Below are 288,358 nucleotides of genomic sequence, written 5' to 3'. Positions count from 1 at the left end.
TTCTAATAGTCGCTCATTTTCTAGGACAATGGTTTTCAAATTGAGGTCCCCTACCACCAGGGGTATTGAGGCTTCCCCGGTGGCTCAGAGGTAAAGAATCCACCTGCAATTCAGGAGTCACAGGAGAGGCAGGTTTGATCCCTGGGTCAGGAAGATCCCCTAGAGGAGAGCATGGCAACCCACTCCAGTATTCTTGCCTGGAGAATCCTACAGAGAGAGGAGCTTGGTGGGCTACAGTCCATAGGATCGCAAAGAGTCAGACATGACTGAAGTGACTTAGCTAGCACATACACAACACCAGGAGTGTCAGAATCACCAAGAAACTTCTGAAAAATCAGGTCACAACCCTGACCTGCAGAAGGAAACACTGGCGTGGGGGACCAGTCGTCTCTTTTTAAGGCGATTCTGATGGATGTTAACTTTAGAGCCGCTGTTCTGGGGAATAAATACCATTTCTGACTTCTTCATTTGGGAATATGGGATCACATACTTAGTGTCTAATAACTATTTATGAAATTAACACAATAATTTTATACTAGAAGGCAGATTGAGTGACATAGTGGGTATCAAAATTTTGCAGATAATATCAAATTAATCCTAGCAAAAACCTTAAGCAGGCAATATTATGATTTCAGTATTACAGATGGGAAAAATAAGGCTCAGACCTGCTTGCTTAAAGCCTTCTTGTTTGTATGATAACCAAAATTGAACAAAAAATATTTTTACAAATGTGGGACAGCAAATTAGACCTGGCTAATTCCACAGCTGTTTTCTCAAGTTCACAAGATGCTATCCTCAGATACTTACATTAAGGTGCTTTTCAACTGGGGGAACTTAAAACAGGCAAATCAACAAAGATACAAGTTCTGGTCTCAGTGATCACATTTCTCATCAAATTGGATCAAGATTGGGGTACTGTTATCAGTGTTTTTAAAAAGTATACCCTACTGGGACTTCCCCAGTGGTCTAGTGGTTAAGTCTCCATGCTCCCAGTGCAGGGTTGCTGGGTTTGATCCCTGCTCAGGGAACTGACCATTGGAAAAGACCCTGATGCTGGGAAAGACTGAGGGCAGGAGAAGGGAGTGACAGAGGATCAGATGGTTGGATGGCATCACCGACTCAATGGACATGAGTTTGAGTAAACTCCGGGAGATAGTGAAGGGCAGGGAAGCCTGGTGTGCTGCAGTCCATGGGATCGCAAAGAGTTGGACTCGACTTAGTGACTAAATACCACAACAGGGCACTAGATCCCACATGCTGTGACTAAGAGTTCACAAGCCTTGAGCAAAAGATCCCACACGCCACAGTGCAGATTGAAGTTCCCATGCACTGCAAGTAAGACTCGGCTCAGCCAAATAAATAAATGAATTTTTTTTAAAGTTGTTACTAAAAAATTATACTCTTCTATCCAACTGGAGTTGAAAACAACTGTTTGGATGGAGTTTTCTGTCCTGAGCTGCGATTTCTTGTTATTTCTTGTTGTCTTATCTCAGCCTGGGCTTTTGTTCCACCTCCTTGGTGTCTGTAATTCACCTTATCCCTTGGCTGACAACCAACCTCAGGCGTCCACCCTTGGCAATGAGGAAATCCTCTGAGCAGGCTTCAATGTGTCTCCTAACTGCACATACTGTGACTGTGGGTAAGGGGCACCCTCCCATCCCTCAGTCCCCAGGCTCTGTCTTCATCTCTTGATTAGCTTTCTGCTGGGGGAAGGGAAGCAAGCAGATGTAAACTCTCTCTCTAAAGTACTTGCAAGTAGTCAGGATTATTCCCGCAGCCAGTACAGTTATGAGTCCACACTGAGAACTCACTGATGGGGGCCATCATCCTCAGATTTGAAACATAAGCCTCAATATGTGACAGAGCCTAGACTCCAATGCAAGTGTGTTGGTCAAAGTTGAATACTCACATTCCGTTAATGTCTCTTACAAATTACTTTTCTAATTAAGCGCCTGCTTATTAAAGATGCAATCTGTCACTGCACGGGTGATGCCCGACTCCATTCCCGTTTCTTCTTTGCTTTGCCCAGATGTTGTTTACTAAGATGCACTTCCTTAAAATCCTACTTTGCCATCCCATCCCTGAAGTAAACTAGCTGACCGTTGCCCAGACAGGTAAAAGTGTTAGTCACCCAGTCGTGTCCAACTCTTTGGGACCCCATGGACTGTAGCCTGCCAGGTTCCTCTGTCCATGGAATTCTCCAGGCAAGAGAAATGGGTAGCCATTCCCTCCTCCAGGGCATCCTCCCAACCCAGGGATCGAACCTGGGTCTCCTGCATTGCAGCCAGATTCCTTACCACCTGAGCCACTCGTCCAGCCAGGTGAGGACCAGTCAATGAAAAGCTACAGTTGGGGGTGGCTTGAATTAGAAGAGTCGGCTTTTGTTGTTGTCCTTGTTCTTTGGCTTTTTGCTCTTTTAGACTAAATGAGATACTTCCTAGTAATCTGTAGGCTGGGAAAGAGTTCTCTTTATATCAATTGTATTAAAGAGGAGTGAAAAACTTCTGGCCTTTGAGATAAGGAGTTTTCCATCCCGAGGCACAAAGCTGTTGGTGTTGATTTTACTAGAAATACTCTGTTCCTGAAAGTGATGGCTTATAGCTACAACTCTGTTTGCACTGGGCATACATAGTTTGGTCATGCAGTTTTATTATGTCCAAGAAGTTTACAAAACAGGGGTACTTAAAAACATTCCAATTCTCTACTGCATTTTCCTGCAGTCTATTGAAAGGGATATGAGGATAGCTCACAGACAGTTCCCAGCGTGCTCCTGGACGCTCTTCCCTGGCCTGTGGTGTCACTCTTCTTAAACACATCTCCCTACAATAAACACACAAAAACATCTTGTCTTCCATCCTCTGTTCATGTGGCTTTATTTCTGACTTCCATTTTCTTTTAGATCTCTCAGTTCTTAAAATATAGATCCACTCAGGCTTCCTCTCAACTGCAAAGAAACTTCCTGTTTTTGTTGATGTTGTTCAGTTGCTGTCCTGTCCAATTCTTTGCGACCCCATGGACTGCAGCACACCAGGCCTCCCTGTCCCTCACCATCTCCCATATTTCACCCAAGTTCCCGTCCATTGAATTGGTGATGCCATCCAACCATCTCATCCTCTGCCATCCCTTTCTCCTCCTGCCTTCAATCTTTCCCAGCATCAGGGTCTTTTCCAATAAGTCGTCTCTTCACATCAGGTGGCCGAAGTATTGGAGCTTCAGTTTCAGCATCAGTCCTTCCAATGAGTATTCAGGGTTGATTTCCCTTAGGATTGACTATTTTGATCTCCTTGCTGTAGGAGACTTCTTGTAGGAAGGAGGGAATTGAGGAATCTATCTATTAGATTTTTTGCATGTATATATTTTGAAAAGAGTGCTATCTGTGACTATTCGCTTATTAGTAATATATATCCTATAAAATAATAAACAGACAAATTGCTCATTTCACATTTACTTTATTTATTATGTGTGTTAGTCACTTAGTCATAACCCACTCTTTGCAACCCTGTGTACTATAGTTTGCCAGGCTCTTCTGCCTTTGAACTTCTCCAGGCAAGAATATTGGAATGGGTAGCCATTCCTTCCTCCAGGGGATCTTCCTGACCCGGGGATTGAACCTAGGTCTCCTGCATTGGCAGGCGGATTCTTTACCGTCTGAGCCACAGTGGCTCAGACATATCTATTATAGTAAGTACTTTATTGTTTTCATTAAACATTCCCAGCAAATCTGATTAGGTCTCACTAGGTCCATTTTACATTGTAGGAAACTACACTTTATGGAGGTTAATTGATTTGCCCAAAGCCACAGTGCTGGAGTTTCAAGTGAGTTAAAGCCAGTGTGTGTAACCGCTCTGCTAGCCTTTCAGTGCCGCACCACCTGCCCTAAATATAGTTTTAAAATAAGAGCCCTGCAAGCTGAGTTTATCTCATTTCCTCAGTGAGAAAGCAGTGAGGTGCAATGAGGTCTCAGAGTTAGTTTCCCTTGATGTGTTTTACCCACATTTTGCAAACACTGGATGAATATTTTCTTTCTAAGAACCAAGCAGTATTCTTGCTTGTCAATTGAAATTGGACACCAGCAAGAAGCTGGTCCAGCAAGAAGATGCTGGGGTTCAAAGGTAGACCGCCCTGGGACAGGCTCTACTTTTATAAACACCACATAATGTGGCACTTCTTGGGTATCCTGTTTCTTCATTTTTTCTTGCTCCAACAATTTGCTCTTTCTGAATTGGAGAATGATTTGCAAGACACCAAAGCAAGACACCAATAAGAGTTGGACCAACATTCTAGTCTGTCTAGTGTGTTATCTCCACTCTGTGCCCTGGGGTTAAACACTCAGCCTCACTGATCTAGGAGGGCACCACTGCTGAATGCTGGCGTTCCAACAACAGCAGACGAGGAGGAAGGTTTCACGGAGGGTACAGAGGGGCGACAGGCTCTGCTGGAGACACAGGACCCATGCATAGAGCAGCATATCTGGTCACTTTGGATCCAGAAAAATATCTAGAGCTGACTCTCCAGAACTGACCAACTGGGTCATGTACTACCTTTGGCTTCATCTTGACTTTCACTAGATTTTTAAGAGGGCTTCTCAACAGGCAGTAACTATCAAGCAAATGAGAAGACCAAGTTGAAAACGCAAAGAAGCAACCATGTGGACTAAAAACTGCTCACGTGGCTTAGCGGAGACGTAGACCAAAGGGATCATCTGCAGAGTTTCCCTGATTCACGACAGTGTCAAGTTCAAGTGCAGAAGCATCTTTCCAATTGAACTCAAAGTCTAGTCAAGAAAAGAGAACTCAATCTAGGTGTCTTAGAAGCATAATGTTTATTGTGGGAATTAGCAACATGTGAGACGGAGAGTGGAGAAATGTTACCTAAATCAAGGGGTATGCACAGCAGGGACTGCCCAGGGGAGGCGAGACCGTGGAGGGGAAGGTCATCTACTGGAACCAGAGCCAACAAGACACAACAACTGCTGAGATGCTCAGAGAGGTAAACTCTTGTTTCTCCCCTCCTTTCACCCTCTGGTCTCCCTGTAGACAAATTGTCCAGGAAGCCAGAGGGCAGTCAAGTCAGGAAAACAGTATGGCGTGGCTGGAGAGGGATGGTCTGAGATCACACAGGCAGTGATCACGCCTGGCCTGATGGAATGGATATCCCTACCAGGAATCCAAGTGTCTGAAAGAACATGGCCAATTTTCTCCTAGTTCTCTCCTGCTCAAAAGACAGGATGTGTTGGGTAAGAAGGTTGGGATGTTGAACACTTTCCTCCCATGATATTTCATTAACTAGATTGTCACAGTTATAGCCAGGATGCCTTTTTATTTGTGTTTAAATAGAGAGAACATGGATGAAAACAAGATCCATTTTCTCCAGGGTTACCCTGTGAGAGGCACTATGCTAAACGACTCTACTGATTACTCATTAATCCATTCAGCAATCCTAGGAAGTCAGTTTTATTACCTGTATTTTCCTAATGAACAAATAAAACGAAGTTGTAAAAGGGCAGTCGACTTGCCCCAGGCCTCACAGCTTCTCTGCAGAAGGTCCAGTGAGGGCTGGAATCCTCCTCTGTGTCTTAAGCACACGTGCTAATATCTTGTGTCAAGAAAACTGTTGACAATAGCACAGAAGTTGTAGACAGTCCCAATGCCTGGGTTGTTTAGTGAGCACTCGAGTTTTCTCTGTTTTAGCATGAAGCGAACTAAAAAAAAGGAGGGGGGAGGAATGAAAGCAAAGCAAACAATCAGAACAAACCAGGCTCTGGATTTTGATTGGGGATAAAAGCTAATTTCAGTAGAAGGTAAAGAAGAGAGCTGCTTCAAGTTCTCACTGGATGTTTAGAAGCCAGAAGTAACTGTGTTTCCTGTTTAGATGTTGCCAGATATCCACATCCGATCCTTGGATCCCTTGGGTTTCTCTGCCTATTGTCTCCTGCAAGCCGTGTGCCCCCTTTCTCTTCTTGGGGAACTGGGTTTCTCTCCTGGAACATCTCTCAACCCCTTGTCTTTTGTGGGGAACAAAACAACACAGGGACAGCGATGAATATATCACAAACTCTAAGGCATAATCACTGAAACCAAATGGAAAAAATTTTACAAAACGACATGAGGCACCAAGTTGCTCAGGTCACTTTCTCAGAGTATCTGAAAAGCTCCTGCTACAGGAGTGGGCGGGAGCAAAGGCTTCTTTCTGAATTATCCCCATGCAGGGGACTTGGCGGGGAGGCAACTGAAGGGCGGCCGGGGACCAAAGCTCAAGGCCTTGCCTCTGCCTCTGACCCTGCCTGGAGGGGGCTGCAGAGGGGGCTCATTCATCTTTTGATTCTTTTTCATTTTCAAAATACATTCCTGAGGCAGCCGGGGCTCTTTAAAGAGTATGACTGAGTTGGTTCTTTGAGAGGCAGGCAGTGGCAGATGGGTAAGTGTGAAAATGTGATCTCTCTGGGATCTCACACCACGGAACACACACCAGACTCCACTGGAATCACAGCTATTAGGGAAGAGGGCTCGATTTATGGCCAAAGTGCTGTGCCTAGCATTTGGCTTTTGGAACACAGTGCACAAGGATAGCCAAGGGATGGGAGGTAGAGCCTCCTTTGCTGGATCCTCCCACAACCCAACTCATTTATATTATCTTGAAAGATATAGGCAGCTGACCAATTTGTTCCTGTTCATTGTACATTTTTCTGCATGCAACAGTGTTTGGATTCATAATGTTGGCAGGGATGTGGACGTCCTTTTTCCCCCTCACAATGGTATCTGTAATTGACATCTGGCTCAGCCACCCTGGTACCAACAAAACCAGATAAAGAAATGAACACAAGCAAAGCCAACTTGATTTGAAGATGCTCACTGATTTAAAGACCGTTAATACAGTATTCATTTCCACAAATATTAATAAGTACAGACCATGCTCCAGGCAATATTCTGAACCTGGAGGAAATAAATAGGAGGTAGACCTTCTCTTCAGAGAGATCTGAGCTAACAGAGAGAACCCTGGTGTTGACCCTGGATTTCTTTGAGTGTGTGAAGGTGCTCAGAGTGCTCTGGAGACTTCAGAGCCCTGCCTGAAGGGTCTCTGCCTTTCTCCAACTCCTAACCCAGTCCCTGACCCCAAGGGAGCCCTGATCACAGGGTATGAAAAAGAACTGACCACTATCAAGAGAAGGTGATGTTTATGCTGAGTCTTGATGGATGAACGGAAGTTTGCCAAATAATAAATGATGAAAGCACTAGAGGGCGGGAAGTAGAATTGCAAAGATTAGGAAGGTGGAACGTGGAGGGGAAGGACTGAGGCTGAAACTGAAGCTCCGATACTTTGGCCACCTGATGCGCAGAGCCGACTCTTTGGAAAAGACTCTGATGCTGGGAAAGATTGAAGACAGAAGGAGAAGAGGGTGGCAGAGGATGAGATGTTTAGATGGCATCACTAACTCAATGGACATGAGTTTGAGAAAACTCCGGGAGATAGTGAAGGACAGGGGAGCCTGGTCCATGTGGTTGCAAAGAGTCGGACATGACTTAGTGACTGAACAACAACAACATGGAAGGGAGGGGAGCTTCCACATGTGCCTTAGTCCCTCGGGGCTGTTGTAATAGACCCCACAGACTAACTGGCTTACACAACAGGCATTTATTTACCATGGTTCTGGAGGCTGGAAGCCCAGGATCAGGGTGTCAGCACGGATGGGTGCTGGCGGAGCCCTCTCCTAAGCAGCACCCGGAGCTTCTCCTTGTACCTTCACTTGGGCAAGGAAGCTCCCAAGGCCCTTACAGCCATCATCGGACCCTACGCAGAAGTGGAACCTGCAGGGAAAATGCATCAGACTGTCAGCTTTTCTGGATTATTCAGTTTTGAAAAATAAAAGTGACTATATTTTTTGACGTTTTTCTCTAAGCTGTTGTTTAGTCGTGGAGTCATGTCTGACTCTTTGTGACCCCGTGGACTGCAGCCCGCCAGGCCCCTCTGTCCATGGGATTTCCCAAGCAAGGATACTGGAGTGCATGGCCACTTTCTTCTCTAGGGGATCTTCTCGACCCAGGGATTGAACCCACATCTCCTGATCTGGTAGGCAGATTTTTTTTTTTTTTAAACCACTGAGCCACCTTGGAAGCCTTTCTCTAAGTCATTTACATCCTTATGTATTTAAATAAGGATATCCTTATATCTTTCTATATGACAAAACTACCTCCAGTATTTTTAGCAATAGTTTCTTTAGGACATTTTAACACTCCAATAATTGTTTGCTTGATTTTAAAACTCAGTTTGGCAAGTCTTTTTTTTTTAATGATATAGTTAAATTTCAAATTATTCCTTATCCTTGTGACCGGATCATTGGCGAGCATCATTTTCTTCACTTGACATCTGAGTAAGCAGAGTATCAGAAATCTGCCCAAGTTCATGACTAAAAGCAGCAAAGAGAAGCACTGACATGAGCCCTGTCTTTCCCTTTGTCCTAATGTCCTGCCAGAGTTTGAAGCCGGAGGAATATAAAATATCATGATGAAGCAAATAAAGATATCATTGCTATAATAACAACAACAACAAAAAAGGAAAATGAAATGAGCTGGTTCAAAATGAATAAGCAAGACCCCTACTAACCCTTGACCAGCTTATTTCCAGAGGTTTTATGTTGGCTGTTCCCTCACCTGCATACTTGCCCCTAAAACCAGAAGGGAGTAGAGTCAGTTCATATCTCAGCTTCCTGTCCACCCCATGCTGCTTCCTGAAAGTGAACCAAGAATCTGGGGAGCTGCTCTCCAGCATAATTTCTGCAGCCATCACTGATCCCTGCTACAGCTGCTTCCATACTTTCCGAAGGGTTAACTCCTGTCGGAATGAGAGAGAGCAGATGACCACAGAAACCGAGCTCTCCAGACTCGGGCTGAAGTCGAGTTCCTAAAGCGTGAGTCATCCAGGAACAATGAATAGTGAAAGTGGCTAATTTATAACTGGGCACATCCAAGCCAAGGGCGCGTGCACATGGGAGGAATGGGTAATGATAGTTTTTCTCATTAACAATAGAACTGACTTGAGTGATTAATCTGCCACACAAATGCGCTGTTAGGATCATAAAGCCACTGTGCTGGACACTGGAGGACAGGTTGGGGAGGCCACCTGTGCCTGACCACCAGCCTGGGACATTGACTGGCATTTCCTTCTCCATCAGCATCTCCTGGCCACTCAGAATTCCTGGATTTCCCTCCTGACATGCTGGTTGGTGCCTGGGCCCTAAATAAGTGACTCTCTACCTCTTTACTATTCTTCTTCTTTTTCTCTCCTTTCCTTTCTGTTTAACCACTGATGTTCATGCATCTCTCTCTCACTTCTCTGCCTCTCCCCATCTTTTGTTTATATTCTGTCTCTGCTTCTGCAACATCTCAGATTTCCATCCCTCACTCCCTCATTTGCCTCTCTTAATGGCCTCTCAGCTTCTCCCCTCTTCCATTTCTTGTCATCTCCTTTCCCTGTCCTTTCTCCTTCTTACATTAGCCTTTGTTGGCACCCTGACATAAAATCAAGCCTCAGAGCATCAAAAGTGGAAGGACCTTCAGGGCACAGCTTTTCAAACTTTAACATAAACATGAACTACCCAGGGATGTTGTTAAAGAGCAGACTCTGTTCTGGCAGGTCTCAGCTGGGACCTGGGATTCTGCAGTTCTCAGAAGATCTCAGATAATTCTGATGCTACAAGTCCCAGGTAGCTGACACTCTGAGCACCAAGGTTTTCCAGGAGCTCTATGTCAAGTGCTTCACTGAACAGAGAAAGAGACCAAGCCCTAAAGGGCGAGAGACTTGTCCAGAGCTTGGATGTTGGATGAGCAGCTGGCAGGATGGGAACTGAGTTAATCTCAGGGCCTTCTGTCTTTACCTGAGTCAATGTGACTGAAAATACCTCCTTCTTCTTCTGATAGAGGAAGATAGAAGAAGCAGCTGGCTGATCCTTGATGTGTATTGGTTTTCATATCTACAGTTGAGGGTGGAGAAAACTTTATCTTCCATTTTGAGGCAAGGTTTATGATTTCAAAGAACAGATGTCTTGGACTCAGTTCTGGGTTTCAATCTCAGCACCGATAAATGTTATCTCTTTCCAACTGGTGAGTCATCTAATGTTTTGGGGCCTCAGTTTACATGTACATAAAAATTAGCATTTACTCTGGGTGATTTTGAGAATAGTCTTCGCAAGTTGCTCAGTGGTAAAGAACATGCTTTACCATTTACTAAATGCAGGAAACATGGGTTTGATCCCTGGGTTGGGAATATCCCCTGAAGAAGGAAATGGCAACCCACTCCAGTATTCTTGCCTGGAAAAGTCCACTGACAGGGGAGCCTGGAGGACTCCAGTCCATGGGGTCACAAAAGAGTCACACATGACTGAGCGACTAAAAAACAGCAATTTTGAGAATGAAACTGCTAGTCATGTGCATAAAGTATCCAGCTCAGGGCTGGCAGTCACTAAAGTCACGCTCATCTCAGCCCTCTCCATCTTTACCCTTGAGTTTCAGACCAACAGTTCTCATTTTCAGTGTGAACACCTGTCTTTCAGATGGAAACATAAGTTGGGCAATGTGCCATCCACCCCATCCTATTCTGGGGGCAGCGCATGCCTGGTGTGCATTCAGCCATTCATGACTCATCAGTAGTTGAGGAGCAGGAGACCCTTCTCAAAGTAGGGCTTTGGGGTACAATAGACTAGTATTTAAGTCTCCAACTCCCTGAGTGGGGATCTTCAGGCCATGACCCACCACCCACTAGGTCCAAGTCTGCTTCCGACCATGGTTTCTTATCATCAACTTTTCTCAAGAGCCAAATGTGATGGCCACACCTTCCCTCCATCCACATCCTGGGCTGCATACTGTAGCACAGCTACAACCACGTAGGGAGCAAAAGACCAAAGATAAGTTCACAGGGGAGTATAAAATGCTTTACTTTGATACCCTCCATATGAATGGAAATGAACAATCCTCGGTCTCTGTTTTTCATACTGTTCATGGGGTTCTCAAGGCAAGAATGCGGAAGTGGTTTGCCATTCCCTTCTCCAGTGGACCACGTTTTGTCAGAACTCTCTGCCATGACCCGTCTGTTTTGGGTGGCCCTACATGGCATGGGTCATAGTTTCATTGAGTTAGACAAGGCTGTGGTCCATGTGTTCGGACTGGTAAGTTTTCTGTGATGGTGGTTTTCATTCTGTCTGCCCTCTCATGGATAAGGATAAGAGGCTTTTGGAAGTTTCCTGATGGGAGAGACTGACTGAGGGGGAAACTGGGTCTTGTTTTGATGAGCGGGGGCATGTCAGTAAATCTTTTATCCAATTTTCTGTTGATGGGCAAGGTTGTGTTCCCTCCCCGTTATTTGATCTGAGGCCAAATGATGGTGGAAGTAATGAAGATAATGGCCACCACATTGCTACACTCAGTGCCCCCAACCCTGCAGATGGCCACCACCGACTCCACGCCTCTGCCGGAGACTCCTGGACACTCACAGGCAAGTCTGGGTCAGTCTCTTGTGGGGCCACTGCTCTTTTCTCCGGGGTCCTGGTGCACACAAGGTTTTGTTTGTGTCCTTCAAGAGTCTATTTCCAAGTCTTGTGTAAGTTCTGGCGGCTCTATGGTGGGGTTAATGGTGATCTCCTCTAAGAGGGCTTGTGTCATACCCAAGTCTACAGCAAGGAGATCCAACCAGTCCATTCTAAAGGAAATCAGTCCTGAATATTCGTTGGAAGGACTGATGTTGAAGCTGAAGCTCCAATACTTTGGCTGCCTGATGTGAAAAACTGACTCATCTGAAAAGACCCTGATGCTGGGAAAGACTGAAGGCAGGAGGAAAAGGGGACGATAGAGGATGAGATGGTTGGATGGCATCACTGACTCAATGGACATGAATTTAAGTAAGATCCGGGAGTTGGTAATGGACAGGGAGGCCTGGTGTGCTGCAGTCCATGGGGTTGCAAAGAGTGGGACACGACTGAGCAACTGAACTGAACTGGTCTCTGTTACTAATTTTGCCGTTGTTACAAAGAGATTTAAATTTCACTGTTTTTCACCACCTCTCTTTTTTCCTTTCCTTTTTTCCCCTCAATCAATGCAAGTTTAACTTCATTTCTTCAGGACAAATAACTTGTTCCTTTCAGTCAAACTCCTACGGTGCCAAATGACATCAGCCAATTAAGAAAACTGCGAGACTGTTGGCAGTTTTTAGGGTTTCCAGGGGGAAGGAAGGTAGATGTTTTACAAACTTAAAAGTCACAGAGACTTTGAGTCTGAAGGTCTTTGGTCCCTCTCAACAGAGCACAGTATCTCACAGCACCATTTCCCCAGGGTGATCTGGGGAAGATTTTTCTTGAACAGTCTGAAAACCAGAGTGAGTGAGGCTGAAAGATCCTGCGAAACATCAACTGAGCTTTATTCTGGGTTCAGACTGGCTGTGTTACTTGTTGGAAATGTGACACAAGGAAGTCATTCTTCCCTTCAAGTTTCACTGTCCTCAAATGGAAAGCGGGGTTGACAATTCTTGTCTCCTGACATACAGTAAGTCCCCTCCATACAAGCTTTCAAGTTGCAAACTTTCAGAGATGTGAATGTGTGTTCGCACGTCCGGTCATGTAAGTTAGTTCACGTGTCTGGTGTACATTGTCACATGTGTGTGTCCTCTACGAGAGGTCATGCGTTTGTGTACTTTACTGTACAGAATTGTATAGAGTACTAGTACGGTATCTTTATTTTAAGCCCAGGATGTCCCGAAGCAAAAGCATAAAACTAGAACTGATGCAACTGGTAGAGCTGTGCTTTTCAAGAAATGTGTGTGTGTGTGTGTTTGTGTGCACACGGGCATGTGCACATGCCCAGTCGTGTCTAACTCTTTTACGACCCCATGGATTGTAGCCCACCAGGCACCTCCATCCATGGAATTTCACTGGCAGGAGTACTGGGGTGGGTTGCCGTTTCCTACTCCAGGGGATCTTCCTGATCCAACATAGGTCTCTTGCATCTCCTGCGTTGGCAGGCAGATTCTTTGCCACTATGTCACCTGGGAAGCCCTCACTTTTCAAGGTACTGTACTATAAAATTAAAAGTGCTTTCTTTGTTTTTTCTTTGTTTTTTAATCTATTATTTATGTGGAAAGCATTATAACATTATTACAATACGGTGCTTTATAGCTGATTGTGTTAGTTGGGTATCTAGGCCAGCTTTTTTGGACTTAGGAACTCATGAATGCACTCTCAGAATGTAACTCATTCGTATGTAGGGGACTCACCATAGCTTCAAGGGTGATTGGACTGTGTGTGTTTCTCGTCTGGCAGAGAGAGACGCGTTCTTCATGCCTACATGCTTCCTGCAGCCCTTGCTTCCAAGTCCTCAAGGCATCTTTTCTGAGCTTAGTGAAACCAGGCTTGTACATATGACCCTGATCTATGACTTGCACCAAGAAAGCTCCTGCCCAAATGATTTTAGTGTATGTGTGTGTGGTTTTTGTTGCTTTTGCTTTGTTGTTTTATTTTTATGACATCTACCATATAGCTGAATATGTTTACATTCTGATTTCAGAAAGCGGGAAAGGTAAGATGTTCACTTAAATTTAATTACAGGCCACAGAGTATGATTAAAACAGATGGTTTTTGAAAATTATGTTGTATGCGGTTTTTTTCCTTTCCTTTTTTTTTTAAAGAAAAATCAACAATATAATTTTGCTGGCTTTCTTTTCCTGAGTCTCTTCTCTCCACTTGGATTTCTTTCTCTCTCATCTTCTTTGAATTCCTTTCTGCCTTCCTTTCTTATTTTCTAAAAGGTTCTGGATTGTTGCCAGTTATTATTATAAGTTGAATGCTTTGGCTTTGAGCCAAGATGGTGATAGTTAAGCATGAAACCAGAATGGATGGTTTCTCTCCTGTCTTCTCCTCACATACTGTCCTCCTCTGCAGCTGATGGGAGGGGAAGTGGGCAAGCTATTCTGCCATCCAGATTTCACAAATGTACTCTGATCTCTGATCGTTGGAAGAACAAGGTCATATTAGGGATATAAGATGCAAGATCATTGTAAAAATTTAGTGCAAAGATTTTTAGGGTCATTTCTTATTTATTAGTTATTTTGGGAATTAAGTCAACCACCTTAATTGGGGTCCGACAGAGGTGTAAGGCTTATCCTTGGTGTGTAGTGGTTTCAACGTGGGATATGTTACTTGAAAACCAATCAGTTTCAGGGGAAAGCGAAACAGAAATGCTAGGGGGAAAAAATTGCCAGTCTTTGCACTCACTGAAAATGTTATGCCTTCATGTTCAGAGAGAGGAGCTGTCAAAACAAAAACGCCAAGAAGTGGATAGGAGTTCCCTTCAGCTTCTGTAGTAAATTAGCACACCTTCAGTGGTTCCAAACAACATGCATTTATTATTATTTACTATATAATATACTTCTTATTTTATTATCTGAAAGTCAGAATTCCTGAAATCAAGGCATCAGCACTTCATCCCTTCTGGGAATGTTTAGGGAGAATGTGCTTCTTGCTCCTTCCAGCTTCTAGAAATCACCTGCACTCCTTGGCTTGTGGCCCCTCCCAGCAATGATATTACTCTGGCCACCTCCATATTATACATGCCCCTCGGCTTCCTTGCGCATACCACCTGGTTCTTCCACTGACCCCCCTGCTTCCCTTCTTATGAGAACTGTTGTCACTAAATTGGGTTTACTTAGAAAATTCAAAATCCTCTCTTAATTCTTAATCTTCTTAATTTAATCTCAAGGTTCTTAGTTTAATCTGAACGGCAAAGTCCCCTTTGCCATGTCAAGTACCATATTCCCAGATTCCCAGGTTTAGAATGTGAGCCTCTTTGAGGAGGGATACCATTCTGTTTATCTGGAGGGGTTTTCCTGCTTCTCCCTTTCCTCTGATAAGTCCTGGAAGGCCCAGAATGTGAAATCCCAGATGGTTACCATCCTGGAGAAGTCATTCTACCCTTTAATTTAGTTGAAAGGCATCCCGGTGGACGTTCAAAGTTTGGTTTTTCCATTTCACACTCTATTGTTGAAGTCTAGGCCTTAAATCTGCCCATAGAAACCAAGGCACAGGTGTCAGGACCTGTAGGAGCTCACCTCACCCCCATCCTCAGCTGCACAAGTCGGGGGGATAACTTCCTCCTTCATTGCTCACTTTGCCTCCCCTCTGTCTCCCCAATATCAGCTCCTTCTGAACCCAGGCACATTGATGCTGGCACTATGGAACAACCAGACACACTCCATGCAAACCTCTGGAATGAACTTAAGCCAAAAAATAAAAATACCTAGAGACTGATTCCAAACTACACCTGGACTTCTTGAGATTTGCTCTTCCCCATGACATTGTCGTAATCATTGTTCAGTCACTAAGTCCTGCCCAACTTTTTCTGACCCCATGGACTGGAGCATGCCAAGCTTGTTTGTCCTTCACTGTCTCCCAGAGTTTCAGTTCAGTTCAGTCACTCAGTTGTGTCTGACTATTTGCACTCCCCTGGACCGCAGAACACCAGGCCTCCCTGTCCTTCACCATCTCCCTGAGCTTGCTAAAACTCATGTTCATCAAGTTGGTGATGCCATCCAACTATTTCATCCTCTGCCATCCCCTTCTCCTCCCGCCTTCAATCTTTCCCAGCATCAGGGTTTTTTTTTTTTTTCCCAATGAGTCAGTTCTTCGCATCAGGTGGCCAAAGTATTGGAGTTTAAGCTTCAGCATCATCAGTCCTTGAATGAATATTCAGGACTGATTTCCTTTAGGATGGACTGGTTTGACCTCCTTGCAGTCCAAGGGACTCTTGAGTCTTCTCCAACACCACAGTTCAAAAGCATCAATCCTTCGGTGCTCAATAGTCCCATCTCTCACATCCACACTTCCCAGGGCCTTCTCCAGCACCACAGTTCAAAAGCATCAATTCTTTGGTGCTCAGCCTTCTTTATGGTCCGACTCTCACATCTATACATGACTACTAGAAAAACTGTAGCACTGACTATATGGACTTCTATCAGGAAAGTGAGGTCTCTGCTTTTTATTACACTGTCTAGATTTGTCATAGCTTTCCTTCCAAGGAGTAAGTATCTTTTAATTTCATGACTGTAGTCACCATCCACAGTAATTTTGGAGCCCAAGAAAATAAAATCCCCATAACACACCAGCGGGCTAAAAGAAAAGGAAAGTGGAAGAGTCCTCAAAACTCAACCCTTCCCACATTCTTTCTTCCCTTGCTGTGGTATTAGCAATTTCCACAGAGATCAGATCTTTATACTCCATTCCTTTTAGTAGATGATTTTACAAAAACTTAAAATGAAATTGTTTAAAAATCATATAGAGAAATCCAGAACATTACACATACAGGGCATTCATATCTTAGCCTGGTTCAAAACATGTGACACAATCTCAATCATCCTCAATGTTTAAACAACATTTTATTAAAAAGTGAGCAAATTAATACATTAGCAATTCAAAGAAAGACAATAAAATCAGGGTTTTAAAAAAAAGAAGAAGAAGAAGAAAGTAACACTCGGTCTTGCCAGAGATGAAAGAGTTAGATCCCCAAGGTTAAGAAATAGAGAACATGTAGAAATGTGTTTGTTTCTTATATAAACTCGATATTATGCCTTCGCAATAACCTTTGCTTGACGCAGATATTAAAACTTCATGACTTGAATGTGTTTTTGTACAACTGAATAAACAAAAGAATATTATTTATAATACTCCCCAGAGGAAAGGCTTAATATCTCTTCATTATTAAGGATATGTGACTTAAATTATGTTTTCAGGTCTCCAAACGAACAAGATTGCTGGTTTTGCTGACATTCATGGGTGTTAGAATATAACACTGAAGCGATAGCTGACTCTTGAAAAGAAAACAGCAGCTTTTTGCTTTTTCTTTTTTTTTTCCCTGAAAATTTGCTTTTGTGGTAAGAAAAACTTAGTGATCATTTTGTGGCATTTTTGTTTGTTGTGACTTTAAAGTGACCAAAGGAATGAATGAGGCTGTCCTTAGAGGGAACACAAGAGGCAGAACTGGGGTTCTTTGCCCAGCACTGAAGGAGGAAGAACAAAGGCTGGGCAGGCGAGTGACTCCAGAAAGGACAGCCCCGTGGGTGCTGGCTTGAATTCGAGATCTGGCACATGTGAAGATGGACATTTTCAACATAATACACTGAACTGACCATTTGGGTGTTAATTAAACTCACAGTTCCTCAGCTCTTACAGGGAGAATTGGGAGCTATGATTAAAGCCTTATAATTTGTTAATTGCTCACGATTGATGTTAAACTAGTCAATATAATCCATTACAAAAGCATACACTTGATCCCCAAGATGTAGAATCCATGCTTCAGATATTTTCAAGTCTTAAATGGGGAGATGCATTCCAAGTTATTTTTATTGTCAAGAAGTCCCAGGAGAACACATTTCAGGCTCCTGTTGAATTTGGATCAGCTCTCCACCCGCACTCAGAGCTTCTGTGTGTCTTTGTGCACACACAAAATCTCTTCTATGAATCTCTAATGTTAAATCTTTTAATTGAGGTAGGGGTCCTCATTCCTTCTTTTTTTTCCTTTTTTAAAATGATTTTAAAGTGGCATATTTTTGTTGTTAATTGCTATTGTTGTTCAGTCGCCTAGTCGTGTCCAATTCTTTTCAACTCTATGGCCTGCTTCATGCCAAGATCCCTTCATGGATCACTGCCTTGTCATGGGGAAGGGGCTTGTGTAAGTCAACGAAATTATGAGCCATGCCATGCAGGACCACCCAAGATGGATGGGTCATAACAGACAGTTCTGACAAAATGTGATCCACTGGAGGAGGGAATGGCAAACCACCCCAGTATACTCATCATGAACTGTATAAAAAGCATATTTTATTTATTTATTTGCCTAGTTGCGTTGCAGGCAGGACTCTAGTTCCCCAACCAAGGACTGAACCTGTGTACCCACAGTGGAAGTGTGGTGTCCCAATCACTGGACCACCAGTGAAGTCCCCCTCATTCCTGTTCTTAATACTACCTTTTCTTCACATGCCTCTCTTGTCATTTTCTTATCTAACATAAGTCCACAAATTTATCAGCCTTTGGTCTTTCCTCAAAACCTTCTTTTACTAACAAAGAAGGAAAAATGGACACTGAACTTGGATAAAGACATCCATGTTCTAAATCCAAGCCTCATTGCCTTTCTCTTGAGCCTGGCTTTGCCCTTTGTGTAAATGACATCAGGTTAGATCACACCCCAGGGTCCGCTTCTTACTATCCTCCCGTCATCTTCCTACTTGGAGACATTCTGCAAAAATAGCTTGCTTATTTCCAGAATTTCTTATTCAAACTTTTCAATAACTGAATCTTTTCTATTGCTTTTTGTGGGGGGAAAAATAAAGCATCTTTCTTGGCAATCGAGAAAATTATCTCAAAGACATCCCTAATTATTTCTTTGCCCTCCTGTTGGGATGACAACTGTTGGGAGAGAAAACAGACTATTGTATGGATCATATCAGACTATCTGAATTTGCTTATTTCTCCTTTATAACTTGGAGCAGGTTTTACAGGGATCTTTACAAATTGAATTTTTTTCCTCTCAAAATGGAGACGTGGTGCTTGCCCTGACCTACTTCAGAGTAATTTTTGGACGATCTAAGAAGGAAGATGTATGTCAAAAGAATTTGCCATCCAGAGACACATATAACAGTAGGTGTATCTGTTAGGTACCTCGACTATCCATCTGTTGGAAGCCACACATATGACCATCCTGTACCCTGGATCCCACCACCTCCAGAATGAGTACTTATTTTGTTTCATGTCTTACCCCATCTAACAAGAAGCCTGTTCCCCAGCCAAGCAGCCATATTATGATCTTGGTTTATGTCATCCTCTTGCAGACGTCAGAGATCTTCATGTTCTTTTCTTTCTGCCTGGAGTATCTCTTCTCATTATTTCCATCGGATCAAATATTTTGTTTCTGTTAGTGGTGTAGTTTGTAAGAAGACTGCCCCCCCCCCACATTTTTTATTTAAATAAAACAACAAAAAGAAGACAAGACAGAAGCAGTTGAATTCTCTTGGTTCCTTTCACTAATCTCATTTTTTATTTTTTTTATCTCCCCAGCAATAAAAACACTCTTTTTCAACTTGGCAGCTAACAGTCCCTTGAGTAAGTTTTATAAGTATCTAAATGTGCAGGTTGCTATAAAATGTATTGTATTGCTAAGCATATTTTAACAATACAACATTGTATATGTTAAATATACAATATGTCTATTATGCTATCATAATATTGTATTATCTAAAATATTTTTTTGGCAATTTTTTTCATTAAATAGAAAATCGGAATCTCTTATTAAGACCACAGGATCAAAAGTGGTCAAAAGCAATTTTTTTTTTCTATAATATATTTGGCAGCAAAGTCTAACTTAACCTGAACCCATTATGTGGTAAAATACAACCAGAATTGACATGTGGCTATTTGTGGCCTTGATTTATTCTAATTTATTTTTTAAAATATTTTTTTCTGTATAAATACTGATATTCTTGGTTTTATACTGTTGGTTCAGGTTTGGGAGGGGTCGGTGTTACCAAAATATAAATATGTGCCTCTCTGAAATAAAAAATTAAGAAAAAAAAATGAATTCTGAAACACACCACATCTGGCCCCCGAAGGTTTTAGAAAAGGGATTTGGATGAGTACGTTTTTGAAATCAATCCATGTTGATTCACAAAGCTCTAGTGCATTAATTTTAACTGCTTTAACAGCTTGGTAATATTACATTGTATGATATGATTCAACTTATTTATTCAGCCTCTGGTTGATAGACATTTAGGGTATTTCCAATTTTACACAATTTCATACAACGCTGCAATATGATTCTGGTACATGAATCCTTGTGCAATGAAGAGAAATTTTCTAAAAGTGCATGTGATGATGCACAGGGTATATGCTTTTCTACTTTTTTAGCTATTGCCAAATTGCTCTCCAAAATGGCTGTTCCAACATAGACATGAGCTGTTAGGGCATGAAAGATTCCTTTGTTTCACATTCTGGCAAACAATTGAGATCTATGGTCTAGGAAATGATCATATGTGTATTCTCCATACAGGCTCAAAATGAACATTTAATCTCCAATTTAGATGGTACAAGGTTCTGTATGTTTCATTACATCACACTCAGCAATTATGTTATTTAAATGTTCTATATCTTTATTATTTTGTTCCTGAGACATCAGTAACTGAGAGAGGTATATTAATTCCTTCCAATATAATATTAGATTTTTCAGCTTTTTATTCCTATTCTGTCATTTCTTTTATTTAATATGAGGGTATAAAATTGGATTATGTAAATCCTAAATTACAATATCTTTCTGATGCATTTTTGTCCCCTATAATACTTTCGGGTCTTCTCAGGTGGCACTAGCGGTAAAGAGCCCACCAATCAATGCAGGATACATAAGAGAGTCTGGTTCAATCCACAGGTCGGGAAGCTTTCCTGAAGGGGGAAATGGCAACACACTCCAGTATTCCTGTCTGGGAAATTCCGTGGGCAGAGGGGGCTGGCGGGCTACAGTCCATGGGGCTACAAAAAGTCAGACATGACTGAACATAAATACATAATACTTTTGGACTTCTGTCTTTTTTTTTTTTCTCCTGATATTAAAATAGCTACACAATCTTTCTTTTGGTTAGTTTTTCTCAATCTTTTGAGATTTTCAAATTTTATTAAGTGATTATCTTTCCTTTTCTCTCTCTTGTACAATATGAGAGTTTATCTTCTTATCTGGCAACTTAAGTCCACTTAACATTTATTATGATTACTGATATATTTGTATTGTGTTATAGTTTTTTATTTTATGCTTTCTATTTATTAAGTTTTTTGTTCCATTTTTATTTTTATTTTCTATTGAATTAATAAAGTATTTTCTATTCCTTTTCCCCCCAACAAGCTATAAATTAGTCATTCTATTATTGTGCTTATATTATCTTTCATCTTTGATTTAACACAGTCAAAAATTGAAAAATATCTTTTCTCACTTCTGGAACAAGAGAAAAATCCTTTAAGCAATATTTCATATTTTAATACCTCATTATTTCTGGACATGTGTGTATGTGAGAGAGAAAGAGAGTGTTTCTTTCTGACGCACATCATTCAGTTATTCTTTCAGCAAGTTCTATTTCTGGTAAATTCTCATTTCTCTCACAATGTCTTTATTTTACCTTCACACCTGTATGATAGTTTAGCTGGCTGCAGAATTCCCAGTGGACTCTTCTTTCCTCCAGCAATTTGAAACTGTGACTTGTTCTCTGGTCTGACTCAACTGACTGCTCTTGTAACTGTTGATAATATGGGCCACAAGAAATCTGCCCTCTAGTTTACCATTTTTCTTTACCTGATTTTAATCTACTGTGTAGCTTATCCTTTGAGTTTTAAATTTTACAGTTTTAATTTTTAATGTTATAATTCTATGTCAGTCTTTTAAATTTTCTGTTCTTTTTTTGAGTATCTAATTCTTTTTAAAAATTTTTATTTTTTTTTACCTTTATTTGATTTGTTTTTACTTAATTCTTTGATATTTTATCTGTGGCAGTGCTAGTGGTAAAAAATCCCATCCACCAATGCAGGAGACATGAGACACTAGTTCGATTCATGGGTTGGGAAGATCCCCTGTAGGAGGAAATGGCAACCTACTCCAGTGTTCTTGACTGGAGAATTTACAGACAGAGGAGTATGGTGGGCTATATGTCCATAAGGTTGTAAAACTTTAAACACAACTGAAGCAACTTAGAACACACATATAAGTACTCACTGTCTTGTGGCAAATAAGCGACTTTTCAATATTACCAAAATAGTTATTTATTTGCTTCTCAAATTACATAGAATAATCAGACCAGTCAATCCTAAAGGAGACCAGTCAATCCAAATGAAACCAGTCCTGAATATTCATTGGAAGGACTGATGCTGAAGCTGAAGCTCCAATACTTTGGCCACCTGATGCGAAGAACTAACTCATTGGAAAAGACCTTGATGCTGGGAAAGACTGAAGGCAGGAGGAGAAGGGGATGACAGAGGATGGATGGTAGAATGGCATCACCAACTCAATGGACATGAATTTGAGCAAGCTCTGGGAATTGATGATGGACAGGGAGGCCTGGTGTGCTGCAGTCCATGGGGTCCCAAAGGGTCAGACGCAACTGAGTGACTGAACTGATACTATTACTATAATTACTACACAGTTTTAGATTTTACTTGCAGTTACATTTAAACTTTTCCCTTTTCCACTTTATGTTAAAAGTTGTTGTATATATTTCATCTATATACTTAGAATTGCATCCAGACCATATTACAATTTTGTCTTTTGCATTCATTCATGTTTTATTTTCTTGGTCTCCAAATTCACTGTGGATGGTAACTGCAGTGATGAGATTAAAAGATGCATGCCCCTTGGAAGAAAAGCTATGACAAACAGTATATTAAAAAGCAGAGACATCATTTTGCTGACAAAGGTCCATATAGTCAAAGCTATGCTTTTTCCAGTAGTCATGTATAGATGTGAGAGTTGGACCATAAAGATGGCTGTGAAAGTGAAAGTTAAAGTCGCTCAGTTATGTCCATCTCTTTGTGACCCCATGGACTATATGGAATTCTCCAGGACAGAATACTGAAGTAGGTAGCCTTTCCTGCTATGCGCCAAAGAATTGACGCTTTCAAAGTGCAGTGCTGGAGAAGACTCTTGAGGGTCCCCTGGACAGCTAGGATATTAAACCAGTCAGTCCTAAAGGAAATCAACTCGGAATATCCATTGGAAGGACTGCTGCTGAAGCTGAAGCTCCAATACTTTGGTCACCTGATTCCAAGAACTGACTCATTGGAAAAGACCCTGATGCTGGGAGAGATTGAAGTCAGGAGGGAAAGGGGATGACAGAGGATGAGATGGTTGGATGGCATCACCGACTCAATGGACCTGAGTTTGAGTAAACTCCGGGAGTTGGTGTTGGACAGGGAGGCCTGGCAAGCTGCAATCCATGGGTTCCCAAAGAGTTGGACACGACTGAGCGACTGAACTGAACTGGAACTGAAATGAGCATGGCCCTGCCCATCAGAACAAAACCCAATTTCCCCCTCAGTCTCCCCCTCAGTCAGTCTCTCCCATCAGGAAGCTTCCATAAGCCTCTTATCCTTATCTGTCAGAAGGCAAACAGAATGAAAACCACAGTCACAGAAAACTAATCAAACTGATCACGTGGACCACAACCTTGTCTAACCCAAGGAAACTATGAGCCGTGTCTTGTAGGGCCATACAAAGTGGACTGGTCATGGTGGAGAGTTCTGACAAAAACGTCCACTGGAGAAGGGAATGCTAAGGGAATAGCATTAATGGCACTAAGGAAAGTCCTTAGTCATTCTGAATTGTTTTTCTTTTACATATAATTTCTTTTCCTCTCATACTGCTCTAAAGAGATTTTCTTTTTTTGTATGTTTGCGTTTTGGGTTTTTATTTTTTTGTAATTTATCTTTAGTTTTCAGCATTTTAAACTACTTTGCTGGACATAGTTCAGCTTATCTTGATGTCATTTTGCTGAATTTCCTGAATCTTTCTAGATAGATAGATATAGGAAGATTTTAGCCATTATTTCTTTCAAAACTTATTTCCATACCTATTTTTTTTGTTGTTCTTCTGCAATATTATTGTTAGACCTCTAAAACTTTCTCATGGGTTTCTGAATCTGCTCATTTTTAATTTTTTTCTCTGTCCTTCAGACTGTATAATTTCTATTCATCTATCTTCAAGCACACTGATTCTTTCCTATTTCATCTCCATTCTGCTAAGAGACCTTTCAGTGAATTTTTATTTATGTATTGAGTTTGACACTTCTAAAATGTCCATTGTGTTCCTTTTTTATTGTTTCTATTTTTCTGCTCAGAACTTTCACCCTTACATTTGTTTTGAGTATTTGCCTTTATTTCAAGGATGATTTCATAATAGCTGCTTTAAAGGTTTTGTCTGGCAATTCCAACATATGGCTGATCTTGAGATTGGAATGTAATGATTGCCTTGACTTTATAGTGTATATATATATATATATATATATATATATATGTGTGTGTGTGTGTGTGTGTGTGTATATATATATACACACCACATCTTTTTTATCCATTCATCAGTTGATGGACATTTAGTTGACTTTCATATCTCAGCGATTGTAAATAATGGTGCAATAAATATAGGGGGTGGATATTTCTTTTCTAATTAGTATTTTTGTATTCTTCAGATAAATACCCAGGAGTACAATTGCTGGACCATATCCAGCAGGTTTTAATTTTTTTTTTAATTTTTGAGGAATCTCCATGCTGTTTCCATAGTGGCTGTGCCAATTTACATTGCTACCAACAGTGCATGAGGAATCCCTTTCTTTCACATACTCACCAACACTTGTTATGCATTGTCTCTGCACGTGTACCACCCAGAAGTTACTCTGAAGTTTAGTCTGTGGGTAATTTTGGAGTCTGGCTCCTAAAGCCTTTGTTCAGCTTCTTTGGCTCTGCTCCACCCATGAGTGGTCCAGGAATGAGTCTGGAGCGTGTGTAGATTCATGCATAGAAATAGGGAACCCTTTCAGAACCCTTTCAGACCTCTCCTCTTTGTATTTTCCTCCACACAAACTTCCAGAGGCTACTTTTTCCATTCTCTCTGGCGAGAAAGACAGGGTTTTCTCTAGACATTAGCTCTCAAAGACAGTGGGCTAATTTCATGTCATTAGGACAATCTTAGCGCAAAGTAGTAAGAGTATTCTCTCAAATATCCTCTTCAAACAATACTTTCTTAGCTGGCCCTTAACAGAGAGCAGGGTCTTCTCTTGGAATTCTAGACAGATGTCTGTGATGCTGCAGGGATGGCAGCACTGCTTGCTGCTGTGGTTGTCCTCGCAGCATGACCCGGAGAGGGAAATCAACGTAGAGGGGAGGACGAGGCCGGCTCACGCTCTCTGACACGCTCTTGTCTCTGTCCTCTGGCTCGAAACAGAAGGATTCACTTTTTTTCTTCCCCATGCGCACGCTATACTTGATCATTGAACTCATTCTTGAGTCACAGCTAGGAGATGAAGGAGGGAAAAAAGAAAACTCTGAAAGTATCCCAGTAATGAAAAGTTACTCATGTGTTTAACTCTGTTTACAACCCCCACCCCCAGCACTCCGCCAGCCATTACTGATTAGTTTCCAGAATCCCGAGGTAGTTTTATTTTGCATTATGCTCAATTGTTTTAGTTATTATTAGAGCATAGTTGACTTATTCTATCTTGGCCAGAGTTTGATTTAAATATATATATATAGCTTTAGAAATTTTTTTTTGTAATTTACTTTTACATCTTTAACATATTTAAATAGCTCTAAAGTTAAAACTATAAGATGGGTTTGTTGCGGGTTGAACTGCATTCTCTCAAAAATCACATGCTGAAGCTTTGGCCTCCAGAACTTTGGAGTGTGACTATTTCTGGAGATAGGGACTTTAAAAAGTAACTAAGTTAAAAGGAGATCCTAAGAGTGGTCCCTAATCCAATCTGACTGGTGTCCTTAGGGGGATCTTTGGACTCACGACAGACACCAGGGGTATGCATTTGCAGAGCACAGATCGTGTCAAGAGGCAATAAGAAAATAGCCATCTGCAAGAAGAGAAGTCTTGGAAGAAACCCACCCCTCTGACACTTTATCTTGGACTTCTAGTTCTGCCAGACAATATATTTCTGTTGTTTAAGCTGCCCCATCCATGGTGCTTGGTTCTGGCAGCCCTAGCAAACTAAGGCAAGAAGGCTGCACTTTATTTATTTATTTATTTTCTTTGTCTCCCGCTCATTCTCCATTTGCTCAGTGTTTGCAATTTTCCTTCCGACGTACTGTAAACTTTCCACAAAATTCAGTTCTTCTTTATTTGCATCAACCTCTTAAACTTGCTATCTTTATGTCTCTGTTTATAAACAAGGAAACTGTTAGAGCTGGTAAGCAGGAGAGCTGGCCCCTGACACATGGCTACACAACCCAAGTGCCTCCTGTCACATTGCATGGCTCAGTTAAACTCCCAAATACGAAGAAGGTAAATGTGCAAGCATGAGATTCCCTAGGTTCTCATTTAACTGCAGCTCAAAACCTGAAGCATAATGTAAAAAAATGTCATTTTAATTCACCGATCTTTTTTTTTTTTTTTTGAAAAAAATTATTGTTCATGCAGTCAGGGCAGTGCAGATCCCTTCCTGAAAAATTTTGACAAACTCCAAGCACCATTCAGAAACATGAAGAGCTCTCAGCGGGACCTTGTTATTCTGAACATTAATACAAAGCCATTCCGTACAATACAATACAACTTGATTTTGTATGGTGCCCCATTCAAGTAGGCACCCCAACGGAAGCTCACGTATCCAGTTTTTAATCATATTTGAGTGATTTAATTTCAAACACACAACCACTTTTGCTTAATGCAACCTGCGTTAGAAGAAAGGTTCCTTCATGGCAACCAAGTGAGAGGATGACAAGGGTTTTATTCTGACTCTGACTCAATAAGCCACATTTTTGCCTCTGATGAGGGGGTATAAATACCACCTAGGGGAGGGTGAATGATGGGTGGTATGGGATTTTTCCATTTTCCCCCCTCTAGGAAGTACTTATGTGCTAAAATTACAGTATTGAATAACAACAAAAACGATCAAAAATGCCTTAATTTTTTTTTTCCTTTCCTTGGGGGAAAAAAAAAAAATCATGTTTACCTGCCAGTAATGCAAAAGCAGCTTGGTAAAGTGGAGTGAACAGTATATTGAGGTTCCTGGTCTTTACTCTAGGTTTTGCCGGTTAACTGACCAACCTTGCATCCTTAGGCAAGTCCCTTTTTTTCTGTCATGTTCAGTTTCCATCACCTGGGGAAGCGCCCTTCGAAGTGTACATTCTCTGTCTTGTTTCTAAATATGGGCTCCTGCTTAGCTCTTTCTTCTTAGTCTTGTTGTTTGAGCACTTCAGAGAGCCCACTGATCCATAACCACTTTAGTTACAGGTGCTCAAGGAGAAGCTCCCATTTGAATAGATTTTTGAGCTAAAGATAATATTTTGGGATGAGTTGAGGTGAGTCCATACAACTGGATGGAAGGGTAAAATTAACACACACAGCTGAAACTGGTACCAGAAATCAAGAATGGAAGTTTTTTGTTTTTTTTTTTTACCCTGATGGACTCTTTTTATGTATGGATGAACAACAAAAACTTGCTAAATAACAACAACGTACCCTCTTAGCAGGGAGATGTTCCTGTTGATGAAGTGCGCAGACAGGAAGTGGCAGAGCCAGCATTTGGCCTTAGTTGGATGCTATTTCACCTCGCAATTGAAGGCGGAACCTTTCTAACTTCAGATCTGCTTCCTTGGCCATCCCTAGAACCACGGAATTCCTTCCGTGACTCCACATCACAGGAATGGAGAGGCAGCAGACCTCCTGTTAAATAATTTTCCCCAAGGCCACCAGGGCAATCATCCTCAGACATGGTAAATAAACATGCATGGTGTCTGCGGTGTGGTCTACTGAATTCAGAGAACAATCGTTTTTATTTATCCTACAGGGCATCCATGACTTCTGTTGGCTGTCTTCTTGGCCTTCCATTTCTTTGCAATCCTCATCTTCTCCATTATGCTGGAATAAGATACCAGGTGACCTCTCTGATGAGCCTGTTTCCTTAAGTGAAGCTGATTCTCAGTTGCCCTAATTAAGAGATAAAAGGGCTTCCCTGGTGGCTCAGAGGGTAAAGCATCTGCCTGTGATGCGGGAGACCCAGGTTCAATCCCTGGGTCAGAAAGATCCCCTGGAGAAGGAAATGGCAACCCCACTCTAGTATTCTTGCCTGGAAAATCCCATGGACCGAGGAGCCTGGTGGGCTACAGTCCATAGGGTCGCAGAGTCAGACACGACTGAACAACTACACACATACACACACAAGAGATAAAAGGGAGATGAAGACTCTCCAGGGCCTTTCAGTACCATTGTTCTTGTCCACCCCTCACCCAGTCCCAGGCTGTACCTGCTGGCTCAAGTCCTGGCCTAGATCCTGACCCTTGGATTAAGCAACACTTTATGGCTCCAAAGCCATACATGTTGGTTCTTGTTTTCACAGGCTTTGATCCTTGAGACTTTCTATGCCTTTGGCTCAATCTTAATTCTGGCTTATTTAGCTTGTTTTTGCCAAATACCTTACATCCCCAGCCAAACTCAGCAACTCAGAACCCAACCCCAGCCACTGACCTATTTCACTCTGCCTCTGATCCCTAGAGATACGGTTTCTTAGATCATATTTCTCTACTGTCATTCTAATAATCTTCCAAGAATTAATCCTTAATCTTTGACAGGAGGAATTTAAGAACACTGAGATAATAGGCTGCCTATTGGGAACTGCCTGGCTTTTCCCAGCACCAACAATGTTTCAATTCTCCGACACCAGCTGCACGTCCAACAGCTCAATCCTGTTCTGACACTACATACATTAACGCTGGTCCCGCAAGTTGAGGGCTCAGTTCCACAGGACTGCCGTCCCTTCAGACACTCATGCAAGTCACACTTCACACCCACACAAGGCATACCCTAGGCAACTCATACTTCTAGCTGGCCAACTACAAATTTGGACATTTCCACAACTCCCTGGTTAGGTTCAAGAATTCACTGGAAAAATTCATGGAGCTCAAGATAGCACCTGCTATTACTGGTTTATTACAAAGGCTACAACTCAAAAACAGTCAAATAGAAGAGATGAATAGGACATGGGGAGTGGATGCAGTGTAGGGTATACCACCCTCCCAGAACATCCATGTGTTCACCAACCCAGAAGCTCCTCAATGTCATCCTTTAGGGGTTTTTATGGAGATTTCAATACATAGGCATAACTGATTAAATCACTGGCCATTGGGGATCAAACTCAATCTCCAGCTCCTCTCCTCTCCCAAGGGAGGTAAAGAAGCAGGACTGAAAACGTCAATTTTCTAATCATGACTTGGTCTTTCTGATGACCAAGTTATTTAGTTCCTTCTCTTCCATGAGTCATCCTATTAACAAGTAACACTCTTATTACTCAGGAAGGCTTTAGAAGCGTTGAATCAGGAATCATGGACAAAGACCAGTTTTCTTTTCTTTTTTTTTTTAATTACACCACAGGAAACTATTAAAATTTGAACTCATGTGCATTCAACCCAGCCAAGATTCCAGAGAGTGATTCATATTGTTGGGCAGAGGACAGACCCTTTTTCAATTTGCACGACCACAGGGCTGCAATAACTGCAAATGGGCTCAGCTGAGGGTCGAATGTACTTTCCCGGTGGCTCAGACAGTAGAGTTTGCCTGTAAAGTAGGAGACCGGAGGGTTTAATCCCTGGGCCAGAAAGATCCCCTGGAAAAGGAAATGCCTACCTACTTCACTATTCTTGCCTGGAGAAATTCCATGGATGGAGGAGCCTGGCAGGCTACAGCCCGTAGGGTTGCAAAAGAGCCGGACACAACTGAGCGACTTTCACTGAGGGTCAAGGGCAATCGTGCTGACCCCAGAGAGCCTGTCAGTCACCAAGGTTTCCTGTGTACTTGTTACATGCTACGTGCCAGGTGAGGCTGTGAGATGAGTGAAGTCGCTTAGTCGTGTCTGACTCTTTGCAACTCTATGGACTGTAGCCCCCAGGCTCCTCTGTCCATGGGATTTTCTAGGCAAGAATACTGGAGTGGGTTGCCATTTCCTTCTCCAGGGATCTTCCTGACCCAGGGATCAAACTCAGATCTCCCGCACTGCAGGCAGACTCCTTGCCTCTGAGCCACCAGGGTTAGTCCAGGGCACCAAATACAGCTCCCACCTTGTAGTAGCCATGGTTGCAGGAGGTATGCAGGACTTATGCTACATCTTCAGGCTCCCCCAGGAGATTCCAAGTGGCTACAGAATGAGACATCTCAGAAGACAAGTGTGTCTGAGAGGACAGAGAGCCGCAGGGAAGTATCAGAAACTGGAGGAGAAAACCCTGAACCCAGGAATAGATCTAGTGGGAAGAATTGGGGCAGAGAGCCTCATTCTGTGAAACACTGAAATCCAAGATGCGGATCTCAGTTGGCTCTACCAGAGAGAAGCCACAGGGTATCCACACAAGTGTGATGCCTCTCCTAAGCAAGGAGGGTTCCTGACCAAGCCCCTGAAATAACCACACTCAGTGGTGAACCCAGTGACAAGGGTGGGCTGCTGAGAGCCTCAAGCTCAGCACCACGTTGCAGACCAGGTGAGCGAGGTGAGGATGCTACACTTTGAACCTCAGGCAACTGGATTCAGAACTCTTGCTTCCTGATGCATTTTACTTTGAGTGCACTTCACAGCCAAGGGTCCAGTGACTCTTGGGAACCCATTCTTTGCATTTATCCCCTGTGACACTTTGGGGAATGCAGTAGGCAAGGCCCTGTCCTTTAAATATATGCGCTCCTATATAGGCCTTGCCTGGAGGATCCTGTGGACAGAGGAGCCTGGCAGGCTATGTTCCATGGGGTCGCAAAGAGTCAAATGTGACAGAAGCGACTTAGCTTGCACATTTGTATGGACCTTAGAGTAGAAATAAGCTAGCAGATTTGTTATTTTTTGTTTGTTTGTTTCAAGTAAGCATGCCTGTTGTGGCAGATGCATGGACATGGGGGTGAGGAGAGGTGGGATGAATTGGGAAATTGGGATTGACATGTATATAATGCCATTTGTAAAACAGATAACCAGCATAGCTAACGGGAACTTGCCATATAACACAGGGAGCTCAGCTCAGCACTCTGTGATGATCTAGATGGGCAGGATGCTGCAGGGATGGGGGAGTGGTGTTCAAGACGGAGGGGATATATATATATATATGTATATATATACACACACCTATATATATACATATATATATATAGCTCGTTCACCATGTACAGTAGAAAGTAATACAACATTATAGAGCAACTATATGCCAATAAATTCTAAAAAAAAAAAAACCCACTTATTTGAAAAGAAATCTATTCTTTAAGGACACTACTCAGGCAATATATTACTGACTCAATCACTGGTTCAATGGACATGAATTTGAGCAAACTCTGGGAGACAGTGGAGGGCAGGGAGCCTGATATACTGCAGTCCATGGGGTCACAAAGAGTCAGACCCAACTTACTGGCTGAACAAGAACACTCTGGAAAGATGGGAGCTGTGACTCAACTTCCTGTCCAAATCTCCTATCGGCCTCTATTCTCGTATCACTGCAACCACACTGACTTATAGGATGTTTTGCCAACAAAGTAAACACTGCCCAGGACTTTGGTACTGAGGTTCCCTTCCAGTACTTTATCTCCATATTCAAGTAGTCCGCTTCCACACTGCGTTTAGATCTTGACTCAGGCATAGCCCAAAGCGGCATTTCCTGCCTTCCATGTATCAAGTGTACCATCTCTCACACACATCACCTTTAACTTCTTACTCCGAACTTCCTTTTAGTATTACAACTCAACTTAAATCAGTGTATCAAGTGTACCATCTCTCACACACATCACCTTTAACTTCTTACTCCGAACTTCCTCTTAGTATTACAACTCAACTTAAATCAGTATACATACATCCCCTACTTCTAAAAAGAAACCTTTATTTGGAAAATTATTTGATTATTTCACTGATGACCTGAATTTAGAGCAGAATCTAGCACAAAGTACAAAATTAATCATTTGATAAGTGACGGTTGTTTAAGTGAATATATGTGCTCATATCTTATGCCGTGAGATCCAGGAACTCTGGCAGGAAGACTGGACTAAAGATGAAACAGCCAGTCTATAGGGAGGGTGATGGCTTAAGAGCTTTACCTCCTGGGGGCCATGTAACTATCAGATCTTTTGTCTTTGGGGTTGGAATGGGAGATCTTGAGGCAGAGACACTTGGTACAGAAAGAATTTGTAGGAAGACAGCTACTAGGTCCCATAAGAGTATGGGTGGACAAATTTCTTCAGCTGGAAGCATAAAAAGAATACACAAGAGCTCTGGTGGTTGGGAAAGCACTGAATCATGAGGCTCAGAAGTCCTGTGATTCCTCTTCTTCCCAGGTGGTTTTCAAACTATACAAGGGTTGGACAGGGCTTCCCGGTGGCACTAGTGGTAAATAATCCGCCTGCCAATGCAGGAGACATAAGAGACCTGGGTTCCATCCATGAGTCGAGTAGATAACCTGGAGGAGGGCACAGCAACCCACTCCAGTATTCTTACCTGGAGAATCCCATGGACAGAGGAGCTTGAAGGGCTAAAGTCCATGGGGTTACAAAGAGTCAAACATGACTGAAGCTACTTAGCCCACGTGCAGTGATTGGACAAGTGGCTAATAATCCAGTTTTCTCTTTTGCACATGTGTCTCCTTACACTAAACCCTCCATGCCTTGAGTAAAGAGAGGGGATCTTTCGCTTTTTAGAAATAGAGACATACTAGCAACATCTTCATGCTTTCCATGGTTTTTAAGACCTGGTAATGTCAATATATATTTGTGCCACAGAGAGAAGATGAAAGAATCCATGAGAAAGGAGTGAAATACAAAATAGAAGGAAGTTAATGAACACCTCTTGAAGACCTAGTAATTGCTACTAATTGTGTGGGTGTAATTATCACATTTAGTTTTTCACATATATTAAGTTGCTTTGGATATATGTGTGGGGGTGGGTGTGTTAGTCACTCAGTCATGTCCAACTCTTTGTGATCCCATGGACTGTAGGCTGCCAGGCTCTTCTGTCCATGGGATTTCCCAGGCAAGAATACTGGAGTGAGTAGTCATTCCATATATGAAGAATCCACCTGCCAATGTAGGAGATGCAAGAGACAAGAGACACAAGTTCAATCCCTGGGTGTTTGGAAGAGTCCCTGGAGAAGGAAATGGCCACCCAATCCAGTATTCTTGCCTGGGAAACATCATGGACAGAGGACCCTTGAGGGCTATAGTCCATGGGGTCACAAAGAGTCAGACATGATCGAGTGACTAGAAGCATGCTGCTCACACATGCATACACACCCTGCCCTAGTTTGAAGATAAAGGATTTTATCTCACATGTGGAAAGTGTAGATCCAGCACAGATATATCAGGGACCAAGCTTCAGTTCTCTTCTATTCTTTTGTCTCATTTTGGTGTGACAGCTTCATCCACAGGGTATCTTCTCCAAGTCATCTGATGGGTAAAATCTCCAAGTCAGCATGCTTTCAGGGGGCAAATTAAGAAGGCTGCTTCCCTATATTGTAATTAATCTATCAGTGACCCTGATGGGGGCAGCCTGGCCTCCCAAACCCCTTGCTCTCCAGAGAAACAGGATGACCAATATTAACTGTGACATTTTAAATCTCATCCCTGGATTTGGGGGTCGTGCCCACCCCTGTGAGTCGCAAGAGTTGCAGAGGATGGAGTGAGATGTCTGAATGGAAGATAGATTCTTTTAGGAGACAGAGAGTGAAGAAGGAATGTATCATCTCTATGTGCAGATGAGAAAACTGAGACTCAGTGAGATTAAGTGTTGTGTCCACACAGTAATACTAATTGACCATACAACCAGTGGCAGAAGGAAATTTGTACTCAAATCAGTCTATTCCAAAGCCTTTATTTATTGCATCAGGGATAAAGGGGGAGGGACAGATAAAAGAGGGAAAATAGCAAAGAGAGGGAAAGCCAGAATTAAGGAAGTCATAAGTTTCCTCCCCCAGCAGTCCAGCTTAAGAACCAAGTGCGCCGTGTGGTTTTCCAGTTCATTACTCCTTGGCATCAGCAAGTTCTCATTTGTGAGAAGAAAACAATGACTTTAAAAGGCTCATAAAGATTCTTGGACATCAACAGAGGCTTTCCCAAACATAATTTCATTATATTGGGAGGAAAGTGAATTTGCCCTTTTCAGAGACAATCTTCGTTTCCAGTTATATTAATTTACAAATGAGCAGAAAACAAGTGTCCTGTGGTTGGCTGAACTCCAGATATTAGAGGAAGAAAGTAGCTGAAGTCATTCAACTAAAGTTAAACCTAACAGACATTCCCATGCCTGACTTTTAAAGAAGCTTCCAGATTTATAATTTCATGCTGAGGTTGAACCTCTTAGAACCTGAGAACAGGAATATATTTTAGGGGAAAGGACATTTTCCTCTGACCTCTGAGACAAACAGGTCTGTATCTTTCTGCTGTGATATCATCACTACGTAGGTGTCATGGGTCAGAGTATAGTCTAAGATTGGGAGTGAGGGGACCTGTGGGCCACAGTACCAGACCCTAAGGATGCTATTCAAATAGGTGTGAGCACATGAACCTGGTCAGGCAGGTAAGTTGGGTTCACAAGGTTATATACAGCAGGCCTTATTCAACACTCAAAGTCAGATGATTTGGCTCATTTTGGAAGAGCTCTCATATGTTACTAGGGTTGCTGAAGCCAGTGTCTCCTAGGTAAAAGTCTGAAAGGAGAGAGGTAAGTATCCAGTTGTTCAGTTATTCAGTCACGTCCAACTCTTTGCAACCGCATGAACTGTAGCAAGCCAGGCTTTCCTTCACTATCTGCCTGAGTTTGCTCAAGTTCATGTCCATTGAGTCAGTGTTGCCACCTAACTATCTCATCCTCTGTTGCCCCTTTCTCTTCCTTCCATCAATCTTTCCCAACATCAGGGTCCTGGATAATTGACACAAGATTCTGAGAGGAACACAAGGGAAGATTACACTTCCATCAGCAGGTCTATGCCTGTCTGAGTCAGCTAGATGGAATATTCGTATCTAAAGCTCAAACGCATGCGAACCCAGTGCATATAGCTGTGGGCAACCAAACATTCTTTCAAACTCTTCTACATTGAGTCTTAATCATACACTTTATTGGCTTCATCATATTTCAGTTGCTTCCACTGGAAAATGGATATAACATACCTAACTCATGGGATTGCTGGGAAGATGATTTTGGGGAGGATTAAAGTAATAAGGGCAAACAAAGAGATTAGAATGTTGCATGGCACACAGGAAATAACAGAAATGAATAGCTACAAAACCTATGTATTGATCAGCTTGGGATGCCATAGCAGAATGCCATAGACTGAATAGCTTAAGCAACAGAAATTTATTTTCTCACAGTTCTGGAAAATGGGAAGTCCAAGAGCAATGTGTTCTTGATCAATGCCCTCTTTTTGGCTTACAGATGACTACCTTCTCGATGTGTCTTCTCATGGAAGAGAGAACAAGAGAGAGAAAGCTATCTTGCTATTCTTTTATAAAGGTGCAGCTCCTGTTGGACCAGGGCCTCAGCCTCATGAAAACGTTATCTTCCCAAAGCCCTGTCTCCAATATCACACAGGGGATTAGGGATTTCATATGTCAGTTTGGGGGAGCACAAGATTTTCAGTCTATGACAACCTATATAAATAATGGTACCTAAAATTTCCCTAAGGCTATCAGGTTTTCCTAGGCTTCCAAAGATACTTAGCTTGATGAAAAAATATCATAAGAGGAGGAATTAATCACATCTAAAAGGGCGCTCTTGACCCTATGTTCTCCAGAGTTCTACCCAGCGGTTTCTCAAACTTAGTGTGACAACTACATCACAGTCATTACAAATCCACTTGGAATGTTCTGTTCGCATTGCTGTCTGGGTGAAACTTTGGACTGAGAAATGGCGTAAGTGACTTTCTCTAGTAATTTATGCAGCTTATCCTAGGATTGCCTTGAAGAGCTCCTGCTTAAATCCTCTCTGCCTCAATGTATTGGCTAGAGAGCTGGACTCCCTCAGTGTGGAAGTAGTAGAATACAGAATGGCATTTGTCGTGGAAATCACCCCTCTCGGAATCCTTGCCATCTTCTTTCCTTCTTCTGTTATTTAAATTAATAAATTATTTCCTTCAAAGAAGCAATGTCTCATTTCCTGTTCATTTAAACTACCCGACACTTGCATTCACAGTTCTAACTTTGGGGTCTATGATAAACAGGACTGATACTTCGCAGTTATTTTTTCACAGTATTCCAAAGAAAGCTCAACATTTTTTAACATAGAGCATCACATAAACCACTGCCAATCAACATTTGCAAATCAATATGAAACCAATTTCTCATACATGTTTTAGTACTTCCCAGGTGAGCCTGAAGAATGGAGACATTCACATCTTTGATATGGTGAAGTCTCAGGGATCTGAGAAATATCTAGGTTAATGGAAAGATCAGTGGAAAAATTACAGATGTTAGATAATTTCTCTTTTTCCTAGATAATTTCTTGAATCCTAATTGTCACACATTCAAATCCTATAGCTTTGATGAAATAAGGCAATTTTTTATGCCTCAGTTGTCTCATGTGATGGTAAGAAAATCTGTTACTTGCCTACAGATATAATCAGTCCCAAGTGGTACTGTTTACCAAGTCTTTGGTACAAAATGGGGTCTGAAGAACGTATTTTTTATACCATGTGTGATCTCAGATACCTGAGAAATAATTAATAGAAAATCTCTAGACTAAACTTTGATAACTATATTCACACAAAACTCCTGTTGATATCAGTATTTTTATGAAGGGTCTGATTCTGGTCAGGCTTCCTTGGTGGCTCAGCGGTAGAGAAACCTCTTGCCAATCCAGGAGGCGTAAGAGACACAGGTTCGGTTCTTGGGTCGGGAAGATCCCTTAGAGGAGGGCATGACAGCACACTCCGGTATTCTTGCCTGGAGAATCCCCATGGGCAGAGGAGCCTGGAGGGCTACAGTCCATGGGGTCGCAGAGTCACAGGGCACGGCTGAGCAGCTCAGCACACACACAGTAAGATTGGCACAAAAGACGGGAAATGGCCTTCAGCTATAGATGGCTGACTACATAGTAACAAAAATAATCCTTTAGGGAATCTAAAAACAAGCCTAACTTCAAAATACTTGCATTGATATATGAATCCAGCAAGGTTATAGGATACAATATAAAAATACAAAAAAAAAATGAATTTATATGAGAAATGAACAACTCAAAAATGAAATTTTTAAAATAACCATTTATAACTTGGTCTTTGTTGCTAAATCGTGTCTAACTCTTTGCGACCCAAGGGACTGTAGCCCACCAGGCTCCTCTGTCCATGGAGTTTTCCAGTCAAGAATACTGGAGTGGGTTGCCATTTCCTTCTCCAGAGAATCTTCCTTGCTTAGGGATCGAACCCAGGTCTTTCTGCATTGCAGGTGGTCTCTTTACTTACAAAACACATAGAGATATATTTTCCAAAAATGTTCAAAACCTTTACTCGAAAACTGTCAAACATTGCTGAAAAACATTTAAGCCTAAATAAATGGAGCTACATATTATATTCATGAATAGGACAACCTGTCAAAGTGTCAGACCTCTTTGAATTGACCTGCAGATTTAATACAATCCCATTGAAAATTCTAGAAGAATTATTGTAAAAATTGACATACTAATTCTAAAATTTATGTAGAAATTTAAATGATCATTTAAAAAAAATGAAGTTAAAGAACTTATATTCTCTGATTGTCTCTCTAAGTTACAATATTATAAAGAGTCTGTTTTTGGAGTGAGGGTATCAAGACACATCATTAGAACTTAAAAATAAATCCAAAAGTAGACTTACAAACATGTGGCCAATTAATTTTTGGCCAAGTCATTATGCAATACAGTGGGAAGAAGTCTTTTCAAGAAATGGTACTGTATCAACTAGGTAGTAATCGGGAAAAACAACTGATTACAGAACATAACCTTACAACACACAAAAAAATTTATTTTGATATGAGCCATAAAACTAAATGTAAGCCCAAAACTCTAAAGATTCTAAGGAAAAAAACAGAAAAACAATGCTGTGACTTTATCTCTTAGAATACAAAAGACAAATTAAACATATGAGAAAAATAAATTGACCAAATTTGACTTCATGTAAATCAATTGCCTCTAGTCATCAAAAGACATTAAGAAAATTAAAAAGCTAGCCACTGAGTGGAAAAAAAGAATTTGCTACACAAAGGACTTATATCTAGAATATATAAATGATGTTCACATATCAAATAAAAAGATCACAGTCCAATAAAAGCGGGCAAGAGATATAGACATCTATTTCACTAAAGAAGATAAGAAATGCTAGAAGATGCTCAAAGTATATCTGTCATCTAAGAAATATAAATTCAAATCCCAATAGAATCAGCTCACACCCTCTATAATGAGTAAAACAAAAACATTGACTATTTCAAATAGTGATGAGGATATATAGTAACTAGATCTTAGACATTTGGGGGGTGTAAAATGGCACAATCATTTTGGGAAGACTTTAACCAGTTAAAGTTGCATGTTAAAGGTTCACATATCCCAGGAAACAATCACTCTGTTCTTAGGGATTTATGGGAAAGAAATGATAACACATGCCCTCAAAAATGTGTTATCAGTATCTTCAAAGCAGTTTTATTTATTACAGTTGAAAAATAGAAACGATCCAAACGTTTTTTGCAGGAGATAGATAAACAGATTTTAGCATACTTATAGAATACTATACAACAATGAAAAACAACAAACTAAATTAAATAAAAACCAACAAACAGCATGGATGAATATCAGAAAGTTTGCATGAAGTGAAAGAAACCAGATACAAAAGAATAAATGTTGCATCATTTCCTTCATATAAAACATCACTTGACGTTTAAGTTCATGTAAAGTTTAAGAATGAGTACAACTAGACTATGGGAGTAGAAAAGAGTGACACGTTAGCTGTGAGAGCCAGGCGGGGATTGACCGCAGATGATCATAAGGAAATGCTCTGTGGCAATGAAATGTCCTGCATCTCCTTTGTTGTATTCCCATATGCTGCCGTGCCTTAAAACACTGATGCGTTTCCGCCTGTGTGCAGAGCTTGGTTCAGCGGTTCTGTGACTGCCTGCAATGTGTACTAGGGTTACTAGTGGTCTGGACTGTTTTCTTACAACATGACATATACAGCAGCATGCCCCTCAAGGGTTTGGTCTGGAACTCGCAGAGCCTCGTTTCTGCCACATTCAGCTGGTTAAAGTAAGTCACAAGTTCAGCCCAGAGCCAAGGAAGGAGAAACACAATCCATCTCTGGATGGGAGGGACAGCAGGCAAGAGAGAGAGGAAGAGAAGGGACTGTTTGCAGCTTCTGGGACATCATTTAACACAGTTTAAATGTTGGTCACATGGGTGTACATATTTGTCTAAATTCTCCAGCTATACTTTTAAAATCTGTGCATCTCACTATATATAAATTAAAATGTGGCAATTAAGAATTCTCAACTTAACCCTTTCTAATTGAGCATGGGAAATAAAAGCACAAGAAGAAAGACTTTCTAACAAATGCATATCAAGGTTCATTCATTTCCTGAAATTCGTTCGGCTGAGTTTTCTTTCCAGAATCAGTTAAAAGGATAAAACACAGTCTGAAGACCAAACGGAAAAATTAAAATTGCTCATTAGGTCATTCACAAAACTCTGCTTTTGAAGAATTATAATGTATAATTTGGCTACTTGAGCAAACTATTCAAAGCTTGTTGTAATTGAGTATTTTATCTTATGCTAGCGGAGAGGGGTCTCCCATAGATTTTATGTATTTTATCCCTCCATTTTGAGGAATGCAGAAGAAGCAGTGAAGTCCAGTGATGAAAACACAGGCTTTGGAGAGAGGAGGCCTAGGAGAGCTCTGTCAGTCAATAATTGTGTAAACTTAAACAAGTGGATTCATCTCTTAGTGACTCATTTTTCCCAACAATAAAAGAGAAAAGTCACCTGTCTGACTTATTAGAAGAATTCAAAGAGGTCATCATTAAGTGCTTATCATAGTGTTGAGCATATACAAGGGAGCCAATATGTGAAAAGGAAGGAATGTGATAAAGATAAAAATGCCAAAAAAAACAGAAATTCCATATCTCAACAGCTAAAGACCTCCTCAACTTAACCACGCCCTCAGCAGCCCTCCTCCCCCTGAGGATCCTGAGGTCACAATCACACACCAGCCCCACCTGCCCTGTCTCCGCAGCGCTCACTTGTAACTCAGTTCAGTTCAGTCTGACTCTTGTCATCGAAGGATTATGGGTAGAAATGCAAACCCCCTAAGGAAGAACTCTGCAATTATTAGGCCTCTCTGTAAAAGAATGGATTTCCAGTAAAGAGTGACTTTCTAATCACTAGAGGTATTAAGTGAGAGAGGCTTAATAACTTTTCAAGTCTTGTTCCTTAATGTTGTCAGAAGGATAAGTGCTTGAATTCTGCCTCACACGCTATTTGTGTTTCTTTGCATGGATCAGCCTAGCTGAACCTTGATGTCTTCATTTATGAAATGGGGATAATAATAATCATGTCTAAGAGCTACCCTCAGGGGACATCCCTGGTAGTCCAGTGGTTAAGAATCCACCTTGTAATGCAGGGAACATGGGTTCGATTCCTGGTCAGGGAACTAAGATCCCCTATGCGGTGGAGCAACTAGGCACACGCGCCACAACTACTGAGGCTGAACTCTGCAACTCGAAAGTCTGTGTGTCAGACTCTCAAGATCCTGCCTGAGGCAACATAAATCCTGCATGCCTCGACAAAGACTCAGCGCAGCCAAATAAAAGAGCTACCACTAGGATAAACAGTGATTTATATGAACTGCCTAGTCTGACCTCCTGCTCCTATGGCTCAGCAGAAAAGAAACTGCCTGCAATGCGGGACACACAGAAGATAACACGTTCGATCCCTGGGTCAGGACGATCCCCTGGAGGAGGAAACGGCAACCCACTCCACTGTTCTTGCCTGAAAAAATCCCATGGATGGAGGAGCTGGTGGGCCATGGTCCATGGGGTTACAAAGAGCTGGACACGACTGAGCGACTAAGAACACACACACCTAGTCCAATAGCCTATGAACTTCCGTCGCTGCACTTGCTGTTATGAAACCTCTACTATGTCTCAAGTCCTGTGCTGGAATTCACAGTCCACTAGGAATACAGATAAAACAAGACATACTTACAGTACAGAGTGAGAAAAGTTATGTGAATTATGAAAATGATTTTGCAAGTGCAACAAGGAAGCACTAACTGCCTAGGTAATTATGAAGCAAAACTGAAAATTAAAAACAAACAAAGCTCAATTGTATTTGATTGTTAAGTTTGAAAGATTTTCATAGTGTTTGAAAAGCACTCTAAGATGTTTTTATTTGGTGTAATGGGAAATACAGACTTGGGATATTAAACCTAGTGAAGGTTATAATTGGTAGAGGACAGACTTTGATTATGGTCTGAGTATTGATTGAGATTTTATCTGTGTGACCTCATATAATTAGTATACATACTCTATGCTTCAGGTACCTGATCTGTTGAGTGGGGATAGTACCGTATCTTTCACCATGTTGGTTGTGAGGGTTATGTGTGATAATATATCTAAGATCACACAGCAGAGGACCAGACATAACTGGATAAGTATCTGGTTGCCCGTACTGTGAGATGGATCATATAGCTGGGATTCCTTTGGATCCTGTAACAGAAGACCCAAAGAGTGGCTTGAATAATCAGAACAGTTTTATTAACTCACATAAGTCCACAGGGTGGTCAACACAGTTGATCAACTCAGTGACTTAAAGATGCCAGCAAGAACCTGTTTGTTCTGTGGTTCTGCTCTATCATCCTCAGCTGGTTGGTTTCACATTTCATCTACCCTTCAAGATGGCGATGATGCCTCCATACATTATGTCTTAATATAAAGACATCCAGGAAGAAGGGGATTTTCTTCTATATATCTGATACACATCTTCTTATAATAGTTGTTCCGTCTCTCAACCTTGTCTGACTCTGCGACCCCACAGACTACAGCATGCCAGGCTCCCCTGTTCTCCACCATCTCTTGGAATTTGCTCAGATTCATGTCCACTGAGTCGGTGATGCTATCTAACCATCTTATCCTCTGTTGCCCCCTTCTCCTCCTGCTCTCAACTTTTCCCAGCACTGGGGTCTATTCCAATGAGTTGGCTCTTCACATCAGGTGGCCAAAGTATTGGAGCTTCAGCTTCAGCATCAGTCCTTCCAAAGAATATCCAGGGTTGATTTTCTTTAGGATTGACTGGCTTGATCTCCTTGGAATCCAAGGGACTCTCAAAAATCTCCATCTCCAAGGTCCAAAAGCATCAATTCTTTGGTGCTCAGCCTACCTTATGGTCCAACTCTCACATCTGTACATGACTACTGGAAAAGCCACTGTTTTGACTATACAGACCTTTATCTTATAATATAGTGGTTCCCAAGAGATTTGGTCTCAGAACTCCAAAGATTATTTATGTGATTTACATGTATCAACATTTACTTTAATAGAAACTAAAACTGAAAATTTTGAATTATCTATTTACTAAAAAACAAACTCATTGCATGCTAATAAAGCATCATTTTAATGAAAAACAACAAAAATACTTAGTGAAATATTTAAAAAATAATGAAATATTTTAAAAATATTTAACGAAAAACAACAAAAATATTTCCATATTTTCTAAAGCAAAAGCTATATATTTTTTAATTAGTAAGAAATGATATTGCTTTTCTTTTTATTTAAATCTCTAAAAGCCAGCTCATTGGAACACAGCTAGGTTCTCATATCAGCTTCTGCACGCAAGTTCTTGGATATATCACTTCGGTTCAAGTCGCTGGTAAAAATTTGGCCTCACACAAAAGTGAGAAAAGGAGTGCTTCAGTAGTCTTTGCAGATAATTGTAGATATTTTTCATTTTTACTGCATCAGAACTCAACAAATGGTAGTTTCTTGAAAGTTAGTAGTAGTGTGGAATCTGAAGATACGTATTTTTTTGTATTCTTTTCCATGATCTCTTGCACTTTGAATGGAAAATTTGCCTATGCACAATCTTATAACATCATTCATTGGTCCTATGGAAAATATTGTTTTACAGAGTAATAGAGAACTTCCAAATGTTGACATATTTTATATACAATATTTAAAAACAAGTCACTGCTTGTCCCATCAAAAAAAACAGTATTTTCATTTTGAGAAGTCAAGCTCATAGTAGAAGGTAAAGTTTATTCAAAAAATCTGTTTTTCCTTCAAGTTTCAAATTTTGTCTTTAGCAACAAATAGTGTCATCCGTTTCCTCTGAAGTAGGAGGATCACTTGACTCAGTTTCACAAAAATGTCTGCCAAATACCCAAGTTTAGTAACTGCATTTTATCAGTAGTTCTTTCAAGTAAAAAAAAAGTGAGCGGGTGGGCTTGTAGAAAAAATAACTGCTTTGATTTTTCACGTATACGCTTCCGCAAGTACCTGGTCACGCAGCACAGAGCCCTAACTGGACTCCCCATTTCATCACACAGAATATTAAAAAAATTGTACTCAAGGGCTAAAATTCAAGACAGTTAATTCTATACATATCATTATATATAGTTTATTTAAATTAATGTATAGTATATAAATACTATATAACTAATATATATTAATAAAATATATTCATTATATTACTCTATAATATATACTGCAATTACAATTGCTATTAATATGTTCTATTTTATATATATATATATATATATGTATATTACTGCTCCATTAGGGGTATGCTTAGATAAATCTGGCATTTCCTTGTTATTTTTTAAATTGTTTTACGCCTGTGGTTGTATACAGTAAGCAGGAGACAGGGTGGTACCACCCCTGGATTCATGCTGCGGCACCAGCAATTCTCCCCTGACTCGCTTTTGCACCCTTAGTGTCTGTGTCAACACAGTGACAAAGAGAAATAACATCTTAGTATTATTACAAAAATAATTGTGCCGTCCTCGAACCCCAGAAAAGTCATACTTTGAGAGCTGCTGTGTATCTTCATAGGTAAGAAAATACAGCTTTAGTTGAGCAAATCTCCCAACAGGGGAAATAAAATTTTACAGTAAAATGTTGATTGAATAAGTCTCATTAAAATATCCTCTATCTGATTTTATTTAGCATAAGGCTGGATATTTAAAAAACTATAACTATTGCTATCTTTTATTTATTAAAATATTAATATTTTTGATAGGTAAGAAGCGAATTTATTCAGAGAGAAAAAAAAATACTCTATAGACAGACTGTGAACCATCTCAGAAGGTGAGAGCAGCCTAAAATGTTAATATATTTTTACAGTAGAGATTTAGACATATAAAAAAGTAAAGATAAAAAACATTTAAATGAAAATTCCCCCTGCTGGGGATAAATCCTGTTAATATTTTAGGGAACATCTTCCTTTCTTCCTTACCATTTATACTATTTTGCAATTTTTTTTTTAACTTAACATTGTCTCATGAACATTTTTTCATATCATTAAATATTTATGGACGACATCACTCTAAATTATTCACTTCCCCTTCTGACAGGACGTCACATTCTGCCTGCAATGCACTGGCGCAAGTTTGCTTGGGGAGACAGTTTTGAGACCCAGGGCTCTGGCGTTTTAGGAACTCTTCCTCATGATGATAGAGTTTAGTGATGAAGTCACCAGAATTCGTGTGGGCTCTTGGCAGCTGCTGGCTACTCAGGAGCGTTCCACATCTCGGCGGCATGCCCTTGTGTTTGATTTTTTTCTCACCATTTCTACAGCCACCCCTGAGGTCCTCTTAAACTTGCCTAGCCAGCCAAGACAGCCTCCAGATCTTTCTGACACCAACCTCTCCTCGCTTACCTCCTTCTTACCTTGGCACAAAGCATCCTCTTCAAATGCTTTTCTTCCCGTCACCCTTTCATCCTTGAATTTCGTGACTCCCTTCGGTGTAGGTTGCGCTGCTCCACTTCAGGGCTTTCCACCTCCCTCTAGGCTTGGTTCTCATTTGTCTCTACTTGAAACCCCGACTCCATTCAGTCTGAAGGACTACAGAAAACACTGTGTCAGAACACATTTTTCCAAAATGGCCACAGTAGAATTTCTGCTTCCATATGTTTTTTCCAGAAACTTCGTATTTCTCCATCAAAAGGTGGAAAAAATATTTTTCCCTCCCTTGAAAGGAGGTGGGCTTTTTAAATGCCTTGGACAAAATGATTAGATAAATAAATGCCTTGGACAGAGCAAGAGAGACACTGCGTGGTTTCTGAGGCTGAGTTTGAAAAGGAGGACAGCTTCTTCCTGGCATTCTCTTTGATTTTTTGTGTGTTTTACTGAAGTTGATTTACTATGTTGTGTTAATTTCTGGTGTACAGTGAAGTTATTCAGTTAAACATATATATATATACAAAAATATTTATTTTTTCATATTATTCTCCATTATGGTTTATTACGGGATATAGAATATAGTTCCCTGTGCTCTACAATAGGACCTTGTTGTTTATCCATATTATATTTATTACTGTGTATCTGAGCTGCTGTGGTAGCTCAGATGGTAACGAATCTGCCTGCAATGTAGAAGACCTGGGTTTGATCCCCAGGTCTGGAAGATCCCCTGGAGAAGGAATGGCTACCTACTCCAGTATTCTTGCCTGGAGAATCCCATGGACAGAGGAGCCTGGCGGGCTACAGTCCATGGCATCACAGAATCAGACGTGACTGAACGATTAAGCATGCATGAAAGTACACACCCTCCTTTTCCATTTGGTCACTGTAAGTTTGCTTACTTTGGGTGTGAGCTTACTTCTGTCTGCAAGTAAGTTCATTTGTATCATGTCTTATATCCCACATGTAGGTGGTATCATGACATTTGTCTTTCTCTGACTTGTTTCACTGAGTGTGATTGTCTCTAAGCCCATCCATTTGCTGCAAGTGGCTGAGTTTGAAGAGGAGCAGCTGCCTGGCTCTCTCTGTGGACACACAGCTCAGGAACCCGGGGCCAACGTCTAAGAAGGCTGGCCCCCTCGAATCCATGAAGCTGGAGAGACCACGCTGAGGCAGAAGGAGTAGGAGATGCTGCCGCAGCAGCCTCCGACATTGCAGGTACCAGCTGATTGAGTCTCAGATGTGTGAGTCAACAGGTCTTCTAAGGACTCCCATCCCAGACAGAGAACCGACCCAGCTGACACTGAAGAGCGTGGACTCGGATTATCTCTCCTGAGCCTTGCCCTAACTGCAAGTCTGTTGTTCCTGAAACCTAAGAAATATGATTATAAAATCCCATAAGGTATACCTCACCATTGCTCTGTGAACACCCCATCCAGATAACTTTGGGTTTATTACCTTTTTTTTTTTTTTTTAATTTTAATTTCTTAACACCAAAATCATTTTGTGTTGAGATATAGCCAATTATCTTTTAGGATTTGAAATAGCTCAACTGGAATTCCATCACCTCCACTAGCTTTGTTCATAGTGATGCTTCCTAAGGCCCACTTGACTTCACATTCCAGGATCACACCATTTAGTTGAGTGATCACATCATCATGGTTATCTGAGTCATGAAGATCTTTTTTGCATAGTTCTTCTGTGTATTCTTTCCACCTGTTCTTAATATCTTCACTTTTGTTAGGTCCATACCATTTCTGTCCTTTATCATGCCCATCTTTGGATGAAATAGTCCTTTGGTATCTCTAATTTTCTTGACAAGCTCTCTAGTCTTTCCCATTCTATTGTTTTCCTCTATTTCTTTGCATTGATCACTGAGGAAGGCATTCTTACCCCTCCTTGCTGTTCTTTGGAACTCTGCATTCAGATCGGAATCTTTCCTTTTCTCCTTTGCCTTTCACTTCTCTTCTTTTCTCAGCTATTTGTAAGACCTCCTCAGACAACCATTTTGCCTGTTTGCATTTCTCTTTCTTGGGGATGGTCTTGATCACTGCCTTCTATACAATGTTACAGACCTCTGTCCATGGTTCTTAAGGTACTCTGTCTATCAGATCTAATCCCTTGATTCTATTTGTCACTTCCACTATAAGAAAAAGGCCAGTCTTCATTTCAATCCCAAAGAAAGGTAATGCCAAAGAATGTTCAAACTACTGCATAATTCCACTCATCTCACATGCTAGTACAGTAGTGCTCAAAATTCTCCAAGCCAGGCTTCAACAGTATGTAAAATGTGAACTTCTAGATGCTTGAGCTGGATTTAGAAAAGGCAGAGGAACCAGAGATCAAATTGCCAACATCTGTTGGATCATAGAAAAAGCAAGAGAGTTCCAGAAAAAACATCTACTTGTGCTTTATTGACTATGCCAAAGCCTTTGACTGTGTGATCACAACAAACTGTGGAAAATTCTTCAAGAGATGGGAATATCAGGTCACCTTACCTGCTTCCTGAGAAATATGTATGCAGGTGAGGAATCAACAGTTAAAACCAGACATGGAACAACAGACTGGTTCCTAATTGAAAAAGGAGTGTCAAGGTTGTATATTGCTGCCCTGCTTATTTAACTTACATGCAGAGTGCATCATGAGAAATTCTGAGCTGGAAGAAACACAAGCTGGAATCAAGATTGCCAGGAGAAATGTCAATAACTTCAGATACCCAGATGACACCATCTTTATGGCAGAAAGTGAAGAGGAACTGAAGAGTCTCTTGATGAAAGTGAAAGAGGAGAGTGAAAATTTTGGCTTAAAACTCAGTATACAAAAAACTAAGATCATGGCATCCGGTCCCATCACTTCATGGCAAATAGATGGGGAAACAATGAAAATAGTGACAGAGTATATTTTTTGAGGCTCCAAAATCACTGCAGATGGTGACTGCAGCCATGAAATTAAAAGATGCTTGCTCCTTGAAAGAAAAGCTATGACCATCCTAGACAGCATATTAAAAAGCAGAGACATTACTTCATCAATAAATGTCCATCTAGTCTAGGCTGTGGTTTTTCCAGTAGTCATGTATGGATGTGAGAGTTGGACTATAAAGAAAGCTGAGTGCTGAAGAATTGAGGCTTTTGGAACTGTGCTGTTGAAGAAGATTCTTGAGAGTCTCTTGGACTGCAAGGAGATCCAATCAGTCAATCCTCAAGGAAATCAGTCCTGAATATTCATTGGAAGGACTGATGTTGAAGCTGAAACTCCAATACTTTGGCCACCTGATGAGAAGAATTGACTCATTGGAAAAGACCCTGATGCTGGGAAGGATTGATGTCAAGAGGAGAAGGGGACGACAGAGGATGAAATGATTGGATGGCATCACCGACTCGATGGACATGAGTTTGAGTAAGCTCTAGAGTTGATGATGGACAGGAAGGCCTGGCGTGCTTCAGTCCATGGTCCACAAAGAGTCAGACACTACTGAGTAACTAAACTGAACTGATAGCCAATTAACAATATTGTGATGGTTTCAGGTGAACAATGAAGGAGCTCAGCCATACATATACAGGTATCCAGTCTCCCCCAAAGTCCTCTAGCATCCAGGCTGGCACATAACATTGAGCGGAGGTCCATGTGCTATGCAGTAGGTCCTTGTTGGTTATTCATTTTAAATATAGCAGTGTGTACATGACCTTCCCAAAATCCCTAACTATCCTATGACCCTGGCAGACTGAAGTTTATTTTCTAAGTCTGTGAGTCTCTTTCTGTTTCATAAATAAGTTCATTTGTATCATATCTTTTTAGATACCATGTATAAGAGATGTCATATAATATTGCCTTTTTACAAAAATTTATTATGCATTTATTTTTATTCCTAATTGCTTCTCGGCCTTTTGGCTAAGATCAAGTGTATTTTTATTCCTAAACTATTTATTATTTTTAAAAATTATTTGGGGTTTTATAAAGCAGAACCATTATCTACCTAACATTCTATACCTGTCACTTTTCAACCTACCTTAAACTTTAGAATATATTTATGTTGGTAGGTAGCATTGATTCATTTTAACTAGTGTGCAAATTCCACTGGGTGAATATACCTCAAAAGAATTAATTTACCAGTTAATAGACACTTGAATTGGGCTCAGTTTTTTGTTGCTCTGACCAATAAGTGTATAAATACTCTTGTACCTGTGTCTTAGGTCACATGAACAAGAGTGTATACACCTGAGAACAGAATGAATGTAACATACTTGAGAATGGAAATGTGCACTTACAAGAAAATGCTTTAAAAGAGGTTGTAACAATTGCTACTCTTAATAGTAATAGCAAGATAGTATAATTATTAACACTCAACTTTGCTGGTTATCTTACCTTTTACTTATCTATTGGTTGTCAATCATCTTAATTTGTACTTAAATGGTCACTAATTAGACTGAATAGATGAAATAGATACAGACATAGATATAGATGAATGGGACTATTCAAGGATTTTATCCAGATTTCTGTTGAATTTTTGTGTTTTTTTCTCATTAACTTGGGTTAAACCTTCATTATTTTTTGGATGCAAGTATTTTGTTGCTTTGTGTGTTTCAACTCTTCTCCTGTTTTATGACTTGCCTTTTTGTAACTTGCATAGTATCTTTGGATAAATGTGCTAGATTTTAATGCAATTAAAATTACAGTCACATCCTTTATGTCATTTTGTCTTCCTTGGTTGAGACGGCAGTTGTGAAAGGGGAAGTTTATGAATAAGCACCCTTACCTGCCTGGATATTATAAAAATGTTTTAACATTTTTAATGTTATATCTTACAATTTGGTCTTGAATATATGCGGAATTCTTGTGAAGGGGGATTCATTTTCTTTTTTCTTCATATGAATAACCAAAAGATCTACACCATTCATGTGCTGATCATTTTCCCCAGTTTCCAAAATGTGTTTTCTATCAAATTCTGTTTCAACACATGGGTGCCTAGAACTCTTTCTTCTGTTACACTGAACTATTTAGCTACTTTGCTTTAATATGACATTGCCTTCATTACTGTACTTTTGCTACAGAACTAGAGGCCTGACAGAGTGAACTGCCCCACCCAGCTTATTCTTCCTCAGAGTATCCTGTATATTTCCCAGGCCTTTGTACTTCCATGTAGATTTCATTACCAGCTGATCAAATTCTAAAACAACCTATGGGGAGTCAGATTGGGATTGCATTGGATCTTCATATCAGCATGAGAAGATTTGACATTTTTAAATATTGGGCCATTGTATTGCTAAATATGGTACATCTATCCATTTATTTAGGTCTTTAAAAAGACTTCAGACGTCTTTTATTACTTTAATAGGTGTGCATCTTTAAAGATGATGTATGTACACATATATTTTATTGCTATTGAAAGTAAAGCTTATTTTTATTGTTTCTGCTTGAATATGGAAATGCAATTTAAAATATATTGATTTTATATGTAGCAATTTTTCTGAACTTCTATTTTTAATAACATGTTGGTTCTTTGTGCATGCATGGTAAGTAACTTCAATTGTGTTCAACTTTGTGAGGCCCAGTGGACTGTAGCCAGGCTCCTCTATCCATAGAAATCTCCAGGCAAGAATACTGGGGTGAGTTATCTTTTCCTTCTCCAGGGGATCTTCCTGACCCAGGGATCTTTAGGGTTTGCCATATTGACAATCATGAGCCATAAAATAATATTTTTTCCCCCTCCATGTTGATTTTTCCCCTTATTCTGTTGGCTAGGATTTACATGGTAATATGAAATAGAATCAATGAGAGTGAGCATTTTTGTCTTGTTCATAATTTCAAAGAGAGTATTTCTAATGATGAAACATGAAGAACAATATGTGCCATAAATTCAAGTAGATATGCTTTATCATGTTAAGGAGAGTTCCTTCTATTTCTTGTTTTCAAAGAGTTTTCATCATAAGTGGGTATTGAGCTTTATTATTTACATTTTATGCATGTATCCTCTAATCTTTTGAAATGCATGGTGCTTCTGAGACACATCTATGTTATGTGTATCAATATTTCAGTACTTTTTATTGTTGAAGTGTATCCCACTATTTGGATAAATTTACCAATTTGTTTATACATTCACCCATTGAAGAACATTTGGGTAGATTCTAGTTTTTGGCAATTATGAATAGATCTGCTAGACTCATTTATACAGGTTTTTGTGTGAATATAATCTTTCATTTCTCAAAGATTAATTCTTTGGATTGAAATTGTTGGGTCAGATGGTGAATATTCAATGTATGCAAGACTTTAAAGAAATTACCAAAGTGTTTTCCAAAATGGCTATCCCATTTTGCAGTCCCACCATCAGAGCAGGAAAGTCTGAGTTGTTCTGTATTATCACCAGCACTTAGTAATGCTCCAATTCTAAAAAATGTATAGTAGTATCTCATCATGGTTTTAACTTGCATTTTCCTAATGGTTAATGATGTTGAGCACAGATTCATGTGTTTATTTTTCATTGCTATATATTTTTGAGAAGTAATTGCTGAAGTCTTTTATGTTTAAATTGGACTATTGTTCTTACTATTGAGCTTTGAGAAATCTTTATATATTGTGGATACAAGTCTTTTATTTATTATCTCATTTCCAACTATTCCTGTTTATTGTTTGTGTATTCGTTCTGTTAACATTATCACTGACAGATTTTTTTTACTTTGAAAAAATCTAATTTATCATTTTTTTCCTTTTATGAATCATGATTTTGGTCTTTTATTTAAGCTGTCAAAATTTATAATAATTTATCAAAATATCTACATGTAGAGTTATTTACAACAATTTCGTTAGTATTTATGGAGTCTCACTTTACAATATATAATCAAGTTGTAACTCATGTCTTCTTTCTTCTCTTGCTTGCCTAGATAGATATTTATTTATGTTATTGATGGTTTTCAAAGAGCCAGTTTATGGATTTCACTTATTTTCTCTATTGTTTTCCTGTTTTCAATTTTATTGACTCCATCAGTTTTTATTTCATATATTTTGAAGCTCTATTGTTAGGTACATAAGCATTTCAATTTGCTTTGTCTTCTGGTAAATGGACCCTTTTGTCATTCCATGTATCCCACCTATACCTGAAAATTTTCTTTGCTTTCAAGATTACTTTGTCTGATATTAATATAGCCATTCCATTTTTATTTTCTTTAGAGTTTTGAAAGTATATATTTTTTCATTTGTTTACTTTTAACCTACTTATATCATAGTATAAAGCACAGGTTGGCTTTATTCTTTATTATCTAATTTGATATGCTGTATCTTTTAATTATCATGTTTAAATCATTTATGTATAATGTAATTTTTTTTATTTTAGAGTCAAGTCTACCATTTTGTTATTATAATGTGTTACCCTTTTTATCTCCTTGTTTTCTCTTTCCTGTCTTATTTTGAATTATTTAAATCATATTTTATCCCATTTAAATTAATCTATTGTGTTTCTTTTTACTATATCTCTTTTAAAGTTTTATTTTTGTTGCCCAAAGCATTACACTATTCATACTTACCATTTCACTTTCTACTTAAAATTACTATTTTGCCACTTCAAGTTAATGTAGAAAATTTACCATCTTGCGTATTATTTTACACTCTCCTGCTCTTGTTGTTTTGACTTACAGTGCATTTTAAAATGTCAAGAAACCCCATCAGACAGTGTCATAATTTTTGTATTCAATTGTCAAATGTGTTTTGAAGACCTTAAGAGGAAGAAAATAATCTATATGCCAAGAATTTTACTAAAAATAATTTTTTTGACTATTTTTTGTTGTTCTTTATCCCTGGTGTTCCAAGTTTCGCTCTAGGGTCATTTTCCTTCCATTTGAAGAACATTCTTCAAGATTATTTTTAAGCAATAAGCAAATTTACTTAGTTTCCTTTCATCTGAGAGTATCTTCATTTCACCTTCATTCCTGAAGGATATTTTCACTGACTATAGATTTCTGGGTTGACAGCTCTTTTCTCTCAGCACTTTAAAATATTGCCCACTTCCTTCGTGCCTCCATGGCTTTAGATGAGAAATATCCTGTCATTCAGATAATTGTTCTTCTAGAAGTAATGTGTCATTTTTTTCCTCTAGCTCTTTTCAGACTTTTTTCTTTAAGTTTTCAACAGTTCGATTTTGATGTGTCTGAGAAAGGGGTTCTTCAAATTTAGAAATAAATTGGTGCAAATGTCTATGACGGCTGGAGTAGTGGAGGAAAGACTTCAGGTCTCAATGTAGATTGGATTCCTGTAAGTAAATAAAGGAAAGAAAGAGGATTGAGTAAGAATAGTCTTAGACTGTTCTAAGAAGAGTTTGGCCAAACCAATGGTTGTTCTTGAGCCAAAGGTACTTCTGGTAGAATCCTACATCTTGTAGGAATGGGTCTGCATCAGTACACCCATTATGCTTGGTCATTGCTAGGGGCAAACTTTGAGAGGCACAGCCTTGGCACAGATATGGTGACACGCCTCAAGGAGCAGTAGCTGGGTTCACTGCTATGCTTCCTGAAGCAGAAGATCTGAGCAGCACATCTCCATGGCCGCCAGATCTACTTTGTAGAGTATCACCCTAGCAACCATGTAGAGAGTAGAATGTAGTGACCACTGGTTCTGGTTAACTGCAGAAACAATGGTGGGAGAGTACAGTGATCATGTTGGAGCTGGTGAGAAGAGATCACAGTTTGGATCTATTTTTAACATAAGGTCAATGAAATTTTCTGAGAGGGTAGTTTTGGTGTTTAGGATAAAATGCAGGAATAACTTAAGTTTTTTGACTTGAACAGCTCAGAAACAGTCATAGAGTAAGAATCTTAAGGTTCTGTCAGAATCGGAGGAAGTCATAAGGAGATATAAGAGGAAGAAATTGAATATGGAATTCAGTATTTGTTTACAAGCAGTTAGGATTTGAAGAGGGAGAGAAAGAAAAGCTTTTTAAAGAATATATACAGCTTTTAAGAAATGAAAGAGGAAAACTTAAGGTTAATATGAATATAAAAGGATAAGATCAAGGGAAATAAGGAGAATGGTAATTAACCTGCAGACCTTTACATAGAAAAAGCTAATGTTTTTCACTGTCTGGGTCAACAGGGTAACCTTACATGCCTGTGTGACATGACACTTAATTGTCAGCTAAAATCAAACCTAGCCTTGGAGTCTTTCCTAAAAATGAATCCTTAGAAGCTCAGACTTTTCAGAGTCTCTTACTCTATCCCCTCAGTAAATGGATGGCAGGATTGAGGACAAGTAAGGGAAGATCATAAACCCAAATCACAAAGTCCTTCATCTCAAGAACTGCAATAAGCCCAGCTAGTCTGATGTCCTGTCTCATATTTATCCTCCACTTCTGAATCTAAGCCAGGCTTCCCAATCTTCATCAGGTGCATATTCCACCAGGCACTCAATTCTCCAGAACATCTCTGCAGGCAAGGTTAGTCTACTCTGATCAGTTCCTGAGATTCTGTAGATAAGGAGTAGTTCACCAAAATGAGTACAGCCCTAAAGGATTTGCAAGATGACATCAAAGAAGCAGATTGTTCTCAGATATGTTAACCCTACTGCCCCTTCCCCAGTCTTCTTCCCCAGCCCTGAATAATGGATACATCAGAAACTGTCCCACTTTATTTCCATATTCAAGTCCCACTAAGTTTGATGTCCATCTCACATACCTCCATCTTCCGTAAGGTCTCCCTGACAACATAAGCTGTCCTTTATCAACATAAGCAACCTATTTCTTTCTATAAACAAAAAAGGGTGTCTGTATTTCTCTTAGAATTCATCAGCTTCTACCTTGTGTTAGATTTCATGTCCTCTGTCAGTCAACTTTGCTTCTGTAATAGACAACTGCAAAAAAACCCCAGCAAAACCACTACAATATTGTAAAGTAATTAGCCTCCAACTAGTAAAAATAAATGGGATAAAAAAACCCACCAAAGTAAAGCAGCATCCCTTTCGCACACATATAGGGTGCTAGTTGACTCAGCTCCAGGATACAGCCCTGTCAGGAGAAGCTCTACTGCATATGTCTTCTCATACTGGGACCCAGATGGATAGAGCAACAGATGCTCTTTGGAACCTGCCATTGTCATGGCAGAGGGCAGAAGTAGAATGGAAGACACGTGCAATATCTTTTAAAACTTTGGATATAATATACTCCCATATCCTACTGGCCAAGACTAAGCCAATGAAGTAACAATGACACAACTTCCACAGGAAGAAGAAGCAAGCTACATGGCAATGAGTGGGGATGTATGAGGAAATCTCTAAGAGCAATTATACAATCAACCATGCCTTACCCACCCTGGTTTTGAGCCTCTGGAGAGCAGAGCCTGGGAACAATTCCGCTGTGACCTCTATAAGATCTAGCACTGTGGCTAGCATTTAGTAGGTACTCAGCCAGTGTCTGATTAATGAATGGGCATTTTTCACAACAAAACTACAAGGCGACCTATTGTTTTATGAGAAAACATCAAGCTGTCTGGATTTTTCACTCTTCATTTATTTCCAGCAAGTTATCACTTTCTGAAGAGGCAATATTGTCCTGATTCCAAAATCTCCCTGAGGTATTATAGTTCCTTTCCCATGACCTTTGAGTGTTCATGGATCAGCCTAGATGGGGGAAGCAGTGTGGCAGGCAGGAGAAGATTGGTGTCAAAAGCAAGCATCCTTATAGCCCTAGGTTGAATTCTGACCTTGCAAATGATAAGTTTCATGGCCACAGCAAGTCACTTCACCTCCAGAAACCCACTTCCTCAACCTCAACATGAGGACAAGAATATCTGACTTGCTCATGTGTAAGTAAAAGGCACATGATGTCCTTAGTCCCATAAATAGTATTATCTTTTTTTTCACAAAATTATTGAATACAGTGATAATAGATAAAGTTTGTGTGGCATCTTTTAATATCTAGTGTTCTTTCTCATGGTAAATCAAATCCCACAAGCTGTGTTTCAGGCCCTCTGATTCTTCAAGTTTTGGTTTCTTCTATAAAATGCATAGTTTGTTCCATATGCTTTTCAGTTCCCCTCTACTGACATCCTGGTTGGGCCGTTCCAACAATTGTGATTCTGCCGTGGGACTTGCAAGTTTCTTTAGGAGACCATAATGGGTGACTTTGACAACACAGGCCGTTGACTTACTGTGTGATGCCAATCAAGACTGTTATTTTTTCCAGGCTCACTTTCCCCATATTTCATATGACAGAGTTGGGCAACTTGATCTCATAATTTCATTATTATAAGTAATTTAGATTAGTTATGTAATGATTATGATTGCAGATAGCCATTTTGGAGATTCTAGGTATGGAACTCACTGCTATGTATTGCTTTATCAAGTGGTCCAAAATGTTTTAATCTAGTAGCGTGACCCAGAGGAAAAGATGAATTTGAATGCTCTGCATCAGGTAGGAAAGATAGTGGAATCAAATAACCACTGGAATTCTTCAGTCTCCAACCTCTTTGACAGTGGGGTGATTTTCATTCTGAGACGACAGCTTTCCAACATGTTACTCCAGAAACTTCCAGAGTGGTAGTTTGGGTGGAATATTCTTCTTCTCTGCTGGAGTCTCTGAGAAATGTTTGGGTTTGAGCAGAAGCCTCCATGTTCTTTAATTTGCATTTTCTCATCCTGTTTCTACCACCAATAGCAATGATTAACTATCCTTAATTCTCATCTTTGAGGCAAATTCCTGCTCTGGCATTGACTACCAAATAATCCCATTCCAGGAGCAAGTGAACAAATGACCTGGGAAGACTCTAAAGGGAAAAGCATACAATCAATTAGGTCTAATTTCCACACAGTGGAGCCTGAGATTTGCTTGTATCATGTCTTGGTCTGTGCACTTGAGGTACCGCTATTCCAGGTAACTAGGGACTCTATCCCATGCCCAGGCTCTTGGGTAGAGCTGAAGCATACTACTGACCTTTTATTCCAGAACACATTATATCATCTAATAGAGTGCCTCAGAATCATCTACAGAGTTTTGTCAAAATGCATACTCCTGGCTCATGTTCCAAAGATTGTAGCATACTTAGTCACCCAGATAGAAATGTAAAGAATTTCCAGTGTAATATATCTCAAATAGTTTTGTAAGAAAGGTAATATGCAGTGTACTATGATTACCCCAGTTGACATCCATAATTTTATCCTCGGGGCTGAGGACAACTCAACCCCCAGACTTTACTCCCATCTCTCAGAGGAACCAACTGTCATTGATGGCACATGCATATCAGCATGCTTGGCTTTTTTGCTGGTATTTACGTTCTTTTTTGTTTCCAAGGGAATACTTTATGCGTTTGTCTATGGTTAGTTCTCCAAGGTTGGCCCTTTTTCCCTCATGTTCTCTGAGATACCTCAGTGATCTACGACTTCACACCCCTATATGGATGGCTGTAGTTATATTACTATTTCAAAACACGTGTAGGGATTCTTGCATTTTCTTAGGACAGCTGGCCAGAAGACACGGGATATCAGTTGGACAAACAAGGTGGATAAGGTTGGGTCGGAGGCAGAAGAAGAATAGAAGAAGAAAGGACCACACTGGTGAAGGACAGAGAGGTGAAGCTGGAGGATGCTGCTGCAGAATCCAGGTGTTCAGGGTATGACAGAGATTTGTAAAATGGATGTGACATCCACAGGAGAGGCTTCCCGAGCTCCCTGCTGGAAGTTACTCTTCCCTCCTCTGAATCCTGCCAGCATTTTATCTGCCCTCTCCTGTGGCATTCAAGCCTTTCTGTCTTATAACTTGACTCTCTCTGTTCATGGACTGTTTCTACTAATAGATCATGGATCCCCTTTAAGGAAGAAAGACCATGGTAACAAAGTGACCAAAAACGTGGATAGATTGAGAATCATTAACACCTGGGTTTTAAGTTTAGACTCTGCTACTCACTACCTTTGGGGCCTTAAGGAAGTCCCTTAAATCCCCAATCCTTCTAATGAATATTCATGAATGCCAGCCCCCACCAAATACTCATTGGTGGGAGGGCACTGGATGTGGGGAGAGACCACATGGGCAAGAGTCAGGCTTCTGGTGTCCCAGAGGTAGGGTTGCCTGCACCAGACTGCATTCTGCCAGGGCCGGAGGTAACAGAGTGGTATCCACATGGCTCTTTCCTAAGAGCCAAGCTAGTGACCAAAATAGCTGGACACTGTAGAACCTCAAATTCTGTCTCTTTTAGCTGCATGGGCTTGTTTGAGTAAAGAGCAATGCTGGGTAGATGTGGGTTAACTTATTTGAGCACGACCACATTTCTATCTAGTTCAATTCAGTTCAGTCGTGTCCGACTCTTTGCGACCCCATGAATCGCAGCATGCCAGGCCTCCCTGTCCATCACCAACTCCCGGAGTTTACTCAAACTCATGTCCATCGAGTCGGTGATGCCATCCAGCCATCTCATCCTCTGTCATCCCCTTCTCCTCCCACCCCCAATCCCTCCCAGCATCAGGGTCTTTTCCAATGAGTCAACTCTTCGCATGAGGTGGCCAAAGTATTGGAGTTTCAGCTTCAGCATCAGTCCTTCCAATGAACACCCAGGACTGATCTTTAGGATGGACTGGTTGGATCTCCTTGCAGTCCAAGGGACTCTCAAGAGTCTTCTCCAACACCACAGTTCAAAAGCATCAATTTTTCAGCGCTCAGCTTTCTTCACAGTTCAACTCTCACATCCATACATGATCACTGGAAAAACCATAGCCTTGACTAGAGAGACCTTTGTTGGCAAAGTAATGTCTCTGCTTTTTAATATGCTATCTAGGTTGGTCATAACTTTCTACTTAGAGATCTCTCTAAAATTGGGGTTCTTACCCCAGGGGTTGATGAATGGGCTTCAGAAAGGCTTTGAAAGCCTTTTGAAAACTTTCTGGATTTGTGAGACTTTTACCCAAAATATGCTCATTTGATGACTTTTTCAGATTCTTCCTGGACCAGCAATGAGAAATGAATGAATGAATACAAGCTGTCGAAACCACTATTCCTGCGTGTTCTTCCAAGCCACTAATAAGTGCTGCAAGGCTTTAGGTTGGTCCAGATGAGGACCAGGTCTAGGGAGAAAAACTAGGTCTCATGCACTGGTTTATCCAACAACTGTGTATCAAGCAAGGACTCTGTGCAGCCAGGGATTGAAGTGGTGCAGATGAAGCAATAAATAACCCATGAGGTTCCTTCAGCCACAGAGCACATATTCTCATCATGGAGACAATAAATAAACTCATAACCAGATTCTTTAGATAACATCAGGCAGTGGCTGTGGAGACTTCGGTTATATTCGGCAGATAAGATACTCTGAGCTCCAGTTCCGCATGTGGGAAATGCCATTCATCTCAAGACTGTCACAAGAAGCAGAAGAGAGAGAAGGTTAGGAGAGCCTCAGAGATGAAAGAGTTTTCACTCACTGGGCACCTGTGAGCCACAGATACCAACCATACCACTTCACATATGAATTCTCATGGACTCCTCTTGGCAGTGGTGTCTGCCAAGGGGCAGTATCATTAATTCTATAGATGAGGATGCTGCAGCTCAGAGAACCTGAGTGACTTGTTCAGGGTCACACAGCTGCGAAGTGATGGAATCTGGCTGAGATTTACGGGAGCGCCAGAGCCTATACTTTCTCCTGGGTTAGACTTGACCACTCTGAGGATGGGGTTAGAGGCATATCACACAGGAGAGGAAAAGATAAGTGCAGATGGACTCCAGTTCAAGTGTTTACTCATCCCTCATGAGTCTTAAGACCTGAGACAACGTTAACCACCCAGAACTTATTACCCCCTTGTCAAGTATTGTTGTATTGAAGGTCCCTCAGGGGATTCAGGTCTTGAAAGACAATGTGGTCAGTAGATTGTGACATGGCTCCCAAAGTCCCCACCTGCAGTGTTCACATCCTGTGAAGTCCCCTCCCCCTGGGGATCGGCTAGACCTAGTGACTTCCATGTAACAAGAGAACATGGAAGAGGAGATGAATGTCACCTTCTGAGACTAGGTTGCAAAGGACTCTGACTCTGAATCTCCTCTTACTGGCATTTCCCTCTCTGGTCCTTCTTACAGACTCATCCCGGGGAGAGGACCCCCGGGAGGAAACGGGCCAAGAGTCAGCGCGTGACTGAAGCCCTCTGTCCAGCATCACGAGAAGCAACTGAATCCCCCTGACAACCAAATGCGTCATCTCAGAAGACAGCCCGGTCCCAGTCCAGCTTTGAGATGGTGATGGCCTTTGCTGACCCCTTTCCTGCCTCAGTGTGAGAGATCTGGGTCAATGCTCTGAATGCAGCCTCAAAAGAGACCCTGAGCAGAGGACCCAGCCAGCTAAGCAGGGCTCAGATCCTTGACCCAGGGAAACTCTAGAATAATAAGTGCATGCTGGTTAGTTCATTTGTGTCCCTTTCTCTGATTCCACATATAAGCCATATCATATGATTTTTATCTTTCTCTGTTTGACTTACTTAGTAGGACTCTCTAGGTCCATCCATGATGCTGCAGGTGGCATTAATCCCTTCTTTTTCATGGCTTAATAACATTCCATTGTATATTTGTACCATATTTTTTTAAATCCAATCCTCTGTTAATGGACATTTAGTTTGTTTCATGTGCTGACTATTGTAAATGGTGCATCTCCAAAACAAAAAGAATTACAGATGTCAATAACAAAGTTATGGTAATCAGAGGGTAGGGGTAAATTGGGAGATTGGGATTTACATATACACACTACTATATATTGGAGAAGGAAATGGCAACCCACCCCAGTTTTCTTGCCTGGAGAATCCCATGGACAAAGGAGCCTGGTGGGCTACAGTCCATGGGGTTTCAAAGAGTCAGACACGACTGAGCAACTAACACACATACTACTGTATAAAACATAGATAACTAACAGGGACCTACTGTATGATACTCTCCTCAGTATTCTGTAATGCCCCACATGGGAAAATAATCTGAAAAAGAGTGGGTACATGTATATGTATAACTGATTCACTTTGCTGTACATCTGAAACTAACACAACATTGGAAGTCAACTATACTTCAATTTAAAAAATTCTTTTTAAAGTGCATGTTGTTGGAATCTCTATGTTTTGGACTACTTTGTCACTCAGCAACCAGTAACTGATACAGGTGAACAGAGGAGAGGAGAAACTCACAGGTAAAAGCTTCATCCTCAGAGTGGTTCAAGCTAGTCTAGTGGAAAAGAACATGCTCTGCAGCCCCCATGAACACTGTCTTGACTCTACATCCCATCACTCACCCACCAGCTGTATGACCCTGGATAAGGTGCTCAAACTCTGAGCTTCAGCTTTCTCCTCTATAGAGTAAGAGATGCTATGGATGAGTCAGCTGATAATGCTGCTGAGATGATGCAGCATATGTAGGGTATTGCATACCACCTCCAGAGGGGTCTGGGTCTTACTTTTACATCCTAAAGTAAGCTCACTTATATTTCTATACCCAAACCTATGTGTGATAGGGGGAAATCATAAATAACATCACATTTGTTCAGTTTAGAGTTTGCTGTCATATTTGCACCAAATTTATGAACAAACATCTGTCTTTCAGAGCTTTCTGGATTTGAGGATTTCAGATAAATTGTCATGGACTTTTCTCCCATCCCCAGGGATGTTGTCAGGATCAAACGACAAGGTACTTGGAGAATATTCTTAAAAAGCTGCAAAGCCTTATGGTAGAGGGGCTCTACCATGAACGAGAGTGGATTATTAGCTCCTGAGTAAACATATGGTCTCAAGCTCAGACTCTTGCCCACCATCAAGCAGAGGAAACCAAGACTTAATGACTCGCACAGGCTCCACTGGGCCCACGGTGCTGCTTGCCAAGCTGCTGAATGACACATTTATGCAATTGACATTTGACCAGCACTTGTCGTGGGGCATTGCTTTGACCTAAAAGAAGGCATGAATGATTCACTGAAATCAGGATCCAGGTCAAAACCTGTGTGAGTCTCTCCCTGTTCCAGGGTCTGATTCCTAAGAACGAAATTCAATCCTGCCAGAATGTCAGAAGCCCGACGAGGAACCTCCCATAGACCTTATAGTGTGTGGGGGGTGGGGGAGGTGGGGAGTGCTGGAGGCGCATGCCACACCTTTTTGCTCCTGCAGGGGTCACGGCCACCTCCACCCACCTGTCCAGCCATCTCATCATGAAGTCCCTCTAAGGCCAGCTCTTATCAAATCCCTGAATTCAAGTAGGGAAGCAAGAGGTTTCTAGCTGTGCTTGGACATTGCAGTTCTTGAAAGAGCTGGGAGTCACACACTGACAGTATCAATATGAACAACAGGATCAACTATTCCAAGGCAATGTTGGTGGACTTTGAGAAACTTTCCCACTTCAAGGATTTTATGGAAGGTTTCTCAACTTCAGTGGTCTTAACAGTTGGGAGGCAAAAAGAAGGGAGTCTTAACATCCTTGGTTCCTTGAGTAATTTCTTCTTCCAAGATTCAGGGTTCTTTTTTTAAACCAAAATTAGGTCTCATTGGCATCTTTGACATAATAGTGACTCCAGAATAGCTTGAAAATCTTTTTTTTTTTTCTCCTTTATGTACCCATGGAGGAAAAGGCTCAGCATTTTCCTGAAGTCACCCCCAAAATTCACACACGGAAAGCTGATTTGGTTTTCAACCCAGAGTGGTATTTAAGAATTCTGAGGGCTGCTTTGGCAGTGGCTTAATTGTAATACTATAACACCGCTGCAGGCAATTTTCTTTGATTTAATTAGATGAACTGTGGCATTTTTTTTCTTTTTGCAAAAAGGCTTTATTATGTAGAAATGAAATATGTATAAATTTAATTTTTAATCTTGTCACTACAGTGTGGGAAGGAGCAAGCTGATTCTTTTAATTTACCCTCTTTGTTTAAGAAAAAAAAATTAAATTAATCTTATCACAAGTGTTTATGAGTAATTGATTTGATTTTTGCACTCCAGTCAGAAGTGAGAGAGTTAAGACTGCCTGATTCATCCTCAGCCTAAGACTCACTATGACTTTCTTTCAATGTGTAAACACTGACAAGAAGAAAGCCAACTGGATGTCCCATTCTCAGAAAATGGTGGGCGTGCTCTGGTGAAGTGTGGGATAGTCTCTCCCTGTTACTAGGGCTGGGGGACTTGAGGCAAAGAGGAAGCAGTGGCAAAGGACCAGCTGTGGCGTGGGTGCTGGTCCTTGTTGGAACACTGGAATGTGCAGCCTGGTCATGGTGAGTGAAGACAACCTTAATCTCCAATGTTTGTGCATCCAGTCATTGGGCCTTTCCTGCTCATTGCTCAGACCTGACTCTGACATCAACTGCACTCAGACTTGTGAAATGGTTTTTATTTCTTGAAACTTGAAGGGCTCATGTTGTGATTCTCAAACTTTTGCATAATGACCATAAGAAGAATTTCTGCAGCATATTGACTTCTGGCCCCACTGACGCAACTCAGCAGGTCCGGGGTGGGGTCCAGGAATGGGCACGGAGCCCAGGAGATTTTCCTGCAGGTGCTTGGATAATCATGGCAAACGAGAGGGATGTAATACTCTGTAGTTTTCAGTGGGCCACTTTCTTACTCCATTTTGCTGGATAAATAATCATTGCATATCATGGTATCATTGCATTATTATTTATAAAAATATATTATATGCCTTATTACATGTTATCAATTATACATATTTCATAAATAAATATTTATAACATAAAATACATATAATTATAGTATATGTATGTATCAAATTATTATAGAGAATGTGGAACATACAGAGTGAGAAAAAAACAACATTGATTCCATTTTTGTATGATTCTATGGTTTCTTAAATGGTAAAATAGCTTTAAGACTTTGAGAAAAGACTCCATTTAGACCTGGGTTTCTCAGTCTTGGCAATAATGAACATTTGTGGATATTCTTTATTGTCATTGGGGGCGGTCTTGAGCATTATAGGATATTTAGCAGCATCCTTGGCCTCCGCTCAATGGACTGCAGAAGTTTCCCTCCTCTCTCCCCAACTAGTTATGACAACAAAACTAGACATTACCAAATGCACCCAAAGTCAGCCTTGTTGAGAATCACTGGATTATGCCGAGTCCCAGGATGACTCCCAGGCCCCCCGTTCAGGTATTGATCAGCCTGCAGCCCTCTGTGTTAAGACTTTGTGTGCCATCCACATGCAGATGGATAGTAAGCTCAGAAGTGGGCTTGGACCATTAAGTCTCTTTCCATAGCAACAGTCAACCTTTCAGATGGGAAAATAACAGACTCTGCTTGGATCAAAAGTCCTGAATGAGAAACCAAGGGATCCAGAGCTTCATTCGGTCTTTATTAATAATAGAGTCAGATGGTGGCTCAGAGATCAGACTCAGAGACAGGAACAAGTAGCAAAAGGTCGAATGGCTTGGAAACACTAAGAATGGTGCTAAGCCCTTTGGCGCTTCTGTTCCCATGCAGACTGATTACCAGCAGCCGTGTCAGTGAAAGTGAGCCTTAGTCTCCCTGAACCTAACAAATATTGATTTTTTTATTTTTAAATTAATTAATTTATTTTAATTGGAGGCTAATTACCTTACAATATCGTGGTGGTTTTGCCATACACCGACATGAATAGCCACGGGTGTACATGTGTCCCCCATCCTGAACTCCCCTCCCACCCCCCTCCCCAGCCCCTCCCTCTGGGTTGTTCCAGAGCACCGGCTTTGAGTGCCCTGTTTCATGCATTGAACTTGGACTGGTCATCTATTTCACATATGGTAATGTACATGCTTCAATGCTATTCTCTCAAATCATCCCACCCTCGCCCTCTCCCACAGAGTCCAAAAGTCTGTGCTTTCTGTCTGTGTCTCTTTTGCTGTCTTGCATATAGGGTCATCATTACCATATTTCTAAATTCCATATATATGTGGTGATATACTGTATTGGTGTTTTTCTTTCTGACTTACTTCACTGTATAATAGACTCCAGTTTCATCCACCTCATTAGAACTGATTCAAATGTATCCTTTTTAATAGCTGAGTAATATTCCATTGTGTATATGTACCACAACTTTCTTATCCATTCATCCGCCAATGGACATCTAGGTTGCTTCCAGGTCCTAGCTATTGTCAACAGTGCTGGGATGGACATTGGGATACAAGTGTCTCTTTCAATTCTGGTTTCCTCAGTGTGTATGCCCAGGAGTGGGATTTCTGGGTTGTATGGCAGTTCTATTTCCAGTTTTTTAAGGAATCACCACTGTTCTCCATAGTGGCTGTACTAGTTTGCATTCCCATCAACAGTGTAAGAGGGTTCATTTTCTCCGCACCTTCTCCAGCATTTATTGTTTGCAGACTTTTTGATAACTGGTCAGACATTCTGACCAGCATGAGATGGTACCTCATTGTGGTTTTGATTTGCATTTTTCTGATACTGAGTGAGGCTGAGCATCTTTTCAGGTGTTTGTTAGCCATCTGTATGCCTTCTTTGGAGAAACGTCTGTTTAGTTCTTTGGTCCATTTTTTGATAGGGTCATTTATGCAGCTCACTACCAAATGTTTATGAGCCTGAAGACAAGAAGGAACTGCCTTCTGAGATGTCAGTGATGTAGCATGCATGAGGTATGTTTTCTTCTGGTGGCAGCATCAGGTAACTCCAGGCTGGTTAGAGAGCAAGTTCCTCTGGGATGTGGGGACCAGGACCAATAAAACGTGTAGTCTTAGAGGTTTGTTGCAATGGCAGGCCAGTATGAGCCTGCAGCCAAATTCATAGACCTTGTCTGTGTCTACACACAGGGGCCTGGGCAGTCTTTCCAGCAGCTACATTTGTTGACCACCTTCTCTTTCAACCATGACAGCTGATCTGTGACTTTCTATGCTGCCTATCAAACACTGCCATGCATGTTTAGATAATATACTTGAACACTTACTGCCCCGGAGGGAAAAGTAAACTGAGCTTACTCATAAGTGCATTTTGCATGTTTACACAGAGGCATTTTCAGGAAATGGCAGGCAACCCAGTTTGGGCGACTGGGGCAGGGGTTAAGAGTACCGTACCTCATGGTCCCATTTCAAGAAACTAGGATATTTTAAATCCCTTTACTTTTGCATCTGAGGAGGCCCAGGGATGTCAGATGGTCTGTCCAATGGAACAGGCAGGCTGGGAACTGGGTACCAGGCCATGGGGCACCCTACCTCATCCCACCACTCACTTCCAAGTACCTAGGAAGTCCTTTGGAGCAACAGTCTCCAACCATTGGTACCAGTGACCAGTTTCGTGGAAGACACTTTTTCCACAGGCTGTGGTGGGGGAACTGGTTTCGGGATGATTCAAGTGCATTGCATTCATTGTGCACTTTATTTCTATTTTGCAGCAATATCGGGATATTCCACCTTGACTTTAGTGTTAGGGTCTGTGCGCCTATGAGAATCTAATGCCACCACTGATCTGACAAGAGGTGGAGCTCAAGTGGTCATGAGAACAGTGCGGAGCAGCTGTGAATACAGACGAAGCTTTGCTCTCTTACCTGCCATTCACCTCCTGCTGTGTGACCCAGTTCCTAACAGACCACAGACCGGTACCGGTCCACGGCCTGGAGGCTGGGGACCTCTGCTTTGGAGCCAACATAATGGTTGGAACAGTTGCACCAAGTAGAAAATGGCAATCATTCTCCTTCCCCCATCTCCGTTACCAGGCCTCTCTGGTGGTTCTGGTGCTAAAGAATCTGCCTGCAATGCAGGAGACCCAGGTTTGATCCCTGGGTCAGGAAAATTCCCTGGAGAAGAGAATGGCCACCCACTGCAGTATTCTTGCCTAGAGAATTTCACGGACAGAGGAGACTGGCAAGCTACAGACCATGGGGTTGCAAAGAGCTGGACACGACTGAGTGTCTAACACTTTCACTACTAGTCTCCCCCTTTGCCACCCTGCTCACCCAGGCATGAAAGTTCCCTTCTCCTCCTCTGAAAGGCTCCCCCACATAGGCATCCAAGTTCAATTATCACACTTATAATCTTTTCCCACATGTAGCAGTTACCTTTTCAAGACATGGTTGGTTGGGCACACACATGATATTTCCCACTTAATATATTTTCATTTCCCATCCTCTGGAAAAAAAAAAATGTTATTATGGGATTTTGCTGTATTTAGCTAAATATTGGGTTTATTAAAATGCATCATGTTTCCCTGAGAGTCTGATCAGTTGTAGGAGCTAAATGGGCATATTTAACCAAATTGAAAACATGAATTATTTACCAAATAGTTGAGAAGGAGGATTCTATCACATCAGAAGCAGACATTGAATGGCACTGGGGTGAGAAACGCTTCATGGTTTAGATGAAGCCACATAATCATCATGTTTCTTTCCTTCATCATGTGAATGTTTGGAAGAAGCCAGCTTTTGTTCAATTTATTTTTTTTTTAACTTTCTCTACTTGTAATTGAATTAAACTGTTTCTTGGTTTTGATTTCAGAATTCCTAGTGCCAACCAAAACATCTTCAAGTGACACATTTTACGAGCATACATGGTGGTTATAGTTAACCATGTCCTCTTATAGAAATCTGGCCAAAGAATCTTCTCTCATCCCAACACCCAAGATGCTGGAGAGGAATGGCAGAGATGTACAGTCCATGGTTCTTCTTCCTGCTGGCCGAGATAAGGAGGAGGGTCCAACAGTCATTAGTTTTTGCTTGCCATCAGGAATGTTGCCACTCAGCCAGAAGGTGGTAGTCAGAGGGAGATTCAAGGGGAAACCCAAGATGGGCAGCCGTGGAAAGCGGAGGAACTGAGACCAGTGAGCAGGAGGATGTGAGGTTTCATCCTATGTCTGCTGATGAATGACTATGTGACTTTTGCAAGTCAACCCACCTCAGTTTTCCTCAATTCACAAAGTGTCTGGTTGGGCATCCAGACCAGTCCTCCTGAGGGGTGTTTCTATGTGAGTAAAGTACAGAGAGCAGGGCCCTAGTGACACCAGAACTTAGCTTCTGTGCATCAGTACCAAGTCGAATCTCAGAGTTTTGAGTGAAGCAGAAAAGAATAGCTTTATTGCCTGCCAGGCGAACGGGGGTCACAGTGGTCTAAGGCCCTCAAAGCTGTGTGTCCAAACCTGCAGGATTTGGTGAGGAGTGTTACGGTGATTGCTCCAAGGTGGGGCTGCTGGTAAGGTTCAGGGTGTGTGCAGAGGCTATACTCCTTTAATCTGGCCTCAGATGGTCTCTTGATGAGCTTCTGTGGTTCCTTTAATCTGACCTCAGGAGGTCTCCTGATGAGTTTCTCAGGTTGTCAAGGTTATCAAGCAGTGACTGTCTCTGGAGTGAAGCATGCTTCCTCAAGTAATTAACATCTTCCATTTGATGGGGGTTTTAGTTCTATAGACGAGCTCAAATCAACATTGCTACGTGTTTCTGTTGAGGCAGAACCAGGACCCTGCCCCAAGCCTGCGCGACTGTTTCTTGACTGTTCCCCCTTGTCTCAGCATCCTCTCTCTTCCCTGGTTACCTATTGAAGCTGCCCTTTGGAACTCAGAGAAGGTGGTGGAGGCTGAAGACCATTTCCTACAAATGAACAGGAGACACGGAAAGGCTTCCGTGCCCAGGAGTCCCACAGGCTCCTGCTCAGTTTCACCTGGGCTCTTCCTCTTCTCCATCTGAGACTTTAGCCTTGGTCTGACTATGCTACCCAGGCCTAGATTCCTGCGTCCATAAGGCAGAAATTATAATTCCTAGCTCTGTAGGTTGATGCACAAATTAAGGTTGTTTTGGACCATCTGATGTGACAAACTGACTCATTGGAGAAGACCCTGATGCTGGGAAAGACTGAAGGCGGGAGGAGAAGGGGATGATAGAGGATGAGATGGTTGGATGGCATTACCGACTCAATGGACATGAGTGTGAGCAAGCTCCGGGAGTTGGTGATGGAGAGGGAAGCCTGGCGTGCTGCAGTCGATGGGGCACAAAATGTTGGACACGACTGAGTGACTGAACTGAACTGAAACTCAGATGTTAATCCCAAGGCCATATTCTGTGTATAGTTTTGAAAGTCTCTAGAAAGGTCATTCTGCAGTATACATGTGGAGAAGGCAATGGCAACCCACTCCAGTACTCTTGCCTGGAAAATCCCATGGACGGAGGAGCCTGGTAGGCTGTAGTCCATGGGGTCGCAAAGAGTCAGACATGGCTGAGCAACTTCACTTTCACTTTTCACTTTCATGTATTGGAGAAGGACATGGCAATCCACTCCAGTGTTCTTGCCTGGAGAATCCAAGGGACGGGGAAGCCTGGTGAGCAGTTGGACATGACTGAAGTGACTTAGCAGCAGCAGCAGCAGTATATGTGAGTTTTAGCTGAATTACTGTAAATTACCACCAACCTTGTGGTTCCACTGCCCAATGGCCTCTGAAGGCTCACCAGTGTTCAGGAAGTGGGTCTGCCCATCTGAGTGTGCATGCAAAGTACAGCAGTTTGAAAATGCAATTCCTTGACATTGTCACATAGGGATTGATTTGCAAGGCCTGAGAAACCAGGGAGTTGACTCTTAAGAGGTACAACTTGTCTGTAGACCATGTTCACAAAGCACATTTATAGAACTAAAATGTCCAGACATCTAACATGCAGTCCAGTGGTATCTGTGACCTCATCTCATGGTACTTATCACCCCTCTTTATTCCCTCTCACATTCAACAGAGACCCATGTTTCTGTCCTCATTCTGTTTTGTTCTCATCTCAGGACACTCTCCCGTCTTCCTCACTCAGTGCTTTTGTACCTGCCAGGAAATTATTTCTCCTCAATCATGTCTGGATCACCCCCTCACCGTGGAAAACCCTTCCAAGATACCACTGCATCTTGGAAGCTTGCATACTATGTCACCCCTATATTCAAGTTTTTCTCTCATCAAGGACATTTGTTTTATGTTGTGATGTGTATTCCATAGCATTGAATCAACTGCAGGGGTAAAACGTATTAAAAAAAAATAATAACCTGAGTTCAGCACTTGTTAGATTAAACAGTCTTGTTTACATTGTAATTTAGGGACTTTATGAATGGAAACAGCTTTAGAGGGCTAGCCTAGGAACCTAGCTATCACTTACCATATGGTTTCCTTAAAGAAAAAGACAAAATGCATTCTGAGTCCCAACTCAGCATGTGTTTCAGGTAAGATAGAGACTTCACTCCCCTTTTCCTGTGACCTCAGTGATAGATACTCCCTCCCCCTCCTCACTGTATGTGCATCGCTGGTGGCAGAGAGGAATGGTACTCTGGTCCCACAGCCCTGCAGGACACAGCACGGAGGGATGGGAGAAGACAGAGCCGAGACAAATAGAACAGCAGAGACAGAAGGCGAGCAAGAAGCTAACCATAGGGAGATTAGATTCCTCTGGTTCACTTGATGTCTCACTCTTCAGCTGGAAGGTGAGCATCTTTCTACTGGCAACTGCCCCCCTTTTCCAAGTGAGTGAACCCAAAGCAAAAGTGACCCAGTGAGCGGTGAAAATGAATGGGAAAAGGCATTCAAGTATCTGCTATGTCTGAATCAGTGGGCTTGAAGCTTTATATAAACATTATATGTAAGCCTCAAAATGCCCTTATCCCAATGGATAAGCATTCTTATCCCTACATCAGATAATTGAGACCATACAAGCCTGCTCCAGTGCGACCCAGCTCTAAGTGGACTTTGATTTTGGTCCTTCCATTCTCAAGTCCAGACAAATCACTCTTAGGAAGCAGATGCTCAAGAATAGGTTTAGCAAAGCATTTTAATTTCCAACAATGGAAAATATGATGTCTTTAAGAATAGGTGTAGACATTATTTCTTGTACAGAAATGACATCTGTAATTTATATCTTTATTTTCTGGAAATGAAATGATTTTAATGTAGTTTTAAAAAAGGGGTATAAAAGAATATGTTCTCTATAACATGCATGTGCACATTTAAGTGTATGTGCATCAAAAGCTTCATGGGAATTCCCTGGCAGTCCAGTGATTAGTACTCCAAGCCCTCACTGCCAAGGGCTTGAACCAAACCTGGTTGGAGAACTCCGATCCTGCAAGCCATAGAAAGTGAAAGGCACTCAGTTGTGTCCGACTCTTTGTGACCCCATGGACTATACTGTCCGTGGAATTCTCCAGGCCAGAATGCTGGAGTGGGTAGCCCTTCCCTTTTCCAGGGGATCTTCCCAACTCAGGAATCGAACCGGCATCACGTACACTGCAGGCAGATTCTTTACTAACTGAGCTATCAGGGAAGCCTTCAGCAAGCCATCCGGTGTGGCAAGAAAAAAAAAAAAAATAGAGAGAGAGAGAAACTTCATACTGGTATTACACTGTGATCACACAACCAAAATATTGGTAGTGCAATTATGGGTAGTTTCCATCTTTTTCTCTTGGCCGGTATTTTATATTACTCCATAATGAACATGTGTTTCTTTGTGAAAGTACAATTATTTAGAAAACATTGGCTTCAATAACAGTAGGAACAACAAAGTAATTCTTCAAGTGAAAACTTACATCATCAATGCAGGGAGCACCCCCACCCCTAACACCAGAATCAGTGCTACACCGCGACCATCACGGCCACCCAAACCAGCATCACCTCCACCGCGACCACTTGTGACATGACTTATTCCAGGACCACCACCAGCGGTGCCACCAGCACCACAGTATCCCCATCCCCATCATCAGCAAGGACACTACTGATTTCCTCGCGTCCCAAAGGCACCAGGCTGGTACCATATCAGCAGAGGCTGGCGAAACACCCTCCATGCCCTCCAGGAGTTCTGATGAGGCCAGGGAGAATGGTTAACATACATGAAAGAGAAAACCCCTTTCATTTCGGTGTCCCCAAGATTAAGCAGGGTTGTTGGCATTAGTAGGTGCTCAGTAAATGTTTGATGAAGACAAAAACATGAATAAAACAGCATGTGTTAACCATAAGTGTCGCTGAATTTCAAACTATGACTTCAGCACTCCAGGCTGTGCAGATAGATGGAGTTAATTTGTGATGATATGGCGACACCATTTTCTTTTCATTAAAGTCTGCATCTGGTGCCTTTGTAGCCTGTATTAAATGCCATTTGTCATGCTATGGTCTTAGCAGGGCCCCTGGCCCCTGATCCCTTTAAACACACTCTGCCTCCCACATGGTCCTTGTGCTATCATGAGACACAGTTAAAGCTGGATGGGCCCTTCAAATGAATCTGCTCTAAACCCCTCCACTTGAGGTCTGGGGAGACTGAGGCTGGGCAGGTAAACTTGACTTTTGTGCAGTCTCGTGGTCTCTCCCTCTTCCTGTCACGTTCATAGTTGTTGTTTGTTTGTTTTTTTTTTTTCCCTCCTATGCTTATTGGGGGGCAAGAGATCAGATTTTCCACAGGGAAAGGAAGACAAAAAACACATATTCTCAGCTAGTTCTCTGTAAGATGCAGGCTAGAAATACTACTCGTGTGGTCTCGTGTATCCTCACCACAACTCAGGGAGGTGGCTTGGTTTTCTCCTCTGCACGGATGAAAAAAGTGAGATGCAGAGTGGTTAACTTCCCCATTCAGGTCACAGAACTGCTAAGAAGTTCAGCTCAGCTCTCTCTTACTTCCACACCCGTTCTCTTTCCATTTCATTGCTCTTAGTTATCGAGTTATCATTCTGAAAGATAAGAGCTGAGATGACAATCTGTTTCTGAAAAACCCCAAAGGCTGTCGTGAGCTATAGAAGAGAATCCAGATTTTAAGATGGCATTCAAGACCCTAACATCTGCCCCAGAGAAGTTTGTCAAGTTCTCTTCTTTCCACACCACCCTTAAACATGGTTGAGATGCTGATCTCTAGTTCAGGGTCCTCTTTGACCCCTGGGCTTATGTACATACAGCTTAACTCTAGTCCCTGCTTTGTCCACCCAGGAGCATCTTTATAATCTTTTTGCTTCAACTTCTCTTTGCTACCAAATCTACAACTGGACCTCCATCCCTTTGTTTCCCCAGCGTAATTCACATACACCATCTTCTGTGCCTAGAATGGCTCATTTGTACCTATCAAGCCAAACTTTCCCCATTGAACCCCTGCTGCAGTTTTGTGTGAATGTTCCTGTTTGAGATCATAGCTTCTGGAGGACAAGATCCATGCAATACACACCCATTAAATTTATTAAACCCTGAACCCCCAGCCCAGTTAGCACACAGTCATTGTTTATTATTTGTTCAACTGAAGATTTTTGTAGCTGACTTTTGGTATAGCAGTAATTAACATTCACATCAATAGATTATTTACAGCTGATAAAACTGCTTTTCTTGAAGACTTGATGGAATAGGTAGGAGAGACTTATCCTAGCTTGAAGATGAGGAAAGAGAAGCACAGAGAAGCCTTGCCTTAGTCAAGATCACATCAATAGAAAGAGGGAACATGCTAGACCGTGACTCAGATTTCATGTCAATTTCAGCTCTCTTTTCAGAAATACTTGGCTGCTGGAAGAAGTGTACCCCCTCTCTTCTTCTTCTTCTTTTTTTTTTTTGAGATGACAAATTATATTCACTATTGTCCTAAAGTGGTTTTCATTTCTGATTATTTAATTTGCCCAGCATTTGCTTTAAATGGTTTTCCACCGCGTGCTGTAGATGTTTGCGGTTGACTTTTTGACATTATAACACTTTAGTACAAAGAAAGCTACAGAAAGCAACAATGAAAACATTTACTAAGTATGTTTATAATCAAATATATCCCTCAGTAATTTAATTTGGAGGAAGCAGAGAGCCCAGCATTACAAACAGAGGGCTCGTTAATAATTCATAAGTCCTGAAACGGGGAAAGCTGGAAAGAAGATTCAGACTCAGGCCATAGCTGGTTGCTCTACTCAGAACCCACCTCTGCCCAGTGAGAACTGGAGATGCAGGTGATGAAAACCCTCTGATGGTTTGGAGTCGGTGGTTTTTGAACGGCGGTCCTAGGAGCTCACATTCTGAGGGATGGAGTCAAAGTTGAGGCACTGGATAGAGTGAGGGAGACTCAAGGGGCTTGGATCACAATCATCAAGTCTGAGAGCAAGACCTCTCAGCAAAGGGGTCAGTCCAGGCAGTCTGCCAGCTCGCATCCTTTATTCAAGGTCTTTGCCTTGCTCTTGGCCTTTGTGGTTGAACACCTCATGAGACAACTGATGAGCCCAGAAGATACAGAAATGAGTGCAGCTCAATCTGCTCATCTTAAACAGACCACACTACAGCCTAGATACCCAAGCTGAGCTTTAAAGTGTGGAAGAACTTTCCCACTCATCCTCACCTTGAAATCTTCCCATGAAGAACCAGTGATGCTTCTGTGGGTTGTTATCCACTTCCAGTGGAAGGTGAAGACCCAGAGTGACTAGGACTTGCTCAAATCCCAACTCAAAACTGAGGTGGAGACAGGATAAGAGCCCATGACCCCTGCTTGTGCGTGGCTCCTGAGTCCACAGAACAGAGAGGATATATGAATTGTGGCACATGTGCACACTTCCCAGATGATTTCATGATCTGAAAGATAAGACCAAGAGGTTTGGTTAATTTCTTTGGAACTTAGCCATCTAAGGAATTAAAATAAGTTTGTGGGCATGGGGAGAGGGAATGATAAGAACAGGTAGTTGATAGAAAAGGAAATACACATGGCTTTTAAGTCTATGAAAATATGCAAAGTTTGCTGGAGGTGAGACATGCAAGTTATAGCTATTGAGAGATATTATTTTTCATCTATCAGATTGGCAAAAGTCAGAGTCTAATAAAACACAGTGTTGGCTGGGGAAGGGGAGCTCTATGTAGTATTTCACTACTGCTTGGAGTGCTAACCATGGCTACTTCAATGGAGGAAGATGGGGCAATGAGTGTTGTAAGAATAAACATCTGCAGTCAATTTAGACACACGGATGGGCCTGGAGACTGTCATAGAGCATGAAGTTTAAGTTGGAAAGAGAAAAACAAATATTGTTTATTAACACATGTATGTGGAATCTAGAAAAATCATATAGATGGTCTTATTTGCAAAGCAGAAATGGAGACACAGATAGAGAACAAATGCCTAGGTAGCAAGAGGGGAGCCGGGATGAACTGGGAAACTGAGACTGACATCTATACATTACTGATACTATGTCTGAAATAGATATGAGAAGCTACTGTGTGGCACAGGAACCTCTAGTCAGGGCTCTCTGGTGACCTAAATGAGAAAGAAATTGTTAAAAAAGGGGATGTATATGTAAACATGTAGCTGATTCATTTTGCCGTGCGGCAGAAATGAACACAATGTTAGAAAGCAACTGTACTTCAAAAGAAAAAAGATCCATAAGCCAAAAACTAAAAAATAAAAAAATTCCACAGACACTTGAACACAATGATTTTACAGCAAAGTGTGTATGGAGAAAATTGTATAAAGAAAATTGCTGAAGTAGTTTCTTAAGAATCAAAACATGATAAATGCTCTAAGCATGGATAGCAAGTTGTTTAAGTTTTGTTGCACACATACACATAAACACACATATAGTGGAGTAATAGTTCTTAAGAAGAATGAAGAAATGAAGTTTAGTTCTTCATATGTTTTCTGGATGTATACATATATATCATATATATATATATATCATACCTTTGTACATAAACATATGTGCATGTGTGTGTATATGTACATATTCACACAGACACAGACCATGCTAATATGTAATGTTTGACCTATTAACAAGTGGATTAAAATTTGGTTTAGAGATAAATGTGTATAATATATTCTCATTTGTATAACAGTAATTAAATAATCCATGTGCATGGTTGTGTGCACACAGACACACAAGCCTGGTTTCTGGCTATCTTCAAATAACTAGAGAACTCAAACAGGGTATCAAGGAGAGATATGCATACATTTTGTAGTATAGAATGCAATTTATTTAGAAATATAATGGAATGCTAAATAGAAATCCTCATGATAAAGAATTTTGGTGAAACACAATTCAGGTCCTCCACTGCAGTACTTTAGTTATTTAAGGTAACAAAGTTGACTTTACTATCCTTTGCATTTGTCTTCACATGCCCTGGTGTTTCAAGTTGTCTGCATCTCCATCTCCCTGCTCTGACTAGTCTCCCCTGTGTGTCCTCTGTGAAGCTCTGCATTCGGAGTTAAACACAAAATGCCAAGTGTGGTCTGACCCACACAGACTAAATCAGAGCTGTCAGCCCTCTGTCCTGAGACACGGCCAGGGTTAATTTAGCCAAAGAACAGAAACATTGTAAGTGGACTAAACTCCATGTAAATGAAGTTTGAGTGTGATTCAAGTTTTCCCAACTCTAGCACCTACCTTATCTACCCTCGTATCTCAGTACATTTGGTCCCCAAGACCCAGGAGCAGAGTCTGACCTGACATTCTTCACTTTTAACCATTTTCCACCCCCATTCTTTGGCCCTTCCCCGGATCCACTTCAACCATAGCCTCTTACCACCTCTTCCTCACTTAGAAAGATGTTTCCAGACTGAGTCTTGCCTGTGATACTTATATGTGTATATATACACACATATACACATATGTGATGCATATATATATACACACATATACATGCATATTCACATATATATATACATGTATATTTTTCCACTGTGTCACCAAGAATAACCATCAGGACTCCTTTTCCAATAAGATTCTGATTGGTCAAAAATGGCTTCCAGTAACTCAGCCTTTGTTTTGTAAAAACATTATTGCAACATTGTATAACACTTTAGAAATGTTTCGAATTTAGGCTGGCTGGTGCTCTAGCAGCCGGGGGCTAGCATATGGAGTCTGCTCTGCTCAAGAGGCTGCGGTTTTATTTCTGGCACCTCCAGGCAAGTCAGGATTAGCAACCAGGGGCACCTTCTCAGAACTAAGAGGGCCAGGACATCAGGTGTGGGTACCTCTTTTCAACCAGTAGCTCAAGTGTTGTGGGCATACGGGAGAGAAAAAAATTGGACATTCCAAGGCAATCAGGTTCTAAAAGGCTGAGTATAAACGTCATTCATGTATTCATTCAAATTTAGCATATACATTGTGCCAGGAACAGAGCTGTTTAAGATACAGAAGACCTAGATTCTACCTTCAAAGCATCCATATTCTAATAAAGTATGAAAGCAAAAAAAGTGAAAGTCGCTCAGTTGTGTCTGACTCTTTGAGGCCCCATGTCCAGTAGCCTGCCAGGCTCCTCTGTCCATGGAATTCTCCAGGCAAGAATACTGGAGTCGGTAGCCTTTCCCTTCTCCAGAGGATCTTCCTGACCCTGGGATTGAACCCAGGTTTCCTGCATTGCAGGCAGATTCTTTAATATCTGAGCCCAACAGGGAAGACCTTCTAATCAAGGATACAGGAAAGTGAATACAAATTACAGACCAGCTCAAGAACTGCAAGATGTGGGGATGTTGTGGGCACCTGAGAATAAGGGATTCAGAAGAAGGTCATTGATTTGAGTTTAAGTTCTTCTTCTAAATTAATGAGTCTATGCTGTTGCTGCTAAATCACTTCAGTCGTGTCCGACTCTGTGCGATCCCATAGATGGCAGTCCACCAGGCTCCCCCGTCCCTGGGATTCCCCAGGCAAGAACAGTGGAGTGGGTTGCCATTTCCTTCTCCAATGCATGAAAGGGAAAAGGGAAAGTGAAGTCACTCAGTTGTGTCCAACTCTTAGCGACCCCATAGGCTGCAGCTTACCAGGCTCCTCCGTCCATGGGATTTTCCAGGCAAGAGAACTGGAGTGGGTTGCCAGTGCCTTCTCCGTATGAGTCTATACTCAGTGACAATTTATTAAGAATCCTATAAAGTAGAAGAGGGGAGGAAGACTTCAGACAAAAGGAACTCCATGCAGAATTCCTGTACATAATATAGGAAAAAAAGGACGTGTATTAGAAGTTATGAGTATCTTTCACCCAGCTTGTCTGAGAGCTGCTGTTTGATCATTGGTTCATCCACAGAGCTCCACACTTCTAGCCTTCTGGAGAAACATTCCCTTGCTCCAAACTGGGCATCCATACAAAGCTGGAGTCTGGTAGATCATCCCAGCACTGTCCAGTGTGTTCCCGAGCCCCATTGGTGATTAAGTTTTCACGATAATGACTAATTTCAAACTTGAAGGCAGGAGGAGGTTCAGCCAGTCTGGCTCTGCTCATTATTAGCTGTGAGAGCTCACAGCATTCTCTAAATCCTGGGAACCTCCTTTTTCTCATTTGTTGAAGGTGGATGAACACTCATACCTGCCTGATGGGGACAGTACCAGGATCAAGGTACACATCACAATGAAATGGGCTCAGTGGTCTGTAAAGCACTTTGCAAATAGGAGTAGTCATGTACGGATATGAGAGTTGGACCATGAAGAAGGCTGAGCGCCACAAAGAATTGATGCTTTTGAATTATTGTTCTGGAGAATACTCTTAAGAGTCCCTTGGGCTTCAAGGAGATCAAACCAGTCAATCCTAAAGGAAATGAACTCTGAATACTCATTGGAAGGATGGATGCTGAAGTTGAAGCTCCAGCACTTTGGCCATGTGATGCGAAGAACTGACTCATTGGAAAAGACCCCGATGCTGGAAAGATTGAGGGCAAAAGGAGAGAGGCTGGCAGAGGATGATATGGTTAGATAGCCTTGCTGACTCAATGGTGACAAATTTGAGCAAACCCTGGGAGGCAGTGGAGGACAGAGGAGCCTGGTGTGCTGCAGTCCATGGAGTTGCAAAAAATCAGACACGACTTAACGACTGAAAAACAAGAACAACCCCAAAGCAGCAGTTACCTTGCAATTTCCATTGTTAATGGCAGAAATTATTTGAGACTCATCTGGAGGCTACTGGTTTCATATTTTGACAGGTTTGAGGGTCAGGGACTAATTCTTTAACTCGATCCCTGTCACCTATCTCTCCAGGATTTCCCAAAGTGTAATTCTTTTTCCCCATGGAAGCCATCTGCGGGTCCAAGGGATGCTGTTCTTTTTTCCCACATTCTTTATTCTTTCTGCCAAACTGCCCTTGGGGCCTCAAAGAGCAAATCTGGATGCACTGAAGAGCAATGTGATTTCTGTCCAAGGCCTCCCTGAAGGAAGATGCTTGTCTCACTCCATCTACCTCTTTGGGAATTCCTCTTCTTTTTGTAAAATAAGAGATTGCGAAGGAAAACAGTGTGCTTGCCAAGTCTTATTCCCACACGTGGTCAGCCTACACCTTCTGGAATTCTCTGGCTTCATTTCTGAAGTTCTCCAGGGCTGGAGGGGATTCCTTTGGGTGGAAAGCTGGGGCTACCCAGAAAGAGGGCACGGGAGGTCACTGTGTAGGAGCACCGGCAGAGGGTGGGGGGCGGTGCTCATGGCCCTCTGTAACCCTCAGGGAGACAAATCAGAGCTTGGTGGCTGATTCTGTGTCTGGAGATCCCGTAGAGGCCGATGGCAGCATTAGAAGACACGAGCTGAAATACAGCCCAGGGTTTCTGAGCCAGGAGACCTGAATGCACACAGGATCACCCACCTTGTGAGTGAGTCTCTCCCCCATCACTGGAAACCCCCTTCTTCAGCAAGAGACATTTGCAATGGCCAAAGTGTATCTATTTATTTATATCAGTCTTGAGTCTCACGTGCTGATATCTGGAAGGAATGAAAATGGCACAGACAGGAGAAAAGTGAGCGAGATGTCTCATTTCCCACCCCGGCGTATCCCTGGCACTTGTTCTGTGACAACAGCAAAGAACAGCAATGTATGCCTCCAGCGGTGTGGGGACTCCCAACAAGTGGGTGGAAGATCTGACCAGGGTGGTGCAGGGAGGATGCTGTCAATCTCTGGGACCTTCAGGGTCTGCCCTCTCCAGTTTTTCCAGTTACCCTGTTTCCTCCATAGCAGATGAGCAGGTGGAGGTTTCTGGAATGGTTTCTAGAAAACATAGCCCCCAGGCACAGGGGCATTCTCCCGGGACCCTGTAAGGAAGGCATTTGTGCCGAGGAATGTGTTCTCAGAGCTGGGAAGGGAGACACAAGCCCCCAATGGGGTTGCGATAGGGTGGATGAAAGAATGAAAGTGTTAGTCACTCAGTTTTCTCTGGCTCTTCTTGACCCCTTGAAGTGTAGCCCACCAGGCGCCTCCATCCATGAGATTCTCCAGGCAAGAATACTGGAGTGGGTTGCCAGTCCCTTCTCCAGGGGATCTTCCCCACCCAGGGATAGAACTCAGGTCTCTTGCATTGCAGGCAGATTCTTTACTATCCGAGTAACCAGGGAGGCCCAAGCCAAAATGTTGTGGGAACACCAAGGCTGAAACCTAGGAAACCAAAATCATAGTGTGAATGAGGGTGCGTTGACGCCCCTCAGTGTCCTTATGCAGCTGCTTTGTAAGGCTCCGCAACCTTCTCCTGACTTGTTTTTGAGCTGCTGTTTCTATGAGAGTCAATGCTTCCTGAGTAAAAGACCCAGATTCATTTTCTGCTGTTTCCTTGCGTAAGTGGATGTTGAAGACTTAGAGGCTGGAATAAAGTGTCAGGTTAAGGAGCAAGAGGGAAGCAGCGTGGGGCCAAGAGAGAGCCAGGGACGGGTAACTGCGGCATCCTGGCATGCCTGTGAACGCCCAGCTGGGCCCTCTGGGCAGCTCTTGCCAGCTCCCCGTGACCCCAGGGAGCCAGCCACACCTTGCAAATCCTCGACAACCAGGCTGAGTGCTGGCCACTGCTGCGTCACCCTGCAAGGGCCCGCTCTCATTAGAAGCAAGACAGGTGGGTCTGGAGGGAAGTGGACGTTCATCAAGGGAGCGGCGTTGTTGGGGCCACGTGTTTATTGGAAGCTGAGCAAAGCGACACCCTTAGAACAGAGTGGAAAATACAGAAGAGGGAGGGGCCGGCCCAGAGTTGGAGGGGGAACAGCAGCTTCCATCAGTCCTGCCTCTATTCCGATGCCATCAGTGGGTTTGGCAGGCAAGCTCCCCATCTACTTCAGAGGACCACGGCACAGATTAAGGGAGCCTGGATGCTAATTTGCACATATGGAAATGCTTTTTCTCACCGTCGATGGCTCTGTTGTGGACAGATGGAATTAGCGAGAACTTCGAAGTCGTGAAGGCAAACACATCAAAAAAAAAAAAGCAAGCCGATCTCTTTTCTTTCCCACTTTTCTGTCTGCCTCCCTCTATCTTTTTTTTTTTTTTCTTTCCACCATTCCCCTGCCCTTCTTCGTCTTTTTCCCTCCTCTCCTGTGAATCTTCAGACTGCTGGAGAGTAAATAAAATTGCCCCCAGAATTGCTCCTGGCATTAATAATGCATTGATCGTATTTCAATTGCAAATGGTGTTTTAACAGAGAATCACTCCTACTTCAGTGGGGAGGTGATATGGGGAGCCAAAGACGCCCTGACCAGCGAGGGCCAGTCTTCAGAGAGCTGCGGCCTCTGTCCTCGCACTGCCCCCGGGAGGCTGAGGCTGCTCGGGTCCCCTCTCCTGAGCCCTCAGCCCTCTTATCTGTCCCGTTTCCTTTCTTGCGGACTCCAGTGGGTGGGTTCCTGTCCCTGAAGGATAAAGGCTCTTCAGATGCACTGCCTTGCTTCAGGGCGGAAACAATAAATCCGCTGGGATTACCTTTTATTATTATTTTTTTCTTCCTTTCTTGTAGTCTGTGCCTTTGACTGGGAAGGTCTGTAATATTTTATTTATTTGAGGCACTAACCAGGTTTAGCGTTCTTCCAGAACTTGACACATAAAGGTGCTCGCTAGCTGAGGTGCCTCTCTGGGCAACGGGCCCTCCTCGGGGCTTGGCAAACTTTTCCGGAAAGGGCCGGAGAGTGAATCTTATCAGCTTTCCAGGGCAGAGGAGTCCCTTGCATGTAGGAAAGCAGCCAGAGAGAACATATCAGCAGATAGGAGTGGCTAGCAGAGAAGGCAATGGCACCCCACTCCAGTACTCTTGCCTGGAAAATCCCATGGACGGAGGAGCCTGGTAGGCTGCAGTCCATCGGGTCGGGAAGAGTCAGACACGACTGAGCGACTTCACTTTCACCTTTCACTTTTATGCATTGGAGAAGGAAATGGCAACACACTCCAGTGTTCTTGCCTGGAGAATCCCAGGGATGGGGTCGCACAGAGTCGGACACGACTGAAGTGACTGAGCAGTAGTTCCAATAGAGCGTTACTGACACAGACTGGCTGATGGCCAGATTTGGCCTGAGGACCACAGTTTACCACCCCTGGTCCAAGCAATCTCTTCTTTGCATGGATTTATGTATGCATTTGTTTCTGGCTGTGCTGGGTCTTCACTGCTCCACGTGGGCTTTTCTCTCGCCGCAGTGGCTTCTCTTGCTGCGGCTCAGGGCTCCAGGCGCGCAGGCTCAGGCGTTGTGGAGCTCAGGCCTCGCTGCTCTGTGGCACACGAATCTTCCGTGCCAGAGGTCGGACCCGGGTCCCCTCCCCTGGCAGGTGGCTCTTTAACCACTGGGCCGCCAGGGAAGACCCTCAGGAAGTCTTTAACTGCAGAAATCGCACGATTCTGCCTATCCTTCTCAGGCTCTGTTTTCCAACTTTTCCAAAGGCTGCATGAATATCTGTCTTGACTACGGGAACGGTGTTCTTGTCCTGCTTTGTCCTGGCCCACCTCAGAATCCTCCCTTCCTTACCTCATCATCCACATTGAGCTGACCTTCTCCCCTACATGTGATTCCCTCTGGGGGCCCTCCCAGGATCATAGCTATCCGGTTGAGGATGTTTCCCCAGGTCCGCAGTATTAAAAGAAGACACAAGATCACTATGGACATTCACATTCACATCCATTTAACATTGTCTAAACCATTGGATCATCAGGCCATGCTCCACTAGACCAGGTACCTTGCTTGTTTGTTAGAATATACTGCTACTTTTATATATGCAGATTCAAATCAAGCACTCATAAGTTATGTGTGGAGAGAGAAAGGATACACAGTTATACAGACATGGAAATAAAAGAAGAGATAAATGGATAGATGGACAGATGGATGGATGGAAAAATGAACTACAAAAAGGCAAGCCTTAGAAATGATCTAATTATTTAAATCCTCTGAACTATTTAATTTTCCTAATTCTCTGTAACCCATGTTCCCTTTCATTAATATAAAGCTAATAAGAATTTCATACCTTCTCACATTTTAATTTGAAGAAAAAACTAATTTACAAAAATGTAAGCGCCCTGCGAATTGTATCATGTAATACAGGCATACGACAGTGTTGTTTTTCCCCACCTTGCTCATCTTGATGGCTATTTGAAAATGTCCAAGAAATGTATTCTCATCACCAAGAATAAATTGCCAGTGTTATGATTAATATAATTTGGAATTCATATAAATTAAAATTATTATGAAAATAAAGGGAAATATAATACTGAATGTGTTGTTATACATCCATTCTCACACAAATTCTGATCAGAGAAATTTTCTTCTTGCCAGGTTAAGATTCACTTTTTATGTGTTGCTGACTTTATAGCATTGGTTCAAAATCCTACACTTGTAAAATGGTTAAAAAAAATTCCTCTTGTGGTTTTAGAATAGGAAGCTGAGTTTTAAATTACCAAGGACTCTGAATGCTTCTTCACTAAAATCAATTCTATTGGACCTTTCCAGGTATTGGAGATGATTCCTTTTGTAGTCATCCCAAACTGGGCAAGAATTGGTTCAGCTATGTTGTGATTGTTTGCATGACCTAACTTCTATTTAATTAGAAAAATAGACTCAGGAAGGTTTTTCTCACCCATTACTCAAGGGTTCCCAGTTCAGTAGGAAAAAAAATGTTCCATGAAATTTTTTAAATGGTGCAGAATTGGAGCTCAGAATCAGCCACCTGCCCTGGAGAACATGAATGGTTGAAAAGCAAGAAAAGAATGGAAAGAAGAGCTCAAAAAGAAAGGGAGAATTGCCAGGCCTCACTAATGGGTTGTAGAAAGTGCAGGGGGAGAAGAAATAGAATCCTGTTCAGTTTGCCTCTAACAGACTGTAGGACTGGGGGGCAAATCTCTAACCACAGGAAAATCATCTCCAAGAGGAGAAAATCAGAGACAGAGATCAAGCACCAGTGTTGAGACAACCAGCCCAGCTCAACGTTGGTCTGAATTTCAAATTCAAGCCTCTACCTCTATGCCTAGTTCACTACCATCAATGCTGCCATCTTATCAGGCATGGAAACCAATGGAATGTCCCATCCATGCCACCCCCTCTCTTCACAGCTTTGTTCCACGGATGTATCACAGTTGCAGTCAATACAGCCTCCCCGTGTTACCTCCATCCACGGCCATACCACTAGCGCAAAATAGCTCTAAATGACAGACACTAGTATCTGACATTCTGAGCACTAAAGGAAGCACATTTTATCCGTGATGCTGATTTTCTGCGCCTAAACTTGTGCTTTGCCTACATACTACATGTTTTTTATTTTATTTTATTTTTTTTTTATTTTTTACATGTTTTTTAAATAGTGCATTAAAGCCAGGGGACTTCCTTGATAGCTCAGTTGGTAAAGAATCCACTTGCAAAGCAGGAGACCCCAGTTCAATTCCTGGGTTGGGAAGATCCGCTGGAGAAGGGATAGGCTACCTACTCCAGTATTCTTTGGCATCCCTTGTGGCTCAGCTGGTAAAGAATCCACCTGCAATGCGGGAGACCTGGGTTTGATCCAGGTTGGGAAGATCCCCTGGAGAAGGGAAAGGCTATCAACTCCAGTATTCCTGCCTGGAGAATTCCACGGACTACAGTCCATGGGGTCACAATGAGTCGGACATGACTGTTTTTCACTTTCACTTCAAAGCCAGGAAAAAGGATGACAAAATATGCAAGATCCTTTAATTCTTTGTTATATTTATGTTTTCATAAATTTTTCAGTTTCTAAAAGAAATACTTGACCATTATGAAAAAAATACTAGGACTCTGGAACAATAAAGTGGTGAAAACATACATCACCCATACTCTGCTAACAAAGAAAAAAATGTTATCTGTCTTTTAGAGTTTTTCAAGTGTACTCGTGTTATGGCCATTATATTGAATATAAAATTTTACATTTGCTTTCTCACTCGAATTTATATTGTAAACATTTTTGCACATACTCAAATTATTCTGAGATACAGCTCTTTATGCCTGGCTGACCATTGTGGCTATATAAGTATTTATTTACCATTCACCTCTCATGGAGTTTTTAGGTTTTTATTTTGTGGTTGTTCATTCATAAAAAAAACACTCACATGTCTATATTTTTTTTTCCTCTAGTCTCCATTCCTCCTTCTTTCTCTGTCCAATCTTATCTTCTCAGTGAAATTTTCTTGGTTCTTCAAAGTATAATAAAGTTTTCTTTTTTAACATTTCTGACTTTGATACCTAATTAGATGTCTATTAGTTCAGATAATATTTTGTTAGATGAGCTTTACTGTCTGCACCAGCTGAACCAGTTGGTATCTAGGGGGATACAGACAATATGCTTTCCTTCTCTGCTCTCAGAATCTTCATCTCTAGGTAGTGATACTTATTTCTCAAGATTGATGTAAGCTAGTAGATATAAAGTGTTTAGAATAGGAACTAGGACACAGAAAGTTCTCATCAATCTTAGTATGCTATAGATTTAGGTACAAAATAGCGTCCCCCAATAATGAGAATACTTGAATAAAAAGCATGCACATACACACACACACACACAAGCACACATATGTACATGGACGCAGTATCTAGCACAGTGCCTAGTTGGTGGAGCTCAGGAATTATTAGTTGAATGGAATGGCTCCAGATTAATTTTGTTAACATTAACATCATAAGGCCTTTTGCTCAATGGATATGCTAATAAAAGTGTTACTTATAATGAGATTTTGCATCTACTATAGAGTATTTATTTATAGCTCTCACAGTCACATATATTTTAGGATTGTATAAATAAAACCTTATTTTATCTAGAAGATTCTCATATCACTAAAAAAAGGACTTCAGAGACATTCTAATAATTGCCGTATGTTCAGTGAGAGAGGCTCTTTTCATCATACAAAAATGAAGTTAGTTAATTGAATGGTTATGATGGCTGCAGAAGGGGTTTATAAAAGTCACAATTAAGAGGAACCCACTGTAAGAAAAAGGCAAAATGTATTTTCTTTAGGCTCCCATAAGCTGCATTTTCAATGCACAGATTTAAGAAAATTCCCTTTCCAAATCCTCTTTTGTCCCACATGAAAGGAATGATGACTTTAACGCGGCCGACCCGGGTTTAAAAAAAAAATAAAATAAAAGGACTGTTTATTCTAAGTAGAACATCATGGGCTTCGTCACAGCCGTTTCATGACAGTTTCCCTCCAGCTGGTTTTATTTATCTCTTGACTTCCAATAAAACTTATGTTTTATTTCAAGGGGCAATCCATAATTAACTTTTCAACTGGTGGCAGTGGTTTCTTTTGGTGCCACCAACAGTGTTGAACTCAGCCTTAAAAAAAAAAAAAAAAGTAAATATAAAAGACCTGGTGCAGATCCTTTCACTGGTCCCAGGGAGGTTTGCTCCCTGGAGAGTTTGACAATGATAAGATGCATTATGGGGCTTGGCTTGGATGAACCAGGAGAAGCAGAAGGGTCATGTGATAAAGGTAAGAGCTCAATTTTCCCTCCTGTTTTAAAGATAGATGCTTGGAAGATATAGGCATCTCCCATTCCACTAGATGACGGAGAGATGATAGAGAGACAGATAGTTAGAGATGACAGATAAACAGGTAGTGATAGATGAAGATAAACAGATAGTGATATGCGGGGAGCCGGCCTGACTGCTCAGGCCCCTTCTCGGCCCTGAGAGAGATCAAAAGGTCCCTCTCTGTCCCGCCACCCCTGATTTGTTAAAGTGCAAATTGGCCTTTTTAGGCTAGATGGAACATATACTGGCGCTGTTGGAATCAAAGGCGCTTCTGCGAGAGGAGGGGGAGGGAGCGGGACCGGCGGCAGCGGGTCAGGATCTAAACCGGCTATAACAGATGGCGTTTTAGAATGCAACGGCTTAGTTGTATTTATGGGCGATAAGTCTAGTTGTTCCATTCTCTGAGATATGGATGTTAGCATCTCTCTAAGTTCAGAAAAAGGGGAGCCTTGGTCTTTATTCTTTTGTTGAGTTACTATAAAGGCATCCCATCCTTCTTTGTCATGCTCAAAAGCCTGCTCTTTTAAATCGTCTTCCTCATCAGGAGAAAGTTCTGAATCTGAGTCTTGTTCTAGAGCAGTAGTCTCATTATCATTTTTTCTGGAACCTGAAACAATTGGGGAGTCATATATGTGCTCCGCTACCTGTTGGGGGGCACCTGAACACTTGGGTGTTATAAATTTCAAGGCTGTTTCAAATTTCCTACTCTCGTGTTCTGGGTTTAAACAATCTCTTATTAGAGTCCATAGAGAATAAGCATCAAGAGGAACTTTGTCTGGTCCACAGAGGGTATAAACTGTTTGAATTTGTTCTCCCACCTTTATCCAAGTTTCAAGGCTAATAGTTCCTTGCTCTGGGAACCAAGGACAAGTTTCCTCCACAAAGACAAGAAATCTTTCTAGTTTCTGTTTAGAGACAGAAATTCCTCTAGCTTTTAGCATAGTTTTTAACATAGAAACAAAGAACTGTCTACTATTACTTTGCCCCATAATTTTTACTCTCAACTATACCCTCTCCACCCACAGTTTTCCAACAATACCTGAATAGGTGAGGCTTTCTCCCGGGATCACTTTCAATATTTTTGGGTGGCTGTGCTCTGGGATCCGCCCACGTTCCTCGTTCTGGCGCCACTTGCCGGGCCTGCCGGCTAGATGAACAGGTCAAGGACGCAATCACCAGTGCACCTGAGAAATAAAAGACTAAGAAAGATGGGGTTGAGAGGGACGGAGTCAGCTTGTGACTGATTCCGACCACTTTATTGAGGCGTAACATACATATATATACTAACAGGATTCACCAAATTTTAGATCAAAGACTTGCATACATGCAGAACTGCAGATACTAGTTTTAGGAGTTTTATCTTAACTCCAGCAGAGCATGGCACCAGCGTCTTACAATCAGGTAAAGACTACCTAGACATAAGCCATTCACAGGAGCCCGATAATCTTATCAGAGTCAGGAAAATAGGCAAATGGTGGCTGCAGCGATTTCCTTGAGGGAGGTGAGAAAGGCCAATTTGCACTTTAACAAATCAGGGGTGGCGGGACAGAGAGGGACCTTTTGATCTCTCTCAGGGCCTAGAAGGGGCCTGAGCAATCAGGCCGGCTCCCCGCAGTGATAGATGATAGATAAATAGATAGGATGAATGGATAGACAGATAAATAGATATGTGTGTACCCATTTCTAGCCACATCAATGTATCTGTCAATCTCCCGATCATCTGTTGATGGGTCAGTTGGTCAAACTACTCACCTACCAGACAGGCTAGCATTAAATCACCCAAACAGAGTTTTCCTCCTCCAGTGTTCCCAACATATTTTTGAAACAAAGAGCAATTTGAGATGACAAAAAAAAAAAAAAAAAAGGAAAGAGAGAAATCACATTTTCACTGAGAACATAGAAATCACCGAGGTAAAGCAAAAGAGAGGCTGAGAAAGTAGGAGAGAATAACCAGAGAGGGAAAGAAGGGTGAAGCCCCGGGAAGCCACCCACCTCTCCACTTCTCAGCCCACGGTGGAGGCACCCTGGCCCCTCGGCGACTACCCCAAGTGGGTTTGCTGTTCCCCACATCATAGAACCTGCCCAGTTGTTCAGATGCTGAGCTTAGCTCGCCTGGGTCCTCCCCGAGCATCCCAGCTTAGGAGGCATGTGGTCATGTCCCAGAGAAGACAGACACACTCAGGAAGGATTCAGGTTTAGGAGCTCCACAGGGAAACTCACAGTCTTTTTCAGGCTGCTCTCAACAGGGTGAATTCCGGCCAAATTATGGTCAGGGAGCTGTGTGCAGGACCCGGGCAATGGGGTCACTTTCCTACTAGGTGATCGGGTGAGTGGGGACAGGTCACATCCTGCCATCAGGCCGGCCTAGGTTCTGAGTCTCTTCCTCTGCTCCTTCCGACTGTTGCACTTGTCGTAACTCTCCTTGTTGACCCTCCTAAGCTTCGGTCTCTCTACCCGAGAAAGGTAAGTGGGGAGAAATGAGGTCGGGGTCCTAGGACAGTCTTGTGTTTGGCACTGGACATTTAAAATGCTACTTCTGCCCCATTTGTATTCAGCAGGTATGTCAAACTCCTCTGGAGTCTCTGCAACCCCCAGCACTTTAGTTTTCTCCTTGCTTTTAATTTATGAATAAAACAAGTCTCCATCTCGTGAGAGTCCAGAAATCCCTACAATCCTGGATGGATGCCCGAGGCCGCCTGGCCCCTCCCTCTCAGAGCTGAGTGCCTGGCCTGCAGGGGCTCCCCTCCCTCTGTGCCCTTTGATCACTGGTGCTGCCCTCGTTTTCTCTGATTCGCGTGTGCTAAGTCACTTCAGCTGTGTCCGACTCTTTATGACCCCAAGGACTGCAGCCCGCCACGTTCCTCTGTCCACGGGATTCTCCAGGCAAGAATACTGAAGTGGGTTGTGGTCCCCTCCTCCAGGGGATCTTCCTGACCCAGGGATTGAACCTACTTCTCTTATGTCTCCTGCATTAACAGGTGGGTTCTTTACCACTAGTGAAAACTGGGATGACCTTTCTCTGATCTAACTTCCTCTAAAATACATATTCGGGAAATACAAACCCAAAGTCCAATCACAAACCACCTGTGTATTCTTGGCGGAAAATGTTTACCATCTTTGTTGCTCAGTTTTTCCATCTGTAAATTACAGAAAAAAATAGTACCTACCACATTTTTTTTATTGAGGTGATATTTCCTCTCTATTATTGATGTAAATTCCCTAGCAAGCACATGGACCACACCCACATCCAGTGAATACAGACACTCTCACAGCACTGTGCTATGTGTAGGTCACACAGGGTTGGACACGCAAGGATGAAACAGCCAGATATCTGAGTTGTCCCTGTGTTTCAATGGTTGCGGCAGAGGTGTGGGGTGGGGTGAGTTTTGATGCTTTCAGTAAGAAAACATCACTGATGTCACCCAGGAGGCCCTCTGGATCTGAGCAATGGTGGATCCATTTTCCACCAGATCCCCAAGCATGAGATGCTTCTTTCCTTCCAGAGGGGCTTATCCTACCCTTCCATTTACCCTGCAACCTCGAGACACTGTTCCCGTACAGAGAAAATGGAACCATAGCAGTCCAATGGGCACTGAGTTTGGAGAGAAAAACCAGCCCATTGTCCCAGGTGCTTTGATGTCAAGGAATCAAGCAGAGAGCTGGTCATTTGCAGAAGATAAGAGGGGGAATCAATACTGTCTTTAGAAATGCACTTTACTAAGGACTGCATTTTAAGCAAGTACGTAGCAAAAAGTGCAGTTTAATAATTGAAGGCGCTGAAACAAATTTGTCCTTTTTGCTACAGGTCAGAGGTCAGAACTTCCCTGGTGGCTCAGATGGTAAAGAGTCTGCCTGCAATGTGTGAGACCTAGGTTTGATCCCCGGATTGGGAAGATTCCCTGGAAAAGGAAATGGCAACCCACTTCAGTGTTGTTGCCAGGAAAAACACATGGATGGAGGAGCCTGGTGAGCTACAGTCCATGGTGTCATAAGAATCAGACACCGCTGAGTGACCAACTTTTCCAGAGGTGAGGGCTCAGAATGCACCAGAAGACAGTTGAGAAGCTAGTGTGACCCGGCACAGATCCCTGGCAATACGTGCGTGATTTTAGAAGAAACGGGGAGTGACGCTGAACTCATTGCAGACCAGCTCATCAAGGAGTTACATGATGTTCTCATGAGGAATGAGATGATGGTGATTCCCCAAAACTGCTTTTGTTGTCTTTTCAAAGCATTAGGTTAAGAAGCCTCTCTCTTAAGTGTGATGTACCCCTTGCTGGAGCAGGCAGTATCAACCTGGCTAAACAGGATGTTTTTACCAGGAAATAATAGGAACCACAATTCAAATGGACTGGGTGATATACTACATCACACTCCAAGGAGTCGGATGATAGGGAGAGTCCAGGGAGATCAGCTCAGCCAAGGAACCAAAGATACTTCTGCTTTTTTCCTGACCTTTCTGAGCTCATGAAGAATGTCCCCAGGCCAGCTCCCCTCAAAGTTCAGCACTTCAAAAAAGCAGACCACACAATGAGGGGTGTATTCATTTCATAGCTGCTGTAATAAAATACCAACATTTAAAACAGACACTGTCTCACTGTTCTGGAGGGTAGAAGTTATGCCCCTTTTGAAACCTCCAGGAAAGGATCCCTTCTCCGCTCTTCTGGCCTCTGGGATTTGCTGTCAATCTCCTCTGTTCCTTGGCTTGTTGCTGCATCATTTCAACCTCTACCTCCATCATCACATGATGGTTTTCTCTCTGTGAATTTCCATGACATCCTATGGTGTTCTCTCTGTTTCTTCTCTCTTATGAGGACATCAGAAACAGTGGATTAAATGTTCGACCTACTCCAGAATGACCTCATTCTAACTAATTACATCTTCAGTGACCCTGTTTCAAATAAGGTCACATTCTGAGCTACTGGAAGTTAGGACTGCTATGTAAGTCTTTTGGAGACAGAATTCAACATATAGTAAGGGTAATCTCTGCTTTGTGTATCTTTTAATACAAGAGAAAATATTTTCCAGAAATAACAAATGTTCCTTTTACCTTTCATTGGTCAGCATCGGGTCACACACACCCAGCTCACCAATCACCAGAAAGGAGAATGCAATTTCTATGGTTGATCATGATTTAGTTTTCTCCCAGGCTTATTGAGGTACATTTGAGAAATATAATTTTATGCATTTAAAGTGAATAATGTGGTGATTTGGTATATGTATATACTGTGAAATGCTTACCACAGCCATCCATCACATCACATAGTTACTTTTTTAATGTAATGCAGTGTTACTAACTATAGTCACCACACTGTATATAATATTCCCACCATTCTACAATCTGATTCTTGAGTTCAACACTTTTTGTTTTGATTCCACAGATAACAGATCACACGGTATTCGTCTTTCTCTGTCTGGTTTATTTATAGTGATGTTCTCCAGGTTCATTTGTGTCCTCACAAATGGGGGAATTTCCTTCTTTGATATGGTTGAATGACATTCTACTATTTATTACATGGCATATATTAATATTACATGTAAAGTATATGCATTACATGTATGCATATGTGAACATATTGTATACATATATGCATAATATTTATTACCAGACTTCCCTGGTGGCTCAGGCTGTAAAGAATCTGTCTGCAATATAGGAGACTTGGGTTCGATCCCTGGGTTGGGAAGATTCTCTGGAGAAGGAAATGTCTTCCCACTCCAGTATTCTTGCCTGGAGAATTCCAGGGGCAGAAGAGTGTGGCCGGCTACAGTCCATGGGGTTGCAAAGAGTCAGACATGACTGAGTGACTAACACTTTCACTTTTTTTCGTATTATCTTTATTTATCCACTGAAAATGAATGAAGAGCATTTATCACTGGATATGACATAGGATCAAATGCCACCTTTCGTCTGGTCTTTCTGACTTTACTATCTCAAAGTGTCCTTGCTTCTTCCACCATGAGCCCGAGGTAGCTACGTGAAGCACAGGTTACTTTTTTTTCCTCCCCTTGAACCTGAACAGATTCTCCAGAAAGAAGACCAAGCTTCTTAGTGCCCTGTAACTAACTCTGTTATCTTAATTTTTAACCACCCTCAAACCTGTGAAGGACCATTTATTTTCACCCACCCTTCATTGAAAAATGCAGTAGTTCACCTGAAATAAACCTTGCTCATTCTCCAAAAAAAAAAGAAAACTGAAAGTTGTTGGGTTGTGTCCAACTTTTTGTGTGCTCATGGGCTGTAGCCCACTAGGCTCCTCTCTCCATGGAATTCTCCAAGCAAGAATACTGGAGTGGGTAGCCATTCCCTTCTCCAGGGGATCTTCCCAATCCAGGGATTGAACCTGGGGTCTCCTGCATTGCAGGCAGATTCTTTACCATCTGAACCACCAGGAAAACCTGTTTACCCTCCATGCCTTGCCTCAAATACACTTCCTTGTGACAAATCCCAGACAGTCATCCCTTCCTCTGTGCTCCACCTTTGGGTCTTGGTGTGACCTGTGCTTGTGACTTTGTTCACTGGTCAGTCTAGTGTTTTCCACTTGCCCCTTGGGGCTCAGCTCACGGAGGACTTTCTGCAGATATAAAGCAACTTCTCAGACTCTCAGGTTGAAAGACTCATCTTCTGCTCTTGGTTTTTGCCAGCCTCTGTTTCTGCATCTGTAATAGCTCTGAGCGTAACTCCCTGCATTGATGACATCTGCATTATTACATCCATCTCTCTGTTAGTCTGGGGACTTCTCTGGGGGACACACATACTTATCTCTGCAGTATCTGCCCACATACCAGCAACAAGAACAGGTGATCTCAGTTGCTGTTCAGTTGCCAAGTCGTGCCTGGCCCTTTTCGACCCCATGGACTGCAGAATGCCAGGCCTCCCTGTCCCTCTTCATCTCCTGGAGTTTGCCCAAGTACACAGGTCATTATGAAGTGCTAAGGTGTATGCAAGAGTTCTGAGAAATGTGTACAAGGTAAAGTGGAAGCCAAGGGCAGTGTTTAAACTACACGTGAAGGAAAAATGGCATGGAAGCTTCGAAGACTGGCTCTCACACACATTGCTTATTGCTCTCCAGGTCTTGGGTGGTACAAGGCCCTTTCAGTAAATTAAGAAGTGGGAGTTCAGGGAAGATAAATCAATTCTCCAAGGTCACTGAGTTAGTAAGTAGCAGTACTCAGTCCTCCAACTCCTATTTTATGGCTCCAACAGGCCTGCCCAGGACATGGCAGGGCTAAGTGTTTTTTCCTCACTTACGTTATTAGAATTTTGTTTGATTTTTGCTGGTCTGCAGAACACAGCTGGGAACAAGGCTAGGTATTAAATAGCAAGCACACAGCAAAACTTGGAAGTCTGAGCTGCCAACTTGGACTGGCTAGAAATCCACAAGGGTGTGGAAATTAGTTACACACAGGTTTCTGCAGTGTGTCCACTGAGTTTCTTCAGGCAGCTGTTTTCTGGAATCAAACCAATGCTGTCTTTTAGCTGTTGTGGTGGGTGAGGATTTCCCCCCCCCCCCCTATAATTCTTGGTTTTTCATGAGCAGAGGGTCAGAGTGGTGGCTGATGTGTAGAGACCCCATTTCACTGGTTTCTAACTCTTGGGTAAGTTTTGCCTTCTGCCTCCCACTTACTGGTGAATGAGGCTTTGATCCATCCGCATCTCTTCCTCTCAAGGTCTCCTTTATCTCATTTTTTTTTTCAAACTCAGCCAGTTAACCAGAAAGGATGTAGCACTGGCTTAAGCAACATGACCTAATTGTAGAGCAACACTGTCCCAGAGAAGGAAGACGTGAAAAGCGACATGTGGACGCTGTGGAGGCAGTGATGGTCTCTGCCACGAGGCTGGGCAGTTTAGCTCGATCCTTTCAAGGTCAATTTCCTCATTCACAAACAAGGACGGTCTAAGTCACAGATTGTCAGGATTAAATGAGAAATTGTCTTTGGAGGCCAGGTTTCTTGACAAATGAAAGTTTGGTGCCTGGGCATATGATTAGCGAAGGGCAATTAAAAACATATCTGTATATAAAACACACAGTTTCTGCCACATGATACCTCTCTGATGATTATGAGTTGCTATTTCTGCAACAAATGTGATGAAACCCTGACTAAGATGAGTTCTAAAAAGGAACTGGTAATGACCTTCCGAGATGCTGTGAGGATCCGGATGGATCCCACCTGGGTCCTAGAGACTCACACTAGTGACCTTTGGAAATGTATACCCACTGATCAGTAGTTCCATAGTGATGGCAAGTCACATCTGCCACTGCTGCTGATGGTGACCCAACCTCTCAAACGGAAGCAGCAAGACAGATAGACAGCTGCATGCTGTTGTACTTGGAGACCATGCCCATGATTCTGAGTGTAACCGTGAATGTCTAGGCTGGCTGGACAGGGGTTTCTGGATAACGAGATGGTCCACCATACAGAAGACACAGATCCTATGCCTGACTCTGGCCTGGATTAGCTGCTCGACGTCCGACACTTCCCTGACAGGATACATAGGACTAATAACTTTCCCTAGGGTTTGCCAGGTTTGGACACAACAAAAATAAATCAATTTCACTCTTTGTCATTGAGTAACATGGGTCCTAGAAGTAAAAATAGATTGGTGCTCTTCTCCTTACAGATCCTCAAGCTGCCCTTTGATTGAGTTGGGTTTACAGGGATCTTTATTATTGCTGACATCTACTAAAAGTGAGAGCCCGTATTGCCTCTAAGAGAGCTTGAGATGAATGACATTAATGAAATTAACAAGGGATGTAACGTAGGATTTTGGAGAGGCCTCCTGAAAAAAGAATGTTTGGGGGGTGGTTCGGAGTAGAGAGGTTGACATACTGCCTTCCCAAACACTGTGAGATGTGTCGATTCCTGTCTTTCGTGAATATTTTGTTATGTGCTTCTGTTGATTTTTCTGTCTCCCTTCCAGCTTGCCACCACTGGGGACAGAGGCTGAGGGTCAATGTTGTGCCTTAGGTACCCTCTGCTACTGAGCACAACGTTCACTGTCCTCACCCTTGGCCTTGGAACACCTGCTGGGCCGGACTGTCTTCTCAGATGTTAAGGGAGAGCCTGGAGGGCCCCGTCCCTGGGAGTGCCCCCCTTACCCTCACACAGAATAAGTTGTTCCCCCATCCCCAGTGTTTGGATGCCCACCTCCACAGTGCAATTTACAAAACCTGCCTGGCCGCGCTCATCTCCACTAGACTGCTGTGTTCATTTGCTAGGATTGCTGTAGCAAAGAACCACTCACCAGACGATTTAGGACAATGGAAATTATCCTCCCAGTTCTGAAGGTTGGAAGTCTGAGATCAAAACCTTCCAAATCTCTGAGGGGGAATCTGCTCTCCACCTCTCCCTAGATTCTGGTGGTTTACTGGCAACATTTCTTGTTCTGTGGCTTGTAGAAGCCTCACCCTGGTTTCCACCTTTATTTTCACATAGCCTCCTCTCTATATGTGCCTCTGTGTCCAAAAGGCCCCTTTTTATAAGGATACCAGTCATATTGGATCAGCGCCAACCCTCATGATCTCCTTTTAACTTGATCATCTGCAAAGATGCTATTTCCAAATAAGGTCACATTCAACGTTTTTGGAAGGACACAATGATGACTACGCAAAGGAACCCAAGGGAAGAAGGTCTGAGTGAGTGCTGACTAAATGAAAGAGTGAATGAATGAATGCCATCAGCCCCCTGTCCCCTCCCCTTGTGCCTGGAGTAACCCATGGGAAGATGCTCTGGGTGCAGTGAGGACACAGTCATACTGAGTGTCGACTAAATGAATGAGAGAATGAATGAAGGCCCCTGTCCCTTTCCCTCGCCCCCGCCTGGCGTACTGATGCAGGGCCTGACATAGAGTGAAACTTCCACTGACACAGCCAGCAGTTCTTCAAAGCCGGAGGAGCCTTCCTTCGGCTCCTTTCCCAACAGCGAAGCAGCTTCTGCTCCATGGGTGCCTGTTCAAAGGACACCTTCCTGCCCCGGCCTCCACCTCACACGCTTTACACCCCAGACTGGCAGCAGGCGTCTCACCTCCAGACTCAGGCTGACTCCACATGCCAACGCTGGAGCTGGGAATTGTTAGCTTTTAATTAAGCTCCCCTTTGCACTCTAGTTCCTGTGCGAAACATCTGTGGCAGAAGGGACGGACGTTTATCGGCTAAACGCGTTTGTTTAAAGCCACAAATCGGAGAGTGCATTTTGCCCTATTAAGGTTTGGATTCAAGGGGAGCCTCTGAGCTGAAACAAACTCCCCATAGAAGCTCAGACTCTCATCGGCAGCCCTGGGCTTTAGAAGGTGCAGCAGGCCAGCCTAACTCTGCAGGGTGACACTTCCTGAAAGGGAGCACGACATTAAAATTGAGAAAGAAAGGTCTTTTTCCCCAAGCACGCGGCTTCTAACTGAAGGTCAAACCCAAGGTAAATAGATGGCGAGCCTGGGCAAAGGGGGCCGTCTGTGCCTTCCTGAGCTCCCGACTCCCGCGCAGACCAGCTGGGTCTGCAGAGCCTTCATCTTCATAAATTCTTTATAGAAAGTTTCACAGCACTAGTCACCTTTCTGGCTTCTGCTAAAATGACAGCTTGTTCACTCAGAAATAAAAGGGCCAAACGCATTTTTGGAAATGAAGACTGTTCTGCAGTCTACACACTCAACAGACAGAGAGTGGGTCCCAGGCATCTTTCAGATTCTGGGGGCCTGGCTTCAAGAGGCTGGTTGCTGAGCCCAGTACAGCTCACTAAACATTTCAGGACTCAGTTCTCTTACCTGGGAAATGGGTCCAAGGCTTACTCATGCCTCACACACATTGTTGGAAGGATTATAAAGATCCTTGTCATGGATGTGAAAGATGCATTTACTGTCATAAATGACTTTATGCTGGAGCCCTGAGCATCACAAGGAAGGCATGCCCCTTCGTCTAGGCATGGATATGGATCCTGCATCCTTTGCTCATGTGGTACACTGTCCACCCCACACCAGATGCCTGGGATGGTCTCTCTGTCTCTCTTATATATGTATAGTTGATGAATCAATTTGTGCCCTGTGCCCTCTACCTGGATTAACTTCTAGGTTATTCCAGGTAGAAAATAACTTTCCCAATTCTCAGCCATCCTTTGGGTCCATGCTACTCCACATGGGGTCTACAGTTCAGAGCTCGTAGGCAATGGAATCATATAAAGAGATATATGCAGAAAGAGACAGTGTCAGGATTTAGAAATATGTATAGGAATCTGGACTTCCCATGTGGCCCATGGGTAAAGAATCTATCTGCCAGTGCAGGAGACTGAGGTTCAATCCCTGGGTTGGGAAGATTCACTGGGGGAGGAAATGGCAACCCACTCCAGTATTCTTGCCTGGATAATCCCATGGAGAGAGGAGCCTAGTGGGCTACTGTCCATGGGATCGAAAAAGTTGGACATAACCAAGTGAGCAAGCATGAACTTAGGAATCTGACCCTGCCCAGATATCCAGATGGGTATCAATGACCTCATGCTTTTAAACAGGATAAACGCCTACAGTAGTCAGTATATAATACAGAAGAATAGCGCCAAATGAAAATGCAGAGCCATTCATTCAAAAACTAAGAATTTCAAGATGGCAACCACAGAGCATAGACCCAAGTGCTGGGCCCTCTGAGCCCAGGGTCTGCTGGTGCAGTTGCAGACCTGGGAAGCCAGTGCTGGCTGTTGAAGCAGATGCTGAGGTTTGTGTGAGAGCTGTGTGCTATTCACACACAGTAGGCCCGTGCAGTGTTCTGCTGGGGGCTGGAGGAAAGCTGAGTGCACACCCAGACAGTTCTGGAAGCCTGTCCATAGGACACAGTGGAGGCCCCATCTTGCCCACTTGAGAGCCCAGGCAGGAGAATGTTCTCCTGCCCAGCTGAGCATCCTTGCTCTGTCTCAGAACAATGAGCTCTTCTTTACTTCCCTGCCTCATTGATCACTAACCACCTCTCTCTCAGAGCCGCTCCCACTCCAAACTGCAATTAACAGTTTCTTCCCTTCCTGACGTGACCCCAAGCCACTCCACAGCAAGGAATTGCATCTTAGTAATTTTTGCAACCATTCCATTGACAAGCACCAGATAAGCACTTACTCTGCACCCCACTCCACGCCGGCAAAAACAAGGAGGGTGATCTCGGCTCACAAGGATCCTGATCTGATCAACAGGCTGTGAAAGGGTGTCCAGGATACGGCAGGGACAATAACGGTTCTGGGCAGGCAGAGAGGGCTCCAGCCAAACCTGTGCGGTCCAGAGGTTTCTTTGAGGAAGACACTCTAGTTAGCACCTACTTAAGGGCTGGGGAAGAAAGGAATGAGGAAAAGAAAGAAAGAGGAGTCAGTTTAGTGAACTAGAATCGACTCTTATGCTCCCCACCCAGTCAAGCTTCCAAGCAGACTCCCTTAAAATTTATAAGCAGACTGACCCTCTGTCCTCAGTGATAGCAAAAATCCATGCACTTGGCCCCCCAAGGTCTCCATCCTCTCCAGGGACACACTCCAGCCATTTCCAGGCTCATCGTCCTGCTTGGACAGCTCTCCCCCAGATTACCCGTGATGCTGGTTGTGGAATCTGGAGCCAGTTCCTCCCCCATGTGATGTGACTTGTCAGCGTTAGGATTCCATTGACCTGCCCCACCTTCTCAACCCCTTCCCTCTGCTGAATTATTGCCATTCATTAATCCATCTCCATCACTCAGATCTCTGGACACGGCAGTGCTTAGAACCCTGTTTACAGACAACTGTATTTTCTTTTACCTTTTTGTTTCCTCAGGTAGTATTATCCAGTCAGATGTCTTTAAATATCAACTCCCAAGCACAAATGTGCACCATGGACTTTGTCACTTAACTTCAGTCCCCTATTGTGCGTGCATACTTAGTTGCTCAGTCATGTCTGACTTTGTGTGACCCCATGGACTACAGCCCACCAGTCTTTTCTGTCCATGGGATTCTCCAGGCAAGAATACTGGCGTGGTTAGCCATTCCTTTCTCCAGGGGATCTTCCCCGCAGGTCTCTTGCTTTGCAGGCAGGTTCTTCACCATGTGAACCACCAGGGAAGGTCTGAGTCACCTACATACAACTGCCTTCTCAACAGCTCCGTGCAATGCTCACCAGGAAGCCCTGGTTTTCCTGGAGCAGTCTTGGAAGAGGTGTGCATCCCTTCTGCTTGTGTTCCGTCAGCTAGAGCTCAGTCACGGCCACATACATCTCCAAGCGAACTTAGCAAGTGCAGTCTAGTTAAGTTCATGGGAAGAAGAGAAAAGAGTGAGCAGCTAACCGCTCTTTTGCAGGTAGTTTGAGCTATTTGATGAGTGGAGTTTTTGCAGTGGAGGAAAGAGGGGAGCGGTCATGTGCAGATGACAGAATTTGAAAAAGTGAACTTAGAAACATTATACGATAAATGAGAACACATAGAGGCAAGACAGCATAGGTGCAAATGTCAGTTAAGTCTTCCCTTTTAGAAAGAGCTAACATTGGAAGATGGCTTGTGGCAAGGTTCTGGAGTCTTCCAAAGCTGGGCTTGGCTTGTCTTCTCTGTACACTGTCCAGGTGTGTCTCTGAGACATACTCACTGAAGCCCATGGAGACCTTCAGAAGACATGGACCAAGCAGGAAGCACTATTTACATTTGATAGAAGAGGAAGCAAGGGCACGCATGTGCATCAGGGTCAGAGGTGAGATTTGACCCCTAAATCCAGAGCTCGCTGTGATTCTGATCTTAAAGTATCAAGAAGCATCAGGGAGTCTTACTCTAACTATCACTAAGAATTTTAAGGCTCAAATTGATCAGACGTCTGAAGTTTATTGCATTTCCATTTGTCCCATTCAGATAATAAAGCATGCAAAGTAAAACCAAATTAAAATTTGAAGCATGGTTACATTATTAAAATAATTTGACTGCCCTTCAGCTGTTCTCTTTAGCTTCTGATCTTATCTCACAGGCATTTTAATTGCATTGGGCAGAGATTTAAAGTAACAGTACCTGTCCTGACGTATGGACAGTGCCCAAAAAACAAGGCATCATCCTAGACCTCAGGACCAGGCTCCAGGGGACCTACAGAAGGTCTAATGAAAGCCTCTCTGGATTCCTGGGCCAAGAAAGCCTCCTCCCAGGCAGGTTGGAATAGCACCATCGAGGAAGGACTCATTTTCCCAGCTTATTGCTATGATAATGATGGTAATGGCTGTTTATTCCCTCCCAGCGTGTTTTCACATCCAATATCTCCCCTTTTCTTCAAAACAGTCCAGAGCCCAGGAAAAGACCTATCATATAGTAGGTGCACAGTGGTTATTTCCAATGTTAATGGGTGAATGACTCCACGGAAATAAATATAACATGCATTATTATCTTAATTGTGGACACATGGAGATCGTGTCCCATTTGTTCAGTTACTTGCTCAAGGACGTGTGTCTGACCTGGCAATAGAAGCAGGTTTCTGAATGTGGGTTCAGTCTTCTTACCTTCCTACCAGCGATTCTCCAAGTGTCCAGCTCTACATAGATGGGGCCCGAGATGATTTTAGGCAGTTCATGGCAGAGTCATCAGATAACGTCAAATCTCATGATGAAAAGTGTCTTCTGTTTTCAGCTTTATTTCAGTGGTTTCAAGGAGAAAGCTTAAGGTTGGAGACACATGCATGTATATTTTTAACATCTTTCTACACAGACTTCCAATCTCTCTTCTTAACAGAGAGAGAGCAAGCCATTGGTTCAAGCCTTGATAGGTTACAGCATCTAGCTAGAATTTCATAGCAATGTTTTATTATCAATGTCTTTATTTTATCTTCATTTATAATTGGTGATGTGGGATACTGCTATCCTTTTAAAAAATATAATATAAATATGTGCAAAAAAAAGATTCATCCAAGTTAAAAAAAAAAAGTGATTCCATTAAAGGGAGCAATAGTGAGACAAGAGCATCCATGATAGATTAGATAGAGCAAAAGTCAAGTAGGTTGTCTAGCTCAGCAATGGAAGCTTGGAAATCACAGCTTTGTATTAAGAGTCCCCCAAACAAACCAAGAAGATCCCAGAATCTCAGATATGAATGAAAGGTAGAGAGTCTGCAGACAGGAAGTAAGTGTCCTACCTGATGATGCTTGGAAATTAGCCCATGCTATCTACAGATCTTGACTAAACTAACTGGGGTCTTCATACCTTCATCACAAGTGGCACTTCCTTCATGAAGACTTTGAACATTTCCCCAACCAGCACTGATCATTCTGGGTTTTGTTTTTTTTTTAATCTCCATAAGCATTTATCTGCACCCATTCTTAGGATTACTGGACTACCTCTAACTTCTTGCATTTTATCTTTGTGTGGTCAACATTTTCTCTGATGGTCTTCTCGAGGGAAGTTGACATATTGAATCAGGGCCATTCCTTCCTGGAGATGGTCCTCTATAGGCCTTTAAGTAGAGAGATGATGGCACCTCAGAGGCTCTTCAGGAGGCTCACTCTGGACTGAAGTTTTTCTCTAATGGGAAGCAAATAGAAGCCATGGAAAACAATGATCTGGAGGAGTGACTTGGTTTCTGGAATCCCCAAGTGATATCAATAACTGGCCTGAACTACTGTTCTTGAGTCCTTTTTCTGAGATGGCCTTGGAAGTTGCAGTGACTTTCTGCTTTCTGGGGCTATTCAACATTGACCCAGGCTTGCTCCAGAGGCATCCTCTCTTTCCAGCACTAAAACGAACAGTGTTGGGTACCCAGAACAAACAGGGGTTTGCTACAGAAGGAAGGCATTCCAAGAGAAAGGAATTGCTTGTGCAAAGGGCTGGAGGCACAAAACAGTTTTGCTCATTGAAGTTACAGGTTCAGCATGATGAACAAATGGGTGAGTCAGGGACAGATGCTAAAGAGCTAGACATGGTGGGTGATGTGTCTCCTTGTAGGGACAGGTGTACAAGGCTATGGAGAGGAGGGGTTAAGCTTCATTCTGAAATTTATGGAAATATTTGGTAGTGTTTTAGTGATGGAGGGACATCCTCACATCATGGTTAGTGTGGAGATTATTCTAGCAGCAAAGAACTGAGAGGGTGGTAGATGGAACAGGAAGAACCAGGAGGCTGGTAGAATCCATTTGGATTTTCAATCTGGAGCAGAACCAGGGAGGGTGGGGAGGATGAGGTGACCAAATGATATACAAGGAAGCTTATTCTATGGAACTCTCCTTTAGACACACATTTGTATTGAACCCACTAGAATATTCAGGAAGCATTTCTCTAGAACAGAGCAGCGATTGAACAATTTGCTCTGAATAATTAAATTTGCAGTTTTAAGCCCATAGCAGTAGAGTTTATTTATAATTGGAGCCACAGTTTGCATGCACTTTAAATGCAAAGAGGGGCTTTAACCATCAAGTTATTATATTACTCAAGAGTTTAATTAATAACACACTAATTGTGGAAGCCAACATCAAGAGCCTCACCATATTGTTCTTATTACGTTTGGAAACTGTTTGAAGTGATTTGGTAATTAAAAAAATGAACTTCGAAATACAGCCTTATCTCCTCCTTGATATGGAGAGCCTTTTGTTTACATATTCTAGTATTTTTTAAGATCGAAAGGTCTCCCTTGGGTTTTGTGATGAAAAGCCTCTGAATAATGCCTTTAGAATAGACAAATGCACACATGTTAAAACAAGCCAACTGCTTGGATGCCATTGGTTAGAAAGACGTCTATTGAAAAGTTAAATAAAACAGTCAAACTAAAAAATAAATACATCTGTAGACTTAGAGTTGGAAGGGACTTCAGGCTTGATCTGTTTTAGACTCAAGCCCATTTCTGAATGTGAAAGTCAAGGTTGGTGAAGTCAAACGATTTGCTTGGGGAATGCTCACAGAAAAAAACTGTATCTCTTCCACTTCTAAGAATGTCTTCGCTGTCCTAAAATACAGACCCAACCAAAAGTGTGTCCAAATGATCCGTTATCATCTGCCTTCACCCTTTAAAATGCCAACCTGAGGGGTGAACGCATGCCTTGGTCATCTCTTGCAGTCTTGACCTTGGTATTGCTAACACGATGCCCACTACTCAAGAGCCAACCACAAATACCTGGGCGACTGGCCTGGATTTACTACTCCCGCTCACTAGCACACATGCTGAGTTCTAAGCTGAAGTCTACATACAACCTCTGGGTAAATGCACTAACCATTATTTAGTTAAGCCTCAGAGTCACTGAGTTAAACACTGGATCAAAGCAGCTGAGAGAATTTAACAACACGTGTATGCAGTTTGCTGTGCCAAGCTCTGTATTAGAGACTGCGATACAACATTGAATAAAGCATTACTACCCAGAATAAAAATTATAAATTATGTATATATATATATATGTATTAATATATAATACACACACACACACATACGCGTGCATATGTGCATTCTTAGTTGCTAAGTTACATCCGACACTTTTCAATGCCAAGGACTGAAGCCTGCCATTCTCCTTTGTCTATGGGATTTCCCAGGTAAGAATACTCAAGTGGACAGCCATTCCCTTCTCCAGGGGATCTTCCAGGAGATCTTCCAGGAATGGAACCTGTGTTTCCTGCATCTCCTGCACTGGCAGGCAGATCCTTTAACCACTGAGCCACTTGGGAAGCACCGCACCCACACACGTATATACATACGTGTATATCCACCTACACAAAGTACTGTTAATAGGGATCAGAGGTTAACGAGACTATCTATAAAGCCCCAACTAGTAGGTATTTTCTGCTTTGCCAGCCACACATGATCTGTCACATCCGGGCAACTCTGCTGTTGTCTGGCAAAAGCAGCTGTGAACAATAGCTACATGAACAGGCATGGCTGTGTTCTAATAAAACTTATTTATAGGCACTAAAATGTGAATTTGCTATCATTTTCACATGTCATGAAATAATCTTTTTTTTTTTTTAAACTTTTCAACCATAAACCATCCTCAGCTCATGGCCTATATGGCCAGAAAATGGAGCTGTATTTGGCTCCAAGGTGTGGGGAGGAGGCATGGTTTTCCAGCCTCACTGTAGCTGAGATGCAGCAATTGTTCAGAGTCCCCTGTCAATCAGAGGAAAAAGCAGCTGCTGGGTCGGAATCAGAATCTGGGGTCTGGCACCAACAGGAAGGTTTGTTCGGGAAATGGCTGGATACGAGGTGTGCACGCATACATGCTAAGTTGCTTCAGGTCGACTCTTTGTGACTCTTTGTGACTGCAACCCACCAGGCCCCTCTGTCCAAGGGATTCTCCAGGCAAGACTACTGGAGTGGGTCGCCAAGCCCTCTCCCTGACCCGGGGATCAAACCCACTTCTCCTATGTCTCCTCCACTGGCATGTAGGTTCTTTACCACTAGTGCCACCTGGAATATGAGGCAAGTTGGGCCAAATTTAAACGGGCTTCGTGTGTCATACTAAATAACTAGGAATCTATTCCATCAACAATTGGGGGGCTGATGAAAAGCATTCTTCAGGGGAAGTCAGGTTTGGGTCTGATTTTAGAAAGATCATGCTGGTGATGAATGCCCATTCTGTCTGGAGAAGAGGCTGGAAGGAAAGGTGTCAGCCGCAGAAGGGCCAGCAAGGATGTTGCCAGCCTAGTCCAGGGGAAGGAACTTGCCAGAATGAGTTCTTAAATTGACAGAAGTGTAGAGATTCCCCAGTGACTCCATGGTAAAGAATCGGCCTACCAATGCAGGGAATGCAAGAGATGTGGGTTCGATCCCTGGGTCAAGAAGATCCCCTGGAGTAGGAAATGGCAACCCACTCCAGTAGTCTTGCCTGGAAAATTCCATGGATGGGGGAGCCTGGAGGGCTACAGTCCATGTTTCTTTCATACAGAATGTTTCTTTCAAGTTGCAAAGAGCAGACATGACTGAGTGAAAATTACTAGATGGTTTAGAAAAAAACTCTCACGCCTGAAGAGATAACTGGACAAAATAAACATGTCTGACTCTTGAGGAAGATATCCTGATTTATACCTCTCGGATACAAGATCTAGAAATGTCACATCAAGTGGATATTGGACAAAACCCCTGCCAAGTTACGAGAGACTCAGGGCACAGCGAGGTTTAAGGGCTTTGTTGAAGGCCACACAGCTAGTTACAGATCTGCCCTGGACACAAACCCAGGTCTTCCACTAACTGCTATCCCCCTCACCTTCTAATGCTTACATGCAGTTTTAGTTTCATGAAACATCAGGTCACAGTTACAAGACCAAGAAATCAAGTTCTTAAGTTAAAAGCTCTCTTTTGGGTGAGCACAATTGAATCCTCAAGGCAAAACACATAATGGGATTAAATCTCGCAAACAATGTATTGGGTGAAAGAATCCAGACACAACACAGCATGATCCATCGATATACAGGTTGAGAGATAAGTGAGAGCTAATCTAGGCTGTGAGAAGTAGGGATGGGGAGGATGGAGTGAGTCTGTGGAGGGTTTCTCTGATGGGTGGTGATGCCGGCCTTCCTGAGTTGGGTGTGAAGAGGAAATAAGCTGTATGCTTATACCTGCCCTTCTCCACAACTGTGCTATCTACTTCAAGGAAAGTAAAGAATCTAGCCATCTCTGTCACTCTATATTGATACCTATATCTGTATACATACACATAGATCTATATAAAGTGCTATACACACATATACAAATATATAATCTGTATCTGCATTTATGCATGTGTGCAAAGTCGCTTTAGTCGTGTCTGACTCTTTGCAACCCTGTGGACCTTAGCCCTCCAGGTTCCTCTGTCCATGGGATTCTCCAGGCAAGAATACTGGAGTGGGTTGCCATTTCCTTCTCCAGGGGATCTTCCCAGCCCAGGGATCAAACCTGTGTCTCTTATGTCTCCTGGATTGGCAGGTGGGTTCTTTACCACTAGCGCCACCTGGGAAGACTATCTATATTTATACTTATTTCTATTACATTGTCAGACTTTTAAAGCTTTTTGTTGTTGTTGGCTTTAATTTGGCCTCATCCCATGGCTGGCAGATTCTTAGCTCCCTGACCAAGGAGTGAACCAGGGCCCTTGCAGTGGAAGCATGGATTTCTAACCACCGGATCACCAGGGAATTCCCTTAACATTTCTCTTTATTACAATAAAATCTATTAATTGTATACCTCAGAAGTAATATTCTCTCTAAATTCCAGAATAAGAATCTCTAAAGTGAAGATAACTAAATATAATTTCCTTAAGGATTAAATAAAGAATGTGTGTGTGTATGTGTGTGTATGTGTGTGTTTCCTTCTTCCCAAGCCTGGTCCACGTGGGAGTTCCATGCAGAATGAAGGTCTTGGCCAGATTCATCTCTTCTGGATGTTCTTTACCCACGTGGCCTGACCAAGATAGCAGTGAAGACTTCAGTGTCCTGGGCGATCAGATGCCCTGCCCAGTCCTGGCACCTCAGCCATCCCCTCTGCCCAGCCCCATTCAGAGGCCTTCTGGGACCATTGCCATCCACTCAGCGGGGGACCCTGCCCACCTCTCATTCCTCTCCCACATCTGCCAGGGAGAGGTGTCTGCTAGGATTCGGTCATGAACAGGTCCCTGGTCCGAACATCGTCAAACACCACAAAATGCCACCTCGATTCCCAACAATTTCCTTGTCTGGCAAATAGGGTTGATGACAAGTGCCTTGCTTATCTCCCAGAGCTACTGTGAGATCAAATGAGATAATAAATGTGAAAGCCTTTTGTCATCTGCAAAGTCGTACACAATTATAAGGATTAGCTGTAATCACTCAATATAGTTCGTGTCTGTTCTTAACGTCTGTTGTCCCCCCAAGACTTCAGTTTCTGCCAGGTGAAGGCTGAAACCCTGGAACCTACGGCATCAGACCTGACACACAGCCACCAAAGGAGAAATATCTGAAAGAACAAGAAGTCGTCACATTATCTGATGCTATCAATGCCTTATGAAGAGATGACACATGATAACACAACTCCAGCATCCTCTAGCCCTTCTTAGACAGATTGTCACTGAGTTTTACAATATATGCCCTGGATGTCAAGATGTATATTAGGAGCCATAAACAATAATAAATGGCGACATCATGATCGTCACGGAAAATAGACGATGAAAGAGAAAACAATATCTTATTACTGGTGTAAGTGAAATAGAAATCAGGGGCACATTTTCAAGATTAGGAGTGAGATTATAAAATTGACAACATGATAACGTTTAACAAAAATGAGACTCAGCAATGCTGCAGACAGTAAAAGGCATGGTGGCAAATCCACGTTTCATAATAGGGTATTTTGTGATGTTCCTAGTGTTATATGAACCATTGCAACTGTGAAAGGATTATCTGTAGGTTTGAGTCAGAAACTGTGTCTTATAACCTATTTTAAACCTAACCTGATGTCCATTGAAAACTTTGTAAATATAAAATAAAGCTTTTTTCCCCCTCTAATTTACCAGTTTCTAAGTCACGGACATATAGCTGGCAAGTTTCTTATGATTTACAAATTCCTGTGATCTTATTTCATAGGCTAGAGTACCAGAAAGCTACACAGAAAAGACTCAGGAGGAAATAGCAGAAAAGAGTCCAATCTCTCCTGTCCACTGTCGTAACTTAGGAGAATTTGGGAAGTGAAGTGTTTGGTAAGTGATTCCACTCACTTCCGGCAGAAGTGGAGTTGATATCCTTCAATGATATGGGTCACTATGCTTTATTCGCCCTCTGCCAACTTTGGGTTATGCATTCAGGTTTTAAAATATTTAGCCTCAAAATGCAGTGCACACAGTTTTGAAATCCATTTTCCACCCTGGGCCTCTAAATGGGATGCAAACCTGATAAAGTTCTCGTGGGTGAAATTTGAAATTTGTCCCATTTGGTGTGACTCCAAGAGGATTTGTAGTAGCAACAACAGAGATAGTCAAATCTTTTCCCATCTTAAACGGGAATAGACGGCAGCCGCTTGAGGCATAGCCCTGAAGACTGAGGCCTTTTAGATGTGGAGCCACGCACAGACACATGGGTGAGCTCCCCGGGCTTGTTGGAATCTGAGCATGGGGGCTGGAGGTAGCCGCCAAAGTTGAAAGTACAGATAAATAGAGAGGAGGCGTCTGTCCTGTGCCTGATGCTAAATGTGTTCTAACTTTATCTTCCCAGCACTCCACGGCTTCCCAGGTGGTGCTAGTGGTAAAGAACCCTCCTGCCAATGCGAGAGACATAAGAGACTAATTCCTGTCTATGTACGGTGAAAACCACCTCTTTAAAGAATACTGGAGTGGGTTGTGATATCCTCCTCCAGGGGATTATCCCGACCCAGGGATCGAATCCAGGTCTCCCACACTGCAGGCAGACACTTTATCCCCTGAGCCACCAGGGAAGCATACAAAGTAATTAACCTCCAATTAAAATAAATTAATTAATTAAACAAACAAACAGAAAGACCAGGGTTAGATCCCAGCATTGGGAAGATCCCCTGGAGGAGGGCATGGCAACCCACCCCAGTATTCTTGCCTGGAGAACCCCATGGACAGAGGGGTCTGGTGGGCTACAGTCCACAGGTCTCAAAGAGCTCAATGTGACTTAGCACACATCCCATTTATCAGACGGAGACTGAGCCTGGGGGAGCTTTGGTGACTTTGCCAGAACTTCACAGTAGCATGGTGATCACCGATGTATCTGATGCCATAACCCAGTTTTCCTTGTTGCTTATCTATTTCATATACAGTAGTTGTATATGTTGTATACATTAACCCCAAATGCTTAATTTAGCCCTCCCTATTTCCCCTGTGGTAATCACAAGTTTGTTTTTTATGTCTGTGGGTCCATTTCTGTTTTGCAAATAAGTTCATTTCTGCCATTTTTTTAGACTCTGCATGTAAGCAGTATTGTATATTCGTCTTCCTTTGTCTGGCTTACTTCACTTAGTATGATCATTTCTAGATCCAACCAGTTAGTAGTTTTAGCATCATCTGAGGACTTGCCAGAATTGCCGATGCTCACATCTTCAGAACAAGAATCTGCGTTTTCATAAGCTCTGCAAGAGATTCACACGGCATTAACATGAGAGAAGCACTGATCTAAACAGCAATGAAATGGCTTGGTGATGTGTGCTGGGATTCATCAGTGGTGCAGACAGACGGTGGGATGAGAAGCAAAAATCCAGCTTCTCTCTGGGTTCATGTTATTGAGACAGTGCTGTGGTTTGGGGATGCAAGACCCCTTAGAATTCCATCTGGTCCCTTAGGTTCGCTTTACAGATGGAAATACTGAGGCCTAGGGATGCAGAGAGAAGCTCTGGAAATCTCAAAGCCAGTTCTGTATTCAGAGTCCAGAGAGGCGGGGTCCTTTTCTTCATTACACTGTGAACTTAAGCCAACTTGCCTTCTCCTCTGTTCTTTCTTTCCTTAGAAAATGCACCCCCCACCCACTCCACCCTTGTGTGCTCAGGTCAGTATAGAGGAGAAAATTATGTGCCTAGAGCTCAGAGCTGCTCAGAACGACCTCCTCTCCTGCCCTGGAGTGAAGATGCCTTCTCTGCCCCAACAGTGCGTTCCACTGCTCAGCTGTGCTTGGGGTTCAATTTCATCCTCAATAATTCATTCTGCAAGAATCTCTAGTAGCTTTATAAATCTGGAGAGCAATAAAATCATCAACTTTTCTTAAGCTTAAATTAAATTCAGATCCTTCTGTTCCCTTTAAGTAACAGCAAAAGGGGTGCTCTGTGTTCCTTTCCACACGCATTGCTGAGCATCTACCAGGACCCTGAGCTTTCTCCTAGCCCTCCATCAACTAGTCTTTGCAAATGATTTTTGCTTAGAAATTCAGAGTTTACAGAGTCCTTTTACACACACAGTCCCACTTTATCCCATCAAATGACAAATGTGAAAAACGTTTGCCTTGATGTTCAGATGCGAGTTAATACGGTCATAATATTAATGCAGATACTCATGTGAAATTGAGAGTAGTGACAAAAACAAGCCTTATGGGTCAGGCATTGAAATGTTCATGGAAATAATCACGTAGAAAGTTTCTTTACTGAATGATGTATTCTCAGATGCTATGAGAGTTGCCTGACTCCAAAGGTAAAGTCAGTGACGTGTGCACTGTCCCGGGTGACTTTGGGTTTTGGGTGGTGTCACAGGAAGATTAGGGGACCCCACAAGAAGTGCCCGTGTGAGCCTTGAAAGCCATGACCATGTCACCTCATGTGGCAAAAGGGACCTTGCAAATCTGATGGAGGATATGGACCTTGAGATGAGAGATGATCCTGGGCTACCGAGGCAAACCCAATCTAATCATATATGCCTGCTAAAAGTAGAGAACACTTCCCTGCTTTAGTAGAGAGATAGAGGTGAGCCTGATGGCCAGATTGCAGAGATGCTGCCTTGCTGGCTTTGGAGACACAGGGAAATCTATGAGCCAGGAATGGGGACACCCTCCAGAAGCTAGGAAAGGCGAGGGGAAGAAATCTTACCCTAAAATCTCTGGGAAGAAATACAGCCTTACTTCTTGCTTTTAGCCCAGTGAAACTTGTCTTGGGCTTTCGACCTATAGGACTCTAAGATAATGAATATATGTTGTTTGAGCAACCGAGTTCATAGTAATTTGTTACAGCAGCCTGGGGAAACTAACAGGGCTGCATTTATCATCTCAGAGAAAGTGGAGGAAAGGTTCTCTGTGCCTTAGATCAAGAAACAGCCTGGGTAGAACGCAGCAGAGTTTACAAACCTAAAAAGATTCCTTTCCAGAAAAGGGAGAGGGGACAGATGAAGATGGTGCGGTATCCCATTCCAATTTGCTGAGTCAGTTCAGTTCAGTCACTCAGCTGTGTCTGACTCTTTGTGACCGCATGGACTGCAGCACTCCAGGCTTCCCTGTCCTTTACCAACTTCTGGGCGTGCTCAAACTCATGTCCATCGAGTCAGTGATGCCATCCAACCATCTCATCCTCTGTTGCCCCCTTCTCCTCCTGCCTTCAATCTTTCCCAGCTTCAGGGTCTTTTGCAAAGAGTCAGTTCTTCACACCAGGTGGCCAAAGTATTGGAGCTTCAGCTTCAGCATCAGTCCTTCCAATGAATACTCAGGGCTGATTTCCTTTAGGATGGGCTGGTTGGATCCGAGTAGCTCTGTGGAAAGCTTGGGAACCAGGCTGCCTGGGTTCTAATACAAGCAGCATCACTAACCAACTGTATGGCCTTGGGAAATCTACCCAGTCTCTCGGGATCTCAGTTCCCTAAACTGAGAAATAGGTGATCGCAATACGATGCAGGCGTTGTGTGAGGAAAGAACGAGTCAACGTGGGTAAATACTAACACAGTGCTGGTATGCCGCCAGTTCCCCGGTGTCACAGTGATAAAGAATCCGCCTGCCAATGCAGGAGACAGAGGTTCGATCCCTGAGTCAGGCAGACTCCCTGGGGAAGGAAATGGCAATGCCCTCTGGTATACTTGTCTGGGAAATCCTACGGACAAAGGAAACTGGCAGGCTGCAGTCATAAAAGAGTCAGACCAGACTTAGCGACTAAACAAATTTAGCCTAAGCATTTAGTTTGGGGGGTGGTGGGGAATAAGGAAAAGTTTTGAAACTTTTGGAATGTGGAAAGAACAGAATCCATGCGATCAGATTGAAGTCATAGCTGAATTGAAATGGAAGGCTGTTTATTAATTTCTCTGGTCTTTGGTTACCTCTCCCTAAAGAAAATAGAGCTACCTAAAGGCATTCGTGTAAGGTTGAAATCTGGTGACACAGGCCGACATCTCTGTCTAGTCTATGTGAGGACCACACTGCACGCACCGTGGGTCATAAACCCCCGGACTCTAAATCACTGTTCACTGACCCCCACCTGCTCGTTGGTGCTTTGGGGAGCTTTAAGGGTCTTCTCTTTATCTCCATTGTTTGAAAAGTGGCAGTCCTTGCTGTGTTTTCTTCCTTTTTTTTTTTTTTTTAACATCCTTTGTTCAGGGCACTCAGAAGGATTTTTTCAAGTCCCTTTCTGGTTTTTTTTTTTTGTTGTTGTTGTTATTGTTTTTTAATTCCTGAAAAATGTGAGCGACTTATTTGATTTACGGAGTAATTGTTTTCAAGGCTAAGGAACATTTTCAATTTTTAAAACCAAGTTTTTTGTGTTGTACCTCATGTAATGGACGTAGATATCACATACTTATAAGATTAATCTGAATTGTTAACAAATTCTCTATCTTTCTTGCATGCGTGCATGCTAAGTCATTTCAGTCGTCTCTATTTGTGACCCCATAGACCGTAGCCTGCCAGGATACTCTATCCATGGGATTCTCCAGGCAAAAATACTGGAGTGGGTTGGCATTTCCTTCTCTAGGGGATCTTCCCGACCCAGGCATTGAACCTGTCTCTTACGTCTCCTGCTTTGGCAGGCACCACTAGCGCCACCTGGAAAGCTTTCTGAAGTGCAGATATTTCATAATGCATTAAAGCTTTGCTTTGCAGAAAGTATATATTTTGTCTATATTTGTTTATGGCTCTTTTTTCTATGGAGATCAACTTTACATTCAGTGAAATCAACAAATCGTAAGCATACTTTGGCCACCTGATGTGAAGAGCTGACTCATTGGTAAAGACCCTGATGCTGGGAAAGATTGAAGGCAGGAGAAGGGGACACCAGAGGATGAGATGGTTGGATGGCATCACTGACTCGATGGACCTGAGTTTGAGCAAGCTCTGGGAGTTGGTGATGGACAGGGAGGCCTGGCGTGCTGCAGTCCATGGGGTCACAGAGTCAGACATGACTGAGTGACTGAACTGATGAGCTTTAATCAGTGTATACACCCACATAGCCAAAAGTACTATCACAATATAGAACACAGTCAGCACCCCAGAAAGTTCCCTCATGAGCCTTCCCAGTGACTCCCCACCTCCACCCCACCTTGAGGCACCTACTATTCTGTTTTTTTCCCCACATGCTAGTTTGACCTGTTCTTAAACTGAGTATCAAGGAAATCATATAATATGTTCTCCTTTGTTACCTCGACATGCTTTTGAGATTTATCCATGTTGCTGCATGTATCAGTAGCCTGTTTCTTTTTGTTTCTCAGTATCCCCTTGTACCAACACAGCACCATCTGTTTATCCACTGTCCCTCCATGCACCCCTCATCTACTTCCAGTTTGGGGCTACTATAAATAAAGGTGAACCCTCCCCCACCAGGTCAGTAGGTGTCCAATATGCTACTGGAGAAGAGCAGAGAAATAGCTCCAGAAGGAATGGAGAGGCTGAGCCATATCAGAGACCAAGCCCAGTTGTAGATGTGTCTGGTGGTGAAAATAAAGTCTGATGATGTAAAGAACAATATTGCATAGGAACCTGGAATGTTAGGTCCATGAATCAAGGTACATTGAAAGTGGTCAAACAGGAGATGGGAAGAGTGAACATCTTTTAGGAATCAGTGAACTAAAATGGACAAGAAGGGGCAAATTTAATTCAGATGACCATTATATCTACTACTGTGTGCAAGAATCCCTTAGAAGAAATGGAGTAGCCATCACAGTCAACAGAAGAGATGGTGAAGGACAGAGGAACCTGGCGTGCTGCAGTCCATGGGGCACAAAGAGTTGGACATGACTGAGTGACTGAATGACAACAATGAACATATCCTTACAAATCTTTTTGTGTGTATTTTCTCCATTTGTTCTGGGTGAATACCTAGCAGTAGAATTTCTGGCGTACATTTAGTATTTTGCCATTATATCCATACCATTTTTCACTACTATACAGTAATATGAATTCTATTTGTTCCATATCCTTGCCAACAGTTACCATCATCTATATTTTTAATCTCAGCCATTTCTGCAAGTGTATAGTGGTATCTCATCATGATTTTCATATGTATCTCCCTGATGATGAATAGTGTTGAACACTTTTTCATTTCCTTATTAGCTACTTGTCTGTATCCTTTTATTAAATATCTGCTGTCCATTTTTGTTGTTGTTGTATTATTTGTCTTTGTATTAATTTGTTCAAATCAATTTGTAGCTTACCCGGTGGCTCAGTTAAGACCCTGCCTGCTATTGCAGGAGACATGGGATTGATCCCTAGGTTGAGAAGATCACCTGGAGTAGGAAATGGTAACCCACTCCAGTATTCTTGCTGGGGAAATCCCATGGACAGAATTGACTCATTGGAAAAGACCCTGATGTTTGGAAATATTGAAGGCAAAAGAAGGGGATGGCAAAGGATGAAATGGTTAGATAGCATCACCGGCTCAATGAGCATGAATTTGAGCAAATTCTAGGAGATAATGAAGGACAGGGAAGTCTGGTGTGCTGCAGTTCATGGGGTTGCAAAGAGTCAGATACAACTTAGCAACTGAACAACAGCAAGGTGCATAATTACCATTTGCTGAGTTGAATTAAGTTCTTATGTTTCTTCGAGAGGCAGGACACATCCTAACCTGGTTGGTGGTAATAGAACCTCATTTCTGGGTGAACAGAACCTAGAAATTGTCCCCTTATGATTCCAAAGCATGGACTCTGGGAGACCTACTCTCTGACTCGATTACACATGCCCTCCTACTGGGAGACTCCCCTGGGACCCTGTTTCTCCATCAACTTCCCCCAACTCTGTAGTAGGTTAGAGGCAGACACTCCTGGGTCCCCAGTGAGCTTTGCTTTGATTCTCAGCCTTCCTACCTTGAACGCTTGGCATTGAGCTTTGGGGCCTGTGCTTATTTTTACTTATTTCCCTGTTTTCCTTACAAGCTGCCACTGGGTTCTCATAAGGCAGATTGGCCCCAACTCTTAAAAAACAAACAGCCTCTCCTAGTGCTTCGAAATAATTATCTCCAAGAGGGAACAAGGCAGCCCATCCATTGTCAGTCCTAAGTGACACCATGGCTGGTGTGCAGTATTTAGAAGATTAATAACATCTGCTTTTTAAAATCATGGTTGGTCGCAGACCCCGGAGCTCACATCAAACATATGGGGTATTTTGTATGCACAATATGCAGGCAAACTCTACACAGCCAAGGCCACTGACTAGAGAAAATGCTGTAGTAATAACATTAGTTTCCTTGTATTGATGATCTTATATGAGATGGACATACTGACCCCATAAAGTACTATACCTCTATTTACCAAAGTCAGTCTGTGGGACTGGTACTCTTATTTCCACTTAGCTTAAAGGAAAAGCTAAAGATCCAAGGGATTTAAAGCTGAACTAGCTTGCGACTGAGAGCAAGCCATGAAGCCAGGATTTAAACCCAAGGAGATGTGATTCCAAGCAGAACTCTTTCAACTCTCCCAGCCTGTTTCCAATTTTGGATCAACAGGGCATATTCAGAAGCCAAGAGTTTACAGAACATCCATGATGAGACAGGACCATTCCCTGATTTATTTAATCATCTTCCGCTACTCCGTTTAAACACATCCTCAAGAGCAGAGTTTGACCAGGGCTCCGCTTTCATCCTCGGAACGGGGTCTGCATTGGTTTCCTGATGTTGAGTAAAGCGACTCTCATAATTGCAGATCAAGAGCTAGCATGAAAGCCCAGAAAGCTCAGCTCCTGATCGCTCCTGCCTGATACTCAAGACAAAAATGGACCAAACGACTGTCTGCATTTTAAACACGTTTCTCTGAGGTTTGCGTGTGTGTTTTTTTCCTCTTCTTTTTTGTTCACAGTTAGAGAAATTGGCAGTCTGCCCTTAGTCTTTCAAGCAGGTTTCAATGAGCAAAAAAAAAGGAAAGAAAGGGTCGAAAACAATGAGCACGTGCACAATTTCTAAATGTTTCCAGGACGAAAACGGTCGTTCAGACATTATTTGAAAATAAATGAATATAAAGACGGGAGTGGTACCCTTCCTTTTCTCCTCTGTTGGTGAGGAAGGAGCAGAGGTTATGCTGGGGCTGAGGGATTTCCCCCCACAGGTCCCTAAGTATGACAGCACATATATCTGTATTTGCCTGGATCTTTAGAAGACAACTTTCTCCATAGCTCCAATCCTGTATTTCAGACCATCTCTCAATCTCTTTAGAAACTGATATCATTTGAAGATGCGTGTCTTCACTTACCAAGCAAGCCGTATGCTAGTTTCAGTGGGAGAAAGGAGCAAGGAATTAAGTGAAGCTCTGGTACCTGCTCTGTCCTCACCACAGGATCCCGTGTATGGAGAGCAGGAAAATGACCAAGGGCACGGCTGTGAAACCCAAGAGAAGGGTTGTGATCCCTTCCATTCATTTCACAGATGTGTATGGCTTCGGCCTCCATGCCAGGCGCTGGAGCCTATAAAACAAGATCTGTGTGTGTATGTGCAGGCATGCCAAGTTACTGCAGTCTGTCTGACTTCCTACCCTATACACTGTAGCCCACCAAGCTCCTCTGTCCATGGGAGTCTCCAGGCAAGAATACTGGAGTGGGTTGCCATGCCCTTTTCCAGGGGATCTTCCCCACCCAGGGATTGAACCCATGTCTCTTATGTCTCCTGCTTTGGCGGGCAGTTCTTTACCACTAGCGCCGCCTGGGAAGTCCAGAACAAGATACAGAGGACTCTATCTTCACAGACTTCCCACACCAGTGGGGAGGCTGATGGAAAACAGTTCAAAGCACCAAGTCATCAAAGGACTGCCAGGAGAGTCAAGCGCTTTGAAAGGGACAAGCAAGGTGAACCATCCTTTGTGGAGTGGTTGACAAGGGCTCTCTAAAGAAGCAGCATTTAACCTGAGACCTCAGGGGGAAAAGGAGGCCAGCCAAACAAGAGGGGGAGGACCTTGCGGGACTAGAAGGACTTGACCCCACCTGGGCTGGAGGGGGAGTGCACAAGATTGAGACACAGCAAGGGGGTCTTGGTGCCCTAGGAGGGGAGAGGCTGGGTGGTGAGGGGTTTTGTACAATAGGATAGAGGTCCGATTTAATTCTGAATGCCTTGGGCGATAACTGTAGTGTTTTCAACAGGGGCATGTTATACTGCAAGGGCTAGTAAATTCAACCCAGCACTTTCTCTTTTTAAATAAGTTTTATTGGCCCACAGCCACACTCATTGGTTTGCAACTTATCTGTGGTTCTGTGGAGCGACAAAGGCAGAGTTGAGTAATTATGACAGAGAACACGTGGCCCTGAAGCCAACGATATTTACCACCTGGCCTTTTATAGAATAAATGTACAAAAAGGGGGGTCTCAGGTATTCAACCTCTTTGAGCATCAGTTTTCTCATCTATAAAATGAAGATCTTAGCACTCTTGGGGCAGGTGAATCTTACGGCATGTAAATTATATCTCAAAAAAGCTGTGAAAAACTCAGATACCAACTATATGGCCATGATAATACTGTACTAAGGGTTAAAAAGGATACCGCACAAAAATCACATAGCAGATTGGCAAAAAGAGAGAGGTCAGTGGCTGTCTCTGCTGCTCATACTGTGACTAACAGCCTGGAGAGCAAGTCTTATTACCTTCACATATCCATACAGTAAAGTTCAGAGAAGCTAAGTCACCGGCCTGAGGATGCACAGCACCACATCCTGGGCCAAAGAGTCTAACCCTGGTCTCTGAGACCCCAGGGCTCCATCCCACACAAGGTCCTGCCTTTGAGGTCACTGTGACTTGCAAAGTCAAGTTGGACTGAAAAGTGGAAGTGAACTGTAGGTTTGGGACACAGTTTTGGTGAGCTGGAGGGAATTCATTGAAGGTCTTTCTTTCCCCCATTTGGTTTCAGGCTGTGTGAATTCTCAGTGCCCTGTGTTTCACTTTGAGCTGGGTGTTCATGGGAGCTCTGCATTTCGCGTGAAATCTGGTCTGAGTTCTGCTTGGTCGGGGGTGAAGCTGTCAGAAACTGCTGAGCTGGGCCCAGTTGCTGGGCCCCATCAAAGGCGCTGGCCAGGGCTTCCAGCCCTGGGTCTAAGGCCAGCCAGCCCACGATTTCCTCTGGGCCAGAACACAGTCAGTTCACCTCGTTTCAGGTTTCGACTCACCTCCTTTCCAGTTTCACTCTTGAGAGGTTCACACAGAACCTTTCCTCTCTCTCTCTTTGTGAGCTGGTCTTGGCTGTGAAATGCAAACCGAGAAGTCACTGTCCTAGGTGAGAAGCTCTGGTCTGAAAGGTGGAGAAAGGACCAGACCTGGGTCTGGAATCCAGGGGCCCAGGGCCTGTACCCACATGATGACCTACCCGGGGCTCAACAAGCCTCTTCAGGCCTCCGTTCTATCAAGTAAAGGGCGGAACTTAGGATCACCAAGGTCTTCAAGTTCTAACAACCTGTGAGGCTTGCTCTAAGGCTGCATCTTTAAAGATGAGCAGAATGTGGTGTGTGTATGTTAGTCGCTCAGTCATGTCCAACTCTTCACAGTCCCATGGGCTGTAGCCAGCAAGACTTCTGTCCATGCAATTTTCCAGACAAGAATACTGGAGTGGGTTGCTATTTCCCCCTCCAAGGGATCTTCCCCACCCAGGGATCGAACCTGTGCCTCTTGCATCTCCTCCACTGGAAGGTGGATTCTTTACCACTGAGCCATCTGGGAAACCCAGAATGTAGAGTCCCAGGTTTTACTCTTTCCATCATTTTTGAGACCTAAAACAGACTTTGAAGAGTTTTCTGACTTCTTTCTCCCATTTTACAAAGGAGGATGCAAAACCCAGAAATGCTAAAGGAGGTTTCCAGGCTATCTAGGAAGTTAGTGGTGGAACAGGGGCTAGAACCCACCTCTCCAGGCTCTCAGAGCAGACTTCCGTCTGAGCCCCGCCCTGTAGTGCACACGGATGCCCCCTTGTCAACTTTGATTTGAGCCTTTCTTGTAAACAAAAACAGGAGAAAGGGGCTCCATTAATACTTATTACACCTTTGATAAATTAACAACAATTTTCTTGGCGGCAGCCTGGCAACTTCCCCCAACATCTGGTCAGGGCTGGGCAGGCCTGGCCCTCCTGCCCCTTGGAGGAACAGTTGGGACCATGCAAGCTCGGAGCCTTGGGGCTCCCGGGGGACGAATGCTGCCTAATGCGCTGTCTGCCGGGCGCGCTTCACTTCCACAACACCTGCTTTCCGGAGCTGAGCTGCCACTCAGTCCCGAGCCAGTGGAGCGTGGGAAATCAGAACAGAGAGAAGGAACATGCTGCGGTGGCTGGGGAGGAGATAACTTGGCATCTGTGAGGAGGGCATCCAGTGACAAGGAGGACGGGGAGAAAGAGTTGAGCAGGCAGTGCTCTGTGGGGGGGATCGTGATGACGATGGTTCTGGGATGAAGGTGAGCTGAGATGCTCAGAGAGCCCTGTCAGCCTGGTGTCATTGTCCTGCTCTGTCTCCGGACACCCTGTGTTGTGTTTGAATCTCCATGACCTCTTCTATCCTAGAGCATCCTTAGTGAGGATGAAGCTCAATGCTGTGATGGACAGACCAATCCAGGATGTGGGTTCTGGTCCAAGCTTCTTACTGATTGCAAGAACATTACTCTATTCCACACAACAGACATGGGTGCCCAGCTCCGACCATGTGCTGTGCCAGGGGCGAGAGGCTGAGAGAGAGAGAGCAAAAGGGGACCGAGTCCCTTTCTTCTGCTGATCATTATCTAGTTAGGCAGGAAGAGGAGGTGGGGGCAGACACCAGAACGGGAAGTCTCTTGATAGCTTTAAAGGAAAGAGGGGAGGCAGAGAGATCATAGAGGGAGGAAGGAAAGGGGGGGGGGTGAGAAACTTGGGAACCTGTGCAGAACTGAGAAGAAGCACCTACCACTAGGAGACACGGGTGAGGGCCAAGGATGGCCCAGTAGTTCAGCAGTGTCTGAGCTGAGTCTCAGCCTGAGGCGGGGGTGTTTGAGGGATCAGCCAGTCCCAGTTCAATGAGTGACTTTGGAGAAATCTCGTGTAAAACACTCACTACAGTGTCCCCCAAAACATTTGTTGTAAATTTTGCAAGTTTATCTATTAGACAAGTTCAGTTCAGTTCAGTCGCTCAGTCGTGTCCGACTCTTTTCGATCCCATGAATCGGAGCACGCCAGGCCTCCCTGTCCATCACCAACTCCCGGAGTTTACTCAAACTCATGTCCATAGAGTTGGTGATGCCTTCCAGCCATCTCATCCTCTGTCGTCCCCTTCTCCTCCTGCCCCCAATCCCTCCCAGCATCAGGGTCTTTTCCAACAAGTCAACTCTTTGCATGAGGTGGCCTAAGTATTGGAGTTTCAGCTTCAGCATCAGTCCTTCCAATGAACACCCAGGACTGATCTCCTTTAGGATGGACTGTTGGATCTCCTTGCTGTCCAAGGGACTCTCAAGAGTCTTCTCCAACACCATAGTTCAAAAGCATCAATTTTTTGGTGCTCAGCTTTCTTTGTAGTCCAACTCTCACATCCATACATGACCACTGGAAAAACCATAGCCTTGACCAGACGGACCTTTGTTGGCAAAATAATGTCTCTGATTTTTAATATGCTGTCTAGGTTGGTCATAACTTTCCATCCAAGGAGTAAGCGTCTTTTAATTTCATGGCTACAGTCACCATCTGCAGTGATTTTGGAGCCCCCAAAAATAAAGTCTGACACTGTTTCCACTGTCTCCCCATCTATTTCCCATGAGGTAATGGGACCAGATGCCATGATCTTAGTTTTCTGAATGTTAAGCTTTAATCCAACTTTTTCACTCTCCTCTTTCACTTTCATCAAGAGGCTTTTTAGTTCCTATTCACTCTCTGCCATAAGGGTGGTGTCATCTGCATATCTGAGGTTATTGATATTTCTTTCTATTAGACAAGAGGGATCCTTGATGAGCCCCTTGATTTAATTTTTCATGTGGTTTAAATTCAATGAATTCCCATGTACTGAGAATGAAGCTCATGGAAATTCACGGTGTCAGGAGGTAAGGGACAAAAGCGTCTGCGGGAGTCACTGGGAGTCATCTACCCAACCACCAGCTGGCCACCTCTTTCTAAAATTAAAAGATTCCAATTGCTTTGAGATGACAGTGCACCCAGTCTCAGGAGATGACTCCTGATTGGTCACAGGCCAGGAGAGTCAACTGATTTTGCTTTGTCAGAGGCGCACTTTCCCAGCCTCTTTGCTGGCAGCTCAGTTGGTAGAGAATCTTCCTGCAGTGCAAGAGACCCAAGTTCGATCCCTGGATTGGAAAGATCCACTGGAGAAGGAAATGACAGACCACTCCAGTATTCTTACCTGGGAAATCCCATGAACAGAGGAGCCCGGTGGGCTACAGCCTATGGGATCCCAAGAGTCAGACACAAGTTAGAGAAGAAACCATCATCTTCAGCAGATGTGGTCATGTGACACATTTCTGGGAAAGCTTTGGCTTTCTGACCTCGTGGCACAAATAGAGCTCCTTAGCAGTCCCAAATTTCCTCTAGCTCCTCAGTATTCATCAAACACTATGCAGTCTAACAACAAAGAGCAGCAGAAGGCCCATCAGATTTAGATGTGAAACCAATATATGGCTGAGAGGCAATTTTTTCTTGAAGTGAAGTATAGTTGATTTACAATGTTGTGCCTGGTGCAGAGCAGAGTGATTCAGATATGTATATACATATATGTGTAATATGTATGAAAGTGAAACTGCTAGTCATTTCAGTTGTGTCTGACTGTTTGCAATCCCATGGGCTGAAGTCCACCAGTCTGCTCTATCCATGGAATTCTCCAGGCAAGAATACTGGACTGGTTCACCATTCCATTATCCAGGGGATCTTCCCAACCCAGGGATCAAAGCCGAGGCTCCTGCATTGCAGGCAGATTCTTTTCTGTCTGATCCACCAGAGAAGCCTGTATGATAATTTCTAGGTCCATCCAATTTGCTGCAAATGGTATAAAAATATATATGTATATATGTATATATATACATATGCATATACATACATATCACATCTTCATAATCCATTTATCTGTCAATGGACATTTAGGTCGCTTCCATGTTTTGGCTACTGAAAATAGTGCTTCTATCGGGGTGCATGTATCTTTTCAAATTAGAATTTTCTTTGAATATATGCCCAGGAGTGGGATTACTGGATCATATGGTAACTATTGTCTTTAAGGAAACTCCATACTGTCTTCCATAGTGGTTGCACCAAGTTATAGTCTTACCAACAGTATAGGAAGGTTCCCTTTTCTCCACATCCTCCCCAGCATTTATTGTTTATAGATTTTATAATAATGGGCATTTTGACAGAAGTAAGATGATACTTCATTGTAGTTTTGATTTGAACTTCTCTGGTAATTAGCCATGCTGACTATCTTTTCATGTGCTTATTGGCCATCCATGTGTCTTCTTGGGAGAAATGTCTATTTAATTCTTCTGCCCACTTTTGGATTGGGTTGTTTGTCTTTTTAATACTGAGTCATATGAACTGGTGTATATTTTGGAAATTAAAGCCTTGTCATTTGCATTATTTGCAGAATACTTTCTCCTAGTATGTAGGTTGTCTTTTCATTTTGCTTATGGTTTCCTTTTCTGTGCAAAGACGTATGAGTTTGATGAGGTCTTATTTGTCAGTTTTCTCTTTTCTTTCTATTGCCTTGGGACACTGATGTAAGAAAATGATTCATGTCACATAATATTTACCTATGTTCTCTTCTAGGAGTTGTGTGGTGTCCTGTCTTATATTTAAGTGTTTAAGCCATTTTGAATTTATTTTGTGTATGGTGTGAGGGAGTGTTCTAACTTTGTTGATTTACATGTGGCTGTCCAGCTTTTCCAACACCACTTGCGAAGAGACTGTCTTTTCTCAATTGTGTATTCTTGCCTCAGTGGCACTTTTTAATTGAGGTATAATCAAGATATAGCATGATATTACCTATCTGTGTACAACACATGATTCAATATTTGTATATACCATGCAAAGGTCCATATAGTCAAAACTATGGTTTTTCCAGTAGTCACGTACAATGAGAATTGGGTCATAAAGGAGGCTGAGTGCCAAAAAATTGATGCATTTGAATTGCAGTGCTGGAGAAGACTCTTCAGAGTCCCTTGGACTACAGGGAGATCAAGCCAGTCAATCCTGAAGGATATCAACCCTGAATACTCATTGGAAGGATTGATGCTGAAGCTGAAGCTCCAATACTTTGGCTACCTGATGTAAAAAGCCAACACTTTTCAAGAAAAGACCCCAAAGGACAGATTGAAAGAAAAAGGAGAAGGGGGCGGCAGAGGATGAGATGGTTAGATAAAAGTACCAACACAGTGGACATGAATTTGAGCAACCTCCAGGAGATAGTGGAGGACAGGGAAGCCTGGTGTGCTGCAGTCCATGGGGTTGCAGAGTTGGACATGACTTATTGACTGAACAACAACAGCGAAACTGTAAAATGATCACTACAATATCCCTAGTTAATATTCATCACCATATACATATTTTTTGGGATTAGAGTTTTTATGGTTACTGTCTTGGAAACTTACATCTATGAAGTACAATATTATTAACTATAGTCATCATGCTGCAAATCATATCCTCATGATTTATTTAGTTTATAACTGAAAGTTTGTACCTTTTGACCCTCTTCACCCATTTTGCCCACCCTCCACCTTGCATCTCTGGCAATCATAAATCTTTTCCCTGAATCTATGAGCTTGGACTTTCTATACATCATTGCTACTTTTAGCTGAGAGATTGTTGGCAAATCACTTAACTTGATTAAGCATCCATTTCTTTTTTGGCAGAACTGAATCAAAAATAATTCAGCCACAAAAGATGATTTTGAGGAATGGATGGGCCGCTGACTGTGAAAGTACATGTGTAAATTCTGAAAGTGTTTTCTAAAAAACATCACTTTTAGTAATATTATGTTGATCCTCCCTTGACTATTCAATGTAATTTTTTATAATTACTATTTATTTTTCTTCAGTTAATTGTCTACTTATCTATGCTAAACTGTGATGGGATAGTATAAAACCCTAGTGTTTTCCGATAACCATTCAAAATAATTTGAATTTTTTCACAGTATTTATTAAATAAAAAGTTGTACATTGAAGTTTTTTTCATAGATTTTATTAATTTTGTTATTTTTATATTATTCTGTAATAAGATAATTATAATTTATATGTAGTTATATCTTTAGTAGAGACATCTAATTAATGAAATAATATTTTATTAATAATTAATCAACTAAAATTAATTAGTAAATTGATATTTTGTATATGAAATAAAATCAGGCTTATTGAATTCTTAGAAAAACTTTCTGATTCAAGGACTTTGTGTCAACCACATGTGCCTGGGAGCTAGTGGGTTTAGATAAAGTTTTGAACAAAGGCACTGTCACGAGTTGGCACATTTTCCCACTGAAAGTGTTTAATGTGATCATCTCTAAAATGACTTCTCATTTATTTTTTTCTTTTCTTTTCACACAACTGAGGAACCAGCAAATAGGTTGAGCCTGTATTCGTCTCTCAGTTGAGTCAGAATAATTTGCCATTCCTAAAACTCTTGTAATTTCTTGAGTGTTAGTAGTGTTTTTTGCTCCAATGAAGTGGGTTCCTGGATGGGGGCTGGACACCAAAAAGACCAATCCACTAAAAAACTAGAATTTTTAGGTCCACTTCCCATCCTCTGGAGAGAAGGGAAAAATTGGAAATGTAGTTAATAATTGATCATGTTTACCTTAAGAAGCTTCCATAACATCCCAGTTGTATGAGGTTTGGAGAACTCCCAGGTGAATGAACACCTCTACATATGAGGATGGTGACAGAGCCCACTCCATGAGGGTGGAAGCTCTTGCGTTTGTGAGTCTTCCAGACTTAATCTTATCTACCTCTTCAACTGGTTGTTTATCTACATCTTTGATCATATCCTTTCATAATCTGGCATTCATATATATAAGTAAGTGTTTCCAGAGATCTGTGAACTGTTCTAGCAAATAATTGAATCCAAGGAAGAGCTAGTCATGGTAACCTCAAATTTGTAGCCACATATGACAGAAGTTGTGGGTAATCTGGAGAACTATGACTTAGGATTGGCATCTGAGGGGTGATGGTCACTTTTGTGAGACTAAGCCCCTAACCTGTGGGATCTCCAGGTGGATAGTATTAGAACTGAGTTAAATTATGGGTCACCCAACTGGTGTTACAGAATTTCTCTGTGTGGGAAAACCCCCACACATCTGATGCCGGAAGTGTTATGAATGTGGTGTTCATGTGAGAATGAAGGACAGACACGCAGGAGAAGGAAGACTGTTTTTTTTTTTTGCTTTACACTGGGAAAATAGATTTTCCTAAACACTCAAGCTGGAAGGGCGATCTTTTTCTTTTAATTCACTTCACAGATGTTTATGATGCCTAATATCTCAAAATCAGCATATGTAGAGCCAATTAAAATTATCTATTGGAAATTCTAAGAGATGCTAGATTTTTTTTTCAATATCTGAAACATTTGATTCCACACATGGAAGAGGGCATTGCCCAAGAAAATTGATCACATCAATTTTCCTAATTCTCATTGTAGTAGTCTTGGCATGACATCAAAACCTAGTTGTGATCCTATATACCTGTTAGTTGCTCAGTTGTGTCTGACTCTTTGAGATCTCATGGGCTGTAGCCTACCAGGCTTCTTTGTCCACGGGATTTTCCAGGCAAGAATACTCAAATGGGTAGCCAGTCCCTTCTCCAGGGGATCTTCCCAACACAGGGATCTTATCTGGGTCTCCTAAATTGCAGGCAGATTGTTTACTGTCTGAGCCACCACGAAAGCCCAATACTTATTTAGCCTTAAAATTCATGTCCAACTACTAGCAATTCAATAAAAAAATGTTTTCTCTTTCCTGGTAGAGCATTATGTTATTGAAAAAAAAAAAAGAGAGAGAGATTAGACTTATTAAAAGATTTTGCTTCTAGGATTAGTTCAACCACAAACCAACCTAACATCTTTGATTAAGGCATTACACCATTTTGAGGCTATATTCAGTCATCTTCAAAAAGAAATAGCAATAATAATAACAGTAATGATAATACTAAAAATGATAATAATGCCCCTCTCACACAATTGTCTGAGTATTAAGTTCCTGGTTAAAATCTTTAACACAATGCCAAGCTCCCTATAAATTAGGCAAAGACAAAGCCCAGACGTGTAGTATTGATTAACTGGACTAGCAGATGTGAAGAAAAATGAAATGTACATTGAATTTGCTGTATATATTTACTTTTTGTCATTGCTATTTCTGTCTGTGTAGCAAGCTAGTTATCTATCTCCGGTCTTGTTCCAGAAATAATTTAATGTGGTCTATTTAATATTAGTATCTTGTTTTATGATTCATTTTCTAGTCAACCCTATTCAGACACATTATTTTCCAGAAATAATAATTATAGTGATTTCAATATAAAATACAGTATACATGTATTGTTGGTTCCCTTCTAAGAGGCTGCCATCTATACTTGTAGGTTTAATTGCTGCCACTAACATGAATTTACAAGACTGCAAACTGTAAGATGAACCCTCTATGCATTCACAGACTCATACTTCAAAGGATTTAAAATAGCAAGAAAGTCTGCATTGAAAAAAACAAATCATCAGGAGTTAATATACTACCTTTACACCAAAATTTCCATCATGTCCCTGGATATAAAAAATTCTGTGTTCAAGGTAGACTTTTCATATTAAATTCTACTCAGCGTGAATCTATGGAGCAAAGATTACTATGTCAAAAGCTACACAGTATTAGAAAAAGAATTGAGTCATAATGCTTAAAGGGATCTTGCGTATCATCTGGTCTCATTTCATTATCAAAGCTAGACTGTCTCTTACAACATTCTTGGAAAGTTATCTGGACCCTGTTTGCTCAAAGTGACAGAAAGTTCATCACTTTACAAGAATGGTCAGCCCACTGTGAGGCAAGTTTATTGGAAAGTGTTCAATTGAAAGCTAGAAGGAATGCAATTATAGTCAGAAAGATCTGCACTAGTCTCAGTCACTCAACCAGCCATGGCATCTTTGGTGAGTAAGTTTTCCAACCTAGGCTATAGTTTCCTCAGCTGCAAAGGAAGAGATAGATACATTGCTCTGAGAAAATCTGGGGAGATGGAAAGAGATAGCAAATGCCAATACAGCTTAGCAGATATCCAACAGAGAATTACTTGCCCTCTCCTCACCACCTTCCTCTGAATTGAACTCTTGCTTTGTTGTTTGATGGCTAAGTTGTGTCTGAATCTTTGAGACCCCATGGACTGCAGCACACCAGGCCTCCCTGTCCTTCACTATCTCCAGGAGTTTGCTCAAATTCATATCCACTAAGTTTGTGATGCTATACCACCAGTTGGTCACTTTTACAGATTGGAAACATTCTCATAAAAATAACACTCATTAGAAACAAAACAGTAAGTGAGGTTCTTCTTTCTTTTTCTGGCAAAGACGGGTTGGAGCAGAGAAACTGCTGCCTCATTTGGAGATGTCATGTGTTCTATGTATGCTTCAGTCCTCACTCTTTGTATTAGCTGAATGCCAAGGCATGAAATTAAAAGATGCTTGCTCTTTGGAAGAAAATCTATGACAAACCTAGACAGCATATTAAAAAGCAGAGACATTACTTTGCAGACAAAGGTCTGTCTAATCAAAGCTATGATTTTTCCAATAGTCGTGTATGGATGTGAAAGTTGGACCAGAAAGAAGGTTGAGCACCGAAGAATTGATGCATTCAAACTGTGGTGCTGGAGAAGACTCTTGAGAGTCCCTTGGACTGCAAGGAGATCAAGCCAATCAATCCTAAAGGAAATCAACCCTGAATAATCATTGGAAAGACTGATGCTGAAGGTGAAGCTTCAGTATTCTGGCCAAGTGATGCAAAGAGCCAACTCATTGGAAAAGACCCTGATGCTGGGAAAGACAGAAGGCAGGAGGGGAAGAGGATGACAGAGGACCAGATAGTTGGATGGCACCACTGACTCAATGGACATGAGTCTGAGAAAGCTCTGGGAGATGGTGAAGGACAGGGAAGCTTAGCGTGCTGCAGTCAATGGACAAAGAGTTGGACATGACTGAGCTACTGAACAACAAATAGGCATGGAGCTTTGTGACCTCTCCTTTGATGTGTAAAACATATTACACTTCCCTCTAGATCACTTCTCTAAATTCAGCATCCTGAGGATAACCAAAGTTACAGCCATATAGATTCTCTGGTAGCTACTGAGAAACCCCCATCCTCTCCTCCCAGATCTGACCCTGTATGAGAGCAGGTCAACACATTTCCCAGGCTTGTCCTCAGAGCTCACAACCCCCTTGCTTTAGAAGCTGGCTGACTAAGTGTTATCAATTCATATTGAAATTTGCACTCACCTCCTCCCTCTGGTCCCATCAGATACTGTGGAACATTCTGTCATTTGTTCTCAAGCAAGAGGAAGGTGCTTGTGTAGCTGGTGTATGGGGTTTCACATGTGGGCCAAGGGGACTCTCAGAGGGTCTGCTTATCTCAATGTGAGAGACGTCTTCCCGGTGTCAGGTAAGAGGCTCGGTGGGTTCAGACACCGCTGAAGTCTAGCATCTAGTGGTCTTACCAATGCCCCTCCCCCAATGAGCCCCAAGGAAAATCATCATCATCATCATCATCATCATTTTCTTGGCTGTTTATCCTCAAAGGTTATCACACACAATTCCCAGGAGTGACCTGCCGAAGGGATATGATTTCCAGGTGGAAGATGAGCTTGTGACCTTCAGTGGCAGTTCTAGCATTATAAACTGTAGAATGCAGAGAGTATTCTATTTCTGAGACTCTGGTGGGATTCTGAGCCATTGTATGGAATCCCTTACCTTGGATCATACTTCTGTTCATCATCATTCCTGCATTCATTTAATAGTCATGAGCACCTACCAAGTTTCAGGGTCTTCTTAGGTATTCAGGATATATTAGTGAACAAAACTGGTATAGGTCCCTGTCCTTAGGGAGGTCACAAGCTGGTGAAGAGAGAGCTCATAAATGGTTCATACTATAGAAAGTTACATGTGTGTGTTCACATGTGGGAATGACTGATGACAACAGAAGGATATGTGATGGCTCAGGAGGTTTTGGGTCAGGGCAGATGGGCATGGGTGAAGTCAGCCAAGGAAGACTGAGAGGAGCAGTGAGGTGTTGATCATTCAATGTTTAGAGTTTGGGTGGTGATCAAGGAGTTTATGACTTTTCGCTCTTTGCTCTAGTGATATGTCATAGACCAACGGCTTAACATCTCTAAGCTTCCCCATCTGTGAAATGAGAGAAAACAATAGTGCCTCCTCATAAGATAATCACGGCTCTTCTTGTAGAGTCACAGGGTGGTTAACTGCAAGAGGGATCTGATGCCCACTAAGTGTTCATTCAACCTGTTAACCTATTCTTTTCAGCATCCCTGTGTTGCAGTTGAGGGGACTAAGACCCAGAGAAGAAGCACAGCTTCCCCCAAAGGAAGATGTGGCAAGACCTGAGCTTCAGGTGCAAACTTCAGAGACATTGTCATGAGCCATGTTTACAAATGTGCTTGTGGTTTGTGTCTCTGGGTTACTGTTTGGAGGATCTCTTTTGCCTGGCTCACCCCTGCTCCAAGGCACTTATGAGATGATGCCTCAACAGCCCATCTGGGGTCAACTCTCTTAGGTACCTGGTAGAATCTGGAGGGATAATGTTGGATCAGTCAGTCTGGTCAGTTACAGCTCTTACGTAAGGCACAGTAAGCCTTTCTTCCCAAGTCCTGACCTGCTGAGGAGAGAAGCTTGCAGATAAGCATCACTGTGATCTTATAAATAGTTGAAGACTCAGGGATTCATCCACCTGTGTACTCTTCCTTAGAACACATGGTCCCAGAGCACTGAGTTCCCAGGGCCCCCCTTTCATCCCTTTTATCCTTTCTTTCAGTCATAGACTCTTCTCTTCCTTTCTTAGAAAGATATACACCAGACAAAGGCAATAGGCAACAGGGGGAGAGGAGAGGAAAAAGAAGGAAGAGAATGGTCCTGTTCAGGGTACTCCCTACATCATTAGCTGAAACTTGAGGGAGTGAATCCAAAGGCAAGACAGGGGCATAAAGACCTGGGGTTTCTTCTCACCCACGTTAGTATTCCCATCACTCTTCTCGTTACATCCCTCTGACTTTAGCCTTGTCGGCATGCTCGAATTTCACATACATCAGAAAAGATGGTGTGTAGCTCACTCATCCTTACTTCATTCATTCGTTCATCTACTTTACTGAATATCTTTCATGCTCTGGGCTTTGTGATAAGCCTGGAAGAAGCGGAGGAGAGTGAAACAGGATGCGAAGACACCACAGAGAAGGGCAACATGCTTTGTCCATGAGGGAGGGCTGCTCAGAGCAGGACACACATAGAGGAGATGAAGCAGGGGTGACACTTAATGCCTGAGGGAGACTTAGTCAAACAGAGAAAATGAGGCAAAGAGAAGCGTGTGCAAAGAGTGAAATGAGCGCAACTGCAGCATGCATGTGAGGGCTGGGAGACAGTGTGCAGGAGATAGGAACGCTGGCCAGTGGCAAGGACCACATAATGAGGTGCTTTAGAGAAGCAGTTTGCATTCCACTATGAACTGACTCATTGGGAAAGACCCTGATGCTGGGAAAGACTGAAGGCAGGAGGAGAAGAGGATGACAGAGGATGAGATGGCTGGATGGCATCACCGACTCGATGGACATGAGTTTGAGCAAGCTCTGGGAGTTGGTGATGGACAGGGAAACCTGGTGTGCTGCAGTCCACAGGGTCACAGAGAGTTGGATACGACTGAGTGACTGAACTGAACTGATGAAGCCCATGATGAGACACTGAAGGAATGTATGGAGAAAAGGGGAAAGACAGATACTGCATTTTGCAGAGATTACTCTGGCTGCGTGCAGAGAGTGCAGCAGAGAGGGGCAAGACCAGAAGAAGGTAAATTAAACAAAATATTTTTGCCAAACTCAAGAAGAATTTGATGCCAACCTGAACCAAAACAATGGGAATTTGGATGGAAGGGAAGGGTTTGATGACAGGGAAACATATGGTGGGCTTGTATTTGTCAGCTATGCCATAGTCACAAACAATCATGAAGCCACATTGGTTCACAACAACAAAAGTTATTTTGTAGCTCATATTTATGTTCATCACAGGAATCACAGGAATGCCATGACTCTGAAGTACCCCCTGTTCATCTGGGATGTACTGGTCTTAAAGATGAGAGAAAAGAAGAGCCACATGAGGATTCTAAACACTTCCTTTCAGAATATCACATGCCACTCTTCACTTACACTTTCTTGGTCACAAAACCTATGTGACTGAGGCTAGTATCACCGTGGCAAGAAGGATCCTGCTTCCACAGGACTATTCTTTCAGAGTAGAAAACATTTTCACAATCATGTAGCCTTTCACCATCTTCCACATTGGTCACAGGTATTCACCTTCCTCCTTTAGTCCTGCAAGATGGATTCATCTCTCCTCCAAGAGAGATGCTCTAAAAATCTCAGCCAAATCTCTGTGTTAGAGATCAAAATCCTGGGTCTGATACTGTGAGTATGTGAAGTCTGAAGATGACTCTTCCTCTCAACTAACTCCAAGAGTTAGCTGTAAACCCAGCACCAAAGAGAATACATATGTCAGAAGGTGAATGGCAGAGTAAGGGCAATGACACGCCTATCAGGGAAGGGAAGAATAAGAAGCACCCAATACAGTAGCTCTTACAGATTCCGAAATTCCGCTGGGCAGATATGTGGAAACTTCTCTACTCTAGGGATGAGAAAAGTCGTTGATGAAGTCTATGTTCTCCTCCCAGGGTGGACCCTCTGATTCATCACATTTTTCTCCAGGGTTTTGGAGGAAAAGGCATGCATTCAGAGGTGGTGACAGGGGTGCAGAATGAGGAAGGAGTTCAACTTTTTGTAGCATTTTGATCCAGAATAGTTGTTTGAATCAATTTTATGGGTGCTGGGTGTGTGTTTGAGCTGTGTTTGAGCTACAGGTCTTTGAGCTACAGGTTTGAGCTACAGTAAAGAGTTTGCCTGCAATGCAATGCCTCCTGCAATGCAGGAGACCCAGGTTCGATCCCTGAGTCGGGAAAATCCTCTGGAGAAGGGAATGGCAATCCACTTCAGAATTCTTGCATGGAGAATCCCATAGATAGAGGAGACTTGTGGGTTACAAAGGGCCTGCAAAGAGTCAGACACGACTGAGCAACTAACACTACACTACCCTGGGTGTGTGTTTAGAAATACAATTAAAACACCAAGTTCAAGTTTATTTGCAAGGTTGGAGATCACACTGAAACTCTTAATGGCCTTCTCTCCTACCTTAATTTTGTGATTCTAGATTTTCCTTTGGACATTGGCACCCTTGAGATTTCACCAAGTGCTGCATATGGTGCCAGTGAAGATTGTGGGTGTTGGGAATGTGGCCTCGGCTTGAGAAGAGAAAGAACTTCAAGGTTTGGGGCAGGTTTCTAAAATCTGTGATCATCTACCTTTTTATTCTATGCAATAATGCCAGCAGCCCCATTTGACCTCTTTCAAATGATACTTCTCACAACCAGGTTTCAACACCAAGGAGAGTAGGTGTTCTTGTGATTTCCATCACCCACTCTGGGGATCTGTGAACTTCAGTGATGCAACAATGATTCAGTCACTTCATTGGGGGCTGGGTGGGAAATTTGGTCAGAATATTAAACAATGAAGAACACCCACCATTTCATCCCTTTTTAAAGGTAAACTTGTATATTTGGGGGTCATGCAAACCTCACTCCACTCTATTTTAACTTGTTACTTTCATCTTCTTTTATCAAAGAGAAGAGAATAGTTTATGACTTTATTATGGCAGCCATACTGGTGATCAACAAACATTCCACTTGCTTCACCGTACATCACAGCCACCTTGCAACTAGGCAGAGCCATGTGGTTACTTCTAGACAGGGCTTAGGCATAGAACTGACATTTGAAACTTCTGGAAAAAATGTAGAAGACTCCACGTGCAACCTTTCAGCCATCTCTGTCCCTACCAGGCAAATGAAAAGATGCTATATTCAGACAAAAGTGACAAATTGATGGAATATGTGTAAGTACATGTCACTGGATGAAATCCCATACTGAGCTGCATGGGACACAGAGCTTGATCAAAACATAACAGTCTATGATATGACATCAAGATTTGGGAGTGTTTGTTACTGCAACCTATCTTATATTTTACTGACTAATACATGAGAACCAAGAGCTCTTCTTTGGCCCACAAAGGAGAATTTGATCACCAATCTTTCAAAATGCACTTTAAAGATCATTTTAGTGTAAAAATCCTCCATTGGTATTAAGAGAAAGTAACACCCTGGGAAGAGGATCTACTGGTCACAATTATTTAACACTTAGAAAAAGGACCAAAAGCACATGATTTGGTACTTAAGCTCCTGTCCCACAATGCAATTAAAATGAGTATTTTTTTTATATTTAATAGAGCCAGTCACATGCTTGATAACACATTCAATATTCAAAATTATGCAAATACTTTCAACATCAGCTACTCTACCCCAATTAAAATTAAACTATTTGTACTACATGCATATTTATACAATCATCCCCTCTGACTAGATGTAGTCATATGCACAGACATTGGAGCTAAATCATGTATTGTCTGAACAAAACAGACGCCAGAGAAGGACGGATTGGTGTTGGGAGCTGGGGATGGCGTCTCCATTAGGCAGACAGTTCATTTAAAGTTTAAAAAATGGATTTTCAACAGCTGATACATGGCAGATTTAATAACCTGACATTTTCCCTCTCTCTTCCTAGATAGTCCGCTCAACTTTGACTGGACCTGTTGCAGGATGATACGATTACCACTGTGTGCACCCTCTGGCATTATTTTTTTTTAAAAAGTGAATCCCTAATCCCTGCTTAATTTTATGAACTGTCAAAATGATTCTAAATATCTTCTCTGTTTGCATTTTCACCTCGGGACAGGAGTCCAGAGGTACAGATTGGGTGTACAACAGTGGACTTCAGGCAATTTTCATCTCTTAATGCCTGTAGCGTAAGAGGCTGAATTTGTAATAATCACCAGATTATCTCTGAAGATCGCTCTGTTGTACCTGCAAAATGGTTCTGCAGGAAAATGCAAAAGATATGGGGTAAAGTAATTGATGAGAAGCAGGAGATGATTGCTCTTCCTAATCCCTGATGGGAAAAAAAAAAACGCATCAAGACAAATGTCGGTAATTTCTGTTAAATGCTGTTTGAAATTTGCAGTGGCAGAAACCTACCTGAGAGTCAAGGGTGGCCTCTCGCCACGGGAGACAGCTCACCAGGCTGGGGCAGAAAGACTGGCAGATAATGCTCAAAACAGAGCTAGAAGGGGAGGCAGGACTCTAGCCCAACAAAAGGATAGAGGAGGCGTCCCCCACAGAATGCGTGGCATCAGATAGTGCAAGAATGTCCCCAGCGCATCACCTGGCACCTAGCAGGGTCTCCAAACATATTTGTCTTTTCTTTCTCTCACCCTGCTGGGGACAGGCAGCCTGGGGATGCTAGAGGTAGGCCGGGGCCAGACCCCAGAGTGTGTGACTTTGGGCAAATGGCACTCTGACCCTCTCCAGGCGTCTGTCTCTGCACCTGCCCATGGAGGATGGAGACAGTGCACTGATGCCAGCAACGATGCCCTCAGCACCCGTGGGCAAAACCGAGGGGGACTGAGCTCCTTCCCTTTGCTGGGAACCGGGTTTGAAGCTTCTTTTCATCTTCATTCTTCTGTGCAGTAGGTGTCAGAGAAGATAAGGTTTACAACTGCCCCTGCTTCTCTAATCTCGGGGAAAGGAGAAAAGACTGAGTCCATCGGTAAGAAAAGGCTACGTGTCTGGGAAGACCTCACCTTACCCTGCAAAACCTCAAATCCATGGGATTTTTTGACACAGAAGAATCACACAGACAAAAGGCCACTGTGAAACCAACCCCCACCTCCAAGTTCTGAGAATGGAAGCCCTAGGTAATAAAATACTATGGAAAAGTGAGGCACGCTTACTTAAAAATCCTGCTTCCCATCTAGTTCACTGGCTGAAGGGAGCAGGATCTAAGCCGTCCACTTTTAATTGTGAGGACATTGGGTGTGGAATGTGGGAGTCAATCACTTTTTTCAGGTTTGACAGAAGAGAAGTCAGAGCTTCGCATGCTCATATGCCAGTGTACACACTTGTGAACAGTGACAACGGATTCCCGGCCAAGCTATCTTCCTGTGATGCCTTCCTTTTTCCTCAGAGAAGAACCCAGTCCATTTCCAGTTCTGGTGAGCTAAACGGGCCGAATCCAGTCCCCCTTCTCAGGAGGCCTCAAGAGTTGGCACTGGGCAGAGAGCAGTCAGGGTGACTGGTTTCACCAGCCACAGATCTTCTGAAGGAAGGGCTCAGGATGTGAGTCTCAATATGTCAAGGTGTTTGGCAGGTGGTAGCTGTTGTTTTATTTGAAATCTGTGAAATGTAAATATGTTTTAAATTTATTTATTTAGTTTTAAATGCTTCGTCAAACATAGTTGATTTGCACAGTTGTGTTAGTATCTGGTGTATAGCAAAGTGATTCATATGTTATACACAATTTTTAGATTCTTTCCCATTATAAGTTATTACAAGATGTTAGGTATAGGTCCCCATGCTTCCTGTTGGTTATCTGTTTTATGTACAGTAGCTTGTATTTGCTAATCCCTATGTCCTAATTTATCCCTCTGCACCTTCCCAATTTGGTCACCAAAAATTTGTTTTCTGTGTCTGTGAATCTATTTCTGTTCTGTAAAAAAGTTAATTTGTATCACTTTTTTTAGATTTCACACATAAGTGCTATCATATGATATTTGTCTTTCTCTGTCTGACTTACTTCACTCAGTATGATAATCTCTAGGCCCATCCACGTTGCTGCATATGGCATTATTTCATTCTTTTTTATGACCGAGTAGTATTTCATTGTATATTCATATCACATCTTTTTCCACATATATGTGTGTGTTAGTTGTCCAGTCATGTCCAACACTTTGTGACCCCATGGACTGGCAGCCCTCCAGACTCTTCTGTCTATGGAATTCTCCAGGCAAGAATACTGGAGAGGGTTGCCATTTCCTTCTCCAGGGGATCTTCCTGATGCAGGGATTGAACCCGGGCCTCCTGCATTGGCAAGCAGATGCCTTACCATCTGAGCTACTAGGGAAGCCCTATCCATGAGTGTGTCAAAGGACATTTAAATTGCTTCTTTGTCTTGGCTATTGTAAATAGTGCTGCTATGAACATTGCGGGGCATGTATCTTTTCAAATTAGAATTTCTTCCAGACATGTGCCCAGGAATGGGATTACTGGCTCATATGTTAACTCTATTTTAGGTTGTTTAAGGAACCTCCATAATGTCTTCCATAGTGACTGCACCAACTTACCTCTTGGGATCAGTTTATCAGATTCTCCTAAGTAGGGACTTTGATGTGAAGTCCTCCTATTGCATGCTAAGTTTCTTCAGCCGTGTCCAACTCTGTGCAATCCCGTGGACAGTAAACTGCCATGCTCCTCTGTCCATGGGATTCTCCAGGTAAGAACACTGGTGGGTTGCCAAACCCTCCTCCAGGGGATCTTTCCAACCCAGGGATCGAACCCACATCTCTTGTCTCCTGCATTGGCAGAAATGTTCTTTAACTAGCGCCACCTGGCAAGTCCTCATAGGGATCAGCTAAAATTGACCTCAAACAATCAGAAGGTGGAAGTTTTCTGAGGAAACTGGTAGAATGAATTTTTTTATGCCTTTTTTTTAAAGAATACCCTGCATTAATAAATTACTAAGTGAATTATCTCAGAAATGAAAGATTTACATCTCTTTCACATAAATACCACGTTAGATGCTAGAGAAAATCTATTGATACTTCTTGCTTTAAAACATTATAGCTTATAAAATGATTTTTATACACTGTACATACTACCAACAGTGTGGTTTATAACACATTTTAAATAACATACTGTTGACTCATAACATGTTTTAATAACCTCAATAATATTTAATATTTAATAATATTAATAATATTGAGCATTTCACACATATTCAAATCAAATGAGGGAGGAACTGCTATAAAAAACCCATATAGTGTATGTTATTTAGGTAATCTTGCTTCATTTTTCACAGCAAAAGGTAGGTTTTTATTAATCACATGAAATGTTAAGAAAACGAAGTTCAGATAGATAAAGCAGTCACTTGTTCCATCCAGGTAGCATGCACTAAATGACAGAGGGAGAATACAAAATCTGGTCCTCAGATGACAACCAGAATAATGTTCACACTGCATCTTATTAGCCAGGTTTAGATGTGTGTTATTTGCAAATTATATAACTCTCTGTATATGTTTTACCATTTGCAGAATTTTCCAATGGTTTTCCAGAGTAAATTGCCACTCTGAGGTCCAAACACTCATTTGATACAATGGAGGTGTCTACCTTTTATGAAATCCGGAGAGGAACTATTAAAAACAAAACAATCTGGAAAACAAGGTGAACAGGCATTCTCATTAGAGAAAGCAAAATCCTTTTTCTTTTTTTTTTTTCAGAGAAGACATTTTGTAAATCATCACTTGGGAGATACGTGTGCAAATTTTGTATGGCAGGGGCCCTGTGTGAACATATGGGCCCATTAATCATGAAATATTGATTGTGGATTGAAACTATGAAGCAGGTTCCATGACACATGGGTTTGTTTTGCTGGTCCGAAGTGTTAAGTAGAATAACACAAAGCCATGTTAACATTCATCGCCCACTCTCCTTTTGTTAGCAGGTTAGTCCTCACCCAATTCACATATCCTCAGGTTTATGAATTATTAATCAAAAGAGCTAAAAAGTCAATCCAATCTGGTTAGATACTGTAGTTCTTGTGGCTTCCAAACTTTTAAATAATGAATGGTTTCATCACTTCCCCAGTGGATGTCAAGCAAGTAGAATGTCTGGAATCAAAATCCCGCTGGGTCACAAAAGCAACAGAGTAAAAAGAAAAAAGTAGTATTTTTTAATAATAGCAACTCCAATCTATTGTATCATCACTGCCACTCTCTCAAAAGATGATTTCAGAATGGGAAGGAGAGGTGTCTTGACAAAAGGGCTATATGGGATCAAATACTGCCAGAAAAAGTGATACATCATAAGGGGTTTAGTAAGGGGTGTGAATACCTCCACACACTTATATTATCCATTGTTATACATTGCTGTAACATAAACAATGCTTCTGCTATTCCTAACTTTTCAAAAGAAAGTTTACCTTTAATTATTCCTTATATTGAGGGAATTCTCTGATGAACCTCTCTTCACAAATGGGACCTTGAGGAAAATATCACAGAGTAAAGGGGAGAAATAAATGGTGTACTTATATTGGCTGGATTGTCCTGAAAAATTAGGACCCCATGCTGTTAGAGAGATAGTTAGTGGTAGTAACAAAACAGAAAGACCAGCTTAGAAATAACTGTTTGTATCAGAGTGGGAAGGTGATAGAGAAATGCAGTTTTAAAGTAAAACGGTAAGAGAAGGAGAAGTAATACTGCTGAGTACCGGGGCATGACAATGGGTCGATTGGTGAAGAAATGCTGTAACTAAATCAAAACAGATGGTTTTAGAACTCTCCAGTTGCTTCCATAAGTCTGTTGAGTCGTTTTTGCCTCTAGGTGGGGGTGGGGGGGCACCCCTGAAAGTGAAGATCAGGATGCCTGAGACTTGATTGGTCCCTTAATGGCCAGTACCGGGTCCATCCTGTCCATCCTCTTGCATGCTAAACATTTCCATTCACTCTGAAAACGCCCACTCACTCCAACAGCTCCATTCTTACAGCAAGTCCCAAGCCCCTCGAAAAGTTTCAAGTCACTGGTGTTAGGAACCATTGGCTACATTTTGGGTGATGCTACACCTATTTGACTAAGTGGGCTGTCCTTGGGGTGATGTCTATACAGTGAACACTGGGAAAAGGTGTGCCTTTATTATTAACCAAGTTTTTGCCTTGAATCCCACTGGGTAGCTTTTTGGTAAAATGGGCTCCAATATGCATAGATTAATAACAAGCCCAAAGGCCTGTTATTTTTTTTTCCCTTTTCCCTGAGCTAAGATTCCCATACAAAATATGTCACCCAGAATGCATTTGAATTTCAGATAAGCAACATGTTTTAAGTGTCTCTCAAATATTGTACAAAACAAACTAAGGAAAAAAACATCCTTCGGTTTCCTGAAATTCTAATTTAACTAGGTGTCCCGTGTTTTTATTTGCAACACTACCCTAAAGCCAAACTCAAATCTCCAGATAGCATCATCTTCTAAAGTTGTTTCAAATGGATAAAATACTAATGAATGTACCTTATCCAAACAACTCAGGTTTAAATTCTCTGTTTCCATTGCCTTTCCTCTCTCCTGTCTGGTCTCCCCATACATGGATCTGTTCTATTCCTGCTGCTCCAGAGTTTTAAACTGAAACAGTCCCTGCCTCTTTCCTGGGAAAGCTCTCGGTCTCCCAGAAGAGAAAGGCATGTCCTGAAGAAGTACTTTAAGATAGTATTAGTCGCTCAGTCGTGCCCGACTCGTTGTGACCCCATGGACTGCAGCCCACTAGGCTCCTTTGTCCATGAGGTTTTCCACGCAAGGATACTGGAGTGGGTTGCCATTTCCTTCTCAAGGGGATCTTCCCAACCCAGGGATCGAACCCGGGTCTCCTGCATTGCAGGGAGAGTCTTTACCGACGGAGCTACAAGGGAAGCCCTTCTTTAAGATAAGACATACCTAACTCTTCACCCAGCCAAATTTCCATCATTCATCCATACATCCATTCATCCACTTATTCATCTATCCATCAGCCCATAAATCCATCCACCCATCCATCCATCCATTCATCATCCAACCATCTCATCCATTCACTTATCCATCCATCCATCCAATCATGATCCATCTCTCCACCCTCCACCTTCAGCTGATCCACAGAAAAAGAGCTCATTGCTTCTGCTTCAAGAAAAAAAGGCTTGGCTACACTCTGGTGATGCATCTCTAATACAGATATCCCATGCCATGGATGGTAGAGCTGAGTTTGGAGAAGTTACTCAGCCCTGCAGAACGGATAAGAAGCCAGTTCTGGATGTAAATCCCAAAACCTCCCTCTCAGAACCCACCCTATTTTGATTCACAAGGGACAGAGCTAAATATTCACACCACCACCTTCTCTCCTTTGGCTGTAGTTTTTATTTTTCATTTTTCTTTCTCACAGAACCTCTCCCTTCTCTGTGCCAACGCTCACACCTTTCTCTCTCTCGACATCTGTGGCGTTGGGCCCTGTGGCCCCGTCACCTGCGCGGAGCCCGGCTGCTCCTTGCCCTCCCCCGCCTTCCTCGCCCTGGGTCTCTGACCGCAGGGGCTGACAGTCTGGCCCCCGAGCACCACTTTCTCAGCGGGGCACTTCCTCCGGCGCGCGGCTCTGGCAAGTTGTTTATCTCTCACAAGGATACTGACAGAGATCGTATCGGTGGAACTCTATCTGTCTGGGCACAGATGTCTGCCTCCGCGGCAGACGCCTCATCTCCCTGCTGAGTCTCACCTTCCAGAAGCCTCTTCTTCCTCCCCCCTCCCCGGTCCCTCCGCCCTCCTCCGGAGCCCCTCCTCCCGTGTTGCCGAAGACGCGCTGAAACCCGGTCAGGCGGAGGGAGGGAGCGCCGCGCTCCACTCCGAGCCTGTCAGCGGCTGGGGAACACAGCGCAGACTGGTGTTCTCGCCCCAGTTTAGATGCTGGGTGGCGCCCGGGGATGCTGCGGATTAGGAGGGGCGGGAGGGGAGACCGCAGGAACCCCTGGCGGGAGTCAGGAAGGCAGCTCGGGAAGGATGTCCAGGAAAAGGGGGACGGTCTGAACAGCAGGACTCATTCATGCGTATTTATTTATTCGGCGATGTGTTTAGTCTAAAATTTACTTTATTGAAGTATAGTTGAGTTGCATGTTGTAAGTTTCTGCAGTACAACAAAGTGATTCTGTGTGTACCTGGTTGCTCAGTCTTGTCCGACTCTTTGTGATGCCATGGACTGTAGCCCACCAGTATATGTGTGTGTGTGTATATATATGTACATTTATATACATATAATATTTATGTATATATGTATGCTCATGTGTGTGTATATATATGTGTGTATGTATATGTATGTATATATATGCATATATATGTGATCCACGCACACCGAGTCGCTTCAGTCATGTCCGACCCTTTGAAACCCTATGGACTGTAGCCTGCCAGGCTCTTCTGTCCGTGGGATTCTCCAGGCAAGAACACAGGCGGGTTGCCAGTGCCCGCCCCCGCCCCCACCCTCCCCAGGGGATATTCCTGACCCAGGGCTCCCTTATATATGCATATGTATCAGTCAGAGCCTGCATGCTCAGTCAGGTCTGAACCTTTGCCACCCCATGAACTGTAGGCCACCAGGCTCCTCCGTACCTGGGATTCTCCAGGCAGGAATACTTGGGTGGGTTGCCATTGCCTTCCCCAGGGGTCTTCCCTACCCAAGGATGGAACCTGAGTCTTTTGCCTTTCCTGCCCTGGCAGGCAGATTCTTTACCACTGTGCCACCTGGGAAGCCTTGTATTCTTTTCATATGCATTCTTAATCATATTCTTTTTTCATATTCTTTTCCATTATGGTTGACCACAGGATATTGAATATAGTTCCCTGTGCTATACAGTAGGACTTGTTGCTTATCTATTCTCTATATGATAGTTAACTCCAAACTCTCACTCCATCACTCTCCTGCCTCACTCCCCCTTGGCAACCACGAATCTGTCCTAAAATGCCTGGGACCAGTGGCCCTAGTGGAGCCTTGGAACTGGGGCTGCCCAATAGAACTTTCTGCCATCGTGGACATCTCCCACATCTTTGATACCCAATAGAGTCTCCATCCATCACATGAGGATACAGAGCACTTGAAATGCCATCAATGTGACTGTGAAATGCAATTTCTAACTTGAATTAATTAACAGGGAGATAACCACATATGACTAGTAGGTGCTAACTTAGCACAGATACAGAATCTGCTGCCAGGTGCCCACATGGAATGTGCACCCCTGTGAGTCTAATCACTTCTTTTCTGACCTCCTCTGATGATAAGAGCAGTTACTGGCCTGTTTGCTCTTAATTCATCCTTGTCCCAATCTGCAAACCACGGTTAATAATCTTCACTTTAACTTCTTCACAAAATGTTGGGAGAATCCAGTAACATAACTGCTAGTCACAATGATAAGCAATAAAATAATTGAGAATGAAGGTATTCGTGTGTTAGTCACTCGGTCATGTAAGACTCTTTTTGCAACCCCGTGGACTGTAGCCCACCAGGTTCCTCTGTCCATGGGATTCTACAGGCAAGAATACTGGAGTGAGTTTCCATGCCCTCCTCCAGGGGATCCTCCCAATGCAAGGATCGAACCCAGGTCTCCCGCATTGCAGGCAGATTCTTAACTACCTGAGCCACCAGGGAAAGCGAGAATGAAGGTAATCAGCCTTAATATAGGCATCGCCACTTGGCTAGCACTCTGCGGTTGTGTTCTACGTGCACGCCTCTCCCCTGGAACCTCCACGCTGACTATTTTAAGACATTTGAACATTTGCAGAGCTCCACACAAATGCAAGACTCATGGCCACTACCAGCACTGCATGCACACCCCTGCCTTTTGACCACACCCGCAGAGCGGTGCTGTCGAGGTAAAGCCAGTGGGGGAGCACTCTGGTGTCTGAACGACCTGAGATTCAACTGCATGGAAACGGATGACGTGGGATCAGATGGACAGGGTCCTTCACCTCCTGGAGATCCTGCTTCCTTTTTGTGAAACAGAATCGTGAATGCTCATGGCATCAGGCTGTCAGTAGCAGTGATGGGGAGCCTATGTTTGAAGTGCCAAACACAGGGCCCAGGGCATCCAGGAAATGTCATCCTCTGCCCTTCCCCGTGGAAAACAACTCTTGATTTTGATGAAACATTTAGCATGAATGGTAGCCTTTGAATACCTGACTAAGGGCTACAGGGAACATTACAAAGGAAAATTCTGTGGGTCTGATTGCGGTTCTTATTGAGTGCAGCGAGGATTTCAGCTGCTTCCAAACCTCTGTCAAATGCCTTGACATTTCTAGACGAAAGTCACTCCTCTCCAGTGGGTTTATTTACACTCAGCAAAGCAAAGTCTCCGGCTTTTAAGGAAAGGGACTTTTAAAATCCTATTGAAACGACCTCAAAAGGTTTCCTAGACATCAAACAACCCTTAAAATAATATTTTGATGATTTAATTGTAAATAAATCAGGAACATGTGGATTATATTTCGATCAAAATGCACATGACTTTTAAAATCAGGGCACGGGGACTTGGCTTAATGCAGTTGGGAATTTTATTGAACTTGGAGTGTTTGAGAAAATCCTTGTGGTATGAGACAGCTCAGACGCAGCAGGGTGCACCCGGCCCTGTTTCTTTTACAGATGCCAAAGGACATTTTAGCTGGAAAGTGAGTTTTAAGCTTTCACAAGATCTGATCTGAAGTGGTCTTAGTGACCTGTCCAGGGGCAGCTCCCAAGTGCTGGAATTCCTGGAGGTGTCCAGAGGGGGAGAGGGGAGCCTGATATCCATCTTAATGGCAGAGTCAAGGAAGGGTGCTTTTGCAGTCAGTTTGGTTCCTCCAAACCCATAGAGAAGAGGAGGAGATCTGGCCACTGGTTCCATCAGCAGACATCCTCATGCTCCTTGCTAGAGCAGGTACACTGGCTAAGGTACCAGGTGTATTAGGAGATGACCTGTGAATCATTACCCCCCCACCCCTCACACACAGACACACAAACACATCCTCAAATGTGCATGGCCAGAGGAGGAAGTAGCCTTAGAAGAATGCCTCAGCCTGCTGCTAGAGCTGACCCACTGCCTTGTTGCCCTCTGACCTCAGGCCCTTTGCTCATGCCCTCTAAGTGAAGTCCAGCAGGCAAGATGGAGTGGGGATGAGAGGTTCCTCTGCTTCTCTTCCTCCTTCTGCGCTTTCTCCTTCCTCCTCGTCCTTCTCCTCATCTCTCTCTCCCCACTTTTCTCTCTTTCACCTCTCATTTTCTTTATTTATTTCACCTCTTTCTCTCTTTTTCTCTGATCCAGTCTATTTTAGCACGAGTTTCCTATTCAAAGTCTGCTAAGGTGTGGGATTCTCATGTGACTCAGTGGTCAAGAATCTGCCTACCAATGCAGGAGACGCAGGTTTGATCCCTGAGTGGGGAAGATCCCCTGGAGGAGGAAATGGCAACCCACTCCAGTATTCGTGCCTGGGAAATTCCATGGACAGAGGAGCCTGGTGAGTTACAGTCCATGGAGTCCCAAAAGAGTAATACAAGACTTAGCGACTTAACAACAATAACCAAGGTGTGGGACTAGGCGTGTCGACAGAGCACTGGTTTATCTCCAGTTCTATGCTCTTAGGAATCTGAATGCTGAATCTTAAAACATGTTCTGTTTAGGTGTGTCCATGTCTTGCTTTTCAAATAGATATCAATGAATTACTCTGTCGGTTTTGGTCTCCTCTCCAAGAGTGGCCCATCCTTCAAGGGCCAGCCCCATCCCTGCCTTCTCTCAAAAGCCATCCCAAGGACAGGGTCTCTTCTCTCTCCCTGGATGTACATGGCATTTTGTCGCTGGTTGTTCTCACTGCCTTTTGTTACTACTGCCCCCCACCCCCAGCTGTATCAAAGACCCCAGCTGGGCAAGGGATGTTGGGAGGAGATACAGAGCTTGGCTCAAAACCGATTTCTGGCTCTGCCGTGTCCTAGCTAAATGACATTGGCCAAGCTAGTAGAGCTATCTGCCCTTGGCTTTCTTATCTTGTCCATGAGCCTCAGGATCTCCACTGTGGAAATTGACGGCAACAGCGACAGGTCCTGCCTCTAACAGGGGACAGGGTCTCCCCCTCCCAGGTACAGACTCCACTCGTGGGAGCACAAGGAAAACGCTCTATCAAACATCCAGCATGGAGCAGCCTGGAGTGGGGAGGACATAAATAGGCAGATGTGGCTCCAGTTCTATGTGCACAGAGGGACAGACACAGGGCAAGGCTAAGGATATTCTAGAGCATTGGTTTTCTCTTCTCTGGAGAGAATGACACCTGCTTCTGGAGATCATGATGAGTTAAATGAGCTCCTGCTGCATACCAAGGCCTGGCACTTGAGGATGGCAGGAGTTGTTTTTACAAATGCTTATCCTCTCTTGTTTTTCCCAGAGCTAATGTTTCACTAATAGTGATGAAGAGGCAAAGTGGGGAGAAAAGATGGGGGACTGGTTCTCACTGTCATGGAGCACTTCATACAATCTCATATAACATTTACAACCATCTTCGAAGGAAAGAATTACACCCATTTTACAGATCTAGAAACGGAGGTCCAATTGGCTTTGATGAGATGTCAAGCCTCCCCGGGTGGGTCCATGGAATGTCCAGAAGTATTGCTGCTCACAGACGCCCCCACCTGGTGGGACAGGCCCAGTTGTGGATGTGTGGATATAGAGCCAAGGACACAGACATTGAGAACATGCCCTGTCCAGTCCCAGGCAGGACTGAGATAATTGGGAGCAGGATGTGGGGCAGGGCGGGGGTGGGGCATGGAGGCTGACCTATATTACTGTTCGTTTGCAGCTTTCCTTGGAAGGATGAAAATATCTAATAACCCTTCCCTCCATGTCTGTAAGAATGAATGGCATTCTTTTCTAATTTTTCCCTTCAATTCTTGGCTGAAGTTTCAAGCTGTGATCAAAATGGGAGGAGGAGGATTTGTAAGTTAGCTCTCTGCATCTGAATGGCTGAGGCAGAAAGGTAAAGGAGGAAGGTTCCTACACCCCTGCCAGGCTCCACTCCATGTGCCCTCTTGTACCTTCCCTTCCATCCTATTTCTGCATCTTTGCTTCTGTGGCTCCCCCCCACTGGGTGGTCTCCCTCCCTACTCCTGGGCTAGTCTACACCTCTTCATCCTTCAAGTATCCTCTCTAACTCCGAGATCCACTAGCCACTCCACACTCACCTCCCCCTACTCCCAACCTCCTGAATGACACTCTATTGATTTAACACATCTGAGTTTCTGATCTCTCTCTACTAGTCTCCAGGGGCCTCGAAAAGGTCAGCCAAGGTCTCTTTGGTGGTTAAGACTTAGCAAACTGATTCGTGGTTTTATCTGCCTCTAATGGCTCTATCCCAGACTCTGCTGGTATTGGCCAGTGCTGGCCACAGCCTCTGTCTCTGCTATCCGACCCTAAATGCCAGCATCTCATCCACTCATGACCCCTGACCTCTGATCTTGACTTTGCACCTCAGCTCCCTCCCAAACCTAGGCAATCATTAATGGCTGGCATCTCAGGCGTGTTTCTCCAGCTTTCAAACTCAGTGTGCTTGAACTGGACGTGGCCTCTGATCCCACAATCCGGTAGCAAGAGAGACAGTTGCTCTCAATTTCTGCTCTGGCCTCTTCGGGCCCCCAGATTCAAGGTCAGCTCCTCTTTGCTGTGGGTCATGACCCCAGACTTCAAGCTTGACTGCTACCCACCAGTCACCTGCCCATGGCCTTGGCCTTGCTCATCTGCACATCATCAACTTCTCACTGGACCATGGTTTTCTCATTTGCAAAGTTATGCGGTTGAATCATGTGTTTGTCAGGTCCCTTTTGCTTCTATTATGTCTTTTCAAATGATTGAATGTTTGGGGTATCCTCTCTTCAAGTGGCCTCAGAGAATTTAAGATCCAAAGACTGTGTTTTATTTATTTTTTTGGTTTTATGTTTTTAATTGGAATACAGTTGATTTACAAAGGGTGTTATTTTCAGATGTACAGCATACTTATTCATTTGTGTATATATACACACATTGCTGTCGTTTAGCCACTAAGTTGTGTCTGACTTTTTGCATCCCCGTGGGCTAAAGCCCACCAGGCTCCTCTGTCCATGGGATTTCCCAGGCAAGAATATTGGAGTGGGTTTCCATTTCCTTCTCCAGGGGATCTTACTGACCCAGGGATCAAACCTCCGTCTCTTGCATTGGCAGGTGGGTTCTTTACCTCTGAGGTGCCAAGGAAGCCCATATATATATATGTGTGTGTGTGTGTGTGTGTATTCTTTTTTCAGATTCTTTTTCACTATAGATTATTACAAGATATTGAATAAATCTCCCTGTGCTATGCAGTATGCAAATAGTGCATAAAGGCACACACATCAACACATGCAGAGTTAGTATACGATCACACACAGGTAAGTGGGTACAGAAATGCTAACATGATCATACAGGTAAATTCATGCATGAGGAGTGCATACTCACACCCAGTCGGTAATGGTGCACAGGTAAATGTGTACATGAACAGAACATAATAGTGCAGAGATAAACACAACCGTAGCTGTAGGTGGCCGCACACATGTAAACACATAAGTATATTAGTCAGATCAGTTGGCACATGGTCAGTGCCATGAGAGGAATGAATGAGATGTGGTAACAGAATGGGGAGTGAGTGGAGGTGATGGGGAGTGGGGATCACTGTAGATGGAGTGGTCAGAGAAGGTGTCCCTTAAGACGTGCCACCTGAGCTGAGACCAAAGGGCAGGGGTGAATGGCCATGGCCATGGTCAGAGCTCCCCCCAACCAAGGGAGCCCCTCATTCACCCTCACTGAGGCTGGACGAACTTCAACCTTGCTGAGGACAAAGTCAGCGTGGCTGGAGATCCAGGTGTTTATGGAGGTGGTGTGAAGTGAGGTTGGAAAGGTGGGCAAATGGTGACTCAGTCGGACAGCACCTAAGCTTACAGGGAGGCTGGATCTCTGCCTGTGATGTGGTGAGCTCCCCACCCACGGAAGAATGCAAGGAGAGAATGATCATGGTTCTGACGTGTCTAAGAGGGAGCTGCACATTAGATGCAGGAGACTGAGAAAGGAATTTAAGGGCAAAGGCTGAAAGTCTGACATAAAATTGCTCAAAAGGGTTTGGGGACATCTGAGGTTTCATCTCCTAGCAGATGTGATCAGACACGTAGCCAAGATTGGGGCACAGCTACCATGGTGGGGTGGTAGTGGGACTGGACATCATCCAGCAGATATGGTGGACATCAGGCGAGCCAGCGACGTGCCTCATTTAGAGTTTGTGGCCACCTTCAATGCTTCCTCCCTATAATTACTAAAACCATTAACAGACAAATCAGTAAATTAAAAATCTTATGTCAGACCTGCCCTTACTCTACACTGATGATAGGATATTAGAATTTAAATGCAATTTGAAAGACAGCACCACCTCTTTGATCAAAAGCCCTCTGCACCAGAAGTAGAGCTTTGGTAAGATGCTGGCAGTCAGAGCCACTGTTTGACGATTCTCCTGACAGCAGCTCCCGATATATCAACTTAATTTCGATTCAGAAGCTCCCTTAGTTTTGTATGATTTCAATACCTTTAGACCATGAAGTTTTTGCACCTTGTTTTATGTCCCTGGTTACGTTCCAGTGTCTCCAGGTTTATAGTCTATGGGAATTTGAATAGAATTTGTACCCTGCTGTGGTGTGAAAATTGTATAAATCTTAATTATGTTGAATTGGTGCATAGTACTTTTCAGGTCTACCATATCCTTATACTTCTCTGTTCATTCTATTAATTTTTGAGAGTTTGGTATTGAAACTTTAAATAGAAATCTTAAGTTATCTACTTAAAAAATTAATTGCAATATATAGTGGAACTATATGCAACTTTTTTCTGTATTGTCCAAGTCTGTAAATGTGTCATCATACTTCCATAATTAAAAAAATTAAAAAAAAAAAAAACTTTCCTAGTTCTGCCCTCTGAAATCAAATGAATTTTATCAGTTTTCAGCACAAAATGCTCACTTTTTAGAGAAAGATAAAAAATGCAGGATGTGGTTGAAAGGATCATCACACTGGGGAGAGGAGTCTTCATACGTACTTGGAATTGAAGATTTCCCCAAGGAAACTCTGCTTCTAAGAATGGGACCACCAATTGAGGGCCAGTCCGACCCTCTGACACTAGTGGAATAAAATAGAAGCAGATATTTGGCCAGATCATTTTTAGCTACTTTTCCAGACTCGGGTGTGTGTTTTCTCCTGCAGGACTGGTACCTGACATGGATTCATCTGCATCTAAGCAGCAGACATTCTTTCCCGCAGAGTGGATGTGGGATTTAGGAAGATTCTGGGCGGGGGTTGTGGGGGGGTGGTCTCGGCAGCCGCCGAGGCCCTGCGCCCATCAGATGGCTGGAACCCCCTCTCTTAGCTTCTACAATACAGCCTGGGTCTGCTCAGCCTCACTGGAGGCTTCTAATCCTACTGTGGTTCTAGAAATTTGTTATTGTTGTTGTTTAGTCGCTAAGTGCTAAGTCATGTCCGACTCTTTGCGACCCCGTGGACTGTAGCCCATTAGGCTCCTCTGTACACGAGATTTCCTAGGCAAGAATACTGGAGTGGGTTGCCATTTCCTCCTGCAGAGGATATTCACAAACCAGGAGCTGATTCTGTGTCCGTTGCAGGGATTCTTTACCACTGAGCCACCAGAGAGGCCTCTAGAAAGGTAGTTCAAGCTAACAGTGTTGAGAGCTGACTGTGACGGAGATTTTGTCTTCATCGTATTGTCAGGGAACTTGAGGCTTTGGGGTTTAAGGAACTTCCCCAAGATCTAGCAAGGAGCAGGTTTATTTTTCAATCCCAAGTCTGCCTGATGTCAACTTCCAAGCTTTGCATGGTCAACATAATTGCCCATAAGAGCCATCTGCCGTGCATTGAAGCCAGAGGCACTGAGTTGCCAACAGAACTATGGACTGGCCTCTTGGAATCTGCCTACCCTGACAAGTGACACCCCCCCACCCCAAATTGCTGGCCCATCTGATGAGGCCCCCATTCCATCTGGTGAGACCTGGGAGCCCGTCGTCCTGTTACCAAGTCAGTCTCCCAGCGCCTGCATCCTGAGGTCTCCAGGGAGAGAGGACCTGGGTCATAACCACACTAATGACAAAGCTCTAACCGAAGGCCCCAGTAACCTCTAGGTTTCCTTCCTTCCCAGGGCCGTGGTAATGAAGCCAGGCAGGCGCTGAGGGAGTAACAAGATCCTGCTCGGGGTTAGCTAAGAGGTGGTTTGTGGTCAGGCGACCAGCAGATGGGCTCAAATTACCTGGCTTTAATTTCCAATAATTGGCAGCCTGGATTACCTTCCAGCTCAGGGGACCTAGAACTAGATGGCTCTGGCTACCAGCCCTAAAGGAGGGGAGTCCCTGTCCCCAAGGCGGGGTGCTGCAGGCAGGGGCAGGGAGCCCAGAGACACCCAGATGATTTCAGAAACCTGGCTTCTTGTCATGGGACAGGAGCCTCTTGCGAAATTCACAAGGACTTCATCCAGAAGATGGAAGACAGTGGCAATCATGAAAGGCCAGATCTGGTTACATCATTCTCTCCTATTTTTTTTTTTTTTTTTGCTTTTGGGTTTAATTACCAAAATGTTTATGCATACGCCTGTATTCCCAAATGCTTGCTTAGTCTGTTGTGTATCTACTTACACTTGGAGTAACTGCTAGATTTGAGTGGAAACTTCCTAGGCAGCAGGCTGTTCCATGTGCATGAGCTTACTTAATGCTGAAGTGACCTCCATAGGATAGGGACTCTTATCCCCATAAGTTGTGAGTCCTGATGGTGACAGACGGGGCCAGGCCAGCTGATGGTCCCTGATTTCCTGGTGAAGAGCCAGACTCCTCCTAACCCCGCACACACGGAACCCCCTTGGTCACCCCCTCTTACTGGCTCTCCACCTCCCCTCTCAACAAGGCCGAGGACTCCACCCCAGTCATCCCCTGGGCTCCACAGCAGCCACCAAACCATTCATTTCCTCATTCATTTATTTACTGATGCAAAAGCACGTCCCCAAGCCGGCTCTTCACCTGTGCTTGGCGTCAACCTGGTCTATACTAGACACTCAGTAAACATTGATTGGGTGAATCAGTGAGCAAAAATGTCATGATTAAGAAGAGAGGGCTCTTGCATCCAAAGCTTATGCATAGCCTGGTGAGGAAAACAGAACTATAAACAAATCTACAAGCACCAAGATGGTTAGTTTTACAACAGATGATGGTAGAAGGAATTACCATAGTAAGGATGCATGAAGTTCCATGTGCAAAAAAGTGAAGCATCTTACACAACATGGGGTGCGTATAGTAATCATTAAGTGAACTGGTTGCTTTGTCTTTCTGGTATACCATTCTTTCCAGGGGTGGAAGGTGTATGTGTGTGTGTGTAGGTATCTGTGTGCTTGTGCGTGTCTTCCATCTCCTGCATTCCCAAGGCTCCTGGTCCACACCCGGTCGTATCCTTGGCACTCAGACTATGACAGATGCTTAAGGAAAGGAAAGCAAGGGCCGAGATGAGAGACAAGGCAGTTAAAATGTCACCCCAAAGCTTCCTTAGTGCTCTTGAAAAGAGGTATGAGTTATTTCGTATTCTGCATTTGTTCTAAGAATTGCTCTCTGTCAGAGCATCTGGGAACAAGACCAAGAGAAAATATAGCCATCTTGTTCCTACCTGCTGAGGAGCTGTAAGCCATTGCGGCTCAGAGATGTTCCAGGGAGAAGGAGGCGCTGGCTGGGAAAAAGGGCTGGGCTGGAGGCTGGGGGTGTCATTGTCTGCAAAGTGGGAACACTCTCAGCCTTGAGGGGTCATTGGCAAATAATCTAATCTCAGCTGGGACAGTTGCTTAGCCAATTTTCTGCTCAATACATAGGACGGGTCCTTGACCTTGATGACCTTCACTATCCACATCTGTGAAATGGGACCAGTCAGGCACCAATAACTCCCCCAATGAGACCATGCCTCCCCATACCCCGAGTGCTTTATAGACGGTGAAATGTGGCAGGGGTGCTGACTAATTCATTAATTCCTAATATGTGCATTTATAATATATTCCTCTCCAGCTATGGTGAAACTGGCTCCTTGGGTGCATTATGTAATTATCACAGCCAACTGAACAGTTCTCACAGCAAGGCTGTCTGTGTTACTTAGCTGGCCGCTGAGAGAGCTCGGGCCCCCAGACAGTTAAACCACGCTGGGGCCACCTGGTACTTGAAGCACCTCAAGGGCCTTCATAAAACTGCTGGGTGACCACAAACTAACCACCAGTTCCTCTGACGCCCAGCCCAGCAGCCTGCAGGCGAATCGCGGGAGAAAAGGGTGATGCAGCAATTCGCGGCTCCGGGCACCTCGCCCGTGGCGCACGGCCTGGTTATCTATCAACTTCCCTCAGAGACGAGCCTGGAAAGTCCCACCTGGCCAGGACTCTGCTCCTGTCCAACGCCCCACGTGTCCCCCCTAGGCACTTCCTTTGGGGGCTGCCGACCCCGAATCCTTAGTGTTTAAAAGGCTTACTTTCAGTGAATTCTGGTTTCAAGGATGTTGGCCTTTCAGATAAAAGTGGCCGCCGTTGATTTTCACTGGGCAAATTAAGAGGGCTAGGGCAAACCACCTGCTGGGGAGTGCATCCCCGGATGGGGTATCTGAGCTGTTATTTTGGGACAGAGCCCAGGAATATTTTGATAGCACCCATTTCCTCCTCAAATCTTAAGTCATCCTAATTCTGTGCCCCACCCCCCCCCCCCCACCAACACACACACTCCCTCATCCTGTTAATTTCCTTCTTGGAAAACCAGCAGTACGTCAGATTGCTTCCTTCATCAGAACATGACCTTGCGAGTCAGCCCCTGGGTTGGAAAGGCAGCGTCCCCATGATCTGACTGTGTGCTTTGGGAAGCTCATCTAACCTTCCTGAGTGCCCACTGTTTCAGTGGGTCTGGGGGGGTGGTCTGAGAATATGCCTTCAGACAGACAAACCCACTTGGGGTTGAGGCTGTAGTCCCAGGACCACACTGAGAAGCTCTGCATTAGGGGGTCCAAGGATGAAGCTCAGAGGATTGCTATCACCTGTGTGATGCCATGAACCGAGGAGCTGGCATGTTGCAGTCCATAGGGTTGCAAAAGAGTGGGACACGATTTAGCAACTAAGCAACAACAATCACCTGTGTGTGTTTCAGGAGGGTGTCATAGAGTCCCAAAGAGACCTCTGACCTCAAAACAACTTAGACCCAGAACACAGAGGTGAAAAGATGGGGAGCTGTTAATGACTCCAGTGGTGGGGGTCTGTCTTCCTTGGGGAATGTGGTGGCCCTGCCCGTGGGAGTGGCATGAGGGTGGCGTGAGAGGAGTGAGGACTTCTGATTAAACAAGTGAAGATCCAGAAATATGGGTTGGCAGCAAAGTATTTAAAAGGCAATGTCTCAGGGAAAGTAAGAGGCACCAACCAGGTCCAGCCAAGGACTGGGATGTGGGGACAGTGGATGAGCAAACCAGTGACAACACAGGGCAGTGTAGATCAGAGAGCAGTTCCAGGGAGCTGAGACCTGGGGGAAATTCCAGGTCGCCAAACACCGACTATGGAAGGGACGGGGCTTTACGGTTGAGGCAGCACTTGAGGCGTTCCTGGAACAATGGTGGCAGGCTTATTCTCAAACACAGCTTATATGGAAAGAAAAAAGAAGATTCCAGGAACACCAGAACGCACAGGGTTTCAGGAATTCCCCCCCACCCAGCCACACACACACACACACACACACACACACACACACACACTTAGTTTCACGAGTCCCTGCTGACACAGGGGCTGAATGGAACAGCCTCGGACCCTTCCACGTGGTGTCCTCCACCTTGACTCTCCCCCAGAAAGTGAGGTTGTCTTCACTTTGAAGGCTGTTTCACTTAAGATGTTTGTTTCCTGACATCCCTGTCCACACACCGAAGACTCTAGTCCCAAAAGTCTGGTGGAAGGCCCAGCCTGCAAGGGTGGAAAGCCAGCATACCTTGGCCAGTGGCTCAGGACACAGAACAGAGCAGAGCAGCCAGCAGACCCAGAGTTTGCCGAAGTACCGATTGTACAAGGCAAACCACCCCGTCAACTTCTGGCAGGCTCTACAAGAGATGAAAGAGAGCTGGGCTGCTTCTGTACCGCTCGGCATCCCTCCTCCCGCTGCTGAAGAGAGTGGGGAGGGAGGGGAGAAGATAGATGGAGGAAGAAATGTCAGAAAGGCTGGCTTCAGTCCCATTCATGTTTACTGAGCACCTACCTGTGCAGTGCCGGACCAGAGCATAAAGGGAGAAGGTTCTGGCACCAGAGCCTGGCTGGGGCTCCTGGCCTCCTGCCTCTCCCTCTGGTTGTTAGACTCCAAGGCAGTTAGGACTGTCCGGCACTGCTCCCTTGCCCTGTGGCCCCATCTCTTGAAGCTCATTCTCTGAGCCTCAGTTTCCCCAACTTTAGGAAGGAACGGAGAATAAATAACAACGTCAACTAGAAAACAAGGTTTATATACCTATCAATAATCACCTGAAGAACAGATAAAAGAGGATGCAGCATATCTATACAGTGGAATACTACTCGGTCATAAAGAAGTGTGGCTGCTGCCCTTTGCAAGAACATGGATGGGCCTAGAGATGATCATGCCGAGTGGGGTAAGTCAGACAGAGAAAGGCAAACACCATAGGCTGTCACTTCTATGTGGGATCTAAAACATGATACAAATGAACGAGTTTACAGAACAGATTCTCAGACACAGAAACAAAACAAACAAAAAAAAACTCTGGTTACCAAAAGAGGAGGAAGAGGGAGGAATAAATTGGGAGTTTAGGATTAGTAGATGCACACGACTATAGACAAAGTAGATAAACAACAAGGACCTACTGTGTGGCACAGGAAACTATGTTGTTTCCTATAATCAGCCGTGATGTCAAAGAACATGAAAAAGAGCACATACGTGTGTGTGTGTGTGCTGTGCCTAGCTGCTCCGTTGTGTCCAACTCTCTGTGACCCCATGGACTGTAGCCCTCCAGGCTCCTCTGTCCACAGAGATTCTCCAGGCGAGAAGACTAGAGTGGGTTTTCATTTCCTTCTCCAGGGGATATTCCTGACCCAGGGATCGAACCCCCATCTCTTATGTCTACTGCATTTTTTCTTTACCACTAGCGCCACCTGGGAAGCCATATATATATAAAAATATATATGCACACACACATATGTATATGAATGCATATGTATATGAATCACTTTGCTGTAAGCCAGGAACGAATACAACCTTGTAAATCAAATATACTTCAATAAAAAATAAAAATGAAAAAGAATCATCACTCATCCTCCTCATTCATGCTCTCTCAACAGGAAGCTGAGATGAGAGGAGTAACACGGAGACAGATTTTTGAAACTGAAACTTCTTAGGTGGGAGGTGGGCTTCACACTTTGTTCTTCCAGTACTACTCATAGGTATTTTAGAAGCCCATTTCTTCTTTCCCTCTGTAAGTGTCTGAAAATTAAAAAAAAAAAAAATCAACATTGGCAATTTCTTCTTTTCATCTAAAGGTGGAGGCCACCTACCACTCCTTGAGAAGATAAGAGTTTTGCAACGTGTATCCACACCCCATATTAAAAACCTTGAGCCACATACACTTTGATTTCTGAAATGTTTCAGCTTTCAGACGGTAATATGTTGCAGGCTCGGATTTATTTAACATGCCCAGTGGGGCCTGGGGCAGCACCCTGCCATCAAAGCACATTAATAATTCTGCAGGAAAATGTATGAATATAAGCACAAAGTGGGATCAATAAGGACTATAAATAGCCACGTGTCAGCCCAGGTCAAACTTTGCTGTCAGATGAGTTCAGGTCAGGTGTTGCAGCCAAATTAGTTCCAAAATGTAGGCTTTCAGAGTGTTGGAACTTTCAGAATTGTAAGTAAGGAGCTGCCGACCTGAGAAAAGAACCAGCACTGAATGTGTAACCAGTGCCAGATTCTGTGCCAAGTGTGCCCAGACACTGCCTCCTAAGGGCCTTACGAGGCTGGTTTTGCTCTCACCCTAGTGTCTTAACAGGGAGATTGAGGGTCAGCAAGGGTCACGTGAGTAGTAACTAGCAGGGTGAGGCTTGCTGTCTCTCCCCAATGCTAAAGCTTGCATTCTGAACCAAGATATCAGACTAAAACCCCATGACTGTCAACCGGGAGGCATAGAAATAGCTCAAGAATTGAAGTGTCTTACAGGGGATGAGACAGCAACTCATTCGGCCATTCTAAATTTACTGGTACAGCCATCCAGCCAAGAAGAAAGGATCATGCCAGCATAAGGAGAATCAGACAAGGAGTCAAACTTAGACATGCCCATCTTGCCCCTTGAGTGGCCAGGAATCAGGAGTCTGGGTTCTAACCAGGTTGGGATTTTCACCTCCAAAGACCTTGGAGTCTCCTCCTTACTTTCCCCTTGTTCTGTTGTGACAGCCCCATGGCAGACTGCCCTGTCTCCAGATTGGCTTCTTCCAGTGTTCTCACCATCAGTAATAACTTGATCTTCCCAAAGCATAAATATCTGTAAACATGCCGCTTTTCCACTGAAAACACCCCAGCACTCCCTGCTAGCTACAGAAGAAGTTCAAAGGCTTTGACCTGGCCTCCAAGGGGTCCAGGGCCCTGTACATCCCCAGGTGAGTTAGACCACCGGATGTCCTACTGCAACCCCCATGATGGTGGCTTAGTCATTAACTCCTATACAACTCTTCCAGCTCCATGGACTATAAGCCAGCCAAGCCCCTCTGTCCATTGGATTTCCCAGGCAAGAATACTGGTGTGGGTTGCCATTTCCTTCTCCATGGGATCTTCCTGACCCAGGATCAAACCCATGTCTCCTGTATTGGCAGGCAGATTCTTTATCGCTAAGCCACCAGTGAAGACCACATATCCCCATATTTTACACTAAATGCTATTGCTATCACTGTCTCCCCACTGTCTGTGTCCTTCTCTTGCATTTTGATCTAAGGCCTGTTTGAATTGGTTCAAATGTCACTTCCTTCAAGAACACTTGCTTTTGGCCCACAAGATGGAAGGAAGCTTGTATATGCTCTCGACTGACACAGTTCTTGCTTTTATTTCTCTTGCAACAGTTTTAAATACCTCTTCAGTTGAACTGGGCTTTCCTGATGGCTCAGCTGGTAAAGAATCTGCCTGCAATGTGGGAGACCTGGGTTTGATCCCTGGGTTGGGAAGATCCCCTGGAGAAAGGATAGGCTACCCACTCCAGCATTCTGGCCTGGAGAATTCCATGGACCATGGGGTCACAAAGAGTTGAACATGACTAAGTGACTTTCCCTCTTCAGTTGAACTATTCTTTTAGGTCCATTTTGTTGAATATGGCAAATTAGACTCCATTTTATTAATGAACTTATGACTATCATTGAATCTGTAGCTTTAGATAAAGTTTTGTTGAATATGTGAAACTCAGCAGGAGGCAAATACAAAACAACATTAATTTAGCTCCAGAAACTTAGGTTACAAATGAATTCCCCTGCTTTCATAGGCTTCTAACCTGGGTTTTCAGTAATAGCCCAAGTGTTAAGACATTGCTTTTCAAAATTTTCCCTGGATTGCAATAACAGGAAATCTAATTTTGAAGGATCCCTTATAAGTGATTATTTATCTCCCCAGTCTGACCTACAATCTATTTGTATGTTACATGATTCATTTATTCTCTAAAACCTCGCAAAACTTGCAAATAAAAGTGAAAATCGGCCATTAACTTCTTTGAGCTCCATATTATTCTAAATGCCACCTCTCCTCTCTGCCCAATTTCTCAGAGCCATGTGGGTGCCTCTAGGACCTGCAGCTGTTCTTTAGGTGTTCTTAGCCTTGAGTTACTAGCTCAAAGCTTTGAAGAGAAGCCCAGGACGCTTCCAACATAGCCCTGGGGCCACTGGACGGGCTCCTTGCTTTCTGCACTTACTCATGTTGGGTCAGTAAGGTGTGGTAGGTCTATAAGTACATTTCTGGGGACTTTCTGTGGAATTCTGGATGACAGATAAAGGATTTCTCAGTGATTTGATCTCTAATGGTGTTTTAGGGGAGGTGAGGGGTTGATCTCTTTATGATAAAGGCGGCTTTTCATAGAGAGTTCAGCCTTTCTGTGATTCTTCAAATAAGCAGGAGGCTTCAGTGCTGAATTTAACCACAGAGTAGGACTTTTCTTTTTCCTCTCGTCTGTTGGGGCCTTTGGCATTTCTGCCAGATCCACAGTCCACAGGGAAGCCCTTCTAGCACACTGTGCTTTTTTCTGATCTTTCTCAATGATTCTGATCTTCCTCGATGATTCTTACAAACACATCCTCCTCCGTTAGTGTCTCAGCCTCCCATGTTGCCTTTAGCTTTTGTTCCAGGTCTGATGCAGAAGACACCCAGACCCTCAGTACATCCCCAGTAAACAAATGGCAGGCATAGACATCCTTAGCTAGTTTGGAAGTTGAGAAGCCTTCGCCAGCCAAGGAAAGCCACAATGGCATTGCCAGGATGTCCCCGGGGGACACTTAGAGGCCAGCTCGGTCCTCCTAACAGAAGGCATGCCTGTCTGTTCTACTGTCTGCTGCCTGTCCCCATGTCCTCAGCTCCTGCTCACATAAAGTTGCATGGATTTGAATTTTGAGTTTCATTGTTGTTTTGTCTGCCTTCTCCCATGAACTTTTAAACTTTTAGGGCTTTGGTAATGCTCTTGAAGCAATTTCACTACAATAATAAAGTCACAGTCTTAAATTAGTTATTATTCTAAACAAAATGTCCCCTCTGGATCTGTTTCTCATGCATCTCTTTCCCCACCATGTGTCAGATTCAGTTCAGCAACAATAACCACAGCACTTTTTGTTGTGGTTGTTGTCGTATCTGCATTGAAGTTCTGCTTTGCGCCAGGTCCTGAGTTTCATGTCAGTGCTACAGAGATGGTTAATTCTTGGTCCACTCTGACCTCCAGGATCCTCTAGTTCAGAGAATGAGGTGGGCATGGACTTTGAAACCTGACTCAGACCCTTCCCCTTTCTCAGCCCTTGGAGATGGTGAGAAGGCCTTGCCCCATCTCCCATGCTGTCCCTGGGAGTGTGCACGGCTTTGGCAAGCCTTTCCCTCTGGAGCCTGGACCACCAGGAGCGGGAGCGCTTCCGCTGTCCCTAACAAGAGATGGCATGAGTGGGTCCAACTGACAGGTTTCTTCCTGTGGGAGGTGTGGGTGCTGCACCGTTCTCTTTTCTTCCTCCCTTCCAGAGAATGCCAGTGAGGAGTGGGCGGTTCCAATCATGCCATCCAACCAGCTACCCTGAGTCCTCTAAGTCTTAAGCATCTATGCCGATGTGGGGTTGAGAGGATCAGACAACGTGCTGCTTGCTCCCCTGCCTGTATTGGAAGGTGCTCGGAGAGTTGCCTGAACAGGATACTGTGATGATACAGATTTTTCATATTAACAGAATGTCAAGGCTAATTCTGAGGCCAATGCTAGCACATGCTAAGAACATGGCTTTATGTTCCTGTGCTTTAATGTTTCAGCTCAGATTTGATTTCCTCTAGTTTCCTCATGGAAAACTTCTCAGTTCCCTCTTCTCAATATTATCAATGCCCTTTGCACTTTCTCTTATGACCCCCGGCTATCCCATACCTACCTTTCCACTGCATTCTTTAAGCATATGGACATATGTTTAGTGTCTAGATTCACCATTAGACTGTAGACTTTTTTAGAAGATGTAAATGACTAAGTCGTGTTCACCATTGTTCTTCCAGAGTCTTGTATATGGTATCTGGTCCAGCATAGGTGTTTAATCTATATCGGTATAGTGAAAATGGAATTCAGTAATTTTTTTGATGACTACAAAGATTTTTCTTTTTTTTTGGCTGCAGGATGCACGAAGAACTTCCCCTCCCAGGGATCAAATGCATGCCTCCTGCATTAGAAGTGACAAGTCCTAACCACTGGACACCAGGGAAACCCTACAAAGACCTTTAAGTTATGAAAACCAGATCTTATTATCCAAATATACAGGTGAAAAAACAGGTTCTGAGCTGGTGAGATCAAGTCAAAGTGCTAGTACCTATGTGTTCTAATTCTTAGCAATATTCTTCAAAACAAACATGTGCAATCTTGGAAAAGACGAGAGAAATGTTTGGGAGTCAATGTCTGTAGAATAAAGAGTTGGTGGCCCTTAAGGTTCATTTTAAGGAATAAATTTAGGAAAACAAGTCATGCTTACATAGGTTCTTGGAGTCTTGAGTATCGAGGCAAGAAAATACAAGAATGAATGGCAATGCCTTAGTGTCCTCCCTGTATGATGAGAGTAACATGAGTTGTTAGCTCACTGTGTTGTTTTCAGCAGCAAATACATTATCAAAGACGTGACATATGGGGAGCCTTCTCTGAGTCAGATGATGGGGATTTATCCCTGTGACATCCTTAGTTTTGCTACCTCTTCACTGTGGCTCTGGTAAATCCTTGGGGATTGGCTGAAAACTCAGGAGCAAATGTTTTAGAAAAGATGCTTTCTAAGACTTTTGCTCCTGTAACAGTATTTCCTTAGGAAAAATAATTCAAGAGCTCCAGTCTATGCCCCACCCCCCACCCCAAGCCAGTTATGTTCAATGCTAGGTCTCTGAAAATTCTAGTTAAATATGTTTATGGTGATCTGGTCCTGGGCTCTGACCTTTTACGTTTATTGAACAGAGGGTGAAAAAGTTGCTTTAGATTTGTCTTTAGTACTATCATGGCAATCTATTTATCAAGGAAAAAGTTGCCCCTCAGAAAGAGAAGTTGGAACTTGCATGCTGTACTAACGTCAATGCTTACTGGTACCAGATAAGGTACCCAACTGGGATTTCTTCTGGGTCCAGGGGTCAAACTGAGATTAGTGCCACAGTCCTTGAAATTCTGTGCGCCATTCTTCTGACTCCTGTTTCATTTGGAATCTCGACTTATCTAGAACACTCATTGTGATATCCTCCCCCTGCCATTTCTGTCTCTCAAGAGCTCTTGGGTACGTGCTTTCACAGCTCCGTCTCATGCAGCTTCTGATTGGAATTTGGTAATTGGTTTTCAGTTCCTCTGCTTGAGGCAGGAGCTCTCTCTGTGTCTCACACCTAGGGGATGTGTGGCCAGCTTCTGCTCAGTCCCTCAGTCGTATCCAACTCTGTAACCCCACGGGCTGGGGCCCGCCAGGCTCCTCTGTCCATGGGATTCTCCAGGCAAGAATACTGGAGTGGGTTGCCATCCTCCAGAGGATCTTCCCAACCCAGGGATCAAGCCCTGGTCTCCCGCATTGCAGGTGGATTCTTTACCGTCTGAGCCACGAGGGAAGTCCATGACTAGCTTAAGAACAACTTATTTGACTAAGAGCACAACTCACCAGGCTTAATAACTGGAGGGTTAGTTCAATGGTAGCATCCAAGTGCGCTGGCATGGATACCTCTGGTCTAGGGACATGGGAACCATTCTATCAGTGAGCTTTCCTTCTAGCAAACCTTGCTGTCATCCTGTAGTTAGTATGATTATCTCAAATACTTCAGCAAAGATCCTTCTGAGAATGCATGATAGAATTCTGGTAGATTCCTAGGACCCAAGCAATTTATTCCTTGTACACCTAGTTCTGGTTCTTTATTCATACACATACATCAAATATTTGAGCATCTATTATATACCAGAAGATACTGTTCTGACACTGAAAATATGGAGTTAAATAGAATTTTGGCTTCAAAACTACTTTGTGAATGGAGACAAGCATGTATATAATTACCTAGAAAAAGAAGCATGGTGATCTCTATTTTTCTCTGTTTTCTTTTTCTTTCATTTCATATATGTCTTAGACTCAAATGCCCCAATCCTCAATGATATAAAATATCAATGACAATTTTTTGCCTACCCCCCAAGCCCCCAAAATGAGGGCAGAAGCGGGGGTGGAAGGACCACTGGACTAGGAGACATCAGGGTCTGTACAGTGTCTGTCCTACTCCTGCTCGGCATGTGTGGGTCCACACGGCCAGCCAGGTTGTGGCTCTAAGTTTTATTTCCTGGGCTGTGAAATGGGGCTACTGGTATCTGCTCCTGCCACTGAATCAAAAGAGACAGTTTTATGTGAAAGAGTCTTGAAAAGCCTCCAACACAAGGCAAATGTGGGGCAATGGTACAAAACAAGTCTGCAAAGCCACATGGAACTTCATGCAAACTGTGAATGGTGCTGAGCGAAGAGGTGGGTGGGCGATGGACATTGAGTCATCTACCTCTCTCTTGAAAACTACAGAGGCCACTGTAGGAAGCACACAAACCAATAACATTTTTCAAACCATGTAACAGGGTTCGCAGGTTCTTTGGTGGCCCGTTTATGGAATGCTGGAGAACTCTTGAGCCCTGATTGAGAGCTGTTCATCTAAGACAGCATCTTTGGAACTCAGTAGGGATGACCGACTCAACTTAAAGAAGAAAAAGCCCCACAAGCCTAGAGGTCAGCGAGCACAGGGCCACGGGCCCCTTCTCCATCCTGCCCTGCTAAGGATGGCCCTGCGTATTTACATCTTATCGTTTCTTCTAGTGAAACAAAAGAGCACCATCTGCGCAACCACATTCCGCTTCCAGGAAACTGAAATGAGAGCGGATGTTGTCTTTCGCTGCATGTTTTCATTTCGCCTTCTTCCTTTCATGCGGGACTCTATTTTTGTGATCACCCTCTTCAAAGAAAATATATACTTGGAGCTATTTTTTTTTCCCAAATGACTCCCCAAATTTTCCAAAGCCTGAGTCTTCTTTAGGTGCAAGATACCTGTCTCCCAGAAGTGGAGAGGATTCCTGCGGCTTGTTACCAAAATTGGTCTCAAGTTGCCTTGTAGAGACTCCTTGACACCCAGCCATGGCAGAGATAGTGCTTCATTCTACTCCCATCCCCAAATTGTCAGCCCCCAGTAAATACAGATTGAGATTTTATGACTAGAAGCAGATCAGGAAGTATTGTGAGTGAGGGGTCCCAGGAAATAATTCAATAGGCCAAGGGAGCCAGGGTATGGCCCAGAGGGGCCTTTCTGTGAAAGGTCTTATGCACACCAATCTTTATAACTCAGGCTTCAAGACTGATAGTCCCCAACAAGGCAAATTATTCCCCCAGAGGCAGAACTCTGGTGGTCTGCCCAGTTTGAAAGCTTAGTCCTACCTGAAAGAACAAAAGATTAATTGATAAGCTGCAAGCTCAGGAATCAAATAGTTCAGAGTGCTAAAGGGCATTTAGGAAATGCCTAAGAAAGACAGAAGCCATGGTGAGAACTTGGTGTCTGACCTTCTGTTTATTTGCCTACACAGCGCCTTGGTTAGTGAAGTCCTGTGTAGGCAATCACTTCACTGAGAACCTACTGCCTTGTCTTCAAGAGTCAATAATTTGTAAGGAGCTGGACAGACCGTGCTTATGGGCAGAAAATCACACGTAGGTGGGTAGTAGTGGTATTGAGTCCCTGGGGTGCATGTCAGGGAGGAGAGGTGAGGAATAGACCAAGCTGGTCTCAGGAGTGATTTCAGGGATTTAATGTTTTAGTGATAGAAGGGTCTAGGATTTCAGCTGGGAATTCACTACAGTTCTTCTGAACCTCCAGACAGGGAAGCTGAGCTCCAACTCCAGAGTATGTCTGGGACAAAGTTGGATGTCCAAGGCAGGGGCCAAGAAGGTGGACGAAGAATCAGAGAATGCACATCCCGCCCTGGCAGGGTCAGGAGGGAAGGGCTACATGGCTGGATAGACAGATTGAAGAAAGATATTTTTCCAATGAAAAGTGAAGATGCTGAAGATCTAGGTACCATTTACTAGCAGTAAAGCCTGGGGACACTCCCGAATTCCCCTGAGACTCATCTCCCTCTTTTATAGAAACAAGATAAAGACAATGGCGGTGCCCACTGTCTGCCACCAGCCTCCAGCCCCAGGCAGCTATAAGGTTGCAGTGTGATAATGTAATTTGCATGAAACTGCTTTGTAAACTGTGAAGTGCTGGTGCAACTGCAGAGCCTGTCGTCCTTTATGGTGAGGAGCTGTTCTACAATTGCTGTGCATTCTGCAAGACCTCCACACTCAGAAAAACCTACGGTCTCATTGGGAAAGGAAGAGGCATGAGCTAAGACTCTTAGGTAGAAAAGACTCTTAAATGTCAGCTTCATCAGTGGCATTTTCATATCCTTCACCTTATTTAATTGTTTCAGCTTTAATGATCTTCCAAGGAGATCTCTAGTCTCTTCCTTTTGGAGGAACACAAACACTAATTGGTTAGAAGCAGGATGTGATCAAAGAATTTCTTGATTTCCTATCTTTATGGGCTGGGCAGTACTCCCCTGAACTACAAATCATAAGTGGACATCAACTTTAAGTTCTACTGGGGCTCCCAACCACACTGGTAATCTACTTGGATGCACGTGTGCATGCTAAGTTGCCTCGGTCCTGTCCAGCTCTTTGCAGACTCATGAACTGTAGCCCACCAGGCTCCTCTGTCCATGGAATTCTCCAGGCAAGAACACTGGTGTGGGTTTCCATGGCCTCTGCCAGGGGATCTTTCTGACCCAGGGGTTGAACTCATGTCTCTTATGTCTCCTGCACTGGCGGGCAGGTTCTTTACCAGTGGGGCCACCTGGGAAGCCCCTTCAACTGGTAATTTATAGTACCCATGAACATTGGGTCTTTTCTCCATTTCTCATCACTAGAGCCCCCTAAACATGCTAACTTTCAGGTTGCCAAGGCCCAGTCAAGATCAATGGGATGGGTGACTTGTAACCAATCCACCAGGGGGAACGTGCAGAGATTTCCTCCTTTTGAAGATGCAAAAGTCTGTAATGTGTGGCTCCTGGGGTCACAGAGAACAGGAAGAGCATGACAAGGAGATCATTACAAGCTCAATCAAAGAAAGGACTTCCCTCTAGAGCCACTCGCTGCTCAGGAAGACTTCAGGGCAGGAGACATCCAAGCAAGCCTAGGAAACTCTTCCTCTTGCATTTCAAGAGAGAATCTCTGGAGCAGGTGAGCATGTAGATCTAAGAACCTGCAATACACAGTGTTAATACGTGCAGTCATAGCAAGATCTACATAATAATTTCTTCTTAATTGTAAAGACTTAGCCCTTCAGTCAGAGAAGGCAATGGCACCCCACTCCAGTACTCTTGCCTGGAAAATCCCATGGACAGAAGAGCCTGGTAGGCTGCAGTACATGGGGTCGTGGAGAGTCGGCCATGACTGAACGACTTCACTTTCACTTTTCACTTTTATGCATTGGAGAAGGAAACGGCAACCCACTCCAGTGTTCTTGCCTGGAGAATCCCAGGGATGGGGTCGCACAGAGTCGGACACAACTGAAGTGACTTAGCAGCAGCAGCAGCCCTTCAGCGAGTGTTTTCAGACATTCATACATGGCCTTAGAACTCTTGTTAAAGTACTTTTTATTGGAGTATAGTTTCTTTACAATGTTGTTGATATATATATATATACATACATATATATATATATATATATATATATATATATCCCCCTCCCTTTTAGTCTTCCTTCCCATTCATGTCAGGACAGTGTATTAAATAGAGTTCCCTGTACTGTATAGTAGGTCCTCATTATTTAACTATTTTATACATCATTCCGAGGGTGCATATATGTCAATCCCCATCTCCCAATTTATCCCACCCCATCCCCTTTCCCTCTTGGTATCCATACATTTGTTTTCTGTGCCTCTATTTCTGCTTTGCAAATAGGTTCATCTGTACCATTTTCCTAGATTCCACCTCTATGTGTTAATACACAATATTTGTTTTTCCCTTTCTGACTCATTTCACTCTACATTATCCTTGTGCCAAGTGCTAGAGGAACAGCAGCAGTCACTGTCCTCGACATCCAGGATCGAGGAGTCAAGGATGCAGCTTCCTGGCCCATAGCTCGTTATTAAGGAGCTGCCTGGTTAGTGAGGCATCATTGACATGTTCACACAGAGGGGACAGATGCCAGCTGACTGACCTGGAGCAAGACTCTTACAGTCTAAGGCCCTGGGCGAGGAAGCTGCATCTTGAACTCCTGGGTCCTCAGTGTCAAAGGCAGTAACTGATACTGTCTCTTTAGCACTTGGTATAGGGGTTAAGGTTGTATCCCCCTAAATCAAGTTTTCTTGAGAATGTTCTGATTGTAGACTCAAACCCATGTCTTCAAACCCTCTCACCAGTGACCCTTGTTCTGTTCTTACAAGACAAAGTTGTTAAAGCATCACCAAAGAAGTTGTTCGAAAGTTCTCAGTTCAGTTCAGTCACTCAATCGTGTCCGACTCTTCGCGATCCCGTGGACCACAGCACACAAGGCCTCCCTGTCCATCACCAACTCCCGGAGTTTCCCCAAACTCATGTCCATTGAGTCAGTGATGTCATCCAACCATCTCATCCTCTGTCATCCCCTTCTCCTCCTGCCCTCAATCAGGGTCTTTTCAAATGAGTCAGCTCTTCGCATCAGATGGCCAAAGTGTTGGAGTTTCAGCTTCAACATCACTCCTTCCAATGAACACCCAGGACTGATCTCCTTTAGGAAAGTTCTCTATTGACATTAACTGAAGATCTTTCTGTCCTTTCCTTCTCTCCTCTGTTCCTTCCTCCCTGCTTTTTCTCTGGACTGAGTGTGCTCAGTAACTCAGTCATGTATGATTCTTTGCAAGCATGGATTGTAGCCTGCCAGGCTCCTCTGTCCACAGAATTTTCGAGGCAAGAATACTGTGGTGAATAGCCATTCCCTACTCCAGGGGATTTTCCTGACCCAGGGATTGAACATATGTCTCTTGTGTCCCCTGCATCGGCAGGTGAATCTTTACCACTAGCGTCACCTGAGAAGCCCTCATTGTCTCTACCTATCAATAACTACTAAGCCCTTGGCTAAGCACCAGTATTACAACATGAACAAGAAGGACATGGTTCCTTGCCATTATGACTCAAGGTTAAGAATTAGCATTAGTGGTTGACAAAGTAAGGGGAGCATGGTTCTCTGATAGTGAAAAATCAAGGCTGCAGGAACCCATCGATGTTAGATAATATCAGAAAGAAGGTCAATTCTCGTAATGAGCAAATTTCATCTTCTGAACAAATCCACCGTAATATACCTCCAAGGTCAGCAAGAATTTCCAAGAAGATCCAACAGTGGACAGACCCTCAGGAAATACAGTTAAAAATGAAAGCTAAGCTGGAACCTGGGTCTTGCCTTTAAATCATAGACCTTTAAAACACCGAAAACTTTAAAACAATCACTGATGCCTCCCAGCTTCAGTGGCTCTTTTATTGACAGTTGAAACTTCCCACTGATTAAGAAGAAAAATTCCCTGCCCTCACAGTTCTAGGAGACTGTTACCAAGAACGAGACCACTGTGTTGGACTTCCGATCACAGTGAATAAAGACAGAATTTTTGCTGGGGTGACAGGTTTTTATCTTAAGAAGAGCCTTTCACATATGAAATAAGGTCTTTCTTTATTGGTTGGGAAGCCAAAGAAACATGTTGATGATCCAAGAACAGATGTGTTTGGTTTTTGGTAGCTTTATTTTCCTGGTTGTTTGCTAAAAAGTATCCAGGTGGACAAGCCAAAGGATCTGGATTTCAGTCACCTGTTTTCTTCTGAAAGAAAAGTGAAGGAGTTGATCTGTGATCTGGTGTTTACGTAGCTGATCACAGCGACTGCTTTGGCTTGCTATGACTCAACTTCATGGTGTGTGAAAAAAAAATATTTTTGAAAAAAGAGAATGCTTTTACAGTAAAGGAGATGATGAAAGAAGAGTGAATTCTAAGGCAGAGTGACAAAGAATTGCTCTTCGCATTCTTTCAAATAATAATAATCCTAGTGATGCTTACTGTCTGTTTCCGCTGTGCTCTGAAGGCTTCCCAAAGCACTGACTCAGTCCTCACCACGTGCCCAGCACTCCAGCAGCGCTCCCATCTTGGTGGCCTCGGGGGCAGGCGTGTCGACCAAGAATGGTGGGGTCTTCAGCTGTACTGGAGATTTGGGACTTTGTACAGGGGGTCTTCCCAGGGAAGGCTTTAGCTCCTTCTTAATATTTTCATCAAAGTTGTGTGAAAATTCATCCAGGGTGGCAGAGGGGAAGAGCATGTGGCAGGAAACATATCTGGCTTTGTGACCACACGTGGCTTTAACCTTCATTCACCTTCCCATGTGATGGGAGGGGAACATCACAGACCCCAGAACATGTGCTTGGGGTTTGCAGGAAGAACTAGAAGAAATCTCCCAGGAGCCAGGCAACAGCCTTTCCTGGGGGCGGGTGGGAGCCCTGGACGTGGCCACAGAAGGCAGTATTTTACTCCAAGGTCAGACCTCAGGAAAGTTTTTCTGAATGAATATTTTCTAGGCAGCCACGCTTCCCAGGCCAGTTTAGAAGGCAAAAGGAAGTGTCATGAGAGTTCATTAAATGTCAGCAAACAACTCTGCTTGTTTAGTCTATTTTCAAGGAGAGATTATTGGAAATTATTTCATAGTTCCCTCTCCAGTAATTTATATTCATGTCCCATAAACAAAGCTCTTTGCAAAGGAACCATTGGTCACTCCTATCTTTAATCACCATGATATACAAGAGAATCAACATTGTTTGACAAATTAACTTCTAGTGTAAGAAATAAACCCTTTTTTTATTTAATTTTTGCTTTATTATAGTATTTTGGGACTTCGCTGTTGGCTCAGTGGTAAAGAATCCACCTGCCATGCAGGACACTGCCTGCAATGCAGGATGCTAGGTTCGATCTCTGGGTCAGGAAGATCCCCTGAAGAAGGAAATGGCAACCTACTCCAGTACTCTTGCCTGGGAAACCCACGGACAGGGGAGCTTGGCAACCTACAGACATGTGATCTCAAGAGCCGGACATGACTTAGCGACTAAACCACCACCATAGTTAATTAACCATGTTGTGTTAATTTCACTGCACAGCTGAGTGATTCAATTCTACATACACATATATCCACTTTTTTTCAGATTATTTCCCCATAGAGGTTCTTACAGAATCTACCGAGTTCCCTGTGCTTTACAGTAGGTCCCTGTTGATTATCTATTGTATATATAGTAATGTGTATATGTTAAACCCAGACTCCTAATTTATCTCATCCTGACCACATTTACCCCCTCCTCCCCAAGCAAGTCAGACAAAGACAAATACATGATATCACTTATTTGTGGAATTTTTAAAAAATCACCCAAATAAATGTATTTGCAAAAGAGAAACAGACTCAAAGAAATAGTCTTTTGATAACCAAGCTCTTGGGTACCAGACTATCCTCAATGAAGCCTCCATTCTGTCCTATAGGATTTCTTTGTCATTCAAAATTAAAACACCACCATGTGGAGACATTCAGTTTTTGTTTTGTTGTTGTTTGTTTGCTTTTGGTCACACCAAGATGAGATTTTACCAATCTGAAGCTGGCTCTTCATTTTATGACTGGATTTTTCTGTGGCATTGTAGGTCCCCTCTCATAGGGTCTAAACATTGTTCTTCCCTAAAGTCACAAAGTACATGGAAATATAAGAGAATGAATATATCAGAGCTACTGATAAATAGTTCAAGATTTATAGCAAGATGGGGCCAAATCCAAGCCATCCTTTTTATTCTGAGGAAGTGTGTCTACTGAGGCTCCCCGCCTTTCTGGACCCAGATGGAGGAAGGACATGCTTCAGAACACTCCAGAACTATCTTTTCTCTCCCTTCTAGAGAGCTTCAATAAGTTGTTGTATTCATCTTTTTTTTTTTTTTAACAGCTGTCCATTTGAATACAAAGTGCCCTGTGCAGCCACATAGGATAAAAATTCAGAAATGCCCAGGAGGAAATCTCCAAGCATGTGACAACACAGCAAATGCCAGGGACAAGTCAGAACAAATTTCAAAAGGATCTCAACACTTTTGAAGTCGACCTGAAATCTCAGTTTGATTCTCTCTCTGTCATATATGTGTATGATGGATGCATATATATATATATACACATCAGTAGTCTATGTTTTACACACACACACACACACACATATATATGTATATATATATATGTATTTATATGTGCTTCCCTGGTGACTCAGACAGAAAAGAATCTGCCTACAATGCAGGAGATCCAGGTTCTATCCCCAGGTTTGGGAAGACTCCCTGAGGGGGAAATGGCAATGCACTGCAGTATTCTTGCCTGGAGAATTCCACGGACAGAGGAGCCTGGAGGGCTACAATCCATGGGTCGCAAAGAGCTGGACATGATTGAGCAACTAACACTGATGGTATATACATCATCTTTAATTCTTAGAGTTCACAAGAAACTTATGCCACATAAGGAGTGAGCACACACGTGCACACAAACACGCATGCACACATACCTTTCCAGCAGAGGGTTCCGTGAACTCTAAGAATTAAAGATGAAGTGACATTTCACTCATTACAAGGGAAGTCCCCTGGCTGTTTATGCAGTAGAGGGGAAAAATGCCTTTAAGTTGCCTTTATTTATTTATTTTTTATTAACCTGATTTGAATTCGAGCACATAAACTTAAGCTCAGCTCTTTGACTATATGGAAGTCAACCAAAGCTGGCTGCAAACTGCTGTGAAGGAGGCATTTCAGCCCCAGCCCAGCAAGTCCTGTGATGCAATCGCTCCCTGAATGAAGCCTTGAAGTGCATTTCCCTCTGCCCATCAGGGTGTCAGGGTGACAGCCCCCTGGACCAGTTACCTGCTACCGCAGGGCCTCTGTGAGAAGACTGCTAGGGTTCAAATCCTGCCCTGTGCCCCCCCCGCCCCCGAGGATCCTGGGGGCATGTTTCAATCCTTTCTGTGTCTCAGGGTCCTTATTTAGATGTCAGAACAAGTCCAGGGTCATGGGGATGAAGCCAGGTGGTGTACAGGAAATGGGCCCATTAGAAACCACCTGGTGTAGAGCTGACCTTCCCTGTATGTGAACTGTTCCTTTCCTCGAGGCTTCATTCTTGTGGGAGCTGGGATAAACGATTAGTGGCCTGATCCAACTAAAATGGAGGCAACCTAGATGCCTATCAGCAGACAAATGGATAAGAAAGCTGTGGTACATATACACAATGGGATATTACTCAGCCATGAAAAAGAATACATTTGAATCAGTTCTAATGAGGTGGATGAAACTGGAACCCATTATACAGAGTGAAGTAAGCCAGAAGGAAAAACACCAATACAGTATACTAATGCATATATATGGAATTTAGAAAGATGGTAACGATAACCCTATATGCAAGACAGAAAAGGAGACATAGATGTATAGAACAGTCTTTTGGACTCTGTGGGAGAAGGCGAGGGTGATATGATCTGAGAGAATACAATTGAAACATGTACATTATCAATTGTGAAACAGATCGTCAGTCCAGGTTCCATGCATGAGACAAGTGCTCAGGGCTGGTGCACTGGGATGACCCAGACGGATGGCATGGGGAGGGAGTTGGGAAGGGGGTTCAGGATGGGGGACACATGTAAATCCATGGCTGATTCATATCAATGTACGGCAAAAACCACTACAATATTGTAAAGGAATTAGCCTCCAACTAAAATAAATAAATTAAAAATAAATAAATAAATAAAATGTGAGTTACCTACTTTTGAGCAGTTCAAGTGGCACCTCCTCCAGGCAGGCACCCCAGACTCTCTCAGAGGGAAAGGCTCTGCTCTGCTTCCTTTGATCACAGTGCAGATCGCGGCCAGTACCTCTGCTGCAGCTCTTACCCCCACCTGCCTCTGTCCCCAAGAGTGCGGACTCTGCCCACATCCCTGTGGCCCTTCCACACGCTGCCAGGCACACAGCGGTGCCACTCTTGTGCATTAAGTCGAGCAGGTAAACACAGTAAAGCCTGCTTGGATCCGAATCTCCATTGACTAAAGTCCCAGAGATGCAGGGGAACAGCGCAATTCCTCAGCCTGTTTACTTGCCTGTTTGTAAAATCAGCCCCGGAACTGATTTCCTGCTGGGGATAAAGTTCACACAGGAACGATCCATTGACCACGGCTGAGCAGAACATTTGTCTCCTGGACCTGGGACTTTCTGAGGCTCTTTCTAATAGATGGTTACTTAATCTGCCATTGGCGTCAAACAATACAAATAAGCAACATAGGCCTGGTGCTCTTCCAGTTAGATGGTTTTTGTTTAAAAAAAAAAAAAGGAAAAAGGAAAAGAAAATAAATTGTCACCTGCCATGAATAGCATAAAAAGAAATATTGTGGGGGCACAGTGGTGGGAATCCTCAAATAACAACCCCCCAAAGAAATTTCAGCTTCTAGTATGGACATGATTTAAATTTTCATGAACAAATCAGCTGGTTTGCACAAAGGCAGGAGCGATGATAAAAAGTAATAAATCATGGCGGGGGGACTGTGACCCACCAGGGTCCCCTGGAGGACCCCTCTGACCAGGCTCCGGTGCCTGCTCCTTGTTGTGGAGAGTGCTTCCTGCACTGGGCTAATTATCTTTTAAAATTCATATCTGGAGCCATGGGCTGCCTCGTGGGATTAAGCACAGGACGCTTTGCAAATTGAAAATAAGATAGCTGTTAGGAATATATACTTGCCTCTATGATTACCACGGCAAACAAAGGCAAAACATTAATTTACATCTATTATAATAGAGAAACAAAGCCGGAGATATTCCTCGCATCTCAGGCAAGAGACGAGTTCGCAAAGGTGATGTTCCTGAAAGATGATGAGACGGGGGATGGGCTACAGAGGTGAGGGCTGGTGTCGAGACCACCTGCTCCTCTCTAAGTCATCCTGCGCCCCCAGCCCACTCACCTTATAAATAAGGAGACAGGTTCAGGAAGGGGAGAGCCAGGGTAACAGAAGAGGATGGGGCAACTGCTTGGGAACAGTAGAATGGGTAGCTTCCAAATCCACCCTTGAATTTCTAATAAGATGGTGGCTATTGGCTTTTGTTTTTTTTTTTAAATTAAAAGCTTGTTAGGAGCACAGCAAAACTCCCCAAATAATATATTTTGTTACAAAGTGGAGACTTGTTCCTAAACTCTAGTGGACAGAGGACAAAAAAGAGGGTCAGAGGAGCTAATAAACACATGGCCATTTTTCCGTGCTTACCACTGAAAGTTACCCGCCGTGGTGGGTACTATTAGTATGTTTCCCTTTTAATGAATGAAGACACTGCCAAGCGCGAGGCTAAGACATTAGCCTGAAGCCCACACAGCACCCAGTGTGTACCGGGGCCACTTCAGCCTGGATGCAGGGTGCTTGGGGCTCCAATGCCAAGCTTATGCCCTTCTCCTGGGAAGGTCTTCCCATACTCTCAACCCGGATGCTCCTTGTCAAGTTCAAGTCACCTCGTCTCAGAATCTTTTCAACCAACCGAGAGATGCTATCTGCCCTCACCCAGTCTGCTGTTTCACTCCTAATCAGACCCCCTTGTGATGTGGGGCCTCATTGGAGCTGGGAGCCCCAGGAGGGCCAAGACCTTCTCTTCCTATCAGAGGCTCCACACCCACCCTGGGCTGAGATTGCAGCGAGAGTTCATTTCTACCTTCACCCTCTCCACGGAGGCTTTTCTGTTTATCAGCCTGTTGTTCCTTTAGTGCATCATCCCACTTGCACGCATTCATCACATTTATCATCCCGGGTCCTATCAAGGCCGGATGCTGGCTTTCCAAACATGCCCTGTTGATCTGAGGATGCTGAGTTCATTCTTCCTGAGAGCACACCCTTGACATGGTCCCAGTGGTTGACTAGGATGGGGTGGAAGAAGCCGGGCCAACGTCAAGATATTTACAAGGATTTTGGACTCTGACTTAAGGCAGGTCTTGCAATGTGGTGCCTCACTGACTACTGGAGTGTGAGGTCCAGATACAGTAGGTTAGGGCGGGTGGACGCCGCAAGGTGAAGATTTTGAAATCTTGGGGGTGCACTATTGTTTGATGCTTTCTATTAAAAAGTAGAACCATTTGATGTTCCTGGAGTTCATGATGAAGATATTTACAGCTTTTTTTCTTCCTGGGCAAGGATCCTCTGGAAGAGTCAAGTCACATTGATATGGTCAGCAGACTGCATGGAGGCAGATGGTTTTAGCTGTCACACATGTCATCTCAGGTCACCGCCTCATATTGGATCCTATAGGGAGGCTATCCCTCTGGTGACCTCCAAGCTACCCAGAGGACACTGGGTTTAGAAGGAGCAAAGCCTGGAGTCTGATCTGAACAATGTCTCTCTCTCATTGCAAGTCGTCGCCGTGGGACCTGTAAGGACTTGTAAGAGGTCCCTGAAGGACCTCTCTGACCTCTGTTTTCCCTTCTGTCCAGTGCAGCATGGGGGCCGGTTTCTGATTCATCCCATGGCTCTGTGGCTCAGTTAAGGTTGTAGCTTTGGGTAGTGAAATGATTTCCTAACAGAGGCTGGAAAGAGGAGGAGGGGAGGGCACCAGAGAGAAGAGGAAGTGGAGAGACGAAGGGGGCAGGTGCAGAAGGGTCTAGAACAACAAGGTCCCTTTCCTCAGGTCTGGAACGTTTGAGGGTTTTATCTGGCAGAAATGTATACAGCATTTACAAAGTGGAAATAACTCTGTAAACTCAGATAAGATTGTCCCAGTAATACTGTAGCCAGAAACAGCTCACCGGGGCTCCCTTTCAATTAACCATTTAAATCACAGCCCATACAAACCCTACCTGCTGCTGCCTCATAATAAAAAAAAACAAGTTAGACCAGAGTCGAGGAGCTTTTTGATTCGTGCTGCTGGGTGTGGAAGATCCACAACCTTTCTCTTGTGAGTCTATAGTCTGATGTAGCTCTTTGAAAGAACATTCCTTCAGCAGCTAGCAGAGACGTCTCCCCCAACCCCCTTCCTTCTGAGCTGAATGGTGATTCATTATAGATAACCCTTTCTGATTAATTTTGTTTTGACTTTAACTTTGACATTAAAAAAAAAGAAAAGCTGTAATCGGTAAAATTCTCCCCTCTAACATTCACCACTCAGCTATTTTTAGCTGGCTTTGGTGTTGAGGAAAAAAAAAAAATCTAAATTTAGAAAGAAATTAAATTGTTGATTGTCATCGAAAGTCCTGGCTGTCAGATTAGAAAGTCATCGTGTTAGACCCTCTGTGATGAATAATAAATCAGCGATTTCCTTGAAATTCTTGTTTGAGTTCTTTTCCTTCTGTCAATTGGAAGCATCAGAAGATATGTTGGTGAGGCAGGCACAAGCTGGTTCATCGACACAGAGCTTCTCAGATATGTAGCTATGGATCTGTCAGAGTTCTGCACAGCCTGGCCTCCGGGGAGGGACTGGTCCATCATCCATGTACCTGGACCAATAGGCACAGCCCCATCCAGGGGCACAGTGAGGGGCAGACAAGTCTGATTTGAATCCTAGTTCCAACTGGTGCTGGGATCCAACTAAGTTCCTGTGTTCCTGTGAACCTCAGTTTTCACATCTGGAAAATGGTTAGAATTCTACACCTTATATAAAGAGGAGAAAGAATTAGGAATGTTGTATGGAAACTGTGAGCACAGTATGCTAACTATGTAGGTGTCCAAGATCCACAGCAGCTACCAGAATTATAATAATTATTGGGAGTGCTGTAGACAGCTTCAGTAACCGGATACTAAAGACTCCGAAGGGAACCCATAGGGAAATCTGACAGTGACTTTCAAGTGTGTTCTGTCCAGTTTGGATAAAAGGTCGTGAATAGCAGTCTGAGGTCAAACTTTCCTTCCCTTTCATGACATGAGGCAAGGCTCTCTTCTAAATAGCTCTCAAACATCCTCATCGCAGCTAAAACTCACAATGAAACATGCAAATCAAACCCTTCAAGCAACAATTTAATGACTGAACTTAGACTAACTGTGACCTTTGGCCATTTAAAATTAGGCAGATATTTTCCCCTGAATCTTTGCACATCACATTCTTTTCCTGTCTCCGTGCTCTTACCCTCCTGGTAATTTCTCTCTTCCCTAAATCCTGTGGGGTTATGGTGCCTGGACAAACTTCTGAGTAAATTGTTTGCTGTTGTTGTTCAGTCACTAAGCTGTGTCCGATTCTTTACAACTCCACGGACTGCAGCACACCAGGCTTCCCTGTCCTTCACTACCTCTCAGAGTTTGCTCAAATCCGTGGCCAATGAGTCTGTTCTGTGATACCATCCAATCACCTCATTCTCTCTTACACCCTTCTCCTCCTGCCCTTGTCTTTCCCAGCATCAGGGTCTTTGCCAATGAGGTGGCTCTTCACATCACGCAGCCAAAGTATTAGAGCTTCATCTTCGGTATCAGTCCTTCCAATGAATATTCAGGGTTGATTTCCTTTAGGATTGACTAAGGAAATCAACCCTGACTATTGACCCTGAATTGGTAGAAGAAATAAAGAATAGGAGGAAAAGGGAAGGAAGGAGGGAGGGAGTGAGAAGGGAGAGAGAGAAGGGAGGTGGGTAATAAATCTTTATAGTAGGAGGCACTTTAGCAATGTAGAGCGTTATTTGCAGTTTCTGATTCACAGAGAACAGGATTTTTACTGCTCTGCACATAGTAGTGCTATGCATATAGAAAATATCTAATACCAGTGATTCATTCAAAAGAAAATGAAGTCGCTCAGCTGTATTCGACTCTTTGAGACCCCATGGACTGTAGTAGCCTACCAGGCTCCACTGTCCATGGAATTGTCTAGGCAAGAGTACTGGAGTGAGTAGCCATTTCCTTCTCCAGGGGATCTTCCTGACCCAGGAGTTGAACCCAGGTCTCCTGCACTGCAGGCAGATGCTTCATCATCTGAGCCACCAAGGTTCAAAGGGAATGTGAAATTTAAGTTTGGATAACAATAGTAATTTTTATCATTACCAGCAGTCTTTATTCTACATAACACATGGGCTATGTAATCTCATCTCTTTTTCTCATAGTCCAGATTCCTCGAAAGTGAAAATGTTAGTCACTCAGTCGTGTCTGGCTCTTTGCGACCCCGTGGACTCTCCTCTGACTGTGGGATTCTTCAGGCAAGAATACTGGAGTAGGTAACCATCCCATTCTCCAGGGGATCTTCCCTGCCCTAAGATCAAACCCAGGTTTCCTGCATTGCAGGCAATTTCTTTACCAACTGGGCCACCAGGGAAGCCAAAGTTTAATAAATAACTGGGGAGACCTAGGAGTCATCAGTCTCAGCCTGCCTTCTGCTCTGCCATCCACTGCACCTCCTCCTTCATCTTTGGTTCCGAAAATCATGAGTTCATTAGCATTCAGACAACAACCTCTGCTTTTGCAGGACACTTAACATCAAATGAACACACCCAAGAACCCTGGTGTGGGAAAGATCTTGGCCATCTCAGTCCTCTTTAGCTCTGAGATCTCTGAGGCCCATCTTCTCAAGGCAAGGGACCTGCAGAACTAGCTTGGAAGACCCTTATCATGTCCAAAAGGACTTCTCTGGTGGCTCAGATGTAATGGCAACCCACTCCAGTATTCTTGCCTGGAGAATAAGGTAGACAGAGGAGCCTGGTGGGCTACAGTTCATGGGATCGCAGACTAACACTTTCACTTTCATCATGTCCAACCATCTTCCAAAGCTACTGACTCTGGTCTGAGAAGATGTGTCTGGTCTAGGGTCACTCATCCAACTAGGGGTAAGACTCAGGTTAGAAAACACATTTTTCAGAATCTCTCTGTAGAACTCTTTTATCAGGTTACTTCCTCTTGGTTATTACAGAGGGAGTTTGAGGTAGATCTCTCTAGAATGAGATCCTTCTCTTGAAATGTCTGGGTGTGGATGCTTCCTTCTTTGTAGGGGACCTCATTGTATATAAATCTAGACTAACTGGAATTGGGGTAAACAGAAGAATGAATTTAATGAAAAGCTTACAATAACCTTCAGACTCCTTTCCTTCTCCCAAGAGGAGGAAGTCATGCAGAGCAGGGTCCTCAGAGCGTGGCATTTCTAAAGCCAGTGAGCTGCCAGCAGTCAGCCCCATGCTCTCAGTTGCCTGGGCAGGGTCTGCAGTGCTGCAAGTTTGGAATACAGGAGGCATTCATTCAGCATCTGAAGACCTTGAGGAATGTACCTTGGCATGAATGAGATTGTATATATACATTAAATATATATATGTGTGTATATGTGTATATATCTACATGTATATCCACATATGTATATAATATTTATTCATTTGGCTGTGTCGAGTCTTTTGCTGCATGCAGGACCTTTGCAGCATCACATGGGATCTTTGGTTGGGGTTCATGGGCTCTCTAGTTGTGGCTTCGTTGCGAACTCTTAATCACCGGGCCACAAAACTCCAGAGACAGAGAACCCAGGCAGGATGCAGTCCTCTGGGGTTGCAAAGAATCAGACACGACTGACCACATGCATGGACACGTGAGGGAGGTTCAGCGAGATTGTACGTTGTCCATGATTTACTTCTTGGCTCCATGACACACGGTAAGTTTCACATATTTGGAATGAAAACTTTGTCTCCTTTTAATTTTAGGACGAGTTGTTTCTCTCGAGACACGGGCAAGCACAGAATATGAATATTTGTCATCAGCTCAGTATCATGCCTTTCATTAACCACTCTCTCTTCACCTGAATAATGTCCAAAACACTGGTCCCCTATATATATTTAGACAGATTTGTATCAACATTGCATTGTTACACTTGACTTCCCCCTTTTTTTTAATTATGTAAAAAAAAAATCACATTAAGCCGAATCTAATTACTGCAATGTATATTAGAAGCAGGGCACCATCAAAATTTTATTTAAATTAATCAGGTTTTGATTTAAGATATTAAATTCAAATTAATCATGTAAAAATGGAAATGATCCTTGACGTGCTTCCAGCTGTGACTTCAGTCTGTTTTCTCGTGAGTCACTTTGGGGATGTCTTGGGGGGAACATTACAAAAATTCACGCCGGTGCTATTTCAATTAGAGTTATTTAGCAGGACAGATGTAAAGAATATGGTATAATTAAGAAGGAGCTGATGATGTGGCTACAGATTTTCAGGATTAAACGAGGGAAAAAAAAAATACATGAACTAAAGTGAAAATTTGACTAGTGGCCATGATGCCCAAATCCAAGTGCAGAGAGGTGACGCATTCATTAAAGATGGAAAGAAGATTTGCAGAAATGTGCGACGTTTTCTCTGGAGCCATCTGCAAGACTCCTACTTTGGTTTCAACTTTGAAGTTTCATTAACAAGCCGGTACTAACTGATACGGCATTCTTATCATTCCTGAAATGATCTTTCCCCATGGCAGTCATAGCCGTCGACTAATCTGATTCCAGGGCCATCAGAAAGCTATGCGAGTTAAAACAATACTTTAAGACCCATTTTTTAAATCAAATTGCATATATTGGCATATATAACACTGCATATATAGATCCATTTATTATTTATACTCACACACACACACACTGGGTGTGATTCTATCAATAAATTCTTTAAAGAATGTTAATTCTCTCCTATTTATAATAAATATGACAGATTACAGAGTGTTTGTAACACAGCGACTCATTTTTCATAGCACTTAGATGGAGTGGGTGATAGTCCTTTATTCACGGGTGGTAAGATGGGCTTATAAAGGTTATGCAATTTGCCCAAAGCTTCATATCTAATTAGACACTCTTGGCCTGCCCACAGAAGTATCTTGGTCTCCACACCCTCACCTTTGTATGAAGTGGGTTTTTGAGGCCTCAGAAAATCCCAAGAGTCAGAATATGATCTTAAGGGCCCGCTTAGGGCACAAACTGGTCAGAACAGAAATCCTGGCATTGTGATTGCTGGGCCGGGGCCCCTTGTTTGTCTCCAGCAATTTGGCTGAACCCCAGGGAGGGACTGGGGTGGGGGCTTTCCTACCAGAGGATGTGAGTCAGCCTGGGTTTCAGAGCCTCGAGTGATCACTATTTCCATGGAAAGAGCCGTGCATATCCTTTCCTGCATCCACTCTGACAAACGCCGCTGTTCCCACGGACATCGACTGGCCCCTCTGTCCTGCTCTGATGCCCTGGAGCCCCAGGCGAGGGCTGCACCCCTCTCTCCAAGGCAGAGCCTCTTCTCCACCCGGGGCCTCAGCGTCTTGGGAACCTCGGCTCCTTCTCTCCTGACCTCAGGCTGGATCCTGATGTCACCATGGGTTTTACCTGCATCCCTGGAATGTGAGGGTTTCCAGGGAAGGAACCTGGGCTGGTTTCTCATAAATAAATTTAACTCAGGAAGAATCAAGGGTTTCTTGCTGGGCTTTGGCTTCTCAAACAAGCGAGGGGCTGGAACCCCAGTAGGTAGCAGGTAAACGTTTGTGCAAGGAGAAAGAGAGGGACGGTGAGAGAGAAAGAGGAGCAGAAAACACGAGTGAATGAATGCCTCCATCCCTGAGCGAAGTGACTGCTCTTTGTGAAGAAGGATGGGGAGGCAGGTGGGAGACTCCTTCCTCCTCCATCTCAACCCTCCCTCCACAAGTGACTATCCAATCAGGGCAGGGGTCCCACCCCGCAGACATCAACTTTAGGTTTATCTCACATGTCTGGGTCGACGGCAGAGTTGTAGAAAGCAGGTGATTCATTGACGGGCTCTGCTTCCCACTCATAGGATATAAATATATGTAATTACTCTTTCAAAATCACGTTTCACTCTTTAAAAAGGAATCAGGTGGGAGGTTAAAATAATAACTTTTTTTTTTTCTCGGTGGAAAAATGGTCTTTTGTCAGTTAAATGAAGTTGCTGATTTCTCAGAAATCTGATCAATCCAATAAAAGGAACCTTTCAAATACCAGGATAACATTGTATTTTCTTCTTTTTTTTCTGGTCTTCTTTGTTTGGACTTTTCCATCTCATTTGTATCCAGTGCCATCCAATGTGGCGAATGGTCAGGCTTTGGATGGAGACCTCACTGCTTACAAGTCCTGGATGAGATGCTTAGCCTCTCTGAGCCTCGGTCTCCCTAGTTCTAAGTGCCTGCTTGTTTTGTGATAAAGAACCTGCCTCCCGATACAGGAGAAGTAAGAGATGAGGGTTCGATTTCTGGGTGGAGAAGATCCCCTGGAGAGGGGAATGGTAACCCACTTCAGCATTCTTGCCTAGAGAATTCTGTGGACAGAGGAGCCTGATGAGCTACAGCCCATGGGATCGCAAAGAGGCAGACACAACTGACGGACTAACACTTCTATTTTCAACCCATCCTTAGGCTGCTCCTCTTAGAAGGTGGAGCCTGGATCTCCATGGTTGTCACTTGCCCTAAAGGTTGGGATAGTTACTAAGTCCCTACAGCTCTTAGTAGATAAGGCATCACTATCTTGCTGGGGCTTAGACAACTTCCTTCTAAATTCTCCAGCTCTACAAAGGTATTGTGGGAAACGGTTTGTGCTTTGTGGACTTGACTTAGGATCCTCTTTTGTAACTTAAAGTTTTGGTGACGTTGCACAAACACTCTATTTTCTGATTCGGTTTCATTTTTTGTGAAATGGAGTGAATGACCTCTACGGAAAAGAGTGCAGTGATTAACTGAGACAACATTTGGCTTCTCTGACTCTATATTCCAGCCTCATCTCTCCTGCATCCTCCTTGAGAAGTGAAAGAGTGAAAGTGATAGTCACTTGGTCATGTCCAACTGTCCATGGGATTCTTCAGGCAAGAATACTGGAGTGCATTGCCATTCCCTTCTCCAGGGGATCCTCCTGACCCAGGGATCGAACCCATGTCTCCTGCATTGTAGGCGAGTTCTTTACCATCTGAACCACCAGGGAAGCCCCACATCCTCCTTGATTGTTCTTAAGTATGCCAAGCAGGCTTCTGCTCCAGGGCCTTTGCACTCTCTGTTCCATCTGACCCTGGGCTGCCCTTCCCAGTTACCAAGACTTTGGTTTTTTTTTTTTTTTTTTTTTTTTTGGTCACTTCACTCGTATGACCTCAGTGTCCCTTTGTCAGAGATCCTTTCCCTGATCATCCTCTTCTGCCTCCAGCATTTTCTATCCTATTATCCACCTTTAGTTTTCTTCATAGCACTTATCACCCTCTGAAAGTTTTTGCTTTATTTCTGTATTTCTTTCTTGCCCACCCCCCAACATTAGATCTAGGACTTTCTCTCCTGTTCCCTACTGTATCCTCAGGATCTAAAAATGTACCTGGCAAGCAGCTGGCTTGGCTGTGTACCTATGTCTCAAATATAGTGGAAAATTCACCCAGGAAAGGCAAGCTCTCCTGCATTTTCTGAATTATCTTCTCTGGGGAGCTAACCCTGGGTTCAGAAGAAGAGAGCCAGGACCCCGGGCTGTCCCACCCATGAAGCTTTGTGCTCAGAGGGCAGCTTGTGCTTGATGGCCTGAGTGCACTCCTGCAGTAACCGTCCACAGAGGGACAGGAGGAGCGCCTGGGGAGAGAAGGAGAGGAGCTGAATCATAATCTAACGGTCAGAGCAGCAGTGGGGAGGCTGAGTACGGGGGAACCCCACCCCCCACTGCCCTTCCTCCCAGTGTCCCTTGTCTGTCTGTCCAGAGAGCCTGTCTCACACCTGATCCCAGGGAGAGCCTTGCATCATCGCCCTTGTCGCTTGGGAAGCCAAACTCCGTCCTATTTACTCAGCGCTCCAGGCCAGGGCTGCGCTCCTCCCTGAGTGCCCCCGAGAGGCCGGGCATCCCGGCAGCACCAGGTCAGGGGCAGCTAATTAATACTAAAGAGGTCTTGGTGGCTCCTGCTAATTGCCGCGGACTCTGCCGGTCTCCGTGTGTTGTTATCGCCCCTGCCCAAGGTCCCCGGGGCCACATCTGACTTCAGGCGGAGGGCAGGGATCTCTGAAGAGGCCAAAGTTTCACTGCATCTTTGCATCAGGCCTGAAAGTCACTTACTCAGAGCAGATGAAGATGGGCACCCAGCTGAGCATGCCCCCAGAGGCCATGCCTGTGTGGTCCTTTCACATGTCCGCCACATCAACCGCCCAGCAGTCCTGCAAGGGAGATGCTTTGTTGTCTCTTTCCTTCCTGAAGATGGGGAAACTGAGGCTCACATGGTTCCCACCTTCTGAGAATGCCGCAGACCTCAGCTGCATTGACCAGACTCAAGGGCAAGGTTGATCTGATCTCCAGTGCCTGGAGCTGCCACCAACCTACATAGTATGCAGAGCCCAGCTCTGAAGAGGGACAGCAGATGCGATTCACCGCTGTCCTTGTTTGGAAACTAGTGGGGCCAGGTGCCCTTCAGAAATCAGAATTTGGCATTTTATAGAATGCTACTGTGTGTCACAATTGTATACTACACAACATCACCCCGCCCCACCCTGCCTCCAAGAAGACTCTGGGGCAGTGCCTCGGGATAGTATGCATTCAGATTTCTGCAGCAAAATGTATGAATATTCATACTATGTGGGGGCAAAGGACTATAAATAGCCTTATACCCGTCCCATCAGTTCAAGTCAGGTTTTGCCACCAGATCAACAAGGAAAATGACTTTGGCTTGCAAAGCTTTTTTTGAAACAGACTCTAAGATTATGACTGGTACGAGCTAAGAGACAGAGGCTGCTCTCTCTTTCCTCTATAAGACAGACAGCATGTACAGCAGCCCAAGGATCGTGCACAGTTTCAGTTTATAAACTCAATGTCATTCGCAAGCAGAGCACACGTGCAAAGCAGAGAAGGTTCTTTAGCAGAGCAGTGGACGCCAGAGTGTCGCAGCCTGGCCGCAACAGCCCAGGATCTGAGGCTCGATAAACATTCTGCAGACAGTGCTTGTGACTGTCATCACCTGGAAGAGCCTGGTGTCACTCAGTTCAAACTTCTATTAAATAAGTAGACACAGGAACCAGGGCATTCAGAACACAGTCACTCACTCCTCCAAGCTTTTCTCCATCAGCGTTGGTGACATTGTGCGTTTAACTTGGAGCAGTTTGCAGATGTCCCCCTGGCCAATCAAAGCTCAGGCATTACCCTTGTTACAAAGGGTGGTGTGAGGCTGCAATCATGAGGAGGTGGTGTTTTTTTAAGACTTTAATTCAGAGCGTCCTCTCCAAAATCCGGAAGACTCTTTCAACCTACTCCAGGCAGCTTACAAGAAAGAAACAGGCCCGTCTACATTTAAACTAGTGATCTGACCGCAGGCCCGCGCTCGCGTGGGAGACGGGCTATTTTGTTAAGGCCCTGAGAAACTTTTCCTTCCTCCCATCTGATAGGGTTGTTACTTCCTTTACAGTGTGAAGAGCAGAGATGCAGCTCCCATCCCCCACCCCCCAAACCCCTGCCACGTGGTGAAGGCCCAGAGCAGAAAAATAGGCCGGGTTTTCACAGAGACACACCGGAGGCTGTGATTACGTAACCAGGCAGGGTACTTGCCAGTTCAGGCTCACGGGTGGGTGGGGAGGGAGGCAATCCTGGGGCTTCCTGCAGAGCGAGCGCCCAGGTAGCCATCCTTGAGATGGGCTGAGTGGGGAGGCTCACTGTGGAACCCCAGCTCGTAAAAAATTTGCTGCCTTAGTTTTCTCATCTGTGAAGTGGGCTTCCTATGGCCAGTTCACAGGGCCTGGAGGACAGAAGGATCTTAAGCCTACAGCAACTCACCTAATAAACTAACCCTTCCTCATTGTTCATGATGTTGCAAACATCATCTTATTCAATCCTCACTATGGCATTGTGAGGTCCTTACACATGTCAGCCACATCAACTGCCCAGCAGTCCTGCAAGGGAGATGCTTTGTTGTCTCTTTCCATCCTGAAGATGGGGAAACTGAGGCTCCCATGGTTCCCACCTTTTGAGAATGCTGCAGACCTCAGCTGCATTGACCAGACTCAAGGGCAAGGTTGATCTGATCTCCAGTGCCTGGAACCGGATAAAAAAAAATTATTTTTATCTCCATTTACCAACAGGAAGATTAAGACACAATATCCTTAAGTGACTGGCTCCAGATCGTAGAGATGTTGGTGGACCTGAGACCACGTCTCAGGACTGTCTGACTCTATACTGTATTAAATCCACTCAGCAAGTCAGTTTTGAAACTAAAGTAACAACTAAGAAGCAAATCACTGATAACCTGCACTAACAGCAAGAAAATCATTATTCTTCCCATCAAAGTATCCAGCTTCACAAAGACTAAGATAAGTAAATATTCCAAGTTCTCAGTTTTTAAAGTATGCAGGGTTCTCAGCCCAGGACAGAGGGTCAAGAATAGTTTAGTTCACATCCAGAGAGCAACCTTTCCTGTAGACACTGCAGGCTGAAGTGTTTGAAGTGCAAAGGTGGACACGCCCTTCACCAAGACAGACAGCATGGCTCTAGAGCATCTCAGGTTCTTTATCTGGGGAGCCTCTGGGGCCTTGGAGAGGAGAAGGTTAACCTTTGAGACTGTGCAAAATGATGACCTGTGTCTTTCTTTAACAGACTCGCCAGCTCCTGCCTTTCCAGGTCTGAGCCCAGCAGCTGGCTACCCCGAGGCCCAGGCTGCCTGTTTTGTACAGCCTCTGAAGCCCGCCTGGCTGCTGCCCTGGGAGTCTCCTGGCCACAGGTGAGGTGCTGTGGCCCCAGCAATGCCCAGGGGGCCAATCAGGCCGGGCCTGCATGAGGTAAGATGGAGAGTCGCCCCGTGTGCTCTGGGTTTGCTCAGAAATCTCAGCAGATCAATGTCACCATGGCTTTTAATTACCCCTCCTAGGTCTCATCATTATTTCATGGCCTCTAATACACCCAGCAGGCAGCCCTGGGCACACAGATAAACAGCCACCCAGCATGACCCGGCCCCCAAGGAGGTGCCCATCGTGGCCTCCCAGCCCAGGGGAGGGTAGCCTGACAAGGGCCAGGCCCTGCTGAGTGCTAATCCCATGGCCACCTAGAGCCTCCGAGGACCTGCAGTAGCCTTGCTTTCTTAAGGCCCTTAAGCCCTTGCTTTCTTAAGGCCCTTAAGGGCCTTGCTCTCTTAAGGCCCTTAAGCCTCGCTTTCTTAAGCTTTGCTTTCTCTGTAACTTAACACCATTCACAGAGGAGCTACTTTGTGCCAGGCAGTGGAACCAGGCCAGATGTCCTGCAGTGGGCACCCCTGGCTTCTGCGGGCTCACTGCCTGCCCACATCCCTCTTGCCAACCCCAGCTGCCCCTCCACGCTTGCAGTCTCTCGTCTAGAGCTGGACTCTCAACAGAGTGCCATGTCATCCCCCAGAGGATATGTGACAATGCCTGGGGACATTTTCTGTTGTCACAACTTGGGGAGAGATGTTATGGGTATCCAGTGGATGGAGGTCGTGGACGCAGCTGACATCCTACTTTAGAACATGGAACAGGTCCCCCAACAAAAGGTCATCAGCCCCAAATGTCAACAGAGCCGAGGTCAAGAACCCTGACCTGGAGGTCACCAACAATCTCCTTTCACCTGGTCCATGTAACACTTTCTGCATTGCTGCTGACTTTCCAGGCCACATCTGCCCTCATATCTATTCTTCAGCAACAGAAACACTCAAGGTCTCCCAACTACATCTGCTACCTGCCTTACAGGAGCATGCCTCCGACTAGTCCCATCCCTGCCCCCTGAATGCCCTTCCCCGTTTTCTTCAACAACCAGCTGACGTGATGCAGCAAAGTCCTGCCTCTCCTTGGAAGACCCGCCAGCAAAATGGTCCTAGCTCAGCAATCAGCTCTTTCTCTCCTGGGACCTCGCAGGTTCATATTTTCCCACCACCTCTATGCCTGCAAACCAAATGCTCACAGCTTACTCCCCTGAATGATTAATAATCACCATTGATGCTCTGGGACTTGAGGATGGCTTTCATTTTTTAAATAAGCCAGAAAGATCCCATGTCCTTGCCCTAAGAGGGTCTCCCTGGCTCATGAAGGCATTGCTGTGTTTCTCTGCATAAACAAGGACCTCATGGCATTGAGGCAGGAACCGATTCTGGCCCTTTCCATCACCCCAGGCACACAGCGCCAAGTGTCCCCACAAGGGGAACAAATAGTTGCTTAAGAAATACCTGCCATATAGTGTGGACAAATCCATCATGTGGTCTGGGATGGAAGAGTTGGAAGCTGTGGGCCAGGCTGGGATCACCTGGAAATCCTTGTTCCTCCAGTCCCCGGCTGCTGCCATGAGCCAGCTTCATGAACATTCAATAAACTCCGTGACCACACACTGTGGCTCCTGCCCTCAGAGACCTCAACGTGCAAACACCTGGCCCCAAACTGTGCAAAGTCTCACTGAGACACTTCAGTGACCTCAGAAACCATCCCTGAGGATAACATCACTCTTACTCCTCTTTAGAAGAAACGGAAAGAGGTGAAGCAACTGGTTCAAGGGCAGCAGCTAAGGCGTGATGAAACGCAGACTGCCCCCTATAAAGCTGGAGGGTCGTCCAAACCTGCCCGGTGGACAGGCCTTCTGTTTGCATGTAAGTCCATTCAATGCATTTTAATTATACATGATTCTGGTCCTGGCCAGCCCCAGGAAGGAGATGGACCAGCTCTGGCCCCTGTGAGACCCACAGTCAGAGCAGCTCATTTCAGGGGACGGCAGCTCTGGTCCTCAAGGAGGCAGGCCTGGGGTCTGCATAGGCTTCAGCCTAAGAAGGCCTTAGCTACTTTAGCCATCATCTGTTGGACTGGGACCTACGGATGAGAAGACAGAAAAGCAGCGATGCAGAAAGTGTTACGTGGACCACGTGAAAGGGGTTTGTTGGTGACCTCGGCCCTGTTGACATTTGGGCCTGGATCATCTTTGTTGGGGGGTCTGTTCCTCACCCTAAACTAAGATGTCAGCTGCATCCCTGGCCTCCATCCTGTCAGAGTAGACAGGGTGGTCAGGCCTCCACAACTTCTTTTTGAACTTTATTACCATGTGAGCTCATGGGTGAATGTTTTCATCTTCCTTTAGGTTCTAAACCACAAGCATGGGCACTCCAGAGCAATTCTCCTTCATTCTCGAAATTGTGTCCCCTGCACAAAGTCCAGAATCTTCCATGGGGGTTTATCATCCTGCCTACCCCTGACCCAAATTTATTTTCCTGGGCTCCAAAGTCATTGTGGACAGTGACCACAGCCATGAAATTAAAAGACACTTGCTCCTTGGAAGGAAAACTGTGATAGACCTAGAGAGCATATTAAAAAGCAGAGACATCACTTTGCTGACATAGTGAAAACTATGGTTTTACCAGTAGTCATGTATGGATGTGAAAGTTGGACCATAAAGAAGGCTGAGAACCAAAGAATTGATGCTTTCAAACTGTGGTGCTAGTGAAGACTCTTCAGAGCTCCTGATATAGCAAGGAGGTCAAACAAGTCAATCCTAAAGAAAATCAGTCCTGAATATTCATTGGAAGAACTGATGTCAAAGCTGAAGCTCCAACACTTTGACCACCTGATGCGAAGAGCCAACTCATTGGAATAGACCCTGATGCTGGGAAAGACTGAGGGCATGAAGAGAAGAAGATGACAGAGGATGAGATGGTTGGATGGTACCATCGGATCAATGGACATGAGTCTGACCAAGCTCTAGGAGATAGATGGTAAAGGACAGCAAAGCCTGGCGTTCTGCGGGCCATGGGGTTGCAAAGAGTTAGACATGATTGAGCAACTGAACAACAACAAGCATCCCTGGAGTCCCCTCCACAGAGTCCTGCCCCCTGGGGGTGGGCCCACAGCTCCTCTTGCCCCGAAATTCTCACAAGAGAGGGGGGACTCTCTCTTGTTTGAACCTCTCTGTTTGAAATCTTGAGATGGGTTGGCTCTGAACTTGACCATTCCTAGATTACTATTGTATCTGGCTTCTTAATGGAGACTGAATTTATGATATTTTTATTTGGTCAGTCAAATGGGTAGCTCCTGATAACAAATCAGTAGTAGCTGATCACTGATGAGTTAAATTTATAGAAATATAGAAAAAAAAAAAGTGTATTTGTTTAGGAGAGATCTTATACATAAAGAGTTTGTCCCAAATTTCACCTTGAAAATATCTCCATTTACCTAAGGCTAATATTCTCTGGGGAAGAAATTCTGGAGAATTATGGGGGGAAATGTAGGGATTTAGATGCTAAATACAGATCTATTTATAAAGCTTTTCTCTCTCCCTGTCTCCCTCCCTTCTTGTTCCTGCCTTCCTCCCACCTTTTGCCTGCCCTCCTGCACCCAGGTCAGACTGCCTGTATAATATTTAGGGAAGGACTCCTATTTGCTGAGGAGCTAATTTACACTGGGGTCTCTGTGAGAAGCTTTGTTTTCAAACGCCACCCTAATAATGGCCCCGTGAGAGAAGTGTTTTGTTACCTATGTTTGCAGAGACATTCTGCTCTGCTCAGGTTCACAGGACTTGCATGTTACAGAGCTGTTTCTACCCAGAACAGTCTTCCCTCAAAACCAACATGCCTTCCTCTAAAGACACACCCGCAAGACTCCAAAATTAGAATAAATAAGGGGATCCAGGGAGAACCTTCCCCTCAGGGATCAACACCACCCATGGCTCATTTTGAACTTTAACCTCGAGTTAGGGGTTGGATGATGGTGGGAACTTCTGGAAGTTTTCCCAGAATGGCACTAGTGTCCTTTGAATCTAGTTAGCAAATCCTTCAATATTTCCTGTAGTCCCTTGAAAACAAGATTCCTCCTTATGCTGCTGAAGCCAAAACTCTGACTGAACTTGGGGATCTCTCACTGAACTTGAGCACCTCTGACTGGATTCTGGATGTCTCTGAACTGAGATATTGGACATCTTTTGTTTTGTTTTTCTTTTTTTGACATTTTATTTTATACCCCCGATGACCAATGCTGTGGTACTTTCAGATGCACAGCAAAGGGACTCAGTCATACATGTACATGTATCCACCCCTCCCCCCCCAAAACCCCCTCCCATCCAAGGTGCCATATGACACTGAAACTTAAGCAACTTCAATTAAACTCTGAGCATCTGATTGAACTCGCTGTATCTCTGAAGATTTCTGAAGTCTCTGACTGAAACTAGGCATCTCCGAGCTGCACGTGGGCATCTCTGACTGAAATCTGAGCATCTCTGATTAAATTCTCTGTCTCTGACTGAATCTGGCTCTCTCTGCCTCAGCTCGGGCCTCTCTGATGGAACTCTGGGCATCTTGATTCTTTGCGCGGCCTGCCTCTGTGCACGGTGCATGGTCTGTGGAGGCTGGGGTGGGGGGATCCATGTAGGACCTATTCCTTCCCCTCTCCTCCCCTCCCTCCTTCCCCTCTCAGAGTCTCCCCTTTACTTTCTGTGAGTTTGGAAAACACTCTAAAATGAAACCCCACACCTTTTCACGCCCTGCAGTTTAGTAACGCTCACACCTGTTCCCACTTCTGAGCGTCCCCACAAGACAGAGGACAGCAGTTATTTCCCCCGCCGACAAGTGAGCAAAGTCTTTGAGACCCTGGTCACCGTTTTTTTCTGTCTAATCCTCAACCTTTCCAACAACTTCCCTTCTTCCTCTTACTCAGGTGCATATCTTTACCTTCGTTCGAATTTGACGTATTTCTTTTTAATGTGGTGGGAGAATTCGGGGCTGAAAGACACACCTCTCGTACACATTCTAAGAAAATATGTCTTCCTCCCCCACCCTGGAGACTCCCACTGTCTCAAGTCCTTAAGAAGACACTGTGGGTTAGTCACATCCTTTGCTGCTAGAACTCTGCCCTGGTCCGGTTTGCAAGTCACCCTGGAAGGCCCCTTTCAGGGGGAGGCTTCGGCAGAGCAAACCACAAGCCATGGTGTCAACCGGCTAAACACTCACCCGGAGGCCTGGGGAGGTATCGCGCGGGCCGCACCTGCGCATGCGCTCACAGCCGGGCCAGGAGGTCAGCGAGGCTGCGCGTGAGCTTGGAGGTCACAGGATCTGGGGCCAGAAGGAAGATGGCGGCCTGTGCCAGCTGTTAGGCCCGCTGTGACGCTGAGGTTTCTCCCATGTGGAGGATGCCCCCGGCCTGAACGGGCCAGAGGGACCAATAGGACATGTTCACTGCACCATTCAGCTGAGCTTCCTTCAAACTAAACTACTCTCAAAGCAACTCTTTGAAAGAGGCCTGGGTGTAGAAGCTCATCATTTAAAATAGTTGGTTTATCAAGGGACTTTATCATGGCAACCAGGGGAAGTCCTCACCAGAGAGAAGCCACGGGGGCTGCCTTGGGGCACAGTGACCCCGACATACATTTCTGAGGTGGCATCAACTGTCTGGACCCGGATTTCTGGGTCCCGAGGATGAAAGGGAAGAGGCAAGTGGGAGCACCCACGACGGTGTTTGATGCAGAGCGGGTGCTCTACAAGGGAGGTAGACGGAAGCTGGAAAACACTGTCCACCAAGGTTGTTTCTGTGGGGGTGTGGCAGGGCCTGTGGACAGAAAGCTGAGCTTTGGCTGAGCTTTCTAGAAAATTCTGTCTCGGTACTCGGTGTAGAACATCAAGGCTCACGCCCGACCTCCCCCACAGGCTTGCTAAGATGTGACCAGAGGTTGACCACATGGGTTTGGTTTATAAATGCTGAGCTCTCCATCCCCACCCAGCCCTGCACCCCATCCTCCTTGCTCTCCCTTGATTGAAGAAAATGCTTTGTTTTCTCCCTTGGGCCAGCAAGCAGACGTGACACTAGCCAGGTGGGTTCTTCAATGATTGTTGTGTAAAACCAAGGGAGAGCAGCTTCCTTCAGCAAAAGGAAGACAAGGACTTGCTTGCAAACCTGACCTCTTGGGAGCATCGTTGGTGGAGACTTCCTAGAAGGAAGAGATGAGAGCTGGCTGGCCCTGGTGTGGAGTGCAGAGCCTTCCGCGTCAGCCCCAGCGGTTCTCAGGGTCTGGATGAAGGGCACTGGCCTTCACGACCCTTCAGTCAGTGTGTGTCCACAGTGTCCCATCCAGCAGGCCCCCACTCATTCAAAAGAATTAGGCTGACAACTGGGGATGATATGTAGCTGCCGTTCATTTGATGCAACCATAAAACTCCAAAGTTTGGCAGGATGACGAAAGTGGCTGTGAGTGTAATGTGAACCTGATATGGTTAAGCGGAAGAAAATACGTCTATAAATCACATGACATATCCTGATGTGGATTTCAGATTCACATTCTCAAGTTGACAGTATTTTGGGCTTGGACACCAGTTTTACAGGATGGTCACAAGGAAAAAATGATTGCACAAACAGAACAAATTTTACAAATTTGAGAAAGGGGCAGGCAGAAAGGGAGACTTAATAGAGTCCTGGTCTCTACATGTGTGAATTCCCAAGCAAGGAATGGAACCCAAAGAGGGACACTCCTGGAAGATGGATTCTTAGGATCACTAGGGTTCATTGAGCATTTACTGTATGTCAGTCCAGATGCTGAGGCTTCTAAGGAGTATCTCATTTCATCCTCACAATAGCACAGCAGGGTAAGTTCCTCATTATAGTTGAGACAACCAAAGTACAGGGAAGTAAGGCTGTCATCCTTGGTTACTTGGCTTTCCAGTGGTGAAGATGAGAATCCAGCCCATGCAGGCTGACCCCCACCCCGCCCCGCCCCCAGCACACACACACCCACCTCACTGTCCAGGTGGAGCCAGATGTAGTGCAAGGAGCCGCAGAGTCTGTTCTCTGGTGCCTGAGCCACTCCTGTCTCACCATCTTCATCATCTCCCCGTGGGCTCAGCCTCTGCGTCTGCAGATGGGGATAATGAAAAACCCACTCCTTAGGGCTGTTGTTAGGACAACAATTGATGTCATCTGACCAAGATGTTGATCTACCCCTGTGTTTACTACCTCGTAGGCTCTCAAGGTTTGCCAGCTTCTCGTTTTCGCTTTTCCTCGCTCCTCCAGAAGGTGAACTTGGGTTTGCACTCAGCAAGCTGGATGTCCTTTAACAAGTGGAGTCAGGCTCCCAGGGCTGTTGGGAAATGCCCCCTGCCCCACACCCCGTACATGGGGTAATTGTTCCTTGGTGAGTTCCCAGTTGAGTATGGGTGATGTTGGGACTTCTACATCGTGGCTGATTGGGACAGGACAAATAACCACTATTCAAAAGGTCATTCATTCAGGGGTCAGCCAAGGTCAATTGCAATGGTCGTGCCAACTGGTCCATCTATCTGATCAGAAATCATACTGAGTAGGGAAGGAAAGGGAACTGGCAGGGGGGCTAGGGACATTTTCTCAGTGTCTGAATCACCAAGATGACAAGATCGCAGCTACGTGTCCCTAAGGCAGGGCTGGTTCAGCCTGAGTAGGTGAGACCTGACTTGGGTTCCCAAGTCCCAAATGTTCATGAGCAGATGAACCAAGCTGGAGATCCCAGCTTCTCACATGGTTTGTCTGTGGATGGTCACAGCCCTTTAGCTGATGCCATTGGTTCTACATATCATTAGTCGCTTAGGATGGTCCCCCAGGATTTAATAGAGCACTCAAAATAAAATCAACTCATAATTTATTGCAAGTGTTACATGTGCACTGCAAAAAAAAAAAAAACAAACAAACAAACCTCAAATAGCATAAAATGGATATATAAGGAAAAGTTTCTTTTGCAGCAGGAGTGACTACTGTTAACTATTTATATTTATCCTTTTAGAAATAGACCAGAGGGGCTTCTGACATTACTGGGGATGCTGACATGCAAACAGATGGTGTATAATAAAACTCAGGGAGTGTCATCCACTATCAAGGGTGAAGAAAGGGCTTCTGGGGGTCTTTGGGGAGTCTCTAATGCTTATGAAAAATAAATGCACAGAGAGGCAAAGGTTTTTAAGGGTGAAAATGTGTTTTCTTAAAAAAAAAAAAGAATTCCACATAGGGGGACATCATAGGCAGAGAGAAATATAGGAATGATAAAGTGTGTCTGTGTGTGAATGTATGTGAGTGTGCATGTGTGTGTAGGGCCTGTGTGTGTTGGGGGGGTGATGCGCAAAGGAAACCAGAGCCCGCGCCACCAATCCTGAGCTCTGAAGAGATACGAGCCACTGCGACCTCAGGCGACACTGCGACATTGCAGAGGGGCGGAGGACACTGAGGCGACACAGTCTTCTCTGGCCCCCGTACTCTTCCCGAGCCCCTGACGGGCCACAAAGTTGTTTCAAAGCCACACTACACCCCCGTCCTTCCTGTGCCTCCTGCCATCCACAGAATGGACCAGCAGGCTGGGCTCAAACCCCAGACCAGCCACTCTGTCTCACCTTCAACAAGACACAGCCCTCTTTCTGCTTCAGTTCATTGGTCTACAAAAAAGAAAACATGAATAGTCCACTGAAACAGATTACTGGGAGCTTTAAATGGATTAATCTATGCACACAGTAGAATGCAAAGAGGGAAGCTGGGGGAAAAAAAAAAAAGGTTTGTGATACCCCTAGTCAATACTGCCAAGTCTTGTAGGCGCAAGGCACTAGGGTGGAGGATGTGCCCCTGGCCTGGAGAAGGTCATGGACCGGTGGGCAGATGAGACCTGGGACAGATACTTATCACAGCAGAGCCGTACAGAGCAGGTCCTGAGGAAGCATCAGGAGGGATCAAGGGACCTGCCCCAAGGAATGTGATTTGATTCAATATGACTCTTTGCCAGGCAGGAAGGGGAAGGTAGATTCTGGGGCCAGATCCTTTCTGGAGCCTTCCATTCTCTCCCAGGAGGCAGGGAAGGCTGTGCATTCCCAACCAGCATCTCCCCTGATCCAGATGCTGCCCCAGACTCCACTGGCATTTGAATAATGCAGCTTCGGTGGGAGGTGGGGTGGGTGGCAGGCACTTCCTGCCTCACTGTCCCCCCTGCACGTGGGTGCCGCTGCATAATGATCTGGGCTGGCTCAAAAGAAGGGATCTTGGTTCAAAATGTATGAGTTCATTTTTATGTTCTACTGAGAAAATTTATTCAGTGTGATGCTCGGTAGCGAGTGCCGTAAAACACCTTAATCCCTGGTTGAAGAAAGGTAATACCTTGACAGATGTGTGCCTCCTACTTTCCTCCCGGCCATGTTTCAACAACAAACCTTTATTTCTGCTTCTCGGCTGTAGCAGGGAAGAGAAAAAAAAAAAAAATGAGGAGAGCAATAAAGCAGTCAGAAATCTCAGGAGCCAGGCGGCGATGCAATCGTAATGACAGATTTTTAATGTGGCGGGAGAGATTGACAGAGAAATGTCTTCGGAGCAAACGCTTGCCAGATGGAATGCAAACGGTTTATTGGAGTAGAGAGGTGCAGCTGAACCGCGGAGAGAGCGGGCGGAAGGTGGTCTTTCTGGATGCTGCGAGTAAACACACCCGGGAGGGGGGATGGAGGGAGGAGGGGGAGAGAAGAGACAAAAAAATCAATTAATTAATTGAGAGAAAGGCATCGAGGTAGACCCCAGATATGCCTTGCAGACAAAGATCAGCCTGTCCTCAAACATAAACAGAGTGTAAGTTCCCCAAAAGCTGAGACGGGAGAGGACTGCGTTTGGAAGTAGAAAGATCTGGATTCAAGGCTATAGCTGGTTCAACTGATGAAGTTCTGTTGAATCCTGAAGCTCAGCTTTTTCTGTAACTTTGAGCCCTTCAAATATTTATTGTTCTACTATAATTTTCAGAGTCTACTGGGTACCAGGCACTGTAGCCAGAAAGGGAAGATGACTTTGTCCTGAAGATGTTTGATGAGATGCACATGCATAGCATTTATTAATTTGATCTCTGTGAGAAGCAATGTGATATATCCTTAAATTATGCATGAGCATATAAATATATATGTTTGAAAGTTAAAGTGTTAGTTGCTCAATCATGTGCTACTCTTTGTGACCCCATGAACTGTAGCCCATCAGGCTCCTCTGTCCATGGAATTCTCCAGAATACTGGAGTGGGTTGCCATGTCCTTCTCCAGGGGATCTTCCTGACCCAGGGATCAAACCAGGGTCTTCTGCATTGTAGGCAGACTTTACTGTCTGAGCCACTAGGGAAGCCCCATGTATATATTTATCTATCTATATATCCACTCATCCATAATATCCATCCATCCATCCATCCATCCATGCAACCACCCTCCATTCATCCATCCAGCCACCCACCCATCCATCCATCCCTTTTCCCTCCCTTTTAAAATAATTTTATGTATACAGCTCACAATCTGTTGGAAGTGGATAAAATTGGTGGTATTCTCCAATTCAAAACTCAGTACAAGTGTATAATAGCACTTAAAATAGGAGGAGTAGTAAAATCATTATATTCAATTCTGCAGAATAATCAAATATTAGTAATATGTTCAAATCCATAAAGATACCATTATATGGAAAGGTCACATTAAAAAATATGTATAAATAGCTGCAATATAAGAGAATGACTAAATCTACATAAGTAAAATGAATATTTAAAGCTTCCATAGGACCATGTCAAAGACCCCAAGGATCTGAGGTACCCTGATATTCTGACTTGAGTCCCAACATTTTCATGAGCCAGTTCTGACTTCGAGCAAATCACTTCTCTTTTCTGGCCTCAGTTTCCCAAGCTTGTAAAATCAGGTAGGGTGTATTGAATCATTATAATTTACAGGTGACACAATTCCCTACATCCTTGTGTTGCTAGCATTTTTAGGGTGCTAAGTGCAGGTTTCTGCCAGTGGATATTCTCAAGACTAACAGTAACTTTAAAACAACAAAGCAACAGAATGTCCGGCATAAGTGGAATGTGCTTTTACAATATATAATACAATAAAATACTTTTCTGAAATAATCCACAACAGATGAATTCATCTTCTCTTTGGAAAACTCTAATCAAACATAAAGATGTCCCTTTTCAGCACCAGGAGCTACAAACCTCCTTATCCTCAGAAACAAACAAATGTAACTTCATGTTCCCGGGGCTGGCAAGTCAAGTTGAAACCTGTTGTCACAGCCCTGCAGAAAATGTAGACCCGTAAGATTTCATGCCAGACATCTTGCAATGGGGAGGGGAAGGATGGGGGGAGCAAGAAAAATAGTGGTTAAATAGAAGAACAGAATGGGAGAAAATAAAATCATACTCCTAAGCCATTTAGACAGCATTCTTCTCTGACACGTTTAAGATACTAATCTCAGCCAAGAAGAAAGTTCACGATGAGAAGCACTGTGAGCCCCTTGGGGGTAAAAGGTGTTTTGTGTCGGGACTGGCTTGGTGCAAAGGGGTGTTTTTAATCACTTTGCATATGACTTTATTTTCCAGCTCCATAGAGTGTTGGGGACTTTAGCATCTGAGAAAAAAAGAAATAACCAAAGCCGCGTGCGACAGAAAGTTGTATTTGCATCGTGTGCATCTGGCGTGCTTTCTATTCACGTTTCATCCTGCCCGGTCTTACGGTCTCAGAGGAAATAGCCTGAAGCCTCCTGATCTGTTCAGCCCAGTGTTTTTACTTCTGTCTTAAAACAAACGGCCAAAAAAAAAAAAAAAAACAAACGGCCAAATAAACAAATGATGTGTTTTCTCATAGGCTGCTGTTCTTTGGAGTTCTTCTATTGTCCTGTTCAGATTTACTTCTTAAAAAATTAAAACCCTGCTTGGCATGAGGATCTGGCTGAGTAAGGACATTTCAGTCCAAAAACCAAACAAGGTAAAGGTTTGGTTTAGTTTAGTTAAAAAGGTTTAGAAGACAAAAAACAGACAGCTGGATGCTTAGAATACACACAGTTGCCTTCTTTGGGTTATTAAAAAGAAAAAAAAAAAGGCAATACGATAACTTCTTGATTTAATATTTACACTGCCTCTCCAAATTCCTGACAAGATTTTTTAAGTTGAAAGCCTATTGCACAAAAGCCTTCTCCCATTCTTTTATGTAAAAATAACAATGGGCTAGGTGTCAGATGACTTGTTCCAGCTCAGTTCCATTCCTGAAACGTGATTGTAGGTAAGTGGGTCAGGTTATCGGAGCCTCAACATACTCAACTAGGAAATGGGTACAAGAATGACACAATATGACCCTCAGAAGAATCCCAGGACCTGGAAACCATAAAGTTTATATACACGTAGAGGAAATTAACCCTGAATATTCATTGGAAGGACTGATACTGAAGCTGAAGCTTCAATACGTTGGCCACCCAATGTGAAAAGCTGACTCACTGGAAAAGACCCTGATGCTGAGAAAGGTTGAAGGCAGGAGAAGGGGACTACAGAGGATGAGATGGTTGGATGACATCGCCGAACTGATGGACATGAGTTTGAGCAAACTCCAGGAGATGGTGAAGGACAGGGAAGCCTGGTGTGCTGCAGTCCGTGGGGTCGCAAAGAGTTGGACACGATGAGCGACTGAACAACACAGGACCTACGGCTGTAACCTGATAATTATCCTATTATCATTGACGTTAATGATAACATTTTCCAGCTCTCTGCTTTCTGGTAACTCAGGGTTCATCCACAAATTTCTAGAACCACATCTGATCAGTATAGGCTTGAACAATGTTGGCCTAGAGGTAAAACACCTTAATCATATAGAGAGCTTCTATGTTCCACAGGTTCTCATTTTCTCTTTGTTTCTGTGCAGAACCTAGAGCCACATCTATTCCATGGGGTTTTAGCAATAGTTTAACTTTGTTCTGCTTTTGTTGAAACAAAGAAGGTATCATGGAAAGACTAACAATGTGGGGATATTGTTTTCTCCTCTTGTTGCCCTCCATCATTTGGGATATTGAGCAGAACTAGGCAGAGGGTTAAATAGGATCACACAATAGAAGATAGTTATATATTAACATTGAAAACACTGGAAAGTGAAGTCAGTTTGAGTTGAATTAGGCTCAAGTCCTGTTTGACTCCTCCTGACCCTTGGGGACTTCAGTTTCCTCTGCTGTAGCTGAGGATAATTCCCAAGGTCCTTTCCTCCCATCAAAGCCTAACACTGAGCTCTCCTATGTTGTGAAAAGCAAAATTTGGAAAATGACCCAGGACTCATGTTATTTTATTGATCCTTGTTATTAAGAAATCAAGTCAAATCAAATCTTGAGGCTGCTGAAATGTGTAAATCAACTGATTATTTTTTAATGGAAACTATAGCTCAGCTTGGACTTGCCCTCTTTGTTGGTAGTCATTTTATTTATTTTCTTGTATTTTAAAGTATCAAATAAAGAAAATTTAGAAGATAAAAAATTCTGGAGATGCATTCTACTGCTTAAAATTGGTGCATAATATTTCTAATATTTTAGAAATGGATATATGAATATTTTTGCTTATTTACACAAATGGTTTCATACTGTGTGCACTGTCCTATAACCATTTTCACTTCTTAGAACATGCTTTTTTTTTTCCACATCATCAAATACATTTCTGCAACATCATATTTAGATGTATATTTCCAATATTTCCAAATAGAATGCAAGTTCTATCGGCACAAGGATTTGTTGCTTTGTACATAGTTGTATCTCTTAGATTTAAAGCTGTGTCTAGAACACAGGAGAAAGGCCCCAAATAAATATCTAGGCAAATAAATCTACTACAGTCCACCTTGTGTGTACATCATAACTTGTTCAGTTTAGATGTCCTTGCATTATAACTGGGCATCCTTGGGCATGGAATCTCATCCAGTCTTGTTCTCTGTTGCAGTCTCTGCACTAGGAATGAGGCCTGGCACTAAGCAGTTGCTCAAGAAATGTTTCTTCTTCTTTTTTATTTATTTTTTTTTAGTTTTTACTGATAATCAGTTTTTTATTGCATAAAATTATTAATAAAAGCAATACCTTTCTGATAGTACTTGACACTAATTTTGTCATTTGGAAATTTCTACTAATTGATACTCAGTTCTCCTAATTGAATATTCATTGGAAGGACTGATGCTGAAGCCGAAACTCCAATACTTTGGCCACCTGATGTGAAGAGCCAGCTCACTGACAAAGACCCTGATGCTGGGAAAGATGAGGGCAGGAGAAGGGGATGACAGAGGATGGGATGGTTGGGTGGCATCACTGACTCAATGGACATGAGTTTGAGTAAACTCTGGGAGTTGGTGATGGACAGGGAGGCCTGGCATGCTGCAGTCCACAGGGTCGCAAAGAGTTGGACTCAACTGAGCGACTGAACTAACTGACTGACTGACTAATTGATTTATTTGAGGTGGACGGCACATAAAAAAAAAACTTCTTTAAAATAATCTCATTTTAGAAGTCAAATAATAAAAATGGATAGAGGTGTGTAACAAAAGTGAATACATGGTTGACAAAATATTGAACTTTTCACAATTATTTCCAAAGACAGTTTATTAAAGAAATGCTTCTTAATAAATGGCCACAATCTTCTCATGCTGGACTCCAATGCTTCCAATATTTTGTGATTATAAATAACACTGTGATGAACATCTTTTAGTTACACAATCATCTCTAGGTATGTAAGGATAAAGTGCAGGAAAAATATAATCTCTGGGTCAATGGATGGGAATATCTAAAGGCTTTTCAAGCATGATAGAAATTCTCTCCCACTCCTCAAAAAGTAGTCTTTGTTGATTTGTTTGTTTTTACCAATTTACATTCCTAAGAATAGTGTAGAAATCACCTCTTCTCCTGATGCCTTAGCACCAGTTTTTTAAGCCTTATTGATAGATGGAAAGTCCTCTTTCCTTAATGTCATTTTACATTTCTCTATGAGAATATTTAATACTTTATATATTATTTTAGTGTTTATTTCATTTGTTCATTTTTAGTTCAGTGTCTTTTGCCTTTTCTTATTAATCAAATTAAAATACATAAAAGCTTTAGGAATAGTTGGGAAATAGTAAGCATTGTTCACTATTATTGTAACTCATATTCTATTTCTATTTTCTCCTTCTCATTGGTTTGTAAGAATTTAATATTATGTATCATGTTTGCATATTCATATATCATTGGTTGACATATATATAGAAAATATTTTGTCTGTTTCATAAATATGTTGTTTTTATGTTGACACATCTACCTAGAGTTTCTTTTTCTTTTGTCCTCTGCCTTTGTGACTAATTTATCTTGCAGGTATCATTCAATATACTTTGCAGAAACATAAGATATTTGTAAGATGAATCAAGCATAGAAAAAAATACAAGTAGACTATTTTATTTAAAATAACCCTATTTTTTTGTGATTTACAGTTTTTAAAACACTTATATGTTTCTTCTGAGTCTTCCCATAAGCCTTACTGTGGTAGGTGACATATTAATACACCCATTTTATAGATGAGGTAAATGAGACCAGCACAAAGGGAACACAGGTAAAGTAGATGAATGAGGATTAGCAAAATCTGAATGTAAGTTCAAAAGCTATACATTTTGCTTTTTCTTTAAAAACAGACAAAAGGAGTAAAGGGGGTTAGGATGAATTGGAAGATTGGGTTTGATATATATATACTATCGATATTATGTATGTGATAGATAACTAATGGGAACCTACTGCATAGCAGAGAAAACTACACAATGCTCTGGGGTGACCTGTATGGGAAGGACATCCCCAAAGGAGGGGACGCATATAAACATATCGCCGCTTCACTTTGCTATATAGCAGAAGCTAACACAACATGATAAAGCAATTATGAAGTGAAGTGAAAGTGTTAGCTGCTCAGTCATGTCCAACTCTTTGTGACCCCATGGACTATACCCCACCAGGCTCCTCTGTCCATGGAATTCTCCAGGCCAAAAACTGGAGTGGGTTGCCATTCCCTTCTCCAGGGGATCCTCCTGACCCAGGGATCAAACCCAGGTTTCCCGCATTGCAGGCGGATTCTTTACCATCTGAACCACCAGGAAAGCTCCATAAAGATTTGTATCAGAGTAAAACAACTATACTTCAATACAAATTAAAAAAAAAAACAACCTGAGGAAAATGATTGTGTGTGATGATGGTAATAATGATGGTGATCTTTAAAACGCACGGTTCAATGCCAGCATTTGGGTGACCTCCAGCTGCCTTGCACTTCCTAAATTCACAGTGTGAGGAGGTAGAAGATAATGAAGGCGCCACACACACCTGTGATGTGCGTGATGCTTCTGTGTACGTGATCTCGGCTAATCCCTGCTGCAAACCTTGGCAGTAAGAGTCATAATTCCAGATTTCTTTTTTTTTTTTTCCTTTTTAAAGGACAAGGTTCTCAGACTCCCCTGTCCCACCCCTCACACTGTGTGCCCCAGGACACCCTAATAAACACCAGACCTTGGATTTCCTACCCGCTAGACTGTGCACTCCCAAGGCCCACGTCTCTCTCATTCACTCTGCAGCCTTAAGTCTGACAAAACCAGCCCCTGACTTTGAGTGGCAAATTATAGCCTGGTTGTATAATAGCTCTCCATCTTATTTATTCATTTTTTTTTAATTCCTAAAAAAAATCATGGCAAGTAGATCAGCATGCCCCCTGCCCCCCGCACTGTGGAAGTTTGATAATGTATGTCCTAACCGCTTAATTGATTGATTACCTCACTGCAGCTTCCTGAGGTACCGAATTTATCTCTAATAGCCAGAGTCAGGCTCTGCAGGCAACCGTGGGGGGGACGGGGGTCCCTTGGTGTCGATTTGCTCTTAACTGGAAAGTCATTACCACTTAATACATGTAGATTGTGTTGAAAGAAAATTATGTGTAATGAAATGAGGGAAAAATTAGTGGAGTGTTATGGGCGAAAGCAGATGTTAGGGAGGAATTATGCTAGCAGAGATAATCACCTTCGTTGGTATTGTGTGTGCTGGGGTGTTAACCGAGGGAGAGGCTGGGAGAGAGAAATGAATGCATCGATCTACACAGATTCGCCCCTTAGAACTGGCAGTGAGGAATGTCTCCCCACCCCGACCGAGGACTCAGAGGCTGGCTCTGTGGCCCTTTCTAGCTGCGGTCTCCTGAGATGCTGGGACATAAAGGGTCCACTTGCTGGTGCTGGGGATACAGAGGAAGCTGTCCCAGGAAGGCCTGAAAAGAATCAAAGAATCGAGCTCTAAATTCTTACAGCATGAGTTGAATCTGGGAAAAAGCAAAAAAAAAAAAAAAGCCCTTCCCTCCACCCCTCAAAAATACAAAACTAAAAAAAGCTTATCCTCTAAGAGGGTAAGGCTGTTGGATCTTTTTGTAAATAGTCTTATCTCAAATGAAGGCATTTAAGTGCCTCTGCCTGTGTGTGCAATGCCAGAGGGAATAAAACCTCATTGCTTTTATGTCTTGGGATCTTCGGGTACAAGAGCTTGGCACTCACAGTCCAAACCTCTCGCTTAACTCATTTACTGATGAAGAAACTGCAGCCAGAGAGAGGGAGGTCCTCCCCACAGTAATAGACCCGGTGAGCAGACGAGGAAGCCGGCATGGGCTTGCTTCTTCAAGGGCACAGGCATCTCACTGGCTGGGGGTGATGGTGCAAAGTGAAGGGAGCTTACTGATGTCCTGGCAGGTGTACAAATATCTACGTGCGCCACAGAGCCATTGGAGGGTGGACTCAAGTCTCAGTTTTCAGCAAGTGGCCACCCCCAGAGTCTATCTCAAAGCCTTTTTTTTTTCTCTCTAAAAATACTTGGATTGACCCTGTTATAGGAGTTCTCAGTGTAAGACAGTCCAAGGGCCCTTGGTGCTCTGCAGTAATAAACAAGCTTTGTGAAACTTTCGTTTACCCATACTCAAGGGTCAGGATGAAATCCACTGAGTGACCATGTCATGTGGCCAACGTCTCCAACCAGTGTCCCAGCTGTAGAAAGAGGGACAGCCATTCTTACCCCATGAGTTTGCCCTCAGTACTGACCAAAATATTGACCAAGCACTGAATACAAGGCCTGGCACATATAGTAAGTGCTCGATAGTTGGTTTTCATAATCCATACAAACAACTATTGTATTCGACGTAGGAATGTATTGTATTGTTGTTGATTAGCTGCTAAGTTGTGCCCAATTCTTTGTGACCCTACAGACTGTAGCCCACCAGGCTCCTCTGTCCATGGGATTTCCCAGGCAAGAATACTAGAGTGGGCTGCCATTTCCTTCTCCAGGGGATCTTCCCAATGCAAGGATTGAACCTAGGTCTCCTATATTGACAGGTAGATTTTTTACCCCCCAAACACCTGCGAAGCCCAGAAATACATGGCATGCTTGTATATATAAATAAATATGTATACATATACATAGCTAGACTCTATTGGGATTAAAGTATAGCAAATCATTTGAAAAGATTCCTGAATTAATGCATCAACATTTTTACTCATAAGCACATCCTAATCAACATAATCTATAAAAGTCTATACATAATCTATAATCAACATAAGCTATAATCAAATATCACAGACTTATGTTTTGTTGTTAACGTGTTAAGGAGGCCTAATGTTTGACATGGTTGAGGGTGCCTACACGTACTGAATTGACTCTGTTCTAGAAAGAACTGGCAGAAAACCAAAAAACCAAGAGTTTAAATAAATAAAGGCACATTATCCACACTGACAGTGTCCTTGGATAAAGTCGGTTTTGTTGCAAAACCCACTGCTGTGCCATCTTATAGCCTAAGGAGAAAAGGTAGGGATTTTTCCTCCATTCACTTGCAAATGTTTAAGACAAGTGCCTTTTGGATTCTGTTATAGAGACTGCCATCATGGCCTGCCTCAGTTCAGGCAGCCTTTATCAGATATCCACCACCATGAAGGAAACGATGCACTTTACAGGGGCTGTGGGGCTAGAAGAGGTGTTTCAGGGTGTTCGAACGATAGCAATGCTTTTGGTCAATAGCAGAGCTCATTGAAAAAGACCCTGAGGCTGGGAAAGATGGAAGGCAGGAGGAGAAGGGACCACGGAGGATGAGGTGGATGGGTGGCATCACCGACTGAATGGACATGAGTTTGAGTAAACTCTGAGACAGAGATGGTGAAGGACAGGGAAGTCTGGCGTGCTGCAATCCATGGGGTCGCGAAGAGTCAGACATGACTTAACAACTAACAACAGGGCAGGGCGGGACTTTCCGACAGGGTATTTAGGCGTGATTCTTTATTTGCTAGTTGCTAAAGAAGTCATGACTTCCCAGGTGGCTCAGTGGTAAAGAATCAGCCTCCCGAGCAGGAGACACAGGTTCAATCCCTGGGTCAAGAAGATCCCCTGGAGGAGGAAATGGCAAATCCCTCCAGCATTCTTGCCTGAAAAATCCCATGGAGAGAGGAGCCTGGCGGGCTACAGTCCATGAAGTTATAAAACAGTCAGACTTGAGTTAGTGACTAAAAAGCAACAAAAAGGAAGTTATAATCAAGAAAGAAAACTTGGCAGACCTAGAAGCTTGGTAAACATAACACACGCCCACATGCATATTCTCTCTAACAAAACACATCCACAATACCTCTCCTCATCTACCTTGAAGGCACTTTCAATTGTTCCTGAGTATTCTCTCACTTCTGTCTAGGGGAGGGGTGTGTGTGTGTGCTCCTGTGCATATGTCTGAGTCTGGATGTGTCATCGTCTTTAAGGACTTCATGAAATGCAATTGACTGAATGCACTAACATTTGCATAACCAATGGCAGTCTGTAGGATGGTCTCTGTTATTTTTTTGTGATAACAAACTAGCAATGAATACTCGTATATACTGCTCCACATATCTCTGATTATTTGCTTAGAATAAATTCCTAAAATGTAATTTCAACGTCATATGGTACTATCATTTTAAAGATCTGAGAAATACGCAGTTAGTAGTTTTAGAATGGAGTCTAGGTGGAATTGGGCACTAGAGTAGCTTGTGAATACATGCTAAGATGCTTCAGTCATGTCCAACTATTTGCGACCCCATGGACTGTAGCCCGCCAGGCTCCTCTGTCCATGGGATTCTCCAGGCAAGAATGCTGGAGTGGTTGTCATGCCCTCCTCCAGGGGATCTTCCCGACCCAGAAATTGAACCCCTGACTCTTAGTCTCCTACATTGGCAGGAGGATTCTTTACCACTAGCACCACCTGGGAAGCCCTGGAATATCTTAAAGTAGCTTAGTTCCCTCTGAAAAATACATCTGACTTTTTCCTTAGGCTGACTCCATGAAGCCTAGTGATTTAGATGCCTACATTTAGCCAGCAAAAATAGTTACATATTCATCATTAAGTATGATAGAAACATGTTATGAACTATCTCATTTTAAACATCAGAAAACCCCGACAAACCAGGGATCAAACTCTTTTAGCCAAAAGGGAAACTACCTTTGCATGTTGACTAATATTCACAATAACTATTGGAAAATAACTATTCTATTACATTCTATTAATACTGATGTGTGATAGGTTGACTTTGGAGTTAGACTCCCAAATGAGCTCTGGTTCTGTATATTTTGCATGTGCTCTTTAGTTCATCATTGAAATTCCTTGAGTCTGTTTCCTTATCTGAGAATACAGTGGTCTAACTTGCTGCGTTATCTGAAGGTTTCAAAAATACCATAAATGTAAAATTCCTGGTATACATTGTTTTTGAGGGCAACTATTATCAGTGTTTTTGCAATTATCTACAGATTTTATGGTCCTGATAAGGGTTTTGAATTGGACTTGTGTTTAAATCTCAGATCAACATGTGGCATTGGTGGAGTCATTCTATGAATAACTGTCTGGCACTCAGCCTTCTCGCCTATAAAATGGGAATAAGTATACCTGACTCATAGTTTTCAGTGATGAATGAATGAGAACACTTAAGTAAAAGAGCTCAATGCAGAAGCCAGAACACAATAGGTACTCGTATCTGGAACACAACAAGTCTTTGTTTTGTTTTTGTTTTTAAATCCATGAATAACAAAACCAGAAATGAAACTTTGAAAGGTATCGGCCCTCTTTTCCCAGATTCACAGCTGAGCAAATTTTTCAAGGAGAAAGCAACTCACCAAGTCTACTTTAATGGCTTCAGGAGGCAACCGGGCTCTTTTGGAACCAAGGAAAATTATGATGAATGTTTCAGTGACTAAAAGAATAATTAAATTGCTCAGTGCTGGATGCCATTAAATGAAATGGCACTGCATTAATGGCACATAGCTGTTATTATTTATAAATACAGAAAAGCAACATTTAGTTAATGCCTTGGGTCTGCCTGCTACAGATCACTCACACGGGGGTCCGGGTGTGAACTCCAGCCTGTGCACTGCACTCGCTCAAGGAAAGGGCTTGCAGTCAACCAGGCGGTGAAAAAAGGACATGGCCTCTGTGGTTGATTTGCTGGTGAATGTGAACAGCATTATCACGTTCCTGTCCTCTTAATCACTGCCTTTAACAACAGGATCTCAACTTACCTTACTTCAGCAAGGAAATGAAGTGTCCCATAAAAGGACTGTCTAAGCATCTCAAGATATGGGCACTGAAAAAGAATATCCCTGAGTTTGAAACTCACAATGGGACTTTAAGCAAAAGAACTATCCTTAAACTTCATTGATAAAACCAAGATAAAACAGATCTGAAACTTTTTCTGTCGTGATTAGAAAGGCTTCCGTGGTGGCTCAGTAGTAAAGAATCCGCCTGCCAATGTAGGCCACATGGGTTCGATCCCGGGTCAGGAAGATCCCCTGGAGAAGGAATTGGCAACCCACTCCAGTATTCCTGCATGGGAAATCCCATGAACCAAACTGGCAGGCTACAGGCCATGGAGTCACAAAAGAGTCAGACACAACTTAGGGGCTAAACAACAACAATAACAAAGAGGAACTTAAAGGATGACTTCCTTCCCTTTCTCCCTCTGAAGGCAAATTTATTCCTATTGTCCTATTTTTGTTTTTTATCTATTTGTTTTATTTTTAAAATTATGGAAAAACTTTCCAATGTACATCCTGAACTACTTAAGTATTGTTCAACTGTCATCTTGTACATAGTGTTTATCCCTTAGTTACGATCATAAACTTGGGAACTGTAGGACCATTTGCTCTTGTACCAAATGCCTCCAGAATGAAATAACCCTTTTTGCTTTGTTGCTGTTTTTCAGTCTCTAAGTCATATCTGACTCTACAATCCCGTGGACTGCAACACACCGGATTCCCCTGTCCATTTTCTCCTGGAGTTTGCTCAGTTTCATGTCCACTGAGTCTGTGAAGCTATCTCATCCTCTGTTGCCTCCTTCTTCTTTTGCCTTCAATCTTTCCCAGCAAGAGTAATGAGCTGGCTCATCACATCAGGTGGCCAAAGTACTGAAGCTTCAGTTTCAGCATCAGTCCTTCAAATAAATATTCAGGGTTGATTACCTTTAGGACTGACTGCTCTGATCTCCTGGCAGTTCAAGAGACTCTCAAGAGTCTTCTATAGGACCACAATTCAAAAGCATCAATTCTTCAGTGCTCAGGCTTCTCTTTGGTCCAACACTCACAACCATACATGACAATTGGAAAAACCATAGCTTTGACTACACATCCCTTTGTTGACAAAGTGATGTCTCTGCCTTTTAATATACAGTCTAGGTTTGTCATAACTTTACTTCCAAGAAGCAAATGTCTTCTAATTTCATGGCTTCAGTCACTGTCTGCAGTGATTCTGGAGCCCAAGAAAATAAAATCTGTCACTGCCTCCACCTTCTAATTTTTGGAAACAATTCTCTTTTGTCTTTCTCTTCCTGGTTGGCCTATTAGCAGTCAATTTTCTGTGTAATAGTAATAACTTTATGAGCCATCTCAGTAATTTGTCCTTTTCAGTAACCTTAAAAGCAAGTGATTATTATTGTATTTTTTTATTCTGATTCAAGTCTGCAGAGTAGGACTAAAATCTCATACACACAATTCAAGTTGATAAGGGAATGGCAATCGACTCCAGCTTTCTTGCCTGAGGAATCCCATGGACAGAGGAGCCTGGCAGGGTAAAGTACATGGGGTTGCAAAGAGTTGGACATGACTGAAGCAACTTGGAATGCATGTATGTATGCATGATTCAAGTTACTAGTGCCTGAGAAGCCCTTTCAGTTTCTTGGCTGTGCTGTAGAGAGTTGAGGACTCAGATGAGTAATTTACAGATAAAAGTATTCAAGTTTGGCAGTAGGATTCAGGATACTGACATTTAAGAACTTTTGTATCCTTAATATTAATGACTCAAAAGACCTGATTGTTGTATTATAATTTACCCCAACACTGATGCTTTCAGTTGAATTTTGGATAGAGAATTTACTATATCTACAAGAGTGCTTAGCAAACCACTGAGAAATATGTTACGCAAAGTATTAATCACACCACCTGTGGTTGAGATGTGTCTGTTTCTCCAGTCCTGCCCCGCTCTGATTCTGACTAGGGTCAACATGTGTGCTTTACAATTTCAGGGCCGTGTTCAATAGGCTTGCCCTCAGCAGAGAACCCCAGTGCCTCTAGATGGTCAGATGGGGGTCTGTGGCAGCTGGAGGCCTCTGGCCAGTCACCTTTTTCCAGATCTCTCACATATTTGCTACTTTTCACACTGGTGTCAACACCAATAAAAACATTCCCTATGTGGGCCTTGATATAAAAAATTAGGCAAGCACTTAGATAACAACTTCATCATCCACGTGTGTCTGCTGCTAATTTCTACAAGGATGCCCTCACAGGGTGTATCATCACAGCTGTATCTTCCAGCAAGAGAAAAACACCATAGTAGGACTAGTCTTGATTCTAATATCTGAGTACATCATCATAGAAGCTCACTCTGCTTCATCCATTTTCTCCTTTCTTTCACCATGTACTCCAAAGAACAAGAAGATGAAGTTCAGTGTAACTTACAGGTTAAGATCATATAATCAGCAGTCAAGGGAAGTCTGAGTATGGTTCTTTCTTCTTTACTTTCATAGCTGTGTGACTGTGGATAAATTTTCTAGCTTCTCTAAGTCTTGGTTTCTTCTTCTGTTCTTTAAAATGACACGAACTCTACACTAGTAATGAGATAAGAGGACAAATACATATCTCGTGCTCTGATACTTTACTTTTCAGTGTGGGGAAAATAATACGTAGGTAGATAACATAATGAAAGTGAAAGTGTTAGTCACTCAGTCATGTCCTAGGCAGTGGGTTTCTGCCAACTCATTTATTCCTGATCTTTGCCATGAGCAAATGTCAGGCAGCGGGTGGGGGCTATTTCTTTAATCTAGATCCTAGAGTGAGAAGACCCAAGGAACAGATTGAACAGTTTCAGAGCACAGAGTTCCATCTTTTAACTTACATGTAACATGGAATAGGAAATAATTGGGAGTTGTTTGTTAAGCAGCATTATTATAGAAAGAGCTGACAGATATAGATAAAAACATTCAGTGGAGAGAACTGCCTGCAGAATGGGTGGATTTCTGAAGGGTTCTGCTATAAATGGAAGATTAGAGTAGAAGGGAAGTTTGGGGTCCATGGTGATGGATGGAAGTAAACAACATACCTGGGTTTCTTCTGTAGCTAGTGTGATCCTCCATTGACTATTTTTCACCTGGAGAGGCATTTCCCAGCATGAAGTAAAAGGTATGACCTGAAAAGACTGGTCTTTTGTAACTCTTGTTTGGCAAAATGCTAAAATAAACAAAGGATTCTTTAAAGCATGAAATTTCAAGTTTTAATGTGTTAATTTCTTGGTTGATTGAGTCTTGAGTTCCAGCTTTTATCCCTCTCTCATAATCTCACCTTCATTATATAATTTTATATGACCTTATATAACCCTACAAAGATCCTTGTGAGATAGTTCTCATTAAGTTGCATTAGTTTATCCTTATAGTTGAAGAAACTAGGTGGTAGAGAAATTAAGTAAATAAACCCGTACATGGGTTATTACTCTGACTTTAACCATTTCCAAAATTTTCTGTTAACATTGAAAATTATTTTATATTGCTTACCATCAAATACAATGGAAGCTTCATAGATATACATGGTGCTTATCCTGGGATTGTCTCTGATCTCCCCAGGAATGCCCACATACCAGCTTGGATGTTAGGTATGAATGAGATGGTATCACTCATGTGTTACAGGGGCAGGTATCTGAACCAAAATGCATTAGGTTCCCTACTGAGGACTGCAGTTAGAGCCTGCCTGGTACAACTCACAAACTATACCCAACATCCACAGATTTAGTTTTAAAAAAATTAATTGGAGGGCATCAGCAGCCAGGATGGCTTAAACTTAAAGAATTAAGTTTCAAGACTAGGATCTTCTTTGCCTTGCTCACACCAAACTCCACACGGGAACTTTAGATAGAGAAAGCCAGTAGACTGGATACTCAGTGGTTAATCGTGTGGTCTTTCTAACCAAGCGCCAGATTTATTTTAATGATTCTCTTAAGAATGATTCATCTAGGATCCTCGCCTGTGTCCCCTTTGTGTCTGGGTACAGATGTGCATCTAGAACACATTTAGTTCTACGCTTTCAAAGAGTGGCCGCCCACTCTGTGCGTATGATTAATTCTACATGCAGCTAATTATACCCACAATTGGCTAATTGTCGCTGCAATTAGCCAATTGCAGGCCCAATTGGCCACTTGTCCCATAATTTGAAAGTGCAAGTGGACAATTGAAGGACCGATTAGATGCACACAGAGTTTTACATATTCAAAGAGGAGGCGAGGGGAGGAACAGCCTTTGAAAAATGTGGTCTTAAGTGCAAAGTAAAAAAATCCATATGTAAAAAAATCCAGGTCTTTTGGGAAAGAAAGTTATAGTTCATTCGACACTTTTTCAACCTCAGCATTTTGGCTAGTTTATTTCCCCCCTCCACCAAAATGGAGCAAACAATACTGAGCTTCTATGCTGGACTGGAAATTTTAGATGAATTGTGATGTTTTGAATTTAAGTTAGGATGACCACACCCCAAGCCATCCTGCATCTGTTTATTTGCATGCAATTTTTAAAGTCAACATTTTTTCCTAAAAAAAAAAAAAATCATAAAGAAGCAAACAGACAATCAGATTTTCAGGACAGACACATCTGGAGTCACGTTTTCCACTGGCAAGAACTCACTTCTCCAACTCAAAGCCTATCAGTTTTAAGGATTAATAGTAGAGGACATGTGCCTCTGAGAACAGCAAATATTACCAAGATTTTGGTCAATGTGCTTTGACTTTTCTTATTGCCTCCCATGCTTCTTAATTTTTTTCATTAAAAACGTTTTTATTCCATCAAAGTCTGTTGTTTTTCAGTAGCTATATTATCAGGGACGCCTAGGAAAAATGGCTGTCTTCACTGTTCACTTGATATGATGATATTCAAGGATGATGATTGTTTCTTAGAAATGATTTGTTCAAGTACAACTACCTAATTCAGAGCCCCCAAACCTATAAATACTCCCGCTTCTGTGCATGCTTTCTCCTCAGGTGTCTCACCCCAGGAAGCCCAGATCCAGAAGTAAGAGCCTAAAATAGCAAGAAATCGTGTGAACACTGGCTCATTGTAGGTATTCAGTGAAGAGCAGTTGAAGATGAGTGTCACTGACAGAGTTTTAGGGCAGAGAAAGAGGTCTGGAATCATCTCATGTAATGTGGATTTAGTTGCTTGGAAAAGCAATGGCAGTTAAAATGAAACTAGATTATCAAGGCACTCCTTATACCTGCAGTTTATATTTTTAGGGGCGCCTACTTTGTAAAAGTTGCCAGAGACTCAGAAATAAACTCAGCAGACTGATATATCAAGAATACCTGCTACACGCAAATGGCCGAGAACCCTGTAGAAAATGCCACAGCACTCAAGTTTCTCAAGTTGGGATCGTTCAAATACAAGTCTCAAGGGATTTTCTGAGAGCCCAGGGATTTCATGGTCAAAGATGAGTGAGAACCAGCATACTATCTGTGTACAGAAGGAAATGACAATCCATCCCAGTATTCTTGCCTGGAGAATCCCATGGACAGAGGAGCCTGGCGGGCTACTGTCCGTGAGGTCCCAAGAGTCGGACATGACTTAGCCACTAAACCACCACTGCAAGGGAAAAAACAGAAGGATCAGTAAGATAAAAGTCTATTTAGTTCACATTATAACCCAGAATAGTCCAAATGTAACTAACAAAGGAATATACTATTTTTCTCATAAGAGCTAATACTGTGCTGCCAAATTAGAAAGATCCCTTGGAGGAGGGCAGAACAGTCCATGCTAGTATTCATGCCTGGAGAACCCCACAAGCAGAGCAGCCTGGCTGACCACAGTCCATAAGTCAAAGAGAGTCAGACATGACTGAAGGGACTTAGCACTTTGGCCACCTGATGCGAAGAACTGAGTCACTGGAAAAGACCCTGATGCTGGGAAAGATTGAGCGCAGGAGGACGAGGGGACGACAGAGGATGAGATGGTTGGATGGTATCACCGACTCAATGGACATGAGTTTGAGGAAGCTTTGGGAGTTGGTGATGAACAGGGAAGCCTGGCATGCTGAAGTCCATGGGGTCTCAAAGAATGGGACACGACTGAGTGACGGAACTGAATGCATGCTACCAAATTAATTAAATGAGAAACAATTTGGAAATACAGCACAAGATCATGGTTTAGAGTTAAACTAGTTAAGTCAATATGCACCTTTAGCAAATGTGATTATTTGGTTTTCAGTTCGCAGAATAATTTTAGAAAGATTCTTTTCCCAGTTCAAGACCAGGACCACACAAAGGAACACTGAGATTAAAAAAGAAAAGCAATTTGGAATCTGCCTCACAGCTCTGTTCACTGGAGGTAAATCATTCACCTCTCAGGGCCTCAGTTTCCTCATTTGTACAATGTAAGCATTGTATTTAACGTATGCTGAGGTCCCTCTGGCCCTGGCATACTGTGTTACTCAGTGATCCATCCAAAGAATGTTTTATTTGATGAATTTCTTCTCACTTTTCTCTTCACTCTGTCTTCAGGACCTGCTACAGTAATAGTTGGAAGATAGAGTTTCTAATTCTAGATTTTCTGTATATCACTGCATCACGTGGAGTGAGTTTCAACTGTTAAAAACCTGTTTCCTTAGAAGGAAACCAAGGATAGTCATATACCCAAAAGAAGACCCAAAGGGCTAATGAATATGAAAGCCCCTTTAAAAGTATGAATTCCTCCCAATGACTGTTGCTGTTTTATTAAATAGTATTCTTCCAGTTGACCTTATTATCATTTGTAGTTCTGTTAACTACTATAACCTAGATTAAATTATTATGCATATTAATCATACACTAATCATGATAATGAACTGATGCTGTGCTTGATGTATTTCAGCACCAGATTTTGTTCTGCTAAACTTGGGGTTTTGCTTGGAGGGGAGAATAGCAGTGCTGGCCTTCGGGCCGTGCCAGGAAAATGTGTGGGCCAGATGGCAATCCAAGTTGGTCTGATAGAACATTTCTATTTCTGTGGATTCTCAAAAATGAACTGACAGGCACGAAGCAAAGTGGTGACTCATAGTCTTTGGGTCCCTGACTTAGAGCTTCTGGGCTGAAATCTCCTATTGTCCTATGGAACCTATTTAGGGAGTGACATACTGGATCTTTCTATTTCCATCATTGTCATCTTTGTCATCACAGCCACTCTTCCCCAGGGACCTACTGTGTGCCTGGGTGCCTTCTGTGGACTATTAAACCTAATTACCTTCATCTATGTAACTGTTCTGTAATGTATGTATCCATATCGGCATCCTTGAGATGCAGATTCTGTCGATCAAGGAGATTGTCACTTGCCCATGATCACAGAGACGCTGAAGGTGATGTTAAGCTCAGAATACAGGATACTTACATTTTTCTTCTATATGATAATTTCTTTCCAGTTGCAAGTATCCAAAAATTTGTGATTCTCCTGAGGTCAACCACTCTTGTATGTGTATGTGTGTATGTGTGTGTGTGCATGTGTGCCTATGCATGCATGTATCTGTATATTTTAATTTCACTCCCCAGAAGGGATTTAGTACTGGCCTGGCACAGAATACTCACTGGATAAATGATTCCTGGCTTGAATTTCCAACAAGTCCAAAAGTTGGTCCAGAGCCATGCTTTTTACCTTTTTAAATGGCTCAAATATTAATGCTTATCCCAAAGTCTCAGTATACAGATGCAGATATGGGGGCTTCAGCATACAGTCCTTAGCAGACTAGGCTTAGAATCTAGGTCTTCTGGTTCCCAGGCCAAAGTTCCAGATGTGACACCTTCGGAATGGGGAAATCCATTTGTTCTTAGTCACTGTTCCTCCTTAATCTTCTGTCACTGATGAATAGGTGATGATTTAATGAAAGGAAAGCATAATTACCTATTATAGACGTCTTTGTCATCATTGTCAAGAACACGTGGGGAATGGTAGAATTCTGAGTTTCCCAAGCTATATTTGCCTATGAGATTGAACTGCAATGAAGATCACTCCCATAACAAGAGTCCACATGGACTCTTATGGGTTTCAATCTGCAGTATCCTGTTCTAGTCCCCAACCTCAGAAAAGACATCACCCTAGTCCATCAGAGTACATGGTGGAATGGATGCTCTCAGCACAGTCATTTTGGTAGTGAGAGGGTAAAATATAATTTTGGATCACATTCTTCAAAGAGATTGACTTTTTTAGATATGCACTGGGTTTTCTTTACTAAATGAACATTCCATTAAAAATATTATCAAATTAATAGCATAACAAGTTTCCAGGGGAGGTTTATTAGAGTCAAATATTTTAAAAGCTGTCATTTAAACAGAAACAGTTGTTAAATTGAGGAGATAATTAGTACCTGAAATTAATCAAAGAATGTTTTTAAAAATAAAATCTATATTTGACTCATTGCAAATATATTTCAGCCTCTCGTTTCTCTGTAACATGTTAGAAATTGGCAATTTGGTAATGAACCTGCAAATTGCCTTTGACCATTAAAATCCTGTTCTGGCCTTAACATGGTGGATTCTAGAAATGTGTGTCCCAAATTAAAATTCAAAATATAATATCTAAGAAGTCTATAGGCATCAACTCTCATGTATAAAGATGACAGCACTGAGTCAAATAACTTTTATGCTCAATTTTCTAACAGGCCTTTTCTTTCTCCTTTAATTTATTCTCTTCCTTTACTGAATTTCCTTTTTCTACCAGCTTGCCATTTATACCATTGCAATGCCAACTTAAAAGACGAAGGAAATTGAAAGAAGAGAATGAAAAGAAAATATTGGTGACATTCAACCAGACTGAGGTTGAAATCATGTATTCAAAATATCATTTATTGAGCACCTGTTATGTGGTAAGTAAGGGCATAAAAATGTATGGAATTCCAAGTTCCAAATCTCATGAGTTTTTACTTAGTTGGTGGAAAAGAAACCATGTACAGAAGACAACCAACAATGAAACTGATAATCTACCAGGTGGGAATAAACCCTACAAAACAGAACAGGGTGAGAAAATAAGGAGCGATGGATTGGGGAGAGAAGGATGGGCCCTCACAGGCCACCAAGGTTGGATGAATAATTTCACCCTTTCATAGATGAGTATGTGACTCCCGTTTCTACTTTGTTTTATTCCTTTAAATGTAATGTCAGTCTTATAAGAGCTGATGTGATGAATGAAACAAGAACTTCTAAGCACACAGACAATTTAAGGGCAGAGGCTGAATGTCAGGGCTTTGTGAAAGTGGACAGAAGGCTCGGTGATGCTTTCTTGCATGGAACCCACTAGGTTCAGAGATCATATTCCATCAGCTGCAACCTGGAGGCAATCAGAGCCCATCCAATACAAGATGCACTGACTGTGGTAAGTACTGAAGCCCCCCTTTCTCTATGACCTCAGTTAATAGCAGGCATATTTTGCTAACAACTGTTGATATAACCAGTTCTGCCTAAATTATGGCTTAGAGACCTTTTACTCTTGGCAGGGTAGTCACCTTACCAATTTTTATTTCTCTTCTCTTCTTAGCCCTCATAGATCTAGTTGTTCTTCTTCAAATGGCTTTGTCTTGGGTTCACTCTTCCAGAGAAGCATCATTTGATGTTAGAACCACAAGAAAGAATAGGAAGGTCATATTGGGCCCCAGTGATGTGCTAAGATCTGGGTTTTAACAACTGTTGGATCAGTCAATCCTCATTAACAACCCTGAGAACAAAGAATATCTTTATGTTGAGGAATAATTCCAAGGTCACAGAGGACACCCCGATATCCTTAGAGTACACACAGACACTGGGTCCAGGGCCTCATAAACTTGGATGAACACCTTCATCTCTTTTGATTCTTTTTTAACAACACAGATTCCTAGGCCCCAGGTACATGATAATCTTATAGTCTGAATCTATAAGTTCAGACTAACAGAGAAAAATTAAAAGAAAAAAGATTCCTCTATAAAAGCCAAGTTTGGGAACTCTCAATTTAGTTCAACTTCCTCTTTTACAGACATGACATGTGAGATTCAGAGGGATAACACTGAGTTATCCCAGAGACATGTGAGGCTGGTTCCAATATCTTTGACCAGGCGATTTAATTCTAAAAATGGTCTTTATTTCTCTTCCACTCTGTTCACTTTCACTCTGTCTGGAACGCTCGTTGCCTTCTAATCTGCTATGATGTCTATTGCTGTCAGCCTGGCTTCCCAGCTGGAAGGTAGATTTCTCTGTAGCAAGCAGCGTTGCCTGTCTTTGTTTTCTTGTTCCAGGTGCCAAGAACCATGTCTGACTCATAGATAGATGCTCAGTAACTCTTGTTGAATTAATTACGACCTCTCTTGGCTTTCAGTAAGAATGACTTCCACTGGGCGTGGTCATCACTTCCTCTGCGGAGGGCTCTTTTAATGCTCCACAATTGGGTTCAGTAGCTGCACCTCCCTTTTGTAAGTATCAGTCTGATAGATAGGGTAAGGGTGCCTTTTTTCCTAAGTAAGAGGAGCAGAGGTAGATGGAATCTCTGAAGGAAGGTGGGGAGGATGGAGGTTGGTGACTTGGCTTCCAGACCCCTCTCTGCTTCTGAAGGCTTGGTGCTCACTTCTGTTACTGGGCAATGCTAGTTGTGTAAGTCTTTGAATACTTGGAAATAAAGGGTAATGGAGACCAGGGGGGAAATGAGGCTGAAGGTGCTTTGACAGAAGACTAAGGTTAACATAGCACTCTCTTGAGAGTTACTCAGATACAACTTGAAACACTTAGCTCTCATGTACCAGCTGTGTGACCTTGAACAAGTCACTTCATCTGTGTGAGCTTCAGTTTCCACTGCTATCCAATGAGAAAGTATCTCTAACTCATAAAGCTTTAAGAAGGCCAAAATAAAATAAGGTAGGCTGCTAGATGCAAATGTATTGTTTTGGCATTTCTACAGACCATGGAAACATAGTGAAGTGATAGAGAAAAAAAACATATTGAAAGGCCCTACCTATATACATAATTTATAATTTTGCATGTGTATATATTTAAAAGTAAACTATGATGATTTAATAAACAAGAGATGAAATTCAAGTGTAGGTAGACTGCTGCCTGGAGATTTGTCCCTAGGACTGATCACATTTCCCAACACATAGTTATTTTTTGACAAAGGAATACTGAATAAATAGCAAAAGTCTCTTTCTGGGGTCCAAGAAACATAGTGGGCCTGCCATAAAGATGAAAGTGGGCAAATGCAGAAGACTCAGAAAATGTCTACATGTCTCATAAACCAGATTTGCATGTACCAATGAAAAGACTAGAAATAGCATCTCTTGCCTAGAGCCAGTATAACCAGTAAGCAGCAATTAGAAGGTAAAACGAGTGTCACCTTGGAAGAGTGAGTATAGATGGCTATCAAGAGGACCCCTGATATTATTACCAGCTGCAATAAAAAAGCACTTCTTTGAATGTTTTTTCCTACCTAATTGTCAAAACTGAATAATATTATCAGCTTTTTTTATCCTTTGAGTATTTTTCTAATAAGAAAGCACAGAGATGCATTGCAAATAAAAGCAGAAGATTTGAGGATGCAAAGCAATCATGCAAAATGACTTTCATATCAGTTTGATAAGCAGCTGAAATTTAATAACTACATCTCTCCTATGGTGTTGGATGAAAGTTTAATACTTTCTGCTTTGGCTTCTTTCTTCTGCAAGATGCTTATTCAGAACTGTAGCTTCTTTTATAGTCAGGGAAATGAGAGGTGCAGTGGATTAATCAAAGCCTTGAGAGGCTGGGCCCAGCTCCAGCCCAGACCAATGCATGAGAACTTAGAATCTAAACTAAACCAGACCCAGGGCTGCCCATGACAACCGGAGAAATGAAGAGAGATCCCCAAGTGTCTCTAAATACAAGTGGTATGTGGAAAGCACACACCACATTAAAAGCTATGATATAAAAAAAAATATTAAAAAAAAATAAAATAAAATAAAAGCTATGATATAAACTGAATTCCCCAAAAAATCTTTATGCCTTCACCAAGGACAAATTAGTCAACCAGAAAAAAAAAAAAAAAAATTAAGAAAACCACTCAGAGTTGAACAAAGACCTTGTATTTCAAAAGATAATCAAATTAAATTCAAGAATATGACGACCTTGTTAATATGGAGTATGTCTTCTGCCTATGAACATGCCTTTACTAAAGAATGAACGAGTGAATGTACACAGTAAATAATGAAAGAATGCAGATAGTAAAGATTAAATGCATGCAGCCAAGAATGAAGGAACGCATAATCCAATGGCAGATTGCAGCTAGCCTGACCTCCTGACCTCTCCCCAGTTTAGAACTGGGGAAATTGAGGTGCGAGAAAAGGAAATGATAGCCAAATTTAAGCGTCAAGTAAACCGGTGTGAGTTTAATAGTGTTGAACACTTGTCTTCTCAGGCCTTGCAAAAGCCTCCAGGATTCAAGAAGTCTCCCATCCCCCCAAGCTGCCTGAGCAGCCCAGGCAGGGAATGAGTCCAAGGCTTGTAGCACCCAGCTGACAACAGCCACAGTTTTCAAGGAGCCCCTTTGGAAAGATAGACGCCCAGAGAGGAGAAGGAAGAACATTTGATTAGATGCTTCCCAGACAGAACTGGGAGACCAATTCAAAACCAGTGATCTGTACTAATGGATCTTTCGAGCTCTGTGTCCACGCATGAGGCAGGAGGGGATGGGTTTCCCAGGGCTGGTGGTCTTGCCCGTCTTGTAGGGCTTGCCAAAATGGGGTTTGGTTGGCTTGCTCTTCTACTGCCCCCTACTGGGGAGTTTCCTGCCAAGGTGTGAGGTGGGTGGCTTCTGAGCTGTTTTTCACAAAGGGGCAAACTGAAGTCAACAGGAGATTCTAGCTCAGGGCTAGAAATCGAGATTGTCTTAAAAACACACACACACATTAACGCGGGAACAGACTCAAGCCTCCTAAAGGTTAAAAGAGATGAACCTTGATAACACACATCCCCACAATGACTTGCCTTGTCAAATGTGACTTTTGTCAAATTTGTTCTGAAAGAACAAGGGTGCACGGCTTCCTGGCTGTTTGTATGTGTACATGTGCATGCAGTTACAAACTGAATATTGTGTGTGTGTGTGTGTTTTTTTTTTTTAATATAGGTATAAACAGATAATAGTTCAATGAAGGAACATCTGATCCAGTCATCAGATCTAACTGCAGCCTTTTAAAAAGGAAATGTAACTCCAGATGTCGTCTTAAGAAAATGAATCAATTAGGCAAATGAGGAATTCCCTCATAAATCAGAGGCTGAGACCCTCTTTTCAGTCCTAGCGGAGGGGTGGGGGTGGCCAGGAGGCTGGAGATGTAGCCGCTGCCATTTTTCATGACCAGGTAACCCTGATGCCTCCTGTCTCCTGAAGTTGTGTTTACATTACTGAACGCTGGTTTGATTTGGAAAGCGTGTTCTGAGTGTTCCAAACCTTTTACCCTGAAGATAATAATGCCTCAGCCTTCAGGAGCAGGACCCAGTATAAGCTGGTGTCACTATTCATAAAATAATTGAGTTTACACAAAAAGTGATTTCAGTAATAGCTGCCTTTTTATAAGTATGTACATTTTATTTAAAATTACTGACTCAAAAGGCAAGGTAGGAAAAAAAAATCACCTCCAACAACTTCCTGTAATTGCGAATTATTGTGAGGGAAACAGAAGGAAAAGATTTCGAAATTATGAGCCATTATGCTCAAGAGAGAGAGAGGGAGAGAGAGAGAGAGAGAGGCAGTGGGAAAAAAAAAAGACATCTCGGCTTCATGAAACACAGCTGACAAGCTCGACTAAATTACCCCCGGACCATTACAAAAATCACTTAATTGCCAAGCATTTTGTTAGGTCAATTGACTCTAATTGAAAAAATAACAAAAAGCTTATTATGCTGCAAATGCGGCCGTGGAAAATGAGTCTTCTGTTAGAAGGAAACAATAATTCTAAATTTCAGCTGCTGCTAACACTACAAAGTTCAGTGTTTCCTTCAGAGAGAATCCGCCGTCAAGGAGAAAGTGAATTTGCATCAATTGATTTTTTTTTTCCCTTCTAGCACCCCTCTTTTCTGGCTCTCTGTGCTCCCCGCTTTTCTGCCTGGTACCCCACCACCCCACTCGGCCAGCCTTGTCCCTGCAGAAGTCCATCCACCCCGCCCCCTTCCATCAGCAAATAGACACCCCACTCCCAGCTCATCTCCTGGAGGAAAGGGTTGGGGGGACAAGGAGAGGTCAGCTGTGTGGAGTCCAGCTCTCTCCAGGGCAGGACACTGCCCTTTGGGGAAAGTGCCTTCCAACCCATTCCCTCCAGCCCGCCACATTCTCCCTTTCCCATCCTGGCGATTGCCTCATCTCCTCCCGTCTCTTTAAAATATAGATAATAGAATAAGGCGACAGCTTATGTCCGTGAAATTTCTCTGAAATTGCCCCTCGCACGCGCGCCCAGTGCTGGCCTTGATTGACATCAAGTGCGGTAATTAAAAACCCCGCCAGCTGACGTAGGTGAAGGTTTATTTATAATTATACATTTTTTAGGATGGTTTGTCCAGAGTTGGTGCCTTTAAAAAGGAGAATCCACCACAGCTCTGTTCCTGCCCCAATTATAGATTTAAATGTTGGGGGAGGTTCATAAGGGGGGTGATTCTGCTTTGCAGGAAATAATTATTTGCCCATAAAACCGGGAGGCTGGGGTATGAAAGTCTGATGGCAGAGCCTTTGTTTGAGAAGCCACAGGGGAGAGAGTGTGTATCTGTGTGTGCATGTGTGTATGTGTGTTAGTGCGTGTCTGTGTGTGTCCATGGGGTGTGTGTCTGTGTGTGAAGGTGCTTGTTTCTGCCTGGGTGTGTGTGTCTGTGTGTGTATGTATGTGTGTGTGTGCTTGTGTGTATACCCTGTGTGTTCCCATGCATGTGCTGGAGTGTGGATGTGACTGTGTGTGTACACAAGTATGTTGAAGGAGATTCATAAAATGAAGACAAATAAATCTTAATAGCACCCCTGCCCCTGCAATAAATACAAGGTTGTAGAACACAAACCATCTCCCTCCTTGTTTTATCTTAAAAAATTAAAAATCACGCCCATTTTCAAATCCAAGACAAGGAGACCCCACTTTCACAAGCCCAAAGAGGACCCAGTCGTGTGCAGAGCCTGGGCATCGCGAGCACTGAACAGGCTAAGGTGTTTCTTTCCACCCGCCTTCACACTTGTTCAGGGTGGCAGCTGAGACGTCGGACACCAGCGGGCAGGCACCCCTCTGGGCAGCCGGGGCACTTCCTCCCGCAGACCTCCGCTTACAAGGCGGTCTCTTTCAGAGCTTGGTGTCACTTACCCTCCGGGGCAGAGAGAGCGCTATCAGACTGCGCATCGCGGCCCGTGGGGTTTCCCGGGGCCCCACTGCTGGAGACAATGGCAGGAGTGGCCACGGAGGGCCCTGCCTGTCACCTGGCATCTTGGCAGGCAGCTGAGCCTCGGTGGAAACTGAACCCCATCGGGATGCTACAGGTGTTAAGGGCACCGGGGCAAGGCTTGAAACATCGGCCGGGAGACAGCAGAGCAACCAGAAGCTTTTCTTTGGGGAGGGGGATCCCATGGGGTTTCTTGGGGTTGAGGGGGTGGGTGCTGGGCCACCAGAAGGAGCCTCCAAGAGAAGGGGGGCTGCAAAAGCCACCTCCGATCTGTGAGTCAAGAGCTGGGAGGGGTCAAGGCCAGGCCCGGGGAGCAGCCACCACCCCCCACCCCAGCCCCCACCGGGAGCACTGCACTGAGGATAGGCTTCCTGGAAGGAAGGGAGTCCTCCCGAATAAGTGGCAGAGCCCTACTGCGAGAAATAAAAGTGAAGAATGGTGAATTCGGTACCACTTGCCAGACCAATGAGCTTCATCAATTAATCACAGCCAAATAATCACCACCTACATTAAAGAATAATACATGAAAAGGACAGGGGCCTCGCTGTAACTTATTCAGAAAAGGCTGCCTCCCTAATCCCTCTGAGTCCTGACATGTTAACTGGGTAGCGACTAATTAGATGTCAAAAATTCATAAGCGCTCTTTAATATTGCATATATCTGCAGCCGCCGACATTTCAATATGAGAGTTGTATACACAGAAGTCACTACAGCATTAAAACACAGCGGGGAGGGAGAAATAAAAGGGAACCAATAAAAACAATGTCCCTCAAAAACCCCAGAGAGCGCCAGGCTTTGGAAGTGTGTACTTTCTTATTCAGAAAAGGTATCACCTTAATAAGAATTATAGGCAGAGGGGTTTCGCTGCTCCGTGCTGCGTGGACAGAAAGAGGGAGAGGAGACGGGCTTATCAAAGTCGCTGCCAGGTAAATAGTAATTTATTGTGCATGCACAATGAACATTACCCAGTGTCCTGACACTGGGTGATAATGAAAGACTTGTTATTTGGCATCCACCGAGGGGATTTCCACTCCCCCACCTCCCCTCTCCCTGTCTCTCTTGAGCAAAGAAGCAGTGATGGGTCCTGGCAGCTGCTGCCTGTTTCAAGCCATTTCACATAATATAGGAAGCACCTGAAGTTTAGTGGATTAAGTAAGTGAGTTAGTTTGCCGGCACGGTGATATATATGTTGCCTGCATGTGAACTTATATTTCAAATGCGGGGGACTATATTTTTATGAAACAAGCCTTTTCCTGTCGGAAGAATTATAGGAATGTGATATAATACAAGGCAGTGAGATTAAAAACAATGCATCATAGCCGGGAGGAAACGCACTGTTTTATGGCTTGCACCCGTTAATTGAACCTCTCAGGAATAAAGAGAAGGGCTCTGCGGGAACCTACTGGAAATCATTCTCTTTTTTGACTTCTGGGGGGTACTTTTGTTTGTTTATTTTTTATACATTTTTTATACTCTAGCATACATATGAATACACACATGCATACATGCATGTATATACAAACACATATATGCCCACATGCACACATACACACACAGATGTATATACAATGCCATGAATGACTTGCCTCAATTTCTGAATGAAAATGTTCTTTGAGAGAAAGTTCCATTTAATTCTGCTCACATTTGACATAGGAGGAGAGTGAGCAAGTTGTATTAAGGACCGTAGAAAAAGCAATCTGAGTTCAAATCATCAGGTGAACAATGATTAGTAGCCCCGCACCAATCCCATTAGTATTCTGAGCCTCAGTTTTCTCTCCTGTAAGATGGGAGAAGCATGCCTTCCTCTTGGCTGGTTGGATAGGGAGCAAAAACAACATGAGGAGTGCCACAGCTTCTATCTGTAAGGTGCCAGGGCTGTGCGTTCTGATTAATTTCCACTGTGACTATAACCAGGGTGGTTCCTTCTCATGTATATTGCAGTGCTGACACAGACTTGTATTTTGGCTATCAGGTCAGTGTTGGTTTGGCTCAGTGGTAAAGAATCCACTTGCAATGCAGGAGACGAGGGCTTAGTCCCTGGGTTGGGAAAAGACCGGGAATAAAGGGAATGGCAACTTATTTCAGTATTCTTGCATGGAAATTCCCGTGGACAGAGGACCCGGTGGGCTATAGTCCATGGGGTTGCAAAGAATCAGACATGATTTAGCCACTAAAAAACAACAACAACCTGGATGATTGCAAGGATGCAAGCTCCACAGTAGCAATTAATGATCAGCTTCATGAATTGGGGGAAATCCTTTTCAGCGACACTCCTGAGCTCCATCTCTGATTATATCTATGCAGATTCCACCTCTGCATGTCTCTCCAGCCTCATGCCTGTCTCTGGAATGTCACCTCCAAGGGTGACATTCCCAAAAGGAGGATCAGACCTGAGTCAGTCCTCCAGCACAGCACCGTGGCCCACAGTAAGTCTTCATGACTGCACAGGGTCCTTGGTTTGGAATTCACTACATTAATTCAGGCTGAAAAGATTCCTATATGGCCACTGTTTAAATCACAATTAATTGTGATCATTTGCTATTTTTGCATTATATTGGTTTTGTCCCCAGTTTTAGCATATCTTTTATTCTAAGCAGGAGCGTCTATCAGTTTTGACTGGAGGCCAGGAAGACATGACCTCCCCTGGCTTGCTAGAGTGCAGGAAATAAGATGTTTATTTTTCTGTGGGTTAAGACTGAAGTCCATCCAGGTCACTTCACTCATTAACGGCATTATTCACCCAATCATTCTGTCGCTTGTTCATCCAGCCCTGTGTTCCCTTTTAAAATATTTTTTTTAGCACCATTAGTACTTCCTGATTTTATGTTTCCTCTTGGCGATAGTAGGAAAAGCAACCAAGTTGTTCTACTCCCCAAAACTTATAGCCCAATGGGTCACGGTAACAATAACCAGTGACTCAATATACTAGCATGCACTTATAGTGATATAAGGGCTTTCCACGTGGCTCAGTGGTAAAGAATCTGCCAGCCAGTGCCGGAGGCGCAGGAGACACGGGTTCAATCCCTGGGTCAGGAAGATTCCCCTGGAGCAGGAAATGGCAATCTGCTCCAGTATTCTGCCCTGGAAAATTCCACGGACAGAGAAGCCTGGCGGGCTACAGTCCACAGAGTCGCAGAGAGTCAAACACAACTTAGCTACTGACCGCAGCATATGTTGTGATGTAAGTGCTAGGAGAAAAGCAGGCACTTGTTAGCGGACTTTAGGGGACCCCTAAGGTAACCCAGGGTGGGGATGGTCAGGAGAGGCACCGAACTGGGCGTGGAAGAGCTAGTCTGAGATGAGGGTAAGGGAGTTGCCTGAGGCAGAGAGAACACCAGCACTTTCAAAGGTACAACTGAGAAGGTCAGTGCGGTGAAACTTCTGTGGAGCTTGCTCTCTCCTCTCCATCCAGCTATCCTCTGGAGATAGCAGTGAACATTGTTTGGGGAGCCACCCACACTCTGAGGCATGTGAGGTCAGTACAACTGAGCGCCATCCTTAGATTTAGGGATAGGCTCTCACTGTTTTCATCAATGATTGTACCCACACCTTTGGCCCCTGTGATTGGTTCATGGATGAGCACTCAAAGCCCACTCAAAGCCAATGAAATTTAAGACCTTTTCTGGGGATTCTGGGAAAGAGGGGCTTCCCTGGTGGCTCAGCAGTAAAGAATTTGTCTGCAAAACAGGAGAGCCAGGTTCAGTCCCTGGGTTGGGAAGATCCCCTGGAGGAGGCCATGGCAACCCACTCCAGTATTCTTATCTGGAGAATCTCATGGACAAAAGAGCCTGGCGGGCTACAGTCCACGGGGTCACAAAGAGTTGGACTTGACTGAAGCGACTGAACACACATGCGCTCTGGGAAAGAGAAGCCCCCTCTCGCTTCCACAAACCTCTCAGAACTCTTTTTCTGGATAATGTGGTGTGAGGTTGTAAGGTCTACAACTGCTTCAGCCATTTATTTTTAACTGACAGGAAAGGATCCAGCACTACCAGGACTATTGCAGGAAGTCAAAACAGAAAGACAGAGATGAAATGGGTCCATGTGATATTGTTTGAGTTGTTGGATCAGTCTTCACCTCAGACTAGATGACTATGAATTCTACAATTATATAAGCCCAAAGGATGTCACTTTTATTTAAAACAGTCTGAGGAGGGATTTATTTTATTTGACACATATAATGTGTGAATAGATGAATAGAATAGATGACGATGCTGCTGGTGGTGTTGGCCATGAAGATGATGCTGGTAACAATGATGATGAAGAAGAAAGTGGTTGGTTCAGTAATGATAATGGTAAAAGTGATGCTGAAAATTTTGGTGGTGATGATGATAATGAAGATGCTGAGAATGGTTAACATGGGTCATTTTGAATGTATCAGGCATTGCATTCAGTGCTTTAAGAATAGAATTTATTTGATCTTTACAAAATTCTGCAAGGTGGATATTAACATTTCTAGTTTACAGAAAGGAAAACTAAGGTTTGTAAGGAGAGAGAGGTCAAGTAATTTACCTGAAATCCAATCCTTCATAAGAAAGAGAAGTGGCATGCAAACAGCGTGGCTCAGCTTGGAAGCCCAGGTTTTTAGCTGAGGGGAAATGATGCTGAAGAGATAAGAGGCAGGGAGGTACCAGTCAGATGCAGGGGTGTCCTTGCACACCAGGCACAGGGGTCTGGATTTGCAATGGAAAATCTTTATTCAGAACATCTTCTGCCTTCCTCAAGCTTGAACTCCATACATACCAGGACTACCCTCTACTGCAACCCCTTTCACGTGTTATTGCATTGACAGGCTTCTTGTTGGCATTCCATATCTCCCACATGAAATATCTATAGTTAGACTATGAAACTGAAGATGGTGTATTAGTCAGGGTTCTTTAAGGTCCCCAATAAGAGATAGATAGAGAGAGAGAGGTTAGAAGAAATTGATTTACAAGATTAAGGAGGCTGAAAAGTCCTGAGATCTGTAGTCTGCGATCTACAGCCCCAGGAGAGCTGATGGTGTAGCTCTAGCCCAAAGGTCAGCAGACTCAAGAGCCAGGAAAGCCACGGTTCAGTTAGAGTCCAAAGGTAGAAAGAAACTATGTCTCAAATCATAGACAAACAGGAGGAGTCCCCAGTTACTTTCAGGAGGAGCAGTTCAGGTCTTCAACTGATTAGATGTGCCCCATCTATATTGAGAAGGACAATCTGTTTTATTCAGTCTACTGTTAAATGTTAATCTCTTCCAACTAATGGCGAATAGAAATATCCATATCATAGAAATATCTATAATAATGTTTGACCTAATATCTGAGTCTTGTTATCAGATCAAGCAGATCTATAAAATTAACCAGCACAGGCAGGAATTAGGACTTTGTGTGAATAGCCTCAGCTCCTTCTCTAGTGTCTGGCAAATAGGAGGTGCTGGATAAATACTTCTGAGTTAAGTACAGGTAGTGGCAGTGCTGGTTGAAGATTTTTAGCATAAAGAAGACACAGCATTGGCTGAGATACATTGACCTTCAAAAGCTTGAAAGATGAATTTGATAATTTCTGGCTTACCCACTATATCCTTAGCTTCTCACAGGTGAACTTAACCCTAAGTTCAGGCTCAGCATCCCTAGATCTAGTTTGGGAGGATGCTGTAGGAAGCCAGGTTTCAGGAGCGCCTTAGAAAACAAGGCATGAGTCCCCCAGCACCCAGCATCATATGACCTGAGCTACCAAATCCACTCTGCCCATCGGAGGTGCTGCTGTCTCCCCAGGTTCCCGTGTTGCACCAGCCCCATCCAGCCACTGGGACGCTGAGGGCTCCTATAGCCTCAGGAGCAGCAGCCTAACCAAGATGAGTCCTTAGGCTCTGAGAGTGGCCATTACCCTTTAACTTGTACCAAATTCTAAGGCCTGATTCCAGACTTCCCTTCTAGAAAAGTTATATTCTCTGAGTCTCAAGCTCTGTTTTCTCAGACCCTCCCAATATCTAAACAATATTTTATTTTGGCCTCTAGTTTCAAGTCCTGCTTCCCAGCTTCGTGTGTTACCACATGCAGGCCCCATGCTTATGCTTGCCATCACCTCAGAGATGGCAGCAATCATTAAGCGTATTTTGTGTGTGCAGATAGGTGACAGAATGAGAACTGGAGAATAGGAAAAGTGATTTTTGACTCAAAGCAAAGGGCTGTCTGCCCAGGTGGCACAGTGGCAAAGAATCTGCCTCCCAATGCAGGAGATGCAAGGGACTCAGGTTCAATCCCTGGGTCAGGAAGATCCCCTGGAGTTGGAAATGGCAACCCACTTCAGTATTCTTGCCTGGAAAATTCCTTGGACAGAGGAGCCTGGCTGGCCACAGTTCATGGGGTCACAAAGAGCCAGACATGACTGAGCAACTGAACAACAAATGGTTGTCTATCCACACATGTCTGGGGACAGCTTGGACTATGGGGTCATGATTATGTTTCTACACTATCATCCTGAGCTGCATTGGCTGAACTTTGATCCTACTCTCTTTATGTCTTGGGCATGCAGAGAGGAGAATTATTAAAGAACCAAAGAGAAAAGAGAGTTTTGGAAACTTGGACTGGAGCAATAGACTGGAATGAGACTTTCGGACTGAGGGTGGACCAGAGGCAGGTGTGCTCTGCATGCCAGGAAGGGATACGAGATCCCTTGCAGCTTCCTTTCATGGTGTGAGTACTGGGATTTGGCTCTTTCTTTCTTGTGCTTACCACCCAAGAGGAAGTCAAATGCCTTAAGATCTTCCCTGGAATTTTATTCTGGGCCAGGTTGGGGTAGGATACATCACTTGGATAATTACAGTCACTTGAGATGAAGAAAATCCATCATTACAAACGTCTACTAAGTCTTTATATATCTGAGATGCCAGTCATTTTGTACTGGGGTCCATTTTTATTCATGGTGAACTTCAGTATGGTCAGCAATCAGGACGATTAACTGAAAGGACCAGGTCTCTTCTGTGTAATGATGTATGTGATGGATGGTGCCAATTCCACTGCACACAGAAGCAGATTATGTTACCGTTATAGCCAATTTTCTCTTAACAGGAACTTAGACTGCTCTTTTTCTGAGAATTATTATGTGTCACTGAATATTGCGTGTCTCTGGAATGTTGTATCTGTGTGACATGTGTGTGTTTGCATATGTTTGCCCACGATTTTTTACTGAGCATCTATTATAAGCTCGGTAATGCTCTGGGTGCAGGGCCTACAGGGCAGAGTCCTTTTCAGGCTGAAGTTTATCATCCGCTGAAAAAGATACAAGTTAAATAAATGAATGTAATAAATGCTCTTAGCAGTCAGTATTGTAGGAGATTGTCAGGTGCAGAATCAAGTTCTGAAAAGCTGCTGAATCTTCCGGGCACTCTTGAGAATTGTGACCAAGTCCTGGTTTCTGTGTAACATGGGAACAGACGTATGCAGCAGGGACCCCAGTAGAACAGCTTTACAGAGCCAGAGCACCCATCCTCCAATTACTCTAAGAGTTGGCTGTTGCATGATTTTATGGAGAATTGTCCTGAAAACTGCATTCTCCACCCACCCACCCACGACACAGGTGACCTGCGGCTAACAGACGACTGACACGTAGTAGCTAAAGGCTTGGTATCCGGGTCACAAGGAGCATCAGCTTTGCAGTACAATTCATACTTTACAGCTCTCACGGGATCAGGCATAAGCTAGACTCCACACAAAACTGCAACTTTATCTTGTAGAACATCTCTTTCCCCTGTCCTGTCCCTGTTCTCCTCACTCTTAAGTTTCTTTCTCAATAAGTCACTTGCATAAGAGTCTCCATCTCAGGCTGTTTCTTGGGACCACCAGGCTCTAAGATATGCAGTGATGTAGTCTGACCACCCAGGAGTTAGGGCTGATCTTTTACACAGTGTTTACTTAGTTACTGGGGCCCTAAATCTGTCCCTAATGCACGCACACAATGGAACAATGGCAAATGAACAACATCCGGACCCCGTCGAACAACCTAGAAGAGGCTCCTGTTTTGTCCCAGGCTTGGTTCCTAACGTGCTATGTCTTTGGATCAAAGCGAAAGGCTGGTGGCCCTCAGCAGCAGGGTTGGGTAAATGAGATGGAACAAGCAGAAGTTGCAAAAAGAGAGTTGATTTTGGTTCACCTAGATTAGCTCACTGGAGAGGAAATTGTTTTCATGTTTTAAATAAGTGAATGGACTTCATAAGTGTTGATGAGGGCTTGGTCCTTGAAACCACAGCTCAGGGTACAAGCTATCAACATTCAACTGACGGCAATCATTTTATTTTAGAGACTCAAGAAATAATAAATAAACCCATGAGGGTCATAATTTATTAGATGTTTACAAAGTGCCAGTCTGTATAAAGTGAATGTTATTCTATCAATAAAATTTTTAAACTGATAAAATTTTATTTTATAAAGAAAATATTTTATTTGTAAAATAAAATGAATACTATTTCACTGACAGCCTCAGAAAGCTCCTATTTGGGGGAAGTGTTCTTTTCTCAATTTTCCAGGTGGAAAACTGAATTCTGGGAGAGTTGTGTGTAGGAGCTGAGCTTTCAAGCTTGATCTATCGGATTATTTGACATCATGTCAGAGATCAACAGTTTGGCAGCAGAGCTTTTTGCTTGTTTTGTTCTTTCACTGTGGACAGTCTGTATGTGGGCCAAGAACGGCCCTCATGAAGGGTGCTGAGTGGCAGATGGACAATGCCCAAGTCACCATTAGCCAGTCTCTACAAGGCAGCGCCGGGACTGCTGTACCTGAGGAGGCATGACCTGCCCACATCATTTCAACGCAACCATTCAGGTCCAGGAACATGAATTTTAATGGCATTTGTGCTTTAAATTTCCCTGATCATTCTTTCCATTTTACATTTCATTTCGTGCATAGCCCATTCTTTGTGAAATGATGTGGAAAAGGAAATAATAAATTCTAGAAACATGGCACCCAAAGAGATGGTTAAAAATTATGGCCGAGTTTGGGCACCAATTCATACCATTTACAGGAGAAATTTGATGTGCTGGGCTTGGGGGTGGGGTGGGGAGAAGAGAGTGGCAGTCAAGTCTCAGGACAGGTAAAGAGCAGTCATGACAAATACAGGTACGTTGGCTCTCGGAAGTGTCTTTTCAGTCAGAAGAGGCTGGGAGCAGAGGGGATTTGAGGTGGTGGAGCGGGGGAAGGAGTCTCCACGGGGCAGAGACAGAGGCAGAGGGGCTGCTTTGTTCCGTAATATGCTCACCCCTGTAGTGTGTGAGAAACACAGAACCTCTTTGCCTGTAACTACCTTCATGCTTTAATATTTCAAGATACATAATTGGCCTGGAGATTAAGAAGCTGGGCTCACCAGGTGACCCAGATGACTTAGATTCATCTCCATAGAGGTGATGATGATGTTCTTCGGATGATGACTAAAACAGTAACAGCAAAGCAGCCTCAGTATTAATGCTTCCCAGGCACCGAGGGGCGGCTTTGCCACATGAGATGGTAAGCGGAAGCCACCTGTAGATTATATGGGAGCTAGAAATTCCCTTTGGCTTGGAAGAAAAAGAAAGGAACTACTAGTGTATTTGAGGACGTGTTCTGTCCATGGTAACGTGCTTGGCTCTTTAAACAGGGCAACTTCTTTAATTTAATTGCAGCCCCTGAAGCTACAGGATCTAGTCTCCTTGAAGAAAAATGGGGCTCAGAGGAGTTAACTGGCTTGTCCAAGGTTGCACAGCAAACCAACCGCAGAGGCTGAATTCAGGTCAGTATGCAGTACAGCTTCCCCAGGGACAGAGAAAACAAATTCCTCACAGTCAGGAACTGCCTAGCAAAAATGGGATGGCACAGACTCCTAATCACATTCTCAAGATGCTGACTGGGTCAGTCTGCCTTTCCTGCTTTTTTTTTTTTCATTTTCTCCCCAACTTTGTAGTAAAGTTTCACTTTTTCTCTAAGACATTCAAATTATTATTTATAATGCAAACTCCTAGACAGGTTTTTGAAAGAAAGTAACTAGTAAACTTTGTCCAGAGTCCAGTGACCCCTATCCAATAGCCAGTGATTCCTTTTAACCCATAAATTTGAGGTCTTTTAATACAGTTGAAGGGAATGATTTAGAGGAGAAATAAATGATGAAAGAAGCAAATACTCTAGAGTGGTTTTACATATAACGGATCCAAATAGGGAAACACTCCTATTTCACCATGAAAATATATTTAATAAAAAAAAAAATGCCTTCCATTTTAAACAAAAATGCAACTAACTACAGAAGGGAAATATAACTCCTACTGAGATGTATGAAAATAAAACGAGTATTGGGATATGAAACAGAAATCAAAGGTGTAATGACCTTTTAAAAGGAAGATGCACAATGCATGTGACTGCAAAAATAGCATTACTACATTTCTTTTGGGTGTCTATCTCAAAAACACAAGAGAAGAGGGGAAAATCCATTTGTGCATAAACTGAAGAATTTGCAGAATTAACCACAGTTAAGTAATGTGACCATTTCAAAAGAAATACTCTAAAAATCAATAACTTTTCTATAAACTAGCATCTATCATGTAGAAAATATCAGGGAAAATTTATTCTCTATAGAAGTCAAACTTAGAACTGTGTATACAGTGTCTTTACAGGCAACATTGTGTAAATTCATTAATAAAAAATAGAAACAAAGACTTGATTGAGGTATCTTGTTCCTACTCACCTGGTGGATTCTATCTCACACCATTCTGGGGCATTGGCACTCACCGTTTCCTCTGCCCAAAATGCACCCCCCCCTTATTGCTTCATGCTTCAGAGTTTTTCTGAGTTTCAGATCAAATGTCATTTAAAAGAAGATTCCTTTATTCCTTATCCAAAGTAGACCACTATCATCCCCAGTCATTTTATATAACTTGACCCTATTTGTCAACTATCATCATTATTTGAAATTATCCACTTATTTATTTATTTATTGTCCATCTCTTTTCCTTAAATGAAAGTTCCATGGAACATGACTATTTTTGTTCATTTCTATGTTTGATGCAAGGTAAACATACAACATGCATTCCTTTAATTAAGTTAAATGCATAGCATTGTCTATATATAAAACTTAATTTTGTAAAGAGGCAAATTATCCCCCAATACAAATGTATGTATTTAACTATCTTAAAATCAAAATTCAAATGAAAGTATATCTAGATGGAGACCTAACATTTGATAAACCATGCTAGAGCCTATCTGAGAGAATAAATAAGTAATAAAAGAGAACACAGACACCTATTTTTGAAAAAAAAAAAAGATAAAATGATGGGGGTAAGGGGGAGGCACCTAGCTTAACTATATTATGAAAACTTTTATTGTTGGATGAAGACATAGCCATTGCTGCTTTGACCTTGGCCTTGTGAGACCCTGGGCAGGAGACTGTGCCAGGACTTCTGACCTGGAGACCATGGGCTAATAACTAGGTGGCATCTTAAGTTAATATGTTTGTGGAGTTTGTAACACAGAAATTGAAAATGAATGCAATGGGGAAGGGTAGTATTACCAACAATATTAATAGAACACTTTATCAATTACTTATGAGGACTAGTGGCATTTGCATAAAATACTCTGTAACAAAACAAATTCCAGATAGATTAAACAATTGAGTGGAAAAAAATGAAACCTTAGAGTGTCTAGGTGACTATTTGTCTCATCTCAGAATAGAGATACAAGTTTGGAGCAGGAAAATGACAAAAATCCCACATGATTCAATTTCATGGAATGTGTAAGAATTAAAAGTTCTTTAAATGAAAATAACAGTAACAGAAATCTGGGAGACTATTTGCCTCAAAGGTAACAGGTAATGACTTGCTATATTTTCTATGTAAAGAACACAATAAAGTATATTACATATTTATGAGGTCTCTGTGTATGTCCTTATATCCATGCAAATATAGAATAAAATACGAAAGGCAAAAAGTTCAAATCAAATATCTCTGCATGATGAAATTATGAGTGAGTTTAAAATTTTTTCTGTAGATTATATTCCTACTCTGCATACATTTCTAGAATGATTCTAGAATAAACACATGAAAATAATAATTAAATGTATAATAATATTTCAATAAATATATATGAAGAAATAGTATGTACTATAGCAGGATTCATTATATTCTGTAAATTTTAATCAATATTTAAGTGCTAAAGATCAAGGGAAGTAGTAGACCATTCTTGTATATGCTTGTTGGGGGCTTCCTAGGTGACTCAGTGGCAGAGAATCTACCTGCCAATGCAGGAGCTGCAGGAGATGTAAGTTTGATCCCTGGGTCAGGAAGATGGAAGAAATGAGAACTTACTCCAGGATTTTTGCTTGGGGAATCCCATGGACAGAGAAGCCTGGTAGGCTATAGTCTATGGGATCACAAAGGAGTCAGACATGACTGAGCATTCACACATGCATGTATATGCATGTTATGGTTAAAACTGCATAAAAATGTTGCAGGCATAAATAAGACTGTGTCGACATTAAAGCAGAAATTGTTTTAGGGTAGCAGGATTAAAGATAAATAAAGATATTTCCTGTAGACATTTGTATATGAATTAGATGTTTGTATGTGCTGTGGATGATAGATGAATAAATAGGGGATATGTAGGTAGGTAGGTAGATAGATGGATAGATAGAGAAAGATAGATAAAAAGTTTGGTGGAAAAAGAAAAAAAGAATGAAGGAAGAAACAGAAGGGAAAAAAAGATCAAAAGCCTGTCATAGAAACCAACACAATATTATAAAACAATTATTCCTCAATTAAAAATATTTTTTAAAGCCTTTCCATGTACACTAATTTTCTTATAGCTTCTGTAACAAAGTATCAAAGACTTGGTGGCTTAAAGAGTTTATTTTATCACAGTTCTGGGGACTTGAAGTCTAGGATCAAGGTATTTGCTTGGTTTGACACCTCTCTCTCTGGTTTCTAGATAATCTCCCTGTATCTCTACATTGGCTTCTGTGTGTGTCTGTGTCCTTGTTTCTTCTTATAAGGACACCAGTCATTGAATCAGGGTCCACCCTAGAGGTCTCATGTTAACTTGGTTGCCTCTTTAAAGGCCTTTCTCCACACAGTCACACTTTGAGGCACTTCAAGAGTTAGGTCTTCAACATATGAATTTTAGGGGAGACACGATCCAGACCATAATGTCATGGAAGAATATCTCCTTCTAAGTGAGAGAATGGCACTCAGTTTGCAGCTTGGGCTCTTTCTAAGATGTGCCTTTAGCACAATTACTTAATAATGGTAATAACATTATCAGTGTTATTCTGAATTTGACTCTTTCAACCTTGATTTTATCAAAAGTGTAAATATCACTGTGGCCCCATGCATTATGAGGATTAAATAAGAAGACACACCAGGGGATCGAGCGCAGTGCCAATTCACAGGAAGGTATAGGAGGTGGACCTCTTCCTTCCCCCCACACTCTATTACTTAATCAGTGTTTCTCAGCTTTTTTCATCAAAGTCCTTTACCAGCAGGAGAGGGGGGACTTGATGCAAAACCCAAAGAGGCATTCAGCAATGTTGCACTTCTATTTACTTAAAAACAAACAGAAAGGTTGACCTATTCTATATAAAATCTACATTTATTAAAATAAAAGAGATTAAAGTCTTTGTAATGTAAAACTGCCCTGGGAAAATATGGAGACTTTTTCTTGTGCTTCCACAAATCTGCAGCTGCATTTTTAATGTGCCCAGAGACACGCACTTCAGTTTGAGACACAAACCCTCAGAGAAACAAGACCCAGTGTTTCCCCCCAGTTCTAGAATCTCTCACAGCATGTCTTCAGAAAAGCAGCAAGACAGAATATCAAACAGTAGACAGGCTTTGTAAAATTACTGGGGAAAAATAAGGGGGAAAAAAATCCAGAAAAATATGAAAAATGGGCAAACAACAATGCCAGAAGGACAAATAACAGATGGACAAACCGAATTACAAAGCCAATGCCAAGGACTAGAAGAGGCAATAGCTGAGTTGGACAACATTATTAGAAAAGATTGCAAAATAGTCAGATTCAGCCAATGTGAACCAGTGTAGGGCCATGCCTACAGAGAAGTGATGCTAGGCAGCCTGAGGTCTTTCTTAGGGAAATAGATGATTCTGCTTATTGCAGTTATTGCTTTAGAAAGGAACTCGGAAGGCTGGGATTATTGTGTTAAGGGGCCAATCTTGAAAACCAACCTGCAGTGCGGATTTTCTACAATGGACCATAAACATCTGCTTCCTCCAGTTCTCGTAACAAACCTCAACAAGTGGATCCATAACCTTTGTGGACCACAGTGGCCATCACAGGAAGGGCTAGATCAGAATCCTCACTAGCCACATGCTGCTCCTATCCAACAAGCCAACCTTGAGCACCCATGCTGGACATTCTTTGTTACTTCACAACATGGCTCATCAATGTTTGTCCACATAAACAAACAATTTGCTCTTCCTGCAAGGATCAGTTTCATGAGCTGTACTTACTATAGGAATGAATGAGACCACCTCACTCCTGAGGGACAGGGACCTAGTAGCTCTACCATTTCCACATTATTAAAGTAATGGCAACCCACTCCAGTATTCTTGACTGGAAAATCCCATGGACAGAGGAGCCTGGTAGGCTGCAGTCCATGGGGTCACTAAGAGTTGGACGTGACTGAGCGACTTCACTTTCACTTTTCACTGTCATGCATTGGAGAAGGAAATGGCAACCCACTCCAGTGTTCTTGCCTGGGGAATCCCAGGGACGGGGGAGCCTGGTGAGCCCCTGTGTATGGGGTCACACAGAGTCGGACACAACTGAAGTGACTTAGCAGCAGCAGCAGCTAAGAGCAGAGCCAGTGACCCATGGTCTGCAATGAGGGAAACTGTCCTGACTAATACAGTGCATGCACAAAGTATGTGTGGGGTGAATGCTTACCTGAAGAAGAGAGGTACGCTGTCTTCCAGAAGAGAGGTTAATGCTCCTTCCAGAAGAGAGGCTAGGTGATCTCCTATAAGGAATGTCAAAAGAAATAGGCACAATAGGATTGACTGGACCAGGGGTTGACCAATTATGCCCAGCATCCAAATCCAGCCCATGACCTGCTTTTGCATGCCTTCCAGCTAAGAATTGTGATGACATATTTAAAAGTCATACACACACACACACACACACACACACACGTCTATAAAGAAAGAGACAGAGACAGGGGACTCTGTTCAATGTTATGGGGCAGTGTGAATGAGAGGGGAGTTTGAGGGAGAATGGTTACGTGTACATGTATGACTGAGTCCCTTTGCTACCCATTTGAAATTATAACATCATTGTTAAACAGCTACACTTTGATATTAAAAAATTAAAACAAACAACTCAAAAACTTAAGAAAAATAAAATAAAAATGCATTTACAAAAACATCTAGACCAACAAATATTTGATCAGTGTTAGACTATGGGCACCTTGGTCTAATCAAGTTGATATATGAAATTATTCATCGCATGAAGGACTATATTTCTTTGTAAAAGTTGTTGTTTCTCAGTTGCTCAGTGTCTGACTCTTTGCAACCCCATGGACTGCAGCACACCAGGCTTCCCTGTCCTTTACTATCTCCTGGAGTTTGCTCAAACTCATGTCCATTGAGAAGGTGACATTTTCCAATCACTGCATCCCCAGTCACTTGCTTCTCCTTCCGCCCTTGTAAAAGACCTTCCATCAACTCCCACATCACTTTTGTGGTCCTTTGTTTTTCGTCCTAGTTAATGTTAGTTGTGGTGCGTGCATGTGAGGTTGCATGCTAAGTTGCTACAGTCTTGGTGATTCAAGCATATTACAATTGATTCTTTTTTTTTTTTTTCTTTGCCCTGTGAAGTCCAAAATAAATATTCCCAATTGGTGAGGAGCTCTCCTCCAAGTGATGACTCAGGGACCCAGACAACATTCACCCCGTGACTCCCTCATGTTAACACAGAGCATCCAAATTTGCTGTGTTTATAAAGCCACTGAAAGAGAAAAAAAAGGTTATTTGTGGGAGTATTTTATACACCAGGAGGTAATTTTTACATATTGCTTCTGCTTACTGCCCATTGACTAGAACTTAATCACCTGGGAAATAAAGTGAAACTTTTACTTGGGATATGTAAAGAACAGGATCCGTGATCATTTATCTAGTCTTTGCCTTACTTCTGCATCTTATGTCCTCCACAGTGATCTTAAACTTTAACATAAGCTTGGGAGTAAGAGATTATAAGTTTCAAAACTTTCCCATACCTTCTCTTTTTTCCCTTGTAAATTAGAAACAACTTCTGATTATGACGTGTGCTTAGTTGCTCAGAGTCTAACTCTTTGAGACCCCATGAGCTGTAGTCGGGCTCTTCTGCCATGGGGCTTCTCCAAGCAAGAATACTGGAGAAGGTTGCCATCCCCTCCTCCAGGGAATCTTCCTAAGCTGGGGATCAAACCCAGGTTTCCCCGATGCAGGTGATTCTCTACCATCTGAGACACCAGGGAAGGCCTCTGATTATGATATGAGGAGTCAATACACCATGGCAGTGAACGTGCCTGATAAACATTAGGTGCCTGACATTTCTCTTCTATTTTAAGCAGTTGAAGGAGTCCTGCCTTCCTGAAGATTTTAGTAAGCAAACATTACACTCTTGACTGGTTCTAGAAGGAGAAGTAAAGAGTTAAACATATCAAAGCAAAAAAAAAAAAAAAAAAATCTGCATTTTTTTTTACAGCCTGCTTCCAAAGTGCCTTTGAATATCTTTATGGCTAAAGTCTCCCAAACTGAGTCCTTCAGCTTAGAAACCAGCTCATTTTGTTCAAATGGATTTGATTTCCTACTGACCCTGTCAACAGCTTTGCAAAGCTAATTTGCTAGTTCAGTGGCTCATCATCAGTTCCTCTTACAATAAACTGACAAAGGTCAACTGTGTAAAAAAAAATATTTGATTTCATACTTTAATCCAAAGAGTTGCGTTTTTTCTCTGCTTCTCTGATTGAATTAACACAAAACTCACCTAATTGATTATTATACATGGAGGGAATAGGTTTTGTCTGAGGGTCCCTAGCTGTATCTTACTCCTTTCAAGTGACACTTGAGACAATGTTTAAGTTGATTTGATGAGGAAACTGCAATGATCTGTCAATAAGTCAAACCCCGCATGTGGTTAAGGACTTCAGAAGCCTCATGACACCCATCACTTTTATTGTTCTTGGAGGAATTAGCCAGCCGACCTGGCTTCAGAATCTACTCACTTTATGATCTTAGCCAAATTGCTTAAACTAACTAAGACTTAGTTTACTTCTCTGTAAATTGTCCCTAAGTCTACCACCTATGGGCTGCTTTTTGGATGAAATTAACATTTATAGCAAGGTTGTTGGTCTGCATTGAGTGTTGAGTCATTTCAAGGTGTCCTGCCTCTCTCTTTAGAAGTAGATCAAGTGTTCTTTAATTCTCATCTCTCCATCATGCTTCATTAGGGCATTTTGTTTGAAAGCAGAAGAAACTAACATAAGCCAAAGTAAAATTTTGGTGTTTGGTTTAAAGACATACTCATGCCTCCTAGAAATTTAAGTTGGGAACATAGCCAGTCCTTGGATAAAAGATGAAACAGCATCTGGGAAGCCTAGTGAATGGACTTTTTGTGTCATATTTCTGCTTCTCTTTTCCAGTCCAACTCCTTCTCTTATATCTGCATGTATTCCTTCCTGCTTATAGTATCCATCTGGTAGAATATCTAAATCACAACTCTGGGCTTTCAAAGATATTGCTGCTGTTGTTGCTAGCAGTTAATCTAGTGTCAACCCTCACTGTGGATGGTAAATGCCATCATGAAATTAAAGGACACTTTCTCCTTGGAAGAAAAGCCATGACCAACCTGGACAGAGTACTAAAAAGCAGAGACATCACTTTGCCAACAATGGCGCATACAGTCAAAGCTATGGTTTTTCCAGTAGTCATGTACAGATTTGTGAATTGGACCATAAAAAAGGCTGAGCTCTAAAGAATTGATGTTTTTGAGCTAATTCTGGGCAATAGTGAAGGACAGGCAAGCCTGACCTGCTGCAGTCCATGGGGTTGGACATGACTGAGTGACTGAACAGCAACAAATAACAAATAAAAAAAAAACCAAATAATTGATAAACGTCAGTTCTAAATTGTATTCACCCATCTTGTGTCAGCTGTCCACACTTGGCCCAATCCACTAGGGTCATTTATAAATATGGATTCTGAAGTACCTCTTCTGCATGTAAGGGGATGCTTAAGGGGGCTGAGAGTATGTCTACTACAGCGAGAGTTTAAGAAGAAATCATTTTTATTATGAAAGAATATAAAAATAAAGGAATGTCCCCTCCCCCTTTTTCCCTGGGGATTCCACTGACATAAGGAAATAATCTCGGTTTCTGTTGCAGGTCATTACAGAATAAACAGTGGAGGAAAATAAACTATATGGATGATCATACTATAAAACATCATCTGGAAGCCACTGGGAGCCTACGGAAGCTTAAATACCAATATGGGAAACTTCCTTCACACAACGTGCCTGGTCAGAACACGAGAGAACTGCACCTGGCTGCACCTTAACTGCTCTCTCTGGGGAAATAGATGACAAGCGGCCTTCAGACTGAGATTTGGGGGCAGCTCTGTACCCACAGTTCAGTGAGAGCCAGGGAGAGTGGTAGGAACTTCCGGCTTTGCCAATGATGAACCTTCCACTGAATCGCAACAAGTTTCTCAAATAAAATGCCATCTTATGGAGCTAAACCAATTAACTGAAGAATTTACTATCTCCTGGAAGAGGAAGTTCAAGCCCATTTATATGTGAAACACACTGCTGCAGACATCAAACTCAAATAAATATTTTCTTTCTGTATATTTTATGGCATCTTTTTAATTAGAGCAATGAAAAGAAAAAAGTTTAAGTTCTTTTAACAAAGGAGATCATTTTACAGACAATCCTTGATGCAAATCAAAATAGATATGTAAATATATATATATGTATATATCTATAACTATAACTGACACGATGTTAAATTCTGACACTTTAGAGCATACAACTTTTAATTGTCTTTAATTATACAACTGTTTTTCAGACATTTCTTATGAGAAAAATGTTGTATATGCTATTTGACTTAACAACTATGAGTCCATTAGGTAGATAATAGTATTCCAACTTTACAGATTTAAAAAACATTGAAGTCAGAGAATTCAGATGATTTTCCTGATACCAGGTAACTCGTAAGAGGCAACTGAGATGTGAAACTAGTCTTTTGGACTGGGCAAAGGGAGAAGGGTGCTGGTCAAAGAAACATGGTCCCTGCTAAGGATAATTGCCTACAATATTACAAAAATATTAAGATTACTTATCAGCACAAGTATGTCCAGGCATTTCTCAAATATTCAAACATGAGTCATTTTTTTACAATAGAAAGGTGAACCCAAATTTGACTTATGACCAGAGGAAGTAACAGAGACCAGATATACTGTCACAAATGAAAGAAATAGAAAAGCATAATAAATATACAAATCAAGAGTTTTCAAGAATTGGCCATGAGGCAATGAAGGGCAGGGATCCCTGAGCAATGAGAATAAAATCAGATGTAGTGCAAATGATCCTAGTTTATTGCTTAGAAAGCATTTCCAGTCTACAGCAAAAGGAAAAGCAACCTACCGGAGCGTAGCAGTCTTCATGAGTTGACAGAAGATAACTGGGAAGCCAAGATGTATACAGTTCACCAGGCAGAGTATCAGTGAGGAGACAGCTGCCCAGAGGGAGAATTCAGAACTCTGTAGAGAGCTTCCCTCAAGTCTTCAACTGAAGACTAATCAGCACAGGCACGTGAGGAGCTTATAAGAGTTTATATAAGAGACTAGGAAAGATCCACCTGAAATAATCAGAGGAAACTATCTTGGAGCTCTGTGCTGTGTGCTCAGTTGCTACAGTATGCCCAACTCTTTGTGACCCCATGGACTGTAGCCCGCCAGGCTTTTCTGTCCATGGGATTCTCCAGGCAAGAATACTGGAGTGGGTTGTCGTTTCCTCCTCCAGGGAATCTCCCCAACCCAGGAATGAATCTGTGTCTCCTGCATTACAGGCAGATTCTTTACCCATGAGCCAGGAAAGTCCCCCAGAGCTCACACAAGGCTTGAAAAGTCCCGGGTCCCATCAGCAGGAGTGGAAAAACTAATAACTCACAGAACATCAGGTATGACAGTCACAAGAGGTTTTTTGTTTGTTTGTTTGTTTGTTTTTGCATTTCTCTTTAGGATTCTCTAATGAACCCTTCATGGGAAATGGATGGGGAAACAGTGGAAACAGTGGCAGACTTTATTTTTTGGGGCTCCAAAATCACTGCAGATGGTGATTGCAGCCATGAAATTAAAAGATGCTTACTCCTTAGAAGGAAAGTTATGACCAACCTAGATAGCATATTAAAAAGCAGAGACTTTACTTTGCTAACAAAGGTCCATCTAGTCAAAGCTGTGATTTTTCCAGCAGTCATGTATGGGTGTGAGAGTTGGACTGTGAAGAAAGCTGAGCACCGAAGAATTGATGCTTTTAAACTGTGGTGTTGGAGAAGACTCTTGAAGTCCCTTGGACAGCAAGGAGATCCAACCAGTCCATCCTAAAGGAGATCAGTCCTGGGTGTTCATTTGAAGGATTGAAGCTGAAGCTGAAACTCCAATACTTTGGCCACCTCATGCAAAGAGTTGACTCATTGGAAAAGACCCTGATGCTGGGAGGGATTGGGGGCAGGAGGAGAAGGGGATGACAGAGGATGAGATGGTTGGATGGCATGACTGACTTGATGGACATGAGTTTGAGTAAACTCTGAGAGTTGGTGATGGACAGGGGTGCCTGGCGTGCTGCAATCCATCGGGTCGCAAAGATTTAGACAGGACTGATCAACTGAACTGAACTGAACTGAACTAAATGAACCCTAGAACCAAGATCCAGAGGAATCAGACTGTATTCAAATAATTTAACTACATACCAGAATAATACTTAATAATATTTATAGGACTATAAATTATCCATCACTCAACAAGTAAAATTCACAGTCTCTGGTATCAAAAAAAAAAAAAAAAAAACAAGTCATTGAAGGGAGAAAGCGTATATGAGTCATAATGAGAAGAAAAATTAATCAACTGAAGCTCAGAAATTAAATAGTTGATAAAATTAATTGACAAGGCTATTAAAGCAAGCCTTATAACTGTTTTTGAATGTATTTCATATGATCAGTGATCTAGAGGAATGAGTGAGTATGTTAAGCAATGAGACATGTGTAAAGAGACCAAAATTACACTTCTATAAATGAGTGCTATAAAGTCTGAGATGAAAAATATGTTATATGAGACTAACAGTATATTAGACATTGCTGAAAAAAAGACTAGTGATCTTGAAGATATAACAATGGGTACCATCCTAAATGAAACATAGGAAACAGAGAAAAAAGAATGAATAGAGTATTAGAGGCCCATGGAAAATATATGCAACTGGAATCCTTGAAAGAAGGAAAATTGTTGGATGGAGCCAAAGCAGTGTCTAGAGGAAAATTTATGTCACTAAAATGCTTATGTTAGAAAGGAGGAAAGGCCTCAAATCAGTGACCTCAGCTTCCACTTTAAGAAGCTAAAACGATAAAATTAAACCCAATTTAAATATAAATGAATGAATCTGGGTTCTGATATGGGTTCAGATATGGGTTCAATATAAATAAATGACATCATAAATGAATATCCTGTGATCCAATAAGTGCATATAGCCACTCTTCTTCCACCCACAAGCGGATACTAATACAAAATTTGGACTGGTACAGTCAAGTCCTGACCATGGTACCACTTCTGTAGTCTTAGGCAAATAATTCTACTTCTCTGAATCTCCATTTCTCCTTCATAAAATGGAATAATTAGACTGGGTCTTGAAGACTGGGCAGGAGTTCCTTAAGTAAATAGAGGGAATAGGAATGGCATTCCATACAAAGGGAAGAATCTACAAACATAAGAAGACTTCCAGGAATGTGGTACTTGAGGCAGAGCTTATGCAAACAGTTTAATGTCAGCTCAGTAAGTATGGACCTTAAAGGTCAGAAGGAGGGAGCAGATGGGAATGGTCCTGATGGTGGACTGCCTCACTCAGCCTCCTAAAGATAGTGGGGAGCTGCCCTTGGGCAAGAATTCCAGTGAGTAACATTAACTCAGAGGTGCATGTTTTCCAAGACCATAGCTGTGGTCTTCAGATAATTTAAATCATATGCCTCAATTAGTCATCAACCCCACAGAGTTTACAAGGTGAATAAGAGGGTAGAGCAGTTTTTTCCCGCAAAATTCAACAACAAAAACCTAAGTTGATCTGTTTGTTTGTATTAGAAATTTGTCCATGCCAATTCATTTTGTAGGTGTATTGATTTAATTGCCTGGCATTACTAAGGCTTGACCATTAGATTCCCTAAGTAAGGCAGAGCTCTTAGATAGGGACTTTTTCTTGAAAGAATTCTTCAAGTGTTTTCAGAACACCTTTTTTTTTTTTTAGATCTTGTCCCCTGTATTCTGGGGGGGAAAAAAAAGAAGATCATTGTCATGAAAGTATAGAAAGAAACACACACGCATCTTGTGAAAAATGTCCATGTTCTAGATACATATATACTCAAGCAAAGTGCCTTGTGAGCTGTCACTTGAGCCAAGATTCAGTTAAGTGTGGCTAAGAATGTAACATTCACCTGCTTTCATTTCCCTCTGAAGAAAGTGACAAATGCCCATCTTAGTCACTGGAGCACAAAATTAGCTAAGTGCTTCAGGGAAAAGGTAGCACAGGAAGAAATAAAGAAGAGGTCAGAGACCCTGACCCATATGGGGAATAGTGAAAATGGCTAGGAACAAAAAAAACCCGAAAAAAACCCCACTCATTTGTAATAGAGATCATGCCATCCTTGTGGCCAGGTTCATCTGATTGCAGGAAGATTTCAGAATTTCCTCCTGTTCTAGACACTGATGTGGAACATGCCTGATTTTAGCCTAACTTTGACAACTCAGAAATGTTTAATTCAAATCATCTGGGAAAATATTGTCCGCATTCAAGATCATACATAGAATACAGAGCCAGAAGAGGGCTTCTGAGTTATGCCTCCATTTACATTTCTGCATGAGTTACAAATTTCCACCAGTTATGACTGACAGAGGTTTAAATGAGGAAGAGGCTTATTTCTTTTTCCTGTAGATGTGGTCCAAAGATGAGAAGTCTGAGGGTAGTCTGATAACTCCAACATCAGCAAATACCCAGGCTATTTTGTCAGTCTGTTTCAGCACACTTTGCCTTGGCTCCCATTCTCAAGTTAACCCAAAGCCCAAAATGGCTGCTGAAGCTCTGGCCATTATGGCAGTATTCAAAAAGGGAGAAAGAAAGACAAAAGAAACACCTGCTTTGATTTTAAGAAGCTTACTGGAAGTCACACTTACATTACCACTTACACTTCATTTATGGGAACTTATTCACATGGCCACCTGTAGGGGAAGAAGATTGACAGGGAAGTGGTCTTTAGCTCAGTACTTTACCACTTGGAATAAATATGGAATTGTCTTAAGAAAGGAGAGAATGGGTCTTTGGTGGCAAATATGAGTTCACTTTTGACTTACAACTAGTGCGTTCAAGTCCCTGTTGGAGGACATAACCTGCTTTTCTGGACAAAACGTAAAAAAGGCTTCTTGCTTCTAAAATTTTCAGAAAAAAGAGAACAAATAGAGAAAAGGAAAAAAATATCAGCCACAGTTTATTACCAAAAATAAAAACATTAAAATTTGATATCTTTCCTATTTCTCTTTTTCAGTATCTTACAAAAATTTTGATCATACAACATATATAAAATCATATGTCATTATTTTAAAAGACAAACAGTACTAATGATTGTGAAATGTACAGTAATTTATTGAAAATAGAAAACCCAAAAACATAACAAAGAAACTGAAATTTAATTAGTCTTAATATCCAGATATAGCAATCACTTTGAATATTCTAGAATATTTTAAGGCTGACTTATTTTTCAATTTTTGCATCATTGATGTCATCTTGTATATAAGCTGATTTTAAAGTATGATTAGTACAAAATTCATGGGTCTCATCTGAAACAATTGGAAATGAAGAACTGTACTAAATATCATATTTCATTGATTCTAAGACATATTTTTCACATTTTAACATCTCTGAAATTGGGACTCTGCTATAATTAATGGCATATCATAGTTTAATTGGCACCTTTTTTTTTCTTAGTGGTACATGAAACAATGATACTTCTTATGATTGATAATGAATTAGATTTGATTAACGCAGTAATATCTATCACTAGATAGTTTATTAGTCATTCAAATTAACTTAAGTCATTCAGTGTAAAGTTGAAAGAAGCAGAAAGTTATTCAGTAAATTCTCTGGTGATAAAATTTGACCATTATTTTGCTTGGTCTAACTTGGTTAAAAAGCAAAGATACCACTTTGCCAACAGAGGTCCATGTAGTCAAGGCTATGGTCTTTCCAGTAGTCATGTGTGGATGTAAGAGTTGGACCATAAAGAAGGCAGAGCACAGAAGAATTGATGCTTTCAAACTGTGGTCCTGGAGAAGACACTTGAGAGTCCCTTGGAAAGCAGGGTGATCAAATCAGTCAGTCTTCAAGGATATCACCCTGGGTACTCTTTGGAAGGACTGGTGCTGAAGGTGAGGCTCCAATACTTTGGCCACCTGATGTGGAGAGGAAAAGACCCTCATGCTGGGAAGAATTGAGGGCAAAAGGAGAAGAGGGTGACAGAGGGTGAGATGGTTGGATGGCATCAGCAGTTCATTGAACATGAACTTGGGCAAACTCTGGAAGATGATTAAGAACGAGGAGCCTGGCGTGCTGCAGTCCTTGGGGTCGCCAAGAGTCAGACTCGACTTGGCGACTGAACAACAACATCAACAACAGCTTGGCTTAGGGAGAGAAGGAAAGAACAGAATGGGATATTTGGGGGACATAGCAAACCTGTCCCAGAAGGAGTAGTTTAGGTACTTTGGGGTCAGATGATAAAGTTTCTGAGGGCAGCTTGGATGGTCCAGTCATTTGCCTCACATGTAGCCCCTTTACCAATTTTTTTCTTTCATTTCCATGCTGAATTGAACCACTGTTCTTAGGTTTTCACTTCTCCTCCCGGTAAAAGAAAAAAATCTCCAGTCATTGCTGTGTAGCTTGCAGTCCCTTCCTGTATAAGACGTACACTTTTCTGCCACACTGACATGGAGTGTGGCCTTATAACTTACTTTGGCCAGTGGCATATGAGCGGAAGTGATATACAGATCTCCATCAGGCAGGAGCTGTGACAACCACAATTGGTTTGCTTTTTCACAGCTTTCTCATCCTTGTCTCTCGGCCATGAGAACGAGTCCCAGGAGAAGCCTCGTTTGTCTTGAGCCTATTGTGCAGACAGGCAGAGCAGACCTGATGGGTAAAGTTCAGTGTGGACAAAAACAAGCCTCAGTTGCCACGGTATCCCACGGAGGTCTGGGTTTCATCTGTTATTGCAACAAAGCTGACTTATATGAGGGCTCACCAAATTTGGGCAAGAAAAATGGGTTGAGAGATGGGCTCCAGAAAGTATATTTCCTGATTTAGGGACAAAATTCATCCTCAGGTCTCACAGGTAACATAGGACCCAAACAGATTACTACTGCAGGAACCAAAACAGTAAGAAAACACCTACAACTCCGTCTGCAGTAAAACCGCCTCTGATCAGAAGCTACCAACAAAGTCACCTTAATCTTATTTTTTAACAGCTATGATGTTTTGATCGTTGAGGACCTCAAATTGGATTTATCTTTCAGAAAACTTGCTTCTCTTCATCATTTCTTTTTCCAGAAGGATGAGTGAGTGGCAGCCTTTCTGAGTGTCTATATAGATGATGGTGCCATCCTCCTGCCTTGCATCATGGAGTAAAAAACGTGGGTTGATTGTACAGCCACTATGGTGAACAGCACGGAGATTCCTTTAAAAATTGGAAATAGAACTGCCATACGTGTGCTATGCATACACACCAAGGAAACCAGAGTTGAAAGAGACAAGTGTATCCCAATGTTCATCGCAGCACTGTTGACAATAGCTAGGACCTGGAAGCAACCTAGATGTCCATCGGCGGATGAATGGATAAGAAAGCTGTGGTACATGTACACAATGGAGTATGACTCAACTATTAAAAAGAATACATTTGAATCAGTTCTAATGAGGGGGATGAAACTGGAGCCTATTATACAGAGTGAAGTAAGTAAGTCAGAAAGAAAAGCACCAATACAGTATATTAATGCATATATATGGAATTTAGAAAGATGATAACGATGACCCTATATGTGAAACAGCAAAAGAGACACAGATATAAAGAAGAGAGTTTTGGACTCTGTGGGAGAAGGCGAGGGTGGGATGATTTGAGAGAATAGCATTGAAACATGTACATTACCATATGTGAAATAGATGACCAGTCCCAGTTCAATGTATGAAACAGGACATCAAAGCTGGCGCTCTGGGACAACCCAGAGGGATGAGATGGGGAGGGGGGTGGGAGGGGGGTTCAAGATGGGGGACACATGTACACCCATGGCTGATTTATATCAGTGTATGGCAAAAACCACCACAGTATTGCAAAGTAATTATCTTCCAATTAAAATAAAACAACAACAAACATGTGTTGAAGTGTTAGTCACCCAGTCATGTCTGACTGTTTATGACATCATGGACTGTAGCCCGCCAGACTCTTCAGTCCACAGCATTTTCGAGGCAAGAATGCTGCAATGGGTTGCCATTTACTACTCCAGGGGATCTTCCTGACCGAGGGATCAAATCTGGATCTCCCACATTGCAGGCAGATCCTCTGCCGTCTGAGCCACCAGGGAAGCACTACATGGAGTAAAACATTATCTATTACACAGGTTTAGGCCACAGTGATTTTCCTCACAAAGTCTGTGGATAACAGTGTATGTGTATTTTGTGTTGGAGAGAAAGAGTTCAAAGCAGTATGATTTTTACTTATTTGTGGGCAGCCTACTTTTTAACCAGGCTTCCCTGGTAGCTCAGCTGATAAAGAATCTTCCTGCAATACAGAAGACCCAGCTTCGATTCCTGGGTTGGGAAGATCCCCTGGAGAAGAGATAGGCTACCCACTCTAGTATTCTGGCCTGGAGAACTCCATGGACATAGGAGTCTGGCAGATTCATGATCATTTTATCAGAATATCTATAGATTTAATTTTATTTTTATTATGTTTCCCTAATCACAGACTATACTTTAACCTTTATGCTCAGATCTTTTGTAAACTTAGGGACTTTCATCAGTTATGAACCACATGATAAGGCAGTCTCAGGTTTCATTCACCAGCAGTCCACAAATAGCTATTAGTTCCCTACTTTGTTCAGAAAAATATCCTGCATAGAGGTTACAGAGATGAGGTTTTGGCCCTTGTGGAGCTCAAAATCCAATAGAAGACAAGACAGGAAATTAACCAACAATTAACAGACTGAAGGGTGATGAGTCAGATTTGATTTATTTCCTTTCCTGCATGGGTCATATACGGTAGCTTTCTGTGCCTTAGTGGGTATAGGGTTTGCTGTGTGGATGTGAACATAATCTATCTCAGAGGGGAGATGTCGATCCTTTCATATAAAGGGCAGAAAGATTGAAGGCAGGAGGAGAATGGGATGGCAGAGGACGAGATGGTTGGATGGCATCACTAACTCAATGGACATGAGTTTGAGAAAACTCTGGGAGATAGTAAAGGACAGTAAAGCCTGGTGTGCTGCAGTCCATGGGGTCACAAAGAGTCAGACACGACTGAGTGCCTGAAAAACAACAACAGAGAGAGTAGGAAGAGGCTGAGAAGCTTCTAATACTGCGGACTTCTCCATTTGACAGATGAGGAAACAGAGGCCCATAAAGAACGAGGCCTGTGCAGTCACACAGCTAAGGTGCGAAGGCTCACAGATGCAGGGGCCAACACGCCCTGCTCTCCCATGCAGCACCCAGCGAGCATCGTCTCTAACAGGGAGATGATGCGGAACCCGGAGCACCTTTCTTCCCACCGTGAGCAGGGTCCTCAGTGTCCCGGCTGCAGGATCAGGAGAAAGCCCTGACTCTGTAAGTACTTCTCTTCCATCTATGATCTCCTTCCGTATTTTCAGGTTTCTGAATCATACTTTTAAAGAATCACACAGAGATAGACAAATGTCATATACTCTTGCTTAAATATGGAATCTATAAAAAGAGGATACAAGTGAACTTACTTACAAAATATAGACTCACAGACATAGCAAACAAACTTATGGTTACCAAAGGGAAAAGAGGGGAAGGGACAAATTAGGAGCTTGGGATGAACATACACACACTATAGCGTATCAGCTTAGTTCAGTCGCTCAGTCGTGTCCGACTCTCTGAGACCCCATGGACTGCAGCACGCCAGGCCTCCCTGTCCATCACCAACTCCTGGAGTTTACTCAAACTCATGTCCATGTATATAGATTAGATAAGCTACAAGGACTTACTATATTCCACCAACAACTCTAGTATCTTATGGTGACAAATAGTGGAAAATAACCTTAAAAAGAATATATATGCACATATGAATATACCTATATATCTCTATATCACTATATCTATATGTTGCTTCCCAAGTGGTTCTAGTGGTAAAGAATCCAGCTGTTAATATAGGAGACACAAGAGATGTGGGTTCAATCCCTGGGTCAGGAAGATTCCTTGGAGTAGGAAATGGCACCCCAATCCAGTATTCTTGCCTGGAAAATTCCATGGACAGAGGCGTCTGGTGGGCTACTGTCTATGAGGTTGCAAAGAATTGGACACAACTATCGGACAGAGCACACTCACGCACACACACACACATACACACACACACACACACATCTATCTATCTATCTATCTATCTATCTATCTATCTATCTATATGCATCATTTTGTGTATACCTGAAATGAACACAACATTTCAAATCAATTATATTTCAATAATTTTTTTTTAAGTCACAGGCTTTGTCTTATGTGTTTCTAATTTAATTGAGAATGTGGAAAGGAGGTAGATTTGGGGTGGGGGACATTTTGTCAGAATAATATGATATTTATGCTACCCTCTCTGAAACTCTTCCAAGGCAGTTCGCCAATATTCCTTTATTAGGAGTCATTTTGGGCTAAGACCTAGATGTCTGCTAGCCTTGCCCTTCACTGCCATGAAGACATCATCAATGTCCAGGAAATTAGCCTTCACAAACCCGTGAGTGATCACATAGAGCTGAGTCCAGTCCAATTTAAGTACGTAAAGAACAAGGCTCGTATACAAATCAATGAAGATTGATTGCAATTGATTTGAAGAAGAGATCAGATTTATTCTCCCCTGGAACTTAGCCCACGGTTCATATCTTTGTGCCAGTGGGCTTTAGTCAAAATCCTAATGATGCTTACATGTGAAGAACTGCATTATTTGGACTTAAGAACTACTTATTATTACCAGTCTGTGGCAAAAATAAATAAATAAAATGCCTGTAAATTAAGAAGCTGATATGAAAATAGATGAAGTGTGCATTCTATTGAGCAAGCATAGTTTTCTTATTAATTGTATGCATTATTTACAGTGATAGTTAAACATATTGATCTTAGCAAAGCAGGAAGTGTTGTTACACCAACAACTAGATTTGACTAAGAAAAGGTAATAATTATCAATTAGCGGGAATTACTGCTAATAAGGTTGGGGGAAGTGCAGAAAATTTCTGATTAGGAAGAGCTGACACTTTCACAGCGTTGTGTAAATTGCCAGGATTTTAAAAATACATCTGCCTCGTATGATATTTAAAAAGAGAAAAAAAAAGTGCTAGGCACATAATTACTAGATACATCTAAGCTACAAACCTTTTTGTTGTTCTTCTAATCATTTGGAAGAAGAGGAGTCATTGCTTAGAAGATTTTTTGCCCTTTTCTGAGGATAACAAGTAAAATTAACTAACAGCTCAATTATTCTGTTAATGAGGCAATTCCCTCCCCACTTGCATAAATTCAATTTATTTTTCTTTCCACTATCCTCTCTTCTACCATCAATCAACTATCCTTTCAGAGGAAAAAAATTATGCACTTTTAGAGGGGTGAGAGTGGGGAGACGACAAGACTGAGGCTGGTCATACGTCTCACATGGAAACAGAAGCGCATGTAGTCCTTAAGTCGGGTCTGACTCTGCGACCCCATGGACTGTAAGCCGCCAGGCTCCTCTCTCCATGGGATTTTCCCAGGCAAGCCTGTTGGAGTGAGTTGTCATTTCCTTCTCCAGGGGATCTTCTTGACCAGGCGATGGAGCCTGTGTCTCTTGCATTGCAGGCGTATTTTTTACCACTGAGCCACTAGGGAAGGCCCAGAAATGAACTTAAAAGAATCCATTTTGCCAAGGAGAAAACAGGCCCTAAAAGACTTGCTGGCCAGCCTGGAACACAGCAAAGTGAATGTCCAGGTTTCCCAGCCTTGAGGTCCATGCTATTACCCAACCCACAGATGCCTAGAATGAAGCTTGTTCTTTGTAGACCCTTGTTTTCCACAAATACTTGACTGTTTGTTGGTCATCTCATTTAATTAATCATTAAGAGCTTTTAAAGCTGCCAAAGGCAAGCAATAGAAATGGAATAATTCAGGCGAAAGCAAAGCAAAGGACTGTCTAGTCAGTGAGGGCAGCTTCATCCCAGATAGACAGGGGGTTTTCTTTTGACTTTTGGAAGCACCTCCAACCTGTCAGGAGGTGCCCAGGCATCTTTGAGCAGCTTTAGAAAAAAGTTCAGTTTCATTAGTTCAGGAGCTGGGCCATGTTTTGTCCATTTCAACTTTACCACATGACAATTTAAGTAGAATTCTTTGCACCTAACTTAGGCCAAACGAAATGGTCCACCTGCTCACACATCTCCAGCCTTGATCTCAGTTGTCGTTTTCTCTTTCCTATGTATAACCCTTGCCTAAAATAATGTCATACATGTTTGCTCAGAGTTCAATTGCTTTTCCACATTCTCTGTGACTATCATTGTAACAGCACTGCCCGCACGCTATCACGTGCCAAATAGACTCCGAGCCTCTGTTGACAGGTGCCTCACCTTGTGGGCTGGATTCTGCCTTCTCAGCATCTCGTGACTCCAGCTTCTGTCCTCCAGGCTCTGAAGCTCTTCCCCACACACCTTCAGACTCTGGCCGCAGGGTCCTCCTCACCGGCTTCCTGCCTCCTCTCTCGTATCCCTCCAGTCTATCGTGGACATCACTGCCAGAAGCATCCACTTCTTTTTTATGTATAAATGGTTAAGTTAATTATTTTTCTTGTTTAAAGATTGGTCACGTGCTCAGCCATTCAGTCATGTCCAACTCTTTGCAACCCCATGGACTATAGCCCACCAAGTTCCTCTGTCCATGGGATTTTCCACGCAAGAATACTGAAGTGGGTTGTCATTTCCTTCTCAGGGGATCTTCCCGATCCAGGGATTGAACCCACGTCTCCTGCATTGGCAGATGGATTCTTTACCACTGAGCCACCAGGGAAGTCCTAAAAAATAATTAAAAACTGTTCATGGGGCTCTATGATCAACCCAACATATTAAAAAGCAGAGACATTACTTTGCTGACAAAGGTCCATCTTGTCAAAGCTATGGTTTTTCCAGTAATCATGTATCGATGTGAGAGTTGGACTATAAAGAAAGCTGAGCACTGAAGAATTGATGCTTTTGAACTGTGGTGTTGGAGAAGACTCTTGAGAGACCCTTGGACTGCAAGGAGATCAAACCAGTCAATCCTGAAGGAAATCAGTCCTGAATATTCATTGGAAGGACTGTTGCTGAAGCTGAAACTCTGATACTTTGGCCACCTGATGCAAAGAACTGACTCATTGGAAAAGACCCTGATGCTGTGAAATATTGAAGGCGGGAGAAGAAGGAGACGACAGAGGATCAGATGGTTGGATGGCATCACAGACTCAATGCACATAAGTTTGAGCAAGTTCTAGGAGTTGATGATGAACAGAAAAGCCTGGCATGCTGCAGTCCACGGGGTTACAAAGAGTCAGACACAACTGAGAGACTGAACTGAACTGAACTGATCATGAAAGCTGTTCAAATTTCTTTCAATACTTTATCTCTCCACATTTTCTCTCCAACCATCTTTGTGCTATACAATTGTCATGTTTGACCTTGCTGGGAAGTTTAGGTCGATGTGGTGAAATGAGGCTAGGCTTTGAAGTCAAATGACCAAGAACCTTGTCCCAGCTTTGTAGAGACTCTTGTGATCCTCAGCCCTGATCTACTGACTTGAACAAAAAGCCTTTTGGACTAAGTGAGTATAATTTGGAGGAAAGATTTAAAGATAAAAAGCTGAGTCTTGGAAAGTCATTGAAATGGTAGGAAATTCCAACTCAGAACAAGGACGGGGAATCAAACATATCAACCAATAAAGGAGAGAAGAAAAAATTTCTGGATCATCTACAGTAGGCAGGAGAATTTGCAAACGTGACCTGATTTAAAATCCCATCAGCAGTCCTTGAGATATATATTGCTATCCCCACTTTAAACAGAACAAAAGGATCTATTTCTAAAGCCATGCTTTTTGTTTTTCTTTAAAATCATGTGGGTAAATAATAGATACATTCTCACTGTAAAATGTGTGTGTATGTTAGTCGCTGTGGTGTCTGACTCTTTGCGACCCCATGGACTGTAGCCCTCCTGGTGCCTCTGTCCGTGGGATTCTCCAGGCAAGAATACCAGAGTGGGTTGTCATTTCCTTCTCCAGGGGATCTTCCCAACCCAAGGACTGAACCCGGGTCTCCTGTATTGCCGGCGGATTATTTGTCATCTGAGCCACCAGGGCAAATTAAGAGTTCCCTCTCACCCCCAAAGAAATATAACACCTTCAAACAACCCCCAAGGCTCCAGACCATCTTGTGTTCATTGAGAAATATTTGTACACACTCTATTTTCTCTTTGTGTGTTTAGATGAATGTGAACATTCATCTATTTCTGTGGCCTTTTCTTTCCAACTAGGAGAGAGAGAATTTCAAGTCAGTTCATATGGCTGTCTTGTCGTATTTTCTTCTCCCTCACCCATATCTTATTTCCAATGGATCTTTGGTATTCCAGAGTTGGCAGATTTAGGATATTTTAAAAAATTTTTTTCATGTATTGATAGACCTCAAAATTAGTTTCTGCACCATTTTCATTTTGTAAGTAATGACGCAATAAATACATTCTGGGGTATGCATAGCATTGGCCATAAAGTTGTGCACCTTTAAAATATGTGAAAGTTAACTGACAAATTGCACCCCAAAAAGACCATACTAATTTTAAAATTTCACTGAGCAGCTTTCAGTAGAAGTAAAAGCTTTCTGCAGTTTAGGATTACTGTATTTTTTTTTTTTTTTAAGAAAAACATTATGGTAGTTGAACAATGCTGTCTTATTGCTTTGATTTACATTTTTCTGAGTAATAGTGGCTAATTGCAGTTCTCTTCTTGTGAACTGGTATCTCATTCTTCTAGTCACTTGCTAATTTTCCTATTAAATTGTTTTTGAAAAATAATATTTTTATGTATTTATGGCAAGTGTGTTCTCTCAGTCTGTTGTCTTCTTATATAGCATCTTCAGAGGCATAAAATTATATTTTTATATATTCAAATATGCCAATCTTTTCTTTTTGGCTTCTAGTTCATACGTTTTCTTTGGAAGATTTGATCCACCCCAAGATATAATCTATATATGTATCTTTCTACCTTTCTATCATTTATCTTTTACATACATATACACACATGTATGGGCTTTCCTGGTGGCTCAGTGGGAAAGAACCTGTCTGCCAAGCAGGAGACACGGGTTCCATCTCTGGGTCAGCAAGATCCCTTGGAGAAGGAAATGACAACCCACTCCAGTATTCTTTCATGGAGAATCCTATGGACAGAGGAGCCTGGCGGGCTGCAGTCCACAGAGTCACAAAAGGCTGGACACGACTTAACAACTAAACAACAAAGTGATGACATGCGTGTGTACATACACACCCCTTTTCTATCTTCAGTAACTTTTGTAGCTATGACTAAAGACTTCAACATGCAAATTTAATATTTCCCTCCTAAGTTGAAAATATGCTATTGTCTTCTACCCTTCTTCCTCCTGAGAGTGAAATCTAAATTCGGTGAACTAACAGCCTCTTCATAACCTCCATCACCTTATTTCTTCCTACTCAGTCTGCAACCGCTCTCAAAAAGAAAGGGTTTCATTTTATATCTCGAAGGCCCAGACTCTCCTGTGCCCCTGGGCCTCTGCACACGCCGCCTTAACTCTGTAGGATGCGCGGCTGCTCGTGTCCTCACTGTTCCTCCCCAGTTAATAACCAGGAAGAGTATCTTGGTCCTTCCTTAACAGGTGAGATAAAGAAAGAAAGGAAAGGGGCAGTGAAGGAATAAGAACACATGGTAATCATTTATGGTTCTGCAGGGAATCTTGCTAAAATTCTTATGCGTTACGAGGGGTCAAACAGGAGCCAGAGGTACAGCAAGAGGGGAGACTGGGCTGAGCTTTTCTGAACTGACCTCTCGTATCTTCAGAGTCTTTTATTGCCTAGGAAAGGGGTTTCTGAAATCCCCTCACTCTATGCTGGCAGATCTTTCCAGAGGCAAATGAGGACTCATCCAAGGAAATGGAAAGAGTTCTTCACAGTTGAAAGCAGGTGTTGGATGCTACTCCCTGTGTGAAATCCTCCCACACTGTCCACAATCTCCAGGTTACACTGACTACTTTATTGCCATTGCAGGTACTTCCTTCCTGACCCTCAGCATCCTGTCTCTCATCACCTCCTAACATCCTCGGCCCGCCTGGGGTCCCCTGGGAAGTTCCCTGCATTCATTTTTCTGCTTTCCCTCCTCGATTATATGATCATGCCGTTCCCTCTGCAGGGAAGTAATTCTGAATCCACTTGTAGGTGGACACACTCGTTCATACTGACTATTCAAGAGCCAGATCACATATCACCTCTCACAGAAGTTATCTACGTCCTCCCTGAACCTAGGCTTCCCTCTCCCCGTCCAAGCCCTACCCTGGAGCCTCATGTGTGCGTTCAGTTGCTTCAGACATGGCTGACTCTTTGTGACCCCATGATTGTATCCTGCCAGACTCCTCCATCATAGGATTCTCCAGGCAAGAATACTGGAGTGAACTGCCATGCCCTTCACCAGGGGATCTTCCCAACTCAGAGACTGACCCTGAATCTCTTATGTCTTCTGCATTAGCAGGTGAATTCTTTGCCACTAATGCCACCTGGGAAGCGTGAGAGCCTTACTCTACTCGTTCCTACACGTAAACTTTAGCCTCGCTCCCCACCCTTAACCCTCCTGCCTGAGCTCAGTTGCTAAGTCATGTCTAACTCTTTGCAACCCATTGATTGTAGCCTGCCAGGCTCCTCTATCCTTGGGATTTCCCAGGCAAGAATACTGGGGCGGGTTACCATTTCCTTCTCCAGGGGATCTTCCCTACCCAGGGATCAAGCCCACATCTCCTGCATTGGCAAGTGAATTTTTTACCACTGAGCTGCCAGGGAAGCCCACTCTTAACCCTAAACTTAATCTTATCCATCTATCCATAAGCCTATACCTAGGTCTCACCCTGCCTACCAGAACTAAGTTTCACCTCACTATTTACCTTTAGCACTGAGTGCACCCCTCACCCTGCAATGTGAAAGGAGAGTGGGTAGATGAGTTGATGTATGGATGGATGTATATATGTTATATATCTTTGCATATGTGAATGAATGAATACACAGAAGGATGCATGCATGAATATGTGGATAACTGAACGTGTGAATGCATGGATGGATGGAGAGATGAGAGCGTAAATGATGAATGGATGAATGCATATGTGTAGTGTTATGTATGTATCTATTTGTGTGTGTGTGTTTGTGCCTGTGTGCATGCACACATGCGTGATCTCAGTCATGTCTGACTCTGTGACTCCATGGACTTTAGCCCACTGGCTCCTCTGTCCATGGGATTCTCCAGGCAAGAATACTGGAGTGGGCTGCCATTTTCTTCTCCAGGGGATCTTCCCAATCCAGGGATCGAACCCACCTGCCTTGTGTCTCCTACATTAACTGCCAGATTCTTTACCACTGAACCACCTATCTAGAAATAGGGTCTTTGCAAATATAATTAAGAATATTGAGATCAGATTATCCTGGATTTAGGGTATGTCCTAAATCCAGTAACAGGTGTCCTTATAAGAGAAAGAGGAATGAGTAAGACACACAGACACAGGGACGAGTGATATTTTCTGAAGCCAAGCCATGCCTGAAGCCGTCAAGATCTGGGAGAGACAAGGAAGCATTCTACCCTTGGTCCTTCAGAGGGAGTGTGGGCCTGTTTTAGTCTTGCTTTTGGACTTCAGGCCTTTAAAACTTTTAGGGGATGAATTTGTATTATTTTAACCTACCCAGTTTGTGGTCATTTGCCTGGCAGCCCTAGAGAAAAAATATGGTACCCAGAAGAGAGAAGTTTCATTCATCTAGAGACAAGAAAAGTTTATTTTATGTCTCATCTGGGTTTCAACTTACTAATCAGGGTTTGTCCTGAATAGAACCAGCAGTTTTTTTTCCTTTAGTGTGTGATCCATACCTTGTTACTTTAAGAGACCAAAGAAGGGGCAGAAGTTTCTGTATATAACACAGTGATTTGATGTTTTTGTACACTGCAAAATGATCACCATAATAAGTCCAGTTGATGTCACCATCGGAAATTGTTACAATATTATTGACTATATTTTCTATGTGTACATTGCATCTCCATGACTCATTTATTTTGTAACTAGGAGTTTACATCTCTTAATCCCCTTTACCTACTTTGCCCAGCCTTTTATGTGTCTTCCCTCTGGTACCACCTGTTGGTTCTCTGAATCTCTGATTGTTTCTGTTTAGGTAAGTTTGTTCATTTGTCTTTTTAGATCCCACACATAGCTGAAAAATAGAGTAAAAAACATGTACTGTCCCCTTTATGTTTCAAAAGCACCTGCTAATTTGAGATGTGAAAGGGATATAGACTCACCATGACTTTCCCGGACCTGGAGCCCCTCTCCTCAACACTCTAAAATGTTATTGCTTTGTTCCCCAAAGCAATATCTGGATTATCATAATAGAAAAGATATCAGCATATTGCTGTTATTGTTCAGTCCCTACGTCATGTCCGATTCTTTGCAACCCTATGGATTACAGCAATCCAGGCTCTTCTGATCTCCACTGTGTGCCGGAGTTTGCTCAAATTCATGTCAAGTTGAGTCTGTGATGCTATCTAACCATGTACATAAGATACAGTTATTCTTCTCAAGCGTTCACTTTTTCTTGACTAAAGTATTCTGGTTGCCACTCCTGGTAATGGATATGTATTTTTATCTCTCCCTTTCATCATGGCTATGAGGAAGCAGTGTAACCACTCTTGCCCTCCAAAGCCTCATCTTCAGTGAAAAGATAAATAATCGTATTGACGTCTGTCTTCATGCTCTGTCTTCCAGCTCTGAACATCCTCACCTCACCTCTCTTAAATTTTTGTTTATGTGAAAGAAGCTTCTTTCTCTTTCCAGATGTTATCTTTGTGGCAAAAAACAAACAAACAAACAAACAAAATTCCACTTCAAACCTACCATCATTATTGCCATTATTTATCATGATAATAATTACTCAGGTGGTTACAGGGGTTGGGGTGGAGATCACACAAGAAAAGTCATATTTTTCACACCTAGTGCAGCAAGCAGTGGTTAAACTATTACTGAGTTGATGATTCCCTAGAATATATTTCACTTGCATTATTAATAATACTCATCACCTTCCCCAGCCCCTCTCCTGCCGTTGCCCCAGTGTTTGCTACTAGCTGGGGATCAGTGAGCCACAGACCATGAGAAGAAAATAAGGGTAAACGTTTGTCATAGCTAGCTGTGATAAAAAACAGAGTTAAGTTTACGGAAGAGTGGTTTTGGCACATGAAGGCAAGGTAGTCATCAGGCCTTTTCTACAAATATCCCATCCCTTCCCTTCTGAGCTTGAAAAATAACTGTAAGTGGGACTTCCCTCACGGCTCAGTGGTGAAGACTCCATGCTTCCAATGCAGGGGACGTGGGTTCGATCCCCCATGCCACTGGCACAACCAAAGGAAAAAAAAATTAAATTAAAAAAAAAAATAACTATAAGTTTAAAAAAAAATATGTTGATGGAAGTACAGTATAAATGGGAGTGCAAGAGTCTCTTGACCAGTGAGTTTGGACAGAAGTTTGGGGCAGCATTTCCAGGCTAGAGTATATGATTGTCCAGGTAGATGCCTCAGATCTTTGTCCTTCTTTGGTGCCTGGCGCTGACCCAGTCAGTGGCTCCTCGGTCCATTCAGATTTATAGGGAGGACAACATTACCACAGGAAGGAATCTCCGTGGTGCAGGATGACATCTTTGCTGTCCAGATGTGGGGCTGTTTCTTCCTACAGCATGACCCAGCTTATCTAAGGTCCTGGACAGAGCTCAGCAAAAGGAGGGGAGAAGAGAGAAAATACCATTTTCTAGTTTAAACTCCTTTTGTGACTATGAATCCATGGGCAAACCAATTTGTATAGCCTCGGCACCTTTATAGCTAACATGGAGATAGCAAGCTCCGATTCTCTGCAAACTTAAGATAAAGTAGTAAACGTTAAACAATTTTAAGCAACATGCAAACTTCAAATGGTTAGGCTGCCCTTGGACCTTAACTATCTAATGATTTTCTAAATATTCTTTTACCATGTATATTAGATTGTCATCTCTCTCCTACCTATTTTCTTTTCAATTATAAAATGTTTCTGATGAAATAAAAAAGATAAGTCATAACTGATAAACACAGATGGCACTGAAGTATTAGTGGAAAAATTACATTTCAGCTTTTCTTAAAGAGTAGCAGTTAGCAAAAATCATTACCTTCTCCCCACCCCTCAACAGATAGAATCTAAACATTCAGAAAAAGCTATTTTTATTTTTAGCACTTATCAAAGTAATCATTGTACATCATTTAATGAGTCAAATAGGGGGTCTCTGACCCCCCTCCTGTCCATCTCCAAATCCAGCTTCTCAGAGCCAAGCACTTGCATCTCATCTACATGTTTATGTCTTTATATACTTTAAAATGATATCCTTATGATGCTCTTTTAATTTCCCCTTTTAAGTATTATTCATTGACTTCCTTCTATGGAAAACGTCTTGCTAGAGGTTCAGGTATTTTTCTGTAGAGACTGGGAACCCAGGGGAGTAGGTCAAGTCACGGGTTCAATTATGCTGTGTTGTGCTCAGCTGCTAAGTCGTATCTGACTCTTTAGAGGCCCGATGGACTGTTGCCTGTCAGGCTACAGTCTGACAGGATTTCCCAGGCAAGAATACTGGAGCATGTTGCCATTTCCTCCTCCAGGAAATCTTCCTGCCCCAGGGATCGAACCCGCGTCTTCTGCATCTCCTACATTGGCAAGTGGATTCTTTACCACTGAGTCACCTGGGAAGCCCATGAGTTTAATAAAGCATCTGAAAGCCAGGCTAGTTCTGTGCTGGGCAGAGGGAGACGAAGTGTAACAAGCCTCTGATGGGATCCCCCTTTCAACTGCAAGGGCCCAGCTCTGTTGGAGGATAGAAGGACGGCATTACTGTGAGGAGCTATGATAGATAAAGGCTTCTTCCTTCAGATAGCAGGCACAAATGAACCTGAAGAAGAAAAAAGTGGCAAAGCTGTCTTTGGGAGGCACTGAAGCTCCTCCTCTAGGCTTCCCTGGTAGTTTAGCTGGTAAAGAATCACCTTCAATGGGCGAGACCCTGGTTCTATACCTAAGTCGGGAAGATCCTCTGAAGAAGGGATAGGCTACCCACTCTGGCATTCTTGGGCTTCCCTGGTGGCTCAGCTGGTAAAAAAAAAAAAAATCCCCTTGCAATGCAGGAGACCTGGGTTCGATCGCTAGGCTGGGAAGATCCCCTGGAGAAGGGAGCAGCTACCCACTCCAGTATTCTGGCCTGGAGAATTCCATGGACTGTATGTTCCAAGGGATTGCAAAGAGTCAAACATGACTGAGTGAATTTCAGTCACTAAGCTTCTCTGCCCACCCTGTGTTTTTCCTTTCTCCATCTTCTTAGTAAGCCACAAGAGGGAAATAGATGATTCTGACTTCTGAGCTCACAAGAGGGAAATAGCTGATTGCTAGATACAGGATATAGTTTGGCTATGTCACAAAGACTGAGACCCCCTGCAGATGGTCATGATAAAGAATGTCCTCTGTTATATTGTATTTCCATCTTCTTAGTTGACTTTGTCTTGATAAGAAAGAGGTAAAATATCCACTATCTCTGTTAGAAGATTTGTTTTAAGAGACTGATGGCACTGCTGACAGATCTCTTTTGCTGAAATTCCTCAGTTTTGTTCCCAACCCTCTTGTGCATGACTTGAGCAAAGCAGAAACATCCAGGGGCTGTTGCAGAAGACCATCCAGGACCTCCCAGAGGTCCAAAGTACCCTAGAAGATGGGAAGATACGAGAGGCAGAAAGAAGGAGGAAGATAAAGTCAGAGAAGAGAAACTGTCTACAGGTGTCAGATCCATTTCTCACATCCCATTTCATATGTATAATCCACCTACAAAGTGGACAGAGCAAATACAATAACCCCCAAGATGCAGGTGAAGAAACAGTCTAAGGAACTCTCCAGAAGACACTTTGGGAATAGTGCAAGGTGCAGCAGCTTAGAAGCACAACCAGCTCTCTGTTCATGTTCCAACTAGCTCAGTTTCTAGATAAGGCAATGAATGTCAAACAACCTAATCAATATGTAAGATTTAAGTATTATTATGATTACACTGGCCTTAGACCTTAGTTATCTGGGATCCTGGGCAAACTGCCTAATTTCCCTAATTTCTCCACATCTTCATTTCTTCAAGTATGTGTGAGAGGTGGTAAGAACTGCTTCAAAGTTTTTGATGAGTGTTTGAGGCAATGCTATCTAATATGCACTGTTTACATGATCCTGCATTGTCAAAATATTTTTGTGCATATTAACATTAAAATTTTTAAATTTTAATTAAAATATTATGTGCAGCATGTTTGTGAAGTAGATTCGATAATGACCACCTTCTCCATCATACAGGTGGGGAGAGCGGTCCTCCTGTGAGACTGAGTGATGTGCCAATGCTAGCAAGTCTATTTGGTAGAGGAGCTGAGGTTGAGCTCTGGCCAGTGTGATGTAGGTTTCTGACCTCATAGCTCCTATGCTGAACTGTCTCATATTTCCAGAACATGTATGGGGGCTGCATAGGGCTGCATATTCTCAATAAACTCTGGTGTCTTTGAGCAATTCCCAGGATTACACAGAAGATGCTAAAAATCTCCAATCAATTAATCTCCTGCATTTCTCCCTACTCTTGTCTTCACTTTCCTCCTTGAGCAGTCTGGACTATTTCAGGAATATGTTTGCCAATACCATTTAGCCCCTTACCTTCCATTTTTCACAATCATCTGAGTGAAACCCAAACCTCAGAAGATCTCAGTGATCCATCATCTTTATTCAAGAAGAAAGTAATGTTGGACATGGTCCAGCAAAGAAGAATGCATTAATGATCAACTTCAAAAGCAGACTCACCAGTGCCAGGCCAACCCCCCTGGGTTTCAGGAGCCCATCAGGATTCTGTTTTCACAACAAATATGTCAGACTCTAACCACTTCTCTCTGTAATACACAGCAGAGGACAAAACCTCCTGCTTCTCAGATAAAACTGGGAGAATAAGATGAGATCCCTCTCAACTTCACATGAATACTGGGCCTTCAGCTTAACTACATCCTGTCCTTCTGTTCTGGTAACTTCAAGGGGACACCCTTTTTCATGGAAGATTATTTCTATCCCCATGTTCTGAGAGCCTTCCCTGCTCTCATACATTTCGAGAGCTCAGTTATTCCTTGTCTCTCTCCAGTACATTTTGCTAAATTCTTGACAATACTCAATCATTCAGTCATGATCTTCCCATATTTAGAGAGCAAAATGTATTGCCCCCAACCTCTTTTTAATCACTTCTCCTTTTCACTGACATCTTATGAACAGAGACTGCTACCCCTGAAATCCCTAAGCATCACATTTCCTTCATAACTATTCACATTCTGCTCACATCTGTCCTTCAAGACGCTCTTCCTCAGGCCATGGGGTGTTCCGTCCTCTTCATGGTCTTCCTCAGCCTTCCAGGGTCCATGGTTTCTGGCGTTCCTCCTCCACAGATGAGTGTCTTCTTCTCTGCCACTATTGTCATTTAATGTTGTAGTTCCTTCATCTGCAACCCCATATGTTTATTCTGTACTTCCCTCCTAAACCAAATAAATTCAACCTCTGGTTCCAGGAGTCATTTCTGGACTGGTGACTCCCAACAGATGGATAAAGACAAGTCTCTTCCTCTGAGTTGCAGACCCATGTATCTAGCTACCTATGCATTACCTCCACTCTGAATGCTGAAAGTTCTATTAAACTCAAAATGTTTGAGACCAAATTCATGACCTTTGCCATGCCCCATCTTAATAAGCGGTGCTAAGTTGTTTCAGTCATGTCTGATTCTTTGCGACCCCAAGGACCGTAGCCTGCCAGTCTCCTCTGTCCACAGGATTCTCCAGGCAAGAATACTGGAGTGGATTGCCAAGGCCTCATTCAGGGGATCTTCCAAACCCAGGGATCAAAATTGTGTCTTTTATGTCTCCTGCATCAGCAGGCAGGCTCTTTACCACTAGCGCCACCTGGGAAGCCCGTTAATAAGTGGCATCCCCATTAATAAGCAATGTGGCTTGGTCCCTTAGGCGTCAATAGGCCCTCGTGTATAGTCTCATCCTCCTTAGCCAGGGCACAGCTGACACAAGGTAGCTTTACCCTCTGCAGGTCTTTCTACTCTTTTCACTTAAACTAAGATCCACCACAGTCTTGTTTACTCATGATGGCATGATCTCTCATCCAGACACTTTAATGATCTCCGATTCCCAATCTATGACGCTTTCAAACATTCTCTGAAGCTTCTATAACCTTACAGAAAACAAATCTGGATTTGTTTCTCCCATATTAAAACCTCCCAGTAAATTCTCACATCTCTATGGATAGTGACCAAAGTCCACCATCTGGTTTCCAGCCCAGGTACAGTCCTAGAACATATTATCTTCCCATCTCACTTCACAGCATCCCTGGCCTCATTGGCGGACACTACCCAGGCTATTTGTTTTGGTTGTCCTTTGCTGTGAAATAAACCATTCCACACTTAGATGAGCCAGCAGCAACTATTTCATTAAACCAGAAATTCTATGGGTGGAAAATTCAGGAAGAGCCTGGTGAAGATGACTGAGACCAGCGGCTGGGGCTCAGAAGGCTGGAGGACCTCCTTCCACAATGTTGTCTTCATCACCAGCCTGGGGTCTGGGCTGGGGTGGCTGAGGACAGGCTGCCAGAAGGCGCATCCCAAAGCATCACTTCCATCAATTCTCTTCCCCTAGGTCATCACAAAAGTCTACTCATCTTCAAAGGACATAAACCCCACCCTTTGATGACGGTAGATGCGAGGATTTGTGGATCACATTTTAAAGCTGCCACACTCTTCCCTTGCATTCCCCAAGGGCACCATCAAAGCTCCCTCCAGACCTGTGATAGGCTCTGCCCGTTCCTTCCCCACAGCCAGATTGATCCTCCGCATCCTAAGGATGCTGGTTCCTTCCTGGCTTTTTCCAGGAGTCTCTCCCTAAGACTCCAAGCCTGATCTCCTGTTCACAGCTGCTTCTCCTCCCACGCTCTTCTTTGAAGACTCAGCACTACTGTCCTCCTAACCTCAAGTTACTGACGGACATTCCCCACTAGATAATGACCTCCTCAAAGACAGAGCCCTTAAGGAGTGAGGGAAGAAACAAAACAAGAAGGGGAGACAGCCTGAATGCAGTCTCCCCACAATGGGTTACAGAGCTCTTTGCATAGCATTTTGCTTCCTCTCTGTTGAAAGGGAGAACATTCTGGCTTATGAGGCACGAAAGGTCTGTCTTTAGAGAACTGTTTTAGTATGTCCTCCAGGGGAGGTATAGGAGAAGAACTTTTGTGCTCTATTTTCCTAATCATCCTAAATGAATGAACAAAACACTTTACAGCCCTCCCTGGTGGCCTCTGGCCTCTGCTCACGGCAGAACATGAACGTATGATCTTGGCACTTGCCCGAGACCGCTCAGGTGCAGGCAGGAGGGCACGGGTTGGGAAGCAACAACAAGAAACAAAAGTTGCAGTGACACCTGGATATTCACCTCTTCTGAGCCCTGGGGGCAGCTGGATACTTTCCAGAAAGGGAACACCTGGGTCCCCCACGGGCTGGAGGGTTGCCACACATCTTTGTTTCCTGCTGAAATATTGGACAGAACCGTCAACTGCAAGATCACTCAGATCCCACAGCGAGGGTGCGATGGGAGTGGGTTCTGAATGAGTCACGCCACCATCCCGCACCGTGCATTACGGCTTCTCCTGCTTCTCAGGAAGATGATTTTCTTCTCTGAGGCCACTGTTATCACACAGGGGAAGTCCAAACCCCCCACCTCAGTAGGATTGGATGATTCGCGTAGTGAAATGTTCAGACAACAAAGGGCTCTGAACCAGGAGGTAAGCAAAAATGATATATATTTTTTCCTATACCTTGATTCAATTATTTACCAAGTCCAAAAACACAATATTGGGAAAAAACAGGTAGGAGGCTCAGCTTAAATTTTACATATACAGTATCAATTCCCTAGCTTGTTTGTATTCACTTTCTAATTTCCTTTCTTTGCATTTTCTTTACCTTCCCTGTAGGAAACCTAGCTATATTATACCCAGCTACAGAAATCAATGTCATAATTGTCAATTATGAAAGTGTAATAATAATAATGATTCCTTCCATTTCAGACCATTTTATAAACCACTTGGAGACATGTGGGAGGATTAGACATGACCCTCATAAGCTCCACAGGACGCAGCACTAAGACCCTGAGCATAGAAAGACTAAGCTGTGGTCTATTTTACTAGAAAGTAACTCAGACAAGGGCTTCCCGGGTGGCTCAGTGATAAAGAATCTGCCTGCAAAGCTGGAGGTGTGGGTTTGATCCCTGGGTTGGGAAGATCCCCTGGAGAAAGACATGGCAACCCACTCCAGGACTTTTGCGTGGGAAATTCCATGGACTGAAAAGACTGGGGGGCTACAGTCCATAGTGTCTCAAAAGAGTCAGACATGACTTAGCAACTAAAGCAGCAACAACGATAACCTCAGACAATTTAATTAAGAGCATTATTGTGAACTTATATATCCGGGCTGCCTTTCCTGAAAGAAAGGGTAACCTGTCAGTACTTTGAAATGAATTAAATGCATCTTCTTTGAAAGTATACTTTTTATGGAGGAAGGCAACAGCAAGCATCATATTTCCTGTATTTATATCCTGTTCCAATCCCCTCCCTCTAGCCAGGGATTTGGAGCTATACTTTTCTTTTGGAAATACAACCACTGTCCCTTTAAATGATAATAAAAACTTTCTCTCCATTTTTTCAATTTAATCTCAAGCCTCAGAGAGACTGGATCTTTGTCCCCAATCAGTGTATATTCCTCTCTGTGTAAGAATCACAGATGTTGATAGAAATAGCCATGGGGTGTGCTAAGAACCCATTTCATGTGTCAGAAGAGTTGGGTCTCTGCAAGATGAAATGTCAAAGGAAGGCAGAAATCTGTATGTGAAATGACCTTAAGAAAACCCCGACCTCGCCAAAGATGACCTTTTTCCAGCAAGAAACATTAAAACCGCAACCATATTCATGTTTCAGTTTCAAAAACAATATGTCTCTCTCCTCTACTCTTCTCGGACTTGGCATCCTACATATCTTAAATAAAGATATACCTGGGTCTTATTTCTACTCGGCAGCACAGAGTTGATTTATTTCTGTCTGAACACACCCGTAGAATAAAGCTGCTCTTTTTAATTCCTCAGGAGGCCCATCGGAGGTCCATTTTATTGCTATTTTAGCTGAATGTTTTACTACTGTATCTGCATTTAATATTTCCAGTGTGGCCTCATTTTTGGAATTTTTCCCCCCAAATCCCACCAGACATCCTTGTTTTAAGTAAAATCCATGTCTCATCAATGTGTTAATCAAACTGAAAATTCTGAGGTCCTTAAAATGCAGCTAAGGAAAAGTGCCCACATCTGATCGCATTTGAATCTCCACGTGCTGAAGTACAAACTGACAGATCAGGGGCAGAAATTTCTTTCTTAGCAACGACAGGAGGAGCAATTCTGGCTCAAAAGCTACACTGAGAAGCTAGCTTTCAAAGGGGACTTGCTTTATTCTAGCTGGTGATTTAGTTGTTTGTTTACTTTTCGTCTATCTGCTTTTCAATGCCTTGTCTTGCAAGTTAAATCCACCTTCTTTTTTTTTTTTTTTTTTTGATCAGCACCAATTCCATGGAACAGGGAAAGACTTTTTCCTCAATACCTAACTGCCAAGGCAAAACATAAGATTTCAAAGCACCTGTCATTGTCAGAAAGGGAAAATGGCTTTAGACTCCTCCATGCTGAGGACACATGTGCGTGTGTGCTTCCAGCTACTGGTATCTAAGGTGATGGGACACAAATGCTCCCCACCCTCAACACGAATAGAAAATCACTAGAATTAGAATCCTGTCCAAACCAGGGCACTAACTAGAACCTATCCTGGGTTTATGTTAGGGGCAAATACAGCTGGAAGCAATGTGTAATGGGGTCTGTTGGAATGACGCCATCACTGTTTCTGAACTGGATGACATCAGTCTATTCACACCTCACCTTTAAGTTACAACAACAGGGTCCAAGCGCATCTGTTGTGAGGATCAAATGGGATGATGTGAGAGAAACCGCCGGGGTAGTGCATAGAGGAGGGTTAGCGTGAGAGGTTAAGGTCAGGGGGTCATGAAAGACCCAGCAGAAAGGGTCACCTCCACTGTTCTGTAACAGAAGAATGGTAAGAAGACAGCAGGCTGGCAAGACTGAGCAGGCATCCTGGCTCTGGAGTGTCTGGGAACTGTGTGGCCATTGGGTCGTCACCAGAGAGGGGTGTTGGCTCTTTTTCGAGATTAAGTTAGAAAACATTCCAGGGAAGAATTCCGACTGGTTTAGTTTCTGTCATGTGACAAATTTGTATTAAACTATTTGGAGAACTTCAGTGGAACACTGATTTGAAAGGATCAGTATTTCTCAAAGGATATCCTTATTCTGAGTTGACAAAACAAAGCACATCCACTTCAATTCATGGGTTTTTTTGTATTTTTAAAAATTTATTTATTTTTAATGATGGATAATTGCTTTATAATATTGTGGTGGTTTCTGCCATACATCAACATAAATCAGCCATAGGTATATACATGTCCCCTCTCTCTTGAACCTCCCTCTCAGCTTTCACCCCATCTTTATCTTGATACCCCTAATATTTAAGCAACCTGCCCAAATGCCTCCAAGAAGGTTTCATGCTTCTTCACAAGTCAAGCAAACTATTCTTACCATATTCCAAGCAGTTGAATATGCTTCTCTCTGTTGAGATTTTTATCTGGTGACAGTGTTTTCTACTCTTTCCTAAGAGCCTAGTCCACAAATGAGTCAGGGTCACCTGTGGGCTTACCTTCCTTGGTTACAGGGTTGACAGATCTTTCCATTTGTATCCTGCTTTTGGAGCTTGCAATGTGATTTAGTATCCACTATCTCATTTGATATTTGGGCCATAGGTAAGCATAGTGGAGACGTAGGTAAGAATCACATCTCATGGTTCATTGACTTACTTAAAACAAGAGGCTTCACAAAGCTTCTAAAGAGTAGAATCAAGACTGGAACTCAGGCCATTGATCTCAAAATCAAATTTTCTTTTAAAGACTTTGCCATACATGTATTCACCCCTTGCCCCCTAGTTTGAAGCATGACTTTGTTGCTGATTAAACACAGTCTATGATTTAAAGGGTTTGCTGAATTGCTGAATGGGGCAAAGAAACTTCCTACCATGCAGAAGGATCTGGGTTCAATTCCTGGGTTGGGAAGATCCCCTGGAGAAGGGAATGGCAACCCACTCAAGTATTCTTGCCTGGAGAATTCCATGGACAGAGAAGTCTGGTGGGCGGCAGTTCACGGGGTCGAGAAGGTTGGACACAACTGAGCGGCTAACATTTTCACTGGATTGCTGAGACCAATGCTGTCTCTAAATGACCTCCATCCTCAAGAGTTTTGCTTAAGGCCCTCAAATATGCTTGCAAAAGGCAGCCTCATGAATGTTCAACAGACTTTTATAACTGAACACTCACTCTTTAATTCAGAATCTGGACATTTTGTAGGTACTCAGAGAAGGTACCATCAGACCATCATGTTTCTATGTTCCTGTCAAAAGCCTGCCCAAGATTTATGGAAGATTCTTTAAGGAATGTGCTGTGTGTCCACAACACTACCTTGAACATGCTCCTTCTAGACAACTCAGTTTTGGAAACCCACATATTCTGGTCTTTGCCAGAGCTGCCTAACTTTGACAAGGTTTAAATTTTATATCATCAGCTTAAATCTAACACTACCAAGAGATAATTGTAAGCATTCACCATCTGTATGTTCAATAAGTATTTACCAAGTGATTGTGTATATAACTGAATTCTACATAATAATTTTGTATAATTTTGAAATGTAATAATAAAATAATTTTGAAATATCTTACTACAATTGTCTCAATTCTTCAATTTCCCTGTAATCCTATCATTTTTGCTTTATATATTAAAAAATATATTAACTATTAAAATCAAGTCATATTATTTGTATCTTCTTGATTAATTGCCACCTATTGTGTGTGTGTGCTAACTGGCTTCAGTTGTGTCTGTCTGTGACCCCATGGCCCATACCCCTTCAGGTTCCTCTGTTCATGGGATTCTCCAAGCAAGAATACTGGAGTGGGTTGCCATGACCTCCTCCAGGGGATCTTCCCGACCCAGGGACTGAACCTGCATCTCTTACATTTCATGCATTGGCAGGGGGGTTCTTTACCACTAGCCCCACCTGGGAAGTCTTTGCCCCCTATTGTCGTTGTATAAATACTACCGCTATATATAATAATCATTCCTGTCTTAAATTTTATTTTTGTGATTTCAGTATGATTAGTATTTGCCTGTTATATATTTTGCTATCTGTCTATGTTGTCATATGTTAGGTATAACTTTGTAAACAACATATATGTAAATTTTCAAGTCTTACATTAATAATGCTTTACTGATTTTAATCCTTTTATATTTATTGTGATTATTCATAGCATTTCTTTGATGCCTTTAATAATAAAGCCATTTTTAGGACTCTTTATTCAGTTTTCTCAAATTTATTTTCTAGGGATTTAATTGTAGAATTTGGCTGCTTAATTTTTTTTTTTCTGTATTGGTTTGAAATTTATATATGTAACTTTATTTTTGATAGTTACATCTGAAAGTTTTGCCATATATACTAAGTAAAATTTAAAGCTAATAAGTATCTTAAAACTCTTTTAAAAAGAAATATAAGAATCTCAGATATTTTGCCTTATAAAATGTATTTCTATCTACCTGAAGAATATTTTTTTAACTTACTTTAGAGTAGTATGCTGATCATAATTTTCTCTGATAGCTTTGAGCTATCAGAAAATAACATTACTTTGATTTTTAATGACAGTTTTTGTGGCTGTTCAATTCTTGGTTGAAAGTTGCAGTCTCTCAAAACAAAAAATGTTGCTCCACTGTCTAATTTCCGTTATTTTCATTGAGAAGTCAGCTCTCAGCTGGTTGATCTTTTACTTTCCGCTTTTAGAATTCTATTTGATGTTCTGCATTTTTACAATGAGTCTAGTGCAAAGTTCTTCAGTTTAACATTGTTTGATATACACTGCATTTTATCTTATTATTATTTCTATTCTATAACTGCTTTCAATATTTTTCATTTTCATGCCTCTTTTTTAAATATTCAGAGAATCTCTTCTGATTTACCATTGTGATTCCAAATTGTCTGTTCATTTGTGTCTTAGTCAGTGTTTAACCCACTTATAGGGTTTTGAAATTAAATAATTTTATTTATAAATAGATTAATGTTTATTTTTTTCAATCCTACATAGACATATTTGATTGAATTTTATCCTTTTCTAAGTTTGTTTTATTTTCTTAAACATTTCAGAGACATTTCTTTTACATCATATGTATAACTGTGTATACATGTATATTGGAGTTACATGTGATCTCCAGAGAAGATTTTCATTTGCTTTTTCTGAGCATCAGAGGATGTTACAGACTTGGACTATTTTTGTCTTATAAGCTTCCTGGTTCAAAGTATAGCCCTCAGGTTGAGCTCCTCCATCATACTAGAGTCTAGACTCTAGACTTAGACTCATCAAAGGAGACTTGCTAAATATTCAAGTTCCATGTTCAAATCATGCTCAGTCATCTTTTTTGTACAGTTGTTTGTTTTCTGATGTCTCTTATATTCCATCAAACCCAGAAAAGCATTGCAATTACATTTATTTGTGTTTCTGTTATTAATTTCTAGCTAACCCAAGATCTGGTAGTATTTCAGCCATGACATTCTTCTGATCATCAACTTGCTATACTACCAGAAACACATTTGCTGGAATTATGTTTGAAGAATATTGTCTGCTCAATCATTCAAAATTCCTGGCCCTCCAAATAATGATAATAAAAATAGTAGTATTAACAACAATTGTATACTGAGAATTTAAAAGGCATCAGAGACCTTGCTAAACATAAATGGTCCTCTGAACATGGTGAGGAAGCTGTATTTCTGAGAGTAAAAGGAAACAGCAAATAATGTTTGCCATAAACCTACTTTATAGAGGATTTGGGCTGAAAGGAGTCTGCCATAATATTCTGCACATTTAATACTATGCCATGATATATCTAAATTTCAAAATGTAAAATTATATAAAAACTTGTATGGAAAAAATACTTTTATAATTTACAGCTTAAAATATATTTTTGCTACCCCATGGGCTTAATTTAAACTATATCTTTGTGACCCCATGGACTATACATCCATGGAATTCTCCAGGCAAGAATACTGAAGTGGGTAGCTGTTCCCTTCTACAGGGGATCTTCCCAATGCAAGGATCAAACCCAGGGCTCCTGCATTGTAGGCGGAGTCTTTACCAACTGAGCCACCTGGGAAGCCTAAGAATACTGGAGTGGGCAGCCTATCCCTTCTCCAGTGAATCTTCCCGACCCAGGAATTGAACCAGGGTCTCCTTCATTGCGGTTGCATTCTTTACTAACTGAGTTAGCAGAGAAGCCCTAAAATATATTAATTTACCCCAACAGACTGGTCTTAACTCTCTTTGTCAACAAGGAAAATTGCATGACTGATTGTACTTGCGCTTTACCTGGAACATCAGAAAGCGCTGCAACAAATTGGAAAGTCAACTGAGTCACTCTAGGTTGGAATGTCATTCACATTTCCCCCTCTAGTCATGACATTCTAGCTGCATGTATATTTAATTGTGTATTCACTGTATTATTTTTTATTGCAACCATTTAAAATGAATAAATCATTAAAGACATGAAAATTGAACAAAATAGGTACACGGTTGCTTTATAGAAAGGGCTTAAGTTGCACAGATCTTGTTTTCAGAACACATACAAGATTCTAACAGTCAAATATCCATATCATGTACTACTTCCAGCTTTCTTTATGGAGGGTGAATTCTCTTGTAGTATTAGACAACAACAACAAAAGCTTAATGACAGCAAGTGCAATCTGGTTAACAGAATCCTTAAAAATGTTTCTCTCCAATTTGTTTTTCACTCAAAACAGTCCTTTCTGGATCCATTGATTTCTATACATTGTGGGACTGAGAAAACAGAAACACTGAAGCTCTGTGCCTTGCCAGCACTTCAAGACTGTCTGGTGCATTAGCCAGGGTTCTCCAGAGAACAGAACCAATTTATTATAAAGAACTGACTCGTGTGATTATGGGAGCTAAGTCCCTGCAAGCTGGAGACCAGGAAAGCTGATGATTTAGTTCTGAGAATCAGAAGCCAGTGGTGTAAGTGCCAGTTGATGGCAGAAGAAGGCTGGTCTTCCACCAGAACAATCAGGTAGAGAAAGCAAATCTCCTCCTTCCTCCATGTTCTACCCCAGCCCTTGACATTGACACAATGCCCAACTACATTGTCTACATACATAGGGAAGGCTATCTGCTTTACTCAGACTACCAATCTCAATGCTAGTCTCTTGTGGAAGCACCCTCACAAACAGACCCAGAAATAATATTTAATTGGGACACTCTGTGTTCCCTTTTAGTTGATACAAAATGTTAACTGTCACAGCAAGCAAGTAGGAGAGATGGGAAGTGAGAACTCAGTATGCTATTGAAAGGAATACTGGTCATTGCTTCTGTCCCAACTCTCCAGGAGAGAGACAGAGAAACAGAGAAAGAAAGAAAGAAGGAAAGAGAGAAAGAAAGAAGGAGTGGGGAGGGAGGAAAGAAGAGAGGGTTGAAGGAAGGAAGAGAGAGGAAGAAAGGATTAAAAAGAAAGAAAGAAGAGAGAGAAGAAGGAGGGAAGTGAAGAAAAGGCCTTTCATCTGCTTTCTTCTTGGTAGCACTTCTCTATACTTATATTCCACTTAGAGAAATCCTCTATTGCCCATTCTTCTTGAAATTTAATATTTCCTAACAGCCATTCTACTTAACCTTTCTGTGCATCAGTATCTCATCTCTAAAATGGAAATAGCTTCATGGAAGTGTTTTGAGAAATAAATAACATAATATTTTAAATGCTGTATACTGTTCATCATAGAGTAGGTTCATTTTTATTATTTTATTTTATCCAGCTTTATTGAGACATAATTGACATATTCAGTTCAGTTCAGTTCAATCGCTCAGTTGTGTCTGACTCTTTGTGACCCCATGAACTGCAGCATGCCAGGCCTCCCTGTCCATCACCAACTCCTGGAGTCTACCCAAACTCATGTCCATCGAGTCAGTGATGCCATCCAACCATCTCATTCTCTGTCGTCCCCTTCTCCTCCTGCCTTCAATCTTTCCCAGCATCAGAGTCTTTTCAAATGAGTCAGCTCTTCGCATCAGGTGGCCAGAGTATTGGAGTTTCAGCTTCAACATCAGTACTTCCAATGAATACCCAGGACTGATCTCCTTTAGGATGGACTGGTTGGAATTGATATATATCATTGTATAAATTTAAGGTGCACAGTATGTTGATTCGATACATATTGCAAAATGATTACTACCATAACATTAGTTAATACTTCTATCACATCACATAATTACTCTTTCTTTTTTGTGGTGAGAACATTTAAGATATATACTCTTAGCAACTTTCAAGTATATGCATGCATGCTAAGTTGCAAAGTCTGACCCTTTGTGACCCAGGGACTGTAGCCTGCCAGGCTCCTCTGCCCATGGGATACTCCAGGCAAGAGTACTGGAGTGGGTTGCCATTTCCTTCTCCAGGGGATCTTCCCAACACAGGATCAAACCCACGTCTCTCACATCTCTTGCATTGGCAAAAAGGTTCTTAACCACTAGTGCCACCTGGGAAGCCTATATAAGGCAGTATTATTAACCATAATCATGATGATGTACACTATATCTCTTCTCAGAACTTATTTGTCTTGTAACTGGATGTTTGTACTCTGACTGTCTCTCTATTTCCCTTACCTGCTGGTAACTACCATCCTGATCTGTTTACATGAATTTGACAGTTCTAGAGTTCACACATAAATGATGTTACACAATATTTGCCTTTTTCTATCTGACTTATTTCACTTAGCATAATGTAAAAATCTTCTACACAGAAAAACAAGCAATCAACAAAGTGAAAAGACAGCCCAAAGAATGGGGGGAAATAATTGCAAATTATGTCCCTGATGTGAAGTTGTGAAGTTGCTCAGTCATGTCCAACTGTTTGTGATCCCGTGGACTGTATAGCCTGCCAGGCTTCTCTGTCCATGAAATTTTCAAGGCAAGAGTACTGGAGTGGGTTGCCATTTCCTTCTCCAAGGGATCTTCCCGACCCGGGGATCAACCCGGGGTCTCCTGTATTGCAAGCAGACACCTTACTGTCTGAGTCATCAGGGAAGCCCTGACAAGGGGATTAATATTCAAAATATGTAAAGAATTCATGCAACTCAATAGCAAAGAAATGAATCTACCTTGTTAAAAAGGGGCAGAAAGCTCAATAGACATTCCTGCCGAGAAGACACACAGATGGCCGACAAGTACATGAAAAGGTGTTCAACATCACAGCATCACAGGAAAATGCAAATTAAAACCACAGTGGATATTCCCTCACACTTAGAAAGGTTATAATCAAAAAGGGGGATTCCCCCATGGCTCAGCAATAAAGAATCCACCTGTAATCCAGGAGATGTGGGTTCAGTCCCTGAGTTGAGAAGATCCTCTGGAGGAGGGCATGGCAACCCACTCTAGGATTCTTGCCCAGAAAATCCAATGAATGGAGGAGCCTGTTGGGGTACAGTCCATAAGGTTGCAAAGAGTTGTACATGACTGATGTGTCTGAGCATGCATAATAAAGAAGCCAAGAGATAAGTGCTGGTGAGAATCTGGAGAAAGGAAACCATTTTATGCTACTGGTGGGATTATATATTGGTGCAGCCACTGTTAAAAACAGCATAGAGATGCCTCAAAAATCTATAAATAGAACTACTGTGTAAACCAGCAATTCCACTCCTGGGTATATATCCCAAGGAAATTAATTAAGTATCACAAAGAGTATCAGTATCTGAATTCCCATGTTTGTTGCAGCATTATTTGCAATAACCAAGATATAAGAACAACTTGGCTGCCTTTCCCTGGATGAGTGGATAAAGATGTGGTGTATACATGCATATGCAATAGACTATTATTCAGTCATGAAAAAGAAGATAATCCTGTCATTGTAGCAACATGGAATGACCTTGAGGGCAATAGGTTCTGATTCTGTGAATATACACTACTTTTTCTGAAACTTTCTCTATTACTTTCCTATGACTTCTGTTAAAAAAAAATGCCACATACTTATTGGCTTAAAACAACACAAACTTATTATCTTAAAACTGTGGAGGTCAAAGGTTCAATATGTATCTTACTGATGTAAACTTGGGATGTCAATAGGACTGTACACTTTCTGGGAACTCTAGGGGGCAGACTGTTTCCTTGGCCTTTCCAGTTTCTAGAAGTTGCCAACTCTCCTTGGCTCATGGCCTCTTCCTTCATCTTCAAAACCAGTATCATAATATCTTCAGCTCTCTTGTTTTGCTTTTACTTGCACATCTCCTCCGATTCTGAGCCACCTGACCTTCCTTTTATAAAGATACTTGTGATGACATTGAACTCATCTAGATAATGCAAGATAATCCTCCTATGTCAACATCCTTAATTTCATCATATCTGCAAAGTCCTTTATTCCATGTCAGGTAACATATCCACAGTTCAAGAGGATTAGGGCATAAAAGTTTTGGGGGTCATTTCTCTTTCGACTCCACCCTGTAAGAACAAAATGATCTCAGAGATTCATTGGAGCCAAGTTTCCAGACAGAACTGGACTGGACCCAATGCAGAGAAGATGATGGGGTGAAGGGTAATCCTGTTATCAGGCTTTGTAGGCAGTTCAGAACAGCTCTTACATCCTAAACCTACATTTCCTTCAAAGGCACAGGGAATGAGTTTGGGATAACTTTGTTCATATTTAATGCAAACATGTAAAGCAGCAATTGCCCTTACTCCTTATTCATAAACAAAGGTCACCTATGGCTAACCCTGAACAAAATTCTCCTGATCCCTTTTGTTCAGGGCCTTAAGGCTCAACCGCATATTATCCTGCATCTATATTTATTTGTGTTTAATCATGGTGCTTGTCATTTTCTGAAATGATCTGGTTTTTGTTTGCTTTCTAAATTGTCTGCCTTCTTTCAACCATTGCCTAATTCAACAAATAAGCACTGAATGAAGAGATGGTGGACGGATGGGTGGATGGATGGATGGATGGATGTCTAGATATGTTATATCCATGACCTCATATCCAGAACCATGCATATTATTAATACCTTATATGGCAAAAGATGTGGGGCCTAGAACCTTCACAACGTGAGATGGTTGGATGGCATCACTGACTCAATGGACACAAGTCTGAGCAAACTGCAGGAAACAGTGAAGGACAGGGAAGCCTGGCATGCTGCAGTTTATGGGAGGGCGGAGAGTTGGACATCACTCAGTGAATGAACAGTAATAACATGGCAAAATGTGTCATTGTTGCTGTACCCAGGTGCTCAGTTGTGTCCAGTTATGTCCAACTCTTTGCGATCCCATGCACTGTACTTGGCAAGGCTCCTCTGTCAATGGAATACTCCAGGCAAGGATGCTGGAGTGGGTTGCCAGTTCCTTCTCCAGGGGATCTTCCCAATCCAGGGAATGAATCTGCATCTCTGGTGTCTCCTGCATTGGCAGACCGATTCTTTACCACTGAACCACATGGGAAGCCCAAGAGATGAGAGACAGTTAAGCTACAGAAGGAAGATGAATTTAAGTGCCATCACATATATCCTCATGAGAGAAGGCAGGGGGAGTCTTAACACATGAGAGGAAAGGCTGTGACCACAGAGGAGACGGAGTGATACAGTCCTAAGCCAAGGATGTCAGGAGCCACCAGAAACTGGAAGAGGCCAGGAAGGTTCCTCCTCTGGAGACTGAAGGGTGCTCTGCCCAGCAACACCTTGATTTCAGACTCCTGGCCTGCAAAACTGTGAAAAAATTAAGCTCTATTGTTTTAAGCCTCCAGTTTGCAGTGATTGATCTATTACAGCAGCCAGAAAAAACTAATACACTTCAAGATTCCTCTGACTTTAAGTAACCTGGTGAATTTAGGATAGGTCTGGGTAGATGGGGACAAGGAGGCATCAAGAGCCTGCATACATTATTTCTGGACAGAGGCAGGGGCTGGATGGAAGGACTCGGAGGGGATCTGTGCCTCTCCTCACCTTCCCCTTCGCCTGCAGGTCAGGGAGCAGACCCGGCGCACTGCAGCTCTCCTAACCCTAACCCTAACCTCCTCCCCTGAGTTGAGACGACTGGTTCAGCCCTGAACTTCTGTGCTGTGTGACTGACCAGTGGCTATCTGTGTTTCCTTGCACACTCTCTGTCTGTCTGTATGTCTCTCTCTCTCTCTTTTATGCAAAATTTACACACTGTCAAATTAACCATAGCCATTTTGAGGTGTACATTTCAATGGCGTTTAGCACACTCATAATGTTGTGTAACCATCAACTCTATCTATTCCAAAATATTTTCACCACCCTGTAAAAACTTCATCCCATTAAGATATCAGGCCTCAGTACTCTCCTCCCACTGGCCCCTGACCACCATTAGTATGCTTTTGTATAAATTTACCTATTCTGGAGATTTCATATAAACAGCATCTTATAGCTAAAAAGAAGAGAATAAGTCTGTTTTTTTTTTTTTTTAATTAAAAATCACCCATTTTGACATATAAGTGTAAAAAGAGGCATGTTTACAAAGAATTATAAACATAATTTTAAGCATTTCAAAAAGTTTTTATATGAAATACATATATAAGCACCTATTTCTGAGGTCTATGCTTTTCCTTAAAATTAATTACAATGTGTTAGCAGAGTATGTTCTTCAAAATGAGATAAATGACTTCTGTAAAAGTCATCCTCAAGCCTGACTTGTCTCTGTCTCAGGCATATGTCCCACAAATTGTTTAGATCCAGAGTTACTTTTTTAGTAAGTGGAATATTACTATTTATTGAGAGGACCACATTACATCCCAGGGAACTCAGGGTATTTTATGGAGAAACACTTCCCAAAGGACCCCAAATAAAGACTACAGATACTCAACTCCCAAAACTGAAGCAAAAGTAAGGGATTAAGCTCTCGGTAGGGAGCATGTGACCAGCTCTATCTGCTCAAAATTTAATGCACCATCAACCTTAATATGATGAGACATCACAGGATAGGTGGCAGATTCTGCAAGGAAATTAGGCAGCTGCAGACATGGGAGTTTGAGTTCCCTTGAAGTTCTACTCAGGGGAAATACCTAAATGTATAAAACTCAAAGCCAACCTCCAGCTTCCTTTATTCTACTAATTTGAAACAGTGGAGAGAAGTCAATTCACCCACAGAACTGAAGCCCTGCCTCCTAGTGGACTGGATAAAATGAATGATCCCACTGAATAAATAAAATCTAAACTCCTTTGGAAGGCTTGGTCCAAAAGGAACTTTGGAGAATTCCTCAAATATTTGCCAAGTTCTAGAAGTCACAAGGAATTTAAAGAATGGTGATGACAAAGATGTAAAGATAACAATGGCGGTAATGATGGAATGGAGGTAATGAGGGGGACTATGGTGGTTCTGATGATGTAAAATGATGAAGATGATGATGGCGGTAATGTAAAGATGAGGGAGGTGACTTTTGGTGGTGATGTAAAGGTGATGGAGATGAATTCTAAAATTTAATTGCTTGTGATGACAGGGTTTTATTAGGTCTTTGGTTCAGTTGAGACAAACCTAACCTGAATTATGTCCAACTTTCAAACTGATGATTTTATCCAGTAAGCATTTAGCAAATGCCAGCGAAATTCTAGGTATTACCCTAAGCCTCCAGAGCAAATTTTAATAAAATATCATCTCAAGGAAATCACAATCTGGGAGTAAATATGCAAGAGTAACATGGAATTATTCCAGAGCTTAGGAAGACCTACCACACTCTGACAGAGGGGCAAGACTTAGTAGAGACCTGTAAAGAACACTTAAGTGAGCCTACTTGTTGAAGGGAGTCTATGGGGAGGAGCTGCCATATGCCCTCTGCTCCAGGTGACTAGGAAGAACTGCCCTTGCCATAGGAAAGAGAAAGTGAGGCATAGGTTGGAGAAAGAATATGCTCCAGTCTATCCCTTAGAGTGGAGGCTTCCCAGATGGCTCAGTTGTAAAGAACCCACTTGCTGATGCAGAAGACACAGGAGCCATGAGTGCAATCCCTGGGTCAGAAAAATCCCCTGAAGGAGAAAATGGCAACCCACTCAAGTGTTCTTATCTGGAGAATCCCAAGCAGAGTGGAGCCTTGTGGGTTACAGTCCATGGGGTTACAAAGAGTCTGAAATGACTGAGCAACTGACCATGATGGGCAGTAGAATAGTAGGATAGGAATAAGATGTGTGTGTGTGTGTGTGTGTCTGTGTGTGTATGTGTGAGTGTGTGTCTGTGTGTGTCTGTGTATGTCTGTGTGTGTGTATGGGGAATGGAGGAGAGGATGTTGAAAACTTAAATTAATTCAAAAGGTTTATATGTTGTAAGAGCTGCTCAAACATCAGGATAGTGGAGTAGAAGGACGTGTGCCCATCTTCTCTTGCGAGAACTCCAAAATTACAACTCACAGCTGTCTATAGAAGAATATTGAATCACACCAAAAAAAGATACCCCACATCCAAGGGCAAAGGAGAAGACCCAGTAAGATGGTCGGAGGGGCGGAATCATGTTTAGAATCAAACCCCATACCCACCAGAGACACCTAGAGGGCTCAATCAAACCTTGTTTGCACCAAGACCCAGAGACTCCACAGAGACTGAGCCAGAAGTGTGTCTGAGTGTCCCCTGCAGAAGTACGGGTCAGCAGTGGCCTGCTGCAGGGGCAGGGGCTCTGGGTGCAGCAAACCTGGGTATGGCAAAAGCCCTCATGGAGGAGGTCGCCTTTAACCCCACCATAGAGCATCCAGACCTTACACAGGACTGGGGAAACAGACTCTTGGAGGGCACAAACAAAACCTTGTGTGCACCAAGACCCAGGAAAAAAGAGCAGTGTCCACACAAGAGACTGACACAGACTCGCCTGTGAGTGTCTAGGAGTCTTAGGCAGAGACGTGGGTTGGTGCTGGCCTGATGAAGGGTCAGGGGCATTGAGTGCAACAGTGCCTGTATGGGACCTTTGGAAGGAGGTCAACATTATCCTCACTACCTCCACCATAGTTTGGCCTCAGATCAAGTAACAGGGATGGAACACAGTCCAGAAAATTGGATTAAAGATTTACTGAGCATGGCCCTACCCATCAGAACAAGACCCAGTTTGCCCCTCAATCAATCAGTCTCTCCCAACAGGAAGATTCCATAAGCCTCTTATCCTTCTCCATCAGAGGGCAGACAGAATGAAAACCACAGTCACAGAAAACTTACCAAACTGGTCACATGGGCCATAGCCTCGTTTAATTCAAAGAAACTATGAGCCATGATGTGTAGGGCTACCCAAGACAGACGGGTCATGGTGGAGAGTTCTGACAAAATGTGGTCCACTGGAGAAGGGAACAGCAAACCACTTCAGTATTCTTGCTTTGAGAACCCCATGAACAGTATGAGAAGGCAAAAAGATAGGACACTGAAAGATGAACTCCCCAGGTGAGTAGGTGCCCAACATGCTACTGGAGATCAGTGGAGAAATAACTCCAGAAAGAATGAAGAGATGGAGCCAAAGCAAAAACACTCAGTAGTGGATGTGACTGGTGATGGAAGTAAAGACAAATGCTGTAAAGAGCAATGTTGCATAGGAACCTGGAATGTTAGGTCCACGAATCAAGGCAAACTGGAAGTGGTCAAACAGAAGATAACAAGAGTGAACATCAACATTTTAGGGATCAGTGAGCTAAAATGGACTGGAATGGGTGAATTTAACTCAGATGACCATTATACCTACTACTGTGGGCAAGAATCCCTTAGAAGAAATGGAGTAGTCATCACAGTCAACAAGAGAGTCTGAAATGCAATACTTGGATCCAATCTCAAAAATGAAAGAATGATCTCTGTTAATTTCCAAGGCAAACCATTCAATATCACAGTAATCCAAGTCTATGCCCTGACCACTAATGCTGAAGAAGCTGAAGTTGAACGAATTCAATGAAGACCTACAAGACCTTCTAGGACTAACACCCCCAAAAGATGTCCTTTTAATTTTAGGGGACTGGAATGCAAAAGTAGGAAGCCAAGAAATACCTGGAGTAACAGGCAAATTTGGCCTTGGAGTACAAAACGAAGCAGGTCAAAGGCTAACAGAGTTTTGCCAAGAGAACACGCTGGTCATAGTAAACACCCTCTTCCAACAACACAAGGGATGACTCTATACATGGACATCAACAGATGGTCAATACTGAAATCAGACTGACTATATTCTTTTCAGCCAAAGATGGAGAATCTCTATACAATCAGCAAAAACAAGACTGGGAGCTGACTCTGGCTCAGATCATGAACTCCTAATTGCAAAATTCACACTTAAATTGAAGAAAGTAGGGAAAATCACTAGACTGTTCAGGTATGACCTAAAACAAATCCCTTACAATTACGCAGTGGAAGTGAGAAATAGATTCAAGGGATTAGATCTGATAGACAGAGTGCCTGAAGAACTATGGATGGAGGTTCATGACACTGTACAGGAGGCAGTGATCAAGACCATCCCCAAGAAAAAGAAATGCAAAAAGATAAAATGGTTGTCTGAGGAGGCCTTATAAATAGCTGAGAAAAGAAGAGAAGCTAAAGGCAAAGGCGAAAAGGATAAATATACCCATCTGAATGCAGAGTTCCAAAGAACAGCAAGGAGAGACAAGAAAGCCATCCTTAGTGATCAATGCAAAGAAATAGAGGAAAACGATAGAATGGGAAAGACTAGAGATCTCTTCAAGAAAATTAGAGATACCAAGGGAACATTTCATGCAAAATGGGCACAATAAAGGACAGAAATGGTATGGACCTAACAGAAGCAGATGATATTAAGAAGAGGTGGCAAGAATACACAGAAGAACTATACAAAAAAGATCTTCATGACCCAGATAACCATGATGGTGTGATCACTCACCTAGAGCCAGATATCCTGGAATGTGAAGTCAAGTGGGATTCAGGAAGCATCACTTTGAACAAAGCTAGAGGAGGTGATGAAATGCCAGCTGAGCTATTTGAAATCCTTAAAGGTGATGCTGTGAAAGAGCTGCACTCAATATGCCAGCAAATCTGGAAAACTCAGCAGTGGCCACAGGACTGGAAAAGGTCAGTTTTCATTCCAATCCCAAAGAAAGGCAATGCCAAAGAATGTTCAAACTACCACACAATTGCACTCATCTCACACACTAGCAAAATAATGCTCAAAGTCTTCCAAGCCAGGCTTTAATAGTACATGAACTGTGAATTTTAAGATGTTCAAGCTGGATTTAGAAAAGGCAGAGGAACCAGAGATCAAATTGCCAACATCTATTGGATCATCAAAAAAGCACAGGAGTTCCAGAAAAACATCTACTTCTCCTTTATTGACTATGCCAAAGCCTTTGACTGTGTGGAAAATTCTTAAAAAGATGGGAATACCGTACCACCTTACCTGCCTCCTAAGAAATCTGTATACAGGTCAAGATGCAACAGTTAGAATTGGACATGGAACAACAGACTGGTTCCAAATTGGGAAAGGAATACATCAAGTGTGTATATTGTCACCCTGCTTATTTAACTTATATGCAGAGAACATCATGGGAAATGTCAGGATGGCTGAAGCAGAAGCTGGAATCAAGATTGCTGGGAGAAATATCGATAACCTCAGATATACAAATGACACTATCCTAATGGCAGAAAGCAAAGAACTAAAGAGCTTCTTAATGAAAGTGAAAGAAGAGAGTGAAAAAGTTGGCTTAAAACTTAACATTCAGAAAACTAAGATCATGGCATCTGGTCCCATCACTTCATGACAAATAGATGGGGAAATAATGGACCAGTGACACACTTTATTTCTTTAGGCTCCAAAATCACTGCAGATGGTGACTGCATCCATGAAATTTGAAGACACTTGCTTCTTGGGAGAAAAGCTATGACAAACCTAGACAGCATATTAAAAAGCAGAGACATTGCTTTGCCAACAAAAGTCTGTTTAGTCAAAGCTATGGTTTTTCCAGTAGTCATGTCTGGATGTGAAAGTTGTACTATAAAGAAAGCTGAGCACCAAGGAATTGATGCTTTTGGACTGTGGTGTTGGAGAAGACTCTTGAGAGTCCCTTGGACTGCAAGGAGATCCAACCAGTCCTTCCTAAAGGAAATCAGTCCTGAATATTCACTGGAAGGACAGATGCTGAAACTGAAACTCCAATATTTTGGCCACCTGATGTGACAAACTGACTTATTGATAAAGACCCTGATGCTGGGAAAGATTGAAGGTGGGAGGAGAAGGGTACGACAGAGGATGAGATGGTTGGATGTTGTCACCGACTCAATGGACATTAATTTGAACAAGCTCCAGGAATTGGTGATGGACAGTGAGGCCTGGCATGCTGCAGTCCATGGGATTGCAAAGAGTTGAACATGACTGAGCTACTGACCTGAACTGAACTGAAGATTCACAAGTCTGAGTTTTCCTGAACTTGGTTAATAGTCAGAATTTTTAGAATCTTTAAGGGAATAATAGATCGAATGGTGTGTTAGGAAATAGCAAGCATTCATGACTTTTTGTGCTTCCCTAGTGGTGCAGTTGATAAAAAATCTGACTGCAATGCAGGAGACCTGGATCTAATCCCTGGGTTGGGAAGACCCCCTGGAGAAGGAAATGGCAACCCACTCCAGTACTCTTGCCTTGAGAATTCATGGACAGAGGAGTCAGGCAGGCTATAGTCCTTGGGACGGCAAAGAGTAGGACACGACCTGGGACTAACTTTTATCTTTCTTTTTTTCATGACTTTTTACAGCCTGCCATGCCTAGTGCCTTGATGCATAGATAATCTCATTGGTCTTTCTCAGAACACCCTTATGACTTAATTTTATTATTACCCCCATTTTGTAGATGAGGAAACTGAGACACAGAGAACTGCAGTGACTAGCCAAACTCATTAGTGAGTGTTAAGTCCTGGCCTCAACGGTCTTAACCATCAGGCCCTACTGTTCTTGAATGACTTTGTAGATTCCCACGTGTATAAATGAAGTGATCTGGGCCTGGGGGGGGGGGGGGGGCCTGGACACACAAAAGCATCTGAGTTCGGTTGGGTTTGTCTCTGAGTCAGGGGGAAAATTCACTTTGTTAGCTTTTGCTCAGCCATTGTGTATTAATAGTTTAGTAGCATTTGTTAAATAAATACCGCCTGGGCTCAAAGATGCAAGATGACAAGCCTGGGCTGGAAGATGGGCGGTGTTCCCCGAGTCAGGCTGCTGGAGACTGGAAGCTGGAATACCTTTATTGTTTGCAAACTGGGCTCCTCTTTACATCTCTGACCTCCTTCCTCTTTTGCAAAGTGCCAACTTCACAGAGATTAGCATATGTAAAACTCCTGGGGTCTTCCCAGAGCATACTAGGTGTTTGATAAGTAATACTTGCTATCATTCCTATGCAAAATGTCTACCTGATGGGGGTTTAATAATTCTCTTTCTCTCAAATAGAGTTCCTCTCTTCCTGGAGCTTCTAAACATCCTTAGGTCTTTAGAGCATTCTTTGTGCCAATCCATCCTTCTCCTGATAAATGGACCACTTCTATGAAGCCTGGGCTTCCCTTGTGGCTCAGCTGGTAAAGAATCCGCCTGCAATGTGGGAGACCTGGGTTCGATCCCTGGGTTGGGAAGATGCCCTGGAGAAGGGAAAGGCTACCCACTCCAGTATTCTGGCCTGGAGAATTCCATGGACTGTATAGTCCTTGGGGTCGCAAAGAGTTGGACACGACTGAGCAACTTTCACTTTCAGTTTCTGTGAAGCCTCGTCTGCATCTCCATGTTGGGCTGCAGTCCCATTAATTTCTCCTGCATTCTTGCTGCCCAGTGAGCTTATTTTGGACAGAGGCCACCTGGGCAGATGGGCACATGTTCCCTGGACTCTGCTCACCTGTCTTCCTGCTAGAGAAGCAACTCTCTGACCCACCCCATGGCCTTCCAGCCACCCCCGCCCACCACCACCAACCCCCCTGCCACTGGAACAGATACGTCCTCTTCCTAGATAGTTCTGGTTAGTGCGTTTTCCTTGTCTGGTCTTTGCACAGATGTAGCCTCTCAATGAAGCATCCCCAAGCAACCCACCCTGACACACATCTGGCTCTTTGTACCCCTAACAGGATTTATTTTTCTCCGAGGGACTCTGACCATCTAAATAGTGATGCATCTTACTTTGGCAGTTTATTGCTGCTAGCTTCAACACCACATTGCTAGCATCCGCAACAGTGGATTTCACCTCATAGGTACTAAAATAATACTCCTCCATTGAAAAGTCTCACCCAGGAGGTCAAACATACAGGTGATTTCAATAACTAACAACCCAACTGACTCTGATAGATAGAAAATAGACCTGAGCTATTCCTCTGACAGCTGCCCTGGACAGCCTGACAATTACCTACAATGACATAGACCTGAATCTTTCTTTTCATCACTATAAAAGCACTATTCAGTGAGTCCCGTTCCCTTCAGAGGGGGATCAATTTCCCTGGCATCGTCCTGTGAGAACACAGTGGAGTCTGGTTATCCTAAACCAAAATGGTTCCAAAAGTCTCTGTTTTGCCAATTGCAAGAGCAAGTTTCAAATTTATGCAACATCAAATTCTGATGTGATGCTTGTAATGAATAATAACTCCCGGGCCTTCAGTTGGGAGATTTATTATGCCAGAGGCCTCAGGAGGGGCACTGGAACTCTTATTTTTTACAAGTATCCCTCAATGGTTCTAAGCATTTGGTCCAGGGTTGAGGCTTTGAGAAGCCAGACTCCACCCACTGCTCATCTATTAAAACAACAGACGAGAGTAGGACTTGGGTCTCTGTTCAACACAGGTAGCCATTTGTGGTTTTCTCTGTGTGTGAGAGAGAGGAGGGAAAGGGCAGAATGAACAGCGAAGGCGGAATTGACTGGGGGATTTTATTATTTTATTCTTCCCCACCCCCCAGGTATTTATAGCTCAAATGATGCTCCAAAGAGACCCCTTGACTCTAAACTCATAAAATGCCTACTTGGGAGTCAGGCTGTAATTTACTTTTCTAAAGATGCCTCAATTATATCCAAGGAAAAGCCTGGTTACATTTTTAAAACTCAGGAGCAGCAGCTTTTAAATTTATTCAGACTAATGAGCACGTATAAATTTGGCGAATGCTAATTCACGGGAGTCGGCTGTGGCGATGGGAGAAACACAGCAAGAGTGTCACTGCTGGAGAACAAAGCGAGTGGGTGAAGTGAGTGACAGTAAAGATTTCTTTTAACATCACTAAAAGGAGGCTGAAGTGACAGGTGAGAGGACAGTCGCAGAA

The sequence above is a fragment of the Cervus elaphus genome, chromosome 13 (assembly GCF_910594005.1).
Source record: "Cervus elaphus chromosome 13, mCerEla1.1, whole genome shotgun sequence".
NCBI lineage: Eukaryota > Metazoa > Chordata > Mammalia > Artiodactyla > Cervidae > Cervus > Cervus elaphus.
Note: the sequence above shows the minus strand (reverse complement) of the source record.